We start from the raw sequence: 262018 nt of genomic DNA on the forward strand, positions 1-262018 counted from the left end.
ACTAGAAGCACAACTTTATCAAGAATATTGACAAGAGCAGAAAAGACAGCTTTAAACTGTAAAACAGAGTTGGTTAACTTCTGGCCTGTTTCCCCCTCCCCAAAGATTTTTGTGTGCCCCCCTCAGTCCTCCCAAATTTGTCATTTTAAAAAAGATATTGTTTTTAGTTGCTTTTTAAAAAAGATTGAGGGTTCCCATTGTTCCCCTGTTTTGGGGGCCCTCAAGGTCCCCCCTATGTTGATGCCAAAGGCTTTTGGTTGCCTCTCAAGACCCCTGCCCCAACATTTGTCCATTTGAAAAATAAGTTAGTTTAAAACCATTTTTTAATGTAAAACTAAATTGCCAACTGATCTTATGGGTACTTTATGATGCCAAAAGGTTTTGTGACACCCCACAAGACCCCCAAATTTGCCCCTTTAATTTTTAAAAACAAAAATTAATAAAGAATAATGGTTGATAAAAGTGATTTAAAATAGAATAGTTGATGGGAAAGCTTTTTGGGAGGCAGTCTGGAGTACAGTGGTACCTTGGGTTAAGAACTTAATTCGTTCTGGAGGTCTGTTCTTAACCTGAAACTGTTCTTAAGCTGAAGCACCACCTTAGCTAATGGGGCCTCCTGCTGCCGCTGCACTGCCGCCGAAGCACAATTTCTGTGTTTTTTTTTTTAAATAATTTTTATTGGGTTTTCACATTTTATCTAGACAGTACAAACACAAAAAGACACAAACAAAACATGTATAATTTCAAATATTTGCTTTCTTAACCTTTCCCCCTGACTTCCCCTACCCCCCACTTCATACATCCCACTTCCAATAGATAGCTCAGCAAGTCCTTACCTCTCATCCTTAAAGTATTATTGTTGTTATTATTTTTTAACTTAACTCTTCTTATTTAACAAAATTTATCTTAAACAGATCTCTTATAAACATTTTACCTTTTTCTAAGGTTGACCCAAGTTCCCTTCCACAGATTCCCCTTTCTTTCATTAAATATTAGTCATACCAACTAAACACAAAAATCATTAAAATTTCCAAAAATCTGCTCTCTCCCCCTCCCCCGGTTTCAGTCCCCTTTCACATAAATGTCCACAGAAACGGCTCTTAGCCTGGATTTCTCACATCCGAGGCCTTCACGTCTCTGTCTCTCTCTGCCAGTTTTGTTGGTAGTCCTTTATGTTGGTCCTCAGGTCTCGAAGGAGCTCTGGTACAATAAAGTCAAAATTGAAGCAAAACCTCCTGCCTTGGAGTACAGTAAGTTCAAAGCTGTTTCCAACCTGCTTTCCGACAGAAGAGTAGTCCCAGTTGTATTTCTTATTTCTTTCAAAATCAGATATTCCAAAGGCTCCAAGGGTTCCCTCTTCCATCTCAAGCAAGTTTATAATCCATGAATCTTCTTCTTTGTACTCCACTAATGTAAGCTTCTGGTTGGTACTTTCCACCTGAACTTTTTCCACTCCTTCTTCCCTCGCCTCTAATTCTGAAGATATCTCTTCCAATTCGGCTGCAGAGTTTTTTACTGACAAGTCCTTAACACAGTCAACAGCATTGCTTACTTTAACAATCAAGGTCGATAACCCTTTAGCCATAGCTGTGCTCTGGTCTTGTAACTTTCCCACGAGAAAAAACATTTTTTCCAGCTCTGCCTGTATTTTTCCATCTACAGCCATTGTAATGTCTCAGAATTCCCCCTAGAGGGATTCTGGTTACTTGGTAATCCTTTTCCAACAGTCCGTTACTTTGTTATTTATTCCTTCTTTATTTCCACCAACTTAAATTCAAATATAACACATTTAGTCCGTAAAGAGAGAATTTAACAAAATTTTTCCTAATTTTGACAGTTCGTTTGACAGCTCCTTTGACAGCTGTCAAGCTCTTTATTTCTTTTCAACAGGCTCTCACTCACAGGGCACTCCCGGGTCCGGGGGGGGGGGGTTCAAAAAACTTCTAAAAGTTCTTCTTCTTAACACGATACACCAAACTTCTTGTGCCAATCGTGGAATTGATATCTTTTATCTCACAAGGAGGAAAACGGTCACTCAACCTTAGTTATCAAATTCTTGCTTTAGATTATCTGTAAAAGGGGGGGTGCGGACTTCCTTTTAGCACACCCCCCGGTCGTACCGAATTCAAAGAGAAAAATTTCTTAAGTCCAAATTCCGTTCTACTCACAGGTTGTTTCTTTACGTCCAAATTTTCAAGGAAGAAAGTCAGCGCTCTCCAGTCATGGCTCGCGGCTTCACTCCACTGAGGTAGCGGTCAACTCACAGTGCCACGCCACCCTTCGTACCCTCTCTGAAGCCTTTAAAAAGGCTCTTCGTGTGTCGAAGGGGGCGCTTAAGGCGCCCACCGAGTCTCCAAGTCCGCAGGCTTCCGCGCCTGTGGTTTCTAAGGGTCCCCGCGTCGCCGTCGCGGCAGGACCCGTCCCCAGTAGAGCCGATTCCCTCCGGAGCTCGGAGGGAATCCGCCATTAACCGATCGCGCTAACCCGGAAGTCCCGAAGCACAATTTCTGTTCTCATCCTGAAGCAAAGTTCTTAACCTGAGGTACTATTTTTGGGTTAGCTGAGTCTGTAACCTGAAGCATATGTAACCCGAGGTACCACTGTATCATGGTTCTCAGCACACCAACGCTTTCACTTTGGCCGCAACTATGTTTACACTTTGGCCACACTCACTTTGACATGCAGCCCTTTATCCCCAAAATGTTTAGCCACAAAGGGATGCAGACGACAAGGTTAAAAATGCTAGAGAGGTTTCAGGAGTTAACAAAGGAGAAATAGCCTTTTCTCCAACTCTGGCAAATCCCATCCTCCTGTTATATTTTTAGATTTTACACTGTTTTAGTTTTTAATTTTAGTTTTAGTTTTTAATGTATGTGTTGTTTCTTTTTTGTTTTAAGTCTCTTTGAGTTACTTTTTGTAAAAGAGCAACTAATAAGTTTAATGAATAATAATAATAATAATAATAATAATAATACATTAGTACTCCACGCTGAGAGAATAGCTCCTTTTGTCTTGCAAATTGTGATCTGTGACATCTTGTTTTATCCAATGTTAGATGCATTGAAATCATTGAACATAATGAACTTTTAATGGACCTACTCTGAGTAGAATTTAAATGGCAGTACCTGCTTTCTGGGATGCGGGTGGCGCTGTGGGTTAAACCACAGAGCCTAGAACTTGCCGATCAGAAAGTTGGCAGTTCGAATCCCCGCGACGGGGTGAGCTCCCGTTGCTCAGTCCCTGCTCCTGCCAACCTAGCAGTTCGAAAGCACGTCAAAGTGCAAGTAGATAAATAGGTACTCCAGCAGAAAGGTAAATGCCGTTTCTGTGCGCTGCTCTAGTTCTCCAGAAGCGACTTAGTCATGCTGGCCACATGACCCAGAAGATGTACTCCGGCTCCCTCAGCCAATAAAGCGAGATGAGCGCCGCAACCCCAGAGTTGGCCACGACTGGACCTAATGGTCAGGGGTCCCTTTACCTTTACCTTTACCTGCTTTCTATTTTACAAAATCTTCTTTGTTTAATTTCTCATATTTGTTATGTACAACTGTGTTGAAGCTTGGCAGTGAAATATTATTTTTGTTGTGAGCCCATACCCCAGAAAATCCATAGCTTTCATTTGCCATCACGCAACATGACCAATGTAAAATACTGTAGCCAAGCTCCTCCAATAAAAATGGAATGGTTGTGCGGATTTTCATGTGACTGCATGCAATGAGGACAGAAAACTATGGTGTTGAACTTGTGAAGAGTCAATGATTTAAAACTTCCTGGGTCTCCCCCTCTGTTGATCTGAGAGAGTTGCAGGTGCCACTGGCAAGTTTAGGGTTTTGGGAGGGCATTTCATTAATCCCTTACATTGTGGATACTTTGCATTCTTTCCCTATGTTCTAAAGGAAAATTATATCCTTCCTCTTTCTCAGGCTCTTGCAGTCTCAATTATTGCTCCAAGAGCTAATTGGTTCTCGCTGTGTGTGGTTATCCAAAGAGGTTTAATTGGCTGTGTAGACAGCCAATTTCATATTTGTTGCAAATAAGTGAAACAGTACCTCCTGTGAGGGAAATCTTCCACAGCCGTAAGTAAATATTGTGTAATACAGAAAAATGCCTAAAATAATTTCAGGGGGGTGGTCAGCAAAGTCTAGGCCTCTTGAGTGTTGGGTTTAGATACCAAATATTTTTTTGTTCCAGGGCTACATAAGAAAGTAATTAAGAGGAGACTGGGAGGACATTTTCCTTTAGAGCAAAACAAAAATCAGTGATGACTTTTATCGAGCTGCACTCTCTGGATTCAATCGCTATGCACATGCTATCACAAACTGATCTCTAGAAGGAGATGAGGACCGCAAAGAGAATGAAGAGCTTTGCACGCAAACTTAGAATCCTAATGCACCCACTTAGGAGTGCCAAGCAAAAACCCTTCAATGGCAAATCAGCAACAGGCCAGATAAAGCACAAAACACCAGTTTGGCCAGATCTTTCAGGGCTTATTCATTACAAATGGTTAGTTACAGGTGTTTGTTTGCTTGCTTGTATAAAAAAATGTTTGTATGCTACTTTTCAGTTTGAGGGTGCCTCACTATAATAATGTTAATTTCTTCAGAACTTAGCATGTCCCATTCTGTCACCCCACCCCCACCTCATCTGGTCCCAAATGCACAACGTGATGTTCCACGCTCAATCCTGTCTTACGAGAACCCAAGAGGAGATGTTCCAATTGGCACCTGTTCCCCTTCCCACAACCAATTGCCGTTTACACAACCAATTGCTGTTAAGGTTGTACCACCCTTTTCAGCCTTACTATATCCACAGCTGCATTTGAATGGCTTGTGTTGCATGACTTTGAATTACTCTTTGCAGAAACAGATGTATTGGCTATGGGTCAGAAATCTATGAGCTCCCAAGGTTCTCACTACTGCTTATATGCATCCATCAAACTTTGCTATTCCGTATGACCTAAAAAATGGCAAAGTTTTACGGATAAAAAAACTACACAAATGTCTCCCATGACCCTCATTACATTCCATGGTTCACCTCTGGTAGTTTATAATTGTTAAAAACCTTTAAGAAATTAAGATGAAATTTCCAAAGCTTGGCTACTACTTGGATTTCACTTGAGCCCAATTAAACAGACTAATCTTGGGCTTCACATTTGTATTGTTTGTCCCTTCATGAAGATTCCATGGGTGGAAGTTTGGATTTAGTACAGGCCTAGCTCATACTGTAAAACTTCCAGTGCGTTCAGCAGGAAGCCATGTGGAAGAATGTGCCAAGATGGCATTAGGTCAATAACTTATTTGTATTAAAATCTTTATTTATTTCAACTATTTAGATACTGCTTAATATTGTAGTTTCTAAGCAGAGTACAATGAGGTTGTAGAAGAGATGCAAAATATAAAACCAGTCAAAATTAATTAGAAAAGCTTACTAAAATGGCCTGCTTATAAAAAATGTCTTCACCATGCATCTGAAGCTCAACAGGGACACTAGGCAAAAAGATTCCTCCTGCATTGCAGGGGATTGCACTAGATGACCCTCATGGTCCCTTCCAACTCTACAGCTCCATGATTCTATGATTCTAGTCTGATCACAGCTGGGAGGAGGTTCCACAGCATTGGACCCACAATACTGAACACAAAGTTCCTGGTAGGTGTGAGCTGTGTATCTGAGCCATGAGGGAATAGTAATAGGTCTTCCCTTGAAGGCTTTTGTGATCAGACATATCAAGTGGTCCTGAAGGTATCTCAACAGTCCAGTGCATGGGTAGGTATACTAAGGCCCGGAGGCTGGATCCGGCCCAGTCGCCTTATATATCCTGCCCGAGGACAGTTTGGGAATCAGTGTGTTTTTACATGAGTAGAATGTGTGCTTTTATTTAAAATGCATCTCTGGGTTATTTGTGGGGCATAGGAATTCATTCATTATTATTTTTTCAAAATATAGTCTGGCCCCCCACAAGGTCTGAGGGACAGTGGACCAGACCCCTGCTGAAAAAGTTTGCTGACCCCTGGTCTGATACACTGGAATTACACACATGTTTTAAAAAATGTATCTACAGGAGAATAATCACCTAGTGTTGATGTTTAGAGGATTTTAAAAGGTCATCTCTATAGGACCTGCCATCCTAGTATACCTCATAACATTGCAAGCAATGGGAGACTTCCTAGAAAATGTGATTTCCTTGTTTCCTCTATCTCTGTGACTGGCCACTTACTCCTGCCACTAAATAGTTAGTTCCAAAAGTCCAGGGTCCTGGACAAAACAAATAATAGATATGCTTCCTGCCCAATAGGTTGGAAACCTAATTTGCTACCTGCAGTGTAAATGCCCAAGTACGTACTTCAAATAAGTTTGCTTCACATCATTTTACCTTAAAGCACTACAACATAAAGCTAGTCTGTCAGCTATTAACCACATCCCATTTGTCACACCTTCCAGTCTTTTTTCTTCTTCAAAATATAGTCCGGCCCCCCACAAGGTCTGAGGGACAGAGGACCGCCCCCCTGCTGAAAAAGTTTGCTGACCCCTGGCTAGCACCAGCATTTTGCATGAGCTAGAGCTGGAGCTTCCGGACCAGGCTTTGCAATATCGATGTCTTGAGGTTACCAATGCATGAATCACTATGGCCCAGCTATCCCTGTCTAAGAATGGCAATAGTTGGTGTACCAATTGAAACTGGTAAAAGGCATTCCTAGCTACTGAGCCTACTTGATACTTTAGTAACAAAAAAGTGGGTGCAGAATCACTTCCCAACTACTTTCAGAGGGAGTGCAACCCCATTCAGAACAGACGACTGCCCAATATCTCAGGAACCACCTACCCACACTGCCTCCATCTTCCCGGGGTTCAGTTTATTGGCTCACATATAATCCACTCTGTCCAGACAATGATCCAAATCATGCATAGCCTCTCCTGGCTCAGACGTTATGGAGAAATAGAGCTGTGTGTCACCAGTACACGGATAACACCTTGCCCCAGTACTCCTGGTGACTGCTCTCTATGGATAAAGATGTTGAATGGGCAAGATCATGCCTTGTGGCACACCATAGCATAAGGACCATGGGGCCAAAGCCTGAGGTGATCTGTTTCTCCCCCAGATGGTGCCAAATGAACTCTACAGTGGTACCTTGGGTTAAGTACTTAATTCGTTCCGGAGGTCCGTTCTTAACCTGAAACTGTTCTTAACCTGAAGCACCACTTTAGCTAATGGGGCCTCCTGCTGCTGCCTTGCCACCGGAGCACGATTTCTGTTCACATCGTGAAGCAAAGTTCTTAACCTGAGGTAATATTTCTGGGTTAGCGGAGTCTGTAATCTGAAGCGTATGTAACCCTTGGTACCACTGTACCACATGTGACATTATTTACATATTTTGCCTTTGCATGATTTAAAATAAATAAATACATGTCATATTCCAACCACACAAGAGCTAAAGACATGACTAATGCCCTAAGCTCAGACTATTTGGTATTAGTCAGAAAAGTGTGGGATTCTTTAACCTAAGGGAGCCCAAGCATTCAGTGAGCCTGGTTTGCGTGTCATGCTAAGCCACAGTTAATGCTCTTCACTATGTTTTAACATAAGCGAGCAACATGCTAGTGCATGCTGCCCAGAAGTCGCCACTGTACTCCTCCTCTGCTCCTGTCCTCTTTGTGCTGGCAGCAACCAACCACAAGCCTTGACTTCTCCTATCATCCAAACCTGGCTCACGGTTTGCTCCTCTGCTTATAGCTCATGGCTTATTTGGAAGAAACAAACCAGATGTGGTTTGTTGCTCCCAGCAAGACATGGCCAGGAGCAGATGAAGCCTGAAGCAGGAACTTCAGAGCAGCATAGTGCATGCTGCTCATTCATGTTAAACTACAGTTTAGCATTAACTACAGTTCAATTGCATGTGCAAACATAGCCAGAGGCTAATTCCCCTCTGTCAAACACTCCTTAAAGCCAATATTAGAACCTTGAGCAAAAAAGAAATCAAAGTAATAATTAGGAGCTAGGTAAACTCAAAGCAGCACTGATGAAAAATAAATAAAAAGGTCCCTGTAGCTTCCACATACTAATTGCCACCTTCTTAACCCTTTTTGTCACTGACAGCCATTGTATATACATTGTATGTGCTAGTCTGAGAAAAAGAAAATAATTCAACCTCGAATCTATTTGATGGAGACATGAGAATTGCAGTTACAGATAGGTAGCCGTGTTGGTCTGCCATGGTCAAAACAAAATAAAAAAATTCCTTCCAGTAGCACCTTAAAGACCAACTGAGTTAGTTCTAGGTATGAGCTTTCGTGTGCATGCACACTTCTTCAGATACACTCAATACTTCAGATACTTCAGTGTATCTGAAGAAGTGTGCATGCACACGAAAGCTCATACCTAGAACTAACTCAGTTGGTCTTTAAGGTGCTACTGGAAGGAATTTTTTTATGAGAATTGCAAATAGGATAAAGAAAGCACACACACGGATGCATGCCAGTGGTTCTTGTGCTTTGAGCTTTGCACTGAAATGGACCTATAGGCTATGCAGCTCAGTGCTTTACACATGGTCCAGGTCTATTCATTGGTACCTACAGTTAAAGGATCTCTGGGCCCAACAACATGTTATGTTAAATGTGTAGTTTGTTCTTGCAACTTTCTTTTTTAAGGAGCTGTTTAAGGGACTGAGGTTTGATTCAGACTGGAGTGACGGCCGTTGTGGGATTTAAGCACTTCCTCCTGTGCCACAGTCCCGATGAGACTCCTCACTACTTTCACAAAGGGAAGAACAGCGTACCTCCCAGTGCAAATAACCTTGGGGTATTTTGATTGGGACTGTGGCACAGAGGATATTTCCCCCGCACGCACGCACCAGCTGCTCCTATTCAGAAAGAAAGGAAGCAAGTGAAACCACACAAAACATAGTGTATAGTTTGGCCTGCATTAAACAGTGCTATTCCGGAGAGCAGAGAGACCCTGTGATCTGGGGATTCCTGTCACTTGTGTCTTGCATCCATTCATACCCACCTTTGCCCCACCTTCAGTAAACAATGACAACTGCGCAGAAATTTTAGCTTGTGCTGCAAATTCAGGAAGCCGACTTGCAGATTTGTTCAGTATGATGGGTGTGTGTGAGAGAGAGAGAGACAGGGTATATGTGTGTTACACACACACACTCACTCACTTTAAGAGCAAACTTTTTTTTTGCATAAGCTTTGAATGGGCCTCTCCGGTTGCTCATGGGTTAATAGTTCTGTCTTGTAAATTGTTTCCCTTTGCCAAAGTGGGTGTTGCTGGAATGTCTCTTGTAAGGAGGGGGGCTGAGCTGTGTCCTCTGGAGAGGGGCGATGTCAGCATCAAAAAGGCACAAAAGGGGGAGGTTTCCAAAAATAAAACTGTCCATCCCCTCCAGAGCCAGCCAGTGCCAGAGGCAAGTGAGAAGGTGCTTGGAGCTGTCTTCAAGGAACACACGCTCTGACAGCCAGAGGGAGAGAGGGGACGGGGAGAGGAAAGACTTTCTAAGGTATGAGGACTGCAGCTGCAGCTTTGGGAAACCTGCACCGTGGGGCTTTCTCTGTGCTCCTGCCCCTCTGAGCATTCCTTCCCCTCCAGACAGCAGGTACTGATTAAGCCTTTTGCATACATATACCTGAAGATGTGAATGGCTTCCAAACGTGCCTGAGGAATTTAGCCCAGCTGCCCTTTCTTCCTCCTCCTCTTCTTTTTTCTAAACTCCAGTTGCACTCTGAGTTATATGAAACTTCCAGTTCAACAACTGAGTGCTTTCCCTCTTGGACAGAAACCATGAAGGGATCCTGGAGGAGCCTTCTCCCATTTACTGTAGCTCTTTTCGTAGGGGTTGGCGAATGTCAGAGAGACTTTGCTGGGCAATTTGACCCAAGTCCTTCCTTCAGAGCTGACTCTGGAAGCAGGGAGACGACTCAGCTGAGATTCCGGAGCCAGGGGAGTTCAGGACCCGCAAACAAAGTATTCAGTTTGTTCCAGGTACACAGTTCCCCTTCTCCCTTGGATCATGTTCCTGTCACCCCTAAGACGGATGTAGCCTCTAATGCCTGGGTGAGAAACTTGGCAGGGAGGGAAAACAGAAAGCCGCACGCTGCTCCCACAGACCGCAAGCTCCCTGCTCCCACCAATGTCAGATCCCAATCCATTAATCCTGGGACAAGAGCCGATGCTCCCGGCAGAAGCCCCAGCTGGACTCCACAGAGACAGAGAGTGGACACCTCACACCAGTGGCCAAGGCATGGGCCGAGGCCACAGACAGCGACACAGCCGAGGATGCAAAACTCCCGAAGCCGAATGGTAGGGTAAGTGCAGAAACCGCTTTCAAACTGTCAAGCAAAGGTACTTGCAAGATTTGACAGCTGCTTCCTCACAGTCAGAGCAGAGCTATGATGGCAGTTTTGCTGTCAAACTTTAGTTTTCAGGGCATGGCAGCTAACCCAGAATCTACTTGCAATGATGTTGTCCCAGAAAATGCCCACCTTTTTCAAAGAAAGAGCGAACTTGCCAGATCTTGTATCACAAAAGAATATTAAGACTGTGCAATGTACAGCAACAATGCACAGCACTGTCCCATAAATAGCAACAATATGATCTATGGTCTGCTTAAGCTGTTCTGTCATCTGTACCTGAGGGAGATGTACCTAAAGGTGATTAGAAACATCGCAACTGATAGTTTCAGTGTGGTATATATATATATATAAATACCGTCTGCATGCCCAAGGCCTATTCACTGCCTGTGCAATACGCATACACATTGAGACACTGGGTGCATTTAACACTCCCACCCACTGTCACTGTGGTGGATGTGCTTTTGCTCAAGATGTTCACAAAGTATTCATGTGCCATTCTTGTGTACAAAAAAAATTCACTTTGATTTCCAGGGTGTAGGGTTTGTTGCACATGTCAAGGTTTTGGTGTGCAGATGGACTGTTTTCTGTGCATTATGATGCGCCTGTGTTACTGCCCTTTTGTTAATGCTATGGATCTGTTGATTTTTTAAGAAGAGGGTGTTAAGTAACCTGGCCACCTATGTAAAATGAATCTAAAGAAAGTATAGTTCCCACACATCTTTTTCTTGCATAAGAATCTTGGTTCTGTGATGTCTACTTTATTAGTATTATTGCTTGCTTAACTGTGTTGATCTTACAGCCCCATGGAATATATCAGGCCATTTAGAATGTACTTGTAATATATTAAACAGGTCTACTGGGGTTGCATTTTTTTCATTGGTGGTAGTGGGAATATTATTTCAGTTGTCTGCATTATGTTCTTCATCCAAGGAGCTTGTATAGTGCAGATGTTCTCAGACTGTGGCCTGTGGATCACTGATGGTCTGCATGCTCCTTTCAGGTGGTTCATAGAAATGGTGCAGAACAGGTGAGAGTATATGTGCTTGGTGCTTTTTCTCTGAGAACAGAGTCAGAGACTGCTTTAAACAGAATCAGATTTATCAAAAAGGCTAACAAGGCATTGGTCTAGGGCCTGTGATGTTCATGAGATTGTTTTTGTTTTATTTTTTCACTTTTATTATATTTTTCAAAAATCTTTTCAATGTTAGAAGCTACTTGGATATATTTTTGTGATATAGTGGCATATACATATTTTTTATATAAACTAGTAAATAACATGGCACTGTTTTTTAATGATGATGCCAGTAGGGAACAGATAATTAAATGGTCCACCAAGACCCCCAGCAATGTTCAAGTTGTCCACACACACAAAGTTTGAGCACTGCTGTAGTAATGAATAGGGAGGCTTTTATGAACATCCCTCAAGCTGTGTTGCTATTTTAAAATCTGCTCCTAGGGAGCGCTCTGTGTCTGAGTTAGGCTGGGTCCCTCTGCTGCTTTTAAGAGACTCTGGTGATTCACTGTGCTGCTATCACCCCAGCACTTGAACTTGTCTCCAGCATTCTGTGAGGTGCTGATGTCCCACATGTGCCCTTTCCAGTATTTCCTGTGTAGAAATGAAAAGGCAGATATGGATCGTGGCTAATGCCATGTGTACACTGATTCCCAAGTCTTATTCCATATTTTCCAGTGCATTTCCCTGTCACTTTCCTTATCACAAAAGGTATGACTTTTGGGAGAAGTGAATTTGTTGTGCAAGACCTCCAAAGCAACTACAGTGGTACCTTGGGTTAAGAACTTAATTCGTTCTGGAGGTCCGTTCTTAACCTGAAACTGTTCTTAACCTGAGGTACCACTTTAGCTAATGGGGCCTCCCGCTGCCACTGCGTTGCTGCTGCACGATTTCTGTTCTCATCCTGAAGCAAAGTTCTTAACCCGAGGTAATATTTCTGGGTTAGCGTAGTGTGTAACCTGAAGTGTCTGTAACCTGAAACGTCTTTAACCCGAGGTACCACTGTATAACAGTGCAACCTGAATTTGCCAGCAATATGTGATTGAATCCCACCCAAAAATAGTGACACTCTGGAAAAGGACTCTAGTGTAGGGAGAGAGGGTTAACTCCTTCCTCCTCACATGTATGGACTCTTTAATGTCGTCTTGCTCCTCTGGCTGCAAGAAAAGCAGACCTCAGGAAGGTGTTAACTTGTACTACACTGCTTAAGAGTCAGGCCAGATAAATTCATCCCAGCAAAGCTCTCTCGCATGGACACTGGCCTAGAGAATGTCAGCTTCACAGATTTCAAATATATGCTTCATTTTAAAAAAACCTGAGTATTTGGCAATCCGTGGGTTAAACCACAGAGCCTAGGACTTGCCGATCAGAAGGTCAGCGGTTCGAATCCCCGCAACGGGGTGAGCTCCTGTTGCTCAGTCCCTGCTCCTGCCAACCTAGCAGTTCGAAAGCCAATAAAGCGAGATGAGCGCCGCAACCCCAGAGTCGGTCACGACTGGACCTAATGGTCAGGGGTCCCTTTACCCTTTACCTTTACTCTTGCTTCTACCTATATTCCCATGTAAATAAGGCTTCAAAAGGAGTGCAGTCAGCAAACTACTTTGCTGATGCATGCTGGACATGGACCTGCATGCAGAATTGGATCTGCTGTTGAATCACTATAAAGCAGCTCTCAGGAGTGTAGGAACATCAGAAACTGATTAGGATGGCTTCCACTGGCTGGCAGAGTATCTCCAGGATTTAAGATAGGGAGTCTATCCCAGCCTTACCTGGGAATATTAGGAATTGAGCCTGGGGTCTTCTTCTGGAAAGCAGATGCTCTACCACTGAGCTATGGGCAATTTAATGTGCACTGTGGGTTGAGATGAGGGAGAAATTCAGTTCAGTTTGCAATTTATGGCAACAAGATGCAAACTGAAACACACACACACACACTTCGGAATTTGCACTTCTCTGAATTTTGGAATGCAGCTCTCCAGCTACAGATTGTGTGCAAAAATGCATATACTACTCAGTGCATGCCTATAAATGCATATATTAGGGAACATAACATGGAAAAATGCATTCTGTTAGGAAAAGTTGCTTTGCAAAAATGCGTACATTAGGTAAAATTGTGTGCACACAATGTGCATATTAGGAAATTTTTGCACCAAAATGCTGATCAACTTGCACGGGGACTTAAAAATAAATGAAAAATCCAAACTGGTGTGGAAATGTGGACAACTGAATGTATGGTTGGAAAAAAATGAGAAAGTGAGAGATATTGAAATTAACATATCCACCCATCCTTAACAATGGGGCAAGGGGTTGGGAGAGGAGCAGAGATCTTCCTCTGCCTATTTCCCCTGAAACCAAGGGTCTGTGATTGGAAATATCCCTTTCTGGAAAGACAGAAAGAGAGATAGAGACAGTTTCAACTGGAAAACCACAGCTGGGGCATAGTTTCCCCTGCTTCAGCCCCTGCTTTGTAGGGAATCCACAGGCTGACTGGGCATTGCTAGTTGAGCATTCCACAAAGCCAGCACGGCACGAGTGGGTGGGGAGTCTGCTTCCATGCTCACTTCTAGGATGCTGGCTTCTTCTTGGCGCATCATCCTTCTCCCTCCTATAAACATGCTGTGGTCCTCAAAGCTGCAGGCATTTATTTTGAATTCTTTATGAGGCAAGGAAAACCACACCACATTCAAGCCACTCAAATGTTGAGTAAATTGTTTAAATATAACCAGATGCTTGGGGTGGGGGCGGGTGGTTGCTTATTGTGCAAGGGGAAAGTAACAGCCCCTTTAGTCATCTCCGTAGCCCAAAGCCACTGCCAGAACCCACAAAGCATGCAGTTACCCATTAAAATGCTCTTGAATAGGAAGTGGAGAAGACTATGTCCCTTTCCTTACTCCATCCTTTCCTAATGTGGCACCACCCCTGACCATTGGCCATACTGGCTGGGACTGATGGGAAATGTAGTTCAAAACTCTGGAGAAAGCTTTCTCCATCCTCAGTGCAACGTGCTTTTTCTGCTGCTCCTGTCAATGATGGCTGTTCACATGCATTTTTCTAATTCTGGGAATAGTTTTGGAGCCGCACCCCATATAATGTTTTTTGGTTCTGAGGCATCTAATCATAAGCCTGCATTTTTATCAAAGCTTCTATATATTTCAATCAAGGCTTGTATTTAAAAATGAGCTTAAAAAAAGGATTTTCAAATGTTTCATGCCAGGCAAAAGACCAGCTGCCTAAAAGAACCTTGGCAAGATGTTTTTCCTCCTAAGACAAGAAGGGCCCCATTGATTTATAGTAGAAAAACAATTCTCAAAGTCATAAAAAGGGAGAATTACATATGCTGCCCCAAGGCTGAGAAAACACCATTAGGAATGGGGAAGATAATACCAATGTGCCTCCCAGTAAAATGAGCCAGATCTTCTTTCTAAGGTTGAAAGGCCAGGAGCAAATGGAAGGAAAAACATTTAGCTAGAAAGAAAGAGAGCATTTTTGGGGAAGTCTCTTCTAAAGCTGTTTCTTAAACTGAGAGAGTTAAAAAAGGTTAAAATGTGTTAAATGTTGGAAAGGCAACTGGCTTGGCAGAAGAAGCAGCTTCTTCCTATTTTATTTTGAGGCTGGAGAGGAGGGGGAAAGGGGGAGGTGCAAACTGAAGAGGCTTCTTTTAAAAGCTGTGTTTTATTGAGTTCCTTCCTTTTCACTTTGAGAAGCTTTATTCTTTTAAGAGGCTACCTATGATAAATGTATGAAATATATTAGCTTAAATATATTGGCTTAAATGTAATTATGCAAAGGATTTAAGGAATGCTAGATTCTTATTTCATATGGTTGTAAGAGTTGTATTTATCCTGAAATTAAGTCAGCCACCAGCCCCCCCCTGCCAGACAGAAGACGCCATCCAAGCAGTCTTGATATATAGTTGTCAGGCATTTTGTTTAGAAACATTAAATGAAGGAAATCTTTCAATGTTGATGTGAAACTCAAGATCCTTGACATCTGTTGAACATAAAATGTAAGATTAAACCATTTGTTTTAGAAGGCAATAGGGCAAGAAGGGCAAGAGGTGAGCTGGTAATTAAGATTCCATGTAAGATATATTATTACTTATTTGTCATTTATATATAGCTCTTTGTCTCCCTTATAAGGGCAAGGAAGTGGGTGTATCTTTTGTGGGTGTATCTTTTGTGATTGGTTCTAGCAAACAGCCAATAGGAATTTCAACCAGGCTGATTGGACAGAGGCAGCCACAGGAGGAGCAAAGGGGGCTGGATTAAGGGAATATAAGTGCTGGCCAGAATGGCAGGAGGCCAGGCCAGAGCTTGGTAACCACGTACCACTGAGCCTCTTATTTATTTGTCTGACAAATAAATTACTATTTTAATTTCTCTATTGCTGCGTTGAATATTTCATTCCAGCTAAGCGTTAACCACAAGCAGGGTGCTACATTTTATGGTGCCCTGTGACTCGGATAAGTGGTCTGCTGGAACGCAGCCCCTTCGCCCTACTGGGCAGGGTACAAGAGAGAGGACAACTGCTTACCCAAAGCGCGCACTGGTAATTTTTTCCAGGGGGAACGCAGAAGACTCGTCTGTCTGATACCCTGCTCACTGGCGGCGACGGACCGGGGGAAACAGGGAACCAACCAAGGGTAAGTGCACAAAGGGATTTTTGGCCCTCCAATTAATTGGGAGGAAGAGAAGTCTTGATCAAACTTCTGCATCTCAGTAAGGGGAAACTGAGTACGCTAGGTGGTTGGGTACATCAGATGGTGATCTGGTGTAGGGAAAGGGAAAAATTGGGAGGTAGAGTGTGGTGAAGTATCCAGCGCATTGTATGTGTGAGAAAGTACAGAGCAATCTGTAGCTGACCCGAGTGTGGAGTGGGCAGTACTTCGGTTCCTAGTAAGGCGACTTCACTAGGCAAGGAAACCCACGAAGCGCGTCTGTGAGTGACTGAGTGGATACTTCACAGGGCCATACAATGGGAGTTGGGGGTTCAAAGGGGGAAAATACACCTCTTGAGTGTATGTTAAATAATTTTAAGAAAGCCTTCTCAGGGGCATATGGAGTCAAAATGACGCCAGAGCGCTTGAGAACGTTATGTGAACTAGAATGGCCAAAACAAATTACTGGATGGCCATCCCAGGGAACCTTTGATATAAATTTAGTAAGCAAACTTTGGACTGATATCGCCAAAGAAACTGGAGGGTGCCCAGAACAATTTCCATATATAGATTCCTGGCTGAGCACATTAAATAAAAATCCTCCATGGATAAGGGAATGCAAAGTCAAACGATGCAAATTATTGGCTGTAAAAGCCGAAGCTAGGAAAGGAATCTTGCCAAATAAACTCAAACCCATTTTTGAGGGGCCAGAGGAAGAGGTGCTTCCACCTCCACCCTATGCTCCACATCGAAGGGAGCTTAATCCAAACACTCCACCAGTTGTAACCCCAAGGCAAGAAACTGGAATGAATAATGGGAGTGGAGTCACAGAGCTTGATTCCTTGATAGATTATGATAAATATCTTCAGGAGGCATTGGAGTCCTATAATAAAGCCCAAGCAGAAGTGGTTATTCCACCTGTGACTCCTAATAGACCTCCATCTACAGTCTCCTTTAGTGGAACAACTGATTGCCCACCCCAAACCCCTGTGCATCCAAGTCCCAGAGAAATATTACAGAAGTTACAGGGAGACCTTGCTCGGTCAGCAAGCAATACAGCCAGGCGTATAAAGCTGCTAAAAGAACGCCTTGCGACAGATACCATCCCCTATGATTTGAGGCCCCTAGAGCAAAGTGAAGAGAAAGATCACGTAGTAGCCCCTCTTAGAAGAGTATTTGATGCACTTGAGGAGCCTGCACTGGTTAATGGGCAACCCGGACCACGGCCACCTCGAACTTCGACCCTGCAATATATTCCATTCACAACTACAGATCTGATGAATTGGAAAACACACACCCCATCTTTTGCAGAAAAACCTCAGGCTATGATGGACTTGGTGACTTCAATAGTAAATACTCATAGCCCTACTTGGACAGATTGTCGCCAGCTCCTAAATACTCTGTTCACCACTGAGGAAAGGAGAGACATAATTGAAAAGGCACAGATATATTTGCGTGAGCAGGCCAGAGCGGGAAATATTTATAATATTGACCGTCATCTCCAAGATAACTTTCCCTTGGAAGATCCTAATTGGGATCCAAACAATGCAATTCACCTGGCCAGACTTACCACCTACCGCCAGACACTTGTGCAAGGTATCCGCAGGGCATGCCAGAAGCCCACTAATATGTCTAAAGTCTCAGAAGGGTAGATGTGTTACCCATAACACTGTTTCGTGTTCGGTGTGCACCCACAAAAAGACTTAAGTTGTCACCTTTTGAGCTCCTGTATGGGAGACCGCCCTCCTTTGTTCAGGATATTCCAGCTGACCTTAAACAAATAGGAGATCATGTGACACAGGAACAAGTGCAATCTCTCTCCCGTGTTTTTGTTTCTCTTAACAGGTGGGCCCTCGAGCGCACGCCGTGCAGCATTGCCGAGCCGATTCATCAGTTCCAGGCTGGCGATAGCGTATGGGTGAAAGAGTGGAAACGTGATCCACTTGCACCTAAGTGGCGTGGACCTTACACCGTCTTGCTCTCTACTCCAACAGCGGTGAAGGTAGCTGAGGTGACCCCCTGGATTCATCACTCTCGTTTGAAGAAGTCTGAAGGCAGTTGGACGTGCAAAGGTGACCCCTCTAATCCTTTAAAACTAACTCTCTCCAAAAACCCCTGTATCTAGCCCTACCGGGAACGGGCTAGGTCACGGGCAACATTTGACGACCGGCCTGCTGCAGCCACAACCTGGAAGCTGGCTGACCTGCGCACGCCTGAAGCTTGAGGAGCGTCTGAACCAGCGACTGTGAACGGAAAGATTCTCTAATACAATTGATTGACTGCCCCCCCCTTGTGGAACAATTATCAGAGATATTACTCATTGGGGATCCTCGGGATATATGTTTTGGTCTTGGTGGTTCCCCATTTCTGTCACTGGGGGAATTATATTGGGGCTAATAATTATTTGCTATCACAATAAGGTAATCTTTTGTGGAAGGAATGCATATACTAGACATCAACATGATTTTATTAATCCTGATCCCTTGGGAAGGGGAAGGGTCCTTGAATCTGACCAAATTGGCTAAATATGGATTCAGCCATGACCACAATATGTGGGTAGGTTTAGCTGAAATGGTAGCTAATGTTGCAAATAGGACCAATTGCCTTGTTTGCTCTCTTGGGCCAGATGATTCAGAGGGAGGTATGCCGTTATTACCGATACCATTAGATGCTATTGGTATGGTAAGCGAAATGCCACACCAAACTGAAATACAGAATTTCCCCGGATGGAACTCAACTAAACCATTACGAGTTATACCTGTACAAGGGGAATTCTGTGTACATAAATCATCAGATGCAGCTGATTCTCCCATGATAGGCTCTTCTCATTGTCACTATACTTGGGATTATAAGAAGAATAGTCATACCTGGGCACACGGTACTACCTATCGAACTCGGAATGCCTTGCCCTGTGCACCTCCTTTTATTCATGCATGGAAAGTGGTGTGGAACATAACTGTGACAGAAGAAGGCAATCTAACATACTGCACTGTGAACTCTCTACCCCTTTTGGTATTTCGCCTTCTGTATTCCCCGTACCAAAAACCTCAGACCCGATGGTTGTGGTGGATATGTGGAGAATGGGCATACAAGAAACTCCCTTCCAAATGGAGTGGGACTTGTTTCTTGGGTTGGGTATTACCACCAATGTGGATTATGCCCACTAGTTCGGCCAGGCGAACACGAAGGAATGCTGATATTTCTCATATAGCAGGAGGAAGTACCCAAAGTTGGAGCGGTACTGATGATTGGCCGCCAGAGCGCATTATAGCCTATTATGATCCTGCCTCCTGGAATCCTGGTGAGCTCATACAAGGGGCACGGGATCCTATTTATAATCTAAACAGAATAATTCGATTGCAAGCAGTAGTGGAACTTGTAACCAATGCAACGGCCCAGAGTTTGAGACTTATTGCACAACAGTTGGATGAAAGTAGAGCCGCCATTTTGCAGCTGAAAATGGGAATGGATTATGTACTTGCCAGGCAGGGAGGCCTATGTGGAGTCTTGAACTTGACAGGGAATGCCTGTTGCTTTAACATTTCTGATAATGGTGAGGCAATCCGTGTGTTGGCCACAAAGATGGAGAATATAGCACATGTCCCAGTACAAACATGGGAAGGATGGGATATGGGATGGCTCACCAATTGGTTACCTAATGTCACAGGACTCAAAGGGATACTATTGTCTTGCTTGTTTTTCTTGACAGTAGTAGTATTGGTTTTATGTATGATGCCATGTATCATTTCATGTTTTAGAAGTACAATTAGCAAGATGGTTTCAAATGAAACTCTACCTCATATCATGGCCCTATACAGAGCTTTACCTCAGGAATATGATGAAGGTCAAGCTATCAAGGACACTTGGGATGAAGGTCCTTGAGCTTGAAAGGGGGGAATGAGGCATCTAATCATAAGCCTGCATTTTTATCAAAGCTTCTATATATTTCAATCAAGGCTTGTATTTAAAAATGAGCTTAAAAAAAGGATTTTCAAATGTTTCATGCCAGGCAAAAGACCAGCTGCCTAAAAGAACCTTGGCAAGATGTTTTTCCTCCTAAGACAAGAAGGGCCCCATTGATTTATAGTAGAAAAACAATTCTCAAAGTCATAAAAAGGGAGAATTACATATGCTGCCCCAAGGCTGAGAAAACACCATTAGGAATGGGGAAGATAATACCAATGTGCCTCCCAGTAAAATGAGCCAGATCTTCTTTCTAAGGTTGAAAGGCCAGGAGCAAATGGAAGGAAAAACATTTAGCTAGAAAGAAAGAGAGCATTTTTGGGGAAGTCTCTTCTAAAGCTGTTTCTTAAACTGAGAGAGTTAAAAAAGGTTAAAATGTGTTAAATGTTGGAAAGGCAACTGGCTTGGCAGAAGAAGCAGCTTCTTCCTATTTTATTTTGAGGCTGGAGAGGAGGGGGAAAGGGGGAGGTGCAAACTGAAGAGGCTTCTTTTAAAAGCTGTGTTTTATTGAGTTCCTTCCTTTTCACTTTGAGAAGCTTTATTCTTTTAAGAGGCTACCTATGATAAATGTATGAAATATATTAGCTTAAATATATTGGCTTAAATGTAATTATGCAAAGGATTTAAGGAATGCTAGATTCTTATTTCATATGGTTGTAAGAGTTGTATTTATCCTGAAATTAAGTCAGCCACCAGCCCCCCCCTGCCAGACAGAAGACGCCATCCAAGCAGTCTTGATATATAGTTGTCAGGCATTTTGTTTAGAAACATTAAATGAAGGAAATCTTTCAATGTTGATGTGAAACTCAAGATCCTTGACATCTGTTGAACATAAAATGTAAGATTAAACCATTTGTTTTAGAAGGCAATAGGGCAAGAAGGGCAAGAGGTGAGCTGGTAATTAAGATTCCATGTAAGATATATTATTACTTATTTGTCATTTATATATAGCTCTTTGTCTCCCTTATAAGGGCAAGGAAGTGGGTGTATCTTTTGTGGGTGTATCTTTTGTGATTGGTTCTAGCAAACAGCCAATAGGAATTTCAACCAGGCTGATTGGACAGAGGCAGCCACAGGAGGAGCAAAGGGGGCTGGATTAAGGGAATATAAGTGCTGGCCAGAATGGCAGGAGGCCAGGCCAGAGCTTGGTAACCACGTACCACTGAGCCTCTTATTTATTTGTCTGACAAATAAATTACTATTTTAATTTCTCTATTGCTGCGTTGAATATTTCATTCCAGCTAAGCGTTAACCACAAGCAGGGTGCTACAGTTCCACATCTAAGATTCTTAACATGTATGCTTATTTGGACAGTCATGTACCACATGTGTCCACTGACTGAAGAGCCAGGATCAATTGCAACTCTCCATCAAGTACATTCTTGGTCACAATAGCCACGTGTGCTGCCATATAATGTATGGGATTGCCCTGTTGCATCACATTTGCCTGGGGGTCTGAAGAACAAAATTCTTTGATAATCTGTGGTTCTAGTAAAGGTAAAGGGACCCCTGACCGTTAGGTCCAGTCATGGGTGACTCTGGGGTTGTGTGCCCATCTCGCTCTATCGGCCGAGGGAGCCGGCGTTTGTCTGCAGACAGTTTTTCTGGGTCATGTGGCCAGCATGACTAAGCCACTTCTGGCGAACCAGATCAGCACACAGAAATGCCATTTACCTTCCTACTTGCACTTCATGCTTCCGAACTGCTAGGTGGGCAGGAGCTGGGACTGAGCAATGGGAGCTCACCCCCTCGCGGGGATTCAAACCGCCGACCTTCTGATTAGCAAGCCCTAGGCTCTGTGGTTTAACCCTCAGCGCCCTTACCCTTTATAGCAGGGCTGGGGAACCTCCAGGCCACAAGTCAGTCTTGGCCCACCAGAGAGCCCAATTTGGCCCATGAGGCTGTTTCCCCCCAAACCACACCAAACTGTTAATTAGCTGGTGTCACTCCAATGCGCAGGTCATGTCAGCTAATGGGTGGAAGACGAGGTTCAACTCTGTGTTGGGAGCTGGTGTGTGTAGCCAAAGATGCTGGGTTTAACTTTCACTCATAAGCTGATGGGGCATGGTTTAAACCTTGCCCAGACCCCTGTAGGATGAACAGATAGTTCCATCCTGCTCTGTGCTGTTTTGCCAGTGTGCTCCCTTCAGTAAACCCCCCCCCCACTTTGTGGGTCAACTTTGACAAGTGGATAGCTACAGGGAGGGGCACACATGATAGTGCCCCTTCATAAATTTTAAAACATACAAGATGAGAACAGGATCATGCCTGCCTGCTATGTTCTGTGTAGGTTTGACATCAGTGTGAAGAGGCTGCATGCAGATGGAGGTTTGTCCACAGGGCTTCTCCATGTGAAGGTGAACCCTGATTGACTCAGGGTCCCCCACTTCTATGGAGAAACTCTAGATGAGTACATCTGAATGTCCATTTGGCCCCTTTGCACTGAAGCCAAACATCTGGATGGTGGAGGGTGTAGCTGATAGATGTGATCCTGGTATTCCACCATGTTCATCAGTATGTAAGGGGTATCCAGATCTAGAGGGCACCAGGTTTGTGGCAAAAGGTAGCTATATCCTAACAGAACAGGCACTAGGACCTGAAACCTTTCTAGCCTTCCTCTGAAGAAGGGCTGCCACATTTCCAGATGGGCCTTCAAAGAAATGAATGGAAAGAACCAGCGATTTCCTCATAACCTCTATAACCCTGGTGCCAAACCCAACAAGTGTCCATCTGTACTTCAGTGTTTATGAATTGTTAGGATCATAAAAGAAGAAGAGTTATTTTAAGGTTCTGAAGCTTTTGCCTACTTATAATGAACACCTTCCTTACCCTTGCTGAAAAATCCACTGTGTAAACAATGCATCGCTTTAATGCAGGGGCCCACAGCCTCCCCTCCTTGCTCTCCTTTGCATCAGTTAGCCTTTAAATAGGGGGAGAGAGAAGGAGGGAGGGGGAGAGAGAATGAACGAACACCCATGCTATACATTTAAAGCACTCCTTAGCCCCTTTAACAGTCAGGGCTTCCCCCAAAGAATCCTAGGAAGTGTAGTTTGTTAAGGCTGCTGAGAATTGTATGACCTTTCACAGAACAGCTGTTTCCCTGCATGGTGCCTTCGCCTGCAACACTGCTGGTGTACAATCATCAGCTATAAAGTGTACAGTCCCTTTGACCACCTGGATGGACATAGGCCTTCTTCCCTTTGCCCATTTACTAGTCAGTGGCTACTGCATTATCAGGTAGTAATTCTGCTGTGTGTCAACATCAGCTGTGATGTGATCATTCAGCTGTTCTCAATGCAGAGATGCAGCAGAACTACTGTTTGTCATAGGAGACTGTTGTTTCTCTGCATGAATCACTGGCCAAGGTTTCCAAACATGAAGCACAGTCAGAAGAATGACAGGGAACAGGGTCCTCAGTGGGAAGGCACTCCTTCCTTATACATTGGTAGAAGGAAACTGTTTTGGATGTAAGAAAGAAGTATGCTTCCAGCTTTAATTGTGTTAAAGTGTTACGTGGTTATTGGAAGTTTGTGACATGCTGCAAGGAGTATGTGTGTGTTTAAGCAGCTTTTTTTATCCTAAGGAAGGTAGCCAGGTGTGGGCAATATAACTTGTTTTTAATGTGAACAAGCTGCGCATGTGTACTAGATTCCAATGGGACTTACTGTATGCCAAGGTTCTGGAGCTTATTCCATCAGGAATTGCTGGTTTGGTTTACAGCCAGAGCTTTTCTCGTAGCATGGTGAGTCGTCCTGCCTACAGGAATCGCTGCCAGGTTGTGCCAATAAGTTGAGGAAAGTACCGGAAATGTTTTCCTACTTTGCACTCCTCTCCATCAGTTTTGCAAGATCGCAGTTTACAAATCCTTGAGCAGGAATAGGAAGCTACGCTACTGCCTTCTTTGCCGTAACACAGTTGGCCTGGGGAAAACATAATCTGAGGTTGTCAGATTAGCTTAGAAAAAACACTTCAACAAATTGCACAAAAAAGGCCAGTCTTCTCAATTTTTAATGGAAACACCCATTAGATTCTGCTATATGCTCAAGACTACACAGCAATGCTACATAATGTCTTGGAGTAGTTTAGCATAACCATCCCATACCCTCCATATGCTTCAGACTACAACTCCCAGCAGCCCCATCCAGCATTACCAGTGGTGAGGAATTATAGGTTTTGTAGTCCACAATATCTTGAGGGCACCACATTTACTACCCTGCTCTAGAACAGCAGTAGGGGACCTGAGACTACAAGTCCTTTAATTCCTGATCATGGACCAAGCTGGATGAGGCCGAGGTGTGTTGAAGTCCAACAAGATCTGGAATGCCCCAGGTTCCCTATCCCTGCTCTAACATCATATGTATCACAAATGTCATTCTTGTCACTGGTACCTGTAGATGAGGGAATCTCTCATTTTAAAATTTCAACCATGCAGATGCCAGCTGAGGTTTCTTAATGGAAGTTCAGGCACTTTAGGAAGGAGATAACAATAGCTAAATAAAGGAGGCGGTGTTCAAGGTGCAACCAATGTACCATTCCTAAATTATTATTTTTTTCAACTTTCTAGGCCAAATGTCTGTGGGGGTCAGTGCTGCTCAGGGTGGACAACAGCTCCTGGGACCAATCGGTGTATTAAACGTGAGTATAAAGAATAAAATCTTCTCAGTGATTATTATATTAGGAAGTGTTTCTATTATACAGTCTCAGTTCCCATAGTAAGGGGCACAGGTGCACCTACGCCCTGTTCAGGCATTTAAGAAGTGTGGTCAACAAGCTTTGGGGTGGGGATGATGGTCATAGAAACATACTGTATCTCTCCCATTCACTTCTGGAATGAACCAGCTGACCACAAAAACTGGGCCTGAAGGGAGTCCACACACAAATAGATGTGTTCAGGCATTCAAATGAATATGTGTGTTGACTAAAGTTTTCTTGTGGTGTATTAAAACACAGGTTTAATGCAAAAGGATGGATTTGTAGGATGAGAGAGGTGTGTCACCACATAAGGTGTTGTGGGAGGGATTTCTACCTAGACCTACCTCAGTCATTGATAGTGATTTAAGAGGGTAGCCATTTTTGCTCCAACCTGTATTTGTCATAATCAGGGATGCAGTTCCATTTCTGCCGAATGCTATGTTACTTGTCTTGCTGTCCACTATTTAACACAAGTTTTGAAACTATATAGCTTACGTAAACTTACATTCATTTCAATGTAAAGGGAATGCCAAAACAATGTAAAAAGAAAACTTTAATTACGTATCGCTTGCTATCTTAAAGAACAACAACAAAACGAATGAATACCAATCATATTGGGTTGATTGGTTTCTTTTCCTGGCTACAGACAACATACAGAAGTAGTCAAAAGTAGCTGACTGGGGGAATCATGGGGATAGTTCAGATGGTGCAGTCCACATAGAGGGAGAGGGATACACAAACCCACACATAAGGCAGTACCTTTTCTGTATGTGGGCACTTGCTCCTGCGTTTCTGGTTTTGCCCTGCAATGTTGAACCACAATAACAGGAACTGGAAGCCATACGGGAGTGAAGAAAGGCTCACAGACAAGTTTCTGGATGAGGTTACATGATTACAAGGACAACCTTTGCACGAAGTGATGGTTCTGATTGGTTCCAGAACATGAGGAAGTTTAACCACTTGCTCATTAAAATTCGTTAAAAGGCTGCACTGGGAGAGGCAGGGATGTGATAATCTGTCTTTCATGGGGCATGACTGCACTCAAGGGAGATAATAGGGAGAGATCATAGGTCTTTGTTTGGTTGCCAATCAGTTACTTTCCTGAGAGCTGATCTATTAAAGAGGTCCGAGCAGAAGGGTTTAATATGAAACTGGGTGACTCTGAAAATCTCTGCCTCCACTTTATAGCTTCCCGGAGACTATCCTAGTGGGAATCCCCACCCCCCCGTCCCACCAGCTTAGGCTATTGCTTCAACAATTCCTCTCTAATTTTAAACATGGGATCTTGTAAGCTGAGGCCTTCCGCAGGGCTGTTTTAATTTCAGTATATTCATAGGTACAGGGACAGAGTGGAGTGATTTACAAGGGCTCATGGGGAGGCCATGATGACATCATTAACCATATGAGCTGGAAACTTGGGGATGTAGTTCATTGCATTGTAAATCAGGGCAGCCCATAGGTTACTAGTCCGTTATGCTAACCTTTGTATAAAGGCATGCTTTTAAACTTCCAAACATGGCAATCCCCTAAAACCTCAGAAGAATGATAAAGAAGTACTTAATCTCATCCACATTCATATTTAGCACTCACTGCTTCCGATATCACAGTTCTCCACACAACCACCTGTCTGAACAACTTCAACATGCTGCCCAGAACAATATTCAGAGTTTTGTTTGAAATAGGGATGGATCAATCTATTTCTGTCTCTGTTCTGTCCTACTTCCACATTAATCTGTGAAGGTTTTATATATATATATATATATATATCCATACTGTATTTAAATTCGTGTGCTTTATGATTACTATTTACTTCATTTATGAATCGCTTCCCACAAGGCATCCTGAATCAATTTACAATATAATAAGAACATACAGGAAAATAGTTAAAACAGTTGCACATATAAAAAGAATTATATATGTTAAAGTAACAACAGGACTTCTCAGTGTATGCATGTCTAAGCATATTTTTATTTCAATGTATCCATGTCTAAGCATATTTTATCCTAAGATGTTCATTTTAATGCATGTTTCTACAATTTTTGAGCTGAGAACATTATCACAAAGCATTTGGAGAAATGCAAAATCCAGATTTAAATTTTATTCAGATCCATGCATTAATCTGGGAGGTGTGAATTAGGTTGGTTCACTTTTAAATGCAGACCAAATGGGAGTTCTTCCCCATGCCAGTTTTGAAATCATCACTTCATTCTTTACTTTCTGTGCCCAGCTTACTATGGAAGTCTGGGCTCTAAGACTGACTATTCACCAGAGAATGCCCAGGAATGCCTTTTTTCCTGTTACATTTTTCATGTGACAGTTTCACTGTTGGTGAAATAATCATAGACCAGGACAGAACTACTCTTCTGTTTAATTCTGTAATTTGGTGGTGAGGAACTTGTGTTCCACAAGATGTTTTGGGACACCAACTCCCATCAGCTCCAGCCAGCATGGCTAACGGTCAGAAATAGTGGGAATTGTGCCCCCAGATATCTGAAGAACCACAAGCTTCCCATCGCTGCTGTAAATCAATCTTCTTTCATTAGAAATAATGAAGACTCATGGGAAATAATAAAGGCAATAGAGAAAAAGAAATTAATGTCTCCTTGACAAACATGTCATGGCTCTGGGCTAGCTTTGTAGTATCTATTAGCATTTTGCTTTTCTAAACTTGGAGTGGCCATTCCTTATATTCTGTGAAGGGTGGAGCTCTTTGGCTAAGGTATAGGAAAGCATGCAACACATTCTACATTTTTGCAAAATGGAAGTAGCATTAGCTGGGTTCAAAGCTCCAGGACCTTGAATTAGGTCCAGGTTACTCTGAATATTCAAAATGCCAGTTTGTGTGGCTTTGTCTTGTACCAGAATAGTTTCACCAAACACAAAAGCACGGCAAATGGAGAAAAAAAGGAGTGTGTGCTTCCAATTTTAGCAGTCAGAAAGCATCAAAACACAGCTGGATCAGACCAAAGGCCTATTTAGTCTGGCATCCTGCTTCCCATGGTGGTCAGTCTATGGGAAGCCCAGAAGCAGGACAGGAACACAATAGCACTTCCCTGATCATGATTCCCAGCAACTAGTGTTCAGAGGCATAGTGCCTCTGAACCTTGAGGGTAGCATATAGTCAACTGGAATAGCTGCCATTGATAGCTTACTCCTTTGTGAATTTGTCCATCTAAGTAGAACACGGGACTGAAGTTGCATGAACAAGTTTTTCTTAATGCAAGTGGATCAGTAGTACAGACAGCAATGTTAAGAGCGAGGGCAGAAGCAGGAAAAAGGCACTCTTTATTTTCTGCAGAGCAAGGGGAAAGTATGACTAAACTGAATTAAATAATGATGGCTATAATTTGTGGCATGGACTGTGAACAAACCAGTAGCTAATGGCAGCAAAGTAGATGATGATCAGTCACAAAAATAATGGCCTGTATTCAGATGTAGAGTCGTTTTCAAGGCCATCCCCTTCCTTTGATTTAAAGTAAAGAAACAGGTGCTTTCAGGCTTTAAAAAATTGGCACTAAGCACGTATAGCAAGGGTGTGAAATCTGAAAGATCTGGCAGCTATTAGATGCCTGGCCAGTGGGGTTGGAATTGTCTATCTGCCAATGTGCTGGATAGGACTTGTCATTGCATAATGAAAATACAGTGGTACCTCGGGTTAAGTACTTAATTCATTCCGGAGGTCTGTTCTTAACCTGAAACTGTTCTTAACCTGAAGCACCATTTTAGCTAATGAGGCCTCCAGCTGCCACCGTGCCGCCGAAGCACGATTTTTATTCTCATCCTGAAGCAAAGTTCTTAACCTGAGGTACTATTTATGGGTTAGCAGAGTCTGTAACCTGAAGCATCTGTAACCTGAAGCATCTGTAACCTGAGATACCACTGTAGGACTTGTCATTACATTACATCCCTTAGCATGCTATCAGTTTGAACAACTTCCCTCATACACATCAACATGAGAAGACTCTTGGATGATAAAGATTTGGAGGGAGACGCAAGTAAAAGTGAAAAGGTTGTACCAACAGAGAGAGATTAAATGGTGCTTGTTTTTATAGTTGTTTCTTCTGTAATAGCAGAACCCTTTATTAGCTGCAGCCTGATTACTTACTCTTAAATTTTATTATTGACCATGTGATCTGTAAAATTGTGTTTTGGCTACCAGTGTTAATTGTGTTAAACATTTTAAAAAACCATATTAAAAAGATTCAGCTGAGTCCCAATATGACTTCAATAATACTTCTTCGAACCATTGCGTATTGAGTAGGTGTGATTGGGAGCCATGTTTAAAAAGTTAGCATAACATTATTACATAATGCTATACAGGCAGAATTCATAACAATCACATTTAACTGAGAATGGCCAGATATAATGGCTAAAAGTGGAATAGCTAATCTGAGACTTTCCAGATGTTGAATTCCAACTCTAGCATGGCAAGGGATGGTGAGAATTACAATCCAACAAAATCTGGAGGGCCACAGGTTAGCCATCTCTGGGTTAAAATAACTTGAGAAAGGAAGGCTCTTTGCTTCGGCTTTCTTTTCCTGAATGCTTTCCTAGAAAGTTCCCTTGTTGCCTAGATGATCCCATATTGTTTCTTGCAGAAAACTTAAGTGTTTAATTTGGATGTGTGTGAGATGGGTGGGTGAAACAAAAAGAGAAAGAGAAATTATTCTGGCTGCTATACGAAATGCATGGTGGTTGACTAAGTAAACCACAGCAGTGTTGCACACATGCCATTGCCTTGTTCCTGCTGGAGCCTCTCACACATTGCAACCATGATGTTTACTAATTGGATTTTCTCTTGATGACTCTGCCATTGTGCTAATGACACAAGGATATTGAAAACATATTTCTGAAGTTTTGAATAAAATGAGCATTGAGATTGCATTGCGTTTGAATGAGAACCTGGCAGGACAGATCCAATAATATGAACTGAATTACCACCCTCAAATTCTTGCTGTACTTAACGCTGTCATCACCCATCCTTTGACATTCCTGCTGTAGTCCTCTTGCCTTGTGCCTTTACTGCTGTTGCCCAGATTTTAAGAGGCAAAAATGGGTAGCTGCCATCATGTGGCGACCTTTCTCATTATATATTATCACTGTGGCTGCATTTTGTTTGCATGAACGTTTCCATTGAGCTCCTCTGCATTCCTTGAAGCCAGACACTGCCACACTGTTAGTTGTCCATGCTGGGATGTCATACCAACTCCTTGCCTGGCTAGTTATCCTTTGTGTTATCCTCTAACTAAAAGGTAGCAGGCTAGAAAAAATGGTTTTGGACTGAAATTTTGGAGAGATACTGCAAGTCTGAGTAGATGGCACCAGATCAGACACATGAAAAATCTGACTTGGTATATGACAGCTTTGTATATTACACAATGAGAAATTCATAGAGAATTTCCAGGCAGAAGACAATGCTGTGGAACTGTTACAAATATGACTAATTGGCTGACTCCAAGGGCTACAGTGTTACATGAGCACATGCTGTCCATCAGAATGTTGGGTCATGAACCTTTGCCACATGGTCACACACCACACATATCTGGAAGGATCTGAATGCTCATGTGCACGCACTGAGTGCGGTGAGGGAGATCAGCACACTGTCCCACTCTGGCTGGGTCCACAAATGCACCCACAGAAGGAAGGATTATTCCCTGTGAAATGAGCTTGCTTTCCAGAACTGCAGAGTATTCAGTACTAGCCTTCTAGTGTATTGTGGAAGTTGGTAGTTTTTGTCATAACCAGTGGACCGAGAATAATTAATAAACTACATTGGTGTTGTTGTTGTTGTCATCAGCCTTCTGTAGGAATACATTCAAAGTGGCATATAAAAGTGAACATAATATGGAAATACTAACTCTAAAATGGTACAATTAAAACGGTTAGAAATGAAATGCTAAAAGCAATGGGCCAGATTCTAATCGGACCTGCTAGCAGAAGCTTGTGCAAACTTCTCCCCTTTCCTCCCCCTGCAAACCTCCGCACTCCAGAACAGCACACAGGGAGAGGAGAGAAGAAATCCTTGCACTTACTGATGGAGCGATCTCCTTAGTGCTACAGTATGTTGAATTTCACCCAGTATGTTATGGGTGGGATTCAACTAAGTTTGTGCAGAATGAGGTCCAGTCATACAACAGGACTTCCCCTTCTTCTTTACTCCCTGCAGTCCCGAAATGTGGTGGTGGTGGGGGGACCAGAGCCATAGCTACGGGGGCACCAGAGGGGCATCATTGAGTCTCCCAGTATGGGTGTGTATGCAGATGCACATGAGGGGTGCCAAACTGGGTCTTTGACCTGGGTGAAATAAAGCCTAGTTTTGCCCCTGGCAGGAAGTCCCATAATAGGTTTGGGTGTGTGTGTGCAAGGGGAGGACAGGGAGGAAAAGTCCTGTTATGCAAGCAGACTTCATTCCCCATGTGGATTCCCCATATAGCACTATGTTCAATTCCATCCTCTGTTTTCAGGGACATGTGGCCTGAAAACAGTATTCTATAAGTAGGCTAAAAGTGCGAAGTGGCACAAGCATGTGAACTGCTTAGATTTGTCTGAACAAAATGGAGCTCCTGGATCTGACACCATGCCCTGGACTGGATTCAGCGCCTACTTACACAGCCGGGAGTCTCCTTCCACTTAAATCTCTTCTCTTTCTTCTTAGGCTAGTGTCATACTTTCTCCGCCTGCCTTTTTATAACCTTATCTTTTGGGCTGTGTCACTTCCGATCTCTTAGTTTTCAAAGCTGCTGGCTGATTAAAGCCTTCCACTCACTCAAGTGCTCCTGCTGTTAGTCTGAACGTGCCAAGGCTTGTGCTGGAGTGGAGATGGAGGCTGCTTCTGCTTTGTCGAAATCCATTTGCATGATGTGGAAGTGCAGGATTCATCAGCATGCCCAGGGAGGGGGAGAGAGAGAGAGAGAGAGAGAGAGAGAGAGAGAGAGAGAGAGAGAGTGTGCCCTACCAACAGCAACATTGCTCTGAAAGTGGGAGGATTAGAAGCAAGTTAAAGTTAGCACAGAAACTGCAGGGAGAGGAGGGAACTTTACTGTTTGGTTATTCTTATGTACCAGTTTTGGCTTAAGGTTCTCCATAAGGACAGTGACTAATAGGGGAAATTGCAAGTACAGTGGTACCTCGGGTTAGAAACGCTTCAGGTTAGAGACGCTTCAGGTTACAGACTCCGCTAAACCAGAAATAGTACTTCGGGTTAAGAACTTTGCTTCAGGATGAGAACAGAAATCACGCAGCGGCGGCAGCAGGAGGCCCCATTAGCTAAAGTGGTACCTCAGGTTAAGAACAGTTTCAGGTTAAGAACGGATCTCCAGAACAAATTAAGTTCTTAACCCGAAGTACCACTGTATGCAAGTAGCAAAGAGACCAATTGCCTCTCTGTTCCCAGCAGCCCTTTAGCAAAACTTTGTGTAAAGCCAAAGGTTTGCCAAAGCCTTGCGGAACCAGTATAGAATCATAGTACTGTAGAGTTGGAAAGAGCTCTAAGGGTCATCTAGTCTAACTCTCCTGCAATGCAGGAATTTCAGGTGAAGCATCCCTGATGGATGGCCATCCAACCTCTACTTCAAAACCTCCAAGGAATAAGAGTCCACAACCTCCTAAGAGAGTCCATTCCACTGTTAAACAGCTCTTACTGCCAGAAAGTTCTTCCTGATGTTTAGTCAAAATCTCCTTTCTTGCAACTTGAATCCACTGGTTTGAATCCTACCCTCCAGAGCAGGAGAAAACAAGCTTGCTCCACCTTCCCTGTGACAGCCCTTTAGATATATATATATTTTTAATAATATTTATTAGCAATTTTTGTTTTAATTACAATACCAAAAAAAATCAATACAACACATCTCTTAACATGATTTTCTTAACTTCTTGGACTCCCTCTCATCTCCCACTCCTGCATTCCTGACTATAAATTTTTTCCAGCAAATTTATCTCCTTGTTTCTATTCTTATTGTCTAGTTTTCCGATGTTATATCTCTAATTTAAATATCCTTTATTTAGATCTTAAAAGTTTAAATATAACCGAAAATTTCCAAAACTTTATCTTTTCTTAAATTTAACTTATCTTCATATTTCTCCTCATCTAGCTTAATGGTGCCAAGTTGTTTTTACTCTAGCATCCTTCTTAACATTCATAAAGTTTACAATATTTTTGTAAATAGGTCTTGAATTTCTTCCAATCTTCTTCCACCGTCTCTTCTCCCATGTCTCGGATTCTACCAGTCATCTCAGCCGGTTCCATGTAGTCTATCAGTTGCATCTGCCATTCTTCCAGTGTGGGTAAATCTTGAGTTTTCCAATGCTTGGCGACGAGTATCCTTGCTGCTGTTGTTGCATACATAAAAAATGTTCGATCCTTCTTTAACACCTTCTGGCCGACAATACCCAGAAGGAAGGCCTCTGGTTTCTTAGGGAAGGTATACTTAAGTACCTTTTGCAGCTCATTATATATCATTTCCCTGAAGGCCTTCACTCTAGGGCAGGTCCACCAGAGGTGAAAGAATGTTCCTTCATTTTCCTTACATTTCCAACATTTGTTATCAGACAAGTGGTAAATTTTTGCAAGTTTGACTGGGGTCAAGTACCATCTATATATCATTTTCATAACATTCTCTTTCAAAGTATTACATGCAGTAAAATTCAACCCACTAGTCCACAACCTCTCCCAGTCCTCAAACATGATATTATATCCAGTATCCTATGCCCACTTTATCATAGCCGATTTAACCGTTTCATCTTGAGTGTTCCATTTTAACAGCAAGTTATACATTCTTGAAAGTACCTTAGTCTTAGGCTCTAACAATTCCGTTTCTAGCTTCGATTTTTCCACCTGGAATCCTAACTTTTTGTCAAGTTTAAAAACTTCTTTAATCTGAGCGTAGTGTAACCAATCTCACACTTTGTCTTTCATTTTCTCCTGACTCTGCAATTTCCAGTTATCTCCATCTTTTTCTAATATTTCCCAATACTTTGGCCATTTGGCCTCCATACTGAGTCTTTTCCGGGCCTTAGCTTCCAATGGTGAAAGCCACCTTGGAGTTTTATTTTCCAATAAGTCTTTGTATTTTATCCAGACATTAAACACTGCTTTCCTGACAATATGGTTCTTGAAAACCTTGTTAATCTTAACCTTGTCATACCATAGATATGCATGCCAACCAAAAGCATTGTTAAAACCTTCTAAATCCAATACATCAGTGTCTTCGAGAAGTAGCCAGTCTTTTAGCCAGCAGAAAGCTGCTGATTCATAATACAACCTTAAGTCTGGCAGGGCAAAGCCCCCTCTTTCTTTCGCATCAGTTAATATCTTAAACTTAATTCTGGGCTTTTTGCCCTGCCAGACAAATTTGGAAATGTCTCTCTGCCACTTCCGAAAGCACTCTGTCTTGTCCACAATCTGCAAAGTTTGAAACAAAAATAGCATTTTTGGCAATACATTCATCTTTATAGCAGCGATTCGACCTAACAAGGAAAGCTTCAATCTTGTCCAACTTTCTAAGTCTCTTTTAATTTCTGACCAGCATTTCTCATAGTTATCCTTAAATAGACTCAAGTTTTTTGCTGTTATGTTTACCCCTAGGTATTTTACTTTTTTAACCACGCTTAACTCTGTCTCCTTCTGAAACCTTTCTGACTCTGTAACTGTCAATTTTTTCCCCCAATACCTTAGTTTTTTGCTTATTTAACTTAAATCCCGCCACCCGACCAAACTCTTGAATCAGTTGTAATACTCTTTTCGTACTAGATTCTGGCTCCTGTAAAGTCAAAACTAGGTCATCTGCAAATGCTTTAAGTTTGTACTGTTTCGCTCCAACCTGGATTCCTTCAACCAACTGGTCTCCTCTAATCATATTCAAGAGCACCTCCAGGACCGAGATAAATAACAATGGGGAAATAGGGTAGCCTTGTTGTGTTCCTTTTTCAATTTTAAACTCTTCTGTCACCACATTGTTAACTATCAATTTGGCCTTTTGTTCTGAATAAATTGCATCTATCCCATTTTCAATACCCCGTCCCACTCCCATCCCTTCCAAATTTTTCTTCATGAATTTCCAGGAAATATTGTCAAAGGCCTTCTCCGCATCTATAAAAATTAACACAGCTCTTGTATTAATATTCGTTTGCAAGAGTTCCAAAATGTCAATAATATTCCTTGTATTGGCAAACAAATGTCTACCTGGGAGAAAGCCTGCCTGGTCCTTGTGGATTATTTCATTTAAAACTTTTTTGAATCTACTTGCTAAAATGTCTGCAAATATTTTGTAATCCACATTTAAAAGGGAGATGGGACGGTAATTCTTAAGTTGTGTCTTTTCCGTTTCCAGTTTAGGTATCAATGTGATGAAGGCCTCTTTCCACGATTCCGGCGCCTTCTTCCCTTCCAGAATTTCGTTGCCTACCTCCATCAGTGGTTGTATCAAATAGTCTTTCAATGTCTTATAATACTTGGAGGTAAGCCCATCTGGTCCTGGAGACTTGCCCAATTGCATGTTCTGAATGGCTTGTTCAATCTCTTGTCGTGTTATTTTACCATTCAGGATTGATCTGTTTTCTGGAGACAATTTTGGTAGTCCATTCTTTATCAAAAATTGATCTATCTCAGCCTCATCTTGCGGCCCTTGGGTGTACAGTTGTTTGAAATATCTCTGGAAACACTTTCTAATCTCCATAGGGTTCTGTATATTTCTTCCTTCAATCTCTAAGTTTGTAACTGTATTCGTTTTTTGTCTCTTCTTCAACTGCCATGCTAGCAGTTTCCCACATTTATTCGCCGATTCAAATGTTCTTTGTTTCATTAGTTTAACTTTCCACTCTATTTCCTGGTTTATCAATTTGGAATATTGTGCTTGATAAAGTTTGATTTCTCTCAGAATCGGCTGTGACTTCGGTTTTAATCTTAATTTCTTCTCACATTCTTTAATTTTCTCCAAAATCATGTCTTTTTTCTCATTTTGTGTCCTTTTCTTTACAGCATTCTGTTGTATCAAGAACCCCCTCATCACGGCCTTGCTTGCGTCCCAGATAATTCTTTTTTCCACCGAAGTGTTCAAATTTATCTCAAAATAATCTTTCAAAACTTTTTGGGCCTTCTTAGTAATCTCCTGATCTCGAAACAAGTTGTCATTCATCTTCCATCTGAAGGAGCCAGTTGGTAGTAGTCTCATATCCATCTTTACAGCATTATGGTCGGAGCAGGTCTTTGGGCAGATTTCCACCTTTCTGATCTTAGGTGCCAGACCTCTAGATATCCATATTTGGTCGATTCTTGTCCATGTCAGTTGGGCTTCAGAAAAGAATGTTCCTTCTCTTCCCAAGGGGTTCTTTGTCCTCCAAATGTCAATCAAGTCCATGTTGTCAGTCAATTCGAAAAAAGTCTTAGGTAGTCTGCCATCTTTTGTTACATTTTGGCTTTGTGACTTGTCCATATTGGTTGATACCACGCCATTCATATCTCCCATCATGATGATGTTGTCATAGTCCAGATAATCCAGCATGCTCTCATGCAATTCCTTGTAAAATTCCGATTTCCCCTCATTTGGTGCATAGATTCCTAATATTAAGATCTTCTCTCCTTGATGTTGTATCTCAATTGCCAAAATTCTTCCTTGCTCATCTTTAAACATAAATTTTGGTGACAGGCTCTCCTTTGCATAGATCACCACTCCTCTTTTCTTCACTCTATCCGAAGAGATAAATTCTTGGCCTAATCTTTTATTTATTAACACTTTTCTATAGAGCCTAGTCACATGTGTTTCTTGCAAACAAATAATATCCAATTGTTCTTTTTTCAATATGTGAAATATCTTCCTCCTTTTTTCCGGGGCGTTGCATCCATTAATGTTCCAACTCAGAAGTTGCAGAGACATCCTGAATAAATCTGTTATTGCTCTGGTGGTGGTATCTTTTTCTCTGGATCTTCAGGTTCCGAAGGTGGGGGTACGACTGATGGTCCAGGCCTCGGGGGTATTTCAATCCCTTTTTGAAGGTCCTCTCCGTAAGCAATCAAAAATTTGTCTCTGTCTTCAGCTGTTCTAATTTTAACCTTCTTCCCTCTGAAGGTGAAGGATAAACCCTGAGGAAATTCCCACCTAAAGATGATTGAGTTGCTCCTCAACAGTCTAACCAATTCCAAATAGGTGGATCTAAGGTCTAAAAGTTGTTTCGGGATATCTTTATAAATTTCAGCTCTCTTGTCCAAAATGTCCAGTGCCTTTTCGTAGTGTAAACCTAATATTTTATCTCTTTCCTCCTTTGATCTCAAGGTTATCAAGCAATCTCTGGGCTTATCTTTCTTGGCAAACTTTCCAAGTCTGAAGGCCGACACAATTTTAAAGTCCTTTTCCTCTTCTATAGGCCAAAATTTAGAAAATTCTTTGGTTAGGAACTCAATTAAGTTTCCTTGTTCAAGTTCTGGAATCGACCTCAATCTTAAGTTATTTTCCCGGTTCCGTAGTTCTATCATAGACAAATACATCTGCTGCTCACCAACTTGTTTGTACAGTGGTCTGACCTCTTGTTCTAAATTTTCAACTTTTTGATTAGTTGCCTCAGCCAGTTTACGATTTTCTGCAGTGGCTTCAGATAACTGTCCAATTGATTGTACATTCAGAGCCACTTGTTCATTTATTTTGTTTAAAGAGGCTGCATTTTGGTCAGTCTTGGCTGTTTGCTCATCTACTTTCTTATTCAAAGTTTCCAATTTTTCCAGGATTTTCTCTAAAGTTGAACCCAATGATCCTGCAGCCATATCTTCCTCCTCTAATTGCTCAATTTCTTCTTCCCCTGCCACCGGCAGAGTAGGCACAGAAGATCTACGTGCCTGCGAGGCTAAGGCTAAAGTTGTTTGTCTGGTTCTAACTCTAGCCTCTTTTTTCTTTGCGCCACTCATACCAATTTTGTCTACCAGTCAAGGTCAGGCTAAGTTGTTCCCATGGGAATGGAGCAGCCCAGAGAGTAAACAATCAAATAGGAGGAAGAGAAAGAGAAAGTAGAGTTAAGTCACTTCTATTAGTCCAAAATCCTCTAGAGGGAGCTCAAAATGTCTTAAGGGGAGAAGCCAAGTCAATAAAAGTCAATAAAATCCAATTTAGTTTCCAGGAACCTTCAATAAAGTTGTATTTAGCAGAGTTGGTTTGAAAAGCATTACTTTGTCTCTGACAAGTGCCAAAATAGTGTTTCAAAGTATCCAGTCCATAAACACTCAGATTGTAACCAGTCCCAGTTACAAAGTGCCAGAGTCTGCAGTCTGACAGTTCTATTGTTCAGGCAGTCCCCAAAAACATGGGTTTCTCCTTGAAAATGTAATTCCAAAAGAAGAAGTTTAGCACAGTCCATATAGCAGATAAATCATAGAATTAAGTTGGGTCTTCACTTTACACAAAAGCAATTTCAGTGAATGCACAGATAAGTCTTTCTTTTAACACCTCTTCAAAGGCTCCAAGCCTCCAGGTCTTTTGCTTTGATGTTTAAACAACAGCGGAAGACGGACTTCCTGTTTTCATCTCTCCGCTTTCAGCCAAATTTAAAGAATTTAAACTCGAATTTCTGTAATCCCCTCTTACTCACGGGTTGTTGCTTTGGATCAAATCTTCCAGGAAAGAAGGTCAGCGCTCACCGACAGCGGCTGTGCGGCTTCACTCCGCTGGAGTAGCGATCGACTCACAGCGCCGCGATACCCCCTCCACATTCCGGAGCCCCTTGCGGGGTTCCTTCTTCATTTCGGGAGCCGCTTCTGGCGCCCGCCGAGTCCCAGGACCACAGGCTCTTGCTGCCTGTGGGTTTCTGATGCGGGTCTCCGCTTCGCCGTAGCGGACGACCCGTTTTCCGCGGAGCTTCCCCCTCGCTAAAGGAAGAGGACTGCCATTGCTGTTCGCGCCGCCTCCGGAAGTCTCCAGCCCTTTAGATATTTGAAGGTGGCTATCATATCTCCTCTCAGTCTCCTCTTTACCAGGCTAAACATACACAATTCCTTCAACCATTCCTCGTAAGACTTGGTTTCCAGACCTTTGATCATCTTGGTCACCCTCCTCTACACACATTCTAGCTTGTCAACCAAAAACTAGGCAGGATGTCTTACAGTGTGAATGTGACCTTTGAGCTCATCCAGACTTCTTTTGTTCCATGTTTCTAGGCACAGGACAAGGCTTTAAACCTCTGTGACCGATCGTTGTTTTTTGTCCTGACGCTTTACTGCTGAACTAGAGCAAATAGCAACTGGGTTTTCTCCAGATTGCCATTTGCTTTGATTCAGTGGTAAGATGTGGAGAAAGTGTTGGGACAAAAAACAACCCCCAGGCACGGAGCTTTAAAGTGCAGACCTGTGTCTGGAAAGCGCAGCACAAAAGCAAGTCTGGATGAGCCATTTGTTGCAGTTAGTTGTACATTTGGAGCTTTCCAAGGTGCTGTAACCAACCACTGAACTGTCTTGTAGGTTCTTGCTGTAGAGAAGTCTGAACATGGTGGTGCTGAGTTGTCTGGACTGAGTGTGAGGAACAGGGGCAAGAAGAAGAGCAAGAAGCGGTGGTGTGGTTCTGACAGAGTCGCTAAAACAGGGATAGCCAATGTGCCCTCTAGATGAAGTTAAGATTACAACTCCCATCAGTCCCAGCCAGCATTGGCAACAGTCAAGGATTATTGTTCTGATTTAGCAAGATCTAGAGGGTGCCACATTGGCTACCCCCTGTCCTAAGAGGTATGGGATGGAAGGGAGATGGTTTTATGGAGAGAGGGCTGGATTTTTGTGAATCTAGCGCTGCTTACTGAATCTGTATGTTTCTAAATAAAGAAGTTATTATGAAAATGAACTGGCCTTGACAAAGACTGCTCAGAAAGTCCCACTGTTCAAGGGAAGGAAAATGAAAATGTTAAAACAGTATATTCCTCAGCTAGATGTATGTTTAAAAATCACTGGGCATCTAATACATTATTAGAACCAACTTTGGTATTTAATGTCAGCCAGTGATAGAAAGTGGAACTCAGGAGCAAGACTTAGATTGCAATCCTAATACTACTTATCTGGGAGTAAGCTCCAATGAATTAAATAGGACTTACTTGTGAGTAAACATGGCTAGAATTGCACTGTGCAAACTTTGAACCATAGTCCCTCATAGCTGGGACTCTCATAAGGTGTGATATTTTCTCTGCAAGCTAACTAGAAATGAGAAATGGTATCAGAATCACTACACAGTGTTTTCCCCTCACCAGGTGGTGATCATCAGGTGTTCAGTTAAGAAGGACAATTGCCCTTGAATAATAATAATACCCCAGCCACTCTGGATGGCTTCCAGCAAAAATACAGAGGGACATCAAACATTAAAAGCTTCCCAAAACAGGGCTGCCTTCAGATGTCTTAACTCTTTGACACCTGCTGGGAGGGTATTCTATAGAGTGGGTGAGACTACTGAAAAGGCCCTCTGCCTGGTTCCCTGTAATTTCACTTCTCGCAGTGAGGGAACCAACAAAGAAACAGCTTTCACCTCTGTCCCTAGCCCACTAGAGATCATTTACCAGCACGACAAAGGCCATTTCAGTCCCATGATGGGGCCTGAATCCCAACTGGAAGGGGTCCAAATAGTTTGCATCATCCAGACATGCCTGGAGTTGTTCAGCAACCACCCACTCAATCACCTTGCTCGAGAATGGAAGGTTTGCGACTGGGTGATAACTGGCCTAGGATGTTCCAGAACATGTGATTGTTCCTCAGCATTACTTCTATCTTTGGTTATTTTGAGGCATGAAAAATAGCCACAACTATTGCATACCCTCAAATGGTTAGAAGGTTTAGGGGCAGTGCTACCTGGTTTAGTTTTCTTTGGGTGAGAGCACTGAAGACTTAGAGTATCTCAATATATAATTGCTTTATTTACATATAGTACTCCCCTCCATGAGGGACGCGGGTGGTGCTGTGGGTTAAACCACAGAGCCTAGGACTTCCCGATCAGAAGGTCGGTGGTTCAAATCCCCGTGACAGGGTGAGCTCCCATTGCTCGGTCCCTGCTCCTGCCAACCTAGCAGTTCGGAAGCGCGTCAAAGTGCAAGTAGATAAATAGGTACCACTCCGGTGGGAAGGTAAACATCATTTCCGTGAGCTGCTCTGGTTCGCCAGAAGCGGCTTAGTCATGCTGGCCACATGACCGGAAGCTGTCTGCGGACAAACGCCGGCTCCCTTGGCCAATAAAGCAAGATGAGCGCCGCAACCCCAGAGTCGGTCACGACTGGACCTAATGGTCAGGGGTCCCTTTACCATACTCCCCTCCATGCCCAGCACTTTCCCCAAATCTGTTCCAGAGGGTTGGGGGAAAGCCCTAAAACAAATTTAGGGGTGTACAGGAGGAGGAAAGAGGGATAAGTTTGGTAGTGCAAACAGAAATCCTTTCACTGGTGGAACTACTTACTCAGCGCTATGTTGAATGCAACCCTAAGTATATTGATGGCGGTACGCTGGAAAACCAGGAACTTCCAATATGTTCAGTGGCGATCAGGCTGCCTCAGCATGTTTACTGTAGGCCAGGTTCTACAGTTGTTAATGCGATTACTCCTGAGAAGCTGACTAACTCTGTGCTCTGGAATACGGGGCCAAGGATTGACTCACTGTCTCAGAAGCTGAATAGTAGAGAGCATGCTGAGCTGCCAGACAGTGTCTGAAAACATCCCGCCAGGCCAGGAATGGCAGCATCTTTCTCTCATTAAATGTTTTTCTGGGAACGAAAGAAATGCCTTTTTCAGACCTGGGCTCTTGGCCATAGGGACTCCTGGTGACTTTTCAAGTGGTAGGCTGTTGTTTGTGTGGATTAATTAAAAGGGTCGTGTCAAAAGACCTTTTTTATTTTTTTTAAACCCTTTCCTGACAGGGGATGGTAAATTTCAGCTGGGCCTTAAGGTCAAGATATTCTCTCTTTCTTTCAAGCAAGAGGCTAATAATTTATGAGTGTAAATACTCTTTCGTTCCCCTAGCAGCACACCCCTCCCACTTTTCTTCTTAGGCCATTTAGGTTGCAGGCAGCACAGTGACTGGAATCTCTGCAGCTACACAAGGGAGAAGGATGTCTAATCTGATTCCTTTCAATATGAGCTGAATATCCAACTGCTTTAAATGGCTTTGTGAATCCTAGTCACAGAAGGCTCACTTTAGTTTAGCTAAAGTTGTTGCTTGGATCTAGGGACAACTTGAGAGTCTTTGAATGAAGCTGCAACCCAAGCAAATTTTGTATTTCAGGCCCAAAACAATAGCTCAGGTTTTGAAGGACTTGGCATTAAGACAGGGGAAAGAGTTTAGCCCCAAAATTGAATATGTGCCTCAAAAACTGCATTCCATGTTCTAATTTAATTTCTGTGTTCTGCTCTACATTTCTTTCTCTCTCACACTGCCGGGGTTTTCAGTGCTTGCTGGATCTCTCATTTCTGTCCTCATGTTTGTGTGTGTGTATGAATACCACATCAGAGGTAGAATTCTTTGGTCTTTTTATGAATTATTTGTAATGTGGGAACTGAAATACAGTGACCAAGAACTATTAGCCTGTTTCCTGAGGGTCAACATGCATATACATATAGCAACATCTGAGTGTTAGTCAAAGTTATGGGCTCTAGCTTTAAAAGATACATGGTATGTGTCCTAACTTCTGCTAAGCTCATTCCATGACACTAACACACATTAAATACACCAAAGTATATTTCAGGTAGATATTTATTTTATTAAAAAGAATATTTTATTGATTTTTTTGAGATGCATTCCTATCTAGAAAATGACATGAGCCAACAGTAACAAAGAAATTAAAATCAACAAACAATAAACAGAAAAGTTCCTGCTTCACATAATAAAAGTTACCTCAGGATATGGCTGGATGCTCCTATCACAACCACCAATTTTAGTATGTCCTTCCAGGATGTCTGCTGGTTTGCTGGTGGCTGGAGGTTTTCTGTCCCCTATTTACATATTGAAAAACCAGAATTGACCTCCACAGCCACTTACTAACACACTGTTAAGACCGCATTCATGGAAGATGAAATATACTCGGAGTCGAGTGTGCATTTCATGCTCTTTATTCAGCTCATTGTAGTGAGGAATGCCAGTTCCCCCAAAATGTCTGCTTTATATACATTATTTACACAATGGGCCCCACATGATTGGCTAATTCTGGGATTCTCCTGTAGGCCAATCAGGTTGCAGATTCACTTCTACCTGGAGCTCGATTGGGTGGCTCCATGGACCAATCAGACTGCTGCATTCTGGATCCTATTCAACTCAGTACATAACAGAAGATTTTATTTGGCTATGAGTGATCACCAAAGAAGAATTGAAAAACCAGGAACTGTGTCTCTATAAAATCATTATGCTTGGAAGCTCCCCTTTCTTGTCTGCAGTGGTGTTTTAATTGTTCCCTCAACACTTTTTCATACCTTCTTTATCCACCTGTGGACAGGGAAACCTGATTGCAGCTTCCAGTTTCTGCATGTGTGTTTATTGTGGGATCCTCATGCATGCAAGTTAATCTCAGTGCCCACACAGTGTCATTGGCATCAAAATGCCAGCTTGTATTTCTCCCAATTTAATCCAGTTTTCCCTTTCTGTGGAAAATCTGATAGGTAAAAATCAAACAAACACAGATGTTGCCTGGGTATATATGATCAAATATTTTGTTTCTTCCCATATACTTCAGGGGTGAGGTTTCTAAGCTATCCTATCCAATGAGGGGGATTCTTGTGCTCCTTCCACCAGCTAATTTGGAAGTCACCACACTCAAATTCTTCAGCAATTATTGGAAGCCACAGTTCATTAACTTTGCACCCAAATCCACCCACGGTCTATGTATGCTACTAATTACAGTACATCAACTTCAGCAGTAAATTCTGAGGAGGAAAAGCAGTGCACCGCTAATTATTACACACTGGGGGCCCCGTGCTTCTTAAACTATCAGGAGCCAATTTTGTTTTATAATCCAGTCAGGAAACAGCACAAAAGTCAGCTTTTTTAAAAGAGGGGAGCCCAGCTAATTGTTCTCTGCTCAAAAGCAGCCTCGCAGGTGTCCTGGATCAGTGGTGGAGGAGTGTCAGGTGGACTTGTAGCTTGTTGGTCTGCAGCAGTGCCTTGGGGGGTTGCAGAATGTGGCTAGGAGCCACAGGACACTGGTGTGGAACTTTTTGCCATTCAGATGTTGTTGGACTACTAGGAATGATGGGAATTGGGCTCCAACAGCATCTGGAGGGCCCTGCCCTAGGACCTGGTTATTTCTTAAGCTTTGCCTTTGCAAGTTTGCAAGTCTTGCGATCCACTACTATTCCCTTGCTTGTCAACAGGGATATTCATGGCCTCCTGAATAAGGAAGTAGTTTTAACAACTTGTGGCACCTTTAAAGACTAACAAATTGATTGTGGACACAGTTAAGGTGCTGCAAAGTGTTGCTGATTCAGATGCTACATTTGTGGAAACAATTTAACCAAGAAGCAATATAAGCTCTTACTTGAGAGTCACTAAAAGTCAAGCAGAGCTTTGCTAGCATTATGAAGCATTTGGTGACTGTGTCTACATATATATTATTTGAGCCACTCATTCCATTCTGGGGTAAGGTTACCAGACGTCCCCATTTCCCGGGGACAGTCCCCGGATTTACAAATCGTCCCCGGATTCATTGAAATAAATCTGGTAACCTTATATCTCGGGTCACTCACCACATTTGGTTCAAACAATTTTCTTTACAGGGTTAAACTTAGAAAAAAATAGTTTTGTGGATTTGCAGCATTAGTCAGTTGTGCACAGTACCAATTGGTTGATGTTATCACATCAATTGGTGGTGTTATAAACCTACCTTCATAATTCTGTCGTCCCTGATGCAATTTTACTGATGTGATTATCCTTCAAAAGAATAATAATGCAACAAATGATATTTAAATGACAAACTTATATTTGGCAATTTGAAAAAAATCATAAGTTGGAGATCCTCCCTAAAAGTATGGGGAAAGGGATGAGATTGAACCAGCATTTGATTTGTTAGCATGTATATTTATACACGGGTGGTGCTGTGGTCTAAACCACAGAACCTAGGGCTTACTGATCAGAAGGTCGGTGGTTCGAATCCCTGCGACGGGGTGAGCTCCCATTGTTCAGTCCCAGCTCCTGCCCACCTAGCAGTTCAAAAGCACATCAAAGTGCAAGTAGATAAATAGGTACCGCTCTGGTGGGAAGGTAAACGGCATTTCCGTGTGCTGCTCTGCTTCGCCAGAAGCGGCTTAGTCATGCTGGCCACGTGACCTGGAAGCTGTCTGCGGACAAACACTGGCTCCCTCGGCCAGTAAAGTGAGATGAGCGCCGCAACCCCAGAGTCGTCTGTGACTGGACCTAATGGTCAGGGGTACCTTTACCTTTACGTTTATAGTTACAGATAGGTAGCCGTGTTGGTCTGCCATAGTCAAAACAAAACAAATTCCTTCCAGTAGCACCTTAAAGACCAACTAAGTCAGTTCTTGGTATGAGCTTTCGTGTGCATGCATCAGGTATCTGAAGAAGTGTGCATGCACACGAAAGCTCATACCAAGAACTGACTTAGTTGGTCTTTAAGGTGCTACTGGAAGGAATTTGTTTTGTTTTTACGTTTATATTTATCTTTATATTGAAAAGGCAGGAACCAGCCAGGTTCATCCTGAAAGAGAAAGTCTGTTACCTATCTCCATGGGTGCAGTGAGACAGGGTAAGAGGTTCTTCTGGGGAACACATAGTTTATTGCAAGCTAGGATTGCCTCCATCTGTTCATTCTCTTCTTTGTTGCCTCAGCTGTATGTGACCCTCCATGCCAGAACAAAGGATCCTGCAGCCGTCCCCAGCTTTGTATTTGCCGTTCAGGCTTCAGAGGCTCTCGATGTGAAGAGGTGGTTCCAGAACAAGAGTATCATCCTCCTGGCCCTGTGGCTGCCTTCCAGCCCCCAGGACGCTCCCCTCTCAAAAGAATAGGCAATGCAGAGAGAGAAAGCCCACTAAGAGGAAGACAGATACCTACCATGCAGAAGCTACCAACTGGGTAAGTTTTATGCACCAGAGCTACTGCTCCCCTTGTAAATTAAAGGTAAGAAGTGTGGAAGAGGCTAAAGATATGAGTCACTTTCAGATGACCTGTTTATTTCACATTCATCCTGATTTCGTTTGCACAAAGTTTGCAGGGAAGATGCGTCAATCCAAGCCGTAGTTATCCCATACTTTCCAGCGCATTTCTGTCCCTTTCCTTACCACTAAAAGTTTGATTTGGAGGAGTGAGAAGGAGAGCGGGCCTGTTGCACAAAAAGCTTCAAATCCACTTTAATTGTGTAACCTGACTTTGCCAGTATTCAGTTGAATCCCACAAGCATAATGGTGACAGGCCATGGTTTGTTTTCATGGCCTTGGTTTATCTATTTGAGAGCAGATGTGGAAGGGCAGAAGAGGCAGTGAAGATGCACATAAACCCAAAAGGGGTATTGTGCTTAGAGGTTTCTCCATAGCAAATGCAGAGGCAGAGCTAGCTGCTCAGGCACCCGGAGTGGCGCACATGCTGTGCACCCAGGGGCAGGGCAAGCATCCTATGGGGGTGGAGCGAGTGTCCCAGGGGAGCGGGGAGGTGATGTCACCCCCCTCAGGGATCACACCTGGGGCACAGCACACCCCCCGAACCCCCCTTCTTCTGCCAGTGAGCAAATGTGCCTATTTAGCCATTGGAGGGCATGGAATGGCAGCTGTCTGTCCTCCATTCTTGGCTTAAATAATTTATATCCTAGGGTTCTTCCTGAACTTATGCAGATCTTTCCTTTCACCCCTTTGCCCAGGATCACTTGGAAGAGAAAGACAGCCTGAGCCCAGGGTCTTTTGTGCTAGGCCCCAGATCACCGGCCCTTTCTCCTTTATTTAATTTTCTTAAAACACTGCTGTACATGCCCATTACAGTATTGGTGAGACCACAATCACCAACCACCATAATTTGTTCAGATAAAGACTCTCCTCCTGCAAAGAGGGGAGGGGTTGTGGGCGGGAGCCGATCTCCACCTCAAGCAGGGGGCGTTAGCCCCTCCACCCACTCCCCTGGCTGGCGCACCACAAGCCACCAACCACCATAATTTGTTCAGATAACTAAATTTGCACATGTATATATAAATTAGCATTTATGCATACAGTTTGTGGAGCTGTGCCCTGAATCTTTTAGTCATATAATCTGAATCTAGAGTCTCATAATCAGGCACCTTATTATACATCACTGTCATATTCATGAAGGACTTTTGCTGTACTCTGCTAGGCCATGGGCCTTGCAATCCTGCAGTTCTGCTGCATGGCCCATGATTGCATAGTGCAGGGGTTAGCAAGGTTTATTTTGCCTGGGCTGGATCGGTCCTGCGGAGTTCCCTCCATGGGCCGGATCGTGGTCGTGCACACGATTTTCAGCACCACGGAAGTGAGTCCCAGCACCATGCAGCACCGGTTTAGCACAGTGCGCAAGTGGGCAACTCAGTTCGGGGGCGGCTCATGGGCTGGTCAAACGGCCTCCATGAGCCGCTTCTGGTCCATGGGCCTTAGGTTGCTGACCCCTGGCATAGTGGAACACATAAATCCAGCAGCTTAAGGCAGAAGCTAGTAACAATTGCAAAAATACAGATATTGTTTTTGTTGTTGGCTATTATTCGGAAAAAAAGAAGCAGAAACAGGTTTGTGGCTCTTTGTGGAGAAAACTGTACAAATATGTTGAGTGACTCCTCCTCAATGCCCCAAACCTTTGGCAGCTTTATATGGTTTTCTTTTCCCTCCAAAATTAATGGCTGCTATCCTTTCCAGTCCGATTCTTTAAATCCCATTACATAGAAGTCAGTGGCATTTTAATAGCCTATGTGCAGGATTGCAACCTGAGTCTTTAATGGCTGGTGGAATCTGAGCCACTGAGTAAAACTTGTGAAACCACAGGCTGTGACCTTCCTGATGTGGAACAAGAATGCTTTCAGGCTTTACACACACACACACACACACACACACACACGTATACGTAACCTACCCTTCAACAAATGGGATCCCATTTTCACACCAGCTCTTTCTCCATGTGATGAATTTGCCTCACACATCTGGGATAACTGGGCATAAAGGCACTCAGATATCTCAATATGACTGGCATTAATTCTTAGGCAGCTAGATGGAGAGAAAGAACATACATTCAAATATTGAATACTCTGTGCAGGCAGCCAGACACAGTGATTAGTAGTGAGCCTTGGGATTTGGGACTGCCCCAGCTGCTTTTCACTGTTTAAGACTTGCTGGCTCTGTCCCAAGGAAATACAACTCCACTAACAAGGGGATTTTTATTTTTAAATTTCAATAAGAAAGGCTCAAAATTGTACATTTTGTACATTTTGGCTTTCGAATGCCAAAAACCTAGTTGGCGCCACTTCCTACAGACAGAGAGAGAGAGAGGACACTGTGTGTGGAGGTGTGGCGTTTGCCTCCTAGGATGGGTCAGAAGGAAAGGGTTAAAATGGGTGTGATGTGATTGGCCAGTGAGAATGCAAGGGGGGAGTAAAAGTTAGAGTGGGAAGTTTTGAAAGTCATTTGAGGTTTGGGAGTTGGGAGTTGAGGTTTGGGAGTTGGAGAAAGAAGAGGGAGGAATAGGTAGTGGGTTGGTCGAGTTGTATTGTGAGAGAGTGAGAGGAATTGTTAGGTTGAATCAGATAAATAGTTGGAATAATCAGTTTGGAATTGTTAGGAACTAAGATTAAGAAACTGACAGGAGAAAAATAAACTGAAACCATACGCTTGTTCCTGCATTTAAAAATAAACTTGATTATTTGTTAATGTTAACAACTGTCTGGGCTCCGTGTGTCCCCGTGAGAAACGGGGTGGTGGCAGCGAAGAAGGCTATCGCAGTGGTGGCACAGGGTTAATAGACTGTCAAATGTCTGGGGGCCCTGTGTGATCACCACAGGAGGTAACTGTATTTTAGCCTTGCTTCTCTCGGTTCTGCTTACTTGCTTGGAAAGGGCAGGTGAACAGGCAGCGAGAGCAAGAAGAATGAACTGGTTGGGAGGCTCCAAGTGTTGGCAGTGGGCCTCCTGCGAGGGTGTTGGCCTTGTCAGGTTCTGGGTGTTGCTGATCGTGTTGATTGTGCTCATGCTCTCCTATACACAGGCTTTGTACACACCATACATTTAAAGCACATCCCTCCCCCCAAAAAGAACCCTGGAAGCAGGAAAGTACCTTTCATGAATGTGTGGACTATTTTTAAATTGTTTTAATTGCTTACTAGTATCAGGAGACTCATTCAAGGTTTACAGCTTTATTTTGCTTTGGTTTGTGCTTAACACACACACACACACACACACACACACACACACACACACACAGGGGTGGTCTTTACCACAGCCATCTATCCTGTTAAATAATGGTGGAAGTGAATTTGGCTTCTGTGGTTTTGGAGAACATTTCAAAGAGACACAGTATAGTCTTAGGCTGCCTCTCAAGCTATCCAAACTTTGAAATACCCTCTGTTCCCAAGGGAGAGTGAAGTAAGTTTAGGCGTGCTTTCCTAACCACTTACCGCCTTAACTGGCCAGGATTGAGGTGAGACCTTAAACAAGGTGCTACATTGGTGGCCTTCACTGTAGGTCTCTGCAAAGAAAAGTACTTTTTCTTCCTTCAAATGTGATATATCAACAAATGACGAGGCTTCCCAAGTGTATCTCTCTAAGATGTTCCAGAAGCTTTTGCTTTCATCTTTATGCTGAGTTATTGGTCCTATTGTGGCCTCTGGAAAGATCTTCTCCATCTGTTCCAGAGAGGTTTTCAACAAAACATCCTGGCATCTAAGAAGCAGCGAGTGCCCATTTGCTGTCTCTCTGCTTTGTTGGAAAACTTCAGCTGTTAGCTTAAGCAGCTCACATGTTTAAGAGAGAAACTTCACTCATCAGTCCATGTAATTGGCACTCCCAAAATCTTGCACTGGTGCTACCAGGTTTGTCTGTTCTGATCATTCCGTCTGATGTGATGAACACTTAACTGTGCTTCTGTTGATAACTGGCACCAGCTGGAGAATAGAAACCCTTGCAAATGCCAAGGAGAGATGGCAGCCAACTTTCTGTTGGGCATTTTTGAGAAAGTTAGGAGCCAACCATATGCTGCAGCGGATAGATTAACTTCATTTTCACACAGTGCCTTGCTTTTAAAAGCCTTTGCTAGCTAGTTTTAATAACCCAATATATACATGATTTGCTGCTGCTCTGAACATTTGCATTGCCTCTTCACTGTAAATGTATCCTGGTGCTCTGTAAATGGAAAGTGGCAATGTCTGTAGTTGTTTATCATCATTACATTATCTTAAACTTCAGGTTTTAAACAGCAGCAGCAGCAGCAACAACAACAATGAGCCTTCATATGCTCATGAATATTTCATACCAAATAACTAATACTCTTGAAAATCAAAAGAGATTTCCTTAGTTTTGGAGCTTACTGGGAATACCGATATGAATGGAACCCAAATTTGCATTGGTGCACACTAATGTTTTCCCCAGAAGCAACTGGTCAGTCAACATGATTATGCCCATGCATGTTTTTTTCTGATATAGAATAGTGCTCATTCTCCACTTTCTAGTCTCTTATTTCAGCAAAACACAATCTTGATACAGCAGCCAAGAAGTTCTTTGGTCCTCACAACCATCAGAGTGTGGATATCATATGATACTCTCTGTTGTTGTTTTTCCTTTTTCCTTTCCTTTTTCTAAAATAAGCAAAAAAAAAATCCTAATGCCAGTCAAAGTTAGATTATATAAATAGCAGTTCTACTTAGAACAATGAGAAACTCCTAACTCTCAGCCCATCTTTTGACAAAGTTTCAAATACCTTTGGCAAGCACTTCTGGAAACTTAAAATATGAGAACTCTCCAAGAAAAGTGTTAATGTCTTTTGTTCCTGCATGAAAATACTATTTCTAAATCACAGTGCGCACAGCATCAGTCCTGTATTTTGAAAGAGTTGTTCTGGATACTATTCTTAAACATAATTCTTTTTGAACAGTTTACTGACTGGGGAGAGGGATTTGTATGCGCTTCACAAATCATCTCCTGGGGGAGAATAAACAGATTTTGTGTCAGTAAGACAAACTGATATTTTATACCTTTCCTTAAACACAAATGTTAGAAAGTGTGTGCCTAGTAGGATGCAGATACAGCTTATATATGGTATGAGAAGAGTGTATATCAAATCCATGTTTCAGCCTTGAAAATGCTTATTTTGGAGTAGCCATATGATTTCTGGGGCAACCAAATTCAAGGTCACAGCTTTGTTTGCAGCCAAATGTTATCTTACACGGTGATTTTTTCAACGTAATATGCGACATTTGTTTCTAATAGAATGACTGCTGTCAATCATTCTGTTTAGCTTTCCCCAATGCTGATGTTTTAGGACCTCGTTCCCCATAATCCCTAGCCGGCATGGGCACTGTTCAGGGATTATGGGAAATGTAGTCCAACAACCTCTGAAGGAAGACTGTTGTAAATGGTATGATAAGAGTCTTCTTAGGTAAGAGTCAACAGCACTGGTTAAACTGGTTGCCCAGCTATTGTTCCATTGCACAATATATAAAAGAAAATGCTATCCATAATAAACCATACTCATACATTTTAAAAGAAATGGATTTTGATGTTGCACATGTCTACATTATCAGTCTTATTTTATTGGAAGCAAAGGGCAGGGAAAGAAGAGATGAAGAACATACAGTGGTACCTCGGGTTAAGTACTTAATTCGTTCTGGAGGACCGTTCTTAACCTGAAACTGTTCTTAAGCTGAAGCACCACTTTAGCTAATGGGGCCTCCTGCTGTTGGCACCCCACCGGAGCCCGATTTCTCTTCTTATCCTGAAGCAAAGTTCTTAACCTGAAGAATTATTTCTGGGTTAACGGAGTGTGCAACCTGAAGCATATGTAACCTGAAGCGTATGTAACCCGAGGTAACACTGTAAGTAATTTCCCAAGTGAAGAAGCGATCCTAACCTTGCCCCACCCTGCTACTAAGCATTGAAGATGGAGGATGAAGTGGAGAGAGTTCTTCTTCCATCCTTCTCCATCTGTCACTGAGGCCGCTGCCATGGGCAGAGCATGGAATGGGACCAGGTCTGCTTTTTTTCCAAATGTTCCTGACCCAGCCATGGCCTTTAAGCCCTGAGAAAGAGATCAACACTACTTCACCTCCTCCTTCAAAGTTAAAAAGGGCACCAGAGAGCCAGTGTGGTGTAGTGGTTAAGAGCGGTAGACTCATAATCTGGTGAACTGGGTTTCCTGCTCCTCCACATGCAGCTGCTGGGTGACCTTGGGCTAGTCATGCTTCTTTGAAGTCTCTCAGCCCCACTCACCTCACAGAGTGTTTGTTGTGGGGGAGGAAGGGAAAGGAGAATGTTAGCCGCTTTGAGACTCCTTCGGGTAGTGATAAAGCGGGATATCAAATCCAAACTCTTCTTCTTCTTCTTCTTCTTCAGAGGATTGCCTGCTGAATTTGGTTCCTGGTATTAAAATCTTATGCATTCTCTGGAGTGACCATGCTATGTGAATACAGCAAGGGGCTCAAAAATGCTTTTCAGACTCCCCTGTAAAAATGGCCTATAAAGTGAACAAGGACAGAGATGAGATACTGGCTCAGACATTGTCTCTAATCCCTTTGCTAATGAGCAACTGGGAGGATGTAGTTGGGCAGAAGCACCAGGAGGCTTATTCCCTGTATTCTTGCAATGCCAAAGGTTTGTGGAGAGAACGCAATGTAATTTAGCAGAACAGCCCTAATGGGTTCACAAAGCAGGAATGGGGTCAATAGCACATTAGAGGAAATAAGGGGAAACCTAATTAGAGTAGAACATATCCAAAGGCCACCCCCACTTTAAGAAATTCTCCCCTGGTGATTGTCATTTTAAATTAGCATGCTTGCAGTTGCTCTAACTCCATAGAATGTTTCAGATTCTCTGGAGAATTTCCAGTGTTCTTGTCTTTCACATGCAAAAAAGTTCCTTCCCGGTTATGCCAAGGATCAAAATCTGTTTTCTGTTTTGTTTTGTTATATTGTTATGCAGGGAAGCCTCCCTTGTGCTCTTTCTATTGTTAAAAGAGGAAAGCGTGTTACTTTTCTGACTAAGTATATACGTATGTATGAATGCATAAAAATAGTTGCGCTTCAGTTTTGGCACACTGCAGTAGGTCCAAAACTTATGTACTTACATGATCGCAACTTGCGTACTTTGTTGATTGATAAATAAATAAATAAATAAATAAATAAATAGAAATAGGGTAAGAGAGTGGGGGAAACAATAAGAAGGGGCCATGTGAGATTTCACAAGACTCTCCAGAGCCCACAAAGCAAGGTAGAGGACTTTGTGCTGGGTTTTGTATTATTATTATTAGTAGTAGTAGTAGTAGTAGTAGTAGTAGTAGTAGTAGTAGTAGTATTTCCTTACCATCCTTCATCTGAGGATCACAGTGTGGTTTGCAATATAAAAACATGAAAATACATAGCATCGTAACAAACAATACCCCCACCCCTTTTTAAAAGGCCAGATATTGTTTAATTAGTCAAAAGCCTGATAGGAATGTTTTCGCCTGGCACGTAAATATATGTGTTTGGTGGTCACATAACTCTTTTCTGCCATGGAAATAGTTTTAAAGCCCTCTGCCTTGCTTATGGGGCTCTGGGAAGGTTGTGGGAGCGTCCCAGGGCCCTCACATGACTTTCCCAGAACATGGTAAGCAATGCAGAGGACTTACCGTGTTTTTCGCCCTATAGGACACACTATTTCCCCTCCAAAAATGAAGGGGAAATGTGTGTGCGTCCTATGGGGCGAATGCAGGCTTTCGGGGAAGCCTGGAGAGCGAGAGGGGTTGGTGTGCACTGACCCCTCTGGCTCTCCAGGCTTCTGGCAGCTCTGCGCAGCCCTAGGGAGCCCAGTGCAAAGTCGCGCCGGTTTCCCGAGGGCTGCGCAGAGCTGCCTGCAGTCCCGGGCTTCGTGCAGCTCTGCCTGCATTCCGAAGCCTGGGCGCGCTGAAGAGCGCGCCCGGGCTTCGCACAGCCCTCCGCAAGCCTGGGGAGACCGGCGCAACTTCCCGCTGGGCTCCCTAGGCTTGCGGATAGCAGGCTGTTCTGGGGGCTGGGGTCAGGGGAAGCTCGGGCTTCCCCCACGCCAGCCCCGCGCCTGGGGGGGAAATAATTATTTTTCTTTATTTCCACCCCCCCCAAAAAAACGAGGTGCGTCCTATGGGGCGGTGCATCCTATGGGGTCAAAAATACGGTAAAATCTATTTCAATTGCAGGAAAACTTAGAACAGAAAGAGCTTTTTAAGCTCTCCACCTTGTTTACCAGCTTGTAGGAAGGTTGCATGAGGGCTCTGGAAGGCCCTATGGAGACTCCCAAGGTTTTCCTTGTTTGATGTGCAGCTTTGGACAGGTAGAAGAGAAGAAGAAAAAGAAGAAGAGTTTGGATTTGATATCCCGCCTTTCACTCCCTTTAAGGAGTCTCAAAGCGGCTAACATTCTCCTTTCCCTTCCTCCCCCACAACAAACACTCTGTGAAGTGAGTGGGGCTGAGAGACTTCAAAGAAGCGTGGCTGGCCCAAGGTCACCCAGCAGCTGCATGTGGAGGAGAGGGGAAGTGAACCCGGTTCCCCAGATTACAAGACTACCGCTCTTAACCCCTACACCACACTGGCTCTCCTACACCACACTGGCTCTCAGGTAGGGATTGTCACGTGGGTGTGGGGCGGTTCTGGGGCGTATGTGCCTTCCTGACTTTACACGATTTTGCCTTTGTGCACAGACCACCAGAACGTAACCCCTACATAAGCTTTGGGCCTAATGTATGAAGGTTGGACCTGAATGAAATCAAACTGTAGTTTGCTGCTATGTTGAAAATGCAACTACAGGGACCTAGGCTGGATCTAGACAAATCCAAATAGCATTTCAAGAAAACGCGCTGTAAACTTTATTATGGGAAATCACGTTGGTGAAAGGTGGGACTCCATAGTGCCATATGGTGTCACAGTGTTATAACGCATATAAACCGGTTTTTCTTTACTAATGTAGCTGAGCCCCTGGTGTTGTGCTATTCAAAATCTCAACATCTGTAGCCTAGCTGAAAATACTAGCTATTCTAAGCTTCTTAGACATACAGGTAGCCAGCACTGACTTGAGATATCATTTGCCAGCCTCTTTATTGGGTGAATTCTCTGGAAAGATCAACATGTAATCCATAGACAGTATGTATGGTTTTGCACCATCTTTGGCTGCATTATGCATGCATATTAAAAACATATTTTCTGTATCCAGAGCCTACAGGCCAAAGACAAATTAATATATTTCACTAAATATACTCCAGTTGTTCAGGTACTGGCTCAGAACACTGCTTCCATACTGCCTCATTCACACACATGTGGGGTTTGTGCGTCCAACTGACATCATCATCCATTCATGACCTTCCAATGTTTTCCCAGTATCTTGTCCATCTTTTTTTACAACTAAAGAAAATTTGACTCTTTTAAACAGCTGGAAGAGAAGGGCAACCAAACATTGATTGGAGAACTGCATCACAAATTTCAGATATGGTTTACATATTGTTTGGGAAAGTGCAGGTTTGATAGATTTGACTTTTAGTCTGTACTGAACTGCATTTCTCTTTCATCCGTACTTACAGGTGTTCCTTACATACTTTGGCAGCTGTCTGCCTGCCATCTGAGGGGTCAACACTTTGGTCCATTAGTTCCACAGCCATCCAGTTAGCATAACAACAAAAATCATATAGGCATGGTATGATTACCGTTTACTCTGGCTTCAAAGTGCTCCCACTGCTGATGTTTGAAGCTGAGCCACAGTTCATACCCATCTTCTTGAGAAATACTGTTGTTTGATGGGTTTTCCCTCAAACCAGCTTCCATCCAATCTGAAAACATAAGCCACATTCACTACAGAGTTAAGCTGAGGTGTGTACATTTGAGACAGCCATTGCACATGTGCAGATGACAGCTTCGTGAAGGAGCGTTCAGGAGGGTTGCTGGTGTGGGGAAACCAAACACACAAAGCACACCAGGTGATGACATTTTTGCTCCCTTATTGCGGTGTACAGCAATGTGGAAATGGACTTGAAACACAATGGAGGAAAGCAACCTTGATGATTTTAAAACTGCTAATCTGTGCAAAGACTAAGGATCTCAGCAAAACCCAGGGCAACTGGTGGCTCTTGGGTGTGTGAGAGTTTTGTGCAGTACTGTGGAGTACATTTGAAAGAGCTCTAGATACTGATGAAATTTGTATAGCTAGTTGCTAAATGCTAAGTTATTTGGCACCTCCCAAGTAGATAAAAATACAGGAAACCATCCCTATCTCTTATCCTCTTTTTAAAGCCTACAACAAAACCTAAATTATTTTTATTAGACATTTCTTTGCTTAGATGTTTGTATATTAAGTGTGCTGAATGTATTAAGCACGGAGGGAATTACTGGCAGAAAGCTAAATCATGCAGATGATATCTGCTTTTAATTCTGTGCTCATTTCTATTTTTGTAGAAGCAAATTCCATGGATGAAAATCCAGCTTCCATTAAAGTGCCATCATCTATATTTCACAGTGTCCACTGACATTTTGAGTCAGAGCCATTTTCTTCATTATGCAGGATGAGATGGTAGATTGAAGTGGTACGATCCAGAATTCTAGCACTGCAGATCTGTTTTTGTTTCCCTGCAAGTTGTAGATGATCATATGAAAAGTTTAGTATAACCCTCTCCCTGGTGTGCTAGTTTACTACATCAGTGAAGACTAGAAAATGTTAATGTGGTAATATGGTCTCCCACAGTGTTAAGTGGTGCAGCTGAGATTAGAATTCTGCTATTTTATTCTGTGTAATGTGAAGAACGGTTCTAGAATACTGCTACGATATGAGGTTGCAGTTTCTATTGTTGAATTTTCTACAAAGTGGTGTTTTTCTCTCCACATTTTTCCATTCTGAGGTGGATCTAGCTGATTGTGAATGCATGGATCTTGATGTCCAAGCCTGCATGAGTTGGGGAACCTGTGGCCTTCTAGATGTGGTTGGACTGCAAATACCATCACCTGTGACCATTGGCCATGCTACCTGGAAGGGATTAGAGTCCAACAACATTCAGAGGATGACATCCCTGCTGTATGTGAATGAAGTTGGATGCTATCACATGCTCAGTCACAACAGAGTGCTGCGTGCAGAATGCTTAATTTGGGATCTTCCAGTATTAACTACTTTCTGCTCCATATGGTCATAGCAGTAACCACAGCAAAGCCTTAGAGAAACAAATCTACAAAAAAGACAATAATCTGATGACAGATACTTTGCGGGCAGGCAGTGGTGTTTTCTTTGAAGCACTTTCCCCTTCTATCTTCCCTTTGTTTAATTTGAGAAGGAATATAAAACCTCTGAGAGACAAACCCATCCATACGTTTAAGGTAATAAAGCTGGGAATTAGTTATGGAGTACTGCTGCTTTGAATTATGTTGCTTCATCCATTTCACCTAATAAATTCTTTTTGGAGTTAATCGCTTTAAGAGACTCTAGTAAGTAGAATGTTAGTTTTGCTCTATGGCAGGCAGAGGAGGAGGATGGGCTGGAACACTCATGAAAGAGTGTATGGGAGGCGGAAGAGCTGTGTTTTTTCTTTTCTTTTTTGCTGCTATGGAAGCTTTTTAAGGGATTTGTATGATACTCAGGCCGGCACAGTTGACAATTCTAGAGAAAAGGTCTGAATAATTTCAGGACATTGCCATTGATTTCTATACTACTTTTGATGGTTGAATGGAAGTATTTATTAACTTATAGCGCTGGATATCATCGTTACAACATGCAATTGGATGCCTTTCCAAAGTCAAACAAATATTATTTATAAAAGAGGTCAGCTACCAAGGAAAGTAGGTATTTTTGGCTATCCCACTCCTGTCTGAGAGGGAGAGTGATGAGAGAAGTGTCTGGTGCACTAGAAACAGTTCCCAGCTAGTATTATTGCAAGTGAGAAGAGAAGGGGGAACACTGGGTTTGTGTAGCAGAGGCCTTTTCTTTTGGGAAGCCTTGTAGTCTTGTGTGTTGTGGTTATTGGCTTGCCCTCTCTGATTGTAGCGAAGTGAGACAAATTCTCTTTGGTTGCCTTGTGCAATGTGGAGAGATAAGCCGTTTTCTACATTGTCCCACGTTCCAAATTAAATCTTAACAGCTACTTTGTATTTCACATTGTTTGTGAGCTGTGTGATATGAGGAACCCCAGTGCTGCTATTGAAAGCACCTGCACTATGACACAAAGAATGACCCAACCACATTCTGCCTAGACATTTCACGACCACTTAATAGATTGAAGAGGGAAAGCTTCTAGGTTGTGGCTAGTTTGGGACTTTCCAAGCCCGGCTACTTATTTTTGTCCCTGTAGGCTTGGTTGTCTGTGTGGTGTCCATTCTTCTCTAGTGATTCAGTGGAAAATTACATAAGAGAAGGAAGTGAATCACTGACTTATGGTTTAAATGGCATTAAACAAGGAGGGCTGCTGGCCAATAGGGAAGGTGGATGGATGGGACAGAAACTGAAAAGAGAATTTTAAAATGAAACAGAATGGGCTGTTACAGATAGGTAGCCGTGTTGGTCTGCCATAGTCAGAACAAAATAAAAAAAAATCCTTCCAGTAGCACCTTAAAGACCAACTAAGTTAGTTCTTGGTATCTGAAGAAGTGTGCATGCACATGAAAGCTCATACCAAGAACTAACTTAGTTGGTCTTTAAGGTGCTACTGGAAGGAATTTTTTTATTTTGTTCTCAGAATGGGCTGGTTATCAGGAGATGACCATGATTTAGTTCTTTGTTTGGAAGCTGCTCACACACCCATTAGACCAACGATGTCTGAATAGAATTGCCAGCACTTTAATTGTGTACATTAATTGTGTACATTCCTTGTAGCCCTTGACTTTGATGGTCAACAGTTCCTTGAAAAGCTGAGGTAATAAGTTGTGAAGACTTTGTGGAAAGCATGAGGTGGCAACTTAATAACATTTCAGCACCCACTAGTGTAGTCTCTGATGACTGATTAAGCTGTACTCAGAATAGACCCATTGAAATCAATAGGATATGGTCAACTTACGGCCGTTAATTTTAGTAATTTGTTAGGGTTTGCCTGTTGCTCAGTAATGTGCTCCTTTGTTCAAGTTAAATAAGTTTATTGTGCTAGTCGAAGACCATGACAAAACCATACAAAGACAATCAATAAAAATATACAGCAAATTCTCTTCTTAAACCAACAGAACCATACAATGAGAGAATTGGGGAGCCACCACAACCATATACAGCATATTTCAAATTATACCTCCAAACATTCCTTAAAAGTTTACTGCTATTCCTTTTACATAGTCTTTCTTCTGCCAGCACAAAAAGGGTCACTTTATGAGTCACTGAGGCATTTGAGTCACTCAGCAGCCACAAAACCCTCCCAAGCAAGGAGAGACCGCTTTCTTGAACAAACAGGATTTAGAAAGTGTCTCCTAGATTCTGAGTATAATGGGCAATGTAACAAATAATAAAAAAGTCTTCTTGCAGTTGTCCACATATACAGATGATCTGTGTATGGAATCTTGTTATTACGCCCATCCAGCACGGCTGAGGGCATTGCCTGGAAATGCATCTCAATAAAGGCAGATCTTAATGGAACAAGCAAGAGTTTAGACAAATAACTGGCTCTAAAATGCTCCATTTTTAAGAGTGGAAACCAATAAGAAAATATGGAAGATTGTAGGTCCCTTCCAGATTCTGTCCAGTAGGGCTCCGTTTGTGAGGTGCCCAGTATATCCACATTTCAATTTTATCTAGGGCAGAGGGCACTTCAAGACTGTCACTGTTTTTGGGTGGGATCCAATTACATGCCAGCAAATTCAGGTTGTGCAACACACCCTCTTCCCCCCAAAAACTGGACTCTTTGAGATAAGGAAAGGGGAAGTGTGAGATAGCATTAACTTGATGTGGTGTTGTCTAACATTCCTGCAACCAAATTAGAATGAATGCTCAGTACAGTAGCTGGAGGATGGTGGCCTGTTGAGTCAAGTCCCAAATAACTGGTATCTTCATGGGTATAGACATATGGGAATTAGACACTGGAAACTCCTTTTCTTCAGCAGATATGTTTATCGAAAAGGGAAGGAACCCTAAACAGCTGTAAGGGTATCCCAGTAATTCATATTTTTTCAGTAAAATAATCTATAAGTTCCTGCTGTAGCCTCCTTTTGTTTTAACAGAACTAACATTCTGCATTGCAAATGTTCCCCAGGTCCCTCTACTGGGATTACTTTCAATATACTGTTGCACGCTACCCCAGTCTCCAAGTCGTGCAAGATTCCAGAGCAGGGGTCAGCAAACTTTTTCAGCAGACCTTGTCCCTCAGACCTTGTGGGGGGCCAGAATATAATGAACGAATTCCTATGCCCCACAAATAACCCAGAGATTCCTTTTAAATAAAAGCACACATTCTACTCATGTAAAAACACACTGATTCCCGGACCATCTGCGGGCCAGATTGAGAAGGCGATTGGGCCGCATCCTGCCCCCAGGCCTTAAGTTGCCTACCCCTGTTCCAGAGGTTTCAAGCACTTATGGAAGGTTTGGAATGATATATGGTTAATTCACACATATATACAACCTGAGCCTAGAGTGGAGGAGTTCCCAGCATTACACTTGAACAGGGCCTTGCTTCCTCCATAGCCGCAGCCTTGGATTCAAACAGAAATCAAACATCACTCAGACTCTTTGGCTTCTTAGCCTCTCACTTTTCTTTTTGCTTCTAGCTCACATTACGCAACTCTACCTTTGTTCTTCTAACTGCCTGCAAATTGAGGAAGAGGCCCCTGCCCATTTACCATCTCACACAGAGCCCCTTCCTTTGTTCTCTTTAATGGCCCATCACCTAGGCTATTGCCTCACCAGAAAGCTAGCGTGGCTATTCCAAGAAATAGAAAGAAGCCCAGGCATTCAGCCTACCTCCCCCCTAAAACTCACAATACTTTCAGAACCTAGCTAGGGGGAAGCAATGAAAAATGGCTGGGGGGGGAGCATTTCTGGGGGAGCCCCTCTCGCTTCCACCTGCCAATCCATCATTGCAAGTACACCCCTGGCCTCAGGACAGAAACATGAGAAACCAAGTTTTCCTTGCAGCATCTAGGTCTCCTCTGAATGGATGGTTGCGCAGAAATGTTTGTCAACACAGGTCATCTATTGCTTTCAGACTTTGCGTATTTCAGCCTTCTTTTAAACACAATCCTGATTTTTTTAAAAAATTGTTTTTTAAGTGTGCTAAAATTGTTTTCTTCAGTATTTAATGGCCTCTAAGAATGGAAAGGGCTGAAATGTGTATGCATGAGCAGCAGCTGAAGCAGTAACCTTGAGAAATAAGAATGTATTGACTGCCAAAATATGTCCCATGGTTATCATAAGAACCAATTAAAACCATGCAAGTAAAAAGTACCAGATTGTTCAGCCATATAACCCAACACTGTTCACTTATGAGTGGTTCTCCAGGGTCTCAAGCAAATTTCTCCTTAGTCCTGTTCCATGATATCCTTTTAGTTGAAGATGCCAAAGATTAGATCTGGAACCTTTTGCAGACAGAGCATGCTCTTTAGTGTCAAATTATGGCTCCTTGATTCTTGAAACCTGGCAGGTGAATTCAGCTCTTCATTGCATCCCCCCACCCCACCCCCATGACCTCTCATAAGTCTACTTAAAAACTCTATTCAGACCTGTTACCAAAGCATACCATTTTACTTGTAAGGATTTTTGCAGGACTGTATGAAATCCATCACATTTTGTATTATTTCCTGTGCACAGTGGACAGCACACAGCAGCACTTTCAGGGGCTAATGATAGGAGCAGATGTAATAAGACCTCCAGTCACTTGTTGTAAGCAAGGTTTCCAAAGAGTCTTGCTCACAGTTCTGTGGCCTCCACCTTTGACATCAGCTTGTTTTATTAGAAACATATGAACTAGTTTCAAGGCACTGGTGGAGTAATGGGGAAGTAGAATGGAGGGTGTGGCAGAGATACTATGATGATGAGGTGTTGGGTGACCTTGGAAAGGATGAGTTCACTAGATGGGATGCCATCATTTTGTTGCTGCCTACACAATGTCTGAGTCCTTCAGACAAGTTCATCCAGATTCCTTTCGGAGGGCAGTGTTGGGTGGTACAATGAACTCTAGGAAAGAATGAAAGGGTTAGAAGAATAAGGAAAATGGATATTTGTGTTCAGTGTATAAAGTAAAAACAAACAGCTGGAGGAGATATTCCAAGAACAGTTTGTGCTTTGTAGGCCAGGACAGTCGTTTCTCAATATAACTTTGGCCTGTGTGTGAGCTTCTGGATAATGTTAACCACTGGAAAGTTACTTTGGCTAGGAAGCTTTTGAGATCCTGATAAAGTTAATGAAAATATTTCCTTTCTTCGGCTGTGCTGATCTTGCTTTGATTCTAGGAGAGGTTCTGGATGTAATTCTCATTATCCCTATGATGTTTTATGCTTCGTAAAATGACCATTGACCTTATCAAAAGTGCAGGGTAGTAAAAGTATCCCAGTGTATCTCATGTATGGTCTGCATTGCAGCACCAGCCATCGCCTAAGCATTATGGGGTGGGGAAAGACCTTACCTGGATCCAGGGGGCCTCATTCTGAGCTGCAAGTCGGCTATCATGGGGTGGGGGAAATTGAGCCTCGTGCTGGAGGATATTTGTGCAAAGTTAGTTCTTTATATCTGTGTGCCTGTATGGAATGTCCAGGTCTTGTGAGATTTGCTGAAGCCACTCAGGAGCAGCATTAGAGAACAGAACAATCAACATTCTAAAGAGTGAGCTGCCGGTCAAGGACTTCCTCTAGAAAAAGGAAGAGCAAACAAGCAAGCAGTTGGATTCAACTCCAGGTCCAGGGCCTGTGCATTTGAAATCCCTTGTGGGAATGCTGTCCCAAGTACTATGTCCATGACTTCTCGCTGGCATTTTCTAAACTCAGGAGAAGCCATGGGGTGTGGCATCTGAAAGGAGAGAGAAACACCATCAGGGCTATTGAGATCCCAGGAAAAGCAAGATCCAGTACAGCTGAAAGGATTTACTGACTGGGTAAATAAGCTTAGCCCCTGGTCTATAGAATGCATAGGAAGAACTGTCACAAAAGCTTTCAGCAATTTCTCATAGGAAAGGTGCTGTAATCCTCTGACTACTTTGTTTCTTGTTTCTTTTTGCACCTATTCCTATTGTATAATATCTTTGTGAGGATGGAGCAACAAGAACTGCAAAGGGTTTTCCAAAAGGGATTCCAGTATAGATTTGTATAGTGATGTTAAAATAACAGCTGTTTCATTTTCAGTCCCTTTCCAAATAGTACCTAGCATAGAATTGCCATTGCACAATAAGTTTACATGCCACCTCAAGATCTTTCCCCTGATTTATCACTTCTTCAGTCTCATTGGTGTGTAGGTGGAGCTAGGATTTTTTCCTCCAGAATTTGCAGCACTTTACACTTATTTACACTGAGCCTCATTTGCCACTGTTTATCCAACTTAGAATATGCTTTTTAAAAGGAGCTTTTATTTACTAGGTTATTCACCTTGCTCAGTGGTAAGGCCTAGGGCAGCCTTATGCCCTCCAGATGTTTTGTACTCCAGGTCTCACCATCGCTGGTCATTGGTTGTGCTGCGTGTGGTTGATGGGAGTTGTCTGAAAATCATGATGGCACATGGTGTTGCCAGAACTGTGATTCCTTAGAATACCCAAATAGTGTGTGTGTGTGTGTGTGTGTGTGTGTGTGTGTGTGTGTGTGTGTGTAACTTCTTCCACTAAATGTGCTGCCAGTGAGAAAATTCATATGTTTGGTAGCTCAGCCATTCCATTCTTACATGCCTATAGAGCTCTAGGGTGAACTCCATGAAATCTTAGAACATGTTTCTCTACTATAACAACTCACTCATGTTGTTCTGGACAGCTCAGTTCCTGGTGCTGCATCCCTTTTATTGCCTTTTTACTAGTGTAATTTTTTGTTTTTCAAAAAAGTGATTCCTGTGGTTACCACAGGAATGTTAAACAACCATCAATGAGGGATGAAGGAAGGCTGCGTGCAGCTGAATGGGAAAGTGTGTGGATGAAACAGAAGCTGAAAAATTCTGAATGAAATGCTAATAGAACAGCCGCTAGAATGTTCCCGCCTGGTGCTCAGAGATGGAGATACTTTTTGTACTCATAATAGTTTTATGAGAACTCCCATTTGTACCTGCCTGGGTATCAGAATGTTCATCTCAGTAACCTTATCAGACTTATCTTCATGTCGATCAGATATGTGATAATGAAGCTGATAAGCTCAAAGCAGCTGAGAAATGCTGGAGAACGCATAGTGCCATGGCTCATTTGGAAAGTGGAAAAGATTGTCCTTTGTTGGGCTCAGAGCTGTGGCTGAGCAGTCTAGACCATTAACTTCCTTTCAACAATGCACACTCCCTGAACAATTCGCAAACTGAAACACGGCTTTCCTTCAAAATTTGTATTTCTCCATATTTTGCAATGCAGTTCTTCAGCTGCATGTACAAACCCATGTATCAGGAGACATTGTGCATAAATATTAGTGAAAATAACTTACAAAAATATGTGATGTTAAGGGAATTGCTTGTAAAGTGTGTGCAACAGGAAGAATGCTCACTAAAATGCTAGTGAATTTTCATGATGATGCTTAATTTTTTTTAAAAAATTGCAGGCTGATGTGGAAATTTGGCAAACTGAACTTAAGATTGGAAAAATGAGAAAATAAGAGAAACTGAGAATTGTAGCTTTGTGTCTCCCTAGTGGAGGCTCAAAAACCCTCCTGAACAGTGAAGGCTGCAGTAAAGAGGGCTGAAGTGGGAAGAGGGAATCACCCCGAATCAGAAGCACCTTGTGTGAATGGAGCTCTGTTTTGCACCAGGTGCCTGTATCTGTAAAGGTAAAGGGACCCCTGACCATTAGGTCCGGTTGTGACTGACTCTGGGGTTGCGGCGCTCATCTCACTTTATTGGCCGAGGGAGCCGGTGTACAGCTTCCGGGTCATGTGGCCAGCATGACTAGGCCTCTTCTGGCGAACCAGAGCAGCGCACAGAAACGCCATTTACCTTCCCGCCGGAGCGGTACCTATTTATCTACTTGCACTTTGATGTGCTTTCAAACTGCTAGGTGGGCAGGAGCAGGGACCGAGCAACGGGAGCTCACCCCATCGTGGGGATTCGAACCGCCGACCTTCTGATTGGCAAGTCCTAGGCTCTGTGGTTTAACCCACAGTGCCACCCGCATCCCAGCCTGTATCTGACTTAGGGCAATTCTCTCCCTTCTCCAAGAACTCCCTGTGCACTACCCACACTGTTCAAGAGGACCTCAACCCTCCAGACAATCTTTCTTGGGTGGGGGGAATATGAGGATGAGATAGTCCCCCTTCAATTAGCAACTCTCAGGATCGAGTTCATTGTACTTTGTTTCAATATGTACACAAGATTCATGTTGCAAGATAAAGCAGGCTGAGGACCAGATTTCAAATAATAGTTAATGACTGAGCCACCAAAGTTAACATAGTGGGAATTCTTTTAGAATGAGTTCTCTCTCCAAACCCACCCCCAAGTATAAGAAAGAGGTGGCTCATGCTGCTCAAACCAATAGTTTGATATAGTTAACCCCTAAATTTAGCAGCAAACCTTGAATCCAAATGTTCAGGGTTTCAGGTAGGACTCCCCCCCCCCCGCCCAGCCCTGCTTCTTGGAGCTTCTTTAAGCTCTGCATCGAAACTGGGATCTCATGCGTACAAGTCTGTATTGTGCAAATGCACGTTGTATATAGATGCTGTGGAAGTAGGAACGTGCAGGGAATCTGATACAACTTGTGGGGCTTAAGTGTCTCGCATAAGACCTATTTAATCTCACTGACTCACTTTAGGCTTCTTTGGAGATCTCAGTACTGACTCTGCCCTGGCTCATTTAGGATGCTGAAAAATACAGGGTGGGTCAGGGTACTTACAAACAAAGCTGTCTGGAAAGTTTGGCACTGATCCCCTGAAAGCAAAATGGGAGCCAACAGGGTGGAATGGGTTGAAAAGCCTAGGAAGAAAGAGGTTTAGAATCCGCTGAGTTAAAACAAGCTTTGCTCTGTTGGGGTGACAACCAGCATGTGTTAAGTGGGCACTGAAGAGTGGCCTTGGGAACTGGGAGTGTATGCGTATTGTTTGCTTGACTGCTGCGAAATGCCAGGCCCCATAAATAAAATTACCCAGGGGTGGGGGTGGGGAATGCAAATTCACTCATGGGTGTTCATTCCCTCTAAAAGTTTCTTTCACGACTTTTATGGGTTGCGTGTTCTGTTTATTTTCTTGGCCAGGCTTCTTTTCTGGCTACATCTCTTTCCTTGTCAATGCCAGAGGCAGGAATGGGAATGCGCTTCAGCCCTTGCAGAAGATGAGTAGGCTTTTGTGGGATCACTCACGGCTGGAGGGAGATGAGAGGCTTAGGACAACAACAGCACTTTCATCATAAATACATTACCATCTTGCCCAGTCACAGCGGTGATGGCCCTTTGCTCAGGGCCAATTCACTTAACACACTGCGTGCATGACTTCTGGGGTGTTGTTGTTTTCTGAGCCCAGATAAATTTGAGCTATGGGAAAACTTCTTGAAGTGGTTTTGAACTGAGGATGTGCCAAAATGGTTATGCACAACTCAAGAGGACCCAACAGATATATATTATTGCTACCCCACAAGCTTTTTGTATTCTTGTGAATGGTGGCTAGATTCAGGGCTGTTTATCAGCTGGAACTTGCCGGAACTTAGTTCCGGCACCTCTCAGATGGGCGCCATTGTCATTCTAAGAGAACGTTTTCATGGTGAGTTCTAGCATCTCTGTTTCTAGAGAAATAGCACTGGCTAAATTCATTCACAAGGGGCTGAATTCTCTGGAGGCAGCTGTAAAAAAGTAGTCTGGAATGATCCTGGAAGCCATTTAAGCTGGTTGCTTCCACGTGTCTCAGCAATGGTGAGAGGCTAGGCAGCTTACAATTTTGAATGATTAAAACCAAAAGATACAAGTCAAAAGAATGGTGGGGGTGGATACAGTGGCGTAGCGTGGGTTGTCAGCACCCGGGGCAAGGCAAGTAATTTGCGCCCCCTAACCCCTGGATTTTAGCACTCGAGTGCGAGCGCGCCCCCCCAGATGTTGCGGCCGGCCCCCCCTGCACCCCCCACGCTACGCCACTGGGGCTGGGGGCGAGCGAAGGAGCCAAGGACCCCCCCCTTAAGGCTCAGCAGGAATTTATTAAATTTATTATTTGCGGCGCCCCCGCGGGCCGAGGCAGCCGAAGCCCCCTCCCCTCGGGCGCCTCCCCGCCCCCTCCTCTCCTTGGGCTGTAGGTGGAGCCCGCGCTCCGAGGCGCTCCAGATTGGGGCTTGGCGAGCGCCTCTCCTCCCCCCCCCCCGGCCTGGACCGGGGGCTTCCAGCCGCGCTCCGTCCTCGCCCGACCCCCCCCCAGCTGAGAGTTGCGCTGAGAGCCGAAGCTAGCGGCACCCCCTTCAGCTGGGAGACCCTCGCCCGCCCGCCGGCTTCCTCTCGGAGGGTGTTGGGGAGCGCAGGGCGCGGCGAGGCCCCTCGGAGCTCTCCTCCCCCCCAGTCGGCAGAAGCAGCCGCCGCCTGTGGCTGGGCCGAGGGGATGGCGGCGGCGGCGGGGTGCGGAGGTGTTGGTGCCGGCGGCGGCGCTGCTGCAGTGGCTGCTCCTCTTGCGAGCAGTGAGTGGAGCGCAGCCGCAGCGGTGGCGGCGGGGGGCGCGCGCGCACTAGGGCGCAAGGGTGGCGGGGGCGGCGGGGGCGGGGAGGCCGGCGGAGGAAGGAACTTGTCCCTTCCCTCTGGACTCGCGCCCCCCCAGAAGTTGCGCCCGGTGCGGCCGGCACCCCTGGCACCCCCCACGCTACGCCACTGGGTGGATATGAAGAAAAGAGGGAAATATGCATGTCCAGATCCTAAGTCTTTCATAATGTTACATAATAAAGTTGCGTAATGGCAGTGGAGGAGACGGTTCTGAGAGAATCAAATAGCAGCTGGTCCAAATGGAGCTGATGAAGAGGAGCTTCCAGGTTCATCTCTCCCTCTGATGCAGTCAGAAAGAATGGCAATGTCGAACACAGATAGAAGCTGGAGGTGTATTGCTGGAAATGCTGTGACATCTGTTGTGGGCATGGCCAATGATACTCCCTTTTTTGGACTGAAGTGTTGTCTGTATCAGTTTTGTATTGGTGAAACCCTTGATATTTGCAGCTGTCCATTTACTTTTAAATTATATTCCTGTAATTTGGGGATTAATGAAAGGACAACAGAGGGGATTTCATGAACCTTTATGGTTGCCAAGAGACTTAGACTGTGTACGCACTCCTGTGAACTCTACAACCAGTGCATTCCCATGGCTGGTTTGGGAAGTGGCATGCACACAATGTTAGCCCAAATCCATATCTATCCTGTCATTTCCTATTGATACATTTTCCCCAAAACCAGCTTCAATCCCAATTGAGAATAAGAACAATTTAGCTCAGGCATAGGCGAACTCGGCCCTCCAGATGTTTTGAGACTACAGTTCCCATCATCCCTGACCACTGGTCCTGTTAGCTAGGGATGATGAGGGTTGTAGTCCCAAAACTTCTGGAGGGCCGAGTTTGCCTATGCCTGATTTAGCTGCATTTTAAGCTGGTAATGTGTACACCGCCTTATATTACAAGCCTGGAAGGATAAACACCCACCGTCTATTATGCAGTGGTGTGAGGACTGTACCACCCTAGCTACATTTGAGTGTGTTTCTTATCAACTACATGTGGATAGTTGTTTCAACATTTGGACATCAATTTATATGTTTAACCTAAGATGGATGTATCGGTGGATATTGCATTTTTAATGGGAACTGATTGGCACTTCTTCCTCCTTTTTTCTTTGTTTTTGTATCTCTTTCTTCTTTCTTTGTCGAATTTGGTATGAAAATCAATAAAAGAGAGAGAAAGATTTATATCATTTTATCCAGCACAGATGTTAGCTCTGCTTTCTTTTCAACAGGTCTCAGAGCCAAAGTCGTTCTGTTGCTACCCCTCAGCTGCACACAGGGTCCTCTCGTACAGTCCGACGCTATCCAGCCACCAATAATGACCAGCTCATATCCAATGCCTTGCCGAATGGGAATGGATTTGAACAGAGCAGTTCTGGGCCACGTACGGCATTTCAAGAACCATCTTCACCTCACGGGGGTAAGGTCTAAAGAATGAGCCAGGTTTCTTCGACAAATGTTTCTAAACACAGGCTTCATGCAATGTGGGTGGTGGTGGTGGTGGGGAGTCCATCAAGATAGTGGGATGAGGATGACGCTGTGGTCTAAACCACTGAGCCTCTTGGGCTTGCTGATCAAAAGGTCAGCAGTTCAAATACCTCCCCTCACTCTGTCCCAGCTCCTATCAACCTAGCAGTCCAAAAGCATGCCAGTGCAAGTAGATAAATAGGTACTGCTGCAGAAGGGTGGTAAACAGCCTTTCTGTGCAGTCTGGTTTCTGTCACGGTGTTCTGTTGCACCAGAAGTGGTTTAGTCATGCTGGTCACATGATTCGGAAAGCTGTCTGTGGACAAATGCCAGCTCCCTCGGCCTGAAAGCGAGATGAGCGCTGCTCCCCATAGTCGCCTTTGACTGGACTTAACCTTCCAGGGGTCTTTACCTTTACCATTAAGGTAAGGTAAAGGTACCCCTGACCGTTAGGTCCAGTCGCAGACCATTCTGGGGTTGCACGCTCATCTCGCTCTATAGGTTGAGGGAGCTGGCGTTTGTCCGGAGACAGCTTCCGGGTCATGTGGCCAGCATGACTATGCTGCTTCTAGCGAACCAGAGCATCACACGGAAACACCGTTTACCTTCCCTCTGGAGCGGTACCTATTTATCTACTTGCACTTTGACGTGCTTTCGAACTGCTAGGTGGGCAGGAGCAGGGACCAAACAACGGGGGCTCACCCCGTTGCAGGGATTCGAACCACCAACCTTCTGATCAGCAAGCCCTAGGCTCAGTGGTTTAGACCACAGCGCCACCCGTGTCCCTTCCACCATTAAGGTAGGGTATAGTAATTGAGAATGCCATAGCCATGTACATGTGCTAGCAATCTGTAGCAATACAGTGAGTAATGTTTACACAAGCACTCATTTCTGTGGGCCTGATTAGGTATATATTCCAAAGTATCAGCACAGAATTTAGCTATCTACAGGCGGGGGTGAGAATGATGCTGATGATGGTGATGCTGATGATGATTTAATTTGCATTTTCATAAGAAACTACCTAATTTACACTTTTCAAACTAATATGCAAGCTGAAAAACTGTTATCCTTCAAAATTCACACTTCTTCAAATTTTGCAGTTCAGTTCTACACCCAATCAAACAAAATGTACAAAAATGAATATATAAAGGGAGTATGTAAATTAAAAATCATTGGTGAAAATAACATACAAAAATACATTATATTAGGAAAATGACTTGCAAAAATGTGTATATTGGTCAGAACTGCATACAAAGAAGTGTATATTCATAAAATTCTGAGGGGTTTTCATGAGCGTCACATCTGACATCAGGGCGTCATTCACAATATTGTGACATCATGCGCGATGCCTGGACGCAACATCACTATGTCACGTACGTTGACACCCTCCCCCCCATTTCCTACCCGAACTGGCACTCCAGGTGGAGATGAAACATAACTATCATGCGTACTAGCCATTGATAGCATTGTCTTTCATGAATGTGTCTCATTGTCTTTTAAATCCATCCAAGTTTGGGGCCATTACTGCTTCCTGTGGGGGAACTATGTGCTGAGTGAAGAAGTACCGTCTTTTGTCTGCCCTGAGTCTTTCAGCATTCAGCTTTGTTGGATGTTCCCCGAGTTTTAGTGTTATAAGAGAGGGAGAAAAACTTTTCTCTCACCACTTTCTTCATACCATGCCTAATTTTTTACACATCTATCATCGTCTCCTCTTACTTGCCTTTTCTCCAAACTAAAAAGCCCCAAATGTTACTGTTTATTAATTTGTATACTGCTTATATGCCAGAATGGTTTCTAAGCGGCTTACAACTATAAAACCAATGCATAATAAAAATACATAACAACAAATCCACTGGGGCATTAACACATCCTTAATTTTAAAAATACAATAAAACAAATGTTGTACTCATTCCTCATCATTGCTCCATTGCCTCCATCCTTTTGGTTGCCCTTATCTGAACCCTTTCCAGCTCCCCAATATCCTTTTTGAGGTGAGGCATCAAGCTTTTCCCCCTCAGCTTTGACATCTCTACCCTAACTGATCTACCCAACATTCCTCTACCTTCACTTCAACTAATTGGCCTGGCTGTCTCTCTCTCCCTCCCCACGTCTCAGCTGGAGTAGGACCGGAGTAGACTGGAATGCAGCCATGTGCTCTGTTCTGGTGGGAGGCATTAATATTGTAGATTATTATTATTATTACATCCAAGCATTTCCCTTTAGGGTAGCTTTCCCAGTCTCCTTTCCTTCCTTAAAACAGGGCCGAGAAATAAAGGAGGAAAGAATTTATTGTCATTCTGATACAGAAATGCCTCGTGCTTCTTTCAGTTAATGCATTTTATCCCTTTTCCCTAGTTTTATTTAAGTAAATCCTTGAAATGTATTCTGTGGGTTCGCTGCGTAATCTACTAAATCCTCCTGTTCACCCTTTAGTAGTCTGTACTTATTGCTTTTATAGAGTTTGTAATATCAGGGCTTGTAATATAGGCCTTATTGTTGCCCACTGCAAAAACAGGATGCTACATTATATGGGCCATTGGCCTGGTACAGCAGACTCTTGTTATGTTCTTCCATCCATTCCCTAAGCCAGTACAAGTCCCATCATCCCTGGAACCATTGGCCATGCTGGCTGGGCTGATGGGAGTGAGAATCCAGCATCTGGAGGACCACAAGTCCCTCACTCCTGTGCTAAACTAAGGTGCTCAGACACATCTTTCTGCTCTGTGATGGTCATTTTTCTTTTCTTTGCAGGTGTCAACCTGACAGAAAAAATCAGGAAGATAAAGATTATCTTCACTCCCACAATCTGTAAACAAACTTGTCGACATGGCCGCTGCTACAACAGCTGTGAGAAAGGAGACACCACCACCCTGTACAGCCAGGGCGGGCATGACCATGACCCTAAATCTGGCTTCCGTATCTGTGAGTCTTCCCATATGTCTGACCCCTTTCACAAGGTTTATCTATCTTCCTCTGTTGTATTCATCCACGAGACTAGCAATTCACTGCAGGAGCAGAGTTCAGAGCAGAAGGAGGATGACAGCTCAATTGGCCTGAAAATGAGTCTTCTCCGAGACTGGTCCTGCCCTCTTTGAGACAAGAGGTCGAATACAGTTACCTTTTGTCCTCCTCTCAATACAGCAGTTCAGTCAGAGTCTCAGACAGGCATTGCTGCAATTCTTCTTGTCAGGGCCAATTTTCTGCTTTCATTGGCATTAGCTTTTGGGTCTGACTCCCAACACCTAATTTCTTCCTGTTCTCTCCTTTCGCTTGTGTGGAAACCAGGAGAGTTGGCTGAAGCTTTTATGCCGTTCCTAATTATTATGGCAGCTGAAGCCTTTCTTCTGATCTTGCTGAAACTGTAATTGCACAGGAAATTTCAGTGAGCTGGACAGGTCAGCCCTCTAACCATTGCTCCGGAGCAACTTTCCCCAGCTGGTGCCCTCCAGATGTTTTGGAGTGCAACTCCCACCAGCTCCAGATGACTAGAGCTACAAAACATTAGAGGGCTCTAGGTTGGGGAAAGCCATGGTTTTCCCAGTAGTGATGTATGGAAGTGAGAGCTGGACCATAAAGAAGGCTGATTTGAATTGATGCTTTTGAATTATGGTGCTGGAGGAGACTCTTGAGAGTCCCATGGACTGCAAGAAGATCAAACCTCTCCATTCTGAAGGAAATCAGTCCTGAGTGCTCACTGGAAGGACAGATCGTGAAGCTGAGGCTCCAATACTTTGGCTACCTCATGAGAAGAGAAGACTCCCTGGAAAAGACCCTGATGTTGGGAAAGATGGAGGGCACAAGGAGAAGGGGACGACAGAGGACCAGATGGTTGGACAGTGTTCTCGAAGCTACAAACATGAGTCTCACCAAACTGCAGGAGGTAGTGGAAGACAGGAGTGCCTGGCGTGCTCTGGTCCATGGGGTCACGAAGAGTCGGACACGACTAAATGACACAACAACAACAGGTTGGGGAAGGGCTGACCCTAGAGTTTGACCCTATCTAGTAGTTTTGTGGAATGGCCCTGCACAGGCTCTCACAGAAGAAGAACGCAAATGCTCCCTCCCTGTGGTTGAATTTTAGGGTGTCTTCCGATTCGAGGTTTCAATCTGTTTTGGCTTAACATGTTGAATTGGAAAATGAAACCTGCCTTGGCCATATTGCACGCTCATCTAGCCCATGTTAGTAACATTCCTTCATGGCATAAATAGTAGGGCTGAGGATAGAAGTGCCTTCAAGCACCACAGGCAGAAAGTTGCTTAGTCATCTTTGGAAGTAGAGTTAGCTTACACGCTTGGCGTCCTTCATAACTGGGACAGCTTGACATCTTTCTGTGACTGAGACTTCTTGATAGGACAGGTACTGGCCTATTTGCTGGCTAGGGTGAGCTTTTGGACATTCATCTGCGTTCCATCTCTGGCTTTCACTTACAGATTTTCTTTCTTTACAGATTTCTGCCAGATTCCCTGTCTAAATGGGGGACGCTGTGTGGGCAGGGATGAATGCTGGTGCCCATCTAACTCTACAGGGAAGTTCTGCCACCTACCAGCTTTGAAAGTGGAAAGGAAAAAAGACGTGCCAAATAGCTTGGCAAGCAACTCCATGAAACATTCAACGTATACACTTCCTTTATCCAACCAACTTGGTAAGCAGACTAGCCTCGTTGTTTCTTATAGGCTGCTGGTGTGTGGAGCTTATATTGGGCATGCCTTTGCCTCCCCCCCCCTTTCTCTTGCCATGAAGTGGTAAAATAATTATCAGATGATAAGTGCCTTATAGAAGAAGGGATGGTTCTCTACAAAAACATCCCTAACTCTGCTTAACTATTCACAATCTTAGTACTGCTCAATTGTGTGTGCTTCAAGATAAATACATATATAGGATGTTGGCTTAGATGTGCACCTGTGCTTAGGACTCCTTTTGTGACAGCACTACCTTTTACTGCCATGCAGGTATCTGCTTTGTATTCTAATTAATTATTAGATATGCTTGAGATATATAGATACACACACACACACACACACACACACACACACACACAAATAGAGGACCTAAGTAGAGGTTTCTGAATTTCTTAATTAAAATCCTCATAAAGAAATAGCCACACTCCCTTCACATAGGTAAAACCCCTGGTCTAGAATTCATAATAAACCACTCATGTAGGCCATAATCTACGCATAGCCTAGAAAGAAGCCAATGGATGATGCTAATATTCTTGTCCATACAGTGGTACCTCGAGTTACAGATGCCTCAAGTTACAAACGCTTCAGGTTACAAACTCCGCTAACCTGGAAGAGTTACCTTGAGCTGCGAACTTTGCCCCAGGATGAGAATGAAAATCGTGTGCTGGCGATGCAGTGGCAGCAAGAGGCCCCATTAGCAAAAGCATGCCTCTAGTTAAGAACAGTTTCAGGTTAAGAACGGACCTCTGGAACGAATTAAGTTTGTAACTAGAGGTACCACTGTATTCTGATACTCACAGGTTTCGTTGTTTTCTCTGGGCTTCATGGCAAGTCAAAAGTTATTTCCCTTGTTTGTACATTTTGGGCCATAAATGAACAGCGATGGCTGCTGCTTTTCAATCTCATGGTTGTACTGAGAACCAGTGTGGTCCTGCCAATGGAGCAAATGTCAGAGTATATCCACTAACCCCTCTAGAAATTTGTAGGTTGCTGCAGAGCAAGAAGCAAAGTCATGTTTCCATTGACAAACTTTCCTTCCAGCTTCCAGAAACCCTTCCCTTGTGAACGTACATATCAACCACCCTCCGGAAGCTGCTGTGCAGATCCATCAGGTAGCTCGAGTGAAAAGTGACGCAGATCAGTCGGAAGAGAACAGTGTTGAAGCTGTGTTGATATCTCAGTTTCCATTGGGTTCCCACCAGTACAGTGATAACGCCACCACCATCACCATCAACAACAACAACATTGTCACAGAGAGACATCAGCAGCAGAGGCCTCAGGACCTAGTGGGAAAGTGTTACATGGAGTCAGTGCATGGAAAGGTCAGAGCTATTCTGTCTTAACTCAATTTTGTTCGCACACTTGGGGTGTAGGTTATGGAATGTGAGATTAATGAATGCAGTGTGTGTGTGTGTGAACCCTGAACATGCGCATGAAATGTCATTTTGTATTATTTGATTTTATTTATTGAAAACATTTGTATCCCACCTTCTCTTGAAAAATCCAATGTAACATCATAAGGTAATGTTGAATGCAATGAAAAAATTAAAAAATGCAAAAATTATCGTCAAGCAAAAGAAGCAGCGGCGGAAAACTAATGGATAAAAGCAGGTAAAAACGATGAAATAGAGGCAGCTACAAACATTTAAAAGATCAAGGACAATGATTCAGGCATTTTGGTCCACCAGGGAGAATGTACAATTACCGTATTTTTAAAATTACCTCAGCCTACAAATGCTCTAGAAAGTCAAACAAAAAATGCCAGGCAGGGTTCATTCAATTCTGTAGGTAGCGCTTTTTCCTTCCCCCAGAAACCCTTCCTCACAAAGCAGGCACTGAGCCTGTGGTCTGAAGCACTTTGCACATCTTCAAAGAGCACATCTAGTCCTGTGAGTCAATAGAAGTGCAGATCAACTGATGCTACCTTGACCATACATTGTTCTGAGACTTTTTGTTCCAGCCCTTTTACTGTCTGTTTTTCCTCACACATATACACTCAAACAATCTGGGTCCAAAGGACACTCTTTTTATAGCTAGTTAAGATTTTAGTAGGAAATGAATATATATCAAAACTCTTCTCACAATAAACAAATGCTTGGTATTGATTAAAATTCATTTCCCTTGAAGCTTCTAGGGAAAGAAAATTCACATGAGTAGTGCAGTCTAGCCCTATTCTTTTCCTCCCTTCCCTTCCCTTCCCTTCCCTTCCTTCTTTCTTGTTTCATAGATTCTATGGAATTATACAGGAGTTCAGAATAATGCTTGTATGTATTTTTTAGATTGCTACATTGCATTTTTAACCCAGATTTTCAGGGGACAGTCTGTGTCATTTGGGATCCATGCCCAAGGCAATCAATTTTGACATTAGTCAGACTCGGCTCCATCCTGATTCCTAGTACTAGGTCTTCTCAGCCAAGCAATTCTACATGGATTCATTCTGAAAATTTGGTATGAAACATTTTGCCTATAATAATAGGGTTGGAAAATCCCAATTCCACTTTATGAGAGTAAATGATCCATGCAGTCGCTGTTTTTCTTTAGTACTTATTTGTTCCCCCAAGTGCTGACTGGCGGATTTAGTGAAAGGCGGAGAGACATTTAGGCCTTACTTCATCTCAGGTAGGGTTCTATAGGTAACTTCAGGGGGTGGGAGTGGGGAAAGCAGCTACCTTGTTCTTCTCTTGTTTCGTTCCACTGGAGCAGGGTCCGCAGCCGAGCAGACTAGGTGATGGCTAGGAGCCTGGGCAGGAAGCATTTGTCTCTTCCGTTTCAGTCTGAAGCCATACTTATTGGAATGTGAGTGCTGGGCACACGGCCATTTTGGCGATGGATGAGTGCCAAATTTGGCCTGTGGACTACGACAATTCAGCTCTAATGGGGGAGACTGTAATCCAGAGGGCCTTGTTAGGAGGGGGGGAAATACTCATTAAGTAAATGAAAACGCCTCACCACAAATGTCCCCACAAGGTCTGGAATTGTCTTCCCATCCCGCGAGTTAATAGATGTACGTCTGTGAAAAGGCATTTGTTTTATCCAAAGGCTTTGCTTGGTGATATTATCTCTGGGTCATGCTCTGCTGCTCAAACATAACAGTAATACCTTGTATCTAATACTAATACCCTGGCTTTCCAAGAGCCAAAGATACAGGCAGGCTCTCGTTTTCCTGTCTGCGAGACTGTTTACTGTCTTAAAATACACCTCTGGCCCTGCAGGGAGCATGGGTGCCTGTAATGACGCCTAAGAATAATGCAAGCACCATTGTTAGAGATGGAGGAGAAGTTTGTTTGGTTTGCATTTCACTGCGAAACTCCTTAACACAAAGTGAAGGAACAGCTATCCTTCAACATTTACACTGCTCTGAATTTTGCAATGTAGTTCTCTAACCCAAAAATGTCTGTGTTAGGGGAAAGGGCACAGATAAAATGTCATATTAGTGTAAACAACATGCAAAATGCTCAGCATGAGGGGAAAATGTGTACATTAAACAAAAATGCATTTGTTAGGAGAAATGTTCTTGGAAATGCATATAATTTTTATGTGGTCTTTTTTTTAAGCCCATTAAGTGATGTGGAACAGAACTTAAAGAATGGAAAAAGTAGAAACCGAGACAAATCAACATTGACAGATTTATTCATCCCTAACCCCTACTCTTCCACAGAAAGGCAGGCCTGTACCTCTCCTTCCCATCACTGGCATCTTGGCACCTTTAGCTGTGGTCTACAATGTGCTGCCCCTGAAATAATGGAATGAAAGATTGGGCATAGGGCTTAATGTAGACTTCCTTCCAAAGTACAAATAGCACAAGATTCTGATGCTATCTCTCCCCCCCCCCCATTTCTCTTTCTAGTGTGCTGACCCACTACCTGGTCTGGCCAGCTATGAGGATTGTTGTGGCAGTGTGGGGGCCTTTTGGGGGGTCAGCAGATGCATCCCATGTCCATCGAAACCAGGTAAGTGCTATCTAAGGGAGAAATCATTAGCATTGCCATCTACAAGTCTTGTAGGGCCAATGCAGGGCATGAGGCTGAACATAAACTAGGTTGTTACTGATCCATTTGGACTGACCCATTTGGAACTGGAAAGTAGCACAAGGCATGGCCACTTGTTTTAGAGACACTGTTTCTTCCTGGACATGATCCTGAATGCACTTGGGCAGGAGAAAGCATGTAATATGGTATTCTCAGGGATGATTACTTGGCTGCAGTGTCAGTTTAGGTGCCAGCAGGAATTGGTTTGACGCGGTTGCTGGCTCAGAACTTTGTGGTCTGCTTATATACCAGATCTGTAAAACCCAAGGGCAGTCTGATGTTTGTTCCATGTCAGAGAAATTAGGCAGGAGAAAACTGGAAAACAGTGCCCGTCATTTTAGGAGGTATTCCTGCATATTGGCTGGTGAGGTTGCATACTCAGCCTTACAGACTTACAGGCCTGCTTTAGATGAAGACTTGGCAGGGGCTCTGGAAATAACACTACATCAAACAATTGGCAGGGTTGAATCTAGAGTCCATTCCAGGGGCATACAAATCCAGTTCTGCATTTTCTTTTCCCAGTATCTAAAGAGATTGATGCAGAACAAAGGTAGAGGTTATTCTGAAAGGAGCATGGCACTTCCATTGGCTTATTTCTTGGTGTGCACTGGAAAGACCTAGTGAATGAAGAGGGAAACTGACTTCGTGTTCTTCCAGAGTGCTGGCTGCTAGGTCTACCCATTCATTGCACTTCTCCTGGAATCTGCATGCTGAATTGCCCACACTATTTGGTATGCCAGGGCTGTGTAGGTAGGGAAGGGGCAAAGTTTAGTGCCTGGATTTAAATATTTTTTTCTTATCAGTTTTTAAAATAAATACTTGAATTTGTGACAAGTTCCCCTTTAATTAGACACTGTGGCAGGATTACGGTCATCAGGTTCCCCTGCCCCCACCCCATGGGTAGCATGTGCCGAGAAGTAATTGATAATTAGCTCTTGTTCCGCTTTGTATTTATATACTTAAACCTATATTGCTTTTTATTTTTTTTAATAATATTGGATTTATTCTATGTTTGTTAAATTGTTTATTTTGCAATTTTTTAATTTATTCAGTTGCTCTCTATTTCATATATTTGTATTATGATGTTTTGAATGTTTGTTGTAAGCCACTTTGGGCAAAACTGATGGTGGAAAAGTGGCATATAAGTAATCTTAATCAATCAAGTAAGAGAAGGATCAAACTGCTATGATGAAAATGAAGATGGCATTGTCTTGATCTATGTTGTCAGGCTTGAGGCCATAGCAATTATATTATTATTAATAATAATAATAATTATTATTACTTACACACACCCCACCCATCTGACTTTTTTATTTATTTATTTATTTCGATTGCGTCATGCTAACACGGCTACCTACCTGAATCTAGATTTTTAGGACCAGTGTTATGTGGTCCTGGCAGTTGCTCCCATGTTTCTGTGTCACCTTCAAAGGTAGCCCACTAATTATTTCACACAAAAATATCCAGGTATGCCAGTGACATTCACATAGACATATTCCACACAGCAGTCATAACAACAACAACAACAATAACAACAATTATTATATATTTATTTATATGCCACCCTTTTTCCTGATGGAATTCAAGGTGGTTTACAGGTAAAAAAGAAGACCACTAAAAACATTGAAAAATCTTTCATTAAAATAGAATTAAACATGGATAGAATTAAAGCTATATATGTACATACAAGTATATAAAATCTGTTTAAATGAACAAACTATGTTAGGAAAGTATTTCAGTTTCCCAGGTGCAAAATAAATAAAGTAAAAATAAAAACACCAGCACCAAAACAGATGTGCAATTTTGAGGGGAGGGGAATTTGACTGTGGGGAAGAAATTAGTAACAAACACATTTAGGGCTCCATAACTGATTGTGCAGAAAGGCCCCAAAATGGCCCTTGCATTCCACAAGACAAAATCAAGCTTCAGTCTGTTAATGAGCTGCTCCCTAGTGGAACATGTGAAAATCAGCCCACAGCCTCAAGAAGGGATTATTATATCAGAAAGGGCAATCTCATGTGATCAAAGAAGTAGTCGCTGTAAGACTGGAAGTGGCCAACCTGTGTTTGCATCACAGGTTCTTTCGATCTGGGACACATTTAGCTTGTTTTGGTGATTGTCAAAGGAACCTGTCCAGCGTCTACTCTTGAGTTCATCTTTATCCTTTCTAAGATCTCCTTGCACAATGATCTTGATGCCAGCTTTAGGTTTGCAGGATTGTCAGAAGCTTTTCGCATAAACTTCTCTGTCATGGCAACCGCGATTTCTGTTAGCCCAGCTGACTTTCATTTGTGCTGCCATGGACTGAACCAGTTACGCAACAGCTGATGCAATGTAACAAACTCAGCATGGATGGGCTTATGGCACTTGTGGCCATAATCTTTTAAATGGTTGCCTTGAGATGTAGTAAGCTGAACCATGCATTCAGCACTTAGAAATTGCATGGCTGGGTAGCTGTAAGTCATGGGCTGGAATAAATCATCTTTGCTTACAGATGTGTCAGATTGCAGTCCAGGTCTGGCTTCTTGGAGCGCTATGGAAGGATTCAACTCTGCCCATTCATCCATTCTTGTGTGTGTCTGTGGGGGGGGGGAGAGGGAGAGGGAGAGGGAGAGGGAGAGGGAGAGGGAGAGGGAGAGGGAGAGGGAGAGGGAGAGGGAGAGGGAGAGGGAGAGAATGAACTCAATGTCATGGACTGGCTAGTTGCCAAGAAGAAGAGTTTGGATTTAATATCCCGCTTTATCACTTCCCGAAGGAGTCTCAAAGCAGCTAACAATCTCCTTTCCCTTCCTCCCCCACAACAAACACTCTGTGAGGTGAGTGAGGCTGAGAGACTTCAGAGAAGTGTGACTAGCCCAAGGTCACCCAGCAGCTGCACGTGGAGGAGCGGGGAAGCGAACCCAGTTCACCAGATTACGAGTCTACCGCTCTTAACCACTACTCCACACTGGAGTGGTGGGAGGCATCAGCTGGGGAACCCCCAAGGGAAGAAAGCCCAGAACCCAAGGGATTGGTTGTGAAACAATGATGAGTGGGCAGAGGGAGCAGACTGGAAGGAGGAGGTGTCAGAAGCTGAAGAGGTAACAAGGTTTAGTGAGCAAGAAGAGGTGGTGGCAGAGAGCAGTCCAGAAGCAGAGGCAGAAGCAGAGACTGGTGAGGAGGGGGCCCGAGAGGTAGGCTGCCAGGGAGTCTCTCTCTCAGGCTGTAATCAGGTTCCTTCCCACTGTTCTCCCAGAACACAGAGAGGAACGAAGAGGGCAGAGCAAAGAGAGACAAGGCGAAGGAGCCACAGGTTGCTGGGGAGGGACCCAGGGGAGGAGCCTTAGAGAGCAGTGGAAAATGGCTTCAGCTCTTACAACTACCTCACTGGGGCAAGACCTACTGGGAAGAGTTGTCGAATTGATATCTGGGGAGAATTTTTAAAAGGCGGTGCTTTGTCCTGGATCGGGGAAAAAAGCTCAACATTTTTCGAGGTGTCCTGGGTTTTACTTTTTGAAATATGGCGACCCTATGCCTATGCCTGCACTCTTTTGGTTTTTTTGAATATAGAGTTAACTTCACTGACACTGGCTGTTTTATTGCTGACCTGCTCTTCAATCCCGCTGCTGATACTCATACACCTGCGCATTCCCCCAGCTGCTGCTGTGTAGCCCAACCAGCTCTGTACTTTCATTGCCTCGATTCCTTTTAGAACTAACAGCTCACATATATCACATTTCTCACATTTTAAAAAAAGCTTTTTTGTTGTTTTTGTTGTTTTTGTTCTAATGAGAGAAAACGTGTGTTGGGAAGTTGCGATGGGTAGTGTTGAGTATGGTATTCAACGCATTCCCTCAATGGACCTCCCACTGAGTCAGCCAAGGGTTGGCAAATAGGTGGCAGATCGCCCAGATTAACCCAGAGTCACTGAGAGATGCTGAACAATATTACAAGCTGCACACCATTCCTTGAACTAGAATGGAAAAACATTGTTAAAACCAAATCCTTGCCCATCCTCACTGGGATAATGATAAAAAGATGACTCAGATAAAATATTGCAAACAGCTAATGAAGTCTATGAAAATAACTTTGCCAAGCAGAGTGGCTCCATAGCACCCCAGAGGCTGCTCAACTCCCGCTGAGTGTGCTGTGGGGCAATTTTTAAATGGAAAAAGGGAGTTGATTCTATGGAAATGGAATTTATGTAGTGCTTTTCATTAAGTGTGCATTTCTGTGAGTCTTTTCATCCTGTGGAATTTCAGCATGAGTTACTCATCTCTCTCTCTCTGGAGCGGTCCCCAAAGATTTAGAATAGAGACTCTACTTACTTGAAAAGGGCCAGTGCATTGTCTTTGTTGAATGCATACTTTTTGTTTCAACTTTCTGTTAGCTCACGACTCTTTGCTAGCGGAGTGCAGCTGGAAGTGCTCTGCTAATTGTTCTGCAGTGCATAGGAGGGTAACCAAGCAATTTTAATTGCTTAAATAGATTCAGTGGAATTGCTTGAATGGAAATCTATCCCAGACACCAAAGCTGTTGGAGGCTTTATTTTTTTAAGTGCCCTTGAATTTGTATGATCAGAAATCTATATCCCATGATAGAATCATATTGTCGAGAAAGAGTAAAAGGACATCCATTCCAAGCCTCTCTTTCTTCAGACTTCCATGCAGTTTACCCTGTTTGAAGCCCCTGGGCATCCAAGCCATTTTAGGCCTGCTGTGAATTTAAAGCTGCAGCTTATTAAGAAGGAATGCAGCTCGCTTGGGCTCAGCAGTCTCCACTTAGGTGTTCAGCTGGATGGCTAACTAACTGCCCAGGTGACTCTCCCTCCAAACTCACTCCTCTCACAGCAAGCAAACTGAATTTGCAGAGCAAATACTTGCACTCACATACTACAATGAGCAGGAAACCCAGAAGTGGGTATTTTCTACTTTTTTTTCTTTTTCTTTTTTTGGATGCTTTACTTAATTCTAACCCCTGGTTGAAGCAAATAGACTCAAAGCAATCTTGGCACTTTCAGGAAGCAATTTTAATGCTGATCTTCTGATTATAGTTCCTCTTTCAATGCTCTCATGGCTTCTTATGTTTTAATGTTAGTAATTTAATATTCCTCTTTATATATATATATTTATTAGTTTTTTAACTTATCATTTTCAATAATTATTAAACATACTTTTATATCTTATACAATATTTTACTTCCATCAATCACATCTGAAAATTTTCCAATCTTTTCACTTAATATACATTTCTTACTTTCACTATTACATTTAAATCTCATAACTAATATCTCTCTTCTTTCTCAGTAATTTAATATTCCTGCTCCAGCAGCTAAGATGTTTCAGTGGCCGGTCTTTTTAACTGTTGTGTTGCTATTTTGCATATGTTGTCCTTGTTTCCTGACTCTTCATGAGCTGCAGGAGGAGGCAGTGGCTGCCACCAGCTTGGATGACTTTAAAAGAAAATTAGACAAACTCAGTGGCTACCATCCATGATGACTATGCTCTGACTCTGCAGATGGAGGCTCTCATTGGCTTTGTCATATGGCCCTGGAGTGACACCAGCAATATTCTGTGCAGTTCAAATGACAACTCGCTGGCCCAACCACCTGGCAAGGCAGGTGTCATGGCTCAGGGCCAGTGTCAGTGCACTGAGAGGTCCTGTTGTGGTGCTGGGACCCAGCAGCTACCCAAAATGCCATGTTCTGATGCTTGGCCTGCTTTGTTCACAGTTACACTTCTTCAGAGACACTCATGTTAACCTAGATTAAATTACACTAGGCTGAATGTTGAATACCATCTATCTCAGAAGTCAACATTTTACACTAGCCCCTTCCTTTGTTCCTACGAATTTTGAACGGCTTTCTTATCCGCCGCTTTCCTCCTCACTGTTGCACAGTCTCATCGAGCAGCTTAGTTCCTTTGCATCATCTACTCCATGTACTTATTCTCCAAGTAATAATATCTTTTCTTCTTGTTGGAACCTGCCGTCGCTCCTGTTTGTCATATAGGCAGTTCACTGTTTTCTGGCTCGGTTCCATCACCTTCCTGTCAGCAGTGGCTCACAGCCCCCCAAGCAGCCATGCTGGGCCCCCTGCAGAGATTAACTGTGACTGTTAAAGCCGATTTCTACACAGGTACTTCGACATGCAGCTCAGCAAGTCAGCTTGGCGTTTTGTAGCTAATCATTCATAGCAGTGACTCCATTCTGGCTTCTGTTAGCCCTCAGGCCACCCTCTTTCATATGCAGCTGCCTGCACTGATGTAAGGCATGCTTGGAGCACTGGAGCAGACATGTAGCCTAGAAGAGAGCGCATCAAAGTGTGCGGCCAGTTCCAAGCATTATCTGCAAACAAGTTCCTCTAATTGAGAGCTTGGCACCCTGAAGGCTCCTGAGGAGTGGCATGTACACGTGCCACATTTTAAATACCTTGGAAGTTGGCTAGGGCAGGATTCTTATGCCCAATTTAGAGTTTACACAGAAACTGTGATTAACCGCCCCTGGCCAAAGCTTTTTTTTTTAACTGAAGGTACTGCAAAAAAAAATCCAACTGTATATTAGTCCATAGCCTGCCATGTCCTCACAAGTGAATATCCCTTACTCTGGTGTGTATCCTAAAATAAGTTAATTTTAGGAAGTTCACAGATGGAAAGTTTCCTGTCCACAATTCCTCCTCTCTGTACCCTCCTGAAAAAGCCCCCATGGAAAGTCAGGAGTCCCTCCTGAACAATGCAGTGGGACACAGGAGTTGCTTGGGGAGGTGGGAATCCCCCAAATTTTGTCTAGCTTGGGATAGTCTTCCTTTCCCTCTTACCTTCCCAAGCCCTATCTGTCCCCTTGACCCTGTGGAGAGGCTTTTTGTGGAGCACAGGTTGGTTTGGGGGGCAGGTCAGGTAAAGGAGAGCATTGGAAACTTTTCCTGTGAACTTTTCTAAGTTGTCTTAGGATTCAAGCCTCTGCAGTCAAAATATATTATTTTGTCCAACTTAGAAAGTCAAGTGGTCCAACGTTTGGAACACTGACTTAAAACTGAGAAACCTGGTGGTAGCATAGACCTGCGACACTGTTTATAAGTTGAGATACTGTTCCTGCCTGCACATTTTTTGCCATTTCTCTGTCAGGTTTCTTCATGCAGGAGTTACACAATGGGTCCCTGGTTTAGATGCAGAACCTTTAGTGCAGTTACTGCTACAAGGCAGAGAATAAGGATGAAAAAGTACATTATGACTGGATGATACAGTTTCATTAGTTATCTGAAATAATCAAGATGCCAGTTTTATTCTTTTTGAAATAGTAGTAGTAGTAGTAGTAGTAGTTGTAGTAGTAGTAGTTGTAGTTGTAGTAATAATCATAATCATAATCATAACCACAATAACTCAAAGCAACGAAAGGGGTGGATAATTGCTATCAGAAAGAAAAAGCCACAGGAAGTCTTTTCAGGGTACAAATTAATTCCAGACTGTAGGAGATGAGTTTATTTGTTTATTGCTTATAAATGTATTATGTATTAAATTTGTATACTGCCCTTCATCCATGGATCTCAGGGCAGTTCACAACATACCGTAAATTTACAATAATACATAATAAAAATAAGGACAAAAACAAACCAATAATTCCCCCCTCCCACAACACATTTAAAAGGGCATCTGATGTCAATCAGCCAAATAATAATAATAATAATAATTTATTATTTGTACCCCGCCCATCTGGCTGGGTTTCCCCAGCCACTCTGGGTGGCTTCCATAAAAACCAAAAATACACTAAAATATCACAGATTAAAAACTTCCCTGAACAGGCCTGGGTGAAGAGGAAGGCCTGGGTGAAGAGGAACGTTTTCACCTGGTGCCTATAGGTGTATAATGAAGGCGCCTGCCAAACCTCCATTTGTATTTGTAAGCAATGGTGTTGCTCTTTCGTTTATCTGCTGAAGCAGTGTATGAAATATATGGAAATGAAATCTTTTCCACAGCTTGAAAGCCAGCACAATGGACTACCTATCCAGTGAATTATCTTTTCTTCATTTTTGTTCATCTTGTATGAATGCCTTTGTGGAGCTCATGTGATGCGTTGCTATGACCACAGGAGTCTCAAGTTTAAGACTCTGAATGGTGTACTTTCTCCCGTGTTTCTAGGCTTCTAATTGCGTCTAATCTCCCAATAAAATGACAAATCTTTCCCCTTCTCTCAGCTTGGGATCGTTGTTTGCTTGTAGACATAACAGAGACTGACATGGCACTGAATGGACACTAGGGAAATAGGTTCCTGTCCCGGCAGTAGGTGGAGGCCCTGGCTTTAGCCACCTGCAGAGTGCTGGTGGTTGAAACAAAGCCTACTGTTTGCAGATCTGGCAGTAAAGTAAGGCTTACAGGTTACATCATTTTAACCTTCAGCCAAGTCTTCAGGCAGGGCTGATATCCCACTTTCCCCCAAGGAAGGATCTCTCAGATGCCTGTTAGTCTAAGCCACATTTCCTCTTTCTGGAGAGAATTATAAACACACACACACACACAGTTGAGAAGTCCTAATCCTTTCTGGCTGCCTCTACAGATGCAATCACTGGCTGTGCTTAGTCAGAACATCTGACCTGTTTGCTTGAAGTGACTTTGTTCTCCTTCCTTATATCACATCCAAGTCCAGGAATCCAGAGAACACAGGATCAGTCTATTTGGAATGAAGGGAATGAGAAGGTCAGCTGCAATTCTCTTTCAAACCTGGCTTTTGGTTTTAATGACTTCACTCTTTTTGGACCACCGTTGACTAAATGGTGACTTCATACGTATGGAAGGAGATGCTTGAATGGTGTTTGAATGGTGGTCTAGATTATAGGTGTCTAATTTGTGGTATAGATCAGTGTCACAAATCGTGCAAGCAGCAGTGGTTTGTGGCACTTCGGGATGGGAGTAGGAGAGTCAAGGCCTCTCTAGCACTGTCTAGCACCTCGGAGGTTTTTTTTTTACTAGAAGCAAAACCAATTCAAAGCATGGGGTGGCAAGCACACTGTGGTGTATATTACACTGGCACCATCTCATACTGTGAGCATGAATTGTAGCATGCTTGCATACCCTCCAACATTTCTCCAATGAAAATAGGGGCATCCCTCTTAATGAGGGTGAGAGATGAGAGCGTTAAAATATGGTCTGAAGCTCAACATCAAAAAAAGAAGATCATGGCCACTGGTCCCATCACCTCCTGGCAAATAGAAGGGGAAAAAATGGAGGCAGCGAGAGATTTTACTTTCTTGGGCTCCATGATCACTGCAGATGGTGACAGCAGACATGAAATTAAAAGATGCCTGCTTCTTCAGAGAAAAGCAATGACAAACCTAGACAGCATCTTAAAAAGCAGAGGCATCACCTGCCGACAAAGGTCCATATAGTTAAAGCCATGGTTTTCCCAGTAGTGATGTATGGAAGTGAGAGCTGGACCATAAAGAAGGCTGATCACCGAAGAATTGATGCTTTTGAATTATGGTGCTGGAGGAGACTCTTGAGAGTCCCATGGACTGCAAGAAGATCAAACCTATCCATTCTCAAGGAAATCAGCCCTGAGTGCTCACTGGAAGGACAGATCGTGAAGCTGAGGCTCCAATACTTTGGCCGCCTCATGAGAAGAGAAGACTCCCTGGAAAAGACCCTGATGTTGGGAAAGATTGAGGGCACAAGGAGAAGGGGACAACAGAGGATGAGATGGTTGGACAGCGTTCTTGAAGCTACCAGCATGAGTTTGACCAAACTGCGGGAGGCAGTGGAAGACAGGAGTGCCTGGCGTGCTCTGGTCCATGGGGTCATGAAGAGTCGGACACGACTAAACAACAACAACAACAACAATGAAAAGTGGGACATTATGAGATGAAATCAGAAACTGGGATGACTTCTGTAAATCTGGGACTGTCCCTGTCCCTGGAGAACGGGGACACTTGGAGGGTCTGCAAAAAAAGAGAGAGAAAATTATTTGCTCAGTAATTTTGGACAAAACTAAAAAAGTTCAACAACCTTTCTGTCCAGATTTTCACTTTCCATCCCCTCCCCTCCCTGCACTCAAATATTATTTTCAGGATGTAGAGATCAAAACTACGCAGTGAGACTTGCTTCTCACTGAATAAGCAAGCGTGATTGTGCTGTGCATTAATAATCCCACCTTTACTCCTGCATCTGTCCTACATTTCCTTAAAAAATAAATAAATCACTTCAGTTCACTTGAAAAACATGGTGCTGGAGTTTTTCTGGAATTTATTGGCTTACTTATACTCGCCTATAAAAAAAAGGTTTTGAGAGGTTTAATTGTGCATGTTGCCAGCTATTTTTTTTTAAATAAAGAAACCCATAGACCTATTTTAAGCAACTATTTAAAATTGACTACAGTGAGTCAGGAAACCATGTGTAGCCAAGACTGTGAGAACCTTGTAAAAAAGCAGGGGGAAGGTAATAAATGAGCCCTGGGCTGTTACTCCAGCACCTAATCAGGAGCCTGTGTCATTCCTTCCACTTTCATTTCCCTTATCACGTGCCACCAGAACGAGGAAAAAAAAAAAATCCCACATAAGCAGAGTGCTTTGGAAAAGCAGTCACAGGTGCAGTTACTGCACAGTTTTGGCAACACCTGACATTAACAGTAGTTGGAAACTGGCAGTGTGGACTTTTGAAAATAACCATTTAAGTTGATGGACTCTTCCTGCAGGACTTGGGCAAGTCTTAGGCTGCATATGCACTATCCTGTATATTTAAAGCCCTCACACACTTCCTCTAAAATCCTGAAAACTGTTCTTATCCTTCGCATAGCTACAATTCCAAGCATGCTTAACAAACCCTAGTTACCAATTTTTTTGGGGGGGGGTATTGCCTTTCAAATGTGCTCTAAATGTATTGTGTGTATATACAACCGTAGAGCCCATACTCCTTCAGCTGCATATTGTCATGAACAATGTGGTGAGGAGGAATTTGCCTTTTTCTGGTTTGGGATTTTACCCCACATTCAATATAAATTATCATTTAGTAGAAGTGATTATTTAAAAAAACAAAACACTGCAGTTTAGCTTGCTGGTTAATGTTCCTGATTCTCCTGGGAGTGGACAGAGCTGGCTTCAGCACGAGGCAATGTGAAAAGGTCAGCCTATACCAGAATAGGCACAATTTCCCTTCCTCTAGCCTCTAGGGGCATATTTAATTTTTTGCTTAATTTGTGAAAGTGTCTCAATCTAGCACCGATGCTGGAAAGTTAACAGCCGCTTTTACAGGGCCAATTTGCTTTGGAAAAGATAGCATTGGGCACTTAGGATAGCTTTATCATTATTACTTGCACAGAGTAAGCAGGTATTAGGAGACAATACCAATAAGCACATAGCAAGAACTAGATTCACAATCTCACCAGTCCAAATGCTCCCCAAATAGCTCACCAGGCTGTTTGCACACCCAGAGCAGGCAAAACTTATTTCCATTTTCACACCTTGGCAGGTGGATGTGGCTCACATTCTGGGTACTTTGAACAGTTACCGTATTTTTTGCTCTATAAGACTGACTTTTTCCCTCCTAAAAAGTAAAGGGAAATGTGTGTGCATCTTATGGAGCGAATGCAGGCTGCGCAGCTATCCCAGAAGCCAGAACAGCAAGAGGGATCGCTGCGCAGTGAAAGCAGCAATCCCTCTTGCTGTTCTGGCTTCTGGGATTCAGAATATTTTTTTCCTTGTTTTCCTCCTCCAGAAACTAGGTGCGTCTTATGGTCTGGTGCGTCTTATAGAGCGAAAAATATGGTAATTGCCTATTTTTTCCAAACAGCTTGAGTGGCAAACCATGATTCAAAATAATACTGTTGGTAAGGGTAGAGAGGTCACCCTTTATTAATGTTTATTGCAGTCCAGTTTTAAGTCTATTGTACTAATCACTGAGAGCAGGAATCACTAGGATTTGTAATTACTTGGTTTGGTTTTTTAAATATCTAACTGTGCGATTCAATTAAAAGTAAGATTGAAGGGGGGATTGCCAAATGCACATTTATGCTTAAATTTGGGGTGTTCCAGTATCCTGAGTCTGCCCCAGAACCTCCTGTTTAATGTGACCTGTCAGTTTTCATGGCAATGAATGGTTTTATACTCAACAATAAAAGTGATATTCTTATTTGTAAGACAAACGGGCACTGTATGTTACTCTTCCAAATTAAAAGTCCTTACATATCATGGCAGCAATGACAAACCTAGACAGCATCTTAAAAAGTAGAGACCTCACCTTGCCGACAAAGGTCCGTATAGTAAAAGCCATGGTTTTCCCCATGGTGATGTATTGAAGTGAGAGCTGGACTATAAAGAAGGCTGATTGCCGAAGAATTGATGCTTTTGAATTATGGTGCTGGAGGAGACTCTTGAGAGTCCCATGGACTGCAAGAAGATCAAACCTATCCATTCTTAAAGAAATCAGCCCTGAGTGCTCACTGGAAGGACAGATCCTGAAGCTGAGGCTCCAATACTTTGGCCACCTCATGAGAAGAGAAGGCTCCCTGGAAAAGACCCTGAAGTTGGGAAAGATGGAGGGCACAAGGAGAAGGGGACAACAGAGGATGAGATGGTTGGACAGTGTTCTCGAAGCTACCAGCATGAGTTTGACCAAACTGCGGGAGGCAGTGGAAGACAGGTGTGCCTGGTGTGCTCTGGTCCGTGGGGTCACGAAGAGTCGGACACGACTAAACGACTAAACAACAACAACAACAACATATCACAGCCACGAATAACCTGTACATGGCCAGCATGTCAGTTCTCCAAACAGAAAGAGAAGATGTCAAGCTGTCTACTTTAAAAGAGAAACTTGTTTGACTAAGATTAAAAATGGTACTGCTTGAACATGATTTCTTAGGTCAGAGATGGCCCCCTGTATCTTTTTTGGACTCCAACTCCCATCAGCCTCAGTCAGTGTGATCAGTGGTCAGGGACGCTGGGAACTGTAGTCCAGCAACATCTGGAGAGCTGAAAGCTCACTATCCCTGCCTCATGTAATGAAAATGTAATGGCAACATCTGAAAGTAAGCATCTAACAGTAATAATAATCTGAAATTCACTGTGGGGGGGTTGTGAGGAGAAGTAAAATCCTACTTTCACGTGTGGCATTGGTCTGGAGTGGTGTTGATGTTAGGATTTGCACCCCTCTTCTTGAAAGTAAATATTACTGTGTGTGCATAGATTTTTGTAAACTTCAGGCTGCCTGCTGTCCTTTAGAGTAGGGATGGGAAACCAATGGCCATTCAAATGTTGCAGGACTACTGCTCTTATGCCTATTGGCCACGCTGAGTGGGGCAGATGGGAGTTGGGAGTCCAATAATACAGTGGTACCTCGGGTTAAGAACTTAATTCATTCTGGAGGTCCGTTCTTAACCTGAAACTGTTCTTAACCTGAAGCACCACTTTAGCTAATGGGGCCTCCCGCTGCTGTTGCGTTGCCGCCGCTCGATTTCTGTTCTCATCCTGAAGCAAAGTTCTGAACCCAAGGTACTATTTCTGGGTTAGCGGAGTCTGTAACCTGAAGCATATGTAACCTGAAGCGTCTGTAACCCAAGGTACCACTGTATCTGGAAGGCTGAAGATTCCTCATTACTGATTTACAGAATTGTGAGTGTCTAACTCCCCGCCCCTGCCTTGCATATCTGCATAGGATAATACTGCAAATCGCCCTATCCCTGTGTCTTAATTTTGCACTTGAACGGGGTATTTTTGGTCATTCAATTAAGTCAGTTTGCATACTGATGTGGCAGGTGCCATTTTCCCCACTGCAGTTAAGTGCCTGTGTGTAGGAAGCAAGGGACATGCTCCTGCAAAACAGAGTCATAGAATCATAGATTTGTAGAGTTGGAGGGAGCCACGAGGGTCATCTTGTCCAACCACATGCATTCCAGGATTTTTTCACTCAGCATGGGGCTTGAACCTTGAATCCTGGGATTAAGAGTGTCATGCTCTTCCAGTTGAGCTATCCAGCCTCATGGATATTATATCCTTTGTCCTTTTGCATATTATCCAGCCATACAGCACCCAGAGACATATATTTTTTTAGAATACTGGAGGCCTAATCCATGTTTATCATGGGAAAAGTAATAATTCTTTTCTAAAATCACTCATAACCCCAGAGCTTTTGAATTAATATTAAAACCACTTGCCATGGGAAATTGGGAGAAATTCAAATAATATTTCTTTACTTTACAATAAAAATCTTTACAACTTTAAAAGAATATTTAATAAGGATTTAAAACCATATGAAAAGTCCACATTCACAGTCCTCAGAGTCAAATTGTTGAAGGTTCAGAGTTTGACCAGCAGTGAGCCAGGAAGTATAAGAAAGATTGGGAACTTGTCATAACCACCCCATCCCCCTGAAAATTATGCCTCTCATGATGGTGTCACGTATCCTCTTGTCTGCTTATTGCTGCAACACTGCTTATTGCTGTGCTATAGAGGAAAAGGATTGAGAATCATACATTTCCCCTTCAGAGATCCCATGACAACCATGTACAAGCATCTTAAACCCTGTAAAAAACACACCCTAAAATGGGGAAATGACAAAATTCCCATTCAATACTCAAGAATGGCAAGTGTGGGGGAAGCTAATGGAATTGCCTAAGATATCACCAGAAGTTTGTAGAAGAGCTGGAAACTGAATTTTATTTATTATTTATTTATTAAATTTATATACCACCCTATACCCAAAGGTCTCTGGGCAGTTCACAGAACAAAATCAGAATATAAAACCACAAAATACATAATCAGAATAAAAACAGCAACCCAATAACCCCCTCCTAAAAACCCCCACATTTTAAAAAGGCATATGATTTATGAGTTATGAAGGCGTTTCAGATTGTTAGATGTACCTTCCTGACTAGAAGGCAAAGTGTTCCAAAGTATTGGAATTCTTGGAAACTCATTATGGGCTCATCAACACTTCCGCTTCTCACATGTCTAGAAAGCACAGTTCCAAATGGCTTTCTGCTTCCCCTGTGCTTTCTAAGTACAGGTCTGAGCAGTTTCCCTGTTGCTCCTTTCCTTTCCCAGGGAAAACCCGCTCTTTAGTGCTAAATGTCAACCTGAAGAAAACCTGAATTGCTGTTTGCTCCGATGGAACACTAAAGAGTCGTTTTCTCTTGGGGAAAGCAGTGGGGCAAGAGAAAGTATAACTAAGCCACTGAGGAACCGGCAATACTGGAGTTTCTCTGTGATCCTTTCCCCATACCATTTTCTTTCACAATGATAATTGAGGAGGCCTCCCCCCCACCCCTGTGTTGGTAACACGTTCTACAGAATCTGTGAACAAGGCTAAGCTTTTAGAAGGGCTACAACATATCTTAGGAATCTTGGTCAGAAAGCCCAGCTCATTCTCTGAAGTCCCAAATTCTGGTCCCAGGACAAACCTTATGTTTAAATTGCTTTCAATAGCCATTTACTCCGTTAGTGGGAAGGTGAGAGAGTTTAAAAGAGGTAATCTCCCCTCATCAAATTACAGTCTCCAACATTCTCTGGGAGCAGCCATGCTTGTTAAACTAGCATCAAACCAACTTCTTCTGCTATATATTTTGGAAAGTGGTCTTTTCACTCCGTATTTGGACACCTCTTAATAGTTCAGAACCATTTTGTTTTAAATGATGGCTCTTGAGATCTAGGAGCTGGTTTCCATCTGTCTGGATACAGTTAGATGCCATTTTGAATCAAGATGCCAGGCTGAACCTTTCAAAACTGTACCGATTTTAACCACTGATTTCAAAACTCCACTGACTTTTCCGGGGTTTCTTAGAATTCCTGAGCAACACTGGGTATGAGGCTGCTAGCAGGCTTGCTGTTTAAATAGTTGACAGACAATGGGACCTGGTCAATTAGGGCAAATGGATCAGTGCTCCACCAACCTCAGGGCTCATCCACTCTTACCTTTTGCCAGGTGCGCCAAGACACCCTGTCCCCCTCAATATTTGTTGGAAGGCAGCCGGCCCCCTCAGTGTTGAGGGGGCCCATCGTGCATGACGTGTGCACAATGTGTGCACAATGTGCATTGCAGATTCAGTGGCTGCCTCCTCCAGAGTGCTCAGTCTGCTCTAGACAATGTAACACTTTCTAGACACAGGTCTGATCATTAAAGCTCCATAAAGTTAAAGGTAAAGGGACCCCTGACCATTAGGTCCAGTTGTGGCCGACTCTGGGGTTGCGGCACTCATCTCACTTTATTGGCCGAGGGAGCAGGCGTACAGCTTCTGGGTCATGTGGCCAGCATGACTAAGCCGCTTCTGGAGAACCAGAGCAGCGCACGGAAACACCGTCTACCTTCCCGCCAGAGAAGGTATTTCTATTTATCTACTTGCACTTTGACGTGCTTTTATACTGCTAGGTTGGTAGGAGCAGGGACCGAGCAACGGGAGCTCACCCCGTCGCAGGGATTCGAACCTCCGACCTTCTGATTGGCAAGTCCTAGGCTTTGTGGTTTAACCCACAGTGCCACCTGCGTCCATATCTCTTTTCTTTTGCCCCAGCACTTTACCCAGGAAAACCTGCTCTGTAACACTGAATTGGAACAACGATTCAGGTTTTCCGTGGATTGCTATTTGCTCCGATTTAGCAGTAAAGAGCGGGTTTTCATCTGGAAAGTACTGGTGGGGTGGGAGAAATGCTCAGAAACTGGGCCTGTGCCTAGAAACGCAGCACAAAAGGTTGAGGGCACGGCCTATCCTCAGCCAGCCTCCACCTGCATCCTGTCCTACTTACGATCATTCAGGGAATAGCTCTGCCTCTCATTGACATTGACTCCACCTCTTGTGGGTCTCCCTGCCTTTTGTCCCACCAGTCCCAATGGTCACCAATCACCATTGCTGACTGATGAGGGCACTGAACAGGAGCACTCTACGCTGCAACACATTGTTGCCGATCCTCCTCATGCTCTTCCATTTCAGCTCTTCCTAAAAATATGTATGGGAAACTGAAAACCAATCTTTCAACTTTAGGGATCCAGTACCTTTAAATGTTGCACAGATGAGGGAATTCTGGCAGGTGAAGCTTTTCCAATCCCTTCAGCACAGCAACCTGGCAAGCCGTTCCTGCCAACATTCCCTCATCTATACAACTGTTAAAAGTACAGATGTACTAACGCTGAAATATCAACCATCGCTGCTTTAATTAAGATATGGTTCATTTTTAGAAAAATGTTTTATAGGCCTTTAAGCAGAGAACATATTTAAAAGAGCCAGCTGCCTCATATCCTCTAGACTAGTAATGTCAATCCTCTCAGTTTTGTTACATTATTAAATTCAGAAATAGAAACAATCGCAGTGAAATCTGTATTAGGGTCCACGGAGCAAATGTACCCTGGTCATCTAAGGGGCAAAGTAAAGTGTTCTGAAATATTATTATTCGTTATTTAGGCACAATCATTCTCAGTGGAGCAAACATTTAGGTCCTCTAATCTCAGCCACAAAATTACTTTCAGGTGAGTGAGAGTAATTTCTGTCACTGTTCTTAACAGATAATTCAGAGTTGATGCGGGTAGCAATAATAGCTACCTTAAGAGGTTATTTGTTGCCACTTAACTAATCCCCTCACTAAGATCCTATTATTTCTAACCTCTGTGAAAGCTGTGCTATTACTTTTGCCTAATTCAGTTCAATAGTTGGAGCCTCTGGAAGCTGTACCTGATGTTCAAACTTCTACAATTTATTTTTATTAAGAGCTGTTTCACAACCTGGCTACATTGGTGTTTGTTGAGGTAAATTGTGAAGGAGAGACAAGTCTCCAAATATGGCAGTGAACACACGACAGGAAGACGTAACCAGTTGTTACGTCATGGGTGCTCCTATGCTTGGGTGGTAACAGCAGGGGGACTGCTTAATCCTCAAAGAATAAGGATTATTTTACCTCATTTTTTAAAAAAACTTAATTATTTGAACATTTTTTTCCATTGCAAAAGAGCAATTCTCAGGTTGTTTAAGCAGGAGCCATGGAATTTTGTCACTTACCACAAATGACATCACTTGTCACAAATGTTGTCACAGGTGCAATCTCTCCACGCCTCAATAGGGGAGAACCCTGCTGCCCCAGCAGGATCACTTGCACAGGCTCCTGCTAGCAAAACTTACTTAGTTGAATTCTGCCCTGTGTTTGTGGCAAACCTTGGACTTGTCGACGCTTCTGCTTGTCCTGTGCCTAGAAAGCACAAGTCTGAGCGATTTTGCCTTTGTCCAACCACTTCCCCCCCAAAACCCAGTCTAAATCAGAGCAAACCTCAATTCAGAGAAAACAATATTGACATTTGCTCTGATTCAGCGGTGAACAGTGGGTTTTCCCAGGGGTGGGGGAACAGCAGGGCAAGCAGAAGTGTGGCTGATTCCCTTGTTCCACTGCATATATCAGAGCTTTCATCCTGCAAGATAAACATGCTTATGAGTGTTTGGCCATCGGTTCCAGTTGCTGAAATAGAATACCTGGTCTTTGCCAACAGAGGGCAAAGTTGGGAATGAGTGCCTTCTTTGTGTGGGGGACAATCTGTTCCACACTGTTGGGGAAAACAGTGTTAGAGCACTGCGGTTCAGACCAGACAGAACACAGTATTCACATACTGCAAACCAAGGAAGACATGGAAGGCAATCACAGCAATTGTGCTTTCACGTTGGGTGTTTGTGTTTGAAGTCTCTAGGCAGAGTTTAGAGTTCTAGGAAGATAGGTTTTAGCAAAGTTCTCAAGTTGCTGGGTGTGTTCTGGAGAAGAGACGTTTTGTGCAAAGTGCTCCCTCTTCATGCAAAATGCTATTTCTCCCTGTTCCTCCTTGTGAACTCTTAAGTAAGCACTACTGTACATGGGCTGAGATCAGAGGAAGGGAGAGACTCATACTAGTTGTACGGTCATCTGAGTTGTGGTTTCCCTAGGTATGGTTTATATCCTGGGGATTATATGGTGCAATTAGGTGCTGAGTTACATCATACTCTATGCTCTACCGGTGCAATGTGGGCATGGTGGTCATCAATGCAGCTATTTTAAAATTCCTTCCCCTCCCATTGAAGTCAATAGGAGGGATATCATTTAAAAAAAAAAAAATTAAAATAATATTTATTAAGAGTTTAAAGATTACAAAAAGAAAGAAAAAGAATTAAACATGACAATATAATAAAATACAAAAACAAAAACAAAAACAAAAACACTACATAAAACATTGAATTAACAAAACAAAACAAAAACAATTAAAAACACTTCGAATATTTTCAATCTTAACTTTCATTCACTTGTTTCATTAACTTCCTCACGCCTCCCTTTTTGTCTTCCACTTCAATTAACTGTTTCGGAAATTCCTTTCCATCTTCATCTGTTTTCTGTCCTGTAATTAATCTTAACATATTCTAACCTTATTTTTTCCCTTTAATACATTAACAATCTGTACCTAGTTCCTTATAACATTTCTGCCAAAGCCATATAACTTCATTCCACCATTTTTCTATAGCTCATTAATTTTACAATATTTCTGTAAATAATCTTTAAATTTTTTCCAATCTTCTTCCACCAACTCTTCTCCCTGGTCTCAGATTCTGCAAGTCATTTCCGCCAATTCTATATAGTCCATCAACTTCATCTGCCATTCTTCCCGGGTGGGTAAATCTTGTGTCTTCCAATACTTCGCGATGAGTATTCTTGCATACATAAAGTTCTGTCCTTCTTTGGCACCAATTGGCTGACCATGCCCAGGAGAAAGGCCTCTGGTTTCTTCAGAAAGGTATATTTAAATACCTTTTTCAATTCATTATAAATCATCTCCCAGAATGTCTTAATCCTTGGGCATGTCCACCAAAGGTGAAAGAATGTACCTTCAATCTCATTACATTTCCAACATTTATTTCCGGGCAAATGGTAAATTTTTGCAAGCTTGACTGGTGTCATGTACCACCTGTAAATCATTTTCATTAAATTCTCTCTTAGGGCATTACATGCCATAAATTTCATACCTGTGGTCCATAACTGTTCCCAGTCAGCCATCATTATGTTATGTCCAACATCTTGTGCCCATTTAATCATAGCAGATTTCACCGTTTCATCCTGAGTGTTCAACAGCAATTTATACATTCTTGACAAATTCTTAATTTTGGGATCTAACAATTCTGTTTCCAATTTTGATTTTTCCACCTGGAAGCCAACTTTTTTATCCAAGTTATATGCCTCCATTATTTGGTAATAATGAAGCCAATCTCGCAAAAGCTCTGCAGTTTTACTCTGTCTCCATCTTGTTCCAAAATTTCCCAATATTTCGGCCATTTGGCCTCCATATTGAGTTTTTTCTGTGCCTTCACTTCCATTGGTGACAACCATCTTGGGAGGAGGGATATCATTTGTCTCAGGTCCAGGACTAGTTTAAACCTGAGCTGTCAATAGGATCATAAGGAGTATAGTATGCTCCTCCCCTATGGCACCCATTTCTTGCTCACGACTCTACCCTGTTTTGGTTGTTCCATCAATCTGTCTGGCCAGGTCACCTGGTGTATCTCTTGTGGCAGAAGCATTGCCTGAGTATCAGCTGTTTAGTGGGGCTTCCAGCTAAATCCCGTAACCTTTCAGATTTGACACAACTTGAATATAGCCTTGTACCCTGAATTTTTCACCCTTGATAAAGCTTTCTTTTCTTTTCTCCTCTCCATCTAGCTCACCCAGTGTTTGAAAATGGGCAAGTTGAATGCCCACAGGGATATAAAAGGTTGAATCGGAGCCACTGCCAAGGTAAGTGTGAAACTTTTTCTCATCCCCTTTCACAGGTACTGTACTGGGTGTTATTCAACTACTGTGTCATGTCAGCACAAAGGTTTCTGCTTGTGCTGCAGGATCCTAAGAGCATAAGAAGAGTCTGCTGAATTAGGCCCATCTAGTCCAGCATCCTGTATTCACAATGGCCAACCAGATTCCTGTGGGAAGCCCTAGGCAGGACATGAGCACAACAGCATTCTGTCCTCCTGAGATTCGCAGTAACTGGTATTCAGAGGCATAATGACATTAGAGGTAGGACATAGCCCCTCGGTTAATAGCCCCATGACCTCCCCCAGATCTGTGCCAGAGGGTTGAGGGAATCTCTGGAACTGAGTTAGGGGATGCATGGAACAAGAGAATTAGTGCTGTGCTGGATTCCACTCATTATATGCAAAAATGATCTGTGCCATGGTTACTTGCTTAATTACAACCCAAAACCCTACAGCTCTACTTACAAAGAGCAGAAACATCTAGTCACATTATTATGTATTCTAATTGCTCTTTCACCCCTTGAATCTCATCTTCATTCAATTATCAGCAGTGCCAATGCACGAACGTTTGCCTTACTTGGTCCTGTGATAAGATAAACTCTGCCCTACAACAGATGCAGAATCTTCCACTCTGTAGAGAAATATAGGTTGATACATATCTTTGCCTTTGATAAGTTTATAATTAATATAACCTCCCAACTGCAGGGTGTGTTCTAGGTAAATGTTTTCTGGTGGTTGTTTTGAAAAAGGATTATGTTTCTTATACCCTAAAGCAATCTTAGCTGTAGCAGTTTTATTTGTGTAGGAGGTGTTGAGAGGAAGGTTTAAAAGTGAAAGTGAACAGGTGTGGGGAAATCTGTTATTAATTTATTTTTTTAATGTACATCCTGCCACATGCTTTGAAAAGCCTCGGGGCAGTTAATGCAACAATTTAAAACAATACCATCTTGTTAGTGCAATAAAATTAGTTAACAATAACTATAAGCAGGGTAAATAACAGTTATGAAACACTTATGCTTAAGTCTGGAATAAAATTCATGTCTCTCCAAATGCCCACAATAAAATTAAGTACCGGTAACTGATCTCCTAAAAATGAAAACTCTGCAGGCCTTCTGAATCTATGTAGGGAAGAAGTTGGGTGAGGAAAGTGTCCCCACAAAAGATGCTGCTGACACCAGATAATGCTGGTACTCTGAGCATCTTATTACATAAGTGTATGAGATGGGTCATACAATTTTATATCCACACCAATGGTTTATATATGGTTCCAAGAGCTGGAATGTGCTCTGTAAAGTAATGGAGGATTATGGATGGAGGAGAAATTCGATTTGTTTGCACTTTAATACAAAATGACCTAATTTGCAGTTCTCAAACCAATATACAAACTGAAACACAGCTATCCTTCAAAATTTACACTTCTCCGAATTTTATGGTGTAGTTCTCCCACCAAACAATATGTTTAAAATGCACATCATTGCGGTAAATTTGCATACAAATGCTTGCAAAAGTATGTATGTGACTGGATGCACACTGGATGAATGCTGGTTGGTTCTGCTTTGAAGCACAGATGGATCCTTGCTTTCAAAATTCCTTTTGCTTTAGGTCAAATGAGGGCTGTATACCTCTTACATTTTTGCTGATGCATCTTGAGATGAAATTGGCATTGGGCTGGGCCTCTCTGGGAATTTTTACTTGTTCTTAGTGCACATTCCAGATGCTGTTCAAAGTGTAAAGCCCAGTGTCTCGTCATAGTGGTGGCAGGAATGTCGCCGTTCTTTCTCTATGATCTCCCCCCTTACAATAAGCTGTGAGATTCTACTTGGATGGCGTAATGCAGAGTCTTAGCTTGGATTTGTGCAATTCCATTGATGGATGTTCTCTTGACATGTTTCCTTTAGCATGGAATTCCTCTCATATTGAACTGATTAGCAAATCACCACAATTCTGTGGGTCTCAACCTTTCTGGCTCATAGCTGATTTGTAAACCATGATTGCCTGTCCTTGCCATTCCACTCTGTTACCATTACTGCCACCCCTTCTCTAATTGCCAGGGCTGCATACATTCATTTTGATATCCCCTGCTGCTGTGGAACCTGTGCTCACAAAGGCCACATTGACAAACTCTGAGCTATTGCAGCAGAGAGATTCTTGGGCCCTAATGTATTTTTTTAAAAAAGCACAAATATCTAAACTTGTGTTTTATTGAAAGTGGGATTGATTTCCTGGTCGGTGATCTTCAGGCCTCACAAATATAGTGCAGGGCAGGTATAATGTATTTAGGTGTTGACACTTTCTGAGAGAGACTTTATAAATAGGTCGCACTCTGTGCATGAGTGGCATGATAAGTTGGCAAGCGCATACTCCCAAACCTGCTTATTGACGCAACATGAATGTGGGATTGGAGAGGCTGTTTAACTCCATACTTGAACTGACCATATGCGGCTTTCTTAACAGAGATGTATGGGGGACTACATTGCTTGATGGGTTGGGAATTCCACAGGGGGGGGGGGGCTTTCCCAGGGGAGTTGAAGGAGGCAGTAGTGCGTCCGCTCTTAAAGAAAACATCATGAGATCCTTCAGATCTATCCAATTACCGCCCGATTTTGAACCTTTCGTACCTGGGTAAGATAATTGAGAGAGCGACTGCTGAACAGCTTGGTAGGTTTCTGGATGAAACATCCGCCTTGGATCCATTCCAGTCTGGCTTTCACCCTGGACATGGGACTGTTAGTTGCCCTAACAGACGATCTCCATAGGCAGCTGGACTGAGGCGCGTCTGGGCTGCTAATTCTTCTAGATCTGTCAGCAGCCTTTGACATGATTGTCCATTAACTATTGGACCACCACATTGCAGACATGGGGATTCAGGGCACAGTCTTACAATGGCTGCACTCTTTCCTGTCAGGCTGGGGACAGAGGGTAGCGCAAGGGGAGGAGTTGTCATCGCGGCACCCCTTGGTGTGTGCAGTGCCACAGGGCACAATTCTCTCCCCGATGCTCTTTAACATCTTTATGTGCCCCCTTGCCCAGCTTGTTCGGAGTTTTGGGCTGGGTTGTCATCAATATGCTGATGACACCCAACTTTAACTGTTGATAGACAGCCATCCTGATCCGGCCCCAGATACACTGACCAGATATTTGGAAGCTGTGGCTGGATGGTTGTGTGGGAGCTGGTTGAAGCTAAATCCTTCAAAGACAGAGGTCCTCTGGTTGGGTTGAGATGACATGGGGTTGGGGGGCAAACTCCCATCCCTTGCTGGGGCACAATTAGTGCCAGCACCTTCTGTCAAGAGTCTGGGTGTAACCCTCAACATCTCCCTCTCTATGGAGGCGCAGGTTACAGCTACAGCAAAGGCGGCATTTTTCCACCTCCGCCGTGTTAAGCAGTTGGTTCCTTACCTTTCTCACCCTGATCTAGTCACTGTGATACATGCGATGGTCACCTCCAGGCTTGATTATTGTAATTTGCTCTATGCGGGGCTGCCCATGAAGCTGACCCAGACACTCCAGCAGGTGCAGAATGCCGTGGCAAGACTGCTTACGGGGTCCTTACCACGCGACCACATCCATCCAGTGCTACATCAGCTGCACTGGCTCCTGGTGGAGTACAGGGTCAGGTTTAAGGTGCTAGTTCTAACCTTCAAAACCCTATACGACCTGGGATCCTCGTACCTACGGGACCACCTCTCCTGGTATGCCCAGTGGAGGACCTTACAGTTCACAAACAATAACATCTTGGAGATCCCCGGCCTCAATGATGTTAGACTGGCCTTGACCAGAGCCAGGGCCTTTTTGGCCGTGGCCCCAGCCTGGTGGAATGCTCTGCTGCAAGAGACCAGGGCCCTATGGGACTTTGACATCTTTCTGCAGGGCCTGCAAGACGGAGCTGTTCCGCAGGGCCTTTGGTCGGGGTCCAGTCTGACTCCTCTCTTCTTACAGAACCCTGCATACAAGAGGCCGCTTTAACTCTTCTCACCGGGTTGTATAAATAGCTGAGTTTGGTGAGTACTTAAGGCTCCCAACCCCTATAGTTATAATTTGCGGGTTGCCATCAATCCGATTTTAAGCTGTATTTCAGTCGATTGCTGAATTTTATGTTTTAATGTATTTATATTTTGATGTTAGCCGCCCTGAGCCCGGTTCTGGCCGGGGAGGATGGGGTATAAATAAAATTTATTATTATATTATTATTATTAATGGAGAGGGAGATCTTAGCCACCTTTAATCCAGCGCTCAAAAGCTACACTGTCTCCTCCATTCCCCTCTGCCCTGCATATAGCCTTCTATTTTTAGGAGCTCTTTGCTATGTTTGCACTTGGTTCACCTTCTGGCAACTGTGCAGTGTGTGCCCGGCAGACCACATTTTGCCCAGAATCTGGATCTGAAGGCCTTGCCTAGGCACTCGGAGCCATTTGGCTCAATGAGCACTGGAATGAGACCACACAGTATGCCTGGGATCCTCCCCAAGTGGTGGGGAGGAGAAGAGTAAACGAGATGCTTAAAGCTAATTTTTCAGAGTCTTTGGCTCTGCTTCTGTTGCCAAGCTGGAAAAGAGCCAACAAATGAATGGTTAACCAAGTTTTTCTTCTTCTTCCATTCTTTTGCTAACACAGCCATATAAAGCGGTCTTATACTAAATCAGGCCATTTGTCAATCTGGATCAGTTTTGTCTACGCTGATTGACAAAGACTCTGTGGTTTTAGACAGGATTCTTTCCCAATCCTACCTGGAGATGCCAGAGATTGATCTTTGGCTTTTTAGCATGCATTGCTTTTGCTCGGCCAATGTGCTATTGTCCCATCCACCAAGCACTAAGGAGAAAAAATGCCAGTTCCCTTCAGCAGTGGTAGAGTTCAGACATTACACTATGTGCATATTCTCATACTGACAGGGCTTAATTTGAGCCATGTGTGTTGTGCGACAAGCACACAGAGTGCAATGTGATTGATTGTTTGTGGGGGGGGGGGGAAGCTCAGTTAATTTCATTGTACATGTTGTACATTGACAATAAAGGTATTATTATTATTATATGCAAGGAGTGCCTCATTCTGGAAAATGGGAAGTAAAACAGATAGATTAGAGTTCCTCTGAGCATGTGCCATGGATCTTTTCCTCACTACACACACACACACAGTATTAGCAGGCAAATTTCAAATGTTGGGCGATAAAAATGCTCACAGATCCCATGTGATAATCCTTATGGAAAATGTGTGTCCTTTTACTGCTAAGGACATTCAGCTAAGAATATTCAGCAAGAAGAATGGGGTGATAACTATTCCACAATCCACTGAATAAGATTTCATATACAGAAAACTCCTGTTTTGGGTGCGACCGATAATATGCGTGATTGCACACATGCACATGGCACTGAACCCAGAAGTGACCCCGAAATGTCATAAAAGATATTACTAAAAGGGAAAAATGGGGGCGGGGTGGGGCAGAGCGGGGGTGGAACAAGGTGTTTCAATTGCACACGATTTTACGTAAGCTCGCAGTGACCTGGAACGGAACCCTCACAAATTGGGGGCTGCCTGTAATTGCCTTTGTTTTCCATGTAATTTTAAGTAGCACAGGTTTGAATGGCACAGACAGCACAGCTACCTATTCATAGAATCATAGAATCATAGAATCATAGAATCATAGAATCATAGAATCATAGAGTTGGAAGAGACCACAAGGGCCATCAAGTCCTGCCAAGCAGGAAACACCATCAGAGCACTCCTGACATATGGTTGTCAAGCCTCTGCTTAAAGACCTCCAAAGAAGGAGACTCCACCACACTCCTTGGCAGCAAATTCCACTGTCGAACAGCTCTTACTGTCAGGAAGTTCTTCCTAATGTTTAAGTGGAATCTTCTTTCTTGTAGTTTGGAACCATTGCTCCGTGTCCGCTTCTCTGGAGCAGCAGAAAACAACCTTTCTCCCTCCTCTATGTGACATCCTTTTATATATTTGAACATGGCTATCATATCACCCCTTAACCTCCTCTTCTCCAGGCTAAACATGCCCAGCTCCCTTAGCCGTTCCTCATAAGGCATCGTTTCCAGGCCTTTGACCATTTTGGTTGCCCTCCTCTGGACACGTTCCAGTTTGTCAGTGTCCTTCTTGAACTGTGGTGCCCAGAACTGAACACAGTACTCCAGGTGAGGTCTGACCAGAGCAGAATACAGTGGCACTATTACTTCCCTTGATCTAGATGCAATACTCCTATTGATGCAGCCCAGAATTGCATTGGCTTTTTTAGCTGCCGCGTCACACTGTTGGCTCATGTCAAGTTTGTAGTCAACCAAGACTCCTAGATCCTTTTCACATGTACTGCTCTCAAGCCAGGTGTCACCCATCTTGTATTTGTGCCTCTCATTTTTTTTGCCCAAGTGCAATACTTTACATTTCTCCCTATTAAAATTCATCTTGTTTGTTTTGGCCCAGTTCTCTAATCTGTCAAGGTCGTTTTGAAGTGTGATCCTGTCCTCTGGGGTGTTAGCCACCCCTCCCAGTTTGGTGTCATCTGCAAATTTGATCAGGATGCCCTTGAGTCCATCATCCAACTCGTTGATAAAGATGTTGAATAAGACCGGGCCCAAGACAGAACCCTGTGGCACCCCACTAGTCACTCTTCTCCAGGATGAAGAGGAACCATTGATGAGCACCCTTTGGGTTCGGTCAACCAAGCATTCAGCAATGTTGGGTGGGATTCACTTAACAAATCCCATGAGTCGAAGCCCTGTGCAAGGAATTCTGCTTGAGCAACATTGCTCCCCCCCAAAAAAAAATTAGCCCTAGGGGTGGGGGAGGTCACCCAGAACAGTGCATGGGGAGAGGAGAGGGGGGACTGTTGTGTCTGGCCAGCTAAAATGCTTGCTGTTATGGAACAATCACCTTAACACAACAACAAATTCTACCCATTGTTCTTTGGTTACAATCCTTTCCATCTTGTAACTTGCAATGTCAAGACCAGTAGAGGCTAGTCCATTAATAGCTACCTATTCTGTGTTTCTTGTTCCCTCTGGCCATCATTGAAAGAACTCTCTCCCCAAATCTTTGGAAACCTGGTTTTTCTCAAAAACCTGACGCAATTGAAAGGGCCTCTTCTTCCCTTTGGTCTGTTGGGGGCATACCATGTACCTCAGCTGGGCTGTAAGCAAGTTATTTGGGCCCCTTGTTGGTGACACTACTGGGTGATGGGGCCAGAAGAAGCTGTTACCTCTTCCCTCCTGGTGTGTTGTCGATCATAGTTCTTCACAGGCATCTGCCACTTCTGGGAGCTTCGCCATGATTAGCAAACACCGCCTGACCCTTTCCAGTCCCTGGGGGGTCAGAGGCCATAAAGCCCAATTGTGCTGCTGGCATGGCAAGTGGAAAGAACTTGCCAGAGGTCATGTGGTGGGTTGGTGCAGAGCAATTTAGCACATTCTGTTTCTCTGACAGCTCCTTGAGATCTGGAGCCCTCCCCACCAATCTGTGCTTCCAAATTCTCATGCAAATCTTCCCCATTATTACAGGAAGATGTTTATTTTACCTAATGCTGTAGTGTGGCCATCCTGTCAATGGATCATGTGCAAATAGTGCCCCCACCTGCTCACTAAAGGAATGATCACCCGTGACCCATTTGTGACATTTGCACACATGTGGCTTAGAGTGTTTTCATATGTCAAGCTTTGTGTTAATGTTTATCTGATGTTGATGCAGAAAAGGAGGCCTAGGAGAAGCATCTGCAAAGAGATTAGCATTATGGCTAGGATGTGTTTCACATTCACATTACAATCAAGATTCAAGCCAAAGCTGCTTTAGAGTTCCTTTTAAGTGATTCATGTTTCAACTGGAATTGTAGTGTGAAGGTATAATGTACATAGTCCAGAAAACTCATTATCGTTGCAGATGCCTCTCATCTTATTTTCTGTATGATGAGACATTTGCATAAATAGCTAAGAGCTCAAAAGTAATTTAAGCTTTGTGTGAAAATGCCTTTAAAGGTCCTGAGAAGGGCAGGAACATGATATGGCATATGGTTTTAAAACTATAATTATTAAGGTTATTTGTGTATGCTACTACTGCGGCCTGTGTTTTGTTAGCCTAAAAATGGAAAACAAGTGAGGTCCCAACTAAAGAAGAATGGCAACTTAAGTTGACAGAATATGCACAACTCGCAGACTTAACATATAGAATAAGAGAACAAGAAGAACATACGCTTAAAGACGATTGGAAAATGTTTATAGAATATATGGGAAATAATTGTGTACAGCTGAAACACTGGCAGCATTAAGATAAATTCAACAAGTTTTGATGGATGCAATAATGGAATACTGAATGGTATAGTTTTTGAAAAATATGCAGGGATTTATGATTTGTAAAATGAATCACTGAAAGAGAAGAAGGGAATATTTTAAATTGTAAAACAGAATATATATATATGTGTGTGTGTGTGTGTGTGTGTGTGTATATATATAATTTTCATCCTATAATTATAAAGTTGCCCTAAATTGGAAATCCATACCACATCTTCTGTGACTGATTACTTTGGGACGAAGAGAATTAAGAGTGTTCTGAGCCCTACAGTACAAGATAGAACCTCAAACTGGGCTAGGTAGAACTAATGGCCTGATTCTGTTTATCAGGAGTGGGGAACCTCGGGCCTGGGTTCTCTGTCCAGTCCTTGGGACTCTCCTCAGACCCTGCCCCCTCTCTCCAAGCCACCTCCTTCACTGTACTAGTCCAACTTCATGCCTCCTCAAATGCTCTGAACTGTGATCAAGCCTTTTCTTTCCTTGAACACAACATTCATTTTTAAAAGAAACAATAAACAAGATAAAAGACAGGCTAAAGGAACAAAGAAGGCAGTTCCACCTACAATTCCATCTATAATACCTAAACCACAGGAGGAGAGAGTGCTCTTGTGCTCATGTTCCATTCACTTGTTTCCCACAGGCATCTGGTTGGCCACTGTGAGAACAGGATGCTGGACTAGATGGGCCAATGGCCTAATCCAGGCACCCCCAAACTTGGCCCTCCAGCTGTTTTGGGACTACAACCCCCGTCATCCCTAGCTAACAGGACCAGTGGTCAGGGATGATGGGAATTGTATTTCCAAAACAGCTGGAGGGCTGAGTTTGGGGATGCCTGGCCTATTCTATCAGGTTCTTTTTTCCTTAAGGTCTTAACATGGTGCCAAAAAGATTGCATTGCAGCATTGGACAGCACCAGAGGGCTTTCCAAAGCTGGGCCGCTACGACAGAAAAAGCTGTCTTCTTTGTGACTACATAATGTACCTTTGTTGAAGAGGGTACTTGAAGAAGGGCCTCTACAGAAGACACAGGCAGGCTGGTAGGAGAAGAGTTGCTCCCTCAGATAAATGTCCCAGGCCATTTAGCACTTGAGAACACCATCCCCTTAAATTGGATTCTGAATAGGCAGTCAGTGTAGTAATATGAGCAACCCTGACTGCACCAGACAAAATTCTGGTAGCCAGATTCTTCAGTAACTGAAGCCTCTAGGTTGTCTTTTAAGGACAACCCCATGTAACACATCACAATATCCCAGCTGAGAGACTACCAGAGTGGGAATCGCAGTGGCAAGCCTATTTCTGTCTAGGAATCACCAGACTCAGTGAACCAACTGAAGCTGGTAAAAGACATTTGGCTTCAAGTGAAAATGCTGGAACAAGGAGGTGCCCCCAAATGGCTTGGCTGCTCTTTCAGGGAGAGTGTAACCCCACCCAGAACTAACTGAACACCAGGTTCCAGGGCACAATAACTGTTTCATCTCAATGCCTCCATCTTGTCAGGATTTAGCTTCACATTACTGGCCCTCATCTAGCCCATTACTGAATCCGGCTCTTCAGAGTGCTGAATAGGTGTTACAAAGTCACCTGCCTCCCAACCTTTCCTTAACAGCTCTACCTTTTTATTTCTGTTTTTACATGTGGCCTCCACCTGTGAGCCCCCCCCCCCCACATTCTCTTTTGCTTGGTGATTCCATCGTCTCTGCTCTGTCACATCAGAACCTGTTCCCTTTGCAGATCCTCCTTGCAGTGCCATTTGTGGGCAGCACCAGAATAGGTTGGCTAATCTTGTTCTCTCTGTTCACCTTTATAGATATCAATGAATGTCTAATATTTGGCATATGCAAAGATGCAGAATGTGTGAACACTCGCGGCAGCTTCCTCTGCACTTGTAAACCTGGAACTATGCTGGACCCATCCCGCAGTCACTGTATTTGTAAGTGTCCCCAGGTAGACCATAACAACCCCCCCCTCCTTTATTTGTCTTTTCCCAATTAGCACAATAACTGTATGGGTTAGATCATAAGGAGTTTGAAGGAGTGGGCAGTAGCCATCAATCCTGGGCAGTTACACCATGTACCAGAGATGATTACTCTAGAACAGGCACCCCCAAACTTGGCCCTCCAGATGTTTTGGGACTACAACTCCCATCATTCCCAGTGATCAGGGATGATGGGAATTGTAGTCCCAAGACATCTGGAGGGCCAAGTTTGGGGGTGCCTGCTCTAGAACAAGAGGAAGATGCTTTTCCTTTAGCTTCTGCCCATAATGATGATGTCATCATTATGAAGCAAAAGAGACTTGCTAACTGTCCCGCTTTGGGCAAAAGACCCCCTAATTTTTAAAGCTGCTCTGCTTCTCTCTTTTAAAGTGAATTTCCTGGTTTTGCCTGTGTCCTGATCCACTTTGCCTTCGTTATAATTTCCTATGACATGTTATAGTCGATTCAGGAAAATTTCCCCAAAGCTGACTCAAATTTGCTAAATCTAAGCACAAAAGCAACACCGCTCTGCTCCTCTCATTAAGAATTGAATTTGAAATCTTAACTGAAATCTGAAGTCTTGTGCAGTCTTGTTGCAAAACCTTTGGCATGAGTTACCTAACTCTGTGATTTGGCAAAGTTTCTTAACTGTTTGGTGGTGAACTTATTAGCTAGCTTCTTTATTAGCAAACTAAGCAAGAGATGGTCCATAGATTCAAATCTCAAAGTAGAATAGTGTTTTAATCAACTCTTCATCTTAAAGCATGATGAAATTAAGCATCTGAAATACTTCTTGATGTTGAATTCAATGCAATTAAATGTGTATTAAAATAGCTCCACTGTTTTTCTTGCCTTCACTTTCACTATTGGTGAAGGAGTGGACAAATGAATCCAGTTGGAAATCAACAAGAAGAGCCTAACAGTATGATCCCTATACATGTTTGCTCAAAAGTAAAACCACTGTGTTCAACTAGGCTTCCAGTAAGTGTCATAGGATAATTCCCTTTTACTGGGGAATAAATCCCATTGCACAGTAGGATTTACTACTGAGTAAACATTCACAGGATTGCACTGAAAATCTTCGCTTTCCAAAAGCTGACTAATTAACTATTTGTGTTTCAGCTGATAAAGCAGTTTCCACAGAGCAGGGGCTGTGCTATCGCTCAACTGTCGGGGGAGTCTGTGCCCTGCCACTCAATCAGCACATCACCAAGCAGATCTGCTGCTGTAGTCGTGTTGGCAAAGGGTGGGGAAGAAATTGTGAGACGTGTCCATTACCAGGATCTGGTAAAAACTCTGCTTGTTCTTTTGGACCTTTCCCCCTGCCCTTTCACTTTCTGCAAATTTTAAACTGGTGGCTACTTAGGGTCTTCCGGCTCTTTATCAGACCAGCAATACCATTTGCAATTCTCTGCCTGAAATGGGATTATAAAGCCTTTAACTTAGAGGCATGTGATGAGGGCTTCTCCAGTGATATATTCCTTTTGATCTGATGTTGTTACTTGCCTCAATTTGGCAAAATCCATGATATCTGTAGATGTTTGTGTACTTTAAAATTATATGCCTATAGTATCTTAGTTGGAGGGACACGGGTGGCGCTGTGGGTTAAACCACAGAGCCTAGGACTTGCCAATCAGAAGGTCAGTGGTTCAAATCCCTGTGACGGGGTGAGCTCCCGTTGCTCGGTCCCTGCTCCTGCCAACCTAGCAGTTCGAAAGCACGTCAAAGTGCAAGTAGATAAATAGGTAGCGCTCTGGCGGGAAGGTAAACAGCATTTCCGTGCGCTGCTCTGGTTTGCCAGAAGCGGCTTAGTCATGCTGGCCACATGACCTGGAAGCTGTACGCCGGCTCCCTCGGCCAATAAAGCAAGATGAGCGCCACAACCCCAGAGTCTGTCATGACTGGACCTAACGGTCAGGGGTCCCTTTACCTTTACTTTAGTATCTTAGTTAACCAATGGACAACAGAAGTGGATTTTGCAAGCCCTTATGCTGGCTAAGAGACTTATACCTCCCTGTCTATTGCACAATCTGACGACCTCCCTGCCCTGACTGCATTCAAACATATTTCATATAGGCATTAGTGTCACACGGATACATGCTTGAACATCTAGAAGGCTTATATTAACTTATATGTTTTAAGTAAGATTTGTGTACTGATGGTCACTGCATCCACAATGTAAGCTGATGGTGGTCTACTGTTATTATAATGATTTATTTGTATATTATTATTGTTTTGTTTTTTCCTCTCTCCTTTAATTTTAATTGCTCTTCTTAAATTTGTAAATAAAAATTAAGAAAGAATAAAAGAAAGAAAGAAACCAGATTAGTCCAGTGGCACTTTTTGACTATTTGTCATGAGGCAGTGTGAACGTATAGCATTAGATAGAAAATGAATCACTGAGCACTCAAAAGACCATAAGCAGAGCATGACAAACTGAGAGGAATAGAGAATTATAAGTATGGCCTCTCAGCCCTCATATAACGCTCCTTACAATAAGACTTTGCCCCTTCCTGCACCTCCTTGTAGATACTGTCAGTGGCGTAGCGTGGGGGGTGCAGGGGGGGCCGGCCACACCGGGCGCAACATCTGGGGTTAGGGCAAATCCAGGGTTAGGGGGCGCAAATCCACGGGTTAGGGGGCGCAAATCCACGGGTTAGGGGGCGCAAATTACTTGCCTTGCCCCGGGTGCTGACAACCCACGCTACGCCACTGGATACTGTGACAGGGGTAGCCAATGTGGTGCCTTCCGTATGTTATTGGACTCCAGTTCCCATCAGCCCTAGCCAGCATGACAATTAGTTTGGGATTATGGGAGTTGTAGTCCAGCGACAACTGGCGGGCCCTATATTGGTTAGGCCTGCACTATGAAGTCTTCCGCCTTTCTGCAGTTGCAGTCAGTGAGTACTCAAGCTGCACCAGACATGAACCAGTTTAGCATTTCTCATTAAGCGCCGGGAAATGGACTCTAAAATGTCATGCACATTTACTTCTGAACATTGTGCCAGCCCGAGACACTTTGCCACCTGAAGCAGGTTTGAAACACCACCTACTGCCTCTGGGACCAACACTTTTAAAAATCTTCAGGCACCAGTTCCTGCCTTCATCTAGTCCCCTGCCCTTTGTGGCGCTGCCTGAAGCAGGCTGATTCACTCTGGATGCTTCCTGTTTTTTATGTGGTTCCAAGCAGCAACGATGTAAACAAAAAGAAAAAAAAATGTTTCTGAAAGATGCTGGAAAGAATGGATGTTTATTATTAAATTAGCTAATTTAATAATAAACATTCATCCTTTCCAACTTCTTTAACATACATGGTTTCTTTTTTGTTTACATCACTCTGCGGTGAAGCAGGGCAGGGCCTGTGTTGCCAAATGAACTTTGTGGATGGCTATCAGATATGCCCAAAACCTACAGTGATGAATTAAAAGGGGGTTTGGGGCTTGCAGAACTTTATGTCTGTTTGTTTGACCTTCGACTCTGATGCAGCCTTAACAAGCAGTAGATTCCTTGGCCCTTTTGTTCCACAGCTGCCTCTCTTTGAGAGAGACACACACAGAGCTAGTTTCCATGTGGTTATATTTTATTGTCAACTCTGAGAGAAAGGGCAGCCAGCTTCCAGTATCGGTTAACAGTAGTTTGCATTTACTAATAACACACCCAGCCCTGCAAACATCTTTCTTTTTGCTGGCAACTTTCAGCCTTCAGTTCTGGTTCCAAGTGGGTGTAGTCTAAACATGTTTTACCCATGTCAGAGAACTGTGTTTCGATTGTGGCAGATACCTTAAATAGACTAAAGAAGAGGAAACATGGCCCAGCATGCCTGAATAGGATAGCAGAAAAACAACAGTATCCTTACTAATGGATTAGATTGCGAGAGATGTCTTTGTGCTCTCGGCTATTACTTTTGTAGCTTTTCCTTTTCTCTGCGTCATCAGATTGTATATCTTGTATATCTCTCCTTTCTTTGCAGAAGCCTTTAAGGAGATTTGCCCTGCAGGGCACGGCTACACTTACTCCAGTTCTGACATTCGAATGTCCATGAGAAAAGCAGAAGCAGACGAGCTCCCGCTCAGCTCAGAGGAGCAGAGCAAAAACAGTGGCCGGCTTCCCAGCTGGGCAGTAAGGCAGCAACAGCTGCAGGAGGTCTTGCGTGGCGATGTGGTTGACACGCTCCCGGGGGCTGACACCTCCGCAGGAAAGGGTAAAGTAATATACGTGTGAATCCAACTGGTTTGAGTGAATTCCAGGCAGTTCACAAATTTCCAGTGTTGGAATGGTTTCAAGAGTCTTCTAAACTTGCACACGAAAGCACATCAGGACTGCGTTATCTCAAACGGGTTCATCAGGCCTCCTTCCATGATGAAGCTTCAATAATACTAGCATGAAAAGCATGAAAACAATTACGGTGGAAACAGATAACAAAACAGTAATATTTAATAAAACAAACGGGAACAAAACAAATGGCACAGCAACAGAAAATAGTGGGGTAGGAAAGCTGAAATAAATTCACGTCTGGCAACCAATGTGTTCCTTTGGTTTCAGATAGTACATGGGTAAAAAGGTAAAGGTAAAGGTACCCCTGACCATTAGGTCCAGTCACGGACAACTCTAGGGTTGCACGCTCATCTTGCTCTATAGGCCAAGGGAGCCGGCGTTTGTCCGCAGACAGCTTCCGGGTCATGTGGCCAGCATGACTAAGCCACTCCTGGCAAACCAGAGCAGCGCACGGAAACGCCGTTTACCTTCCCACCGGAGCGGTACCTATTTATCTACTTGCAGTTGACGTACTTTTGAACTGCTAGGTGGGCAGGAGCTGGGACCGAACAACGGGTGCTCACCCAGTCATGGGGATTCGAACTGCCAACCTTCTGATCAGCAAGCCCTAGGCTCTGTGGTTTAGACCACAGTGCCACCTGGGTCCCTTTAGGGTACCTGGGTAGACGAGTCTAAAAAGCCTGGGGCACAAATTTTCATGGCCCGCTAGCACAAACTGATGTATATTTTGCTGTAAGAGGCTTAGTTTGGTCAGAAGTGAGTATACACTTCCAGACTTAACACTAAATACATCACTTCCAGTAAATGAGCCACCATAGGTGCTAGAAGGCCATGAAAATTCATGTCACAGGCTTTCAAGACTCGTCTACCCATGTACTTATCTGAAACGAAAGGGGCGCATTGGTTGCCAGATGTGAAATATATTGGCATTATTTTCAGCTCTCCTACCCCACTAAAACTCCTTGAAATGGCTTAGATCGTGAAGACAAGCGCCCTTCACACACTACACAGGTTGCAAATGGGGCAGCCATGCTACACTGCTGGTCCCACCACAAACACCCACACATTGCGCTGTGGCATGTGGCAGCACGGCCCCTTTTGATATGTGGACATGCATAGAACATAAAAAGGGTATACTTTTGTCCAGTTACAAAAAGATGACAGAGAGGCAAGCAAATTAATCATCCTGAGCGGAGGGTAATTCAAGGTTTGGGGACCACTACAGAAAAGGCCCTGGTTCTGGTAGAACAGGAGTTGCCAACATGGCACCCTTCAGATGTTTCAGGATACCAATGCCCATCTTCCCTGACCTTGTTGACTGTTCTTGAATCTTGGGGAGGTTCACGTCACACTCTTCAGCATAAAGGATGGGTGTGTAGGGTGCAGTCCCAAGCATATCCAAGTACCTTGCATCTGGCTAATGGTCTCAGAAACGAATGCTGCAATTATGGATATGCTAATAAAAATACTTACTTTTTATATAGCATACCTAAGTGTTCAATCACTTCACCTGCATTACCCTATTAATTCTTAAAATGCTGTTTTCAGCATTATAGAACTCCCTGCCTATGGGGTTCTAGCATCTAGTTTCATTAGACATCTTCTATTGTATGCTGAAAATGTACCTTTCTACCCTGGCCTCTTGATAATTAAGGCATTTTTGTGGGCTCCACCTCTTCTTTGTTTTGTTCAATCTAGACCAGGCATCCCCAAACTCGGCCCTCCAGATGTTTTGGGACTACAACTCCCATCATCCCTAGCTAACAGGACCAGTGGTCAGGGATGATGGGAATTGTAGTCCCAAAACATCTGGAGGGCCAAGTTTGCCTATGCCTGATCTAGACTGTGCTGCTTTTTTTCTGGAATTGGCTTACTTGTTTTTTAACCATGTACATTAACTGTTTTATAATTGTATGATTACACTGGTCCAAGCTGCCCTAGACCTTAACAGTGAAGGGTGGGTAGGAAATCTTATAAATAAATATGTACATGGGAACCACATCTGTGCCGCCTTGGTTTCCAGGACAGAAGAAAGGCAGGATATAAGGGTAAGAAAATAAATAAATAACATTGCTGGGAGGTGTGGAGGGCTGGAGCTAATGAAGCAGAGGTCTTCCCTGAAGCCACCAAGCTAGTTCAAGTCTTGAGCAAAGCAGCATTTGTGCAAAACCAAACAAGGGAATTTGAATTCCAAAGTGAATTCTGACTGCACTTACAAATTTACTTAATTAATTTACTCAATTCTCTTATGTCATTTTACAGGGGATTCTGAAGAAGATCAGGTGAGTAAAATTTCTGCTGCTAGCAGCTTATGTTCACGTTAGAGGCTTAAAATGCAGTGAAGTCATTTTTCCTTGCTGTGTTTCAAACCACATTTGCACAGGGTTGTTCATGTCAGAGAGGGGGTAGGAATACCTTTATCTGATGTACATGACTTTTTGGGTTTCCCCATTCCCCTCTTGTTCATGATGCTGTCATCTGCACATGTGCAATGACTGTCTGAAATATTCACATCCAGTTTTCTAGTTGGATTGAAGCTGGTTTTGGGGTGTCTGTGCCTCAAACAGCAGTGTTTGTCAGGAAACTACAGGATCAATATGAATTGTGGCTAATGCCATGTGAGTATGGCTTCAGAAATAGCAGTGGGAGTGTACAGAATACAGAGTACGCGCTAATGTGAGCATACCCTTAATGTTTGGGATATGCATAGCAAATGTGTAGTTTAAAAACTGAATGAATGAATGAAGAATAAAACATTTTCAGTAAATAGTTCCTGAAGTTTTAATAAAAAGTGATATGGAAGATCCACCTTAGGGTTCAAAGATAACCTTGTAAATCCATCCTTGTAATGTCCTTATTTAAAAATAAATAAATAAATAAATAAATAAAGACTTGAAATATGTTTTTTAGAAGTGATATACCAGGTCCTAAGGTGTAGAGCAGAGAACAATCAAGTCCTATTTTTAGTGGGCCATTTGAAAGACAGGAAGAAACAAAGTGTATAATGGATATCTTAGCAGCTGCTAAAATTGCTTTCGGGACATATTGGAAAAGGAAAGAATGCTTCTAAAAAGTCTGCCACGTTGAGCAGTGAAATTAACTTCATTTTAGAGCAACCCTAACTGTAGGTTGAAGAGGGCTAGGATGGAAGGAACATGAAAGAAGGATTCAGAAACATCTGGCATATTGCATGGGGAAATTAACTTCACCATTCAGCGATCATTGCTGCTGGTTAAAGGGTGCTGGGATGGAGCAAAGGTGCCTCTTCAGAGCTGGAGCAGAGTTTTTTCTGGTGGAGGGACATGCCCTTTACAGAGACTTCCACTGCCCTGGCAGATACCTCCACAGGCACATATCTCTGTGGAGGGCAGTTTGGATGATAGACACTGAAACAATCATTCCAGGAGCAGGGCATGGACAGGATGGCAGCAATTTCAACCCACTGTATCCAAGTCCCCTTCATTCATTAGAAAGAGACACCAGAACCATGGCCCCCCGCCTCAGCCTGGAGCAGCCCCCCTTTTCTCCACTGGAAACCATGTGGATTTAAATCACGTGGGGGGAAGGACAATATATCTGCTGCACACAAACATGCACACCCCCCTAACATCTAACACCTTAACCAGCAAAAGGTGGCACAGCTTTAGAAGTGGCAGTTGTTTCACCAGTTTCCCATCCCACTTAAGATTGTACCGTAAGAAGTCAAAATATAGACTTATAATTCTTTAATAGCTGTTGGATGGAATTTGTGCTCTGTCAGAATTGAATTAATATCCAAGATAAGTCTCAGAGTATCTCTTTTCAATAGTATGAGCGCTCCATCGTTTCTTTTGTGTTTTATTGATACAATGGAGAAAGATATGCAACAAAAGCCTGATTATTTAATGTCATTATGTTGTTGTTAAGATCACCTATCACCAAAGTATAATTACTGTCGTTAATATGGAAGACTCTGTCAGCAGCAGATTTAGAGAAGTGTTAACTCTATTATAGGCAGCGTAACAGAAGTTCAATTGTTGGCAGGCGAAGGAGTTTGATTGCCTAGCTTTTAAAACACCTTATGCAATGTATCCAAGACTCTTTCGCACTACTGACAACAAGCATCCCAGAGACCTCCCCAAAGGTTATCAAGAACCAGGGAAAGTCACATTCCATGTTATCCTTATCTCTCTGTCTTTGACAGAGGCTTCCTCTCTAACACGAAAAACAAACAAAATGAAAAAAAAGCACCACAGCAGCTGTATGGGACAACCAAATTTTGTTATTTATTAAATTTTAAACCCCCAGCACCCTTCATTGCAGATGCAATTTTGGACAAATGCTTTCAAGGCAAGTGGTCTTTGCAATGAAAGAAGGCTATTGGATCTGCTCACCTTCTCAGAAAACGTCCATCAGTCATGATTTTGAAGATGGTTGACTTTTGTCAGAAACATAAGGTGCCTCCAGACTGTCAGTATTTTGTGGGAGGGATTCAAGTGTATGCCGAAAGTTTAGATTTGCTCAACTAAAGTGGATTAAAGGGCTCTGTTGACCTAGCACAGTGTTTCCCAAACTTGGGTCTCCAGCTATTTTTGGATTACAGCTCCTATTATCTCTAGCTGGCAGGACCAGTGGTCAGGGATGATGGGGATTGTAGTCTGAAAACAGCTGGAGACCCAGGTTTGAGAAACACTGACCTAGCACAACAAGTGCCCTTTAAAAAAAACAACCAACCACCTACAAACTTCTTGCAGTTAGAAAAGCAACGGGGAAATACACTGAAAAGTGCAGAATGAACAAACGATTAACAAGAAGACATGTAAACACTCGGCAAGCAAATCTGGATGAATGCAGGGTGAATGCTCATTGATAAATAACCACCCCATAAACAAATCAGAATGAATGTTCAGTTAAGAGCAGGCATAGTCTATCCACCATATAAGCTTTGTGCACTTGAATCAGGATGAATAAACAGGTTTTCTGGAGGAAGTTTTCTGGCCATCAGTACTAAGGCGAGTGAATCCAGCTGTTTTATTTGCAAAGACCACACCCCTTGAGAGAAGATTTCTGTTGAAACACATTGAGAATAAAGGTTATTGTCTTCCTGTACAGCTGTTGGTTTTTCCCACTGATTTTTTTTTTTTGCAGCTGTTTGAGCTCATGTTGCTGCTACTTTCTTTCCAGTGTCTATTTTGGCACCTGCTGAAAATGGATAATCAGTACGCATGTCTGGCTGCAAGATGCTGAAGAATGTAGAATGAGATTAAGAGGGAAAATCAGAGGCCCATTTCAACCATCTTGATCATGCAGCACAGCCCTATCTGTGGTTTGGAGGATGTGGAACTTGACACTTGAATTAAACTAGTGTGTCAAAGAACCTGGAATGAGATGGTTGTAGATGAATTTAAGCAAAGTTAGGTACCTAGGGTGTGATTGCACTTCACTAAGGATGATATTTTCATCTTAATAAACTGTGGGGATTGTAAATTGGCAACAACACCTTTCTCTATTGATACAATACGCTGAAGAGGGAATAGATAAAGAATAAAGCTCCTATACTGGGGAAATTACTTCTTCCTGATTAGTGAATCCTGCCTGATTTCTGTACAGACAATCATTGCATTTGTATTTTTTGTTCACAGGTTGCAGAGGATGTTATCGAAGAAACTGATATTAGCCCAGGTAAATTGCAAAGTAACTTGCTGAATCCAGTAACTAAGAATGGAGCCAAAAAATAAAAAAATGGATGAAAGATCTCAGTCTGTGCTGATAATTTTGGTGCCTGGGAAAAGGGAAATGTTTTTTTTTTTTTTCAGTGGGCTCTTCTAAATACGGTCTATAGTTTATTGCGTGGTTATTTCTGGGCAGAAGAACTGGGCAGACACTGAGTCTGCTGCGTGGGAGGAGTCTGGGAAATATTGTACCTTTCACAAGATGCTCTGCGAAATGTATTTGTGTTTTAGTTGTAGCTTTACAGGCTGCTGCATAGGATATTTTTTAAAAAAGTTTTGTTTGATTCACAGTACAATCCTCTGTATGTTTACTCACAAGTCTGACTGAGTTTAGTGAAACTTGCTCCCACGTTAAACGTGCATAGGATGGCACTATTAGAAGGATTAGTAAACAGCATGGGAAGCAATTCTCAGGTGGTAATATACAAAAATGCATAGGGATCACTAAAAAGAATAATATATAAATATGAATTAAAAGCACACGACTAATACAAAACTCAATACTCATTATGAGGTTTAAGGATGCTGTATATCTGTCAAGTTTCGTGGATTATTATGTTGCCTCTTTTAACAATTTCATTTTTCATTTTTATTTTATTTTTACTATTGTGTTGTAAAAGCTTTTGACCTCCCCCAACTCCTTCCCTGCTGTTCCATCTGCAAGGTTTATACATTTTATGTACATTCACAAGTAAGCTGCACTGAATTCATTGCACAGGATTGCATTGTCCAGTGGATTCCTGCTCATTATCTAACATTACTGCAATAATGCATTGTATATGGGGCTGCCTCTGAAGATGGTTTGAAGACTTCAGCTGGTGCCGAATTCGGCAGCCAGGTTGCTCACAGAGGCAAGATGGTTTGAGCATATTGCACTAATCCTGGCCCGACTGCACTGGCTGCTGTAATGGTTGTAAGGGGTTACTTGTGCGTAAGTTGCCTTCAGTTTTGGCTAGATTGCCTGGCCAACTATGCTTTGGCTGACAGCCCCACACTCCGTGGCCGTTCAGTCACTTGCAGAATCCGTCAGTGGGCGTTTCTTGAACCTCTTCCAGCATAAGAGCTGTTTGACGCCAAGTCTCCTCCTACTCTCCCTGCGTGGAGCTCTTCTGTGCAAGTAAGGGGAAGGTAGAGGTGTGCCTGCGCTCTCCCCACTAGTCTCGGGTGAAGAGTTTTGGAGACCTCTCTCCGCTTCCTCCATCTCCCCCCCCCTACCAGTGTTACGCTGAATTCCTTCCCCCCTGCTGGTCCCCTCTCCGGCATCGCTTTGGAGCCTTGCCTCCACCTCTCGTTCTGATGTCAGTTCCCTGACTGCTGCCAATTAGCTTCCAGGCCCAATTTCAAAGTGCTGGTTTTGACCTATAAAACCTTAAACAGCTCAGGATCGCAGTACCTCAAGAATTGCCTCTCCTCATATGAACTGACTCAGATCCTGCAACATGAGAATGGGCCTTTTCTGTGGTGGCTCCCCATTTGTGAAATGCTCCTCCCAGGGAGGCTCACCTGCCGCCTTCATTACGTATCTTTAGGCGCCAGGCAAAAATGTGTCCCTATAACCGTGGCTGAGTAGCATGCTATGTCCTTTTAAATGTGTTTGGGGGGGGGAATTATTGGTTTGTTTTTGTTTTATTATGTATTTTGCATTTGTATTTTATTTTTGTTTTTAAGTTGTAATCATTCTTCTTGTTTTTATTATTGTTTGTAAGCCGCTCTGAGCCCGGCCTTGGCTGGGGAGGGCGGGGTATAAATAAAAAATTATTATTATTATTATTATTATTATTATTATTATTATTATTTTGTATTTTTATGTTGTGAAACTGCCCTGTGATCTTCGGATGAAAGGCGACATACAAATTTAATAAACAAATAATGATAAAATTGGGTCATAGTTGGTTTCACTTCTCTTTATGTCTTTTGCAGTGGATGTAGTAAAGATTTCTCCCCATTTTCCTGCCCAGCCACTTCCAGGATCTATAGAGGAGAATGCTGCTTCAACAGTAGCAACACTATTTACAGGTATGTCAGCAGAGCCCCAGTATTATTATTATTATTATTATTATTATTATTATTTATTACATTTCTATACTTCTCTTCATAACAAGAATCATGGGAACTGTAATTTGTTAAGGGTGCTGGGAATTGTAGCTCTGTGAGGGGTAAACTACAGTTCCCATGATTCTTTTGGCAGGAATTGTGCTTTAAAAAAGCCAAACTAAGCCTGCTGATGCACAGACCAAAATTTGTGGCTACTTTGTTCTTCCCTCATTGCCACCGCTGCTGCTTTCAGACTATATTGAGAGCTAAGCTATGGTTTAGCTTAACATTACATGCAAACTTGGTCTTGTGTTTTGTCTTAACTCCAAACAAGCCACAACTCATGGCTGAGGTTTGTTTTTGGCCAACCGCTCAGGATTTGTCTGGGCAAGGGAAGCAGACAGCAGATGAAGCATTTCATATGGCTCACACAAGAGTCCAGGCTGCAGGAGAAAGATATCATTTATTGATCTTAAAAGGAAATGTAGCAAACTCTTTGCTTTAAGCACATTTTCAAACATGGTAGTTCTTTTAATTTTTGCACTTTGACTTTTTAAAAATTCCAATGAAAACTTACATTGGCCTGAATTTTAAAACTGAACATGCATTAATCTTCTTCCCTGCATTCCAGCCTAATAATAGCTCTTGAGTATTACTTGTGAAAATAGCCTCCTCGCATAGCTTTTTCTATCCCATTCTGGGTCTTTTTCTGCTAAATCCCTGTAGATTTTCAAATAACTGTTATACTTAGCATATGGTGCTTTTTCAGTGTTCAAAGCACTACGCAGACCTTATCTCAGCAATGTGTACAACAACCCTTTATTATTATTCCTCATACTGTAAAATGAAAGTTTTGGGGCTCATCCGCACTTTCCCTTGGGAAAACCTGCTCTTTACCGCTGAATTGGAACAAACGTCAATCAGGTTTTCTGCGGATGGATGTTTGCTCTGATTCAGCAATAAAGAGCAGTCCTGGAAAAGTGGCAAGGCAAACAGAGAACTGCTGAGACCCATGCCTGGAAAGCATGTGACAAACAGAAAACCTCTTGAACCCGAGAGAAGGCTTGCCCAGAGCCACTTAGTGGCACAGATATTTGAACTAGGTGCTTCCTGGTTCACAGCTCAGCCTCTTAGCTTTTATGCTAGTTCAAAAAGAGGTTTTGCACTATCTAGCTTCACTTGGAAAGAACAGCTGGGCCAGGCTTCATATAGTGTGTGTTTTAGTATTTGAAAGACGCAGTGAATTTCCCTTTGATCCTTATGACATAGGTGACTAGGCTCCCAATTTGGCCCAGACAAGCATAGTCTTGCCAGATACACATTTCCATGCTGCGCACAGTCTGCAGGGAAAGTGCCTAGAAACAAAACAGCATCAAATAGACTCTTCCTAGCAAACACAGAAGTATATAAAAAGGAGCACTTATGGGCAATGGCATGGTGAAGATCAGAAGAGTTAGGACCTCTGCTGTTGAATAGGCAGGGTAGGAAAATGTGCAAGATGTCTCTTGTCCTTTACAGAGCTGAGTCATGGGGGTTTTCTGGTGGAGTGGGAAGTTCTGTGACCTCAAGAGACAATATGTTTACTGCTTAGATAATGGCAGCTGTGTTATTTCAGCATTGTCTAATGTCTGGTAGTTCTACCAATGTCCTTACACTTCCTATTAAACTTTCTTGGAAAGAACCTCTCTCTCACAGTCTGGCTCTCAATAGCCTTTTTGTCTGAGTGGGTTTGTTTTTAAGCTAGTTGGATGACAAGATTGTTTTAAGGGCTCATCCCAACTTCCTTTTGTGTCACGTTTCTAGGTACAGGTCTGGGCTTTAAAGCTCTGTGTCTGAATGTTGTTGGGGTTTTTTGTCCCAGCATTTCCCCCAGGAAAACCTGTGTTTTTTCACTGGATAGGAGAAATAGCAATTGGGTTTCTGTGCATTGCTATTTGCTTCAATTCAACAGTAAATGATGATTTGGGGGGGGGGGAAGCTCTGGGGCAACCCCCCCCCCAACTCTTTAAAACACAGACCTGTGCCTGGAAAAGCGTGTTCCAAAAGGAAGTCTGGATGAGCCCCAGTAATGTTTAGAGGTGTGGCTGTTATTCAGCTCTTGCTGAGTTGAGTTCCACTGTCCTGATGAGCTTGACAATGAATTGATGCAATCCAAAGTGGAAACTACTGGAAACAGAATTTTGTACACTGATCGTTCAGCGCATGCCATGCTATCCCCTTTTGGCACTATTTAAACCAATGGCTATTGCCACATCTTGTGGCAGTCAATTATGTAAATCAATAAGAACATAGGAAGAGGTCTTCAGAATCACCTTGACAGCTTACAAGCCTTCCCAGAGCCTTGGACAATTCATGTGCTTTAAAAACCGAGAAATCACTGTGTTCACTGCTTCTCCTGACAATACTTTCTTCATTCTTAGAAGTGAGTGCCTGCTCCTCTTCACCCAACATCTGTGGTCCAGGCAGCTGTGTGAACTTGCCAGGAGGATATGCCTGTTTGTGTTACCCTGGTTACCGACAGCATCCAAGTCACTCCTTCTGCATTGGTATTTCATTGACACCTGGTTTTGTTTCTATGGGAGAATTGTATATTTGGGGCAGCGAGGTACTAGCCAAAGGACCACTTGAAAGTTCAGGGAATGCAGTTGGGAAGTGCCAGAGCATAGTCGGGATGATAAGAAAACTTCATGCATGGTCTTTAGATTCCAGTCTACAGTTTTACAGACCTTGGGCTACCTCTAGGAAGGACAGAGGTGCATAGTAATGCCAGCTGACTTTGATTATCTCCTCTTGTTTCAGATGTTGACGAATGTGAGAGAAATCCATGCAATGGGAATGGCCACTGCCTCAACAATGAGGGCTCCTATTCTTGCCTCTGTTTCTCTGGATACACTCTTTTCACCTCACAGAACACACAAACATGTCAGGGTGAGTTATGTTTTTGTGGCACCCACCAGTAGAAGATAAAGCAAGTTGCCTGACCGTGTTTCTCTGCATCTATTTGCAGATTAGAGGCAGAGAAGTGTGCTTTTGATCTGTCTTGTAGCTGGAACTTTTTCTCCTCTGCGTCCTTGGAGTGGGACAGCTCTGCTCTCTTCCCTGTGTCCAAGAAAACTTCCTCTGGCAACTTTTCCTACCTCTTTCATTAGTGCTTATATATGGGAACAGAAACTGGACTAAGTGGTCTGAAAGTTGTCGTCCTCCTTGTTCTTTTATGGCTTTGTCATTACACTGGATCACTTTCAGTTTTCCTAGGGGTAGGACAGTGAATACAGTAGTACCTCAAGTTAAGTACTTAATTCGTTCCGGAGGTCTGTTCTTAACCTGAAACTGTTCTTAACCTGAAGCACCACTTTAGCTAATGGGGCCTCCTGCTGCTGCCGTGCTGCCGGAGCACAATTTCTGTTCTCATCCTGAAGCAAAGTTCTTAACCTGAAGCACTATTTCTGGGTTAGCAGAGTCTGTAACCTGAAGCATATGTAACCTGAAGCACCACTGTAATGCATCAGCAAGGTGGTGATAAACAAATGGAAGAGTGACAGTAAGGACTCACCCACACTTTTGCTTGCCCCTTGCCTAGAAAGTTGTGGTCCGAGTGGTTTCTAGGCATGGGCTCAAGTGGTTTCCCTCTTGCCCCACTCCCTTCCCAGGTAAAACCTGCTCTTTAGTGCTAAATCTGAGCAAATGCCCATCTGATTCAGCAGCTTTCACCAGGGGGGAGCAGCAGGACAAGAGGAAGTGTGGAAAGCCCTAATATGGGCATACAAAAATGCTGTGTTTGCATTTGCTATATTGCTGAATCCTGCACGGAGGAGGGGTGCAAATTAATTAATAGACTGGGGTGATAATGTATAGGTAATGGAGGTGATTCTATCTAGCCGTTTGGCCCACAACTATGCCAGAGCTCTTTGGATCCAGTCCTTTTGCTGAAGGGACATATCTCTCTGTGTTAACAGATCTAAATGAGTGTGACCAGCCAGATGTTTGTCGTGGAGGGCAGTGTGTGAACACACCTGGCTCTTATCTCTGTGAGTGCAAAACAGGCTACACCATGAGTCACAGGGGACAGTGTGAAGGTGAGTGTGCAAAAACCCAATTTTTGGGGTAACTTGACTATTCCGAAGCTACTTGTATATTTGCATGCAAAAAATTATCTCCTTGAATATCCAGTTGGGCTTTACTTTCACTTCTTACTAACATAGCCCATCTGCATCCTCAGCAAATGCTTATTTAGAAGGATGCTTCATCTCATTTGCTACACTCATTGAGATTAGATTTAGCATGGAGTTCTTACCTCTCCTGGCTACAAGGGGGCAGCAAACACAAACAAAAGCAGCAGGATATAGTATGCGCTGGACAGAGGCTGCCCTCTGCTGGGGAAAAGGAGGAAACGCAACATGCTCTTCGCTTTGGTGCTTCTCTTCTCCTTTTGCGACATGGCTTTGGTTGCTGCGCTGAAATATAGCCAGGTTGGTATAAGAGTGACATGCATATGCAGGGAGGTATCCAGAATTCCCTTTTAAGAAACAGTTTAAGAATATTAAAATGTTTCTTTGTAGGTTTCTTTGTAGGCAGGGAATGAAGCCTCCTGGTTTTGGGGGTTTAGAAATATTTGGGGGTTTAAAAGATTTCAATATTTTATTGAAATAAAGCTTATCTACAGCAAACCTGATTGCTGCTTGTTCTGATTCAGTGGTAAACAACAGGTTCTCCTGGGGAAAGCAGTGGGACAAACACAAACACACACACACACTTGTACACAAAACTGGAAAAACCTGTGCCACAAAAGGAAATCTGGATGAGCCCTTATTCATAGTTATTCACATATGTTATATTGTTGTCATCCTTACCATTATCTTACAAGACAGACAAATGTTGTTATTTTTACTGGCCATTTTGCCTATTCAGGTCAAGGGGCTGAGGATGAGAAGTGGTGGATTAAGAACATAGTCTCACCGGGTGTAAGGCAGCTTCCCATGCGTTCCTCTAGCTCAGTATTGTCTGTTCTGCAACCTGGTCCTTTTATCTGATGATATCAGGGACTGAACTGCATGCACATCATGTGTTCTGCTGCTGAATTCTGGTCCTTTCCCTGCTATTCTTAAAGGCACTGTGTGAGTTCGACAGTAGGCCACAGTTTCAAACAAAGGGCTTCCTGATTTGTAGCTAAGGGGTGTGTGTGTGTGTGTGTGTGTGTGTTTTAGCCAACTTAGTTTCCTCAATCCGGCAAGACTAAGTTGAAAATTCTACTTCCCTCCTCTTGCATCAGTGTGTGTTCCGTTTCCTCCTGATCCCCTCAAGCTTCTTTCTCTGCAGGTTTCAGCAAGTCTGCAACTGTGGTGCAGATGGCGCTTTTTTTGTAGGTTCAGGAGCTGGTTCCCGAGGGAGCACTCTTAAGACCAGAGGTGTTTAACTGTCTCTGTGTGGTGCAGCAATTTCAGCAAAGCTCAATGCCTATTTACATCACTCGGGGTCTCACAATCTCTTCTTTTGTCAAAATTTGTTGTGAAGATGAAGTGAAAGTGGCTGCGGAGGCCTGGGAGGAACAGATTGAACTCCATTTGTCTTTTCTGGAATCTGAACAAATATGGATCCCTTTGCAGACATTGATAAGTGGGCTAATCCCAGCTCCTTTCCTAACATGCCGGGATGCTGCCGATGTCCTGCACCAGTGAATAGCTAATGCTTATAGATCCTTATTGTTTTGTTTTTGTCTAGGCATAAATTCAGTATGTAATTAGTTTATTTTGTTGTACATCTCCTGATTTTAGCACTGATGCAGGGCAGACTGTGATGATTTTTTTAAAAAATAAAATACCTTAATAAATAGTGTGTAGGTAAAAGCCCTAAATGCAATCCCCTCACTCAGCTCCTGACTTCTCTTGATTTATGATAGACATTCCTTGTTGAGGTATATGGATGGCCCACACCAGCCCTGTGATTAAAGCACAGTCAGGAACTAATACGGCCAGGGGCGAGTCCCACTCTCTGCCATCTCTTATTTTTTTGCTTAAACCCCCCACCATCCGCATGGGTTTGGTTGCTTGGCATCATGCAGATATGCAGCTTGTATATGTATTATTCTTGTTGTTGTTTAGTCGTTTAGTCGTGTCCGGCTCTTCGTGACCCTATGGACCAGAGCACGCCAGGCACTCCTGTCTTCCACTGCCTCCCGCAGTTTGGTCAAACTCATGCTGGTAGCTTCGAGGACACTGTCCAACCATCTCGTTCTCTGTCGTCCCCTTCTCCTTGTGCCCTCCATCTTTCCCAACATCAGGGTCTTTTCCAGGGAGTCTTCTCTTCTCATGTGGTGGCCAAAGTGTTGGAGCCTCAGCTTCAGGATCTGTCCTTCCAGTGAGCACTCAGGGCTGATTTCCTTAAGAATCGATAGGTTTGATCTTCTTGCAGTCCATGGGACTCTCAAGAGTCTCCTCCAGCACCATAATTCAAAAGCATCAATTCTTCGGCGATCAGCCTTCTTTATGGTCCAGCTCTCACTTCCATACATCACTACTGGGAAAACCATAGCTTTAACTATGCGGACCTTTGTTGGCAAGGTGATGTCTCTGCTATATGCATTCTAGACCTGTACAGACTGTCTATATATATTATCTGTATATTACTTTGGGTTTGTGAATAGGTCCACTCTGGGACCTGCTGCCTGGCTTTTGGCTTTGGCTGATTAACATTCTACGTCCTTTCAAATGTGTTTTCAGGGATGATTGCTTTGTTGTCGCACTTGTTTCTGTATTGTATTTTGTCTTCTCGTTTTGTATTTTCATGTTGCGAACTGCCCTGTGATCTTCGGATGAAGGGCAGTATACAAATTTAATGAATAATAATAAGTAAAAAAACAAAACAAATTTGGTAACAATAATAACAATAGACTGCAAATCAAGAAGCAGCTAGGGCATGGTAGGCTGGACAATTGCCAGATGACTGAACAGGAGGTGAAGCAGAACTAGGACTAGAATGCGGCTGAAGGACTTAGAAAAGTGCAAAGGGGGCAAGGATTGTAATAGCAAGGCAGGAGAACAGGTGTCTGGGTCCAGGGAAGCAAGAGCCAAGAAGATTCAAGAAGAAAACTTTGCTTAAGCAAGAACAACAGCTTTACTCAGCAGAAAAGGGACACGTGTCTGATCTGAAAATACTGTATTTTTCACTCTATAGGACGCACTTTTTCCCCTCCAAAAATTAAGGGGAAATGTGTATGCGTCCTATGGAGCGAATGCAGGCTCCTTGGCTTCAGTGATAGCAATGCGAAGCCTCCGAAGTGCAGAGGGAGCGCTCCCTCCGTGCTCCGGAGGCTTTGTGTTGCTTTCACTGAAGCCTGGAGAGCGAGAGGGGTCAGCAGCGCTTCCCCCCGCCAGCCCCAAAGAGCAGGTCGAAAGGAACCTGAAGCCGTGCTCCAAAGGCTTCGGGTTGCCGTCACTGAAGGCGACTGAACGCACCTTGTTTTAGAGGGGGAGAACAAGAAAAAAAATTCTCCCCCTCTCTGCACAACGCCCCTTCAGCCAAGTGGCAGGAGAAATGGAAAGGGCTCCGTTTCTCCTGCCGCTTTGCTGAAGGGGCGCTCAGCAGAGAGTGGGAGATTTTTTTTTCTTCTTTTCCCCCTCTAAAACAAGGTGCGTCCTATGGTCGGGTGCGTCCTATAGAGCGAAAAATACGGTAATAGGAAGAAAGCTTGCAGAAAAACTGACTACCAACCTCCTTGGTGGTAGCTGTAATGCTACTGCATAGATAGAATCATGAGCTTTCTATGACATCCTGCAGCTCAGTCAGCAGCTACCAGGTTGCTGAAAATGTGTCACATGCAGATTTCTGGCTGCTTCCGCCCTCTGTGCTTGCAATCCTGTTATCTCCTCATTGCATCGGGTGTCGGATTCTGCACTGAGTTTTGCACATGCTTCTGGAGGCCTTCCTATGCCGGTGTTATGTATCATGCTGGCTCTAAGTGCTACCAGAGGTTTTTCCATATTGTGTGCTACAGTGTGCAGTGGAAAATGCTGCCAATGTAGCAAGCTCTTGACTCTCGTAGGCTTCTGTGACCACCTTACTTTGCGTGCAATCATTTCGACACCTTTCCGTGCGTAGAGTTCTTTGTCTTCTCTGACTGTTGATCTATAAGGCTCAGTGTCCATTGCTCATAGATCAAAAGTTTGTTCCCTGTCTCTATAATTTGTTTGTTCTAGATATTGATGAGTGTGCAACCCACGACGCCTGCCCTAGAGGACTCTGTCTCAACTCCGAGGGTTCCTTCTCCTGTGTGGCTTGTGGCATGGGCTATATTGCGTCAAGGGATGGAAGAACGTGCGAAGGTATATTCTGTAGCCAGGTGTGGTGAGCAGGGAAGCTTCCTCTTCATGGTACATTAGCCTGAAGCATGTAGCCACAACCTTATTATGACCATAGGTCAGGGATAGTCAGGGATGATGAGAGTTTAGCAACAATGAGGACCACTGTTTTCCTTCCCCAGGCTTAGCTGATAACTATTGGCAATCTGCTTCATTGAAGAAAGTGGATTGTTTAGTCAGTGCTTCATATTCTGCGCATACATCATATCAGCCATGCTAGCTAAACCTCTTAACCGCTGGCATGTGAGGTGCATATATTTAGGAACACCACCCTATTTTATTTTAAATCATTTGTCATGTATTTTGAATTGTTGTAACCTGCACTGAGAGCTCAGGCTGAAGGGTAGGTAATAAATTAAAACAACAGCAGCAGCAGCAGCAGCAACAACAACAACAACAACAACAACAGCAACAGCAACAGCAACAACAACAACAACAACAACAACAACAGCAACAGCAACAGCAACAGCAACAGCAACAGCAACAGCAACTTCCCTGTACAGAGACAGTGTCTCTTAACACCTGTTGCTAGCGATAAATAACTGGGGGTTTTCATCACCTTCATATTCTTGCTAGGGAGATTTCAACGGCAACTGGTTGACTCCTGTTAGACTCCTGGACTTTGGTCCAATTTAACAAGGTTTTTCTATCTTACATGTTTACTTATTCTGCCCACTTCCTCCACTTCCTCATGAAGTCTGTCCTGCTGTCCTTCCGAATTGGCTCTAAGGTTTTTTCCCCAGGGGGAACTGCTCTAGGACAACAATATTGAAGCTTTAGGCACATATTGAAGCTTTAGGCACAATATTGTAGCTTTAGCTCCCCTCTGCAAGAATCCCGGGAAGTGTAATTTCTCAAGGGTGCTGGGAACTGTTGATCTGTGAGAGGCAAGCTACAATTCCCCAGATTCTTTGGAAGGGTTGTGTGCTTCACACGTACGGTTTGTGTGCAGCTGGGACTTGCTTAGGAATCTACTTCTCTCTCCCCCCTCCCCCCGTTTGGTTCACCTTTATCACATCCACAGCCCAACAAGACAACAAGAATCCCCCGACAGCATACGAATCAATCTGGCTAACCTGATTAAAAAATACACACTCATACCCCTCTCTCACACAAAAACAGCTCTCCTTTTCTGCTTTTCAGTTGCAAGGGTTCACCATCAGCTACTTCAAAACAGCAGAGCACCTATAGAAGAAGCCTAACCTTTGAGCTGAAGAAACTTAAATGAGCTTCTGAAACTTAAATGAGCTTCTGAAATGAGTTTTAGAGGGAGTAACGGCAGAACTGTGTCCTTTTAGATAGGTTTCTGAGAGTATGCTGCCAAGGCAGTCTGCAATATGAATGAATTTTTCCTTGGGCACACTGTCTTGACCAGTATCCCCCATCACTAACGGTCTGTTCTTTCCTCTCTAGATATTGATGAATGTGCCTCACACACAGCCTGCCCTCAGGGAATCTGCACTAACACCCAGGGTTCCTTCACTTGCCAAACCTGTGACACTGGCTATGTGCTCTCATCCAATAAGCTCACTTGTGAAGGTAAAGATACTGGACTTCATTCTGCCTGGTTGAATGACTGTAACACTTGCCACAAATTAAACCTGTATGTAGTGTAATAGCTGGACAAGCAGAGATTATGATCAGGATTGATTCTTCCTTTCCCCAGTATGATTTATCACCTATGACATCTCATGCCACATTGATTTTATTTTACTTCTGTCTCTGGCTATTCCTCCATTCACAAAAGTCCTGGGCACCAGCAACCTAATGTATTTGGGACTCTCTGGGTTGAGAATATCTGGCAGAGATTAATACATTCATTAATGAATTGGTTGCAGCTCCTCGGCTAACTTACATTAACTCAAATTAGAGCAATTCAGAGGAGAAAAAGAAAATGGATCAGGGGAGTGAAAGGAACGAGTGCATAATTATTCAGAAAGATTAAATGAGACAATCCTGCCTAGTGATTTCAAACCACAAATTAGGGGAGGGGGTGAATGGAAGATATTGAATTTTCAGTGTCAAAACAACCAAGGGAGAATAATTAGGCTGGGGTGCAAGGGATATAAATATACCAACATAAAAATAGAAAAAGTACTAACAAAGCCAAAGTGAATGCACAATTAATTAGAGAACATTGTGAAAATGGCTCAGACAACCAACATAACAAAGTGTTTGCAAATACAGTACAGGTAAACTTTTATCTGGTTAAATAGGCCGGTTGAAATAAATTTGCTGCTAGCAAAAAATAAATAAAAATGAATTAGCAAAGATCAATTGCTTTTTATTGTTGTGAACTATCTTGAACAATTAATTTTGTAAAGGAGATGTGGAAAATGTAATGTAAACATACATAAATAAAAGTCTCCTCTTAAGGTGGGGCTGGGATAACGGTAGTTGCGCAATTAAGAGTAACAAAAGTGCCGCCTGAAACCCCACCACCACCTCCCTGGAATAGGGCTAAAACAGGGAAGATTCAGAACAATGGGAAAGCAAGTATTATAAAAGAAGCAAGTCCAACTGTCTTTTTCCCCTTGCTGTTCTTTTTGCTTCTCTTACGATCTTCCAAAAACTGATAAAGTAGACATCTGTCTTGCACATGTCAAAAGCATAAAGTACAAACCTGGACACTATGTAAGTACTGTAAATAACAAATCACACACCCATGATTCATGCTGAAACTGAAGGACATAGCTTCAACAAAATCAACATAACTCAAAATTAGGAACTCACATGTTTACAAGAACAGGGTCCATGCGATGATATATTTTGTTCTCCAGATGGTCCAAGGGCATCAAAAATATTTGAATAATCTAGTTTGGATAAACAGGATTCCTACTTGGATGACTACATTTGTCTTCTCTAGAATCTTTTGCAGTTGTTGATGAGTGTGCTATATAAGGACATATCTAGCAGACCTGCATAACTGTGGTTCACAGCTGGAGGCAGAAATGCTTCCAAATACCATTTGCTGGAATCCTCAGGAAGAGAGTGCTTGGGTCCTGCTTGCACAGGCACCTGGTTGGCCACGGTGAGGACAGGGCACTGGACCAGATGGGCCATTGGCCTGATCCAGCAGGCTCTTCTCATGTTCTGAAAACTCTACTGTAAAATTTTACAGCAGGCTACTTCACACATTGGGACGCAGGTGGTGCTGTGGGTTAAACCACAAAGCCTAAGGCTTGCTGATTAGTAGGTTGGCGGTTCGAATCCCCGCGATGGGGTGAGCTCCCGTTGCTCGGTCCCAGCTCCTGCCAACCTAACAGTTCAAAAGCACGAAGTGCAAGTAGATAAATAGGTACCGCTCTGGCGGGAAGGTAAACAGCATTTTCGTGCGCCAGAAGCGGCTTAGTCATGCTGGCCACATGACCCAGAAGCTGTACGCTGGCTCCCTCGGCCAATAAAATGAGATGAGTGCTGCAAGCCCAGAGTCGGCCACAACTGGACCTAATGGTTGGGTCGCTTTACCTTTACCTTTACTTGACACATTATAGGTCCATGAGAGTCAGACCATTGGTCCAGCTAGCTCGGTTTCATGCTTAGAAAGCTCAGGTCTGAGAGGTTTTCCATTTGTCCCCAATTTTCCTAGGAAAACCTGCTCTTTACCACTGAATTGGAGCAAATGTCTTGTCGCGCAGAAAGGAGGAGGAAAAAACTTAAACACATAGCAGAGTTCCTAAAAAAAATAGACCAGAGGCAATTGTACTTCATCCAGCAGAGCTTTTACTGGTACAGTGGTACCTCTGGATGCGAACGGGATTCGTTCCGGAGCCCCGTTCGCATCCTGAAGCCAACGCAACCCGCATCTGCACGTGCACGGGTTGCATTTCTCCACTTCTGCGCATGCACGTGACATCATTTTGAGCGTCTGCGCATGCGCGAGCAGCGAAACCCAGAAGGAACACATTCCGTTACTTCCGGGTCGCCGCGGAGCGCAACCTGAAAATGCTCAACCCGAAGCTACTTCAACCCGAGGTATGACTGTACTGAAGGCAAATAAGCATAAATGGTCAAAAATCCCATACAGTTAGGGTTGGCGCAGTCCATAAGAAACCGGTTGCAGCAAAAAACCAATAAAACTTACAAACTTATAAGACCTTTTAAGAGACTTATAAGAACTTAACACTACAGTGTACGGAACAGAACACTAGAACAAAGAGACAGAAAACAGAAAGTGAGAGAGACCCAGGCTCCTCCTGGCCTGGGTCAGAAAACCTGATTGATGTTTGCTGTGATTCAGCAGTAAAGATCAGGTTTTCCAGTGGGACAAGCAGAAGTGTAGATGAGCCCTCACTGGTCACAAGGTTTCAGGCAGGAGCTTTCCCCAGCCCTTATCTGGAGATGCAAGGAACTGAACCAAAGACCTTCTGCGCATAAAACATGTTGTGCCACTGAGCTACAGATCTTGCCCCTTAAAGAGATCACATTTCTAGGCTTGTGTTTTGTTCAATTATGGGAATACACCTTTACAAAAGATAATATGTGAATGAGACAAACGCACGTTGGAAGCAGTTGCGTCACAAGTGCATTCATCAAGAGTAAGAACTGTCTGCAGTTGTCTCCTGGTAGCAAACCCGGCTTTGTTGCCACTTCATATCGGGAATGGCCACAGAATAAAATGAACAAGAAACCAAGAAGAGAGGCTGGACATCAGTGCGATGGGTTGCTTTATCAAAAAGAACTGGAGCTGTTTTTCCTCTAGTGTGCTGACCAGTTCACAGGACCCTTGTGTGCTGCGACATGCTGAAGTGGGGAAGTGCATTTTGCTAGCATTTTCTCCCCCTGCAAAGGGAGCCCCTGATTTATAAGGGTGCAGGTGTTGGGGGCTATGGAGTAAAGGAAGAGGGAACACATGCCTGCTATCATTCTGTAATTTCTGCTGTTTCCTAGCAATGTGCCAGAGATATATGTTTAGCCTATTTGTATATACAGCTTCAGTTCCTACTTCCTGGAAAATAATTTCCTCTTGAAATTTCAGGGTCCTACAAATAATATCATTGGGCCCCTCAAGACTGCTTTTTTAAAGGGTGTTTTCGGCAACATGTCATGGATGCAACAATAGTGTATTAGGAGTGGGTGTATTTTGGACTGTCCACACATCATTCCACTATATTAATTGTTCTGTGGTGCTTCCCCAATGTTATTACATTATTGTCACCTGGAGGGGCACTCTTGCACTAAAGTACAACAGAGGGGGAACAGAAAAGGACCCAGAACATTTGTGGTATAAAAAGTTACAGGATTTCAGCATCAAGTTGCAGGACATGCTGCAAAACTTTTGCAGGCACGAACAGTATACCCTCATGGGAACAAATGAACACAATAAAAAAGAAGTCTGGTGGGCTGCTAATATCCATCCTAATTCTAGCTCTTAAGTTCTACAATAGGGAGTAAAAGCTTCAGGAGTTATGCATAAAAGACATTGTTGTGACTGTAATAAACAGATGTATAATTTTGCCATTTCTCTCCAGCTGATAATTGATTGTGTGGGAGTCTTTTTATTATATGAGATACGTTTATAGGGGGAAATCTTTTGATGTGACTACCTAAATTGATGTGCACTTAAGAAACGGTCCTGGGTACGAGTGTGATAATTTCTTGGTGTTACTTTGCAAAGTTACATTCTTTTAGATGTACACACCTTAAGATGGTTTAAGAGGACATCTACAAATAACACTACATCTGCAAAAACCTTTTGTTGTATCACACAGGAACACTCATTGGAGAGCTGTGAACATCTCTTCTGAATGCATGTAATGGCCCTTAAGTAAGGAAAGGAAGCGAGTCTGTTTAATTAGTTGATGGATTGGTCGGCGCACACATGGGGGTGCGGGGGAGGTCCAGTTCCTTGAGGAAGTCAAAGTACTGCACATTCTATTCTTTTACTGGACTAAGATTGTGTTTGCCTTCCCCTGTGACTGACGCCGAGGCAGCTGGGGGAGAGATATGCTGGAGAATTCCTTCAAAGATTAGATTGACCTAGAGAAGAATATCACTCATCAGAATATGGGTCAAAGACAACTGTGTAGAGATAATTGCACAGAGAAAGAAATGTGTGTTTGTTACCTTCCTAAGAATTGAGCTGAGGTTTGACTAACATAAATTACCTCTGCAACAGCTTGCACATAGGTGCTCTGTAAATATCTCTTCTTTGCAATTTTTTTGTTTTTGTTTTAAAAAGAGCTTAGGCTTGCATAATTCCTCTACGTGGGACCAATTTTTCTATATGCTGTGTTCCTCCCCTCCTTGCTTAAGTGTTGCAGCTTCCCATAATGGCTTCAAATTGTTCTCTACCATTAATCATGTCTTCCTTTGCTTGGACAGATATTAATGAATGTGAAGACGCAAACACTCACTGCCTGGGAGGCGAGTGCTTAAACACACTAGGCTCCTACAGCTGCCATTGCCGGACTGGATTTGAGCTCTTCAATGGAAGCATCTGCGAAGGTATGACAGATTCTTCCCCAATGGATCTGTCCATTCGTCTCCCATTGAGCCATGTCTTCGCCATTAGCTCAGGAAAGGGAAGAAGGAAAACACAAACAGTATATTTTGGGGCTTCCCATTCCGGACCATGTGGCCCTGGTGCAAGCCAGCCTCCTAGGGTTCAGGAAGAAATTGCCACACCAGCTTGAATATCATAGGCTAAAGGTACTCCAAGCCAGTGGTTGGGAGAGTATTCATGTTGGCAACAAAAAAATTGAGAGAATAAATGAGCATTTGTCAAGATAAGCACCTGTCCCCATCTATATCACATGGAGAAATCTTCAGATCTTCACATCATCCAGTTCCTTCCCATTCCCAACTCTTTAAGAAATGCCTCAAAGGCGTAGCTATTTTCACATGCCTGTGACAATTAACTAAGATGTTTGGATTCAGTGGATCTTCCCCTTTCCTTACCCACTTCCTCTTTTTCCCCCCTCATTTGACTGTTCATTTGTATTGTGAGCCCACCACCCGGGCCCTGTTCTCATTCTGTGTTCTTCTTCATTTCCTTCTGTATTCTTTCTTAATTCAAGTGCCTCTTAAATAAAGTCATTTCCATACCATCAAGCAAAACATGCCCAAGTTGCATTTTCCCTTGTGGAAACTCTTGCAAGCTCCTATAGAACAATGTCCCTTCCAGAAACAAAAGATTCGTGGCTAGCATAAGCATCAGGATGCAGCGAGCGTTGCTGCTGGACTTGAAAGAGCTGTCCTTTCTATAAGGCTATGTATAAGGGCTGACAAATAGGAATACTCAGTAGCAGCTGCTACTGAGTATTCCTATTTGTCAGCGAGTTGTCTGTAACTGTCTTTGCTCTCCTGTAGATCTGAATGAGTGCCTGGACAGTGGCATCTGCAGCCCCAATGGCGAATGCCTGAACAGCCATGGATCCTATTTCTGCATTTGCGCTCTTGGCTTTTCAAATGCTGGTGGCGGAGTCAGCTGTCAAGGTAAGATCCTAGATGCTAGAATGGCTTTGGTCTGCTCCTCTGTCCTCTTGGACCCTTCATGCCAATAGTGATGGGAGATCACGCGGGAAAACCCAAGGGTCTCTCTTCCACTTGCTCCTTCCAAATTGGTCCAAGTTCCCTTCAATATCCAGGCCCAGTTCATAAGTAGCTTGATTCAGCATCACCAAACCCACACTGCTAGCCCTCCATTAACTTGGTGAGAGATGATGGTGGCTTAGAAGCTTTGTGGAACTGGAAGCTTCAGGCTTAAGGCCTAGACCCTCTCATGACACTGTTCAGGAATGTCCCTAGATCCACTTCCTGTTTGCTTCCTATTGGAATGGCAGCGGATTCTGTGTTGTCCGCTTAGCGGCAACTGTTTCAGAGCTGGATCGGGCTGAGGGGAGAGTGTGAGGACTCCACCCCCCCAACCCCCCCCCCCACGGACGAGTAGGGCGCCGAGGGTTCCAGCAGAGCGAGAAAACTTGCTGCGATCTCCCTGCGACCCACCACTGACTCTGGCTTAAGGCCTAGACCCTCTCAGGATACTGTTCAGGAATGTCCCTAGATCCAAGGAATATGGTGCTTCCAAGAGTCAGTGGATGCACCTCCTGTCATGTGGCCTCTCTTCTACGGTCCTCACTTGCAAGGGTGAATTTGGGGCAGCGGTGGTTGCTGGTTTGGAATGCTGCGGCTGTGAAAGGGCATCAGGGCCCACTTCAAATTTGGTCCAAGCCCCAATCTCAACAAGTTAATTTGGGCCCACTTCAAATTCAACTCAAATTCATTTGAACTTGCCCATCCCTCATTTTCAACCCTTTCTGCTTCTGTCCTTGGTCTTCTGCCCTCTTTCAAGATTGTTTGTTTGAAGTTGCCAAATTTATGCTGTGCTTTTCCATGTCATCTTATATTCCCTTCTCCAGATGTAGATGAATGTGCAGACCAGTCCAGGTGTTTGCATGGCCAGTGCCTCAATACAGAAGGATCTTACAGCTGCTTGTGTCAGACTGGCTTCAAACATTCCCAGGAGACTGATGATTGTATAGGTAAGAAGTGAACTCTAAAGGAGGAGAAATGTCTACAGAATAGGGCCAACTAGTGTGATATTCAATGCAAATAGCAGTCATTAAATGCTAGAGGCTCTTGTCTTGCACATCAACTACTGTAGTCATAGAAGTGGTGTTGTACATTGTTGCCAAGACTCCATTTGGCTTTGGGTGTGTATATTCCCTTATTATGTTTGTCTTTCTGACTACTTACTTTGAAATGCTTTCCCTTGGATTACAGATGTGGATGAGTGTGAAGAATACGGGGATGCCGTGTGTGGCACATGGGAATGCCAGAACACCTTGGGCTCATATCACTGCATTATGGGGTGTCCAGCTGGCTTCCATCGCACATCATTTGGCGAATGCATTGGTGGGTTCCATGTCTGTAGAAACTCTGGGGCATTCAAAAGACAAGAAAGAGCCTCTGTTATGGAGGATTTCAGCTGATGAAGGAAAGGAGAGGAAAGTCACGACCAACATGAAGGCAAAAGCTTCTGCCTCTTTCTGCCTTATTGTGCTCTCATTAAGCCTAGGCATCTCCCTTTTTGGAATGCAGTAAGAGAAACCACCTTTTTTCTTTCCCTATTAGGAAGATTGTTAAGGAGCTGTATGCACAAGATAGGCATTTCAGTACTGGGTACCTTTAATAAAATATAGCCTGCCAGGATTTATTGGCCAACCCATCTCTCTCTTTCCCTGTCTGTTGCAAACTAGATCAAATAACCAGGGGCTGGGGGCAGTGTAAATATCAGACTTGGTTCCTATAGTAGTTGTGAAAGGGGAAATGATCTGCTGGAGACAACACTGTTTCGATGCCTTAAAGATAAGCTCCAGTTCCTTAACATTTTGGGAGTGTCAAAATGTAGATACATATTGTTTCCTTGGCTAATACCACGATTATTTTCTGCCCGTCCCAGTAACAGGTGTTACTAGTGTCATGACTTCAGGGCTTCTCCTTAGTGCAATGCAATCTCTAGCTAATACTGTGATTCTTGCCAGTCACCAAACTGTTTCTTTTAATGTCCGGTATGGAATTATCACATAGGTGTGTGTGATCTGCATAGGAAAAAACCACAAGCCCAATGTTAATCTGTTTCTGAGATGCATTTATGGTGGAGAAGTCCGAAAACCTCCTTGCTGCTCTGCAAGTAAAAAAGGTTAAGTGCAGTTAGTTGAGCACCTTTGCACCATCAGACAGCCTGTTTACTTTGACCTGGCTGTGCCCAACGTCATTGACACAGTCACATCCTTCTTGCATACTCTGAAACCATCTGAAGCTCGCCTGTACTTATTTACAGCGCAGTGTTTTAAATTTGTTTTTGTTAACCAAATTCTGCTTATACTCCCTTTCTTTCCTCATTCATTTTTCCACATTCTTCCTTCATCAAATTCCTTACCCCATAAAACAGCCCATTCCTCTTGACATCTTACTTCTTCTACATGTCAGCTTGCTTTGTTTTCTGAACACCCTCAGATGGTGTTGTAATGAAGTTCAAAATAGTTCATTGAATTACTTCCTATTCTTGCGTAAACTTCTGGTCAACTGAGGAGCTAGAGATGTCCCTATTGCGAAAGATGGGAGATTGCTAGCCTATGATTGTGATACACAAGTGGGGATGGGCTTGCTATGAAAATAGACTCTGTGCTGATTCATCTGTCCTTCTTCCCTGCAGATATTGATGAGTGTGCCAACGAGACTCTGTGTGGCAGTCATGGGTTCTGCGTCAACACAGACAGCTCGTTCCATTGTCTGTGTGACCGTGGCTATGAAAACTCACCTTCAGGCCTTGACTGCGTTGGTAAGAGTCACTCAGCATTCTAGTTCCATGTTACTTCTTTCTTCTAGATGCTGACAGCTCTCCAAAATACGGGACCAAGATCTGTTCATGCTTCTTCTCTCATTGTCATAAATTCTGCCCTCATGAAAATCCAGCCCCTCATAATCCCTAGTAATAAAAAGTCTTCTGTGATTAGGCCCTTATACTGGAGGGATAGGACTGCAGGCAAAAGTAGCCCCAGATGAATCTCCAAGACTCATCAGTTCCTTTTCTAAAGGTGTAACAAGATGTGATGATGGCACAACCCATGTGTTATGTATAAAGCAAGGGGATGCAAAAGAGCAGAGGATGGGGAGGGGGTCTAATCATTCCCCTCTCCATGCTTTCCCCCCTGAAACTGCCTCTTTCCATTTGCTTTGTACCCAGAAGTGGCTTATACATGTATTTGCACTTGGAGCCCAAACTTGACAAAGTAAAGTTGCAATCCCTGGTTTAAAGCACAGTACAGCTGCCATCACACATCTGTAAATGAATGAACATGGTGAGAAATGAGAAACCCATTAAATGAGGGGCTACATTTCAGGGCTGGTCCTACCATTAGGCAAAAGCTGGTACTGGGTGTTAGGAAAGGGCTGCAAATTAATTTATAAAAGTGCAGTCCTAATCGTGTCTACTTGGAAGTAGGCCCTATGGAATTCATTGGGGCATACACCTGAGTAACTGAGGTTAAGACTGCAGCCTTGTTTTTGTGCTTCTACTGCCATGGATGAGGAGGGTTGCTTGTGGAGTTTTTTTCCTCAAATGCCAAAATAGTTCGATTGGCTTTGGGTACTGTACACCTTGACCGTGGGGGAGCATTTTCTGCTCTGCCTCAGGTAGCAAAATGTCTTGGGTCAGCCCTGCCCAGTTTGTTTATTTTATTTTCAAGGGTTAGTTGTGAAGAGAAGGAATGGCAAATCGGAAGGCTTTGGGGCAGATGTATGGCTTCTTAATGCACTTATAAGATTTTGTGTCTTGCAGATGTGAACGAATGTGAGATGATGGTTGCCGTCTGTGGGACAGCACTTTGTGAGAATGTGGAAGGTGCTTTTCTGTGCCTGTGTTCCAGTGACCACGAGGACTATGACACGGAAACAGGCGAATGCCGCCCCCGAGCAGACATGGGTGAGAGTTACTTGCTGGGCAGGGCAATGCAAGACAGAATCCAAGACACTGTTCTAGTAAGAAGAACCACGAATTCATTTTATGGGTTTGTATAAAAGGAAGCCCTGCAGTAGGTTCTTTACCTTTAGATTTGAGTATCTTGCATAATCCCTGTGAACAGTATGATCTGCTGATCAGACAAGCTCAAAGAGACTTTTGATCTAACCGAGTCACAAAACAATTTATTATGCACATGAGGACATCACTTCTGAACATAGTTCCACCAGTCATCATCTTGTCCAATCAAGGATGCAGCAATTCCTATGTGAAAAGGCATAGCTCAAAATCTTTTGATAAGTGTGAGGATAGTAAACTGAAACTTGAGTTCTTAAGGCTTTTCTGCATGACTCCAAATGCATGCCCTAAATTTTATTCTTACTGAGACTTTTATAATCCCCAGTCTGACACCAGCAGTGTGATGTCCCGTTCCCACATAATGTTTCAGGGAGAGGGCAGCTGTACTGCAGAGGTGGTGGCTGTGCTGCTGTTTGCAACTTTCTTTTCTTTAAAATAGGTTGCATTCTAGCATTACTTATATGGTAAAATCCTGAGAATGACATGCTCTGCCAGATGCTTGTTATCAATGGATACAGTACTCCAGGAGCCTTCCTAGAGCTCTAATGAAGACACCCACATTATCAGTGGGTGATAACAAAAAGAAAACCCCTACATTTTCTCTCTAAACTTAGGAGGTCCTGGAAGGCCTGTATCTTCGCATCCCAGAAGCTCAGAGAGGAAGGAGTGCTACTATCATATTGGTGACATCCCACTATGTGACAGTGTCTTGGCCAATAACACCACGAAGGAAGAATGCTGCTGCACAGAAGGAGCAGCCTGGGGAGACAATTGTGAGACACATCCATGCCCTGTCATTGGCTCAGGTGAGACATTTGCTCTGTGGTGTTTTCTTCTCTGCCAGAACCAGTCAAAGAGAGAGGTCACCATGGCTTGCCATGTTCAAGTTGTGTGCTGCAATAATGATATACTTTATGTGTGGTTTTTCCCTCTCTCTCTCCCTATCCCGCTGAACTTCTTGTTTCTTCCCCTGTTTTTGCCAGTGGAATATACTGACATTTGCCCTAGTGGGAAAGGATATATCCCTGTGGAAGGGACGCTGATTTTTGGACAGACATCTTACACAGGTACCCCTTTCTCTTTTTCTACCCGTTCCACTAAGCATCTGAAGGTCACAGTTAGATGTGATGTGGAAGATCTCAATCAATCACTCAGACAGTCAATCAATCAATCAATCAATCAATCATTGTACAGTCCTAGACCTGTTAAAACAAAACAGAGTAAAAACATGACCAATAAAACATAGCCATATTTAAAATACAATATGATACATCGATAAAACCTGAGATACAGATTGCAATTAAAATGAGAGCACCATCTTATGAGACCTTTGAGCAGAGAAGAGGAACTTGGCCACTAACTCTGTCATTAACTTGCTTGCATTGGCCAAGAAATATTCTGGATGCCGTTCCAGAAAACTTCCAGGATGTTCCTCAGAAGGGGGCAAGGTTGCTGTTACATTCCTCTCTATGAACATTGCATTCGAAAAAGATATGACCCAAAGTTTTGACTACTTCATCTCCGCAGGGACGCAGACAATCTTCACATGGGATGCCTTGCCAAATGTACTTTCAGAGTGGGAGATCTGTAATCAGAACTCTGAACCATTTTTATCTTGACTTAAAAACTGAACCATTTTTATCTTGACTTAAAAGCAGCTAGTGGGGGCCTGCAGTGCTGGGACAGCCTCCCCCCACATACCGCTGCCTTCTGCAAGCTGCAATTAGTCATGGAATTGGGGAGAAGACAGATACAATCTGGCCTAAGGATGGGGTGTTTTTTGTTTGTTTGTTCCCCTGTTAATACAACCTTCACATATTCACATTTCACAAACCAATATGTGAACAGAAACACATCTACCCTTCAAATTTCACACTTCTCCAAATATATTGATGCAGTTCTTCAAACAAAAAATGAATACAAGAATGTGTATATTAGGGGGGAAATGTGTATGTGACAATAACATAGGTAAATGCACTGTATTAGGGAAAACTACTTGCAAACATGTGTGTGGATTTTCATGAAGACTCCCCCTCCCCCCAAAAAATAACACAAACTGATGCTGAAATGCTGTGAACTGAACTTATGATTGGAAAAATGAGAAACTGAGAAAAACCTAAATCAACAGATCTGCAGTACCCTCTAAAACTTTTGTAATCTTACTTGTGACAGTCTGTGAGAAAGAAAGATTAGTAGGAAACATCACCAATAAATCTGGGGATAGCTCTATACAGAATAAGACTGTGAACTACAAATTGTCAGGTAGTTAGAGATCAGGCCAGAAAATAAAATCTGGCAGCCCCTCAGACTGACCAAGGCAGTCTCTATAGAGTTCTTAATGGGGCCTTAGGAAAGGACCCGGGAGGCGAACTGAGTTTAAAGATAACATTTTGCTGTAAGTGCTCATAAAATGGTCTGCTTTCATTTGTGCAAGTCTTAGAATTTATCAGAGTATGTAGAAGATGAAGGAATTAAGTAGAAGGGAGGACTACAGTCACCTCTCTCGCTTTTCATACCTTCTGCATTAGACATACAGAGGAGGTTTGTGTTTCAAAAAATGAATAGTTTACTCACTTGTATGAATATAATGGAACTCACTGGAACACATTTCCAGTCCCTCTCAGGTGCCATTCTAAGAAAACGAGGGAGATGTTCATGGTGAGTTCCAGCACCTCTTTTTCTGGAAAAATAGCACCAAATATAATAAACCTTCAGTTTAATAGGAGTAAGGTTTAAAAACGTAGAATCTTTCCTGCAGCAGGATTTAGTAGTAGTATTGAACTGAGAATTGAAAACACATGGTTGATACTTGCCATCTAGAAATGTTTTTCAGCCTGAATAATCATTTTTGAATGTGGTCATTTCTTCCATTAACTTTATTATGGGAACAGGAGTTGCTCTTCACTATATGCTACATGCAGAATTGGGAGTAGGTTTTCCACACTGTGGGGTGGGAGGGTATGACACTTTTCTCTGTGTACACCAAAACACCTTTTTATTTAAGCACAAATATTTCAACATTTTGAAAACAAAGATGAAAAGTCATTAACATGTTCTTTTTTAAAAAAAGAAAAAGAAAAAACCTGCTGATAAAATGGTACCAGTAGAAATGGTGACCGTGAAAGGGTGTGTTTGCTGCACAGCCTACCTATTGTGTCTCTGTGCATGTCAAAATACACACCTCTTAAAAAACACGGGAGAGTTAGCGCTAAGGTGATCAACATCTCTAGTTGATTGTGGTGTTGTTCCATTCTTTCCCCAAAACTTTGGGGTTTTTTGCAGTCTGGAAAGAAAAATAAGAATTATGGACAAAACAAAATAAAAAAATTCCTTCCAGTAGCACCTTAAAGACCAACTAAGTTAGTTCTAGGTATGAGCTTTCGTGTGCATGCACACTTCTTCAGATACACTGAAACAGAAGTCACCAGACCCTTCTATTTAGTGAGAAGGTGGGGAGGGGTATTACTCAGAAGGGTGGTGGGGATGGGTGATTGGCAGATAGCTGTGATGAGCCTGTTGACGACTCTTAACAACTGCAATAGGTCTTACAGGAAAAAGCAAGGGGTGAGAAGGTGAAAAATGGCTTTGTCATGTATAATGAGATAAGAATCCAATGTCTTTGTTCAGACCAGGTCTCTCCATGGTTTTAAGTTTGGTAATAAGTTGCATGTCCTGGGACATTCTATACAAGATCTCAAAGTAGCTGTTCTATTACAAAGGAATTTCAGAAATAGACTGGAAAGAGAAGCTGCTGAATTGCAACTTATTGCAATTAGTTGCTCTTTAAGGTGCTACTGGAAGGAATTTTTTTATTTTGTTTTGACTATGGCAGACCAACACGGCTACCTATCTGTAAAAAGAATTATGGAGTGGGGGGAATACAGAAGAACTATGATTTGATGAAGTCACGAAGAGTCGGACACGACTAAACGACTAAACAACAACATGATTTGATAACAGTGTCAAAGAGATCCCCTGTAAAAATAATGACTGAACAGAGGTTGGTTCAACAAAGGGTGAACGTGTTCTAAAAGTCACTCACAGCTATGATGAGGCACAACAGGCCTGACCAACACAGCAGCACACATTAAATGAATGCACCCCAGAATCCTCTAAAACAGGCAGGTGTTCAATAGCAAGTCAGTTCCCTGAAGACAGATAGCTTGAAGAGCACCACCCTTGAGAATAAATAGGTTAGGGTCCCCATTGGTCTTAACTGTTTGGTTTCTAGGTCTGATTAAACCTCTCTCTCCCACTAGATGCTGATGAGTGTAAAATGTTTGGCCACGAGGTCTGCCGTAATGGTCACTGTGTGAACGTAGCGCCAGGGTATGCCTGCTTCTGCCGCGCCGGTTTTATCTATGACTCCAGCAAGCTTGAATGTATTGGTGAGAAGGCTCTTTCTAGCTGCTTGATATATTTTCTGTGCTTTGTAGAATTGCCCACACAATTGTAGGGAACGGTCCCATCCTGCCCCCCCCCCGTTTTTATTTTAAGCATCACATGGAGTAAGTAAGGTACTCCCTGAAATTCTGTGCACACCTGATCAGGGGAGGGGGAAATCTTTTTCTGGGTCAAAGAGGTCCGTCTTACTGATGTAAACTTTTCTGCTCAACTTCTGTGGCTGCAGATCTAGATGAGTGTGAAAACAAAGATGCCTGTGCAAACGGCAAGTGTCTCAACACGGCTGGTTCCTATCATTGCTTCTGTAGCCTTCCCCTCGTGCTGGATGCGACCCACAACCGTTGTGTCAACGTTTCCAACAGCGCAGGTGAGTGCAGTTCTGACTACAGTGCAAAATGGTCTCTTAAAAGCAGGTTTTGTAGCTCCAATGGCCTTTCTGTTTCTTTCACTGGCAGATGATGAGGATGAACTTGACATTCACTTAGACATCTGCTGGCAGAGTGTCTCCAACTACATCTGCAACGAGCCACTGCTGGGCCAACGAACCACGTACACAGAATGCTGCTGCCGCTATGGAGACGCCTGGAGTCAGGACTGTGCACTCTGCCCCCCCAGGTCCTCTGGTGAGAAGGCACAAATCACATGGGATTTGGGGAGGAGGGGGTGGTGTCTTTCAATAGCTAAGGCTAAACTTCAGATAAGATTTCCACTGGGCAAATCCACACATGAGCAATTGGATTCACATCACTGACTTGACCCTTCGCAGTATCTCCAAGAACTTGAGTCATCATCAGCAATGTTACCAAGAATGTATTATTAATACATTGTTAATAATGTTTAATAATGAATACATCTACTGGTGGCGCTGTGGGTTAAGCCACAGAGCCTAGGACTTGCCGATCAGAAGGTCGCGGTCCAAATCCCCGCGACGGGGTGAGCTCCCGTTGCTCGGTCCCTGCTCCTGCCAACCTAGCAGTTCAAAAGCACGTCAAAGTACAAGTAGATAAATAGGTAGTGCTCTGGCGGGAAGGCAAACGACGTTTCTGTGCGCTGCTCTGGTTCGCCAGAAGCGGCTTAGTCATGCTGGCCACATGACCCAGAAGCTGTACGCCGGCTCCCTTGGCCAATAAAGCAAGATGAGCGCCGCAACCCCAGCGTCGGTCACGACTGGACCTAATGGTCAGGGGTCCCTTTACCTTTACCTTTATCTGTTGAGCTAATCCACATCAAAGACACACTGTGACCTCACAGATATGACTTTGTCCCATATCTATGGGGATCTCTGTTTTCTTCACCAGGGCTGTCTCAGGAGGAGCTTTCAATCCAAAAAATGAAGCTTCCTCCTGGGACCCATGAGAAACCTTTTCATGGGTAAATCCAAGAAGTACTAAATAATATTTTTTCCGGCTTGACCATCATAAACAAGAGTCACCAAAATCAAAAAGGAAAGGCACATCCCTATACGACTCGCAATACCCTTTTTGCACATGGTGCAGCTATTTCTGTCTAGTCCAAACTTTAACGTCAACCCCAGCCCACTCTAATGGGATTGTGGTCCTTTGTGCACTGTCCGGCATAAGAACATAGGAAGAGCCTGCTGGGTCAGACCAATGGCCCATCTGGTTTAGCATCCTCTTTTCAGAGTGGCCAGCCAGATGCTAGTAGGAAACCCACAAACAGGACCCAAGCACAAGAGCACCCAGGTATACTGTCTAGCATCCGGAATGTGCTTGATTTGGTTGGATTGCAAAGAATTAGTAACTCACTCTTCAGTCATAAAACTTTAGGAGTGACTTACAGTGATTAGCACAGGAATTGTAACAATAAACTCAACATAACACTTATCAGCAACAGCCTTGGTATAAAATAAACAGTGACCATCAGATGTAAAAACACAACATTTTGAAATCGCCTGGGCAAATAAAAATGTCGTTATAGGAGGCTCTTCTTAGGTTCTTAGGTATCAGGCCAAGGGCTCATATAGTCCAGCATCCTCTTCTCACAGTGGCCAGCCAAAGAGCTGGGCAAACCTCATTGGGAAGAGCATTCCGTAAATAAGGCACCACCCCCAGAAAAGGCCCTGTTCTCCATCACCATTTGACTCATCTCAAAAGGTAGAGGGACTTTGAGAAAAGCCTCCAGAGATTATCACAATACTTGGACAGGTGAGATATGGTGGTGTGTTTATCTGCCTCTTTTCTCTGTGTCTCGCTCCAGAGGATTTTGCTCAGCTGTGCAATGTTGCCAGAAGTGAGGCTGAACTCCGAGAAATGCCTGGCTATGAATATGGCCCAACTCAGGAAGACCATCAGTATGGACTCTACAGGCCAGATTTAGAACCCTACTACAACCAGTTGGGTCTTGAGTATGGAGCACCTGACATCAGCCTCTCAAACAGAGAACCGAGTCATGGATTTGATGGTGATTCATCCCTGCAAGCAGCACAGCTCCGCCCAGCACAAATTCAGCCTCGCTATGTGCCTGGCCAAATTGGTAAATGCTAAAAGAAAGAAAAATGGTAGAAAATTCGTCTTATACCCAGGGATATGCTACAGATACATTAGCAGACTGTAGGCAGACATTTGCTCAATTTCATCTCAGAGATTCTTTGAGTTAATCTCTACCCAGGGAATTCACAAAATACCACTACTGTAATTAGCAAAGCGCCGTATGTACAGATGTATACTGGGTGCCCAAAAAACCTAGGGAGAAATCAGGACTGGGTGCATAGCCTTCCAACTGTAAAATCGTCTTGAGGGCTGAATCATAGCTGTCAATATTTCCCATTTTTTTAAGGGAAATTCCCTTATTCCGAATAGGATTCCTCGCAAGAAAAGGGAAAAGTTGACAGCTATGGGCTGAATATCTGCCTCTCAGCTGAAGTTAGCTTCATGGAGCCAAATCTGGGGACACCTATTCAAGCCACTATCTGTGTATGATCATCTCAGGCACTTCACATCTCAAGCAGAAGCCCTGTAATAACTGTCTTCCTGGAGCCAGGTGTGCTAATCCAAGTAAGGAGGTACCAGTATGTGTGTGCATATCACTAGCAGTAAATTGGAAGCACATTCAAATCTCCATTTGGATGGCAGATTTATACCTGGTGTGAATGGGGAAATCTGCTTCCACACACAGATCCCTGTTGTTAGGTCGAGGCGGATGGTCAGATAGGGCAAAAGGAGGGAGGGAAATCCTCTTATTTGCTTGACCCCTTACCTACCCTCTTTGTTAGCTCTTAAACTTGTTTTTATACTGAATCATAGAATGGTAGAGTTGGAAGAGACCTTGAGCGTCATCTGGTACAACCCTCTGCAATGCAGCAATCTCAACTAGACCATACATGACAGATGGCCAGCCAACATCTGCTTTAAAAACCTCCAAAGAAGGAGAGTCCACCACTTCCCAAGGGAGTTCATTCCACCGTCAAACAGCTCTTACTGTCAGAAAGTTCTTCCTGATGTTTAGTTGGAGTCAAATGTTTAAAACGAAGGGGAAAGTTTTATTTAATTTATAGTTAAAAGCAAGGTTAATGGGAAAGGAAATAGGCCAAAGCAAAGATTACACAAGCCATGACAACTTTTATCTGGCCCACGTTTGTCTTTAATACGTTGACCATGTGTGTGTCCCTTGATGCTCTTTCTTCTGGGTAGACACTAAGAGTCCCTCTCTATACTGGCTTATTGTTCCCCTGTGTCTTCAGGACAACGCTACAGCAGCTTTGAAGGGTTGCGAGCCGAGGAGTGTGGGATCCTGAATGGTTGTGAGAACGGGCGCTGTGTGCGAGTGCAGGAGGGCTACACCTGCGACTGCTTTGATGGCTTCCAGTTAGACTTGATACTCATGGCCTGTGTGGGTAAGTTGCCAGACCTTACAGAAAGGAAGAGCTGGTATACAGTAGCAGCTGAAAGACTAACCTTTGATTTTCAGGAATCGCCTTAAATGAAACCATAGGTTCTTGGGCAAGTGGAGAGCAGAAGCAAAGAGAAACATGAGTCATTTGGGCAAAGCCTGCCTGTCCAGGAACTTCTGGTTTTGTTTAAGGTGTTATGGGGCAGAACTGGCTTACAAGCTGGGCTTTGTTTTCTCAGAGAAATGGGGGTAGTGGCAATTTTTTCTTCTTCAACCTGATTACTACCTCAGCACCTATAAGCAGACTTCATGGCTATAACATCCAACCATTTATTTATTTTGCTGGTTGCTTTATTTGCCCAAGGCAACCCAAAGCAACTTACAACCATTTTATTGTTTTTCCCCATCCAACCATGCTCAAACTGGTGTAACATCTTATCTGATGAAGAATTCTGGATAATTTGAAACATGCCACATCTTCAAGACTTTAGCTTTGTCCTAATAAAGAAGTTAGGGACGCGGGTGGCGCTGTGGGTTAAACCACAGAGCCTAGGACTTGTTGATCAGAAGGTTGGTGGTTCGAATCCCCGCGACGGAGTGAGCTCCCGTTGCTCGGTCCCTGCTCCTGCCAACCTAGCAGTTCAAAAGCACGTCAAAGTGCAAGTAGATAAATAGGTACCGCTCTGGCAGGAAGGTAAACGGCGTTTCCGTGTGCTGCTCTGCTTCACCAGAAGCGGCTTAGTCATGCTGGCCACATGACCCAGAAGCTGTACACTGGCTCCCTCAGCCAATAAAGCGAGATGAGCGCCGCAACCCCAGAGTCGGCCACAACTGGACCTAATGGTCAGGGGTCCTTTTACCTTTACCCTTTAATAAAGAAGTTGCCCAATTATGGACTTTGGTGTGTTTTCCCCCTTTAGGCACCAGCCCAGATACCCTTGTTTTTTTATTGTTTTGAATAAGAACCTGATAGTACACACACAAAACACTGAACCATGGCCTTTGCTACCATCAGCCACAGCCAGCATGGTCAAAGGCCAGGTATAATGGAAGTCATAGTTCAGCTACATCTCCGATCATCACTGGCCATGCTGGCTGTCCTTTGTGGGACTTGGGGTCTGCCCAACATCTGGAGGGCCACAGATTGCCCACTCTGGCTTTCAATATTTTTTATCCATTGGCTCTTACACCCGCAGCATTTGCCTCCCAGCTCCCTCTGGCCCAACAGGAGGCCATGCTTGTATGCAAAATATACATGTGTAGAACAGAATCTGGGACTCAAATGTGGGTGTTTTTATATGCACTCAGCATATCGTTTAAGCCTGGTCTTGTTGTGGAGTCTACCAAAAGAGAATAGGAGAGAACTTCTGCACTGCTGGGCCTAATGGATGAACTGTTTTTCTCTCCCCCATCAGATGTTAATGAGTGCGGGGAAGGAAATGCCTCTATGACCCTGTGTGAAGGCAGCACTTGTGAGAACACAGAAGGCTCCTACCGCTGCAACTGCTTGCCTGGTTACGTAGCTTTAGCTGAGCCCCACCGCTGCGTGCCAGGGACAGCTCAGAATGCAGAGGCCGCGTGACCCACAAAGCAGCCATGGAACCCCTACGGACATTTGCTTTGAGAACTGTAGGTCTGCTCAGCCAGAAAAGAAACAGCTTTAAAAACCCGTCGATTGTTTCCCAAAGGACAAAAACCTCATTGGGCTCAACTCACAGGGACAAAGGCCAGTGAGAAGCTCCAGAGTTGCTTCGTCTCTCTTGCTGGCCCGCTCAGCCCAAGCTTCCTGCTTCAGCTGTGCTGCAAACACTCAGGTCCCAGTCGCTTCATTGTGTCCTGTTTTATAGGTTGCCATCCTCATTTCTATCAACATCCTTGGCCTCCTTGGCATTGCGTGGGTCATGAGTATGTTCATTCCCATTCACCTATTTTGCCCTCCAGTTCATACTATGAAGCTGCAGAATTTCATGCCATAGGAATCACTCTCACAGGCCTTATCCATATGACAAGTATTCATTTCCCTCTCACCCCGCCACGGGTTCACATTGTGTAGGGTATTTTTTAACTTACTGCAAAACCACTCCAATGCAATTTTACTCATACTCGTTACTGTGGGATTCCCAAGTTACTCTGTCACAGTTGGCAAAAGGACAGTAAGGCGCAGGACTTTTCCAGCTCTGTGTGCTAAATGGGCAGCAATCCCCAGCAACACAGGTACTGTTTGGACTCTGTAGATTTCCCACAGGGAATGAAAAACATTCTTCAGTCCACGGGTGTCACAAACATTGCGGCTTCTCCTGTCCAAGTCTGTCTAACCCTGTCCCAAAGCCCCCCTCACTAGCAAGAAAAGGGACACAGTCTTTTGTACCTGAGCCAGGAAAAAGGGGTGGTCATGTTCAACATGTATGGATTCTATTTATATAGTCTGGCACAGATTGGATGCCGCCTCTCTTTATTCATCCAAACAATGGGCACCCACCCCTGCACTTCCTATGGCTGCTGGAGTATTGGCTCGGGGCGGGGGCGGGGGGACACGGGGACGACTACAGCTCTTTAGTTCTGAGAGGTTTTCTTTGTGGTGCTTTTCTATTGGGAAAAATTCAACATGATGTTAAAATAAATGGTTTTTATATTGTGCCTTACAGCTTTTAGGCTGGAGCTGGTCATGAATGTTTCTGCCTTTATCCTTTCCCAAGCTTGGCACCGGAAGACGCTGCACAGAGTTAGCTAAAAGCCAAGTGGGTAGGGTAAAAAAGAGAAGAGCTGGTTTGTAAACTGTGGATTTTAGGCCAGGCATTCCCAAACAGTGGTATGTGGTCCACAGGGTTTTTTTAAGGTCGTCCGCAGGCATGGCTGAAGATGGCTGGAACAGCTGCTCTGTCATTCCTAGATACGAAGTGAGCAGGCCATTCACAGGAGGCACATCCATTGAATTAAATATTAATACTGATTTTTAATTGCATTTTTATTGCTTTTATATTTTACTGTGTTACAACTGGATTTCTATGCAAACAAAAAAGTCAATAAAAGACACTTAAAAATCATACTGCACTTAGTGCAGCACAAAGAGGCACTGGCTGGGAGCATCCCCTTCCAACCACACTGTTTGCAGACCTGGGAAGTCTCTATATGCAGTGTCCTTGAAATGACACATGTCATTCTCTCAGTAGCATATGATTAAGGCCAGGAAGAGAGCTAAACAAAAACTAACTGCACAAGAGAGAGAGAGAACTCTGCAAATTCTTCCAGCACTTAATTCACATAGTAGAGAGCAAAATGTTAGGATGTAATCTTACTGTGAGAGTAAGCTCCACTGATCTTATTGCCTTCGTCTGAGTAGGCATGTATCTCTTTCAGTCAACCAAGTTAAAAGCAGCCCATGTTATACTTTAAAATGACAGGTGTGCAATGCCAGGACATAATTAGCTGCCATTCAGAAAACGCATCACCATCCCCTAAACAAGACAGGCAGGCATTTTCATTATAAGTGTTTATTAAAAGAAAGTTATAAAAAGAGGCTGGGTTTGGAGAGCATCTCCCCCAGCAACTCTAGGCGAGTTACAAGATAGTGCAAAATGGTTAATACAAATGATCTCTACACAGAGACCAAATGCCATTTGGTTTGGCATCTGTTGAGAGGAAAGTTTTCCTTTTCTGCAGCAAGCAGCCACAGAAGGTGGCTGCTCAATCTTCTGGCTCCAGATGATAACTGCAGATCCAAGGAAAGTTTCGGTAAAGGGGCAGGGAACTTGCGGGGTGGGTGGGAAGCAGATGGAAGCCTGCAGCCAGCTTCTGACCAGGAGAGGCACTGAAGTACTGACAAACAGCAATCATCTTGATGTTTGCTGACCCGCTTTTGTTTCAGAAAGTCTTTCTCATGATGCACATTCTATTTCAAGCAGTTAAGACCCACCACAGATCTTTTCCACCAATGGTTACAAGAACCTTTGCCATGAGCTACAGCAAAACTTATGAAAGCCCCCGTCTCTCTTGGATAGATTCATTCTGACCACTGACCTCCTGCTGCATCCCTAAATTGGCTCTGGGGGAAAGAGGAGTAATTGTTGCACAGATGCTACAGGAACTGAAAGAAGAAATGCCTTGTATAGCAAAGCATTTGTTTCCTCTCTATACCCAATTCTCTCTTTTCCCTCCCCCATGAAGCCCTTAGGAGCTAAGCTGGGTTTCCTTAGCTGGAGATCTGGACCGGAATCTTCCAACAGAACATGTTCTGTCCATCGTCATCAACCAGCTCCCACTTGACAACAAGTTTTAGCTGTGGGGGGGAAACAGAGAAAAGAAGTGAGAAGGGTATTCAGATTTATGTTATTTAAAAATGATGCACTCTGACTAGTCTCAGATTAAGATGGGTTCAAACCCTTTCCTCATCTATGCTGGACTCTGGGAACCCCACCCCAGAGAATAAATTTTACTGCTATAGAATACATACTGTACATTTTCTTCCATATGACCCTCAACATACAATCAGAACACTATGCCTATTAATAAAGAGATTGCTGCAGTTAGGGCCCAGACATGTGACTGAACATTTCTTCATACAAAAGCATTTCCCTGCACACAGAAAGCTAGATAGTAAGGGAAAGGGTTCTAGTAGAGCCTTTGCCCTGATGTGCTAATTTTCTGTATGGATGAAAAGGGTCCCCCACCCCATGGGGGAACTTTCCATCAGGGCAAACCTAACCCCTGCAGTCTGGAGTGGTATTATCCAAACTTGGGTTTATTGCCTTGTGTGAACATCCTCCTTGGCCCCTTGCTATCCTGCTATCTCTCTGATTTGGCAAGGGGCAGCCAGATGATGATGATCTGAGTTGCTCCATCACCTCCTGTGAGCACCTTATACCATTAACGTGTTAAAGGGATATGAAAGGCAGTTGTAAGTATTGGGATCAGCCTGGTAAGACACTCACAGATGGATACTCGCTCTTCACTGGTAGTTTGTTTAGGTAGTGGTAGGAGTGGTCCTTCTGGATAGGGCAAATGATTCCACTCTTGCACCCATCAGGCTGATCAAGTGGGAAGGGGATGTCCATGTGAAGCATTTCTCCATATACTTTAGCTTGGCTGCCGTTGCTCACAGTCTCTGCACGTGAAGAAACGGGTTGAGAAAACAAGAACCAAGTAGAGAGCTTTATACTGGGGCTAGGAATGGTGGCTCCCAGGACCACATACAACAAATGGAAGTGCTCTCACTGTTTCATGTCAAAACTACAGTGCATTACAGACGTTCAACTGCCCTGTGACATTCCCAATTGCTGCAAGGCAAGTGGGGAGAGGGGGACAAGAGGCTACCCTCACCAGCTAAGAGTCTTCAGTTCCCACCTCTGAGATTATACAAAAACACTTCCATTAATGGAAACAAAGACATGAAGACTAAGTGCATGCAGTTATCTATATATATTTCTCTTCTGCAGCATGTATGTGTGCTGAAAAGCCATAGCCAATTACAACTTTCCAAATGTATACAGGCAGCAAGCAGGATTTCACTGCAATTATTACATACCAAGATATACGTGTATTTTTTCCTGCACTGAAATGTTTTCCATGTGAGACATTCCAAACAGCAGAAGCATCCTCATTTTGAATGCTGAACACAATACTCTTAAAAGGTTTCAGCCCCATAGATCAGGACTGGGGAACCTTTTTGACTCGGCACACCAGATCATTATCAGATCCTAACCTTGTGGGCCAACTCTGACAGCAGGCAGGGCAACCCAGCTGTCAACAATGTGATATCAGATGATTGGCATGTGGGCTGTTCCAACCATCCATCAAAGCCCCTTGCGCATGGCTTCACAAGCACCTGACCCAGCTTGGCATTTACCAACCCCATGTTCAGCAATTGGGAAGTGTCAGGGATCAATACTGCCAATCCTGCAGGTCTCAAGTCATTGCCCATTGGGCCTTGAGCCCTCTTTCTGCAGGGATCAGCTGTGCAAACAAGTTACTGATCCAATTGTGCCTCTACCTGCTCCACAGCTGACATAGCATATGATCTAAGGTATTGGGCAGAAAAAAGTGGGAGTGACGTGGAGAGAACAGCCTTGCAGACCAAATTGGGACTCAAGTCAAATTTGGCCTGCAGGCCAGAGATACCCCACCCCTGCCATAGTTATCACTGCCTCGAGGAAGCTAGAGATCAGCAGGGTATACTTACTGCTAGAAAACGTGACATTGACACTGTAAGCCTCTCCTTTGTGGAGAACACAAGGTTGTGCAGGGCAAGGACTCACATTGACCTCCACAATGCTTCCATCTTTGGAACCTGTGAGGGAAACACAGTCATCAGTTCAATGTCCTCGCTATACAGGATGGTAATCTTGGATACAACACTATGCATAGCTATCATGGGTCCAGGTTTGGAGTATCATACCAGAGCCCATAAACACTTACACTCAGGAATGAAATGGAATAAATACCAGTAAATGTGTCTCCCTTCTGCACAGTGGTTAGTACTGACAAGACCCAACATACTCATAAAAAGCATTTAAGTGTGACTCAGCCCTGGGAAAATGACTTCTATCCTCACATGACTTGCGAAACATCAAACTTTCATAACAGTTTCATGTAGTTCCCTCAGATACACATGCAGCTGTGGAAGGATGTTGTGGTCTCATAAAACTGCTGAATCTGAGTTTAAATTGCTAATGAACTGAAAAGCCTGCCTGTCCAAGAATGAGGCAATATAGAATAGTTTCAATAACAGTATGTCTGCTCACAAGTAAACTGTACAAAGTTCAGTTCAATTTATGGCCTGTTAAGTGCATTTTAGACAGGAGCCTTATAGTCCCATCCTATACATGTTAACTCAGAAATTAATCTCATTGAGTCCAATGCTGCCTAACCCCAGGAACATGTGCACATGATTGCACTGTTCAAATAAACTCTGAAACCAACAGAAAAAGAAAGCAGCCACTTGCACATTGCAAAGTCCCATAAATAATTTCCTGTGGTATTAGGTACAAAGTGTGCTATTCTGGGGGATTCTCCCAACCACCACCACCCGCAAAAGCCAATTTCAGTGGTTGCGCCACCAATGTGCAGCCAGAAGTGCATGCACAGGACTTCCACTGACAGGGCTCATTAGGTGAACCCTGCCCTATATACTGATCCTGCTTTAAAACATGGGAATGCTGTAAAACTGGGAAATATCAGATTGCATTCCAATTGCTTTGCGCAGCAGTACTTTCTTCCGATACATTTAAGATACATTCTAGCAGGGCTTCTGATACTGTTAAGATTCATGTTTCCCAGAAGATATAAGGTCAGACCAATTTGAGAGACAGTAAGGTCGGGCAACAGTAGCAAAATGAATACTGTATAGAACAAAATCCAATTAGCACCTATGTTTAAAGCTTTATTTTGTTTTTAAAAAAAGTATGAAAGACATGAACTGAGCCAATCTGCTGTATGTTGTTGGAGGCTCCAGCTCTCAATCAGTGAACACACATGAATTTGCATTATATTATTTCAGGCAAACCTGCAGCCAAAGGCGGCAAGCCTAATCCCACTCACCACCAGTGGGGTTTCGTGGAGAAGTGGAACCATCATGGCAGCCACATAAGAGGGTGGTGGTGGGGAGAGCAGGACGATCAGGTCTGGATCAAGCCCCATGCCCTCCATCAGATGACAGCAAGACCAGCTCAGGATCCAGAAGACCCCAGAATGGCTCAGCCCTGCCCCACCTTCCCACATCCTCAGAACTCACATTCAACAGGTGGAGGGGGAGAGGGCAGCTCAGCAGCTCTGCCCCCACTCAGTTCAAACCCCATACAGCCCATCGCAAAGGGAACTGAATTGCTCAGTATACCTACATAGTTTACCTCCCAATTAGGGCTTGTCTATGGGGTAAGGTATCTGACAAACTTATCTGGGGTCACTCCTAAGCCACCAGGCACCCTTGCAGAGCTCCGAAAGGCTGCACTGACAGCCACACAAGGTTTGCGTGTCTTCTTGCTCCGTTATTGCTTCCCACACTGCCAGTTTTGTATCAAGAGCATCAAAGTGGTTACCCTTCAAACCTCAACAGGACTATAAAGCTTCTGTGTGAGCAGAAGTGTCCTTTTAGCCCAGCCATCAACCTCTGCGCCATGGCTTCTTGGGCTTGCTGCGGGATCAGCAGCCCCAAGCCACTGCCAGCTGCTGAAGGGTGTGGAGAGAGCAGCAACAGGAGTAACTGCTGGTCCCTGCTGAGGGAAGGGCCATAGTTCAGTGGTAAGAGCATCTGCCACTGCTCTTGCCAGGCTTGATCTCCTGCATACTCAGGTAAGGCTGAGAAAAGACTCCTGTCTGAAATCCTGGACAGTTGCTGTCGATCAGTGTAAGACAATACTGAGAGATGCTCTACCTCAGGACAAGGCACGTTACGTTGCCAGGTGATATTCCCCGGCCCACCACTCCACAGTGCCTTATCAAAGCAGCCTCTAGTAAAACTAGTTGCTGACCAGTGGTCTAAGGCTGTAACTAGATATGATGGCACACCTGCTGTTTCCTTACAAAGTGGGGAAGTGAGAGGAATATTAATAGTGCACTGTGGACTCATTGGGGAGGGGACCTGAACTTCCTACTTTCCTCATTGAAAGGACTTCTCCTCAGCTGTTTAGCACCCAGCAGATGTTAACTCTGACTGAGAACACTCAGAGCAAACCATCTGGGGAGAAGTAATTTAATGGAGGACAGCCTGGGCCACCACCTGTCCCTGCTACTTTCACCTCTTCCACATCAACCCACACACACATTATAGGACCACCAGCCCTCCAGATTTTGCTGAACTACAACTCACATCAGCTCCAGCAAACATGGGAGTTGTAATTCACCACCTGGAGGGCCACACCTGTTACAGAAGAGGGCAACCCAGTTCTAGCCTTCACATCTAAATTTCCTGAGGGCCAAACTGGAACTGGTGGTTGCTAGCTGGATTTTTATTTGCCCTCAAACAAGGAACAGCCTATGCCACTCAGCTTCCATGTGACACTGGCTAGCTTTCCGACATATGTCATTCCCTCCTCTCTCCATACCTTCCTGAAGCTGGCACTGGCTTCAAGCAGCTGATCCTGTAGCAGGCACAACAAGCCATGGTATACAGACTGTTTCAAGCAGTCTGTGTGACCAAAGCAATGTGTAGGCTGGGCTGATTGTTATGCAGAACAACATGATCAAAAGCGGAACATTCCAGACTCAAAGGAGCCCTCAGCACCACCTATGAAATTGTCCTTCTGGAAGAAGGGAAAGAGTAGGCAATATGTGGGATGGGCTCCTGTTGTAGAAGGAGGAAAATGCAGCAGCAGCAGATATATAAACCTGTTGGGAGAGATAAGTTTTCCTCTGACAGAGCACCCTTTTTCTCCAGACTGGGCTCCCTGATTATTATTATTATTAATATGCTACCCATATGGTGAGTTGCCCCAGCCACTCTAGGCAGCTCCCAACACATATAAAAACATAATAAAACATCAAACATGAAAAACTTCCTGGTACAGGGCTGCCTTCAGATGTCTTCTTAAAGTCGGATAATTATTTCCTTGACATCTGATGGGAAGGTGCCACTACCAAGAAGGCCCTCTCTGCCTGGTTCCTTGAAACTTCTCTCAGTGAAAGAACCATCAGAAGACCCACAGAGGTAGCCCTCTGTCTGGGCTGAATAATGTGGGTGGAGATGCTCCTTTAGGTATACAGGGCCAAGGCTGTTTTTAGGGCTTTAAAGGTCAGCATCAACACTTTGAACTGTGCTCAGAAACGTACTGGGAACCAGTGAAGATCCTTTAGGACCGGTGTTAAATGGTCTCTATGGCCGCTCCCAGTCACCAATCCAGTTGCCGCATTCTGGTGTCGTTTTTAAGTCACCTTCAAAGGTAGCCCCACGTAGAGTGCATTGCAGTAGTCTAAGCAGGAGAAAAGCAGCGCATGTACCACCCTGGCGAGACAGTGCGCTGCCAGACTTCCGCCCTCCTGAACATGGCAACGCTGCTCCTTGGTGACAGCTGTCTAACCTGACAGAGGCAGGACGTCCCACCAACACCCACCTCTCTACCTTCCCCACGGCTTGGCGGGCAGAGAATGCAATGCAAAAACAGCAGCAGCAGCAGCAGCGTGCGACCCGCCGGAGGCGAACTCGCCTCTCTGGAGAGTCCCAGGCTGCGGAAGGGCTGTCTTTTGCATGTTTTGCAAAGCAGGAAGTGCCGCCCAGAGGCGCGGACAAGCCTGCCAAGTCACTACGGAACGCAATCGACGTGTTAGACGCCGCATTTTAAAGGGGCAGGAGGGAAGGCAAGAGCGCCTTGGCGGGGGAAGGAGCCGTCGGGCGACTCACCGCAGTCCACGAACTTGAGGGGCTCGGCCAGCACCGCGGAGCCGGCGACCAGGAGCAGCAGCAGCGTCGGCGCCAGCATGGTCTCGTCTCGTCCCGTCTGCTCTCGCGCCGCCCCCAAGAAACTTCTCCCGGCCGGCTGCGGAGCGGAGGCTAAAATACGAGCCTGCGCCTCTGCGGCGGCGTCACGTGAGAGGCAGCCCGGGCCGGGCCCGCCCAGGCGCCGTCACCTGACGGGGACGGGCCTGCCTCGCGCGCCGCCCTCGCCTGGCTGGCGCCTCGCCGAGAGGGAAGGGGCGCCAAGCGGCAGCAGCAGAGCGCCTCCAGCCGCCGCCACGAAAGCCCCGAGCCTGCTGCAAGAGAGCCGGGCGCGGAGCCAAGGAACCCGCCATTCGCTCGGCCCTGGCCGCCCCTGTAACCTAGCCGGGCATTGGCTTACAACAGGGAACCCGGGTTCCTCCAGGAGCTGTAGGACTCCAGCTCCCATCATCCCTGCCAACCGGCTCTGCTCGTGGGGGCTGATGGGAGTTGGAGTCCAACCACACCCTGGAGGCCCCCCCTTTCCCCGTCGTCGAAGAAAGCCTCCGCTTCCAGCAACAGGCGTTGCTTTCAAGCGCACCTGTTTGGGAGGAGGCTCCACTGAAACTTTCCCAGGTGAATGTTGAATTATAGGATTTGTATAGTTTGAAGGGACCACAAGGATAATCTAATCCCCCCCCCCTGTAATGCAGGAATCTCTTTGCCCAACATGGGGCTCGAACCCACGAGTGCCTCATACTCTAGAACAGGCATCCCCAAACTCGGCCCCCCAGATGTTTTGGGCTACAACTCCCATCATCCCTAGCTAGCAGGACCAGTGGTAAGGGATGATGGGAATTGTAGTCTGAAAAAACATCTGAAGGACCAAATTTTGGGGTGCCTGCTCTAGAATAACACTGCTTTTCCTGCTTTCTTTCGCCTGGTTGCTTCAGGGCTACAGGAGTCGCTGGAAAGCACAGGAACCAAATGGATCGTGGGTGGAGAGCCTTGCAGCAGTCGCACAATGCAGACAAATTCATTTTGGCAGTGATTCATTATATCCACTCAATAATGTGTACATGGCGAAAAGTGTGAGAAAGAAGAGATGGGGGAAGTGGGGAGGAAGGTGTCTGCCGCCTCTACCCTGTTGTTCATAAATTCCTCAATTCCACACCTACTCCTGCTGCTCCTAAATGGGCAGAAGGCCAAGAAACTGAAAAGTTGTTCTCAGCCAGTTGAGAAGCATAATGTTACACAACACATAGCTGCAGACCCAAGTTACCCCTTATGGAGGAGTGAGGGAGCAGAAATAAACTCTCAGTTCCTCTGAGCCAATGCAGACTTCACCATTCTGGTGCCCTCCAGTGTTTTGGACTACACAGCTGTGCTTGCTAGGACTGATGGGAGTTGATATTGAAAACATCTGGAGGGCACCAGGTTGGTGAAGGCTGAGGCTGAGCTAGGTAAAGGGTAAAGGGACCCCTGACCATTAGGTCCAGTCGTGGCTGACTCTGGGGTTGCAGTGCTCATCTCGCTTTATTGGCCGAGGGAGCCGGCGTACAGCTTCCGGGTCATGTGGCCAGCATGACTAAGCCGCTTCTGGCGAACCAGAGCAACGCACGGAAACGCCGTTTACCTATTTATCTACTTGCACTTTGACATGCTTTTGAACTGCTAGGTTGGCAGGAGCAGGGACCGAGCAACGGGAGCTCACCCCGTCAAGTCCTAGGCTCTGTGGTTTAACCCACAGCGTCACCTGAGAAATACCCCATAAAGTAATTTCAACCCCAATGGAAATATAGTTGGTTTAGGTCAGCATGATGAAAGCCCCTGTGCTGCCATATTTATATATTTAAGAATATATTTTGCCTGCCCTACACCAAAAGATCTCAAGGTGGGTCACAGAATTTAAAACAACAGTAATACATCCCCATTTAAAAGAAAAAAAAAACAGGTAAAAATACACATTTAAAATCACAATGTAAAACCTAGCAGCAGACTAATGGCAGCACTGTGCATAACTAGGTTGCTTGAATCCAAACAAAGTCTGAACCTGCTCCCCTACCTGGTTCACATGCTGTATTGTCTTCATTCCAAATTATGGCCTGGAAGAGGGAGTAATGGGGATGTTTGTAATGTATTCCCCCCCATGGTTTTAATTGAATGTATGAATTGTTTGTTTGTTGTTCTGTTTCTGTAAAGATGCTTTGAGTTGCTTGCAGCAAGAAACAAGTGTTTAATAAATTGAAATAATAATAATAATAATAATAATAATAATAATAATAATAATAATGCTGCACATATAGGCCACAATTGTGCCATGTTATGCCACTTCATTGGGAATAGCAATACTCCCCATGACTAGCATTTGCTGAACCTTCCAAGCCCATCAGAGCCACCAAAGCCAGAGCAAACATCTATCAAAGATGTAAGGGTAAGTGGGGGCTAGAGAATTTTCAAGTTATAAAGACAGAAATGGATGGCTTTAGAGATGGTGACCTGTCACTCAACTAACGGAAACCCATAGGAAAAGGCTATATGGCTACTAATTTGCCATCGCCTTTACCCATAGCAGTGCACAGCTGCTTATGAGTGATGTGATTTCAGTTCTGGTCCATCCTGAACTACTGCTAATGGGTTTGAACCACATAGTGCTCAGGCTAGAGCTGCCACCTCCACTGCAATGCATTGGTTAACCTCCCTTCCGTTGACTCAGTCTTAAACCATTAAGACTTTATGTAGCTCAACTGAAGTTAAGGAAACTATGCCATATGTCATTTGAAGACTGTTGCTTCTGGAAACCCTTCAGTCCTGTTTTCAAGGTTAGAAACACTCCCTTGTTTGGACAGAGCAACAGCTTTCTGTCTTTTCTTTATCACAAAACTGATAACCAGCTCCCTTGAAATGTCTCTCCTGTCCAATGTCAGATCGCCAAAAAGAGAGAGAATCTAGTAGCAGCAAAATTTAAACTTTACCTCAGTTTGCTTGTGCAGCGCATCCCTTTCACCTACATAGAGGGAGCTCAAGGCATGATTTGAAGATGGAAAAGGATTAGCAGAAAAGACAAAATTAAAAAATTCCTTCCAGTAGCACCTTAAAGACCAACTAAGTTAGTTCTTGGTATGAGCTTTCGTGTGCATGCACACTTCTTCAGATACGTATCTGAAGAAGTGTGCATGCACACAAAAGCTCATACCAAGAACTAACTTAGTTGGTCTTTAAGGTGCTACTGGAAGGAATTTTTTTATTTTGTTTTGACTATGGCAGACCAACACGGCTACCTATCTGTAGCAGAAAAGAGTTGAGGGTGCAGTTGCTGAGAATGGTGTGGGTGAGTTCACCAAGTTATGACACAATTCAGTGGCAGATTATCATGGTGACAAGTGGCTTTAGAGAGAGTAAGGGCTCGTCCACACTTCTGCTTCCCTTGCCTCTTTCCCCCCACTGTTTACTGCTGAATTGGAACAAATATCAATCAGTTTTTCTGCAGATTGATCTTTGTTCTGATTCAGTGGTAAATGGTGGGGTCTCCCAGGGAAAGTGGAGGGACAAACAAAAAAACTGCTTGGACCTGTGCCTAGGAAGCATGGGACAAGTGGAAAACCTTTTGGACTCAGGCTTTCTAGTCATGGGGCAAGCAGAAGTGTGGACAAACCCTTAGTCAGCACAATAGGGACCAACTGCTGATTATTGCTGGAAATATGAGAGAGAGAGACATACTGTAGGCAAGGACAGGGAACCTGCAGCCCTCCAGATTTTGTGCTGCAACTCCCATCATCCTTGGCTATTCCCTATGCCAGGCATGTACAAAGTCCATTTCGGGGGCCTAATTCGGCCTGCCGGTTGGCTTAATCTGGCCCCTGTGGCAGTTTATTTCCTGGAGTAAAATCCTTAAAAAACCTCAACAACTCTAATCCTAAAAGAAGCTCAACAACTTGGGGGTAAAATAATAAAAAGTTCAACAACTTTGGTTGGCCCCCATGGCCCTTCACTTCATCAAATCTGGCCCTCTTTGAAAAAAGTTTGGACACCACTGGTACTGTCTGAAACTGATGGGAGTTCAAGTCTTGCAACATCTGGAGGGCTGCAGGTTCCCTATTCCTGCTATAGAGCAATAGGCTGTACAAAGTTACTTTTTTAAACCTCACTTGCATTTACACAAATTATCACTAAGTCAGCAATCTTATGCATATTTACTGCGGATATGCCCAGTTGACAAAAAGGGAGATTATTTACAAGTGCATCCACAAGCTCGCTCTGAAACTAATGTGAGTTGAAATGGGATATAGGCATGCCTCCTTTTATATATATATATACATCTACAGTAAACCTCTGGAACAGTGATTGCATTGTGCCTTTGTAAGAATACAGTTTAGGACACATGGCACTTTGGTTCATTGGCAAGTGAGACATTGGGCAAGTGAGACATGCAAAATAGGGAAGATCTTACGTGGCTATAGGGATACTTGATAATGAAGCTAGGCCATGCAACCAGTTCATAGGCATATATTTTCAAAATTAAACCCTCTTTAATTAGGTAGGATATACCTCATTTCCTGCATCTATATTCCACCTTTTCCTCCAAGGAGCTCTACATTGTCCACTCCATCCTCATTTAATCCGCACAACAACCTTGTGAGGTAGGTCACAGCAGAGAGGCAGTGACCTAATGGATTTGAACCCGGATCTACCAGATCCTAATCCCACACTCTTAACTACAACACCTCACGGGCTCTCACTCCGAAGCAAGTGTGTGTAGGTCGTGGCCATATGTTCACTTGAGCTTACATCCGAGTAAACATGCTGTACCCTAAGGAATGGGAGACTTGTGCCCCCCCCAGACGTGCCTGGACTCCCGCCAGCCCCAGTCAGCATGGCCAAGGCTCTGAAATTTTGGGAGTTTAAGCCCAGCATCACCCGCAGCGCCGCAGGATCCTTCCTACGCGCGCCTCAAACTGGATCCTCAACCCCGAAGGAGTGGGCGTGGCCGTACGAACGCGCGCCTCGACGTCACAGCGATACCCAAAAGAGCTTAAAGGCAAGCGTGGGCACTTCCGCCCGGCTTTCCCCGCCTTCACTCGGAGGCACGTGATCTTCCCCTCTCCTCCCATTCCCTTCCCAGTGGAACCAGCCTCTTCGGTTCTGCGTACGTTCCCGTCGCTGTCTGGGGCAGGCCATATGGCCACGCCTCCGCCAATAGCAGCGCAGCTAGGCGGATCAAGATGGCGGCGCTGGCGGCGCTGGCTAGCTTCAGGGCGCTGCGGCTTTGCGGGCGGAGCAGGTAGTGGTGGGCCTTTTCCCTTTCCGTGCTTTGCGACGGGGGGTTAAGCGAAGAGGAACGGTGGTCCCGGCGGCGAACGCGGGCGAGGTGTCACCCCTTGTTGGTTTTCAATGCACGACACAGTTGGCGTTTCCCTTTCGCAGTCACATTCACACGCGCGCGCCCCTCTGGTATTCCTAGGCGCCCTTATTCTCCTAGCCCAAACAAGGGGTCGGGAGATTTGCCCCCCAACCCCCCGGCCTGTAGGTCCCGACAGCTTGGCTTTTAAGTCCAGGGATCCCAGAGAATCGCCATGGCGACACATCGAACAAACACAACCGTCTGTCTTATCAGGGCAATATACGTGGTGTTGCAAACTTTTCCAACCGCCCCTGCACCTTCTCGGAGGCAAAGGCTTTTACAGCGTAATATTCTCTTACTGTGGGAACAAACAAGTAAATGGGCAAAACGTTGCGACTGGTTGTGGTGGGTCATTTCACCGTTCTGGTACTGTAGGTGGAGAAAAGGAAGGCAAGAGTTTAATTCCAAGACGACCAACAGTAAGTCTCTGATGGCCCCGCTGGTTAGAGTGCAGTGCTGATAACGGCAAGGCTGCAAGGTTCTCTCCCCATATGAGGCAGCTGCATATTCCTGCATTGTAGGGGGTTGGACTAGATGACCCTTACCTTAGGGTCCCTCCGACTCTATGATTCTAGCATCATGTAGTTGGAGGGTGCAATATTAATTCAGGGACTGAGCATTTCACTGCTTTGCAGAGATAGGTTTTGATTCTTATATCTCAAGGCATTTAGATTTTTAACTGGCAAAAGGAGATACAGTGTTGTTGGTGGCAAGTCTCCAATGCAGTATGTGCAGGGTTACATCAGTGATACTGATGACTCTGTGACTTATAAGGTGGCTCTCTATGCCCTGGCAGCTAGGAAGATTAGGAAGAAAGAACTGGATGGGCTAGTGGTCAGTGGCAAAGGGGACTCTGAGATCTAATTTGCACATTTTATTTGAGAATTATTTTTTATTCTGTGTAGTAAGAGATTTTGGTGGATTTGATCATGGTTTTACCGCATATGTAGCAACTACTGGGCTTTTTTGTTTTTCTTCTTTGGATGTTGCCATGGCCTTTGGCTGGTGCAATAAAAATATTAAATTTAAATTGGCTCATAAAAAAACACACTTGTGCCTTAAGTTGTAAACTCTATCTGTACATTTAGATGCATGCAACTGTGCTGTTAGGCACTTGTCAGCAAACCTGCAAAGAAGACATGCCTAATGATGTTCTATATTCACTTGTTATATAATATCTAAAAGTCTTGAAATGTCAGGAATTACTTCTGTTTCACTACTTTCTGTGGGGGCACATAGTGCATTTAGGACTGTAGCCTAAATCTGTTTCCAGGTTTGCTTTTTTAAAAAAATAAAGTTGAAGTCAGTGGTACTCTTGTTAGTATAAATGCTTGTTCTTTAATGCTCTGGGGGCTGAAACAATCGTGCAGAAAGTCTATATATTGAGCTCAGGAGTTCTGAGCTGTAGTAATGTTATATCACTGAGAGAAAGATTCATGGAACAAAACAGTAAATGGTCCAGGGAAGAACAAAGGGATTGTTAAGAAAAACTGAAAGAAAATGAAATGAAGCGCTCTTTTTGTACTGTACAGTATAATTACCCTGTGCATCTCAACAGTTAGAAGATTGAATTGAGGCCAGCAGCTTAGCAGGGTTCAGGCAAGGTTCAGGCATATGGATAATGACAGCAGTACACTGGGAAAAATAACTACAGATGATGGTTTGGTTTCTAATATATCTATGGCCATCCAGTACCGGGGAGCAGATGAAAATAAGCAGTGCTAATTTTAGTCAAAGGTTTTACCATTTCTGCTCTATAATGTGTGTGTATGGGCATCTGCGACTTTGTTTCTAAAAAATTAAAATTGTTATAAGGTTGTTATAGACAACAGCTCCTCCCTCCTGATCAAGGAATAGCCAGTTTTGTTGCAGTAAATCTCCTATAGCTATAAGGAGGAAAGACAGTTATTATGACTTCAGCACCAAAGTAACTCATGAATAGCGAGCTAGAAAAAGGTTTCATTGTAAAATGAAGAAAGGAAGGGAAGTGTTCACATGACAGATGATGACTAACCCAGAGCTGGAAACACACGACTTAGAACAATTGGTGTATGTTCAGCCCTTTGTGAACTTAGTCCCAACCTAACAGTAAACACTTAAACACCACATAATAGGAATCGGTTGTTTAAGATTCAGACAGGGATTCAGGTCTATTCCACAGGGTACAGTATTTTCTCTCTCGTCTCCCTCCCTCCCTCCCTCCCTCCAGTATTCAGGGACACATCACTTATTCTCTCCTGCCTAGAGTGAAAAGGTCCAGAACAACAAGCATTATGTGAAAGATCCTCACTTTTGTGCACTGGATTCTGTATTCTGTCTAAGAAGATACTTCTTACTATGGGTCTCTTCCCCCTTGCTTAATGAGTAGATCATTAAGAGACACTTAGTATCAGACATTCTTTCTCACTCAGACAAGAATTTCTAAGTTAAGTAAAGAGAGAGAGAGAGGTGCACTCTCGCTCACTCACTGATCCTTGTCGCCTCAGTCTTCTGAGGAAAAGCATATTGCCCTTACCCACCATATATATGCTGTAAATGCTTTCTCCACAATTTTGCTATTGAAACTCATAGTTAGGAAGTATAGAGTCAAAGTTACCTGCCTTTGTGTGTTCAGATTTGATGGGTGGGTGGGGGTATATTTCTGACCCTTAGCTTCAAAGTCCCTCAATCTGTCTGTAGTTGTTTCCCTCATTTATTGCTTTTCCACTACCTCCATTCCTTGGATCTTATTTGTTCCTTAACTTTCCCACACAGCCATTCTCTTCCTCACTGGCATCTGATAAGAGCCCCATCCTGCGCCACACAGAATGGTGCCTCCATGCCAACGATAAGAGTACAGTGGGTCGCATCCTCTGCCTCTGGAGAGACCTTGACTGATTCCAACGAGGGGCAGATTTACCTCAGCGCGAACTGTGTGAAGGTATGGCTTCTTGGAAATCACCAGCTGTATGTACCTTCTGTAGTGTCTTGATTCCTCCTGAGCTGCAGTATGATGTGGTGTTTGGTGTGATAATGTCATAAAAGAATGTATATGTGTAGCTGAGTGTGCAGTTGCTTTAATCCAAAAAGTATACATTATATTACTAGCCATCTCCATGGCCTGTCCATGTCAGAGTGGCATAATTTGATGTGGCCGCACGTGAGGGTTGGTAATTTGCAGTAGCAAATGGCCCAATGGTTGCCATTAATTTGATTTGAATTGATTTTAGAATGAATTGATTTTAGAATGCTGTGTTACTTTTATTGTTGTTAGCCACTCTGAGCCTGGCTTCGGCTGGGGAGGGTGGGATATAAATACAATATTATTATTATTATTATTATTATTATTATTATTATTATTATTATTATTAGCATACAAACTGTGATAGAACTAGTAGTGGGGTATTCAATCCAGGCTTGGCAAAAAGAGAAAAGGCCAGGCATGTTTTGGGTAGTGTCAAAGACTGGATGTGAATCAGCCCTTACTGTTTGCAGCAATGGCAGCACTTTCACCGAAGGCACTCCAAGTCTTCTCTTTGAGTACATGTGAAAGAATGTGCTGCCAGGTTGATTGGTGCTACGTGCCTCTCGTGTGTGTTTTGCTTTAGGTTGCTCTGTATCTGGCACTTACCATCTCTTTGAGGGATCTTGCTAGTTTGATGTTGGATTTCAAGTGGTTGCTAAATATTTTTGTATGAATCTGACCCACCACTTAGCATTCTTTTTCTGTTTCAACAGAGACTGTTGGAGATTGCAGAAGCATCTGAGTTTCTGAGGCTGCAGGTAGAAGGAGGTGGCTGCTCTGGTTTCCAGTACAAATTTTCTTTGGATACAGTTGTGAATTCTGATGACAGGTAAGGGCATAGGTTCCTGTGTGGTGGAGGAGAAAGAACTTTAGGGGAGGGGTGAGAGGGAGAGAGCGAGCAAATGATTGAATGAGGAATGAATATCCTATTATATAGTGCAGATAATCCTGTTGTACTGTTTTCCACTGCTGTACTTGTGCACATCATTTCCAAGCCTTGTGGCAGCACAATGCATTCAGTGTTTACAATTAGTTCTCAATATGAGCATTCTGCTTTTCTTTTTCACTTAAAGATTCAGGGCAACTAATACCACCATGCAAAATACGTATAATCATCTAATCAACAAGGTAAACTAAAACAACAAAGTGTCTTACGGCACCTTAAAGACTAATACAGTGGTACCTCGGGTTACATACGCTTCAGGTTACAGACTCCGCTAACCCAGAAATAGTACCTCGGGTTAAGAACTTTGCTTCAGGATAAGAACAGAAATCGTGCTCTGGCGGCGTGGCAGCAGCAGGAGGCCCCATTAGCTAAAGTGGTGCTTCAGGTTAAGAACAGTTTCAGGTTAAGAACAGACCTCCAGAACAAATTAAGTACTTAACCCAAGGTACCACTGTAAATGTATCATGGCATAAGCATTCATAGACCAGAGTTCATTTCATCAGATACACAAAATGCCACAATAAATGTGTTTGTATCTAAGGCTCTGTTGCTTTTGTTGCAACAGACTAATTCAGCTACTCATCTGGAAAAGATAAAGCTAAGAGAGGTGCTTAAGCCGAATCAAAAGCTACTTGAAGAAGCAGGATTTTCATCCTCCTCCTGAAAAGCTGGCCAGACAAAGGCAGGCCTTTCTTGAAAGGGAGTTCAAGAGGTGTGGAGATCACAGCCAAGAAAACCCTGCTTATAGATGTCTCTGTTTTTACCAGTGAGAAAGATGGAGTGTTGGCGAAGGGCTCACCTGCCAGCCTTAAAGGATAAGGGGGCTTGTGATGGAGTGGGCATTCTCTAAGGTCTTGCTGATTGTAACACCCATGTTTGGGTGTGACCTGGAAGCAGGGGCAAATAAGATCTTGGATATGTATCTGTTGCATTTCAAAATCACTGCAACTATCTCTATCTCCCCCTCCAGGATTTTTGAACAAGGTGGTGCCCGAGTGGTTGTGGACTTGGACAGTCTGAGCTTTGTGAAAGGGGCCATGGTGGACTTCAACCAGGAGCTAATTCGCAGCTCATTTCAGGTGGTCAACAATCCACAGGCAGAACAAGGCTGCTCTTGTGGATCATCCTTCTCCGTTAAGCTTTGAACAACCATCTCCATGCGGACCCTAGTGGATGCTGAGTGGCATATCTCGTTTTCATTATATTCAGCTTCCAGCTGGTGTAATCAGTTGTATGGTACCATGGAAAGAGTCCGGACTGAGTCTCGAATAAGAACTGATATCTCCAGGATTAGGTGTGAAGTGGGCTGGGCACCTGTATTTTCCTTAATCCCAAATGTATCTTCTCAGTAGGATCCCTGATGACTCACTGCATAGCACTTGATCACCTTGGGAGATATGTGTACATACTTCTGTAATTTAACATATTTTGGTTTTTTGAAGTGATTTCCCACTGCATGTAATTTTCATGTATGTTAATAGGCATATTTCCCCCCTGTATTTTCATTTGTACCCTGATGAATGCATGGCTGAGTTATTGGGGCCCACAGCTGCTCCCCAGCCTCCACACATTCAAAAGCATCTGTTGCATGGTGCCTGTATGCATTTGAATGCACATGAGATCCTGTACGGATGATCTGGAACCCTGGGAAAAGCAGGGTTGCTATGTACAAAGTTTTTAAGGATTGTCTTGCAAGGGAATTTTGTTGTGAGGATGTTGTGAGTACCAAATGGGGAGAAGGTTATGTTGCATATGTTCCATAACTTAAGGTTTCCTTTCTCCTTTTGCCTTCTCTGAATGGTAAACAAGAGGTATTAAAAAAACCCCACTTGTTTCATCTTTTGGCCAAGAAACTTCAGTATTGTTGTTGTTTTAAAGGAAGTGTTGTGTAATTACAGTGCTAAATAATTAATGCCTTGACTCTGTTTCTCCTTTAAAATCAGCTGGGAATTGAAAGCTTCATTTTTGGAGTAGAAATGGACTGAGCAGCACTGCATGCCTCTAGATAATTTTTTTGTTCTTTGACCACAAAGGAAATCCTGTATCTAATTAGTGGACTTTTGGAAGGCACTTTGGAGGTATTTATCTGTGAAGGACGTGCAACTGAGTATTGGTCATAACATTTTATAAAGTGCCTATATTTGTGCATCGTTGTTTGCAGTGACCTTTGTTGTTGCTCAGCTGGGACTGATTCCCCCCACCCCACCCCAGGAACCTCAGCTGCCTTTTGGATTAAAAAGTTCTTCCTATTGCTGGATTTAATTTCTTACAAGGAACAAAATGTAAGCTGTATGTTTCCAAATGGGAGCATAAACCATATAGAATTTATCAGTTCATTTGATGCGCTCAAAAAAACTAAGGTAATTAATTATGTGGCTTGCCTGTTCCTAAAAAAACATGTAACTCACCTTTGCTTATTTTCTTTTATATCTGTCATCTGTTCAGTTTTAAGGAAGCAGACTTGCTTGTACGAAGAGCGCAACTCCTTTTCCAACGGGTTTGACACATCTACCCCAAGAAGGAATCAAATTTTAAAGTGAAGGGCATGCCCTCTTTGAGGAATAGTGGGGCTTTGGGGAGCCGTTTCTGGAGGAGGAAGCCTTGAGAGTAGAGAAACTTGATCTGCTAACCTGGAGGATTTGGGGGAGTGGGGGCAGGGTGTATTAATTTTCCCACAGTATGGGGAAATTAGAATATAAGTCCCAGATCCATTTACCTGTTATCTCTAGCCCTTTCTACATAAATGTCAATTAAGCCACCTCTTTTTCTTGCTCCTCGGCTACAACTGATAGGGTGCCGATTTGGATTGCCTATCTACTAGAATTTATAGCATTATTTCACTAGGGGGCATCCTTATACTTTGAGATGCAAATGGCTGAAGAAATTGCTTGTAGAAAATGATGGCTTGCTTGGTTGTGCTTTGGTTGCATCTGAGGCTGAGAAGTAGTGCGTAAGTGCTGCTTTGTTTCGAAAATCTCATATTCAGGAGTATGCTAGGCAGTTGGTTCAGTCTGTGCAAAATTCAACAGCCTTGGCTGCTACCTGCTGCTTAAAAGGGTCATTTCTTGTAGTGCAGAATGTCCAGCATAGGGAGGCGGTGGTGTCAAAGTAGAGCAATGCAAAGGAGTGGCAAAGAGGGAGGGGCATGGGGTTGTTAGAGCCTTTAACAAAGGAACACAATTGCAGTTGAGAAAGATCACAAATTATTTCAGATTCCCTAGGCTATCTGAGCGCCATGCATATTTGTTTCTGCTCAAAAGCATTCATGCCCTTAAAAACTTGAGAGCTTCCTGAATCCCCACTTACTAAGTGAGAAGGAAGGCAGAGAGATGGTGTAATATTTTAATTGTGTTGAGAACATGCAATTTTCACTAAATGTTTTGCTGAGAGTGGTTGTGTTTTCAAAATTGCATACAAATCAGGTGTCTGACACATCTGACCATACATGACATTTTCACTATATTGTATATGTTGGTGCAAACCAATTCACCTGAACATACCATCATGTGTAGATTGCATGTATGCCTATTTTACCATAGTTATACATTTTGGGCAAGTAAAACAATCCTGTTTGTGACCTTCACCCCTTATTGCAAAAGCATTATGAGCGGTGGATGACCTTGGATATGGATTTTCACACTCTAGAATTTCTTTCAAGTTGGCTTTGGTATTCAAGACTTATTCTGTTTGACTTAAAATACACAGTTTCCTGTTTGAGTGTAGCGATCTTTTTTAGCTTCAAAGTATCTCCCAGCCCTCCAGCACCAACTTGGTCTAAGGAAATCATTGACTGCTACGGCATCTGTGTTCAGCACTCATGTAGGAATGAGAAGAGTAAGTTCTGTTCTATGATCCAAATTGAGGTGCTCTCAATGTGAAACCCTCCCAGTGTTGTTTGACTCTGACTCTCATGAACCCCAGCTGATGGTTAAGGATGAAGGGAATTATAGTCTAGCATCTGAATGGCATCATGTCGGCTACCTCTGATCTAAATGGTTTGTTTGGTCCTTGAAATGCCAGCATTCTTAACTCTCTCAATGTGTAAATGATGAATCTTGGAGAAATAAATACAAAACTTAATTTATTGGCTTCATGTTCCACTTGTCATTTTCTTCAGATGTAGAAAATGCTCAGTCACAGTCAGAAGAAAGGGAAATCTTATCATATGTGAGGCCTTTGACATTTGATACATCAACTTTTGCTTGGGATTCTTTCAGCTGAAAGAATATGCCTGGGATGGGGCGGTTTAAATGTATTAGTGCAAGAGCTCACACCAGAATTCTGCTAGGGGAAATGTTTGAGATTATTTTTTGGTATGCCACCCTTCACGTTAAAAATAATAATAATAATAATTCAGACAGCTAACAACATTAAAATAATGTTGCAGATTGTCTCAGATATATATGGAGTTTTGTTTAGTAGGGCGGTGTTGTATCAGAGCTAAATATAGGTCACAACCTGTATACTTTTAAAGTAAAGTTCCAAGCACAGTACTTTACAAACTGCAATATTCAAGTATGTTTGGTACAAAATTCATTTTCCATATAAAATGTGGAATAGACTGTTATCTATCATGAACACATTCTGTGTGTTCAGGCCTTCCTGCTGAACCTTTACTCCTGGATGTAAATGGAGCTTCCTTAAGTTTATACACCTGATTTTACCTGTACACACACACACACACACACACACACACACACACACTTATGTTTGAATGCCAAAGTCGGGCAAGACCTTCTAGTGCCAAGAAGTGGTCTGCAAATACAGGTTGTCTGAGTGTGTTCTGCAGCAGGTCTTCTGCTTGTGGTCTCTGCTTCTTGGGGGCACAGTTCCCTCATTCCCTGCCCAACATCTCCTTCAAACTGCTCTGAAGTCTGCCATGCTGAACCCAAACCAGAAGTGATAATCAGCAGTCTTGACAGGAGTATCTGGGCACAATCACCATACCAAACCCTCCTCCTTTGACTCAGTCCCATCCCAGACAGATACTTGCAACAATTGGATGTACAACTGAAGTAGAAAACGAAACTTAGGGTAGCTCTTTATCATGAAGAACATGAGTAAGAAAAGAGTGTTATCATTAGCATGCATGCATTCCTTATTTGAAGGGCTTTAAAATTTGGCCTTTTTATACAGTCCTCCCCTTGCTTTTGGGTAGCTTATTTTTAATGACAAGAGTTCCTGCTTTCAGCCTTTGTAGCCTATCAGCTTTTTGACTCATGTCCCCGTTTGGCTAATCAGGTCTCATTTACCTTTGACATCTTTTAGAGGAATAGAATGGGCCATTACAGTTGCCTTGGAAACAGTGAGATTAAATGCACATTGCCATGGCAACCTGCCATGATCTTCAGCTTCTATCTGTGGGACTCGTTTCTTCAATGTGGGGTGGGGGGTGGTAGCGATAAGGGATCTTCCATTGCAGAGACGCAGTGTTTTGGCCATGGTACAAACACAGAAGGATTGCAGTAGTCAGGAGTCCATGAGGAATACAGATGGGAATTGGTAAGTTGCAGTCTTGATAGGACTATCTGAGTGCGCTCACCTTACAAAACTCGCCTTAGTCCCAGTGGTCAGCATGGCAAGTTTTTGAGTTATCCTGAACTCTTATTCAGGCAAGACGAAAGCAAGAGGTGGTGTGGGGAGAGAAGGGCAGGGGAGGGAGTCTGGATGTTGCAGGTATGAGGTCAACTTTTAAACTCTACAAAGATGGAGATTGCAGACTGAATAAGTCTCTGCTAGGTGCTACATTGATAATCAGGTTATGTGTCTAGGATCCTAGGATAAAGAAGCAATGGTTGCTCCTCATTTTTTAAAAAAACGAAGGCCAGTGTTACTAAGGTCTGTTCCACACCTTAAATGAAAACACAGCTTCCTGATCAGGTAGAGAACATGAATAAAGAGAAACATGGCAGTTTTTGTATAGGAAAGCCAGATATTGATTTTAGGTGATGTACTAGGTAAAAGAATCAATTCAAGCCAAATTGTGTAGCTGGAAGGGATGTAACCTCACAATGTTATAGCCATCTTCAGGTGGTAGAAAATTATCTCCCTGTAGATCCAGCCCTGAACAGAATGTTTGAACCAACGTCATTAGCAATGACTTGGACCTCTTCCACCACCACTGCCTCCTCAGTGGGTGACTTGAATTAAAAGTCTGGGCATCAGCAATCTCTGAGCGTGCTCCAAAGAGCTTGCAGGATGAAAATATTTTGCTGCAGTGATAGGAAAGAGAAGAGATGAATGAACTAAATTCCAGGGCTGTCTATTAAGAATCCATTTCTCAATATGGCAATGCATAAAGACAAAAGAGGGAACCAACCTGATAATTCAAGATCAATGTTATGGTAAGACAGAGCTTTCCAAACTTTTCGTGTTGGTGACACGCTTTTTAGACACGAATCATTTTGCGACACAGTAATTCAGTTTTACTAGCAAACGAGGTTAAACTTTCCAGCCCTGGGAGGAGCACAGAGAGCGTTTGTGCAACACACCTACACACTGCAGCCGACACACTAACGTGTCACGACACACAGTTTGGAAAGTTCTGTGGTAAGATTTTGTTTTAGTTTTTTAAAAATCACACACATAAAGTGCACGTAGATGCTCATAAATCATGGCTAACCAACAGGTGTTTTGACATACTTAGCATTACATCCCATAGGAAGAGTGGGTTGTATTGCAAATAGATAAATGGATAGCCACCTAAAAATTGTGAGAACCTATTGCGTTTAAAATGGTTTCTGTTCTCAAATCACAAGGTCAAACAAAACAAAAGCCTCAAGCTTTTTTTAATGTTATGTTTTTTAAGCAGCTCCATATTTTTAGCTCACGCTGAATATGGGAATTGACTTTGATTATTCTTAGCTGATTGCTTCACAGCATTGGATGCTATAAACATGTTGCAAACATCCAGTCCCTTCCGCAGTATTTGAATAAATAACATAATTTTAAAATATGTCTTGTGCAGTAGATTTTGAAACATACCTTGAAAAGATGCAAGGGGGTGGTCAATCCAGAAATATACAGAAAGTTGTTAAAATTAAACATTTAAAATCACAGTGAGTTTATGATGCTCTGTAATAAATACCTTATTTCTGAAAGAGGCACCTTTTAAGCTGTGCCCAAACAGCTCCTGGTTTGTGCCCATTTGGAGCAGCCACACAATCTGGCAAAGAGACATGCCTATGAATTCTCCTGGAGAGCTCAAGCAATTTGAGTATATCCATTGATAAATATACAGACCTTTGTCGGCAAGGTGATGTCTCTGCTTAAAAAGCAGAGACATCACCTTGCCAACAAAGGTCCATATAGTTAAAGCTATGGTTTTCCCAGTAGTGATGATGTATGGAAGTGAGAACTGGACAATAAAGAAGGCTGATTGCCGAAGAATTGATGCTTTTGAATTATGGTGCTGGAGGAGACTCTTGAGAGTCCCATGGACTGCAAGAAGATCAAACCTATCCATTCTGAAGGAAATCAGCCCTGAGTGCTCACTGGAAGGACAGATCCTGAAGCTGAGGCTCCAATACTTTGGCCACCTCGTGAGAAGAGAAGACTCCCTGGAAAAGACCCTGATGCTGGGAAAGATTGAGGGCACAAGGAGAGGGGGACAACAGAGGACAAGATGGTTGGACAGTGTTCTCGAAGCTACCAACATGAGTTTGACCAAACTGCGGGAAGCAGTGGAAGACTGGAGTGCCTGGCGTGCTCTGGTCCATGGGGTCACGAAGAGTCGGACATGACTAAACGACTAAACAACAACATGGATAAATTTGGTAAAAGTAATAGAGCCAGGGTCCCCGACCCTTTGGGACCTGGGGACACACCTGGAAATCTAAGAAACTTGCAGGTGTATCAAACTGCCCATTTCATAAAAGAAAACCTGGCAGTGCTCAGAACTCAAAGATTACTGAGGCCCATTCTGCAGTAACTCAGAGCAGAGCTTTTAATGTGCATGCCCTGTTCTGTGGAATAGCATTCCTGTCACAATATGACAGGTGCCAACTATCTGCACTTTCCAAGAACGGTGAAAGACGTGTTTATAATGACAACATTTTCCTAGCTGGATAAATGGGTGGCCACTTGTTAGGGTTTCGGTCTTGTTTAAAATGTTTTTGTTGCTTTTGTGTTATTAACTATTTTATATGTTTTTAATCACCTCAAGGTGGTAGTTTAGAAGGTGATTAATGAATTAATTGTAATAATAATAATAATAATAATAAACCCCTCATTATTCTTTTTTAAAAATAGGGTAGTCAACAAAGAGAGCATCTTTGGGCACCATAGTTCTCATGTGTGTCACACTGAAGACCCGAGTAACAGAGCATCTTGGAAATGAGGACATTTTAAGTTTCATCCATCATGCCCAACGTTCTTCCAGCCGCCTGCAGAACAAAATTGACCCTGGAAACTAAGAGGTTGGGCTGAGTTTTGTGAAGTGTGAAAGTACATTTAGAAATATTAAATCCAGTTCTTAGGATTATGCACAGAAACAAATGAGAAGCCGCTGTCACTCACTGAGCACAAAGCTACAGAGCAGGTCTTAAGAGGGAGCCTGCCAGCTGGAGGGTTTTATGAGGGGATGTGAGTTTTAGAAGCGTACAGGATGAAACAGCATCTGGCTGATACTTAAAGCAAACTGACACCCGTGCCTTGAACCAGCTAAATTTTCCCATGTACAAAACATGATTCTTTGGTGGTGGCCAATTGTGAGGTGACAAGGTTGAGACTCTCACCCAGCTGGTTGACACATTCCTGAAATGAGGGAGAGGGGGCACACTTTGCCAAACCCTAGAGTAACAGGTGACACAACCCACACATCCACCCCAAGCCCATGCATATTAGGATCCAATTACTGTAGTTATTTAGTTTTCTGAGGGGGAGGGGAGTAAAATCAAACCAATCATGGAATCCTAGAATCTTAGAGTTGAAATGTTTGGTTTTTAATTTTATTTCCCCAAATACAAATTTTCTTCGTTTTGATAGTTGTATTATGTGGATAGCTGAATTCTCCCTTGGATATGTTCTTCAGCCCAAAACACTTCTGCAAATGGAGCTAGACTGGATGGAGTTCAAGCAACAGACCTCAGGGAAGTAAGGTGGGTTCAACTCCTCCCACCCATGTGCCTGTGGTCTAAACCACTGAGCCTCTTGGGCTTGCCAATCAGAAGGTCAGTGGTTCGAATCCCCATGACAGGGTGAGCTCCCATTGCTCTGTCCCAGCTCCTCCCAACCTAGCAGTTCGAAAGCATGCCAGTGCAAGTAGATAAATAGGTACCACTGCAGCAGGAAGGTAAATTGCATTTCTGTGCACTCTGGTTTCCGTCATGGTGTTCCATTATGCCAGAAGCAGTTTAGTCATGCTGGTAATATGACCTGGAAAGCTGTCTATGGATAAACGCCAGCTCCCTTGGCCTGGAAGCGAGATGAGCGCCACAACCCAATAGTTGCCTTTGACTGGACTTAACCATCCAGGGAACTTCCTTTTTTACCTCTCCGTGGGCCTCTAGACTCTCACCATGCTCTAAATACAACCAGACATGGCTGCTATTGCATCTAACTAGGCTTTAGGAAACCCTGGCTTTGTTGCTTGTCCCCAATATTGAAGCCAAAGCAAGCAGCAGAGGCAGGATTAAAATGCAAAAATATTTTACAGTATAAGCTTTTTCTTCTTCTTACCAGCTTCTGCCTTCATCCTCCAGCTTTCTCTTTCACTCTTCTTTTCACCCTAAGCACAGTGGGAAATCTAGTCCTGATGGCTGGCCTACAGAAACTCTAGGGACAAGCGCCTAAACGCAAACATAATGAATTGCAGTAATTGGAGTACAGCACCTCGGAATTGAATTTCTGTGAGAAAGCTGAGATCTGTACCATGGAGAAGAACGGCCAGCACTTTCATAAAACTGTAATTTCCGAAGTACTTTATGGAAAGCTATTAACAGTTTAAAGCGATGATGGCCTTGTTTATATTTTGTAAAAATGTGCAAGATCAGCAGGCCTGCTTTAATATATATTTGGCCTGTCCCAGAGTACTTACTGAGGCGCCATGGAATCAATAAGCTGGTTTGTTCCCTTATGTTTCCTCACAGGCTACCGTCTTTCTTGAGGGTAGAGCAAAATGTAGGACGCAGCATTCCTGCATTGCCCCTTATGGGAGCAGTAAAAACTTTTGTGTCTAGGAAAAACTGAGGCAATCTTCATTCTCTCTCTCTCTCTCTCTCTCTGCCCACAATTCTTATCTGCCTCTTAAAAATACCAAACCATCACTACTAGATTAATGCCTATTGTGTAGGTTTCACACTAAAAAGCAGGGGAACGGTAATAATGTTTAGAATGGGAAAAGGAGTTTTAGAGAGAAAATTCAGCAGCTGTCTTTGGCGACAAAGGGAGAAATAACAGAGATACTCCCCATTGTGAAGAGAACTTTATCTCCTTGCAGCCAGGGAGAGGAGGCAAAGGGGCTGCATGGCAGATCTCTGTGCCTGTTAACAACGCTCTTCTCACACCACCCCTGTCCTATATTCCCAGATAACAGGCAGAGGCCAGAAATAGGACTGACACAGTAAAAGAAGTTTCTTAATCCTTACTGAGCCAAACAGAAATGCACGAGTGAAAAGCCAATTCATAGGGCAGAGAAGAATTACACAGGGGGAAATTGGGTCCACAAATCAAAGGCAGTTTCTCCACTAAGGGGGAATGGAGAGAATCAAATATGAGAATGGAGAGAAGTCTGGAAAAAAATCCTGTTAGCAATGGAGGCCTGGCTAAAGAGAGCTTGAAAATGAGCTAGCTTGGGATGAAGAAGGGCTGGGATAAAAATGGGGGTCTGCACAGCACTGCAAGAGTTTGAGCAAACACCACTAGGCACCCCCACCTCCCCTTCATGCTATGGAAGGGGTCCCTGCTCTGCTAACAATACTCTCGCCTTCCTTTTCCTCCCCAGCCATGAATTGCCATCTCACGGACAAAAGCAAATAGATCTGTGGTGTGTTTTTGGGATTTGTCTGCTTGTCTCACGATTAAAACAAATCAATTTCCTATAAAGCTCCACATTTTGCATTCTCCCACTAAAGTGGAAAGGAGCGAATCTGCCCTGATTCAATTTCCTGATTTGAAATATGGTTCTGGTATGCACCGTGGAGCAAGAAGAAGAAGAAGAGAGAAAAATCACACTTTTATTTCATAACAGCATGTTGAGCTACATTCCATAAGGTACAGAGCCTGAAAAACGCTCACAGGGAAAGCTCATGACACCATGTGAAGCCGCCGAATATAAATAGATTTCATGGGGGATATGTGACTATCGTATATCAGCAGCTTAATTTATGTCCCTGCAGCGTTAAGTGGGTGGGTGTGGGGAGCAAGCCCTTGTGGAAAAGTCAAGAGATGGCACTAACATTGATAAACCTGCTGCAAAGTCTGTACATCTCATTATCTCCCAAGCTCCTTTCCCCTGGTGTGACCAGCACGTTCTCACCTGTTTCTTTCCCCACCCACACAACCTTCCTCTTTGTTTTGGTTCCTAACTCTCTCACCAACAGAGCATGGAGAAAGATCCTGTGGTAAAGAGCTGGACGAGCTTGTGATTTATCTTCCTTGTTTCATTAAGTGAACTAAATCTTTGCCACTGAAGCAAGCGTGTGGCATCCACACCAGACATTTAAAGCGCATCTAGCACACATTTAAAGTACATGACTACCCCCAAAGAATCCTGGCAACTGTAGTTTTCTGAGAGTGCTTGGAATTGAAGCTCTGTGAGGGGGAAACCAGGGTTCTTTAGGGGGAAGTAATATACAGTGTGGGTTCGAGGAAAGGGGGAAAAGTGGAAGAATATAGAAGCCTTAACTTTTTGTCTTCTTCTTCAGAATCAGAAGAACAGAAGAACAACACTGCTAGTTCTTCAATGGCCCATCTAGTCCAGCATCCTGTTCTCACAGTGGTCAACCTGTGTATTTGCACTTTGTTGCACTTTGTTTTGTGACTGGAAAAATCCGAGAGGAGGAAGAACATAACATCCTGGTTCTAGAAAAAGTGGATTAGAAAAATTGTAAGGTATATATAACCTTACAATTTTTCTAATCCACTTTTTCTACAACCAGGATATTATGTGATCTACCAAAAGGTTCTAATTCTTTAACAAAGAAACCTGGGCTGTGCTGTACTCCAGCTCCTGTGAGCTCCCACCACTGGTGTTTGAAGCCGAGTACACATGACGTTAGCCACGAGGAGGAGGAGGAGTTTGGATTTGATATCCCGCTTTATCACTACCCTAAGGAGTCTCAAAGCGGCTAACATTCTCCTTTCCCTTCCTCCCCCACAACAAACACTCTGTGAGGTAAGTGAGGCTGAGAGACTTCAGAGAAGTGTGACTGGCCCAAGGTCACCCAGCAGCTGCATGTGGAGGAATGGGGAAGCGAACCCAGTTCACCAGACTACGAGTCTACCGCTCTTAACCACTACACCACACTGGTATCCTGTAATTTCTCAAGAAACACTCCTCTTTGATGTGCATTTCCTCAAACCAGCTTCCACCCTACTTGAAAACGCTAGCTGCAGTTAAGGGGAGGTGTGTACAGTTTAGGCAACCATTGCACATGTGCAATTGATAACTTCCTTGAATAGGCATTCAGGGGGGTTGCAGGTGTGGGGAAACAAATCAGGTGGTATACATCCGATGAAGATTCCCACCCCCACCCCCCACGTGGGTGTAGCCAGGATTTTTGTTAGGGGGCAGGCTTTTTGTTGAGGGGACAGAACCTCAGTTAGTTATGTATTTTTATTTATTTAGGGGGGGCAGCTGCCCCTCCCTGCCCCCCCAGCTACGCCCATGACCCCTTCTTTGGTGTGTACTTGAAATGCAGTGAGGAAAATGACCTTGCTGTGTTTTAAGCCACTAACAAGCACACACTGGTGGAGGAAGAGGAGTGTGGGCGGCATGCTCGCCTCCAGGACGCGCGCCAGCCCCGCTCCCACCTGCTCTCCGCCCCCTGGTGCATGAAGCTATGCCACTGCATGCACATACATTTATTCTGCATTTCAAAGATTATGAGCGATGTTCATCCATTTAAATGTATTTGTTTTCTTCAGTTGGAAAACCAGGAGTTCCTTCTAGCCAAAGGGAATCACTGTTAAGTTGAATCAATTTTGTTCAGATAATGTTCAGCATTTATATAATTCTCCCATAAAGTTGCTTTGCTTTAGCTGGATTGTGTCCAGTGTTTTTACACTATTTACTATTTATGGCAAGGGCATAGATAGGAGAAGCTGTGGGCAATAGGAGCAGAGCCATGAAGTGATAGTAGCAGAACAGCATGCATTTTTCTTCTTGGGAATGTTAAGCTATCAAACTTCTTCTTCTTCTTCTTCTTCTTCTTCTTCTTCTTCTTCTTCTTCTTCTCCTCCTCCTTCTCCTCCTCCTCCTCCTCCTCCTCCTCCTCCTCTTCCTCTCTTGGAAAACTGGCCACATTTTGGTTTGGGCAGGAAGGCAGTTCGAAAGCAGGTCAAAGTGCAAGTAGATAAATAGGTACCGCTCCGGCGGGAAGGTAAATGGCGTTTCCGTGCACTGCTCTGGTTCGCCAGAAGCAGCTTAGTCATGCTGGCCACATGACCTGGAAGCTGCACGCCAGCTCCCTCAGCCAATAAAGCAAGATGAGCGCCACAACCCCAGAGCTGGTCATGACTGGCCCTAATGGTCAGGGGTCCCTTTACCTTTACCTAGGAAGGCAGAAAGCAGAATTAAAACAAATGCCCCAAGATGACTGCAGACTTGCTTTTAGGGGTGGTAGGGTGGTATGAGGAAATTAGAAAGGCTTAAAATCTCAGTATACATATTCTGCGCTAGCTTATCATTTCTTACACATATACCTGGATCACATGGAGGCAAGACGTGCTACAGGTGACCAGATGTAACACTTGTAAATAACCAGGCGGATGCAACCGACACATCTAAAAAAAGCATAAATTATGCTTTAGGAGTGAGAGTTCCAGCTTCTAAAGTTAATAGCTATTTCATCTTTCAGGTAGTGTCCTCTTTTCCTTCCCTGCAAACTCTGTTGAAACAGATTTCACATCTCGTCTGGTGATTCTAGATAAAGTGTTAAAAGGACGAATCAGATCAGAAGGAAAAAAAGAAGGCACAAATAATGCCATCAGAGAGGAATTGTGGGAAATGGGGAGTCACACTTTCTTGAGCTGGCTCTGCTGTTGCCTACTTGTAAAGGAGAGGCTGCTGCTCCTTGACAATGGTCTCAGGTTTATTAAGTGGTCTGCTACTGCTTCATCCTAACTAGGTTCCTCAAGACAAGGATCTACAGTGAGACATCATGTTACGACTGAAGTTATCACTGCGGAAGTGTGAACTTGCCCTGAGTCACTTGAGGAGGGCAAGATCATGGCCTCTCTTTTGTCCTATTTCCTGTGGAGGAGGAGATGACATGCGTTTCCCCACCGAATTATAGTGTGATTTGCCGCAGATGGGTAGATGGACCGTAAATACCAGGGTTGCTATATATATATATATATATATTCCCCCCTTTTGTGCTCGACAGAAGCTCTGCGCCTTTGACAGGTACCTTAAGTGCAGTGTTTCTTAGCCCAGAGATGCAGTGATAGGCTGGGGAAACTTCCACTGCTGAACGCCGGCCTTTTGTTATCTCTTCAAAAGCAACTAGGAGCCTTTGTAGGAAAAGAGGCTGTGAATAACTAAGCTTTTGATTTATGGCTATTGAATTTCAGTATGTTTTTCTGCTGTTCTGACCTTGCAGGAAATTTTTGTGAACTCACTAGGAGAAAATTCTCTCCTCTTGCCAATATAAGGCATCTTTTTTTGGCAATGACTCATGGAATCATAGAACTATCGAGTTGGAATTTGGAAGGAATCCCTAGGGGCATCTAATCCAACCCCCTGCAATGCAGGAATCTCCGCTAAAGCTTCCATGGCGGATAGTCAGCCAACCTCTGCTTTCAAAGACCATTTCTGTGGCTGTCCTTATGTTCAGGTGCTTCCTTCCTGGGAGGCCCAGGTAGCCCCTTCATTGACATTCCAGTGAGAAAGTAATGACCTTTTTTATTATGGGTGTCTTATTTTTGTTGTGTGCTATTTTGTCTTGTGTTGGTTTTACTGATGTTGTTTTTAAATCTCTGGTTATATTGTGATCAGAATTTTAAAGTCTTAGATATATAATAAATGTTCATAAATGTACCAACCAAGCGTGTACATAGATCAGCACAGGAAGACCGACCTGAAACCATTTTTGATTCCCAAACTGACCAGATGTTTTTTTCTGCTAGGTCAAAGGAGAATGGAAAAGCCTCCCTGTTGCCTTTTCCTTCCCAAATCCTGTCTTAAGGGTATGTCTGTCTGTGTTTGAATAGGGTGAGCCTGTGACCTGGCTCAGGAACTAAGTATTTATCATTACAAAAGACTGGCTCCCCAGGGTATCCAGTCAAGTGAGCATTAACAGGTAGCCTGTAAGATGAGATAAACAATGCACTCAGATTTCTGCTGTAGACCGCCTTTTCTGTGATGTATGTATGATGTATGGAGGGGTGGTCTTGAGCTCCAGGGCAGGGAATTTAAAATGTCTATATAAGGGCAGGCACACCTTTGTCCAGGGTTCCTCCTCCTTTCCTGTGTGTGAGGGGAGCACCCTGTTGCAACAGATCAATAAAGATAGGCTTTCTAGCTGCTTTGCTTCTCAATATTCTCTGGTTGGCCTCTGTTATTTTCTCCTACCAATAGGAACCTACATAAGGACTCTATATGGGATCTTGGATACCCCATAAGGGAAAAAGGGCAGATTTTGTTTACAACAATATATTGTGATGTATTTCATATTGTTGTCCCTTTGGGATGTATCCAGTGAAGCTGTCCTGTTATCCCTAAGACTTCCACTTATGCAATGGTGCTTCCCTTCCTTCTCCTCTCCCTATTCACCCCCAACAGTTCTGGGGTTTTCCCCAACACTCTGGGGCAGATCTGGGGTGTGTTCACAGGGAGAGGAGTGAGAGGGCAAGTTCCACTGCAGAAGCTGAACTTATTGTGCTAACGGGACTTCACCGGATACAACCCTTTCCATTTATTGTATCCTTGTTAGTTGCTTTTGGCTCATTCCTGTGGAAAGGTGGGATATAAATTTAACAGATACAAACAAAATTACAGAGTCAAATATATCATCTGGAATTGCTGATCCTCCTTCGACCAAATGTGATAGTCCAGCCATATGAGCTACAATTTATGAAACCGAGATCCCCATATATACCAGAAACAGGAAAGAAATGGAAAATAAGCAGACCTTTAGAGGGTTCTCTCTCATCAGTCCATTGTGGTTCAAGGCCATGGTCTTCATTGCAGTAAGAGCATTTTGTTCTTCCTAGCACACATTTCGTCCTCATTCAGTCTCTCCTATTCCTTTCTGTTCCCTTGAAAAGACCCTGATGTTGGGAAAGATGGAGGGCACAAGGAGAAGGGGACGACAGAGGATGAGATGGTTGGATAGTGTCTTCAAAGCTACCAGCATGAGTTTGACCAAACTGCGGGAGGCAGTGGAAGACAGGAGTGCCTGGCGTGCTCTGGTCCGTGGGATCACGAAGAGTCGGACACGACTAAACGACTAAACAACAACAACAACATTCCTTTCTGTGTGGGTGGATAATGTCATTCCATAATTTAGTCTCTAGGTGGTACTGGATGTGGTTGTACCTGAGCAAATGTAAGCACTGTCTGTTGCTATTCTATCTTGTTTGATAGACAATAAAGTTCTCATCTAGGTTTATGACTGATGTTCCCTCTAAGGCTTCCATGACACCCTCTGAGCTGCCTAGCCCCTGTGTATTAAAGTGTCTTTATAATATGACATTTGAACATCCAGTATGTTGGATGTACTTTTTTTTATCAGCAGATTCCTGAATGATCGTTGTTGTGTCTGGAACAGCTGCCTGTAATGGATGATGCTGTTCTTCTGAAGAGACTGCCTGTTTCTGCAGAGGGAAAACATAAATAAGTGAAAAATTATGTGCGTTGGGGCAATAAATTCCAACTTCACATGCACACTGACAAAAGGATCAAGATAAGCTGTAATCACCCAGGAAAGAAATGTTGGGATCATAACAGAAAGCTCTGAAAATGTCAGAACAGAGTTCTTTAGCAATGAAAAAGTCCATCTCGTTGGGAATGTAAGTACAGCAAATATCAAAACATTTAATAAATCTATGGTATGCCCACGCTTAGACTATTTCCCAGCCACATTTAATGGCATTAACAATATAATCCTATGCAGGATGAATACCAATTGCAGGGAATCATAACTGGGAAGAGTTCAGTTGTAGTGGGATCCTGCTTGCAGGATTTTTATAGGCATCTTGCTAGCCACTCTAAGAAAGGGACACTGGATTAGATGGGTCTTTGTTCTGATTCATCAAAGCTTTTCTTATGTTCCTACGAAATATCTAAGAGATTCTAGCTTTCTTAATTAGGGAGTAGGAGAAACCTTGAACTTAGGAGAGAACATGATCTAGGTGTATGCAATTAGAAAACGTGTTTTGGGGCACTGCAATCTCGCACTGCCATCTTGCCTCCCTAAAAAAGCGCTTTTGGGGACACGCGATCTTGTGAGGCACCCCAAAACACATGTTTTGGGTGCTGCAAGAGCATGCCCCCCCAAAAGTGATTATTTCAGGGCCATGATCTCACACACATCCCATAACTCACACAAGAGCATGGCCCTGGAAGATGCTCACCTCGGTTTTTTGCTTCACCATGTTGGAGGGTATGTGATAGCCAGGAAATCAGACTCAAATTTATGGAGGATAGGCCCACCAATAGCTAGTAACTATTAACCATGGCTTGTAAAAGTGGGGCCTCTGTATTCAGAAGTCATATCTTTCAGCATAAGCCAGGATAAGCAAGAGCAGTTATTTCTGTTTCCAGGATGTGAGACGGTGTCTACTAAGGGTTTACTTTGCCCCTTTGTTGTGTTTTTAACTGTGGCTACTGCTGAAAACAGAGCGATGGACTAAATGGGCCTTGAGTCTGATCTAAGAAGGCAATTCTGTTGTCTTTAAATGCGCTCTCTTGTCACTGCTATCCAGCTCCTGGAAGGAGAATGGCAGAATCAGCAGCTGGTTTTTCTCAGTCCCTCTTTTGAAGCCCCGATTATAGTCTTTTAGACACGCATATGCACATAATCAGCAGGAATCCCTGAAAAGACAAGGAAAGAAAAGGTCTTAAGTAGCTTACTTCAGTCTCTACATTGAGCTTATCACACAATTGACTTCTGATGTGTGTTGTAAGAGGAACCTCAAACTGGCAGCAGGTGATTTCTAAAAGGTCTGCATTTTTTCAGGAGAATTAGTTGGTTTTTCTGCCCAGGCGTCTTCTTGTGTGCAATTTATAAAAGAGACGAAGCCTGGAGGATCATTTGTAGCTGATAATTGGTACTAGGCTTTGCAGCATGTGTGCATTCACCCATGACATCTCCGTTCAGGAGGGAGCATGAAATAGCCCGCACCTTTCTTTACTTAACAGACCTTGAGGACAGTACCAAGGGGGCCTGGCAGGCCATCCAGTTCATATGCCTTGTATGTATTATATGCCTTGGGGACCTGTTCCATGCATTACTTCTATCATGCATCATATACAGCAAATAAATAAAAAAAGATAATGAATTACTCTCGTTCCGGCAAAGGTGACAAAGCTGCAGTGTTTCCTTACCGGTCCCAAGGTTCTGGAAAAAAGAAATTACTGAATTAAAACTGGGATGCTCTCTTGATACTACTGTTTTGTCTTAATCACCTGGATAATTATGGGAAATGTGATGATGGATGAGGTACAGATACACTCCGTGTTTGGTGGAACTGCCTTAAGTCATTCAACATGGGGGAAATTAATCATGGTCTTCAACACAATAATCTCATTGAGAAATAGTTGTCCATACCAAGTCCTGCTGAAGCCAATAGAGCAATGTACTTTGATTTTATAAAAGCAGTGGTTGCATGGTTGTGAAGAAGAAGAATTCCTGAATGAAAAGCAGAAAGCTCTAGCCTTATTAGTAACCTCTGCAGTAAACTGACCAGATGTCATTTTTACAACTCTTAAGCTCTACAATTTTTTATTTCATTTCCAAATTGCCCATCCTAAGAGCCCTACTAAACCAATGGGACAAAACATTTCATGTGTTGTGTTCATGATTGGTAGAGTTGTAAGGGACCTTGAGGGTCATCTAGTCCAACCACAGGAATCCAACCACAGCTGTCCCTGGGTGGACTTGAACCACTAACCTTCTGGTTAACAACCAGATGCACTGACCCACTGTGGCACATGTAATTACTGGGCTTAAAAACCCACACGATTACACCTGCTACCAGGCTGAACCACCAATAGGTCCTACAAAGTTTCTTACATGGGTGTTAATGAATCTCCAACAGCAAGGAGTTCCACAGTTGCAGGGTAGATTCTGAAAATGAATCTCTGCAATTTTTATTTTTTGCTTGAGAATTTTGTATTTGGATCGGGATGCATCGTGGCATTCTGTTGCTTTATAAAGACGGCAATTAAACATAAGCAAGAACTCCACAAGTGCAAAGGGGCAAGTAATTTAGTGCTTTGTATGTTAATATGGCAACATTAATTGTTGTCTGGAAGGCCATTCACTGTTAATAACTCATTCTCGAATTGCCCCCCATAAAAATCAGATTGCTGTGGGAACCACGGGGCTAGGTGATCCTCAGGGTCCCGTCCAATTCTATGATTCTATGATTTCTATGGCTGTGTATTATGTCTGGTGCCCAGTCCTTTTTTTCAGGGAGTACTCGAGGGTACACAGTACCGGCACCTCTCTCTTGTTGTTGTTAAAAAGTTTGGCACTTACTGTAACAAATTCATTGGGAGTTGTTGTTGTTGTTTAGTGGTTTAGTCATATCTGACTCTTTGTGACTCCATGGACCAGAGCATGCCAGGCACTACTGTCTTCCACTGCCTCCTGCAGTTTGGTCAAACTCATGCTGGTAGCTTCAAGAACACTGTCCAACCATCCGTCCTCTGTCGTCCCCTTCTCCTTGTGCCTTCAATCTTTCCCAGCATCAGGGACTTTTCCAGGGAGTCTTCTCTTCTCATGAGGTGACCAAAGTATTGGAGTCTCAGCTTCAGGATCTGTGCTTCCAGTGAGCACTCAGGGCTGATTTCCTTAAGAATGGATAGGTTTGATCTTCTTGCAGTCCATGGGACTCTCAAGAGTCTCTTCCAGCACCATAATTCAAAAGCATCAATTCTTCGCCGATCAGCCTTCTTTATGGTCCAGCTCTCACTTCCATACATCACTACTGGGAAAACCATAGCTTGAACTATACGGACCTTTTTTGGCAAGGTGATGTCTCTGCTTTTTAAGATGCTGTCTAGGTTTGTCATTGCTTCATTTGGAGTAGCGGCACCTATTTTTATAGAAAAAAGCACTGCTGGTACCCTTATCTTTTACACCAGTGTGGCAACTTGTGAATTGCCCAAAATGGGGAAATGCAGTATCCCCCCCCGAAAAAAAAGAAGATAAAATAGAACATAGTGTTATGTCCAATGCTGCTGTTCCACTAGCATGTTACACTTCCACTAGTGCAATTGAATTTTCCCCTCCCCACCTCTCCCCTGTAGTCCCCTGCACACCCTCAGAGCTGTTCCAGAGGGTTAGTGGACTCTCAGGAGCAGTTTTTGAGGGTACACAGAGAGAGGAAGGTGAAGGCCCCATTGCGTAAACAGAACTTGACACACACAGCACTGGATGCAGCCCACAGACCTGCAGAAAAATCGCATGTGTCAATTTGTATGTGTAGATGAAAAATTAAACATAACTGCAATCATTTATATTGAAATACACTACATTATCAGTGGGGACGACTGATCAGGCAACATGTGCACCTACTCTGTCACACGGGGAAATTTGCTGTCCAACCACTAATGGTTGATGGATGACTTTATACTTCTTCATCTTTAAACCGGCCCCTCAAATAGAAGACCGTTCTCTGCAAAGTACAGTAGGATTACATTGCCTCCCTATTTCTGCACACAGTCACAAGTCTTCTCAGTTATCGTTTTCCCAGTCTTGCCTGGTTTGTGTTCCAGTTGGATCCTCAATTCTAGTCCTCAGTGAAAGCCAGAGAGGAATTCTGCTGCTACTCTGCTCAAAATTCCCCACCATAGCTGCCTTTCGGCCCATGGGGCTCCAGACATCTGCCATGGGAGAGGGAGCAATATGAGATGTTTTGCAGAAAAGGAGTAAGAAATAAAGCAGGGATAAGGCAACCTAAGGCCCATGGGCCACAAGCAGCCCACGGGGGTCATTTAACCGGCCCACGAGCCACCCCTGAACTGAGGCACCTGTTTGGTAAGTCCCCACACGCTGCATTAAACCGGTGCAGTGCGGCATGGGGACTCGCTTCCACTGCGCCGGAAATTGTGTCTGTGCAGACGCCAGAAATTGTGGGCGCGCGCGCTTAATCCGGCCCACAGAGGGATCTCCGCTGGAATGAACTGACCCAGGCGAGGTAAACCTTGCTGACCCCTGAAATAAAGGGTTAACTCCCTCCTGTCTCCAGCCCTCTCTCCATTCCAAATCTGCTCCTTCTGAAGCTAGTGATACCTACAAGAAGTCATTACAAAACTACAATAGGTGGTCATGAATGCTTTGTTACAGGCTACATAACATGTAGGTAAAAAAAGGTAAAACATGACATATAATTCTACCCTCAATGTTACAAATGTAGGGCAGTTTGTAAAAAAAGAGAGATACAGAACAGTGGCAGCTCTGTGGTTTTATATACAGTGATACCTCGGGTTACATACGCTTCAGGTTACATACGCTTCAGGTTACAGACTCCGTTAACCCAGAAATAGTGCTTCAGGTTAAGAACTTTGCTTCAGGATGAGAACAAATTGTGCTCTGGCGGTGCGGCAGCAGCAGGAGGCCCCATTAGCTAAAGTGGTGCTTCAGGTTAAGAACAGTTTCAGGTTAAGTACGGACCTCCGGAATGAATTAAGTACTTAACCCGAGGTACCACTGTATATAGTTTGACCCTTGTAAGAAGAGGAAGACACAGACACAGGGTAGTTGTATGTGTCCAAGTGATGCATCTCTTTTCAGAAAACTAGACATGAAGTTCATTTTTTAATATTCTAGATGTGTTCATCCGTGTGCGTCTGAAAATATGCTTGCTTAAAATTTCCACAAACAAGTTATTCTATTGAAATATGTTATCACATCTCATTTTGTCCCTCATTGTGTGGAAACAAAAACCAGCAACAATATCATGTCAGTTTTCTTCCAGGTCTGAAGACCTCCTATGATAGCAATAAGTGTTGGAATCAGTATGAGTGTGAACAATTCTCTGAGCTTCTACATGACAAGGATCATTGTGGTGCCATGACGTGACTCCTTTTCTAAGGCCTTCCTGGTGGTAACATGGACAAAACTGTGGTGAAGAAACTAAGTACCCCTTTCTTGTCCTAATAGTTTCCATAGCAACAAGCAGGTATTAGTGATGAAATGTAAGGGCTATGGTTCTGGAGAAATGTGTGACTAATGTGCTTCCATACTTTACTATTCCCAGCTGCTGGATAAATTATTCTGTTATGATTCAGAGCACTGACAACTGGGTGTATATCAAGTTGGCTGCTATAGCTTCTTCCAGGAATCAAACATTCATGTCTCCAGTCCACATCTGGGTATCAAAAGCAAGCACCTTCTTCTAACCACACCTAGAAGCCACAAAGGGAATATATTCCCTTCAGGCATATATTCAGCATCATGCTGTTGTTGTTGTTGTTGTTGCTGCTGCTGCTGCTGCTGCTGCTGTTATAACACTTATTCAAAGGTTACAATACAGCTTGGTCCATTGCTATAATATCACAAAACAATCACTCCAATCCTCAGTCCCACATCGCTGTCATGTTGGCTCGCCAAATATCCTCAATAGGAACCCAACTACCAATCTGGTTGGCTAGACATTTTCATTTTTTTAAAAAAAATAATATTTATTACTTTTAAACCTTACAAAAATGAAGAAAAAGAAAAGAAAAATAAGAAGAAGCAAAAGAAAGAAAAAACAATACAATACAATATATAAACAGTACACAACGCAACATTAACACATTAGACTAAACAAAACAGAGCAAAGACAATTTAAAAACATACATCATACCATTTCAATGCCTTATCTTTCATTCCCTTGTTTCATCGACCTCCTCTCACCTCCCTTTTTGTATTCCACTTCTATTAATTGTTTCAGCAATTCCTTTCCATCTTTCTCTTTTTTCTGTCGTATAATTATCTTAACTTGTTTTAACCTTATTTTCCATTAATACTATAATACTTATTTATGCTTAACTCCTTATAACATTTCTACTAAAGCCATATAATTTCATTCCAGCATTTTTCTGACACTCATTAATTTTACAGTATTTCTATAAATAAACTTTAAACTTTTTCCAATCTTCTTCCACCGTCTCTTCTCCCTGGTCTTGGATTCTGCCAGTCATTTCCGTCCATTCCATAAGGTCCATCAACCTGGTGATCTTGTGTCCGAGGCTGTGATGGGATAATGAGCTGCTTGTGCTTAAAAGGGTTGGTCCCTCAGAGTTTGCTCAGCGTAGCAAAGCTCTGCCTTGAGCGGAGCCCTTTGGCATGGCTCCGTCAGTCGCTGTTAGAATCCGACAGTGGGCGTCTGCGGAAACATTTCCAACATAAAAGCTGTTTAACGGAAACGCGTCTCCTGGATTCTCTGCGTGACAGTTTCCGGCGAGGGGTGGGGGTCCCTAAAGGGGGCCTTGATACCTCCTCACTGTTCTCACTGGAAGTATCCCAGAGCCTCCCCTCCGACTCCCTTTCCCTTGGAGCTCCTGCTCCCCCCCTACTGGTTCCCTCTTCTGCTGCAGAGTCTCTCCTATTCTCCTGGAGCCTTTCCACCACCTGTTCTTCCGATGGCAGTTCCCTGACATCCACCTCCCCCCCCCAGGGCCCCCTTCACCCCCTCCCGCCTCCTCTCCTACTGGCGGTGAGGATGGAAAGCCCCGGAAGGAACTCTCCTCATCATCAGAGGATTCAAACACTTCTAGCCACGGCTTTCCGTCTCTTTCCCCGTCTTCCTCTTCTTCGTCGGAGTCTGCTTCCTCCTCCACCCCTGACTCTGGGAACCCTTCAAACTCCCCTTCCTCATCGGTGGTCCCGAAGTGTTCCCTCCTAAATCGTGCCACTGGCTGCGGTTTTCTTGGGAAACGCCGATGAAATGTTTCTATTAAAATCTCGTCATTGACTTCCTCTGCCGGTACCCATGTGTTTTCTGACTCTTCCTCCCCCTCCCATTCTACCAAGTATTCCACCTGATTCCCCTTCCACCTGGAATCAATGATTCCAGCCACGTCCATGTTGCGTTCTCTCTCTTCTATGACGGGTGTTTGGGTGACCTCCCTCTCATGTTCCCCCCCACTCACATCCCTCTCGGTACGGCGACAGTAATGACCTGTGAAATACTGGGTGCAATTTCATGTGACTGGGCAATCTGAGTTTGAATGCTACTGGGTTGACCTGTTGTATGACCTCAAAGGGTCCCAACCGTTTGGGTCTCAATTTCTTACACCCTCCCTTGAACGGCAGTCCTTGGGTGGATAGCCACACCCGGTTACCCACCCTTATGGTTTCACCTTCCCTCCTATTTCTGTCTGCTTGCTTCTTATATTCTTCTTTGGCTTTCTCTAAGTTGAGTTGGAGCTGACGATGGATCGCTTCCATCTCTTCAACAAAATGTTCCGCCGCCGGTACACTCCACCTCTCCCCTCCTTCTCCTGGAAATGCCCGAGGATGACACCCATAATTTGCCAGAAAGGGACTCATCCCTGTGGACACGTTCTCCGCGTTGTTGTAGGCAAATTCTGCCAGAGGTAACTTATCTACCCAATCATTTTCTCTGTCCTTTACATAACACCTCAGGTATTGTTGCAAAACCCCGTTTGCCCTCTCTGCCTGCCCATTTGTTTCTGGGTGTCTGGCGGTGGAAAAATTTACCTCCATGTGCAGCAAGCTCATTAGCTTCCTCCAGAACCTGGAAGTAAATTGTTTCCCTCTGTCGCTGACCACCCTCAAGGGGGCGCCATGCAACCTGAAAATATGCTTTACAAACAACTTTGCGGTTTCTTCCGCTGTGACTGCATGTGAACAGGCTATAAAATGGCACATCTTAGTTAATAGATCCACCACCACCATGACAGCTGTTTTTCCTTTGCATTTTGGCAGATCTGTCATAAAATCTATGGATACCATCTCCCATGGTCTTTCTGGTGTGGGTAAGGGTTCTAATAGCCCCGCTGGTGCCAGCCTCTCTCCTTTTGCTCTCTGGCACCTGTCGCATCCCCGGACATACTCCCGCACGTCTTCCCTCACCTTGGGCCACCAAAACTCCCTGGTAACCAACCACATGGTTTTGTGCTGCCCGAAGTGGCCCGCCGTGGGGCTGTCGTGTAACTGTCTGAGCACTCGGCCTCTTAGTTCCCCATCTGGTATGTAGAGTGCCCCTTTGTAATACAACTTTCCGTTCTTTTCCTCAAAACCCCCTGTGTTCTCCCCTGTTCCCCTGAGTTCCCTGAGCTTTTCTTGGGCGTATTCATCGTTCTCGGTACCCTCCACCAGTTCTCTTTGCCCCACCAATGCCGCCCCACAAACCCAGTGGTCCTCGGGGATGATATGTCTTTCCTCCGCCACTCCCTCCCCCTCCAAGTACTCAGGTTTTCGGGAGAGAGCGTCCGCCCTGACGTTCTCTGGCCCTGGCACGTAGCGAATTTCAAAATTGAACTTGGAGAACTCTTGCGCCCATCTTACTTGTCTCTGGTTCAGTACTCGGGCCGTTCTCCAGTATTCTAGATTTTTGTGGTCTGTCCGCACTTGAACCTTGTGCTGCGCCCCAATCAACAGGTGTCGCCATCTCCGGAACGCTTCGTGGATGGCGAGTAATTCTCTGTCGTACACTGTATAGTTCCTCTCGGATTTGTTCAACTTCCGCGAGAAGAAGGCACACGGTTTCCATTCTGACTTATCCTTTCCCGGCTGTAGGAGCACTGCCCCCACCGCTCTGTCTGACGCGTCGGTCTCCACTCTCATTGGCTGCTGCAGATCCACGTGTAAGAGTTGTTCTTCCGAAGCAAACGCCTTCTTTAACCTTTCAAACGCTCGCTGCGCTTCTTCCGTCCAGACAAATTTCTTCTTACTGCTGAGACAATCCGTGATGGGGGCCGTTAAGTGGGCAAAGTTCTTGATGAACTTCCGATAGAAGTTTCCGAAACCCAAGAACCTTTGCACGTCTTTCTTAGTTTTCGGTGGTTTCCATTCCAGTACCGCTTGAACCTTGCTAGGATCCATGGCCAGCCCCTTGTCTGACAACCGGTACCCCAGGAATTCCACCTCTCTGGTGTGAAACTGACACTTCTCCAGTTTCACCCACAGCTGGTTTTCTTGCAGTTTGCTCAGTACCTCTCGTACATCTCGCACATGCTGCTCCTCATTCTCTGAGTACACTAGTACGTCATCTAAGAACGCTGCGCAGTTCTTGTAAAGCAATGGTCCTAGGACGTGATTCATGAACGATTGAAAAACAGCCGACCCCCCCTGGAGGCCGAAGGGCATAACGAGGTATTCAAAGGCCCCCAAAGGGGTGAACATAGTGGTTTTCCACTCGTCTCCCTTTCTCATACGTATCAGGTTGTACGCCCCCCTTAGGTCCAGCTTGGTAAAAATTTTCCCTTTCCTCACCCGGGTCAGAATGTCATCGATTCTGGGCATGGGGAAAGCCACTGGTTCGGACACGGCATTTAGGGCCCTGAAGTCTACGACCAATCTCGGTTTATCTGTATTTTTTTTGTCCACAAAAAACACTGGGCTACCCCCCACCGCTCGTGACTCTCTGATGAACCCTCGCTTGAGGTTCTTGTCTATAAACTCCCTTAACTCCTGCATCTCCCTGTCTGACATTGCATACAGCTTGCCCACTGGCAATTGTGCTCCTGGGAGTAAGTTGATTTGACAGTCAAAGGGTCTGTGCGGGGGTAGTTTATCTGCTTCCCTTTCGCTGAAGACATTAGCCAAGTCGGCGTATTGTCGTGGTACCCTCCCTTGGTCTGTTACTTCCATCCTTGCTAGCGTGGCTTGGGTGCCTACTTGGCTCTCCCTCTCCGTGCAATGTGCCAGGCAATGCGCTGACCCAAAGGAAACCACCCTCTGGTGCTATCCCACTAGCGGATCATGCAGTGCTAGCCAGCTCATTCCCAAAATAATGGGCGCTCCTCCCAAGGTGGCTATATTAAACGCTATCAGTTCTGTGTGCCTTGCCACCTTCATTATCATGGGGACAGTCTGCTGGTTAACTTCTCCTCCCAACAACGCCCTCCCATCAATCGTGGTCACCTGCAGAGGGTTATTTAAGGGGATAGTCTGTATCTGGTGTTCGGCTGCAAACTCCTTACTCATAAAGTTGCAGGAGCTGCCTGAGTCCAATAGCGCCTTCACCTTTAGTGGGTGTCCGTTTGCCAGCTCTAGCAACACCTCTATTACAAGAGCTGGTCTTGGTGGTTCCGGCGTGGGCACATTCACTGTTCCTTGGCCTGGCTGCTGTGCCCCGATGGTGGCAGCCAGGCGTTGGCTTTTACTTGCTCCTTAGCACCCTCCACCTCCTCCCCAACAGCTCCCGCCATCCCTGGCCATTCCTTTCTTTGCGGACAAACTCTGGCAAAGTGACCTGGCTGTTGGCAGAGAAAACATTTCCTGGCGCCTTTTCCCTCCTTCTTCCGCCCTTCACTGGGGTTTGAAACTGCGCGCGCGCGCGCTGTTCAAATTTCCATCGGCTCTGCTGGCGGGGAAGGCTGCTCTGGAATCTCTGGAATGCGGAAATCCCTCCAATGCTCCCCTTTCCCTTCCCGCTTCTCCAAGGCTCTGGCCTCCTGGCGTGCTCCTATGGCCAGCGTGGATTTAGTCAGCTGGTCCATAGACTCCGTCCTGGGCGCCCGGGAAAGTTCGTCTTTCACTGCCGAAGATAGTCCTTCTTCGAACAGCATTTGTATCGGTTCCGCTGACAAATCCCAACTTAATTTATGGATCAACATGGTGAACTCAGTCCAGTACTCACGGACAGATCGGTTCCCTTGTTTACACGCCATTAACTGTCTGCGCGCCACCCCCTGCTCAATCTCGCTGGAGAACATCAAATCCATGGTGTGAAAAAACTTCCTTGTGTCCTTTAGGACCTCATTATTGGCTGCCATTAGGGGTCTCACCCAGTGTTTCGCCCCCCCCCCTCGAGATGGCCAATCACAAACGCTACCCTCGATTCCTCATCAGGAAAATCATCAAACTGCAGATTGAGGGCATATTGCATCTCTGTCCTAAAGGCTTGATAGTTCCTGGGATCACCCCCAAACTTCTGCACCAGTCCTGGCACCTTCCTCGAGAGTTGGGTGGCTTTTCCCTTTTCTGCATCGTGAGCCCTCCTCTCCTCAAGCCTAGCCGTTTGCAGAGCTAACTGGACCTCCAACATCCTGTACCTTTCTTCCAGGCTTGGACCGGCTGCAGCTGCTCCCCCTTCTCCGGCTCCGGCTGGGTTGCTCATGATGCCTCTCCTTGCACAAGCTGCTTTCAGAGACTGTCGGATTGCTGTGATGGGATAATGAGCTGCTTGTGCTTAAAAGGGTTGGTCCCTCAGAGTTTGCTCAGCGTAGCCCTTTGGCATGGCTCCGTCAGTCGCTGTTAGAATCCGACAGTGGGCGTCTGCGGAAACGTTTCCAACATAAAAGCTGTTTAACGGAAACGCGTCTCCTGGATTCTCTGCGTGACAGTTTCCGGCGAGGGGTGGGGGTCCCTAAAGGGGGCCTTGATACCTCCTCACTGTTCTCACTGGAAGTATCCCAGAGCCTCCCCTCCGACTCCCTTTCCCTTGGAGCTCCTGCTCCCCCCCTACTGGTTCCCTCTTCTGCTGCAGAGTCTCTCCTATTCTCCTGGAGCCTTTCCACCACCTGTTCTTCCGATGGCAGTTCCCTGGCAGAGGCTCTTAACTCTTTTCCAAGTCCCTTCTGCAGGTCTTCTTCATATTTATACATGCACTTTACTTTGTCTTCTGCTGATCTTGTTCTTAATTTCCTTCCTTTGATGCTGAAGAGTAGATCTCGGGGAAGCTCCGACCTAGCAATGTTTTTATTCCTTCTCGACAGGTCAGCCAAATCTCCGTAGTCAAAACTAAAATCCAAAAGATATTTCAGGACATGTTTCAAAATCCCTCCAAATCTGAAAGTCCCCACAACTCCAATCTCCTCCTGACTCAGGTCCAGGTCCCAAAGGTCAGTAAATCCCTGCATGAGGTGATCTATCCAACTTTCCTTCTCCAGTCCAAGCAGGGCTCCAATCCTCAAAATCTGACTTTCTCTGAATTCAATCATAGAAGGCAACAACTTATCAAATTGCCTCTGTAAGGCTGGGGCTCTCTCCCTCTCCACTTGTATTACTTTAGGTTCAACAACAACAACTTTCTCCTTCGCCTTCTCCACAGTTTGCCATGTCAAAGTAGATTCCTGTATCGATTCCTGAATAGTTTCTGTATAAATGTTCACTTTTTGTCCCAAATTAGTCACTTTTTGTCCCAAGTTATCAATTTTGATAGTCATCAGATCCGTCTTCTTGTGGAGCTGTTCCAATGAATCACTTATCTTACATAATGCAATCACTAAGGCTTCTTCTGTTTACATTCTTAACCTATCCAAGGTCAATCCCTGGTTCTCACAGTTTTTTATCTTGAAGCTGGAGATTCCACCAGCTCAACTCTTGTAACAGTTTCAAAGGCTCCCTCTAGAGGGAAACGATTTCTATTTGTATCAATCCTTTTAAGCACAGTTCAAGCAATAAAATTAGTTTCAATTTTCAGTTACTTTTACTCCTTTTTAAACGCAGAAGGAGACAATGGAAACAATGTATTTCTCTTATTTAACTAGCTGTCAAGATACGTTTTATTCACAGTCAATGAACTTTCCCAAAACGTCAGTCTTACTAGCAGCCCATTTCCAGGTTCAGAGCGGTGGTAATTTAACTTTCTTCACTCTCTCCTGCAGGCTTATGCGATCCCAAATTTCCCTCCCTCTTCTCCTGCTTCCAAGGGGGGTTTAATGATTTTAGCCGATGGAAGTTTAATCCTTTACAGAGGACTTTCCAAGACTTTAGCTTGCTAGCTCTTTGCTTCAATCTATTTACAAAAGGGGAAGGCGGACTTCCTGTTTGATACCTCCCCGTTTCGGTGCCAAATTAAGACGTTTAAAAATCCAATTTTCCGTTCTACTCACGGGTAATTGTTTAGGATCAAATTGTCCACAGGAAAAAGTCAGCACTCTCCGGCAACAGCAGTGTGGCTTCACTCCATGAAAGAAGCAGTCAATTTGAAGCACCGCGCCGCTCACCCCACGTCGCTCAGGATCCACAAAACCAGGTCTCCCCGCGAGTAGGGGAGGCGCAAAAGGTGCCAGCTGAATCCCACGTTCACAGGCTTCTCCTGCCTGTGATTTTTAGTGGGTCTGATTTCCACAGAGCAAATTCCTCCCGATCAGAGGAATTCCGCCATTGTTGGAGGCGCCAACCTGGAAGTCCTCCTGGTTGGCTAGACATTTTCAATCAATATATCCCTTCCACAGACACCTCTGTGATGATGATGGCTTTAAAATATCCTGTTCTTCTTCAATAAAAGAGAAAAAGGGAGACCAGATTGTGTCAAAGGTATCTTTCCCCCCCTTACATTCTGGAGTCATTGCTTAACTTATCATGTGAAAATAATTAGGATAAAGTGAAGTTATTCTCAAGACAAAAAAGGAGAGACCCGGGCAGAGCTGAGTGTGTGGCTAGGCTTTTGCTATCTTAAGTAGTAGCTTCAAGTGATTCTGTTTCCCATTCAACCATTATGTTGTACTCAGGAAGAAGAAGAAGAGTTTGGATTTGATATCCTGCTTTATCACTACCCTAAGGAGTCTCAAAGAGGCTCACAATCTCCTTTCCCTTCCTCCCCCACAACAAACACTCCGTGAGGTGAGTGAGGCTGAGAGACTTCAGAGAAGTGTGACTAGCCCAAGGTCACCCCAGCAGCTGCATGTGGAGGAGTGGGGAAGTGAACCCAGTTCACCAGATTACGAGTCCACCGCTCTTAACCGCTACACCACACTGGCTCTTGTATATTGCTCAGATGTCTGCTCCCGTGCTTACTGAAGAAGACCCTTTGACCCAATTTACCTTTGTCTATGGTTAATTTAGGATGCCTTTCCGGGACTTCCGGGTTGGTGCCATCGCCGAATGGTGGACTCCCTCCGAGCTCCGGAGGGAGCCTGCTTGGCAGGGGCTGGGTCCTACCGCGCAGGCGACGCGGGGACCTTCAAAAACCATGGGCGCTGAAACCCATGGACATGGCGACTCGGCTGGCACCTTTTGCGCCCCCCCGACCCGTGAAGGAGCCTTTTTAAAGGCTGCGGAACGGGTGACGGGGGGGTGGTGCTTGTGGAGTTTGGAACAAACAGGGTTAAAACTCCGTGGTGCCCTGCATCTGGGAGGGGCCGGAAGCAGGGCCCTACGTCACAGGCTTTGTCTGTGAGAGTTACTTTCAGTTCTCACTGAGAGACAGAGAGAGACGCAGCTCAACCGACAGGCTGTGTCTGTGTGCTTTTGGAAAGCACGGAGGAATGCCTTTGGAATGGCGGAGGTTTCCGATGGACTGATTTATGGCTTGTAAATAAACGCTTCTAGAGATAAGAACCGATCTGTTTTTTGGACTTGATTTATCCCTTTCTCACATGGACTCAGGACCGCTGCATTTACTCTGCTAGGCCAGCTCAGAGCTTCCAGGGATACGGAGCTGAACTGGGAAGCTTGCTGGACCCAATATCCGCAAAGTGCTTTGAGTCCTCCGCTTCCCCTGCCGAGCGAAGCCGCATGCCATTCGACGGAGAGCGCTGACTTCTTCTATTGAAAATTTGGACTTAAAAGAATAACCCGTGAGTAATTGGAACCTGGACTAAAAAGGGGGATAAATTTTTAAAAAAATTCGGCGCGAGCGGGGGAGGCGCAAAAAGGAAGTCAGCCCCCCCCCCCGTCGTAGAGGAGTTAAAGTAAAGGATTTGACAATTAAGATCGAGCGCAACCCTATTTTGACAAGGTTATTAACTTCGCGATGGAAAATTATAAGACTGAGCTGGAGGAGAAAAGTGGAATTGAATTAAAAAGCAACCCCCCCCCCCCCCGGAATCCTGGGAGCGATTTGTGAGAGCGCCGGGAGAAGAGAAAGAGAGGTTTTGACAGCTGTCAAAGAGCTGTCAAAGCGGAAGAACAAAAATGAGAACTTTGTTACGAGGACTTTGGCGGTTACATTTGTTATAAATTGGATACAAATTGCTTAAAACAAGGAATAACAAGTTATTTTGACTGGTGGGCGTGATCTGGAAGGGAACTGAGTTATTGCAATCCACCTAGAGGAGCTGAGGGATATTACAAGTATTGTTGGCTTGGAACTCGAATAGAACTTTTTATCTCCTGGGAAACTGCAGGAATGGAACACTATTTTGTCTACAGAGGTCTACACACTAAAGGAGACAATAGATTTATCTATTGAAGAATGGAAGGGACTTGGCATAATGTTTTGTTCCTGAATAACAGAGCCTCTGCAGAGGAATTAGCAGCTTTTGGAATTAGAACATTTGTGCAGGAGAGCAGGAAAAAAAAAAAGGAGGAGAGGGATTAACAAGAACAACAAGAACAACAAGAATTGGATAAAGTTGGAAGTGGGAACATTTGGGACATCCAGATTTGAAAAGTCTAAGAAATAAAATTGGAGTTTTTACTCCTAAATATAAAAATCTGGATGGAAGAAATGGGCCTTTTTGAGATAGACTCCTTCCAAGATTGGACATTCGAAATTAAAGATGACTGGTAAAGGACTATGGCCTAGATAGATGTGGGAGCTCCAGGAAGACATCAGACGTTGATGAACATTGGGAACGCAACCGGGAAAGGGGGGAGGGAAATTTGGAATCCAAAGGGTGTAAAATTATATTTGATTATCTTAATTATATTTTTACAATTTTATTTTAATTAATTATATTTGATTATTTTAATCTGTATTGTATATTAAAGGAGGGAACGCGCGGAAGGGAACAGGTCGATTTTAGGGGATGGGAAAATATTTTTAAAACTGGGCTAATGATAATAAGTTCAAAATCTGGGATAAGAATTTGCTGAATTCATTTGTAAGAATTGGAATACAAGAGGGGGAGGGGAGGGGAAGTCCTGGAAAGATGCTACTGAAAATAAGATTTTAAATTGGGATGTTTTGTTCTTTTTATTTTTTTTGTAATTGGAAATTTCTAATAAATATTATTTAAAAAAAAAAAAATTAGGATGCCTTTCCAAAGAAAGCATCTTTATCAATGTTGTGTATAGCATAGGTAATGTGTGAGGCTGAATTGCCCACTAATTCATGTTAAGAGTCGTAGCAGATGCAACTGGTCAAGATACAAAAATTCAAACACACAAGATGGCGCCCTTTTACTCTGTAGTGTTAAATATGGAAGATTACTATACCATTCCTTCTGGAATATCAATTACAAATACCACTTAGACCGTCCCACTTTACTAGTCAACTTGCATTGCAAGATGGTTCACTGGGGCAACTGCCTCGTTCCTGCACTGTTGGCAGGCCAGCCATCAGGCCAATTGCTCACCAATTACTGTGCTCTTCCTTACTCATGACAAGGCAGGTGCATCTTTGCCATCTCTGTAGTTTTACATAATAATGATGATAATAGACTAGAATTGATATAGTTGTACAATTATCAAAGCACTTTGTGAACAGTACATTATCTCGAAAAAAGCCCCTTCAGGATCTCTCTTGGCCAGGAAGCAGCGTATACATTTAAGTAATAATAGATTTGTATCATCACCATATTGAAGACAGTAAGGCTGTGCATGTGTGAGAGAGAGAGTCTTGCCGAACGCCATCTAGCAAATTCGTTGCAGAGGTTAAATTTGAACCAGGGACTTCTTGACCTGTAGATAGCTCAGTTGGTTAGATCAGCTTCCTAGCTGGAACACTAAACCAATGGTGTCTGGAAAACCTAGAATGAAATGAATCCCATTTTCCATTCCTCCCTAGTGCAACGGATTGACAGGCTGTGCCCTAACTTTCCATGCAATGCATTACAGTCATTGTAAAAAGAATGCTCCCCCACCCTTGATCTGTGGGGCTTGTCAGCTGAGAGAAATGTCGTTGTCCCTGAGAGGGGGCAATGACAATAAAGATATTATTATTATTATTATTATTATTATTATTATTATTATTATTATTATTATTATTAGAAGTAGAGTCTACATTTGATATCCCGCTTTATCACTTCCCGAAGGAGTATCAAAGTGGCTAACATTCTCCTTTCCCTTCTTCCCCCACAACAAACACTCTGTGAGGTGAGTGGGGCTGAGAGACTTCAGAGAAGTGTGACTGGCCCAAGGTCACCCAGCAGCTGCATGTGGAGGAATGGGGAAGCGAACCCAGTTCACCAGACTACGAGTCTACCGCTCTTAACCACTACACCACACTGGTATCCTGTAAAAGTGACAGAAGATAATAATAAATTATTGATACTTCAACAAAAAATAAATTCATGGGCTGACACCTGACACTCTCCTCTCCTTGCAGCCTCATTCCCCAAAACTGCTCTGGGGCGTCACCCAACCCTCTGGGGCAGATTTCAGAGTTGTTCAAAGGGCTGCATGGGGAATCTGGTCCAGCAACAGTGTCCATTTCACTGACACAATGTCCTCATTGCATTTTGCTTTTTAGAAGCAGAAGAGAAGAGAAGATTATGGATTTGATATCCCGCTTTATCACTACCCTAAGGAGTCTCAAAGCGGCTAACAATCTCCTTTTCCCTTCCTCCCCCACAACAAACACTCTGTGAGGTGAGTGGGGCTGAGAGACTTCAGAGAAGTGTGACTGGCCCAAGGTCACCCAGCAGCTGCATGTGGAGGAGTGGAGACGCGAACCCGGTTCACCAGATTACGAGTCCACCACTCTTAACCACTACACCACACTGGGAAGATGGTATAGGGAACTGGGCAGGAGGCAGCAGTGCTCTCTTCTTTCTCTCCCACCATAGTCTTGTGATGGCTGGAATTTCCCAAAATTGTGAAGTAAAATGGTACTGGTTTTCTGTTGAATAGGGCGCACTGGGCTCAAGTATTTCTGCAGGTGACTAGGTTCAAGAGTGAGCACAGCACTTGAGGGGCACTAGAAGTACAGCACCGCTTCAGGTTACAGACGCTTCAGGTTACAGACTCCGCTAACCCAGAAATAGTACCTCGGGTTAAGAACTTTGCTTCAGGATGAGAACAGAAATTGTGTTCTGGCAGCGTGGCGGCAGCAGGAGGCCCCATTAACTAAAGCGGTACGTCAGCTTAAGTTTCAGGTTAAGAACGGACCTCCGGAACGCATTAAGTTCTTAACCCGAGGTACCACTGTATGGGCCAGTTCCTTGCATGCCAAGAGTAGAGTGATTGGCTCTCCCCTTCACACCCCAATTTTAACTCCTCCCAGTTGAATTCAATGTAGTTATGCAATAAAGACTGGGACAGTGATTTTAGTCCCTTATTTGCAGCTGCCTCTTCATTGCTGCCTTTGTGGAAAGAGACCATGCAGCATACGTGCACATGACAGCCTTGGCGACCTGCCCATTCCTTTGATGTCCATTGACAACACAAGCACTTCTCAGCTGCCAGCCTAGTGCCAACAAAGCCAACATCCCAGGTATCCCCCAGAGCCTAAAAGTCAGGCTGAGTCGTTGTTGTTCTTGATTACGGAAGACTGAAAAGTGTGTAACTCTACTTTGGCTTAGATTGCTCTGTGCATTGCGGTGGTCAGGAGATAGATTACGACCAGGCTTTGTGCTCATTGAGCAACTGAGCTGCCGGTTGGTACAGCCTTTCCTGTGACTGTAACCTCTCTTTTTTGGGGTGTGGGGGGAGAAGTGAGTGTGATGAAAAGCAAAGAACAGCAAATCTTGGGGATTTTCCTAGGCCAGGCCTTTTGCTGCTGTTCTGACCCTCTTCTGTCACGCTCTCATATATCTACCAAGACTGTTCCCTTCGGAGGCTTGGGTTGTGATTATACGGATTGAGTCTCAGCAGGGCCGCAAGAGGGAAATGAAAATGTTATTTGCCTTAACCGCTGCTTCTTCATGGCCTGTGCTGCCTTGTGCGGCCATCAGAAGCTGCTGTTTTGCCGAAGTCAAACATTCTGAAGGGGATGAGCTTCAGAGCTCCTTGGTCAGTTGGGGTGTGTGTGTGTGTGTGTGTGTGTGTGTGTGTGTGTGTGTTCAGCTCCAGTTTTTGCTCCTTGGGGCTTTCAGTCAGCACAATGTCTACCCTAGCCTCCGTTAAAGCCTGTTTGTGAACTGTGTCTCCCAAGCCCGCCTTTGCTGGGTAGTGGAACAAGAGAAAGTCACTCTATTAAGGGCTTGCATACTCTCCAACATTTCTCTGATGAAAATAGGGATGTCCTATTCCATTATTATTATTATTATTATTATTATTATTATTACCTCACACATCTGATTGGGTTGCCCCAGCCACCCTGGGTGGCTTCCAACATATATTAGAAACATAATAAAACATTAAACATTACAAAACTTCCCTATACAGGCTGCCTTCAGATGTCTTCTAAAAGTTGTATAGTTACTTATCTCCCCGGCTTGGGGGTCGCATAACTCCATACCCTCCAACATTTCTCCAATGAAAATAGGAACTTCCTAAGGAAAAGCGGGACATTCTGTCATCAAATCAGAAACTGGGACGGCACCTGTAAATCTGGAACTGTCCCTGGAAAATAGGGACACTTGAAGGGTCTGGGCTTAGGGAGTACTGTTGGTTAATGCACCTCTGAAGCAAGAGAATTCCTGGTTAAGGCAGTGAAATGGGAAGATGGGGGAGGGGGGGGAACCTACCAAGGAAAGGAAACAACATTTTCTTGAAGCTGCTAAAAGATGTTGTTTGGCTCTCTCTAAAATCCAAGCCACAGGACGAGGGAGGCAGCTACTGGCAAAGTGAGACATGATTTATGAAAACAGTGAAAGGACTTGGAGAGGCCTGGCTTCTGTAGCTAGCATTTTGCCAGATAATTTAAGCCTTCATGTAGGAAGGCAGCCTGGAATGAGCTGGATTCCGTTCCAATCTGCTTGAAGCTTTAAGTGCAAGTATATGAGCCATTGCCCTGCACCCCATCTGGCTAGGTGACGGACTGCCAGATTGCCTGGTGGTTTGCTCTCATTATAATACTGCACAAGACAAACAGGTTTGAGCCAGGATGTAGTGGGACACTTCCAAGGAACGTACAACCAAGTAAAGAGAAGGTCTCTGCATTACATGTTTAGCCTTCAAGCATCTGATACATTGTCCACCCTGCATCTGCCCTATAGTGATGGCACATCACTATATATTATTATTATTTATATAGCCAATCTTTACAGCCTGCATTGTCCATATGGCCAGAACAGCTAGCAGAATGGCAGCATAAAATATTGCAGTACACTGACATCAAAATATAAGACTCATGCATTTAAAAACATATTGCTTAAAATAATCCACAATGCTCTTTAAAACTTTTTTTTTTTTAAGTGAAGAGAATGAATCCCTTTGTGTTTATCTTTAGTGAACAAGGAAGGGGTGAAATTGTGCTATAGGATGTTATCCAAGTTAAGGGATCTCATGAGCGCTTCCCCCCAACGGAGACCGTGAGATTTCATAGATGTGCTGTTCTTGAGCCGTCAAAAAAGCAAGCCGAGCTGTTTACATCCTTACGGGAGAGAAATGATTGGGGGCAAGACAGCACACTATATCCTTGCCTGGCTTTTTGACAAGTCCACTTTACACTTGAGCAGTAAGATTGAGATCAAATGGAAAAAAGGAAATTGGTCTTTCTTGTGCTGCTGTCTGGCCGCCACTTGGAACGCCGGCAGAAAAGCCTGCAGCTAACTTCCTGCCTGACTGTTTCTCTGTTTGAGGCCTCTCCATAGTTACAGTTCCCAGTTGCAACAAGTCCATGCTTGTCCATGCCTTTCCAGATCCCTTTGAATTTCTTAAGGGCATTACATTGTGGCTGGCCACATGTCCATCAAAGTCACCCAACCAGGCTAAAGCTACTGCCAGTCACTTTGGGTTTGCTTAGCCTGATGGATGGGAACTGCTTGCACCTTCTGCCTTCCTTCAATCTTCTAAATGGCTTTGCACTTGACAATTATGCCTGATGGTGTCCTCAGAGGTCTGAATTCTCTCTGTGTGTAAGGGACGGGGGCATCTCCAAGATGATCTGCTTCAGCAAAGTCATTATTTCCAAATCCCCACCACTTCTACTTCCTGTGGTTCAATGGGCTGGAGGAAATGCCAGGCGAAGGCACTGCAAGCAAAATGTATTAGAAATAGCAGAAGATAAAAAAGGCCCCCTGAGATGTGAATCTAACAAGGTCTGCACATCTTCCCCTCTCACGACAAGAAAATGTGCAGGATGAATCTTAACTCCTATGAAGCTACCTGCTTTTGAGAATATAGTTCCCACCAGTGAATCAAACATGTGACATTCCTGCAAATCTGAGACCCGCTCTAAAAATTATGTTTGCAGACCCTCCAAGTGTCCCTCTTTTCCAGGGACAGTCTCAGATTTACAGAAGCCATCCTGGATTCTGATCCCAGAATGTCCCGCTTTCCTTTAGGATGCTCCTATTTTCATTGGAGAAATGTTGGTGTGTATGGTAAAGGTAAAGGGACCCCTGACCATTAGGTTCAGTCATGGCTGACTCTGGGGTTGCGGCGCTCATCTCGCTTTATTGGCCGAGGGAACTGGCGTACAGCTTCCGGGTCATGTGGCCAGCATGACTAAGCCGCTTCTGGCGAACCAGAGCAGCGCACGGAAACGCCGTTTACCTTCCCACTGGGAACTGCCGACCTTCTGATCGGCAAATCCTGGGCTCTGTGGTTTAACCCACAGCGCCACCCTGGAGTGTATGGTAAGTCATCCCTATTTTCGTTGGAGAAGGGTTGGAGAGTATGTGTTTAGAGTTCGATGCCTTCTAATAAAACCAACAGAAGGTGATGCCATGGGGCCTGCATGATGTTCAGAATTCAGAGCTGGAAAAGAGGAGACTGAGGAGATATGGTAGCCATCTTCAAATATCTCAAGGGCTGTCACATGGAAGATGGAGCAAGCTTGTTTTCTCCTGTTCTGGAGGGTAGGACTTGAACCAATGCCTTCAGGAGACAAGAAAGGAGATTCAGGCTAAACACCAGGAAGAACTTTCTGACAATTAGAGCTGTTCGACACTGAAACCGTCGCCCTCGGGAGGTTGTGGGCTCTCCTTCCTTGGAAGTTTTTAAACAGAGGTTGGATGACCATCTGTAATGGATACTTTAGCTGAGATTACTGCATTGCAGGGGGTTGGACTTGATGACCCCTGGGATGCCTCCCAACTCTACAATTCTATGAATCTATTATTATATATGTGAATATAAAGCATAGATCATAAAGACACCAGAGTCTCTGCTGTTTCTCATTCCAAAAGGAAACACAAATCCTGAATAAGTGCCTGGAACCCCTGGAATCTTGCACTGCTTGGAGACTGGGGTAGTATGCAACAGTATTGGGGAGGGTCAGAGACAGTGATCAGTTGAAAGGAAGCTTGCTTAAATAAAGTTCCTTGTTTTAGAATACTCCTCCTTGATCCTTAATGATAATGAACACCACTTGAAACATCTACAGTGGCTAATATCCTCCCCTGCCATACCTGACCCGCTGTTTCAATTCTTTGCTCTCCTCACACACAGTGTGGAAATAAGATATAAATGATTCCTTGCAATTAAGTGGCTGTATGTAGGTTAGGCTGCAGAGAAAAATTTGACTGGGCAACGGTGGCACAGGTGGCATGTTATGCATGTTAAGTAAGCCCTTCTTCCCCACCCAGTGCCGGATTTACGTACAAGCTAAACAAGCTATAGCTTAGAGCCCCACTCTCTTGGGGGCCCCAAAAAAATTAAAGGAAAAAACCCCTGGATATACATTTCCAAAATATAAGATAAAAAACAAATAAAATGAAACCTACATACAGAAACAGTGTTTTGTGTTGTCTAGGCTCCTATGATGTAAGTAATGGACCCCGCCTGCTCCCTAAAATATCACTGGTTTCAGTTCAGCAATTACTTTGATAAAATACCTATTATGTTACAGTATGTGCAAATGGCTTTAGATACCTATTAGGTCCAGAAATTACCATATCACATATATTCAACACAAAAAACAGCAACAATTTGTTGCTGACAAAGGACAGCTGGACATATAAAGGGCCCCGTTACCTTCAGTAGCTTAGGGCATCATCAAACCTAAATCCGGCCCTGCCCCCCCCCCCATTGTGTACTTGAGCAAAGTTTGCAAACTTGAAACCTGATGCAGGGCAAATGATAGGCCGTTGGATGAGGCCTGGAAGTGATGCTTTCTCATCTCTTTGCCTCCAGCTAGTGAAGGCTTTGTGAAGAGTTGTTGTTTGTTCTGACATTTAGAATAGATTAAAAACCGTTACAGGCTCTTCTGGAAAATTTTAGAATGTGAAGTTATTGATTTGGAAAAACCCGACATCAGTTTTGTATATGAGCAGGATGAAATTCTGTCATGAGCACCAAAACTCAGGTCTGGGTCGCTCCAGCACTAGACACCAAGCAGCTCATGAAGAATTGAAAATACAATTGGCACCATGCACAGAACAAAATGTTTTGCATGTCACTCTAAATGTTTGAAAATGAAATTTGCAGGGGCAAGCAAAAAGATTAAACTTACATATAGCTGGTATGGCACGTATGTGGCAGAGAACTGGCATGAACAGAACTTTCAAGTGACTATCACAAACCTGGTAGCCCTTTAAGTCATCTCTTGGCATCTCCTTGTAGGGGAATGTTATTTGGTGCTTCAATTATTTTCCATAACAAGTTCTAGTAACGCTAGCAAAGTGACAATAACACCACAGGAAGCCTGGCATGTGGGCTTGTTTCTCTGTAATGCAAGAACAAGGAAAGCATATTATATGCACTCATAAGCTATTCCATAAATTTTGGAATGCTTCTCCATATCTTTACACCTTTTCACATATTATTTTTTCAACGCCAAAGACATTTTAAGTATGCTCCTGAAATGGAACAAATTTGTTTGCAAAACCTGACATGCAAATATACTCATGATGACGTCATCATCTAGGTTTGTCTTGTGTAATATGTGAAGCACTCTATGTAATGCTGCAATTTCACCAACTCTAGCTTGGATGTCCAGTTTGTGCACTCTTGGGGGTTGACCAAACCAGTTGAGTCCCTGGATTCCTTTAACGGAATACCCTTCACATGTTCTCCCACCTCTGTCACATGAACCAGTGGCTATCCGCAACATTGCAAGTTGTGACGATTTGCTACGCGGCAGGTGAAAACCCAAATGGCAACAGCCGATCAGCCAAGTGGGGGAAATTCCTGCTGTGCCCCAATCCTAACGACAGATGACACACGACGGCATAGTAAGGTTAGTCGCAAAATGCCCTAAATATAGGGAGAGGTGGGCGGGTGTTCCGATGCACACACCGAAAGAGGAAGCTCTGGGTCATGAGCACGGGTCTATATAGGTCGCTTGATCTGTTTGGACTGTGCCCCATTGGCCAGATTGAACCCAACATCGAGGGACCTACCAATCAGGTGTTGTGGCTGACCAATCCTTACCCACCCACAACACAGAGGATCGGTCTCCAGGTCTCACCACAACACGTGCCCTCTTTTAGGGAGGACACAATTTGTTGTGCCCTTCTCCATGTTTTCACATATCAACACAAATCTTCTTGAGGTTTTTTTGGTTTTTTTGGGGGGTTTTTTTGGTTTTTTTTTGCAAACCTACCAGTCTTAATTTTGTGTGCTACTGGTTCCAAATGGAGGCAAAAGTATCCTCAAGCACATTCTCCAGCTCAGATGTTGACTATTTTGCAATCTATAATAATTTGAGTGTTTTTTTGCTGTGCTAACCCTATGGCTAATTATAGAAACTGCTGATTGGGGTTTTTTTAAGCAGGGGTTAAAAGAACTGCATTTCGCAACTTGAAATGTACTGCCTCAAAACTTATCAGTAATACTTTAAAATATGCAGGCATTATTTGTGTTATACTCAGAACCTTTCCTTGGTTTAGTTAAAATGATTGATGCTGGAGACTGGACTGCTGTTTTTTGCATTTCCAAAGTGAGAGCCCACTTACCTGAGAGTAAGCCCTGTTCAAATGAATTTTTGAGTAGACATGCATATGATCATGCTCTAAATTTACTTCTCCGGCGCAGCATGCTCCAATGTAGCAATAATTTGTGATCCCTTATGAACATTGGTCTTCACATTTATTATACCATTCATTGGAAGAGAACAATAAATCTTTATTGTAAGGAGAACCTGCGCTGACAAAAAGCTGCTCAGAAATGGTTTAAATAAATAAATACTTCACAGTTCTTTTTCAGGTTAGTTTTTAATGTTTGATGTTTTATTGTTTTTAATATTCTGTTGGGAGCTACCCAGAGTGGCTGGGGAAACCCAGTCAGATGGGTGGCATTATTGTTTATTATTATTACCGAAGTATCACACATCCACCCCATGGACTCTGGAATTTACCAGCAACTTTTGTCGAAAGTACCGTAGACTGTGAGCATAAAGTCACTTTCCTGCTGTGTGCCCATTTGGCCTACACACGAGTAATGTCTGTACATTCCTAATAACAACAACAGAGCTAGGAGTGTCAGAGTAACAAGGGAAGGCTGTGTGGTTGTATCAAAGTTAAATCTCCCCCAGAGAGGTTTCTGCTGAGGCAAAGAGAGATGCCTGCCGTAGGGGCGTCTGTTGTTTTGGACGGTGTCAACTTATGGAGAAGGATATTAAAGCAACAGGGTTGCTGTGTGCAGTCCACCAACTTTCTCCACATATCAGCAGAAGTGAAATGAAATTGCCTCAGCTGCTGGCTATGGAGAGCATGGTATCTCACGGCCTCTAATCAGGGAAGATATGAAATTTCTTATCTGTTAAGTAAAATGGTGCCGCGCTTCAATCCATCCAATTATTTTTTCCAATAAGGGTAAGTGAAAGTGCGGTCTGGGAGGGGTAGCTGACAGAGCAGGGCTGGGCAAACTTATTAGAGTCGGGAACAAGCTGGCAATGGAAGGAGGCGGGCACCTTCCTTCGCGCCAAACGCATAACCTATTAGCTAGATAACTCGCCTTGAGCACTTAATTCTTTGGAACGAGCCAGAGAGCCCATTTCAAATCAAAGCTCGCCCGGCTAACTAGTCACATCAGAGGCTGGGCTTTAGCACCACCAGGGACTTGAATAAACGTGGATGAGAGAAAAGGGCTGTTAAGGTCACGAGAGACCTCTTCAGGATGGCTCGAGCCTTGCCCAAACCAGAGGACCTCATCAAAATAATACAGAGATGATAAACGAAGGTGCTGCCAGGAAGATTTTTAAGGACATCACATATGATGGAGATGTCTTAAGATTTGCTGAGGATATATTCCCAAGTTTTCAACCTTGGTTCTCATCAGCCTGTCTGCTTACAGGGCAAAAGCAGAGAATGGAAATCACTCATAAGTTATGAATTCCAGGCCTATATTTCTAGATGTTTATGGACTCCTGTGCTGTGAACCTCTGCTGCAAGAGGAGGGCAAGAGCAAAGAGAAAGGAAGGCATGTGGTTAAAACAAATGGGTGAAATGGAGGCCAGAGGAATGCCCCAATTCTGCAGTTCTATTATTTTAACGTCTTTTTCGAGAACTTCTATGAAATCCACTAGAGTTCCCCATTTATATATCTCCAAATCCACAACATTTTCAGTACTTACCGGTAATTCTCGTTGCTTGTAAATTGGTTCCCATGTATTTATTTATTTAGCAGGATGTATATACCGCTTAAACAAAATACTGTATCTCTAAGCGGATTACAGAAAATAGTATAGAATATTGGTTCTCTTTCATGATGAACAAGTCTTTCTCTTTTGCTTCCCTTATTCACTTAAGATTTTGAGTAAAGTATGCCTGGCTTTTGCAATCAGCTTTTTGAAAGGAGGATATCTCTGGAATGACTCTCCCTGCAATTCACTGGCTTACCATAAATAAGCGTTCCAGGAAATGATACCCAATGATGAATCCAAAACAGGAGTTGCATGTCTTTCAGTCGTCTTATTTGGGGTTTCTCCAGCTTTGACTTTCAGTGGCATCGACCATCTCTCCTCTTTTCAGCCCCACTTCAAGCAAGGCTAAAGATAGAATTGGGGACAGTGCTATTAGCCACTGGAGACTTAAGAACTCATTAGTGTTTCAAGCAGGCAAATCAGACTCACTTCCTTTTTGCCTTATATTACATTTCTAATCCTCTTAACGCAGCACCCTTGCTCTGTGTCAGAAGAATGCTAACCTCTAGTGAGATGTAACCCTCCTGGCTGAGAAGATAGCAAGAGTCCTCCTCACCTTCCCTGCCCTTTCATGTGCTTGGCTATTTGTGTCACTCTGGCAACCCAGGGAGTGATGTGGGAAAGGATGTCATCATAAGCTTCTCTGTGCTGCTGAAATTGCTTTGCACGCTGTAGGATTCTTCTGTGCTACACCCACAGGCCTCGTACCTGACTTCCCCAACATACTTCCACTTAATAAATCATCCCCTCCCCATCTTTCAGTAAGGACTTGGAACAACTGGAAGAGGCAAGTTATATTGCCAGCACTTCACAACGATGGTTTTATTTTTATTGCAAAGTGAACCTGACCTGTTTTTAGCTATCTGACGCCAAAGGATTAGAGGCAGGGCTTGGGCAGATCTCTGAAGATTCATCAAATCTCTGGTGGAGAATGTCAGAACAAGGTATCATATACCTTTTGCTCTATCCTCCAGCGCTTTTCGCCAAGCCCTCAAGCCAAGGATCTCCTCCTCTCCTATTTCTGTGTCTTATGCATCTCCAACCATACCAGTTCCAGAAATAATTCCTTGCTTTCTAATAATGCAATTAAATTTGTGAAGCAACGACAAACCTTTCAGTCCAGTCCTGGATCTGCATTGGCAGTGGCTGCTGCTGTGTAAACAGCAACTCGTGCAACTGCAGTGCCAAGGCACACAGAGCAAACGCATTTTGTGGAGTATATTCTTCACACTACTAGGGAACAACAGCGTATGGATGCTGCTACTATATCCTGCTTCTGGGCAATGAACAGCCCATAGCATATGATGTAAGATGGAGAGTTGGCCTTATCCCACTTTGCTGTGCTGGAGCTGTGTGGTGGCTCATGGAAAGGTTGCTGATGCTGGTGTTGCTGCCCCAACATATCATCATCAGAAGAGGACGAGTTGTCCCTTTCCATTTGTGCTCGGACCCATACACCTAGTGATTTGCTGGATCATGTGATCCCTACAAATTTCATTAATCTAATATGCTACATGAGGGATTTCAGGGTGATGCTGGTGAGCCAAATGGCAGTGACTGGCTGAGTTATCTTAACTGGGGACATAGAAGGTTTCCAACTGCCAATGGCTTGAGATACTTAGACCCTGGAGAACAGTGTGGCCATCAAAAGGATGGAAAGGAAAAGGTCATGAGACAGCATGCAAAGGAGACAGCCTGGTGCGGTTGCTCAAATTGTGGTGGGTTGCCAAATTAATAATAAGGACTTAGCAGGAATCTCCAAGTGAATTTGTCCCTCTAGTTGCAATAACGAGAGTCCACAATCCACTAGCACTCTCTACTGGATAGTGGAGGAAGTGAGAGGCTAAGAAATTGACTATAAGCCAATAAGCAGTGGGTCCCTTTACGACTTCAGGTGCTCATTCAGATGTTGCAAACAAGTAATGGACAAACTTAACAGATTCACACACACACCCCGCAAAAGTAAATCCAGATTAAATGGGGTGGGGGTAGGGATATGGGCTGGCATTTTGATGCCAATGTGAAAAATCTGCATGCATGAGGAACACCCATCTAACAAAACACCCCTTTCTGGAAGCAGCCCTCAAGATGGAGAGTTGAGGCACTTCCACAAAACAGGAACATTTTACTGTGGAGCATTATCACCCAGGCTGATTTTCGGTAAAATAGACTTGTAACAGTCAACAGGGCCTTCCCTTCTCCCTCACGCCCCCCCCCCCCGCCCATATTCCCAGGGTCACAAGAATAGGAGAATAATAAAGTTCCCTTAAGAAATATTTTCTTCAGTTTTTTAGGCTAAAAAAAAAGCGTCTTTGTAGGACTTGCTCCTTCTGTCTTACATAAGAACTCAGGGTTGCATCCCCCAAAACATGAATGGGAAACCTTTTTCTGGTTGCATTCACAGAGTGGGGGGTTGTGTGTTGACAATGAAAGATCCCTGGGAAGGTGGATTGATGGTTAAACAACTCCAAGAATCGTAGCTCTGTGAGGGGAATAGGAGCCTCCTGACAGCTGTTGGCACCCTCAAACCACGATTCCCAGAATTATCTAGGTGAAGTGGTGACTGTTTAAAATGGTGCCATAGTGCGTTAAATGTATGGTGTGAATGTGATCCTAGTTTGTTGATTTAAAGCTATACAATCAATTGGCACCCCAGACAAATGAAAATTTTCACATTTAGTTGGAACCTTAATTCTATATATCTGAAGGAGCGGCTCCCCACCCATTGTTCAGCCTGCACACTGAGGTCCAGCTCTGAGGGCCTTCTGGTAGTTCCCTCACTGTGAGAAGAGAAATTACAGGGAACAAGGCAGAGGGCCTTCTTGGTAGTGGCGCCCACTCTGCGGAACACCCTCCCATCAGATGTCAAGGAGATGAAGAGCTGTATGACATTCCAAAGATATCTGAAAGCAGCCCTGTACAGTGGGACCTCGGGTTACATACGCTTCAGGTTACATACGCTACAGGTTACAGACTCTGCTAACCCAGAAATAGTACCTCGGGTTAAGAACTTTGCTTCAGGATGAGAACAGAAATCGTGCGGCAGCGGTGTGGCAGCAGCAGGAGGCCCCATTAGCTAAAGTGGTGCTTCAGGTTAAGAACAGTTTCAGGTTAAGAACGGACCTCCGGAACAAATTAAGTACATAACCAGAGGTACCACTGTATAGGGAAGTTTTTAATGTTTGATATTTTACTGTGTTTTTATATTCTGTTGGAAGTGGACCAGAGTGGCTGGGGCAACCCAGTCAGATGAGCAGCAAACTTTCTTCTTCTTCTTCTTCCTCCTCCTCCTCCTCCTCCTCCTCCTCCTCCTCTTCTTCTTCGAACCACAGTATATAAATTCAATAAATAAATAAATAATATTCCAAACCCCCCCTTTCATGCTTATGTTGTCATCTAGCACATAACTGAAATTACCCATTTTCCTCTGGACTAATATTATTACTGAATATACCACCTGTGTCTCTCCTCTGTAAATACATGGCTCCCATTCACTCCCATGGGGAAAAACAGGAAAACCACAGCACCCTGGCAGTGTTTGCAAAACCTTACACACACACACACACACAAACACACACACACACTGCCCCACACTCATGATACTTGATGCCATGCACAGGGGATGCCATAGGTCTGTGTCGGCTGCCATTTACCCTAAAATCACTAGTTTTGGTCAATGTTAAACAAAGAGAGAATGGGCTGGTTACTGATGCCTCTCCACAAACTTCCAGGGTATCATTTAAACATGAATTCAGAGCTGTGCAGTGATTCTGCAGCAATTGCCCAACCAATATATTACTCACAGCTGCTAATGGAGTTTGGATTTGACTTTAGGTAACTTCGTTAGAAATATTGTTTTATTTTTCTCCTAAGGGAGCTGGTGTTTGTTTCAGTCACAGAAGGTTATCCTCCAAGACTACTGACAGAATGATATGGCCTTCAACCATCAAATCACTTAATCCAAAGTAGTTCCAATGAAACCACTGGCTCCGTTTCAGAGGATTTGGTTTGAGGACTGCAGTCTCATGGAGTCGGAGCATTTTTCCTTTCTGACAAGCACTGCTGACAATTGCTCAGAGGGAACGTTCGATTGAGCAAAAATCTAATTTTGGGTTGCTGAAGCCCAGTTCCTGTGATGAGACTTTGACTGTCTTGTAGAAAGGGTCATATGTCATTTCCTGCCCCTTTCATATTTTGGCAGGGAGGGGCAACTTCTACTAAATATGAGACCTTAGGACTAAAAATGTTAGTGAAATGTCTCTTTGGTCTATTTACCAGCATTTGTAGAGTTAATTAGCCTCCCTTTTAAATACCTTTTTTAAAAATAATTTTTAAAATGGCTTTGTTTATCTCATTCCTGCACAGGTGGCTGTGTAATAATTCAGAATTGGAGGGGGGGAATGAACCTATTTGTAATTGTTCACAAAACATATTTAGAGGGTTCTGACTATGCAGACGGACATGGATAACATGACAGCATGTTACTTTTAAAAAATGGCAAAGGGATGAACTGCGAAAAGACTGTGCAGATGTATTTTTGATATAGGGACGAGCAACCGTGTTGGCTTCCTGTTCGCACAGTGGTCACCAAAATGCTTGTGGGAAACCTACAAAGAGGACCAATGCACAACAGCACTCTCCCTTCCTCTAGTTTTCCAGCAACTGGTATTCAGAGACATTACTGCCTCAAGCTATGGAGGCAGAACATAACCATCATGACTAGTAGCCATAGATAACCTTACCCTCCCCACCTCCTTTGTTGTGTATATCCCTCATGATATTTCTTTATATGGTCGCCCATCTGTTGCAGGGTTTTTGCATTTTCCTAGCATGAAACTGCAGCAATGTGTTCTGTACCCGAGAAAAATGTGTGGTTCGTAGAAATCTATCCATTTCTTCTTTACCAACAAGAGCCAGAGAAAGGAAAAGCATAGTTAAAAGCAGGAAGGGGGAAACTGTGGCCTTATAGATTTTGTGGGACTTCAATTCCTATCACCCTTGACCATTGTAAAGGCTAGCTAGGGATGATGGGAGTCCAACAATATCTGGAGAACCACACATTGTCCATACCTGCTTTAAAATAAGAAAAGACAATCCAAAGAAGTCTATTTAAATCAGTCGCTGTTCTGGCTACGAAATGAAGACCTGGCAAAGGTACACACTGCGCGTTCTTAATGAGTATCAAGAGGGAAAGCAGTGAGAAAATCCATATTACATTCACCCTCTTGTGAAACCTTAAACATCTCTGGCAACTGGTCCTGCTGGCTGGGGCAGATGGAACTATTTGTCCAAAACATCTGGAAGGTACCAGGCTAGGGAAGCTCTGCCGTTCCTCTATGCATGGACTTTCCTAAAAAAGTATATCTTACAGACCATTGGCAAAGGGACAAGACTCAGTTGAAAAACAAACAGGTTAAAATGACAATGGAAAATGGCAGGTTCCTGTTTTCTCCACTGCATGATGGGAAAATGGCAGGTTCCTGTTTTCTTCACAGCATTCCTTGACAAACAAAGAGTTTGTGTTCTTCAGATCTTTGCTATGCTTGACTCTCTGAAGTGCAACGCTTCTCGTCTTGCTGCTGCTGCAGTTTCCAGGCAAGCAAGAGTTGGGAGGCATGTTTACGGCGGCTTTGTCAGTTTGACAGTAGTGTTTTTGTGATGGCCTGTCAGCTCCAGATAACGGTAGCATCCTCACGCTTTGGAGCCCAAGCCCCAGCATAACAAATCCCAAGCTGTTGTCTAAGGTTGACTGGTGAAGGGAGATGAAATCAGACCCTTGCTGCGGTGGTTTTACAGGTGAACCACGACAGGCAGCCTGGAGAAAGTTGGTGGCTTGTCAGAAGCCACTTTATATGGGACTCTCCTGCCCCCCATAAAGCATGCCACACAAGGTGGGTTGCCTCAAGTTGCCTCACTGATGCGCCAGCTCTGCTAGGGCAGAAAGCTAACTTAGGGGCTGCAGGGCAGACCACATGGCACACCTTTCTAGCCACTTTCCACCCCTCAAAATTTGTCACCTGAGGCAGCTGCCTCACTTTGCCTCATGATAGGGCTTGCCATATCCGACACATTTCACTTTGTTTCCCAATCACTTTCCTAACAGCAAAAAGTCCACAACAGCTCTGTTCTGCTAGGGCAACAGACCACTTTAATAATAATATTATGTGGTGGTGGTGGTGGTGGTGTTGTTGTTGTTGTTGTTGTTGTTTTACCTGCCCTTCAGCCCAAGGTCCAAGGGCATGTTACAACAATTTTAAATACCTTTAAGAACATTTTTAAAACTTACAATAAAAAAAACAAACTCAAAAAATAGGATGGGTGGATGGGTTCTGAAAATATACTTCTCTGTATCCACTTTAATTGTACCAACCTGACTAGCTGGTATGTGCTTGAATTCCTCCTGCAAAACACTGACAGTCTGCAGGTGACCTGTCATTCTAGTCATGGTCCTAGGAAAGACTGATAACTTATAAAGGTAGAAAACTTCATGGGAAGAAACAGACCTGCCTTCTTTAGCGGCCAAGTTGGAAAAGAAAGAGCCTTATCTATTTTCACTGTGTTGGGGACTTTTCAGGGATTCTGAGTGTCTGCCGTGGGAAGAACAATGACTCTAAATAGAAATAAATGGGCATACATACAGTGCACGATCTTATTTGAATTAAAACTGGAACCTGGCAAGCAGGAACATTCTCCCCTGCTAGCCATTAGAATAATTTGCAGAGGAACACTGCAGCTATGATTAGTGTTGCCAGTCCTCTCAGGGAAAGCCTCCAGTTATTGCCCATTTACATATATTAATTAATTTAAAAGATTTAATTTAATTTGTATGCAAATTTTAAATTGTCCAATGCCTAATGCTGGGGTTATGAAAAAAGTGGCCGGAAGGCAAACAAAACACACACAGGCACCTCAAATCAATCACGTTGGTTTTAAATTGTCAATGTGGCAATTCCAAGATAGGAAGAAATCATTACATGGCTGTGTGTGTGTGTGTGTGTGTGTGTGTGTGTGTGTGTGTGTTTAGTGAGGGCATGCAGGTATTCAGTCCACAACTGGAGCCTGCCGATGAAGCACCTACCCAGGAGCAGGCTGGGAAGCACCTGCAGTTCTAATCAGGGATTGGCTGCAAGCTTAGGTCTCTGCAGGCAGGTAGACCAGTCAGGAGTGGAACAGAATAGAGGTCCAATGCTACCATCTCAGACAGGGCACTGCAGAAGCCTGAGATAAAGGCTGCTTCTGTATGGGGCATTTGTTCACTTGCTTTTTACAAGGCATCTCCATGACATTGTGAACATACTCCCCACTCCTGTGTTTTCTTCCTTGGCTTTCGGAATGTTGCTTTTTTTCCTTTTTTCTTTTTTGGTAATGAAATATGTGTTGTTGTATTTAAATCAATGGGCAGCAGTGCAGATGACCCATCCTACAGCTCAGCCTCCCCAAAACATTCTGGACTATAACTTCCATCCATTTCAGCTTGTTGGCTGAGGCTGATGGAGCTTCTAGTCAAAGCAGCTGGAGGGCACCAGGTTGGGGGTGGCAGGCCTAGCTGTTCACTAGATTGCTCTAGTCTCGCCTTTTCCTTCAATAAGTTCCACCTCTCCTCTCTAGCAATCAGCTCTATCACTTTAACCCAGGGGTGAGCAAACTTTTTCAGCAGGGGGCCGGTCCACTGTCCCTCAGTGGGGGGCCGGACTGTATTGGGGGGGGGGAATGAATGAAGTCCTAGGCCCCACAAATAACCCAGAGATGCATTTTAAATAAAAGGACACATTCTACTCATGTAAAAACATGCGGACTGTCCGTGGGCCTGATTTAGAAGGTGATTGGGCCAGATCCGGCCCCCAGGCCTTAGTTTGCCTACCCATGCTAACCCTTCCCTTTGCATTTGTTTCTTGTCATCCTTCCTGAAGCGAGGTGAGGAAGGGTGGAGATCATGATCAGGCGTGCAGCAGGGTGGGGAGGGCAGAAGAGTATTTAACCCCCCCCCCACGACTATTCTCTAAATAAAAACCACCCCTTTCCACCACATGTTGGAAAAAGGGAGAATGCCCACCTGACTTCAGGATATTATTCGGATTTCAGAAGTCTGGAAGCAGTTGTTTTTGTTAAGTACAATTGTTTAATTGACTCTGAAATGGATAGTGCCTGGATGCGTATTGCTAACATTGGGGATTTTCCATGGCAGCATACTGAGAGGACTACTCTTCCCTGGGGGGTGGCGTTGCGGGCGGGCATCCAGGACCTCCCTGTGACCTGGCAGGGGGTGGAGTATCAGAACTCCCAGCCACATCACACCCCCTGGCTGAGCAATCAGGTTAGCCAGGGGTGTGGCTGCTGCCGTTTAAATCGTGGGGCGGCTGGGGCAGCAGCCTCCTTTTTGCTTCCTTCGTCAGATCACCCAACCCACCCACCCTCTTTTTATGTGTTGCTTGACTTTGAGCTTGCTATGGACTAATATTGGCTGCCTTATTGTTGGGGCCAGGTAGGAATTTTTTCCACTTGGCAAATTGGCACCACCCATTTGGTTTTCGCCTACCTTGTAGCAATCGTCTTTGTAAGCTTAGGCACTGGGTAAGCCTTGTTATAAGGGACGCGGGTGGTGCTGTGGGTTAAACCACAGAGCCTAGGGCTTGCCTATCAGAAGGTCGGCGGTTCAAATCCCTGCGACGGGGTGAGCTCCCGTTGCTCCATCCCTGCTCCTGCCAACCTAGCAGTTCGAAAGCACGTCAAAGTGCAAGTGGATAAATAGGTACCGCTCCGTCGAGAAGGTAAATGGCATTTCCATGCGCTGCTCTGATTCACCAGAAGCGGCTTAGTCATGCTGGCCACGTGACCCGGAAGCTGTACGCCGGCTCCCTCGGCCAATAAAGCAAGATGAGCACCGCAACCCCAGAGTTGGCCACGACTGGACCTAATGCTCAGGGGTCCCTTTACCTTTACCTTTACCTTTACCTTTTTAAGCCTTGCTATGGGAGGGGAGGTTGTTGCCTCCACCTGCCCCGCCATGCTAAGGGTATCCTGTTAAAGAGATCCGGGGGTGTGGTTCCTGGTTGAAGCCTGGGAGTGGGATAGGGTCATGCCATGACCCCATCGGTGACCCTTGGGGAGCTCTTAATCAATGTATATCATAGGGCTCCCCCTATCTGTAGTTGACCCTTTGAGATTTCCTGCAGGTGGGCAGGAAAGTCAGGATATAGTCTGGCTAATATCCTGCCTAAGCCAAACCGCTCACATCTGTAATCAATAAAGTTGTGGCCTAAGTAACCATTAGCTCAAAATATTTGTGTCCCTGAGTTTATTATTTAAGGTGAATGGTGGGGTCCTGCGGCCTCTGCTCTAACTAGTTGATAATTAACTGGGATGTTCTCTGCTCTTAAACTGAGGGTTTAGCTTTATACCATGTGATGAAGGTATTCTGTTGCAGATTTGGCATCTTGGAAAGGGGGTGGCTGTTTTCCTTGTTTTCCCCAGGCTCCATGGGAGAAGGATGTGTAAATGATTCACTCCAGGAGCCTTGGGCTGAAATGCAGGCTCATGGAGCCTGTGTGTGAGAGAGAGCTAAGTTTGTCAGCTGCGATTATAAGTCATTTTATTTCTAAGAAGATGAACCTATCTCTTAGACGGGCATATGTCTTATGGAATTATTTGGATGTATCATTTTGAACATTTTGGAACTGTTTTTGAAGAGGTTAAGACAAAACAAATTCCTTCCAGTAGCACCTTAAAGACCAACTAAGTCAGTTCTTGGTATGAGCTTTCGTGTGCATGCACACTTCTTCAGATGCACACGAAAGCTCATACCAAGAACTGACTTAGTTGGTCTTTAAGGTGCTACTGGAAGGAATTTGTTTTGTTTTGACTATGGCAGACCAACACGGCTACCTATCTGTAACTGAAGAGGTTAAGGTTAGTAAAGCTTTGAACAATACTTCAGGGTCTGGACAACGTTTTATTCCAAAAGGAGTCAGTTTTTATGCATCCAGTTGCTTCAAGCTGTGCAATATGAATGTCTGCAGTAATTTTTACATTTGCAGATTAAAGCAGGACAACAATGTTTGGGCTCTGGCTGCTGCTACACTGTCCACATTTGGAAGCACCCAAGACCAGGTTGATGAGCAACTTGACAAATAGTTTCCACTGGCAATGAGAATTTAAACTATCCTGCACTGATGTGTGTGTGTCCTAGGCTCCAACTTCCTGGAGGAAGGTTAAAGGGATAGCGTTCTGTTTTGCTCCAGAGGGACTGTAAATTCTCTCTTTTTCTGGGACTGCTGAACTCAGATCTCCTGGACTGAGGGGGTTTGGGGGGGAAGGTGTGGGACCATAGAATCATAGAATCATAGAGTTGTCCAGTTGGAAGGGACACCAAGGGTCTTCTAGTCCAACTCCCTACAATGCAAGAATCTCAGCTAAAGCATCCATGACAGATGGCCATCCAATCTCTGCTTAAAAGTAAAGGACCCCTGACAGTTAAGTCCAGTCGCAGACAACTCTGGGGTTGCAGTGCACATCTCGCTTTACAGGCCAAGGGAGCTGGCATTTGTCTGCAGACAGTTTTTCTGGGTCATGTGGCCAGCATGACTAAGCCGCTTCTGGCGAAACCAGAGCAGCACACGGAAACGCTGTTTACCTTCCTGCCATAGTGGTACCTATTTATCTACTTGCACTTTGATGTGCTTTAGAACTGCTAGGTTGGCAGGAGCTGGAACTGAGCAATGGAAGCTCACCCCGTCGCGGGGATTCAAACCGCCAACCTTCTGATCGGCAAGCCCTAGGCTCTGTGGTTTAACCCACAGCGCCACCTGCATCCCAATAACCTCTGCTTAGAAACCTCCAATGAAGGAGAGTCCACAACTTTCTGAGGGAGACCGTTCCACTGTTGAACAGATCTTGCTGTCAGAAAGTTCAGAAATAATCTCCTTTCTTGTCATTTGAAGCCATTGCTTTGAGTCCTGCTCTCCAGAGAGGGAGAAAATAACCTTGTTCCCTCTTCCATGTGACAGCCCTTCAGATATTTGAAGATGGCTATCTTATCTCCTTTTAGTGTCCTCTTTTCCAGGCTAAACATACCCAACACCCTCAAGCGTTTCTCATAAGGCTTGGTTTTCTGCCCCTTGCTCATCTCTGTTACCCTCCTCTGCACCCATTCCAGCTAGACAACATCTTAAATTGTGGTGCCCAGAATTGGACTCAGTACTCCAGGTATGGTCTGACCAAGGCAGAGGAAGACACCTCTATGGCCTCTTGCTTGTGCTTCCTCATCCTCCTTACCTGAATTAACCAAAGCCATTTCTCCAAATATCTGCCATAAACTTCCTGCAGCTTGAGAGACAGAACAGGGAAATACCGCAATGTTTATTGCAGATGCAAGCTGATGTATGGCAGCAGTTCTTTCCCCCACTCCCCACTTTACTTATTAATTATAATTTTTAAAAATGCGAGCCCACCCATCACCGATACAGGTGTGTGGATGGTTACAAGGCTGGCATATAGCAGATGCTGGCTGATGTACGGCAGCTGTTGTTTCACTTTATTTATTTATTTATTTATTTATTTATTTATTTATTTATTTATTTATTGAAATATTTATGGCTCATCCTTCATCTGTATGGATACCTGGACAAGTAAATCATAAGATACACAACGGTAAGGCAATAAAATACATCATTCAGAACAAATAAAGGCAGCTAAAAGCAGCAGAGCAGGCCAGCAGGGAAAGATGCCTCCTGTCTCCCAGGTTGTAGTTTTCATACACCTGAGCAGATGCATCTTGTGTCCGCTGCTGCCCAGAGTCATTGTTCTTCCTGCCGTAGTCATTTGGGCATTCAGACTGTACAGTGAACGTGAATGGGTAGAAATGGATGCATCTTCAGTTGAAAGTCTAGCATGGAGGTGCGTAGGGCTCTCCAAACAACTGAGAAAGAATCCTTAAAAACATTCCGCTCAAAAAGCCTACTTAGAGGAGTACTGGTCCTGTAATTCCTACCATGACCACCACATGCATCCACGTGAACATTCAAGGCACACTGAAATTCTTGCACATGGCTGCGTGGGAATCTGATAAAGCCATTCTGTAGTGTGGGAGGTGGTGAGGAGGGCTCACGATACCTGCCCTCCTTAGCTAGGGCTTAGACTTGAAAGGGCAGGGATTGGAAGAACCTGTTGCCCTCATCTTTCCTCAAGCTTTCAACAATTTGTGCATCCAGAGAGTTCTGCGCTGATATTCACCGGCTGGTGCCTGGCTGGCTTAACAAGCTGCCCGTTACAGGTTTGACAGAAACTACACCCCCCTGTCGGAGCTACGCATTATGGGTTCCTGAAAGTGTCTCCATCCTCATGACAATGGAGCTGTGCTTTCTGTCACCTTGCTCTCCCTCTCAGCAAGCTCTTACTTTGGCTCTATTTCTGAGGTGGCATTGTGGCACCAGCAGGCATCAGTCTGTGTCCTGTATCCTGGTGGGTTGTGAGGGCAGCCTTCTCCCTGACCATTGTATCAGATTGGTATGCAGACATAGGACTCTCAACAAGGGGTTTTTTCACTCTGGAAAAATGAGCCCGCCTAACGTCCTTTGGTCTCTATTTTGTGACCCACATAAGGTAAAGATGTCCACGCCAATTTCTCTTTTTCGGACAGGATGCAAACTTTGCCTCTTTCACGTGTCCCATGGCTACTGAGTAGACCCTGCAGCCTTGCCCCCTCCCCCCCGGCTATTAATTGTATTGCATTTGATTATTGATTTAAAATTGTTTTTATAGTTTCATTGAATTTAGAGATTAGGAGGTTGGGAGAAGCTGAGTCCATTTTTTACACAATTAAGAAATAAATATAGTGGGGGGGTCTATCTGGGGAAACGTCATAGAAAAAGATAGCAGTCCTTGATTTATTCGAGTGTTGTATGTTGGTAATTAATAGTAGCATCCTATCAAAAATCCCCAAACCAGGAATTGTTTTATGGGAAATGTGCATCTCAAAGTTAATACTTTCCATTGGGCATTGTCCAAAATGAGCAATCTCTGAGAAGCCTCATCAGTGTGAGAAGACACTGTGAGAATAAATCTAATTGCTGGGCCATCTCCTGTATATTTTGTAGTATGAGAGATTTTCTGGAGGGATGCAAAGAAGGAAAAGGCAGTCACCTTATGAACCAAGTAAATGAGTTTTTTGCTACTCCCACAAATACGCTGGCTGGAAGAGGTGGTACATGATGTTCATCTGTCATGTTTCACCAGAGCCGCTAGTAAGTGACAACAAGCCTCAGTTTGTCTCTCTTGGGCTTAAAACTTTTATGAAGATGAATGGTGTGCGTCACATCAAATCAGCACCATCACAGCTAGCAACAGCTTAGGTGAAAGATTTGTTCAAACAACAAAACAAGCCCTGCTTTTCTCAGAGGAAAGAGCATCTGTTCATAAACACTTGGCTAATTTCTCATTATCTTATTGAAACAGCTCACACCATTGCAAGAGGGGTCCCCAGCATGGCTAATGCTCCCACTGACAGTTGGGGACCTGCTTTGATTTGCAGAGATCACTGAGTGTGAGCTACATTTGTCCAGGTATATCAACAGGGGAAACAAATGAAAAATAGCAAATTCCAATAGCTGCAGGCAGTATTGCTTGCAATTGGACTATGGAGGCAAAGTGGGCTCCTGCCCAAAAAATGCATAATTTTGCTTCTCCCTCTGGAAACATCAAAAAGCATTGCATACTGGAGATATGTTGATGAACCTTCATCAAGTATACAGGCCCCTCATTAAATGAATGATCTGTTACCTCTCAGCTTGTTTGGACAGGAGCTTTGCACACTCTGTAAGATGTAAGAGACGCAGGTTACACATATAACAGTGTGAGATGGGACTTCATGCGTGGAATATCACTCAGAATGCATTAAAAACTCCTGCAAGGAGAGATTTAGCATATCAAAGACAAATGTAGTCACCAGCCAGCCAGCCAGCCAGCCAGCAAAAAAAACCACCCTATGAAGGGCATAGCTGCGATCTTTTTCTAATGTACCGTAACTTGGGGGGCATTGGAGAGATGAGAGGGTGAGGCAAGCAAAGATTGCTGATTCTTTCCATTCCTGTACTGTGGCAGTGGAGAACTCCCATCAGCCTCAGCCAGCATGACCATTGGCCGGGAATGATGGGAGTTGGAGTTCAACAACCTCTGGAGAGCCACAGCTTCCCCGTCTCTGCTCTGCATCCTGGCTTGGGTGAGCTTGCCCACAGAGCAAGTAACTCAGCTGAGTTGATGTTCAGGGAAACAAGGGATAAGTCAGAGTACCATAGCACAAAATGTGCCTATGTCAGAATAAATGCTGCCCAAACAAAATATGCATTTCAGGCCAAAGGCAATGGGTGAAAAACACAACATGAGAACCATTATTATCATCCTTACTAATCTTCATGATCAATTATAAAAGGAGATCAGAGCCTGATGGTCATTGAGCAAAATAACCAATCTTCCCCATCAGCATTTTCATTTCTGTAGTAATGCAAATCCTCTCAGTGCATACATGGCTCATTTGAAGTTGGTTGCTTTTAAAATAGAGAATGGACAAAATGTGAAATAAATTTGGTTTGTGGAGGAGAAGGAGAGGCTTTTTGCTATTTCTTCATGAATATCTTTTTATGGTAATTGTCAATGAAATGAACAGTTCATAAAGAAAAGAAAAAAGACAGAGCAAACTGAACAAGAGAGATAGGAGTAAATAAAAAATATAGATGTAGATTAGTGGAGAGAGAATAAATGAGAGGGCAAGAGGGAATAGTGACCTACTTAGAAAAAAAAATTAAAGGGGGGAAAAACAGGGTGGAAGATGGAGATGTGTGGCATGCTGAGAAGGAAAGGAGATAATGGGGAGGAGAGAGGCATTCTAAATGAGGTGAACAGGCAGATGCTCACTGAGACGGCTCAGGATTATTGATGGATTATTGATCCAGGGCATGTAGCAAAACTGAACCTACCAAAACATTACTTTTCTCAAGAATAGCTGCCATTTCAGTGCAATGGTATGATCAGAGAGGAGAGGAGAGCTGGGCACATCTCTGAATACCATGGAATTATGAATAATTGCAGGTCAAAGGATGACATTGTGCGCATAGCTCACATCCAACATTAGCCTGGCATTCAGTTTTAACATATATGGTGATGCTCCATGGATGAAAATCTTAGTAGAAGAAATAGTATTGATCTTTTGATAAAATGCTAAAACAAAGACTTTAATCAGCAAATTGAAACAAAAACGGCTGAAGCCTAAATAGTATATATTCAGTGCAAAATTGTTTATCATTTACTAGATCTCTATATTAAAGGGCACAGGTGTTTAGACAGCATTCCATGCAGGGGAGAAGACCAAAATGACAGTCCTTGAATTAAAGTGCAGTAAAAATTGCAGTGCAGGAATCTTTTCGATTCACATTTATAGGATGGAGCAGTGTTATATGGGCTTTATCATGTGGGGTTGTATAGTGTTTATTCTGGTCCTTTTAATTTTACCACTTTATCCTAGCATGGTTATATTTCCTTGTTGCTCAGGCAGCCTCACTGGGAGGCTTTGAACCTCCCATTGTTTCTAAAAATGACACTTTGCAAGATTCACCTGAAGATCTTTCCATTTCCTTTTCACTTTTTTATCCTCTGAGTCATTTTCTGTTTCCAGCAAATCTGTTGCATTTTTATCCCAATTGAGAGCGTCAGTGATGCACACAGTCGGTTTCATAGGCAGCTGGCTGGTGGTTGCTGAGAGATCAAGCTGAGCCTGGAAGCAGGTAACAGCAAATCTTTGGGGGGGTATTTCAGAGTCGTGGTATCTTACTGGGATAGGAGATGCTGGACAACAGGTGTCAGCCTCTTCAATTGAGCACTAGCATTCAAGGGGAGCTGTCCATGGTGCTGATTGAGTTGATGTTAGTTCTTTGCTCACAGGGCTGATGGAGGGAGACAAACAGAAACACCACCAAACAATGCAGCTCCATTGTTCAGGCATCTGCAGGGATCGAGAGGCAAATGACACTGGTGGACAAAGATAATAAAGGGGGCCAGAAATGGGAGGGATGTGGGTGGTCTCATGCTCCAGAACTGAGACAGGACTGATAGGCCAGCATCCTTACTGTTTACCCCAGACTTAAGAGATGAATCAGGAAGCCAAAGAAAGTCAAGACTTGCCCTGACCTCACTCTTTTTGTTCCCATCTTACCTTGAGATGAGCAAGTTCCTTGCCTGGCCATCTCCACAGCAGATGTTGACAAGGAGCTACTGTTGAGTTTGTTGCCACAGGGCTAGACTGCTGTTGGTATGTGGCAGAGAAGGGGCAGGCTGGGCAAATCAGAACCAGGGTTAGGAGTCTCAGGCTCAGCTGAGCTGTTCTTTGTCTACCCCAGCTGCAAGCATGGTGAAGATGAGGGTGAGAGTTGTGTTTTGTGTCCTATCTGTGTTTATGAGAGTGTACAAGAGGATGTCTGAATGCATAAGGAATCTATCTGCTGTAAAAAGAGCTCAGTAACACTGCTGCTTCTGCCATGCATTCACTGTTACATTCACTAGTCTCAGCCTTATATCTGTAAAATGAGCAAATATTTTCTACATGCTTCATTCATTGACCATATGTTGTAAGACTTGACTTGTAGTGTATGGCTTGGCTCATTTCCTTTCTATTTGCACTGCCTGTAGGCCATTTTCCACTTTCTGACTGTGGCACAATTGCTGTCATGTTGTAATCTAGGGTTGTCTAATATGATAATGGATGTTATTCTGTCCAATATATAAAGAGTACTCGGGCAAGGAATGTTAGACATACTGGGTAGAATTCAATGTATCACTAAGAGTGCAGGGAACAAGGTCTGCTTGTAGAACTAGACTTTTCCACCCTCGTGTACCCCCTAAACTTGTTCTGGGGTTTCCCGCAGCCCTCCAAAGCAAATTTAGGGGGTGCAGGAGGAAAGAGGGGGGACGGTCCCATTGCATAAGCAGACTTTGTTCCATGCATGCAACAACTTTGATGGAGTTGGGGGAGGAGTTAGTAGCCAGCAGCAGCTTGTGGGAGCTATTGACCAGGAGCTCTTGACTAAGTCTTGCAAACAGGGGTGTTTGCAAGGGCATTTAGCAGGGGAGTTTGAAGGAGAGGCCCAGGGTGCTCTCTCATAGTGTACATAGGAGCAAGAGACAGGGACCACTGACCAAACCCAAATAGACTAATGGTTCCTTATCTTCCTGGAAAAAAGTGACAACTGGGGTGCCACAGGGTTCTAGCTTGAGCCCATTGTTGTTCAACATCTTTATAAATGGGTATGTTTAGTTTGAGAAGAGATATGATAGCCATCTTTAAATATCTCAAGGGCTGTCAAGAGCAAGCGTGTTTTCCCCTGCTCTGGAAGGTAGGACCCAAACCAAGGGTTTCAAGTTACAAGAAAGGAAATTCCAGTTAAACATCAGGAATAACTTTCGGACAGTAAGAGCTGTTTGACAGTTGAATAGACTCCCTTGGAAGGTAGTGGACTCTCCTTCTCTAGAGGTTTTAAAGCAGAGTTTGGGTGGCCACCTGTCATGGATGCTTTAGCTGAGACTCCTGCATTGCAGGGGGCTGGACTAGATGACCCTTGGGGTCCCTTCTAACTCTATTATGCTGTGAAGCCTATTACTCTTAATAAACAAAGAGGATTCTTGGACTTTGAAATGGCTTTGCAACTCAGCCCTTGTAAGAAGTGTTTCGTGTTCCTGAATTGCCAATAAGGAAGAAGAAGATGTGGCTCAGTACTATTTTAGATTAAACTGATTCAGAGCAATCAAAGTAGGATCCAGAAGCAGTAGACTAGTAGCTCATCCCTTATAATGGCCTTTTGCCATCCTTGTAGCATCATGTCCTGGCATTAGCATGAGTTCAGGGTGGGTGTTTTGTAACTTGAGCTGATTTTACACCTACAAGGCAATCTTGCTATCCTATACAGTAAACACCATGTTACAATGACAGTGTAGAGTAGCCTGAAGGGAACACGAGCATCAGAGGGCTGCAAAGGGTGATTTTATACATCTTCCTGCAGCGCAACTGAAATTAAACCACACTCCCAAGCTAACGCAAAAAAGCATGGCAGCTGTTGGTTCCCCTGAACGCCTTAATAGCAGACTCACTTCAGTGTACACATCTGACCCACTGCCGACCTGTGCAGGAGGAAGTTCAACGTGGTAATGAGTATGTTGCACTTTCACGAATCTCCATTGCTACGGGTCAGTGGTGCCTAGTCAAGGCGATGAAGTACCACACTCAGGGGAGCTGCGTGTTACAAAACAGTGGCATATAAACATAAAAAGTCTAGCAAAGAAACTTCAGAGCTGTCAAACGCTACATGCGGCATCCATCACAGTGAACATCAGGATTTCTGAAAGATCCTGGAGAATCAGGGGTTTGGCATATGCTTGCTGCTACTTGAGAAACGTCAAGCAAATGGGTGACTTAGAGGGATTGCAGTGAAGTTTCTATTGCCGGGTGAATGCTAGTGGGGAATGTTCATGCCGGTTTTGAGGCGCAGAGGCACGGATCAGTGGCCAGAGCACCAGGAAGCCATTGCAGCCACCTTTCAAGCACCTCAAAACTATTCTATCCTTTTAGGGAAAGCACAATCCTGAACAAAAATAAATGCATCTTGTATTCAGCAAGTAATAACAAAAGAAGACCTCGCTGGATCAGACAAAAAGCTCATCTAGTTCAGCATTCTGCTATCACTGTGGCCAATCAGTTATACTTTTTTCTCCAGGTATCAGTTGCTCAAGCATCTTTCTTTTACACACTTTATTATCTTTCCCACAGGCTGTCAGTGCATGGTTAGAGAGACATTTGTCCAGCAACACCAGTGATTGGATATGTGCTGAAATGCCACACTTTGTGATGAGACTAACATTGCCTGTTGCTTCTTTCTGGGTAGCAGAGTGTTCTTTCTAAGCTAAGCAGTCATTCCTTACTCACACCATTCCTCACTCGCTATTTATTCCTATTAAACCAGTGGCATTAAACACTGGTGGAGTGTAATAAAACTAAGGATAAAGGCAGTTTATAAAGAAAAGATACAGAGTTTATACTTAGAAGTTTAACTGGGGGATTAAAGGCATCTTATAAGGGAAGAACAAACAGAAATAATTGACACAGAAAGAACATACATGACTACATAAATCATAAACACACACCTAACATTAAGAAGTGTAACAATCGTCATCTTTACTAATAGCTATTGATAGCCTCATCCACCATTGCAGTTGCCATTAAAGAACCTTTTAATGAGGGTGAAAGAGGAGAGCGCAAAATATGGTCTGAAGCTCAACATCAAAAAAACTAAAATCATGGCCACTGGTCCCATCACCTTCTGGCAAATAGAAGGGGAAGAAATGGAGGCAGTGAGAGATTTTACTTTCTTGGGCTCCTTGATCACTGCAGATGGTGACAGCAGTCACAAAATTAAAAGACGCCTGCTTCTTGGGAGAAAGGCGGTGGCAAACCTAGACAGCATCTTAAAAAGCAGAGACATCATCCTGCCAACAAAGGCCCGTATAGTAAAAGCTATGGTTTTCCCAGTACTGTAGTGATGCATGGAAGTGAGAGCTGGACCATAAAGAAGGCTGATCGCCGAAGAATTGATGCTTTTGAATTATGGTGCTGGAGGAGACTCTTGAGAGTCCCATGGACTGCAAGAAGATCAAACCTATCCATTCTGAAGGAAATCAGCCCTGAGTGCTCACTGGAAGGACAGATCGTGAAGCTGAGGCTCCAATACTTTGGCCACCTCATGAGAAGAAAAGACTCCCTGGAAAAGACCCTGATGTTGGGAAAGATGGAGGGCACAAGGAGAAGGGGACGACAGAGTACAAGATGGTTGGACAGTGTTCTCGAAGCTACCAGCATGAGTTTGACCAAACTGCGGGAGGCAGCGGAAGACTGGAGTGCCTGGCGTGCTCTGGTCCATGGGGTCACGAAGAGTCGGACACAACTAAACGACTAAACAACAACAAGCGTCATCCACGATTGCAGTGGCCAATCCCCCTTTAAAAAGCCTTCAAGCTGCCACATCTTGTGGGTCAGTTGTCCATTGTCAAGGAGTCCTAAGGGTTCAAAAGACCCAGCTCTCTGGTTTACTGTTTCAGCATGGAAGAAACAGACCCAAAAGGGGTATATTTGGATTGCCAGGTGGAGATGATGCTGGAAATTTCAGAAACGATTGCTGCCTTGTGTGTAAGCTTTTGTTCTTCTTCAGAGAACCATTTCAGACATTATGTAATGCTCAGGGAGTGTTGGGCTTTGTGAATCCCCCCACTGGGTGCAAAGTGAAAAGCAAATTTATAATTGATGCCGAAGAACAGGCAGCATGAGGGACTGGTGCTTGCTGCATCCTTCACACGGGCATGTGTTTTAGAGCATTTCTAATGCAGGAGACAGGAAAGGATTTTAAAGGGGGGGTGAGGGTAGAGATAATATCAAAGGCAAGCAGATAGAGAGCCCTGCAAGGCAACCCTGTGCATGTTTGCTCAGACGTAAGTCCGTCTGCCTTCCATGGGGCTTTTTCAATCGTGCGTTTAGGTTTGCTGTGTAAAGAGAGGGCTGGAAACATGCCGCTGATATGAAGTTATATGGCCAAAAACAGTTATATGGCCAAAAACAACATTTGAAATTATGGCGGCAAACTAGTTGTTAAAAGCGTTGAAATATTTCCAAATCAAGGGTTTACATTCGACATGGATCTTAAGAACAAAAGAAAAGTAATAATATTCTCATCTGGTTCCTTTCAACTTTCAAAGTGCTGGCTGCGGGGGAGAGGATAAAGGCAAGACAACAACAAATGTCATTACATTATTTTAAACTATAGACTAATTTATGGAATTCACTATGTAGAGCCAATTCAATTTCACTTTGGCCACATTACCCTGTGCTTGGAAGTGCACGGTATTTTCTCAGATCAATTTTCCATCTTTCACAGTTGGACAGTGCTTTGATAACTGTCTGCTTTCTTCCCCCTGCTGTAAAATTCCTATTTGAATAGCAAAATTTGATATCACCTTCCACAGCACAACAGGGAATTTGTAGCTACGTTGTCTGGGGACATATAACAGATGACACTGCTGTTTTTAAAAGTGTTGCTGGTCTTTGAAGGGAGAGGTAAAACGAATATTTATATATTAAAAATAACAATGAGGAGGAATAATGAGAAATTCTATGGTAGCAGCTGAATAGGCTCCACCTTAAACAGAAGCGGCTTGGGGTGGCGCAACAAGAATCTGGGTCAATTATACCTCAGCTTTCTTAAATGCGAAGCTAGTGAGAACTGACCAATTAAATATACTGAGTGCACTACATAGGATGTAACTCAACTTACAGATCTAGACTGGCTGATCCTGACTTGTTCTAGTAAGTATACATGTACAGTGTGTACAGGCACCATAAGAACAAAAGAAAAGCCCTGCTGGATCACACCAAAGGTCAAACTAGTTGAGCAAAAATATGATGATGATGATGATGATGATGATGATGATGATGATGATGATTTATTTATACCCCGCCCATCTGGCTGAGTTTCCTCAGCCACTCTGGGCAGCTTCCAATCGAGTGTGAAAAACAATACAGCATTAAATATTAAAAACTTCCCTAAACAGGGCTGCCTTCAGATGTCTTTTAAAGATAAGATAGCTACTTATTTCCTTCACATCTGATGGGAGGGTGATCCACAGGGCGGGCGCCACTACTGAGAAGGCCCTCTATCTGGTTCCCTGTAACCTCACTTCTCGCAATGAGGGAACCACCAGAAGGCCCTCAGCGCTGGATTTCAGTGTCCGGGCTGAACGATGGGAGTATTATTTCTTACCTACCCTTCACCATGAGGTCATAGAGCAGGCTACAATAATTTGAAAATACAATATTAAAGAGAGTGGCCAGCCAAATGTTGCAGGGAAATGAGCACACAGGTCCAGTTGCCAAGAGCTCATGGCCCAACTAGACACCCACTGACAAAAGCCCCCTGGACCTGCTCCTCTTTAACATTGCACCCTGTTTGTTCACCTGCCTTGTGATCCGGCTCAGGTGTGAGGGGCCAGCAAGCAAACAAGGGTGGCGGTGAGAAGGAGGAACTGCCACTGCTTGCTTGCTCATTGGCAGTGTCTCTGGTGGTAGCAGTGATGAGGCAGAGGAGCAGCGGCAGTGAGGGGGAGACTTTGAGAGTATCTTTCCCAAAGGCCCTGCTGCCCTCAAGTAGAGTATGAAGGCAACAACCCTCTCTGCTGCTGTTTACCAGCATATTGTTAGAGGCCCCCTGAACATGGAGACTCCACTTAGCCATCATGGATAATAGCTAATCTGGCCCACATAAGTTTTGGGTGGGGGAAACAGTCAAACCCTGACATGTGTGGCAAGTGCAGCTTTTAGAGAATACCACAGGGACTAGAAAATAAATAAGGAGCTAGGGACCATGTTGGTCTCCTGTGACTCTCTAGAATCCCAAAAGCATAATTTGTAGAAAGCACTGTTTTAATCAATGCCATTCTTTCCCCCAATCATGGATGTGCTTTTCTGGCATATTCTACAATTAGATACCCCCAGAGAGAAATGAACGTTTGGGTCATTTTCTTTTCACGGGGGTTTTGAGCTACTTTCTATGTTATGGATTAGAGTCATTTGGACCATTTTGTTTCTAGGCGAGCGGGGGCACTTCTTCTTCCCACAAATCTTTCACACTTCCTTTGCACCTGCCGACAGGCAGCTAGGCCCCGGGGCCACAGGTCTCTCCTCCTCTCAGAGTGTTGCCAGTGAACAGCAGGAAGCAGTTTGACAAGGGCAGCCGTAAAATTAGTGATGTGGTAAAGTTCACGGTTCTGCTCATAAATTTCATTTTCAAAGAGGCGAAGCGTGAGATGAGAGGCCATAAAACTGAAGAGCCCAAGCTAGTGTCTGATTTGAAGCTTCGCTTTTGTGCAGAACTGCAAGCCAGCTCTGTCCACTGGCCAGTTGCCATGGGGACGTGGCAACAAAGGGGAATGGGGATGTTATAGTCCCCAGGTCGGCAGTGCAAGGGAGCAGGATGCTCCTGCCCAGGGAACTCTTAGCTCTGTCCATCACTGGCACGTACTTGAAGCCCAGGGTTTTGTTTTATTCATTCGTTCGTTCACTTCAGTGATATAAAGAATTGAAATGTTCCCTTCTGAAGTGAGCATTGCCTTGGGCTGTTAGTTAAAAACACAATCAATACACGCTAATAGTTCTAGCACCATCCGCTAGAGATGCCTTGTTGAGGCAATTTATAGGAGATGAACATTTTCTTGCTGAAGCACTGGCTTCATTCCTTCCTCTCTTGTCTGAGGGCCCTCTAACAATGGGGGGCGGGGTGAGAGGGGCTGCCACACAAACAACGTGGCATACTAAACTGCCAATGTATTTATTGGCCACCTTAAAATAATAAATATGTATCCACTGTCCATTTTAAAGTAATTTTTTTATCCAGCCATTCTTTCTAAGCTTGAAGATAGCAGTGATACATATGGTCATTGAATCAACAGTGTGATGAAAGCTAATGCTATTCTGTGCTGCATCAACAGAAGTAGAGTGTCTAAATCAAGGGAAGTAATAGTACCACCCGCGTCTGCCTTGGTCAGACCAAACCTGGAATACTGTGTCCAATTCTGGGTACCACAATTTAAGAAGGATGTTGACAAGCTGGGATGTGTGCAGAATAGGTCAACCAAAATGATCAAGGGTCTGGAAACTAAGCCCTACGAGGAGCGCTTGAAGGAGCTGGATATATTTAGCCTGGAAAAAAGGAGACAGAGAGGAGATATGATAGCCATCGCTAAATATTTCAAGGGCTGTCACATGGAAGAGGGAACAAGCTTGTTTTCTCCTGCTCCGGAGGGTAGGACACAAACCAGTGGCTTCAAGTTACAATAAAGGAAATTCCAACTAAACTCCAGGAAGAACTTTCTGACAGTAAGAGCTGTTCAACAGTGGAATGGTCTCCCTCGGGTAGTTGTGGACTCTCCTTCCTTGGAGGTTTTTAAGCAGAGGTTGGATGGCCATCTGTCATGGATACTTTAGCTGAGATTCCTGTATTGCAGGGGTTTGCTTTAACTTGCTTTGAGTTCACCTTTGAGAAAAAAAGTGACATAATCATTATCATCTTTAATGTGTCCTCTTCCATGTTGCAGGAACTGTTATTTGAGTTGGTGGAAGGGGGTTGTTCAGGGGGCTGTGAATATCTGTGACTGAAAGGTTTTGTTCCTTAGCTATGCAGATCAGCAGCTGTGTTTCTCCTCCCATGACCACCATGGCATGCTGAAGAGCAGATTGTCATATCCTTGTTTGCTTACTCAGTTAATACATGAGGTTATGGCAGCAGAACCGTGAATAAGTCTATGAGTATTTATCTATGAATGGGTTTGGTAGAGAATTGGTTTCAGAGACTGACAGATGCTATGTAGCAAAGTGTATTTTCTACTATCCCATTCTCAGTTGGTGAAAGCATATTCAAGCTTTTGATTTTGCAAGGAATTCTTAATTTGCTCAAAGACTTGCACACTCACTTATAAACAGAGGCTGGCTCAGTAAGCAGTGTGACTCTCTCCCTCTCCTTCTGGTTTTGACAGAGAAAGCCCTTTCTAAGTAACTCTGATTATCCTTTGAAACACTGAGGTAGAAGGTTTTACTTGCCAGCGTCAGTAATTTGCAGCATGATATGAGTCACTTCTGAAGAGTGACCTGTGCCATCTGCAAAGATTTTCAGAATCAATGTAGTGCATTGATATTTCTCTGAAAATTATACCAGTTTGAAAAATTGCAAATTACTACGCAGTGCTGTTTATTTGCTTACATTTTATGCTGCAAAAGTATGTGTGAAAAGAAACTGTGCTAATCACACATCGTAAGTATTACCTGTGGGTGAAAGCTGTCGTAAATGCACCCCTTTTTTTGTCCACCCCTCCTGTTTTCTGGGTGCCAATAATATTTGATCCCTCGTAGCTGCTATGCAAATTCGTTAGACGAGCAGCAACAGTATTATGACACATAACAATAAAAATATGAAAACACTTATTTGATTGCAGGTTTAATGGCTATTCATAAAACCCATGTTTGTGCAAGAGAAGCTATGAGGGTAAGAGAACAAATTGGTGCCTTTTTGCCCTAGAATAACCCAGTGCTCCCATTCACGGAATCTACATATCAATTGAAAGTTTTTTCAGCAATTACTATGATTTCAGAGTGACTAATAAGATATCAAATTTAAGCTTTCAACACATAGGTTTAGAGAGAAAAATAGCAGTTTGGCCAATTTATTCACAAAAAGAGAATAACTCAACAAAAGGGAGGAAAGGAAGACAACACAGTCTGCAATCTCTACATTTCATAGCTCCATCTTTCATTTAATCCCTCCCTTAGCTGCTAAAATGCTATGAAATATGTACGAGCATTATATTAGTGTTATTGTTGCTTTTATTGTTATGATTATTGTGCTTTAAAATTGTCAGCATGCACAGTGTAGGGACAGATGGTAATATGTGCTGTTATTGGGAAAGGGTTCAACAGAGAAGAGAATAGGCATTATTGTCAAAGTTTGGATCAGCTGATATACTGTGCCTGGTATGAATGTTCTGTGAGTATGGGAATGTGAGAGACAATGAAGGGGGAATGATCACTCTGAAGGAATCATTAGGGACCAAGCCCTGCCCTGTGGAACTCCCTGCCACTAGAGGTCCACCAAGAACCACCCCTGCCTTCTTTTATATGTCTTCTGAAAGCTGTCTTGTTTTCTTTTCCACCCCCTAATTATCTACTGATGCTTTCTTGCTCTTTTTCATTATGTTTTTTATGGCTACTTCTATTGACCTTATTAAATTTTGCATGTTGTACACCGCCGTGATATATCTAATGAAATAGCATTCTGATCATTAAATAAACAAAATGTTTCATACAAACCCCTCCCCACCATCCATGCATTTACATGGGCTTCCAATAACACCCTCTTAATCTTGTGCCATGGGAGGAAGGAAATTGCAAGACAATGATGGCCACCACCATTATGAAGCCAACACTGTTTCAACAATTAAAAAAAATAGTGTCCTATCATATCGTATCATATCATACACACAGCTCACCTTACCGTATAACAGAATTGTAAAGTTGGAAGGGACCTCAAGGGTCAACTAGTCCAAATCCCTGTAATGCAGGAATCTCAACTAAAGCATCCGTGACAGGTGGCCATCCAACCTCTGCTTAAAAACCTCCAAGGTGGGAGAGCCCATAAGTTTCTGAGGGAGACTGTTCCACTGTTGAATAGCTCTTACTGCCAGAAAGTTTTTCCTGGTGTTTATTTGGAATCTCCTTTATTGTTACTTGAAGCCATTGAAGACTTGTCCTACCTTCCAGAGCAGGAGAAAACAAGCTTGCTCCATCTTCCATGTGACAGCCCTTGAGATATTCGAAGATGGCTTTCATATCTCCTCTTGGTCCCCTCTTTCCCAGGCTAAACATACCCAGCTCCTTCAACCGGCTTGGCTTCTAGACCCTTGATCAGCGATGCTTTGACCTCTGTTGTCTTTATTGCATAGTATTTGCAGCTTACAGTAGCCTCCTGGGTCAGGGCAGCTGTGGCTGTTCAGATTTTGTGAAATCCAGGTCCCATCAACTGCAGCCAGCATGGCCAGTGATCAGGAATGGTAGAAGCTGAAGTCAGAAGCAACAGTTGGGGGTCACCTGTCCCCCCCATATGGTGCATGCTTTCTGATGGGTTTCCAATGACTCTCTTTTTAGGTTGCCCAAATGCAAGGTCACCCTGTACTTTTTAGGCCTGTTTAATAACAGTCATTTTCTGAACATCCTTGTTTCTTCACTGCAGAACACAACCATTTATATCATTTGGCCCAGACAAAGAGAGAGAGAAGCCATTAATTCTGCCGGGCTGGGTACCTGCATTTCCTGTTTTATTTGCTCTCCAGCAGACAACATTCTGTTTTGCTGTTTCGTTGGCATTTGTAGGTGTTCCTCTCCAGATGATATAAATTATTTGGCTTCACCGGGAGCATTTGGAGGATTTCCAGCAAAACCTTTTATCCAGCATCATGAGAAACAAAACATTCGGGAGGAACAGAGATTAACCGACCAAAATGGGTTGTTCCCCCCCCAACCCCAGCTGTCAGTGTGACCTGAAATGAAAATTGGAACAAAAAAATGTCAGCTCAGGTTGTGAACAGAACGTTTTATCTAGTTCTTACATTTAATATCCTGCCTTTGCTCCATGGATCCCATGGCCACATAGGCAAGCTTCAAAGATGGCTTTGCATCCACCAAACCTTGCTTAGCTTTTGAAATATTGAAATCCCAGCTGCCTTCAGACCATGTCAAAGTACTTGCTCTTTTGTTTGTTTGCTAAAGTAATATAATAATAATAATTTATTATTTAAACCCCGCACATCTGGCTGGGCTTCCCCAGCCACTCTGGGAGGCTTTCAACAAAATATTAAAATACAGTAATGCATCAAACATTAAAAGCTTCCCTAAACAGGGCTGCCTTCTAAAAGTCTGGTAGTTGTTGTTCTCTTTGACATCTGGTGGGAGGGCGATCCACAGGGCAGGTGCCACTACTGAGAAGGCCGTCTGTGAGAGTTTCTTCCCAGTGCGAATGCTAGCTTCAAAAAAGGATTTTTTTCCCTCCTGAGGACCAGGGCAGGAGAGGAAAGAGTCACATGTTCTCTCCATGCCTGCTCTGCTCCCATTAAAGATCAGCCTCAGTCATCCCCACTGAAACAATTTTCATTTAAAAAACAACCCTACAAAAACACACTTCCAGAGATAATGCAGGCAACTCCCCATTTATGCGGGAGTTACGTTCCACGGCACCACACATTTAAGTGAACACACATATATTAGGAAAACCATTGGAAAAGCCTGGATACACCCTCTAAACATCTTTTGAAGCCTTTGAAAATCCCTTTAAAAAACCAAAACTCCACCAAATTCTACCACAGCCACTCTCTCCAAACCTCCTTTGTCAATCTCCAACTCTCCACAGGCTTCAAAGATTGGTGCAAAAGCTCCTGGGATCGCAAAGGCTCATGGGATTGCTAGATGCTGTTTTTGTGCCATTTGGGGGCTTTTTAGGGCTGCTTCCCCCCCCCTCATGTAGTTTCTGGGTTTGTGGTCTCACGTGCCTGGAATGCATGTAAATGGGGAGTTGCCTGTACTATTAGATACCAACGTTCATATGTTAAGTGGTGCTGGAAACTGTAACTCTGAGGGGTAAACAAAGAGTTCTTTGAGGGAAAGAATGTGCATTGATTGTGCTTTAAAAGGATAGTGTGTACAGAGTGCTGGGCATTGTTTTGTGTGCAAATGGTACCTCACATGCATTCACCTTCCACAATGAGATGTGAATGGCAGATTACAGTGGTGCTCAGAAGGGTTGAAAGGGATGCAGTGACTAGGTGTCCCCATGCTGTGGCTTGGCATTGCTCCTCAGCTCCTTCCACCTGGCCCTGTCCTATAATGGCGCCGATTCCCCTGTGCTGGAGTGCAGATTAAAATGGCAGGTACATATTATGCTGTGTCTAAAAATCAGCCTTGGCTGGTTTTCAACAGCAAGTGCATCGGGAGGCTTAAGCAGCAATCTCTCCGGAGTGTCAAATGTTTATTGGCAGTCCGGCATGCAGCACTTGGGAAGTACCACAAAGCATGTTAAGATTATCACGTTTCACGTGTGCTGGTGGTTCCACCTTGCTTTCTTTTTAAGGCTCCCGCCTACAGAGTCCCTTTATATATTGTTGTGCTGTAGGAGTGAATTTGGAAGAGTGATCTGAGAGAAGAGTGAGGCGCGGCTTGACAAATAGGTTTGGAAAGGGAAGATCGGGCAGCTGCGCTTCCAAGTCTCGAATGCAGCCAGAGTTTGCCCAGTGAAGGGCTTTTAAGAATGACAGGGCCAGCTTAGTCAATTCAACATTTTCATAGGCAGCCGGAGTGGAGCTAATATGATCAGTGTGGCTCAAAACAGAAAGCCAAGCACACTGCTTGTTTCTGAGAGAGCTGAGAGCGCTAGAAAAACCTGCTGAGTGAAATTACAATAATCAAGCCAAGACTTGCGGCCACGTGGGTCTCTCTTGCTCTTACAAGGTCACTGCAAGATGCTGTAAATAAGGGCAAAGCCTATGCAAACTGCGCAACGGGGGAAAGCCAAACAGTCTCCTATCTTGTCCTCTGAATGCCCGAGACACAGAGGAAGGAAGAATGAAAAAGTATCCAAAGTGATGAAGGGAGCATCCCTCAACTCCTCCTCCTAGGAATCTAAAAGAGTTCACACTTCCAAACACCATGGGTGTTTGCCACTTGTAAATGGGTGTTTGTCAGTGCTATTTTTCTAGAAAAAGAGGTCACAAACTCCTCCCACATTTTCTTAGAATGGCAATGGCGCCCACCTGAGGGGTGCCAGAACTGAGTTCCGGTGAGCTCCGGCTGAAGAAGAAAAAAGCCTTGGTGTTTGCTGTGATGGACACTTAAAGGCACTGTGAAGTGTGAAGGGGAGTTGCATTTCTATTAAAAAATATGGCAGGCATCATGAAACTGTGGCCAGTATCCTCTCCCCAGTGCATATAGCTCACGTGCTTATAGACAAATTTCCTTTTTCCCCACACTCCAGTGTTGAGTATGAGGCACACAATCCCACAAGGATTTTTTTGGTGGAAGGAGCCAAGGAACATTTTCTTGCCATTTGCCTCACTTTTGTTGCATTTTTAAAAAATAAATATTTAAAATCCCCTCATACAAAATCTCAGGGCAGTGTACAAGATTCATTGAAAAAAAGATAAAATGCCATTTAAACAAAAATTATTTGCCTTGCAATGAATTGATTGCTTGGGGGGTGGGCGTGGAATTGTATTCTGAGGAAGCTTCCTCTGGAGTCAGTCCTCCCTCTGCTCCTGTTTCCTTAGAGGATATGGGCCTTGGGGCAATGCAGAAAAGTGCTTAGCTCCTCTCCTCCTTCCCTCAGAAATAACACTGGGTGGGTGGGTGGGTGAGTGGGGGTGATGGTGGTAGACTGGTCTCAAAAGACCACACAGTATAGGAATGGGGTGTTCGGCCTCCTTTCACATCTGAAGCAATCAAGGCTGAGGAACGGGAAGAAATTATTCCACTCCTTCCCTTGGCCAAACAGAGCTGTCCTTGCTTCCCCCTCAGCTAATACAGTTCCTCCGCCTGTGAGCTGCCTTCTCTCCTCAGTAGGATGAAGAAGGCATAGCTCCTTCTCAGGGGGTCACCATGTGGGTTCTCGCTGATGACAAAAGCTGTTTTTTCCAGTGGTTTGTTATTAGTCAAGGGAATCGCCATCATTCGATAGCCACTCGTTTCCTGCCTTCTCCTTTGTAGGCCCCTAGGATGTTCACAGATGGACATAACACTTCACAAACATACTGAGTGAGGCGGTATGTGAAGCAGGTCAGAGAATCTGGGGCATTCCACCTGTCTGGAACCACCCATCCCTTCACCAATGAATAAACTATTCACATATATTGAAACTGCACTATAGCATGTGTTGTAAAGGTAAAGGGACCCCTGACTGTTAGAGCCAGTCGCGGACGACTCTGGGGTTACGGTGCTCATCTCGCTTTACTGGCCAAGGGAGCCGGCGTGCAGCTTCCGGGTCATGTAGCCAGCATGGCTAAACCGCTTCTGGCGAACCAGAGCAGCGCATGGAAATGCCGTTTACCTTCCTGCCGGAGCAGTACCTATTTATCTACTTGCACTTTGACGTGTTCACCCCGTTGTGGGGATTCGAACCGCCGACCTTCCAATCGGCAAGCCCTAGGCTCAGTGGTTTAGACCACAGCGCCACCCGTGCCCCATAGCATGTGTTGAGTGAGTGCTAAACAAGAGCTACAAAAGTTCTGTTTGATTGGATGATTTGCCTTCCTGGTCTGGAGCTCTTGTGAATAAATTGCCCGTGTCTGAATGGTGGGCTTCCCTTAGGAGACACTTGGTTGAGCAGCTTAAGTGGACACCCTACATAGTGCTTTGTGGCTGCCAAAATGTTATCTCTGGATATGCCATTCCACCTATCAACTGAGTAAAAGGTGGTTTTATTACACAATTGCAATTCACCCAAGTTACAACTGCTGAAATGCTGTTTTCCATGTAGCTACTGAAGCTACAAGTGCCTCGTCCTCTTTTGCATCTGGTTTCGGTGTGTCATTTCCTTAGGCCGCAGTTATTAGGTTCAATTTCATGCACACCTACGTCTATCTAACTTCCTGTCCAGCAGGGGGCAGTGGTGACATAAATATAATTGCTGGTACATTATATCAACTAGCCAAACACCTGGGGTTATTCCAATTTATACCAGTCACTAGGGACCAGCTGAAATGATTTATTGTGTTCTGTGGTCATCTTTCATCCTACACCCTCCAGCTTGAGCTTCCTAGCAGAGTGTGTCTGATAGCGGGCTCTTTTCAAACTTTTTTGCCAGTTTGTGGATTAATCTGAATAGTTAAGCTTGCATTTCCTAATTCCGGTTTATAGATAATGAAACTGCATTACTATTTTGCACTCTGTAGCTAGTAAGAAGGGCTTGCTGACCTAGATAATAAAATAAGTCCATTCCCTCTGCAACCCACATGTTTCTGAGGAACTGAGGAGATGGAGAAGGCAATAGCACGGCTTCCTTGATGGTGTTGTCACATTTTGGGATATTACAAAGTTTCTTACGGTTTATCGGTTCTCATCCATATTGTTACAATTTTGGTATGAGAGTCTACTAGTGAATAGTAGAAATTGATGAATGTCAGGATCTAGCTAATATCTGGAATATAGAAGGGAAGATTCCAGTCCAGTGGAAAGCACAAGCTAAGTTTCCTTTCCTCACCTGGGACAGAGGCACACAACACAACAAAAGGTGCTGATGACCCACATCAGAGAGGAAGCCTTGGGCCTGGGCAGACAGAGATTGCCAAAGTGATGGGGAATGGGCAGGCTGTGCTCACAGGAAAAATGTGCCTTAAAAAACCCCCCAAACTAAGCTTTGGATAAGACCGCTCCCCTTCAGCGGGGGCGCTGCATTGCTGGCAGACATCCAGGACCTCCCAGTGACCCGGGAGTGGGCGGATGGATGCTGCCCACATCATTAGGGCTCCCAGCCGCATCACGCCCCCCCCCTTTTTATGTGTTGCTTGACTTTGGCCTTGCTATGGACTAATCTTGGTTGCCTTATTGTTGGGGCCAGGTAGGAATTTTTCCACTTGGCAAATTGGCACCACCCATTTGGTGTTTGCCTACCTTGTAGCAATCGTCACAACTTTGTAAGGTTAGGCATTGGGTAAGCCTTGTTATGGGAGGGGAGGTTGTTGCCTCCTCCTGCCCCTCCATGCTAAGGGTACCCTGTTAAAGAGATCCAGGGGTGTGGTTGACCCCATCGGTGACCCTTGGGGAACTCTTAATCAATGTATATCACAGGACTCCCTCTATTGGTGGTTGACCCCTTGAGATTTCCTGCAAATGGGCAGGAGAGTCAGGATATAGTCTGGCTTCACCCAAATGCCTAAGCCAAACCGCTCACATCTGTAACCAATAAAGCTGTGGCCTAATTTATCCCATTAACCCAACATACTTGTGCCTGTGGGTTTATTTCTGAGGGGAACTGCTGGGTCCGGGGCCTCACCAAGCAAGAGAGGGATGGGGAGGAGTTGTTTGGAGCAGACAACAAGGACAGAACCATCTTGGCAGGCTGGCTGAAGGGAAGCTGGCTGAAGAGAGCCTTGGACTCCAGTGCTGCACTGCTGTGGGGAACAAGCCTCTCTTGGGATCTGGACTCCCTCCATCTAAACTCAGGTGTGTATATATGAATAGATCATATTTCTTAAAGCTACAGCAGTCCCTTCTGCGTCTTGATTCTCAAAGGAACACAAACCTTGGGTGAGCGCCTGGAAAACACACACCCCACTCAGAAACTTGTCATTGCTCAGCAGAGACTGGGGGTTGCCACGCCACCTTTGTAGCAATACGCAGAGTGGAAGAGACATTAAGCGGAATACTTCTTCCCTGGATTCCATATGACATTGTTCTATGGTCAGGCCGCATTTGCAATAAGAGGCTTGTTTAGTGTTATTAATTAGCACTTTGTGGAGAGCAATTATGTCAGAAAGAAGACAAAAGTAGATTAATAAAATGCAGATAGTCATCTGAATGCTGTGTTAGAAGCTAATCAGGCACTCGGTCATAAAGGATTCATTTGAAAACAAAAGAGGGGGCAGGCCTGGGAGATGGGAGCACACGTCTCGTGCCTGCAGAGAAACTGAGTAGGAGTGAATGAAATTGTTTATGGAGAGGATGAGTAAATTGGACATGAGAGAGGATATACAAAGTGATAAATGGTGTGGTAAAGAGAAGGTAGACTCCCCAGTAATACAGAACAAGGGAACATTCAGTACATCTGCAAGACAATGCTTAAAACTGATGAAACAACCTTTCATGCATTGTTATGAACAAGGATCTTTGCATCAAGCCCAAGTTAATTTCTGTCGCTGGAGCTTTTTGTTCTGCTGTCCCTCCAGACTCGATAATATTGTTACTGAATTATGTGGAACCCGAGATGCTTTCGAGCCTGCCATTACTGAATTGGATGCACAGTCCAATATATTTTCTGCTCTCTCAACAATTTTGACGTTCAGCATGCTGCAATAACTTGTATTGGAAATCCAGCAGGTACGGTACATGACTGTGAAAGCTCAGTGCGAGGTTGAGCAGAAGCAATGCACCCAAGAGCCCTTTTTGCACAGGACACATTCCCTGCTGAGAGAACCCATTGGTGGTCCGCTCACGTGTGTCTGTTTTGCAGTGTGTATCCATCACATGTGGTGCATGAAATACAGTTTCCAAAGTTTAAATGATATATGTGCAGCAGGGGTAGCAAAGGTGGTGCCCTACACATGTTATGGACTCTCAGACCCTCCTAGCATGGCTACTGGTCAGGGATAATAGGAGCTGTAGTCCACAAAAACTGGGGGGGGCACCTCCTTGGCCACCCCTGATGTACAGGAAACCAGACATGTCTGAAGCAGCCCTTAGTACAGTAAGCCCGCAATTTGTTGTTGTTGTTTAGTCATTTAGTTGTGTCCAACTCTTCATGACCCCATGGACCAGAGCACACCAGGCACTCCTGTCTTCCACTGCCTCCTGCAGTTTGGTCAAACTCATGCTGGTAGCTTCGAGAACACTGTCCAACCATCTTGTCCTCTGTCGTCCCCTTCTCCTTGTGCCCTCCATCTTTCCCAACATCAGGGTCTTTTCCAGGGAGTCTTCTCTTCTCATGAGGTGACCAAAGTACTGGAGTCTCACCTTCAGGATCTGTCCTTCCAGTGAGCACTCAGGGCTGATTTCCTTCAGAATGGATAGGTTTGATCTTCTTGCAGTCCATGCGACTCTCAAGACTCTCCTCCAGCACCATAATTCAAAAGCATCAATTCTTCGGCCATCAGCCTTCTTTATGGTCCAGCTCTCACTTCCATACATCAACTTACGTTCATTTAAATTGTGTGCATTCAGCTTTACGTGCATGGTTAAAAAATAAATAAAAAATGGAAAGGGGATGGAGTTCTAGGGAAAATGACATTAGCAATCTCACTCATCATTGAACCCAATGTATTTTGACTATATGTGATTTTGGCATTAGAGGTGGTGTAGCGATTTGTTGGCATCTGTCTGTCTCAAGATGGATGCAATGGACTGGAGTACACCTCTGGGGGTGAAGTCAAACCGCTGGAGAATCAGCGCCTGCTGTGGCTGCAGAAATTGGTAACTTTTAACTGGTTCCTCTCCAGGGTGACCATTATTATTATTATTATTATTATTATACCTCACCCAGGGTTCTGAAAATCCAGGACTGTCATGGAAACTAGGGACACTTGGTCTGCAACTGTATGTGCCCTCTTATTTGGCCCTAACATTGCATGTTAAAAATTAAAAGTATATATCTAACTGGGTTTTTGTTTTTTTGTTTTTTGTTTAAAAATATATTTTGAAGTTGAGCCAGCTAACAATAAAGCTAAAATTACAGCCACAAGAATAGATGGAAAATTCAAACAGTTTAATAGACTTCATGGTTGGCTTGCTGTGCCTGCCGAATATCTGGAGGGAAACCAATCCCCTGGCTGGTTCTCCTTAGCATAACCTCTTCACAACAACCTCGACTTACCTCTCTGAAAGAAGCTGTTACCCAAGTGGTTCCAGATGCTGTGTAATTGGCACCTCTCCAGCTTTGAAACAGTTCAGAGTGTCACTGAGAAACCCGAATGACCAATTTGTTATATATCAATGTGATTCTTTTCTTTCTCCGTGTGTCCCAAAGCTAGTTTATTGTTACCGATTTGTCCCTGGGACATCTTGCCTCCTGAGGCTTTCAAGTACTGTACATTTCTTCTCTTAATCCAAGCCACTCCAGGTGTGTCTGTGAATGAAGTGTGCAAGGAGACAGCTGGCTTTAGATTTCGCACAGTACATTGGTGACAGCCTGGCTCCTTTAGCTATGTTTAGCTGGGGGGCTAGTTTGGAGAGGGAGTTGTTGCTCTTGTTTTTTTGCATCTTTATTTTCAATTTAGTTGAGATTTATGTGGAAATTGTTCAGTTTGGTTCTGTATTTTTTAATGTTTTATTTATTGTTTATAGGTACTTTTGTTACATTGTGGTTATGTATTTTTTTAATGTTGTAAGCCGCCTTGAGCATACAAATAAAATTTTGTCTGCATATGTATGTTTATTCTGTAGTTGCCACTTGCTGCTGGCTCTGGTTCTCAGTGACTTGTCACTTTTAGGAGGGAAATATTTGCTTAAGTATTGGCTTTGTTGTTTGTCCTGCACCTGGGTAATATTCCTTCCTGCCTTTCTGGTACCATTTGATAAAGTTTTATGGGCCTGCTGTTAGAGTGATTAAAATGGCTGAAATTACTTCACCATCCCAGATGTAGGGCAGATTGTTGTTGGGGTTATTTTTCCTAATTCATTGTTCCCAATGACATGCATCATGCCTGGCAAATATATTATCAACCCTAAGGAAAAATGTTTCTGTCTTGTTAGAAGTTTGGCTTATAACAACTATGCTGGTCACCCACACCTGGAGTACTGTCTCCACTTATGGGTCTAGTGAAGGGTGGGTCTGATCTCTGGTTCTCCATCATGCCTTGGTGGACAAGTCAGGTCATCCTGTGAATCCACAATTGACAATAGATGTTCTGTCTGGAAGCAACAGACAGCAATCTAGTGATGAGTTACAGGGGTCAGCAAACTTTTTCAACAGGGGGCCAGTTCACTGTCCCTCAGACCTTGTGGGGGGCCGGACTATATTTTATTTGGGGGGGGATGAACAAATTCCTACACCCCACAAATAACCCAGAGGTGCATTTTAAATAAAAGGACACATTCTACTCATGTAAAAACACGCTGATTCCCATACTGTCCGTGGGCTGGATTTAGAAGGCAATTGGGCTGGATCTGGTCCCCGGGCCTTAGTTTGCCTACCCATGAGTTACACCAATATAGTTATCTCCCAACTTCCGAAAGGTATCACCCTTCTACCTGACTAGCATGACCAGACTTCTGATTAGCAGAATATTGTCAGCTGTCAGTCAAGTCCCACCTAGTTGCCCAAACACCCTTCAAAATGGACTGCTGCAAAATGGTCCTTTGTTCCTGTTAATCCCCCTCACTTGCACTGGATGCTTGAAGCTGGTGGTGACAACAAGAGTAACAAGAGTTTTGCAGTGTTACTCTGGACCAGTGTAGAAATGGCTAGACCTAGATAATGTTTTGTTTCACTTTTGATCTGCATACATGCTAACTTTTATTCTTTTGGATAAACTGCTGAATTGGATTTCTGAGCTGTACTGGTTTCTGAACAGGTTTCTCAGGGGCTGCTTGTCCTGCCACACAGTTTCAACTGTTTGGGCTACGCTACTAGTTGGGACGTGGGTGGCGCTGTGGGTTAAACCACAGAGCCTAGGACTTGCCGATCAGAAGTTCGGCGGTTCGAATCCCCGTGACGGGGTAAGCTCCCGTTGCTCAGTCCCAGCTCCTGCCCACCTAGCAGTTCGAAAGCAGGTCAAAGTGCAAGTAGATAAATAGGTACCGCTTCGGCAGGAAGGTAAAAAGCGTTTCCATGCGCTGCTCTGGTTTGCCAGAAGCGGCTTAGTCATGCTGGCCACATGACCCGGAAGCTGTACGCCGGCTCCCTCGGCCAATAAAGCGAGATAAGCGCCGCAACCCCAGAGTCAGCCACAACTGGACCTAATGGTCAGGGGTCCCTTTACCTTTACTAGTTGCTTAGGGGTCTGGGAGAGCAGGAGGGGAGACGGGCTGAGAATTGGAATTCATCTGGCTGTTTCCCTGCTCCCAAAGAGACCACTGTACCGCAGTGGGAACCCCGTGCTTCTTACCCTAAGTCACACATAACTGGGTGGTGACAGCAGAGAGAGAATAGGATCTCTGGTGCTACTAGGCTACCCTACAGGGTTGGCACTGGAGCAGGGGCTGCCCCACCTTTCCACTGGGTACCACATTTTAAGAAGGATGCTGACCAACTAGAGCCTTGCAGAGGAGGGTGACTAGGAGAGTGAGGGTTCTGGAACCAAATCAGAGAATTGTAGGGTGATGTGATGGACCAGCTGGATGCCAAGCAGTGGTGGGAAGCACCAGCTGGGGAACCCCAAAGGGAACCCCCGGGGGAAAGAAGGCTTAGAATCAGGGATTGGTGGTAGGATGATGAGTGGTCGGAGGGAGAAGACTGGGAGGAGGAGGAGGAGATGAAAGCTGAAGGGGCAACATGGTTTGGTGAGCAGGAAGAGGCTGGGGCAGAGAGCCATTCAGGCTCAGGGGAAGAAGAGGAGGCAGGAGAGGAGAGGAGCCACAAGACAGGTTGCTGAAGATTGGTCATGCTTGGGGAAAACACTGGAGAGGAGGAAACTTAGGCACCTATGGGAAGGCAGGGACCTTCAGTCCTCGCAACTGCTTCACTGAAGCAAGACCTACTGGAAAGGGCAGCTGGGAAGAGCACTAGGCCTGCACTGTTTTGGTTGCCTTGAATAAAGTGTTAACTTCACGGACACCATGTTTTTATTGCCAACCTATGCTTGACTCTGGCTCCTGACAGGTTGGAAGGGACCTCCAAAGGTTCTCTAGTCCAGCCCCCCGGGATGTAGGAATCACAGCTAAATCCTATGGGGACTAGTTGAAAGAGGTGGGTGTTTTCAGCCTGGAGAAGAGAAGATGGAGGAGAGAGATGATACTGGTCTTCAAGTATCTGAAAGGCTGTCTTGTAGAAGATGCTGCTCCAGAGGGCAGAGCTAGAATTAATGAGTGGAAATTGCAAGGAAGCAGATTTGGACAGAAAATGAAGAGCCTGCTGGATTGGGCCCAAGGTGAATTTCATCCAGAACAGCACCTTCCCCACCTGCAATTCTCAGCAATGGGTATTAGAAGCATTTTTCCTCCAACAGTGGAGGTAAGAACATGGCAAGTTTTTATAAAGCCATCCTAGTTGGTGGCCATAATTCACTTTTTTACTTTATTTTGTCTGTCCTGAATGTTGATTCCGCTTCATTGGATGTCCACAAATTCCAGTGTTTTGAGAAAGTGGGGGAAACTTTTCTCTCTCCACTTATTTCACACCATGCATAAATTTATACATCTCTGTCAAGTCTCCTTTTACTTGCATTTTTTTTTCTAAAATAAAAAGCCCCAAATGTTGGAACAGGGTTTGCAGAGTTGTGTTATGTGTGTGTGTTTTAAAAAAAAAAAAACAGAATTTTTTTTTTGGAAGAAGTTGTTTATTTAATCCAAATTAAATAGCTACATCAATAAAATTTCACAATGTATGTCTTGTTTTCCTTTTGCTTAAGAAATCCATCCCATCCCACTGCTCATCCTTTATCTCCGTTCTTTGCTGCTGCAACATCAGAGGAAAAATAAAGAAGGAAGGAAATGAAAGAGGCAGCCTGGTGAACTGCCCTGCCCAAATCCTTAGACTGCAAAACATTCTATAATAGGGGCTCTCTATAATCTCAGGGTGTTCTGTGCATTCTTTATTTTCCGTAGACCATTTTCTCATGGGCAGCAAAAGATAACATCTCTCTCTCTCTTGTCTGCTGGAGCCTTCTGAACCCCAGCATGCTTAACACAAGCCGGGATAATGGCCTGTCTGCTGTGCTGGCACTGAGGATCCCCACAGGCAAATCTGACACATATGCTGTGGAACTGCAGAATAATAGCCCCATTCTGAGAAGAGGGGATAAGGCGTATCAACCTGGCCATCCAGGCAACACACTTTGATCTTTATTCATACCATACTGAAGTACCTCTTGGCGATATGTCGGTTCAGCTGAAGGGCCTGGAGTTCTATGGTCAGGAATGCCAGGTTCCTCGCCCTACAGCCTTGGAAGCCAAAGCAGACAAGTGACATCTGTGGACTGCTGTCACCTCGGCCCAGTACAGTCGTACCTCAGAAGTCAAACAGAATCCATTCTGGAAGCCTGTTTAACTTCTGAAACGTTCGGAAACCAAGGCACGGCTTCCGATTGTGCAGGTGCACCAGAAACAATAGCGGAAGCTGTGCCGGACATTCAGCTTCCAAAAAAAGTTCGAAAACCAGAACACTCACTTCCAGTTTTCAATCATTATGGAGCAGGAATGTTCAACTCGCAAGGCGTTCGGGAGCCTAGGTATGACTGTATACCTGAAGGAGTGTCTCCACCCCCATCGTTCAGCCTGGACACTGAGGTCCAGCTCCGAGGGGCTGCTGGCAGTTCCCTCTCTGTGAGTAGTGAAGCTACAGGGAACCAGGCAGAGGGCCTTCTCGGTAGTGGCGCCTGCCCTGTGGAAAGCCTTCCCATCAGATGTCAAGGAAATAGACAACTATCTGACTTTTAGAAGACATCTGAAGGCAACCCTGTTTAGGGAAGTTTTTTATGTTTGATGTTTTATCATGTTTTTAATAATCTGTTGGGATTATTATTATTATTATTATTATTATTACTATTAACCACCTGGTGGCTTTATTTAGTTCAAAGCAGTTATAGAAGGCTCTGATCTTGATTGGAACAGTGCCATGAAGCAGGAGGTGTTTAGCCCTTTCCCCATTTTTCTAGGCCTGTCTGCCCTAACCCTCAAGCTGCTATTAACCCCACTTGTTGTTGTTTAGTCGTTTAGTCGTGTCCAACTCTTTGTGACCCCATGGACCAGAGCACGCCAGGCACTCCTGTCTTTCACTGCCTCCCGCAGTTTGGTCAAACTCATGCTGGTAGCTTCGAGAACACTGTCCAACCATCTCATCCTCTGTCGTCCCCTTCTCCTTGTGCCCTCCATCTTTCCCAACATCAGGGTCTTTTCCAGGGAGTCTTCTCTTCTCATGAGGTGCCAAAGTATTGGAGCCTCAGCTTCAGGATCTGTCCTTCCAGTGAGCGCTCAGGGCTGATTTCCTTAAGAATGGAGAGGTTTGATCTTCTTGCAGTCCATGGGACTCTCAAGAGTCTCCTCCAGCACCATAATTCAAAAATTAACCCCACTAGAGAACCTATATCATGTCTGCATCCCCCCAGCCCCCAGTGGGGCTAACAGAAGCTCAGGAAATAATTTATGCTTGAAATACGTAGAAGGACTAAATATTACTACCACTCCTCCAACATCACTGGGCATCAAGAGCTGGGGTTCACCAAAAAATTAACACTTCAGTCATGGGTTGTCATACGCCCGGGTTTCCCAGCACATTTTTACCTATTTTTGGAAATTCCACCCCAATGCTATTTCCAATGGATGAATCCCAGATATATCTGGGAAATCCCTGATGTATGGCAGTCTTATCAAGAGCTCCATCTCCAGCAGATGCTTCAAAATAAATTGAAAAAGTGGACTACAACTCCCATCAGCCCAGCCAGCAAGGCCAGGGTTTTTTGTGGGAATTGCAAATCCAAAGCATCCAGAGATGGCCCAGGTTAGGGAAGCCTCCCATGAGAAGCCAGTCAAAGAGAGAACAAGTCAGTGTCCGAAGGAAGGCTCTCTTTGAACAGTCCTTCCGCTTCATAATATTTTTTTATCTCTATCTACATTGATCATATTTCAAATTGGGACAGTTTGAATTTATGAAGCAGGTGTGGGATACCTTCCCCACCCCAGATGTTGCTGAATTGCAGCTTCCACCATCCCTGGCCATCGTCCAAGCTTCCTAGGGCTGATGGGAGTTGCTGTTTAGCAACATCTTGAGGGCCAGAGATTCCCCACTCCTGTTGCAAAGTGTTGCTTCCATGAAACGCTGTGGGTCAGATATTACATTCAGAGCTTGGATGCAGCCAGATCTGACAATTCAACTTGCATCTCTTTGTTCCTTAGACAATTATGGTGAGTTGTCTCCTAGACATTCTATCATCCTGATGAGTTCCATTGCTTTAATATTTGATCAGGATGTTCTGCCACTGGTACAGTGTAATGAATGAACCTAATGTTCAAGTGGCAATGTAAAAGTCACCCTGATATTTGATGGGACCATTATCTTTGTGGTGTGTATCCCCACCCCCACCCCAATTTGAGAAAAGCTAAGTGCTGTAACGCAAGGGTCACCAAACATTTGGGGCTAATGGGAACATTTGCTAAGTGGGAAAACTGCTGTGGGCATCACACCAGACTGTAGTCAAACATATGCTGCAACCTGTTCTGTTGGCTACAGTGGAATGTTTATTTCAAGCCTAATTTTAGTGGCATGAATCATAGAACCATAGAACTCTACAGTTGGACTGGACCCAATGGGTCATCTAGCCTAAACCCCTGCAATGCAGGAATCACAGCTGGGATGGAGGAGTGGGCAGGAGGCCTACTTGGCACCATATTGGTGACCCCTGCATAGATAGATAGATGATGATAGATATAGATAGATAGATAGATAGATAGATAGATAGATAGATAGATAAGATAGATATAGATATAGATATAGAATACCCTCCAACATTGCTCCAATGAAAATAGAGCAATGGAATAGGATGTCCTATTCCATAATCATAATAACTTTTTATTTATACCCCGCCCATCTGCTTGGGTTGCCCCAAGCCTCTCTGGGCAGCTTCCAACCTATATGAAAACATAATAAAACATGAAACTTTTTTTTTTTTAACTTCCCTATACAGGGCTGGCCTTCAGATGTCTTCTAAAAGTTGTATAGTTACTTATTTCTTGGGCTTGGGGGGTCACATAACTCCATACCCTCCCAACATTTTTCCAATGGAAATAGGGACGTCCTAAGGAAAAGCGGGACATTCCAGGATCAAATCAGAAACTGGGATGGCTTCTGTAAATCTGGAACTGTCCCTGAAAAGTAGGGACACTTGGAGGGTCTGCTGGCCCAGAGAATAGATGATAGATGATAGATAGATATAGATTAGATAGATAGATAGATAGATAGATAGATAGATAGATAGATAGATGATAGATAGATGTGCTATTGTGTTCTTTCAAGCAAAGAGATGGTCGTCTCTCTAAGTTCTGGGTAGCTTGCTAGCTAAAGCTACAGAGTCTTATGGTGGGTAGAGTGGACCTAAGCCACCTAGGTTCTTGTGAATAGATCCTGCCTTGCATCTTCAACCAAGCCCCCAAAGCTGGCAAGATGGGGTTTCCTAAGGCCAAAGGCCACACATCCTGTCTTTGCCTTCAGACATCTCCTCCATGCTGCTCCAGCTCTCTTCAAATAAGTGAGTGAGCTGAAGTGGGTAAATTCCCTGTGGTGACAGCACAGCTGCCACCTCATGTCTTATTCCTAATCCTGTTCCTTTCATTTCAGCTCAGGCTTTAGTGATGTTGTAAAATTTCATTTCCAGAGACTTCTCTCCTGCCAAGAGCTGTTACATACTCCCAAAGCTCTGTCTCTCTCAGATGCTAAAGAGGCACCATGCCGTTCTTAAACCACCAGGGCTGGTGGGGGGGGGGTCTTTTCTCAAAGAAGTGACTGCCTTGCCCTGGTCTTCGGTGTTCTTAAAAATCCCCCACAAACTAGACGGCTGCAATCCATTGTGTGGCAAAATACACTTTCTTGTAAAATGGCATGTTTATTTTGTCACACGTTTTATTATCCTAATCTTCTTCTATGGTGCTCAAAGAGGTAGGCTAGGAGCTTTCTCATTTTATTGTCACATCAAACCTGTGAGGAAGGTTAGTCTGAGAAATGATGGCTTCCTCAAGGCTGCGTGACAAACATAATGACTGAACAGGAGTTTGAGCTGTGGTTTCCAACTATCAAACCCAGAACTGGCACTCATAGGCCAAGAAGCATTCAGAATCTTTAGCTGTCATGCGGAAGCTAGACACTCAGAAATAAATGGATGAGTAAGGCAGAAATTACAAAATAATGTAAGTGATAATGGGGTAAAGAGTCAGACTATGAACTGGTGGATCACTAATGGCCCATTATCTGATCAATTCTTGCCAATTTTGAAGATCTAAGAGTGTGACATTTCGCCTCTGATAAACGCTTGCCTTCAGGTCTCCATCCACTTGTTCCCACTACAGTCGTACCTTGGTTCTCGAACGTAATCCGTTCCGGAAGTCTGTTTGACTTCCAAAACATTCAGAAACCAAAGCACAGCTTCTGATTGGCTGCAGGGAGCTCCTTCAGCCAATCAGAAGCTGCAGAAGCTACACCGGACGTTCGGCTTCCAAAAATTGTTTGGAAACCAGAACATTCACTTCCAGGTTTTGATCGTTCGGGAGCCAATTTGTTTGGGAGCCAAGGAGTTTGAGATCCAAGGTATGACTGTACTTTTATCCTACAATGGAAGTGAACAACTTTAATTAATTTGTATTGATGGGGAGCTTGTTGCTTATTTAATGATAAAAGTCAAATTAATTAAAGTCTTCATGTGTCTACTTGTTTAAGGCTGTATATTAGTCCATTCTTAATGTATATCTTTCCTGAAAGGTTTGCTGGAGAAAATGAGTGAAAAGCCTGTAAGATCAAAACTGTTTTAGTAAATCCGGTTTAGCAAAGTATGCCTTAAGCTGCAAAGCACCTGCTCAAATCTCTCCCATAAATAATTTCAGCTGGCTCATGCCCATGAAAACCCTCAATAATTCCAATAGGTGTTTTTTTGTGCTTTACATCCAGAAGCTCAGCACACAGTGATTGTGCTTTATTTTCTTTTAAGGGACTAGTTAGCCTGGTTTCAAGAACACAATGGAGCAGAGTTATTAATTCTGATTATTTGTGGCTTTTAAACATTTAAATCCCTGAGCTCAGCTGCCGATCCACTTGTTACTTCTTGGCAGGAAGTCAAGCGCCTAGTTCAGAGTCATCTTTTTATTCTTCTTCTTCTTCTGGCTGCCAATAATGCAGTGTTAACAAATTTGTCAGAGTGTATTTATCTGTTGCTATGTCTGTTGTTAGATGAAGAATGCAAAGCTGAGGACACGTTGGCAATGGTACTCTCCCTGTTAAATAGAATACTTGCCGCCTCCCACCACTGCAGGGAAACTGCAGAACATTAGCACTGCCTTTTGCTCACGTCTCTCCTATCCATCGAAGGCTTCTTTTTCCCAAATGGAACCAACACGGGAGTGGCGGTGACATCCATAAAGCCTATCAAATCATAACGCGGTACATTCTACGGTATTTAAGATAATGAGACAGAGCTTTCCCCCAGCTTTCTGTGCTCTTCTCAGAGATCTTTCTGCGTCAAAGTACAATCAGGGGAGCACTTACGCCGTCCCATTTTATGAGTCACTTTCAGTCATTCTCATACTTTTGAAAATGAACTCCAGGAAAGCAAAGGATTCTGTGTAGTGGTGCTTAGTGTGTGGACAACCCCTTCCACTCTGGGTTTTGCACGTTTTGTTCCTTCCTCCTGCACACGTGGTTCAATTTTTGTTTGCAGTCCTTCGAGTTGGCTTGTCTTTCTAGAAGGATCCAAGGGAGGAGAAACTTGCACGGTGCTGCTGTTCTTTGAAAGCTCTAAACCGCAATGTTGGCCCATCATCGCGTGTCGAAAAGTTGCTTCTGCTCTAGTACTTGGTACTCCAATTCAGGACACCTGCCCTGATCTCTTGCCTGAGCAGCATCCCAGGATGTGAACAGAAACCACAGTCCACACTGGGCAGGGATGAGGAACATCTACCTGTGGCCCATATACTGCCCTTCCTGGCTCCAGTCTGCGTGACCTTCAGGGAATTTCCCTGGGCTAGATTCCACATCCAGGGCTAGATTAAGACCTTTAGAGGCCCTAAGCACTTAAAAAGATTTTCATGCCCCCATATATAACTAATTCAAAACATAAACAATAATAAACTGTTAAGTAACATTTTATTTTTCAAAATGAAACGAAACCTACCGTAAGATGGAAAATAATGTTCATGTTTGTATGCTTCCACTTTATTTATATTTAAAAATTTCTCCTCCTTTTTCTAATTTCAAAGTCGGTGATCAGATCCTCAGAACTAATCTTACATAGCACATCTGCTTCTATACTTAGCAGAGATGAGGCATCCAGCCTGCCTTGTTGCACAGTTGTTCTGCTGGGATTTTTAATATGAGAAAATGAATGCCCAGCAGAGCAATTAGTGACCATTAATGTTAAAAATCTGATGATGGACAATTTCCGTGGTGCCCTCCTTCCCTTGATGCCCGAAGCACGTACTTATTTTGCTTAATGGTTAATGCAGCCCTGGCCACGTCCCTCGCTGACCTTGTTCTGCAACCTCTTTGACCACTTTTGTCTGGCTAGATTGTGTCTTTGATTTGTGACAATGCTTCTTGCTGGTCTGGATGGAAAGGTGGGTGGGAGGGCAGAAACCTTTGGCTTCGTGGCTGGAACATAGGCTACTGCATTGTTTCCCAACCTTTTCCTGACCCCCTTCTGACCTTGTTTCCTTCCTGTGCCCCCCATGGACACAGCCATGGGGGGCAGCTGCCCCCCATAAGAAACAAATCAATACAAATCTGAGTTTCTACCCCCCCAACAAATATCCTAACTACACCCACTAGGTGCTGAGGTGGATTGCACCCTGCACCTTGCAGAGTCAGGCCCAGGCTGCCACCGGGCCCGGCACTGGCAGCAGCAACAAGCAGCTCCAGCTCGCCCAGCCCTACCCATTGCTACCCCACCACCGCACTTACCTGACCTGGGGGTTCTGGTCAAAACAGGGGCCTCAGCGATCGCCCTCCCTGCCGGAAACAAACCAGGACTGCTAGAAGAAAACACATGTGGCAAAAAGCAGTGTTAGGCCCTGGTGGGCCACCCCCTTACCCGCCCCCTTACCCGCTTGTGATTGGCCAAGCGGATAGCCAGACAATCAGGGTTTTTTTAAAAAAAGATTTATTTTTCTTCACTTCTCACTTTCCTCTGTGCCCCCCCCCCCACATTTACACAATTTTCATGGATTTGGAATAATCTGGGGCCCCCAGTTGGGAAACACTGGCCTACTGTTCAGCAGTAAGAGCCACACCTTTTGCTCCACCTGCTTGGGCTCTGCATCTGCCAGAAACGCTGCCAACAAGGGAACAGGACCCTTGGGTCGAAAAAGGGTTTCTCACTCTTCACAGAAGGAGATACGCAGTGCTCACTCAAGAAACGTCACATCCCACCTGGTTTTTCCCTAGGACTGTTTCCTTGCTTTTCTGGTTGTGTGCTAGGAGACCTGAGCCAGGAGCACAGAGGCCCATCCTGTGCAGATGTATCCATCAAATTTCACTGTGACTGCTAGTAAATCCTGGAACAAAGGCTGGCAGCTCCGCTGCTCAGATATCTCTTTGGGAAAGCTAATCTCCCCCTTGTTGTGCCCTGAGCCCTTCTCTCTGGGTAATTGTAGTGCTTGCATTTTAATCCGCCAGATGTGTGTGGTCCGCATGAAGGAGACTGCAGCCACCTTTAATTGAGGAGAGCAGCTCTAGCGGTTTAGGACTGGGATGCCGCATGGCCCAGATGATTCCGTTCTGGCAGTGGCTCACCTTGGGCATCCATCCTTTCCCTCCACCCCCCTAGTCCCTTGGAATGCATTTCCAGCAGCTTATCGCTAATGTACTGCAAGGATGCTTTTAAGCGAATTAACAAGCTGTGTGTGAGGCGTAGCTTTTCAGGGTGGGAAATAATCTATTTTGTAGTGGCCTGCGTCTTTCGGGAGCGAGGTTTTGATGAGCTCAGTCAGTGCCAGTTTAGTTTTATGGGAACTCACTTTCAAAGCAAAGTGTCCTTTCAGCTTCTCTAGTAAGGGGTGGTGGTGACTTCTACCAACCCACCCAAGGCTTTGCCATTGAGGAATGACCTCTTGGGTTTTATAATAAGGCTTTGTCCATTGTTGGTCCTGCATGTTTACATTTAATTAGCCCAGGTGGCCTAAACCTTGCTGCAAGCTGTTTGATAGCCAGAACAAACCAAAGACTTGAGAGCAAACACATTGCCAGGTCTGAAGCTGGATGCCAGCAGAGCTTAGAGAATTAGCTCTTTCCAGTGATGCTTAGGAGGATCCTTATCTTATGAGTTCACCCAGCTGATAAGATTGCCATGCTGTTACCTTGCATTTGGTAGCTGCCATTATAGTCCCCAAGGTCAGAAACTGTTCCTAGTGTTTATGTGACATTCTTGGGCATGGGTCTGCCAATTTTTTCCACAGTAGCCTGCTTTGGCCAGTGCTTTCTGGTTCTATAAGCACCCAAGCAAGGAGGTGAAGTGTTGCAGGCTCTAGGACTTGAGACCAGGAATAACTTTATCAAGTGAGACCGGAACTCAAACCTTGTACTATATAACCTGGATCACAGTCTGGACACTGAGGTTACAGGAAACCAAGCAGAGGGCCTTCTCGGTAGTGGCGCCCGCCCTGTGGAACGCCCTCGCATCAGATGTCAAGGAAATAAACAACTATCTGACTTTTAGAAGACATCTGAAGGCAACCCAGTTTAGAGAAGCTTTTAATGTTTGATGTTTTATAGTGTTTTTAATATGCTGTTGGGAGCCTCCCAGAGTGGCTGGGGAAACCCAGGCAGAGCGACAGGGTATAAATATGTTGTTGGCTCCGCACTGTGGGAATTGAAGTTTGTTAAGGGTTTGTTAAGGGTGCTGCGAATTGTAGTTCTTTGAGGGGTCTCCTAACAACACTCAGCACCCTTAAGAAGTGACAGCTCTCAGGATTCTTTGGGAGGAAATCTTGACTGTTGAAGAGGGTGTTAAATCTATGGTGTGGGTGTAATCCGCTGCTTGTCCACCAGGTTTCTCTTACGCACAGCAACCCAGGTCATGTGGGCAGGGAGTGGGGGTTGCAGTGATTTTTAGGAAGTCATTAGTTTACACCAGGCGTCCTATTGGGAAGACCCAGTTTTCCGAGTGCATGTTCTGGAAGTTGGGCAATAGGGGCAGTACAGGATTCCTTTTGGTGTACCGACCTCCCCGCTGCACCAAGGATTCCCTGCCCGAGCTTCTTCAGGTCATGGCGGATGTTGTCCTGGAGACACCTAGTTTGGTCGTCCTAGGGGATTTTAACATCCATGCCAACACGACCTTACAAGGGGGCACTCGGGACTTCGTGGAAAGCATGGCCTCCACGGGGCTGTCCCTGAATAAGTCTGGCCCAACCCATAGCCACGGACATGCCTTGGACCTGGTGTTTACCTCTATGGATGTTGGTGATCTGACACTAAGTAAAAGCGAAACGAAAGAAGTGCCATGGTCAGATCACTTCCTGGTGCAACTGGACTTCTCCGCGACCCATCCCCTCTGCAGGGAGGTGGGACCAATTTGGATGGTCCGCCCCCGCCACTTAATGGATCCAAATGGTTTCCAGAGAGTGGTAGGGGATGCTTTATCCCATGTTGATGGCCTTTCAGCTGATTCCCTGGTGGCCCGCTGGAATGCGGAGTTAACCAGGGCTATCGACTGTCTGGTTCTGAAGTGCCCTCTCCGATTGCATGGAGCCCGGACAGCCCCGTGGTTTTCCATGGATCTGAGGGCAATGAAACAATCGTTGAGACGGTTAGAGCGCCAGTGGCGGATAACTCATTCCAAATCTGACTGGACACAGGTTAGAGCTCAACGTCGAGCCTACCAAGTGGCGATAGCGACGGCGAAGTAGAATTTCTTCACCGCCTCTATTGCATCTGCAGAAAACAGCAGCAGGAGACTTTTTCAGGTGGTTCACAATTTAGCGGAACCACCTGCAACATCAGGGCCCAGTACGGGCCACATGATCTCCTGCAATGATTTTGCAAAGTTTTTTGCAGATAAAATCGCTCAGATTCGGGAAGAAGTAGACTCCACCGTGGGAGCAGGGCCGGGGTGGGAGAGTGCTAGAGACCTGTCTAGTCAAGTTGCGTGGGATCAATTCCAATCTGTTACCTCCGAGGATGTGGACAGGCTGCTTGGACGAGTGAAGCCAACCACCTGTCTCCTGGATCCTTGCCCATCCTGGCTTATAAAAGCTAGCCGGGAAGGACTGGGCGATGGGCTTTGTGGGGTAGTGAATGCTTCCCTCCATGAGGGAGCCTT

General features: G+C 44.0%; 3 protein-coding genes and 1 long non-coding RNA gene across 6 annotated transcripts; 2 read left to right on the plus strand and 2 right to left on the minus strand.

The window, feature by feature from the left end:
• Nucleotides 1-9298: 9298 nt before the first annotated feature.
• LTBP2 (latent transforming growth factor beta binding protein 2) lies at nucleotides 9299-151454 on the plus strand. The gene is made up of 34 exons (XM_081857916.1): nucleotides 9299-10302; nucleotides 24546-24616; nucleotides 45441-45684; nucleotides 68753-68940; nucleotides 71739-71909; nucleotides 73436-73630; nucleotides 74709-74989; nucleotides 77515-77617; nucleotides 98297-98371; nucleotides 108476-108598; nucleotides 109766-109930; nucleotides 112614-112844; nucleotides 115181-115200; nucleotides 118540-118579; nucleotides 120550-120645; nucleotides 123084-123209; nucleotides 123463-123591; nucleotides 124620-124739; nucleotides 128856-128981; nucleotides 130431-130556; nucleotides 135342-135464; nucleotides 136329-136454; nucleotides 137378-137500; nucleotides 137742-137873; nucleotides 139177-139302; nucleotides 140302-140445; nucleotides 141174-141365; nucleotides 141543-141626; nucleotides 144819-144947; nucleotides 145190-145330; nucleotides 145419-145586; nucleotides 147181-147456; nucleotides 148664-148816; nucleotides 150228-151454. Exons 1-34 carry the CDS (start codon nucleotides 9779-9781, stop codon nucleotides 150392-150394), a joined length of 5238 nt encoding a protein of 1745 aa, XP_081714042.1. The 5' UTR covers nucleotides 9299-9778; the 3' UTR covers nucleotides 150395-151454.
• An 833-nt stretch (nucleotides 151455-152287) lies between these two features.
• Nucleotides 152288-159318, minus strand: NPC2 (NPC intracellular cholesterol transporter 2). Its single transcript, XM_081866957.1, has 4 exons — nucleotides 159140-159318; nucleotides 154988-155095; nucleotides 153741-153913; nucleotides 152288-153088 (listed from the first exon to the last, which is right to left on the minus strand). Exons 1-4 carry the CDS (start codon nucleotides 159216-159218, stop codon nucleotides 153002-153004), a joined length of 447 nt encoding a protein of 148 aa, XP_081723083.1. The 5' UTR covers nucleotides 159219-159318; the 3' UTR covers nucleotides 152288-153001.
• Nucleotides 159319-164280: 4962 nt separating this feature from the next.
• Nucleotides 164281-172589, plus strand: ISCA2 (iron-sulfur cluster assembly 2). 2 transcript variants are annotated; one of them, XM_081838803.1, is made up of 4 exons: nucleotides 164281-164435; nucleotides 167310-167475; nucleotides 168273-168388; nucleotides 169476-172589. In XM_081838803.1, exons 1-4 carry the CDS (start codon nucleotides 164377-164379, stop codon nucleotides 169648-169650), a joined length of 516 nt encoding a protein of 171 aa, XP_081694929.1. In that variant the 5' UTR covers nucleotides 164281-164376; the 3' UTR covers nucleotides 169651-172589. The 2 variants fall into 2 exon arrangements, with proteins under 2 accessions (XP_081694929.1, XP_081694928.1); XM_081838802.1 differs by having other exon boundaries at nucleotides 164318-164438.
• Nucleotides 172590-207604: 35015 nt separating this feature from the next.
• LOC309349040 lies at nucleotides 207605-210583 on the minus strand. Of its 2 annotated transcripts, none has more exons than XR_014159629.1 (3): nucleotides 210497-210583; nucleotides 209475-209617; nucleotides 207605-207828 (listed from the first exon to the last, which is right to left on the minus strand). It is a non-coding gene; the product is annotated as an uncharacterized lncRNA (long non-coding RNA). The 2 variants fall into 2 exon arrangements; XR_014159630.1 differs by having other exon boundaries at nucleotides 209405-209617.
• Nucleotides 210584-262018: the final 51435 nt, after the last annotated feature.

Source organism: Podarcis erhardii, assembly GCF_964252035.2.
Source record: "Podarcis erhardii genome assembly, chromosome: 1".
Classification (NCBI taxonomy): Eukaryota; Metazoa; Chordata; class Lepidosauria; order Squamata; family Lacertidae; genus Podarcis; species Podarcis erhardii.

What these genes read in the sequence shown, in the direction of transcription:
- ISCA2 (XM_081838802.1), top strand. Translation starts at nt 164,377, where the DNA reads ATGGCGGCGCTGGCGGCGCTGGCTAGCTTCAGGGCGCTGCGGCTTTGC. An exon ending in CTTTGCGGGCGGAGCAGGTA is followed by an intron (nt 164,439 to 167,309) that starts GTGGTGGGCCTT and finishes TTTCCCACACAG; the next exon opens with CCATTCTCTTCCTCACTGGC. An exon ending in GTTGTGAATTCTGATGACAG is followed by an intron (nt 168,389 to 169,475) that starts GTAAGGGCATAG and finishes CTCCCCCTCCAG; the next exon opens with GATTTTTGAACAAGGTGGTG.
- LTBP2 (XM_081857916.1), top strand. Translation starts at nt 9,779, where the DNA reads ATGAAGGGATCCTGGAGGAGCCTTCTCCCATTTACTGTAGCTCTTTTC. An exon ending in ATCATTTGGCGAATGCATTG is followed by an intron (nt 137,874 to 139,176) that starts GTGGGTTCCATG and finishes TCTTCCCTGCAG; the next exon opens with ATATTGATGAGTGTGCCAAC. An exon ending in CAACGTTTCCAACAGCGCAG is followed by an intron (nt 145,331 to 145,418) that starts GTGAGTGCAGTT and finishes TTTCACTGGCAG; the next exon opens with ATGATGAGGATGAACTTGAC.
- NPC2 (XM_081866957.1), bottom strand. Translation starts at nt 159,218, where the DNA reads ATGCTGGCGCCGACGCTGCTGCTGCTCCTGGTCGCCGGCTCCGCGGTG. An exon ending in CCTCAAGTTCGTGGACTGCG is followed by an intron (nt 155,096 to 159,139) that starts GTGAGTCGCCCG and finishes TTTCCCTCACAG; the next exon opens with GTTCCAAAGATGGAAGCATT. An exon ending in TGAAGAGCGAGTATCCATCT is followed by an intron (nt 153,089 to 153,740) that starts GTGAGTGTCTTA and finishes TCCCCCCCACAG; the next exon opens with CTAAAACTTGTTGTCAAGTG.